This window comes from Anolis carolinensis, chromosome 3 (assembly GCF_035594765.1).
Source record: "Anolis carolinensis isolate JA03-04 chromosome 3, rAnoCar3.1.pri, whole genome shotgun sequence".
In the NCBI taxonomy this organism is placed as follows: Eukaryota; Metazoa; Chordata; class Lepidosauria; order Squamata; family Dactyloidae; genus Anolis; species Anolis carolinensis.
In genome coordinates, this window is record NC_085843.1 from 5,392,649 (window position 1) to 5,636,441 (window position 243,793).

Sequence of the window (243,793 nt, forward strand, 5' to 3'; positions counted from 1 at the left end):
ATATATTTTCCTCTGCAAAAAAAGTTTTCTATTCAGTTAAATTACCTGTACAGAAATGTTATTTTTGTGTGCAGAAAATGTCTTTTGTGCCAGAGCCTTTTTTATATTTGCTGTACTGTTTGCACAGAAAAAAGCCACGTGCCTTCTGTTTTACATGAAATAGTTTCCAAAATGGCAAACAGGGTTTTTTTTTACAAACTGAGTGGTTTTGACCCAGAGAAGAGTGATGGGATTATTAATTCTTGTGTGTCTTGTGCCCAATGTGTGAGTGATGGATGATCTAGAGTAGGCGTGGGCAAACTTGGGCCCTTTAGCCCTAACGGCTGTTAGGAATTGTGAGAGTTAAAGTCCAAAACACCTGGAGGGCCCAAGTTTGCCCATGCCTGGTCTGGAAAGGTTCTTTCTCTGGAGGCCCCCTCCTCATCTGCAGCCCCTTCAAGCTAACATTCACTTGCCTCCCTTGTTATTAGCTCCAGAATCCCAAAGAAGATGCTTTTTTGCCCCGAGAGCAGAGTTTGCAGAGCCGAGAGTGGTATCTGCCTCTGTGACAGAGTGGCTGGCGTCTCCCCATCCATGCTGAAAGGAGCCGTTTCATGACACTCTTTTTTTCCACTAGTAAAATATAATCATGTATATATTTTTAAAAAAGATTAAGAGCTGCTTCAGAAATCTGAGACACTACCTCATAGAAGGTCAGTGGCAGCAAAACAGCACTGAGTGACTGGGACGTGTGTTTTTATAAAACTTTGGGGACACTGAGAAAGAGAAGAGTTGTGCATAAGTCATAGAATCATTGAGGTGGAAGATACTCCCCAATGCCATCCAGTCCAACCTTCTTCCAGACAGTAGGACACCATCCAAGCCCTCCTGACAGATGGCCATCCAGCCTCTGCTTAAATACTTCCAGAGAAGAAGACTCTAACTCAATAATAGTAGCTTTGGGTACATATGAGAGGTAAATCCTTCCTTTTTCCATAAAGGAGCTATCCAAGGTCCTATTAGGGAGCAAAGCTTTGAAATCTGGAAGAGTAGCTTTTAAAATTTGGGCTAAAACCCAGACCGAATGCATTGATATTAAATCACCAACTTATATTGCTCTGGAAACTAGGATTCAATGGAACCATGGGTTTAAATTGCAGGAAAGGAGATTCCACCTAAGCATTATTAAGAAGAACTTCTGACTGTACGAAAAGCTGTTCAGCAGTGGAACTCTCTGCCTCGGAGTCTGGTGGAAGCTTTTAAAGAGAGGTTGGATGGGCTTTTGTTAGGGTGTGCTAGAACCAATAAAGCCCGAGCCCTCCTTAGAAACCAAGTAGATTAAACTGAGGCTGTCATAATTTGGCTACATCATGAAAAAGACAAGACTCATTACAAAAGACAATAATGCTTGGAAAGGTGAACGGCAGTAGAAAAAGAGGAAGAGATTCATCAAGGACTCTCATTCAGGGAATCACAATAAATCAAGGTTGACCTGATGACAGTCAACATCAAATCTTCATTTTATGTTTAAGCTGCTGACTGTTGTCCTGGGGCACACCATCTCTCAGCTTCCAGGATGTGTTCAGAACTGGAGATTCTGTTAGGTTAAATAAATATTTACTTATTATTTATTTATGCTATTTCTATCCTGCCTTTCTCCACCCCGAAGGGGACTGACTGACTTTACATGTCGGCAGTTCTTTGTTGCCATAAAAACAATACAAAATTAAAAATACATTTAAAAGGGATAGTAAAATAAAATAAAACCAACCATCACCAATAATCACAGGATCCATGAGAATAATCCGGGCCTTTCCTATAATTGATACACGTCAATCCATATTTATTTATTGCAGAGATTCCCCACAGGTTTGGTCACAGAGCCATGTTTTTACTCTTATTTATGGATAGCACTTTTGTTATAGATAAAGGGGGCTGTATCTTCGTTTGCTTTGAACTGAGATTCAGAATGTTTGTTCTCCTTCCACATTTCCAACTACAGTAGAGTCTCACTTATTCAAGCTAAACGGGCCGGCAGAAGCTTGGATAAGCGAATATCTTGGATAATAAGGAAGGATTAAGGAAAAGCCTATTAAAAATCAAATTAGGTTATGATTTTACAAATTAAGCACCAAAACTTCATGTTATACAACAAATTTACAGAAAAAGTAGTTCAATATGCAGTAATGCTACGTAGTAATTACTGTATTTACAAATGTAGCACCAAAATATGATATATTGAAAACATTGACTACAAAAATGGCTTGGATAATCCAGAAGCTTGGATAAGCGAGGCTTGGATAAGTGAGACTCTACAGTACATTTAAGTGACATCACCTGGTTTGTTTGCAGAGCAAAACGGCCAGAGATATCAGATGACGAAGAGAAAAAAGGTGGAAATTTGAAGAAAAAGAGGCGCAGAATCAGGCAGCCGCAATCTGACAGCAGTGATGAGGAAGGTAAGTGCAAGCCAGTTTTTGGGCTGATGCTCTGGTTGCCTTAAAGTCAATACCTGGCAGACCTTAGGGCTCTTGAGAATTTAATGATGGCCACAACAATATACACATCCGACTTCCCTTGCTTCTAGTTCTTTGCTGTTAATTGCCCATTACATTCACAGCAGTAGGACAATGTCAATAACATCTGAATGCTATCAAGGAAAATGAAACAGAATTCCCAAACATATGGGATAGTCTTCATTAAGCTGTTCTTTTCTGCCAGATCTCCCTAAGTTCTCCTTTACTATGCCTTGGTTAATTAAAAAATTGAACATGGCCAGCTTTAGGATTTGTGACTCCAGTGGTTGGAAGGGTTATGGTGTACTTGGTCACCTTCTTTTCAGCGGAGTATTTGAAACAGGTGTGAAACTGTTTACATTCATAAAAAGATATTGTGGTGATGGAGGGCCTGGACAGGCCTATGAATTACGCATGCTTTTACCATAAGCGATAGCTCACCATAGGTTTGTTTGCACTCCTTTGGTTTCCTTTTCCTGGTAACTTATGTCCAAGAGAGTAAGAAGGAACGTGTTAAATGGCCAGTGTGCCTAAATGACAGTCATTTGTTTATGTTGCTGACACATAACTGAGATAACAAGTGAGAGAGACACCAGGATCTGCTTACAAAGAACTGCAAAGGTTACAAGAAGAATTAGGAACAAACAGAGAAAGATCACCAAAATGGTAAAAAGTCTGGAAGCCAAGCCTATGAGGAGCGGCTTAGGGAACTTGGTTATGTTCAGATTAGGGAAGATAAGGTTAAGAAGAGTGGCATGATAACCATGTTTAAATGTCTGATACAATACCAAATTGAGAAAGAAGCCATCTGATTTTCTGCTCTGAAACCAAGAGACAATGGAGCAATGGATTCCAATTGCAGGAAAACAAATTCCACCTAAACATGAGGAAGAATTTGCTGATAGTCAGAGCTGTTGTCCAGTTGAGTCCATAGCTGCCTGAGAGTGCAGTAGAGTCTCCTCTGGGGGTTTTTAAGCAGAGGCCAGGCGGCCATCTGTTGGGAGGGCTTTGATGTATGTTCTTACTTGGCAGGGGGTTGAACTGGATAGCCCTGGGACTGTCTCCTTGTCCTATTTTGTTCCAGAAACAGCCTTACAACAAAACCAACGTAACCAAAAAAAAGCATTGCTTCAGCAAATAATAATAATAATAATAATAATAATAATAATAATAATAATAATAATGCAAACAGCAGTAAATGAAACAGAAGGTAAAGTTCAAAAGCAATGCAAAGTCTTAGAGCAGACAAGAAACAAAAGTATTTGGCAACAAGTTTTCACAGCAGACAGGAGCAAGAGTCTTTGGCAAAAAAAAAAAAAAGGTTTACTGTATACAGGAACAAGAGTCTGTGGCAAGAAGACCAGAACACAAACACACAAAGTAGGTCAATTGCTGTCAGCACTGACCACTGGCTGTACTGCTAATTGTGTTGTCGAAGGCTTTCATGGCCGGGATCACAGGGTTGTTGTATGTCTTTCGGGCTGTGTGGCCATGTTCCAGAAGTATTCTCTCCTGACGTTTCGCCCACATCTATGCCAGACATCCTCAGAGGTTGTGAGGTATGAAAGAACTAAGCAAGGAATGTTTATATATATCTGTGGGAAGTCCAGCGTGAGGGAAGAACTCTAGTCAGTTGGAGGCCAGTGTAAATGTTCCAGTTAATCACCCTAATACTGCTAATTTATAGCCCTGAGCTCTCAGCACAGATGTTCCTATGGCGAGGTCTGATTGCTCAGCATTTTTGCTGTGATTCTAGCTGACCTTCTCCTTTCTTCTTTTGCCCTTCGCCATTCTAAAAATGTAGGGACTTGTAGCATGTCTTCCTCGCCTTCTCCTTCCTCCTCAACACTTGGCCCCAAATCCCCAAGTGCTACCTCTTCAGTCTCCTGTTCTGCCTCTTCCTCAGAAGCAGAAGAGTAGTCCACAATACTTCCCATTCTATGAATTCTTGAAAAATAAATAAGGAGGACATGATGGTGAGCCTTGAGCAAGAGATCCAGGTAGTCAAGAAGCTCCCACTCTTTTCTTTGTGCCAGCAAACTAGAATTTTCTGCAGGTATCAGCAACCTATTTTCGTATGTCTTCATAGCCCTCACAACTAGAAGGCTGAGGTATAATTTTAAGTAAAAAAAAAGTTCATATTACTAGGTTCTTGGCTTTACGTATTTGGAATTGAAAAGCTGAAATCATCCCCCCCCCAATGCCCCAAATACTTTGCTTCGCCTCCTCTCCTGGATCTGAATGGAGCTCCCTTGCCAGATCTGGCTTCTGAGTCTCTTTGAGGTTTTTTGCAACATCCTTTGGAAATAAAGCCATCTAAAAGGTTCTGGCAATCTACCACAAGGTCTTCATTTAGCGAACATCCAAGTTTTTGTTTTGGGGGCTGTAGGATTCAGAGTGTTTATAAAATTGTCTGAATGATGAGAAAGAAAGCGAAACGGCCAAGAAAGCAGATAATAAATGTTGGAAGCGAGACCGCATGGTCTGTGCCTGCAGAGTACTTTGCTTCAGACACTGTAAGAAGGATCCTTGTGTCCAGGTCCAAAAACAAAGAAATGAGTAACCGATGCTGCTGTTCAGGAGAATTGCACATAATTTTGGAGATGAGCTGAGGAGGAAAATGAACATGAAGTCAAGAAAAAGAACACAGGAGAAAACGGATGCTCAGCACGGATACTTGGAAGGTCATTGTTCTACTCCAGATGCTTAGTTTTTGTGGCTGCCACAAACTGTGTTGAATTGATTGAGGATCTATGAGATATTCATTGAAAAGCCTATAGCAAAATGTGCTGCAGGATATCCCTCCTACAAAAACAAAGTATCTGCAGCGTAATAAACTTTTCTCATGTTTTTTTTATTATAGAATGAATTAAGAAATGACATTTATAATCCAGACACAAAAATCGTGTTACATAGTGTTATGAATGTGGGCTCAATGACATTTTCTGTTGCGGCATCACACTACTGGTTCATGTTGAATTTAGGATCAGCATTAATCCCAAGGTGCTTTTGCATTTAGTACTGCTGAGTCAATGTATACCTCATCTTATGCCTGTGCATTTGGGGCTTTTTTGGTGTAGAATTTTGCATTTGCCTTTGTTGGATTTCGTTTTTTTTATTTTTTTATTTACAACATTTATATTCCGCCCTTCTCACCCCGAAGGGGACTAAGGGCGGATCACATTACACATATAGGCAAACATTCAATGGCTTTTAACATAGGACAAAGACAAACAACATAGCTCCAAGCGGGCCTCAAACTTATGACCTCCTGGTCAGTGATTCATTGCAGTTAATTGCACTGGCTTGCTCTCCCGTCTGCGCCACAGCCCCTGCGCCACAGCCCGGGGTTTTATTAATTTCATCTCAGTTTCCTAGTTTTATCTATCTTTCCAGTGTGTTAGCTACCTCTTTTGGTTTTGTATCACCTTCAGATTCGATGAGAGGTCTCTTCCTCATCTAAATCAGTGTTCAAATATTTGTAGAGCATTGGTCTGTTTCCATATCATCCATGTTTCGGTTGCTAAAGGAAGAAACCATGAAAATGAACAAAATCCGGCTACCAATATTAAAAAAAAACCCTCTAAAATCAGGACAGTAAATAAAGAACAACACTCAGAAAACGGGAATTCCAGACAGGAAAACATCAGGGCCAGTTAACACCTCCCAACAAAGGATTCCCCCAGGCAGGAAGCAGCCAGGCCTTGAAGCTGCAAGGCTATTCGGGGCTAATCGAGGTGGCCAAGTGCAACATTCACACTTGCCTTAAACAGACAAGAGCTCTTTTTCCCACCTTGGACATTTCACAGATATATAATACCCCAGTTGCCTAGTTTCTTATAAACCTCGCAGCCTCTGAGGATGCCTGCCATAGATGGGGGTGAAACGTCAGGAGAGAATGCTTCTGGAACATGGCCAGACAGCCCGGAAAACTCACAGCAACCCCAAGTATTGAACTTATGAATTATTTTGCTGAAACCCAAATCAATGACATCCAGAGATAATGGACTAAATCCAGATAAATGGCATTCACAGCAACTGCAGTTTAGCTGTTGGAAGTGCGACAACACTTGATCTGAGCCCTGCTTAACCTGCAAAAGGTCTCTTGGAGGCCTGTGTTGCTCAAGTGCAATTCCCAGCACTGACCTAATGACCTGGGCTGAGTTCCCAAATCTGGAATGCGTCTTGTGGCAATGGCCTGAACGAAATGCAGTCCTCGGCCAAAAGCAGACAGAAAGGGAGGCTCAGCAGGTGTTCCTTCCAACCTTTTCCATTGTCTCATGTAAGCCGCCTCGAGTCCCTTTGGGGAGATGGAGGCAGGGTATAAAAATAAAGTATTACAGTAGAGTCTCACTTATCCAAGCTAAATGGGCCGGCCGAAGCTTGGAGAAGCAAATATCTTTGATAATAAGGAGGGATTAAGGAAAAGCCTATTAAACATCAAATTAGGTTAAGATTTTACAAATGAAGCACCAAAACATCATGTTATACAACAAATTTGACAGAAAACGTAGTTCAGTATGCAGTAACGTTATGTTGTAATTACTGTATTTATGAATTTAGCACCAAAATATCATGATATATTGAAAACATTGACTACAAAAATGGCTTGGATAATCCAGAAGCTTGGATAAGCGAGGCTTGGATAAGTGAGAGTCTACTGTATTATTATTATTTTATTATGACACAGCAAACAAGATAGATATGTTGGATTTCGTATCACAAAATCATAAGTCGAACACTTCCCAAGTGTCTAGGACTGTGTGATGGATTTTTGGATGATGCGTGCAGATCCCAGCAGGGTGACCTTTTGCAGTTGGCAGATTGTAATTTTGTCAATGTCTGTTGTTTCCAAATGCCGGCTGAGATCTTTTGACACGGCACCCAGTGTGCCCATCACCACCGGGACCACTGGTTTCTGCCAGAGTCTTTGAAGTTCAGTCTTGAGGTCCTGATAGCGGCTGAGTTTTTCCTGTTGTTTTTCGTCAATGCGACTGTCACCTGGGATGGCAACATCAATGATCCAAACCTTTTTCTTTTCCACAACTGTGATGTCTGGTGTGTTGTGTTCCAGAACTTTGTCAGTCTGGATTCGGAAGTCCCACAGTATCTTTGCGTGTTCATTTTCTACAACCTTTGCAGGTTTGTGATCCCACCTGTTCTTTGCTGCTGGGAGGTGGTACTTGAGACATAAGTTCCAATGAATCATTTGGGCCACATAGTTGTGCCTCTGTTTGTAGTCTGTCTGTGCGATTTTCTTACAGCAGCTGAGGATATGATCCATGGTTTTGTCGGTTTCCTTGCACAGTTTGCATTTTGGGTCATCAGCTGATTTTTCGATCTTGGCCTGAATTGCCTTTGTCCTGATGGCTTGCTCCTGGGCTGCAAGGATCAGGCCTTCTGTCTCCTTCTTCAGGGTCCCATTCGTGAGCCAGAGCCAGGTCTTCTCCTTATCAGCTTTTCCTTCAATTTTGTCAAGGAACTGCACATGCAATGTTTTCTTGTGCCAGCTGTCAGCTCTAGTTTGTAGTGCGGTTTTCTTGTACTGGTTTTTTGTCTGCTGTGCTTTGAGGAGTTTCTGATTTTTGACTTCAATCAAAGCAGGTTCTTCACTTTGCTTTACATATTCTGCCAGGGCAGAATATTATTATTATTATTATTATTATTATTATTATTATTATTATTATTATTATTATTATTGTAAGCTCTGAGGTTAGGAAAAGGTTAAAGGGCATTCTAAAGTCAGACTTCATCTCCACAAGTCTTGTATCTAGATTCAAACCCCATCATCCTGGCTGAACAGAGCAAACTACAGCCTTCCAGATGTCACTGTATCTCAACTCCCATCAACTCCAGTCATGATTATCTAATGATCAGGAGAACACGAGCTGCAATCTAGCATTTGGAGAGCCACATAAAAGGACAGGGCAGGTTGGATCTGGGCCAAAGGTTTGAGTTTAGCACATGTGGCAGAAAGAAAGAGGAGAGTGGTGAATTGCCCGTTATTGTATTCCTCCAAACTCAGCTGAGTCTGTAGATGCAAAAGGCTTCTTCCCTGCGTTTTTCTCCCTGCAGACGTGCCAGAGTCCCCTCTCACCCCTGAAGAGAAAGAGACTTCCCCTGAGCCCGAGCCCGAGCCCACCCCTGTGAAGCCGGACTCAGACCCCGAAAAGACAGAGGTAAGGAGCCTTGTGTTCATGCATTTCAAATATTACTAAATGAAGCCTCCTTGTAGATGTGTCTGAAGCTCAGGAGTCTGAAAGCCCAAATGTTGCGCACGAAAGCATTGTTGCCACTATTCTTTCAAGCAGGGAGTGGACATTTACCCAAAGTTGGCCCTTTCACCACTTTCTTGGGCCTTGGAAGGAAAAAAGGATGGACTTTCTGAACCTTTTCCAGCAATTTTGCATTTCTGCAATGGAGTCCAGTGTTTCTTCCTTGGGATTTGGGACAAAAATGAACTTAATGTTCACTACTAGCCTGTATTGATTCCATAACATTGAGCCATGGTATTGCATTGAAGCATTTATTTACAGTATTTTTTATTTACAGTATTTATATTCAGAGTGAAATAATAAATGTATTATTAATAATAATAAAAATAGAGTAAAATAAATGTAATAGTAGCAAGAATAATAGAGAAAAATAATAAATGTAATACTGTAATACCAATAATAATAGAGAAAAATAATAAATGTACCATATATTCTCGAGTATAAGCTGATCCAAATATAAGCCAACCAGTACCTTCACCCGAGTATAAGCTGAGGGGGGCTTTTTCAGTCTTTAAAAAAGGGCTGAAAAACTAGGCGTATACTCGAGTATATAAAGTACATGGCAATGCCATATTCATAGGTCAACAACAAACTGGGCTATTTTTAATGGTTTGGTGCTCAATCAGACGTGGGCTGGCTTCGAACTCATGACCTCTTGCTCAGTAGTGATTTAGGGCCACTGGCTACTAACCAGTTGCATCACAACCTGGCCCTGGCATTTTTTCTGGTATTTCCTTATGGGTGCCTTAAAATACTTCTCTGCTTTTAAGTGGTATCTATTTATCTACTCACATGTGTTGTCAAAGGTTTTCATGGCCAGAATCATCGGGTTGTTGTGAGTTTTCTGGACTGTATGGCCATGTTCCAGAAGCAAACGTCAGGAGAGAATGCTTCTGGAACATGGCCCATACAGCCTGGAAAACTCACAACAGCCTGGTAGATACTCACATTTTGCTTTCGAACCGCTAGGTAGGCAGAAGCTGGGCTAAAGGCCAGGAGCTCACTCTGACCCAGGCTTCGAACTGTCAACCTTTTGATTGACAAGATGGTCTCTTGTAGCAGTAGCTTCAAGCCCAGGCAAGAGAAAACAGATCTAATGCAGCCATTCTCCCCACTTTAAGTCTGTTCTCTAAAAATTTCACTGAATGACAACCACAGCAATTATTTATCTTTTTTAAAAAAATTGTTTTTATTGTTGTTTTGTCGTTTTATCCCCCTCCCACCCTCCCGTCCTTGTACATACACTTTATTCAACAAACTACAGAAGTTACATTTGAAATATCAATCTCAATCTTAATTTTTCCACTCCACATCTTAGTTCGTTCTCTAAATAACTGGTTCCCACATCCCCTTGATTATTACAATATTTTCAATTTTATCTATATTATTCCATTTGCAATTTGTGATTTCTACATTTAACATATCAACTATATACTTATACCGATTCGTCAGAGTCGATTTTGTTTTATCTTTCCAACCCCTCACTAAAACAATTTGTGCACATGCTATTAATTTGTCAATCATTTCTTCTTTTTGTATCTTCTTCACTTCCGTTATCCTTGCATGTAGTACATTTCTATTAACTATTACTATTTGTAGATTTAGCATTCTGTTGATTTCTCCTTCAGCAATTATTTATCTTGACTTGCCATGATGGGAGTTGTAGCTCTTGTTATGCGGAAAGCACCAGGTAAGAACTTCCAGTAAAGAGCTTTATTTCTCGGGAAAACAACTGAGCTTGTGCAAAGATTGCCCTTAAGATCTGGAAGAGCTGTTGGGATGAATTTATTTTTAACCAGAACTCGTGATTGAACACAGTCTTTTTGACCCGTCGGCCCCTTCATTTAAGCCCTTCGAAATGTTGAATTGCTTCCTTCTTTCGGGAACTTTTTGTGACTAATGATGTGGTCCCCAAGTTGCGTTTAGTGTCCGGTGAGAAATTCCTAAATTTAGCAAGAGATGAAATGTATTTACAAAAGTTGTCACCATTTGTTAGTAGTTCCTTAAGCCCAAAATGTTTTATTTTGGAAAGAAATTGAGTAAAAAGTCTCAGTTGGGAAGGTGGGGGTGGATGGGAGACATCTACCAAAGGCCAATTTAAAAGCACTGCCTCGCTTCCAACAGTTTTGACAACATTGATTCAAAAACAGTGGTCCTCTGTATACATTAGTGGGAGGAAGCGCCACTAAACGCAGCCGGGCTTATTCCGGGATTAAAATTCCTAGGTTCCACTTGTAAAACACATCGAGCATTTGTTTGAACAAAGGCTTTTCTTCACCCAGATGAAGGTTCAACCTTTAGATTTCTAATTGCTTTTTAATTTCAGCGCGGGTTGTCCTACAAGCAAGTTTTACTCTTCGTACTGCTAGCCTGAAGTAGAAAGTTCATCCAAGAAAAGGAGGAACATCCAGCTTATTTTTCTGTTATTTGAATTCCTTGTTCGGTTGACCGATCTGAGGTGTGAAAGTGGAAAGATTGCAAAACAGATTGTTCTTTGTGTTGTCGAAGGCTTTCATGGCCGGAATCACAGGGTGGTTGTATGTTTTCCGGGCTCTCTGGCCATGTTCCAGAAGCATTCTCTCCTGATGTTTCGCCCACATCTATGGCAGGCATCCTCAGAGGTTGTGAGGTATGGAGAAACTAAGCAAGGAAGGTTTATATATATCTGGAAAGTCCAGAGTGAGAGAAGAACTCTTGTCAGTTGGAGGCCAGGTTAATGTTGTAGTTAATCACCTCAATTAGCATTGAATAGCTTCATCTCCTGGCTTCTTCCTGCCTGGGGGAATCCATTGTTCAGAGTCGTTAGCTGCCCCTGATTGATTCATGTCTGGAACTACTCTGTTTTCAGAGTGTTGTTCTTTATTTACTGTTCTGATTTTTGAGTTTTGTAATACTGGTAGTCAGATTTTGTTCATTTTCGTGGTTTCCTCCTTTCTGTTGAAGTTGTCCACATGCTTGTGGATTTCTGTGGCTTCTCTGTGACATGATAGTTGCTGGAGTGGTCAAGCATGTCTGTGTTCTCAAATAATAGATTGTTCTTTATCTGAAATCCGTGGATGTTCTGGTAGATTTAAGATGGATTCGAATGGCTCCATGCATCGTCCCTAACTCCATGACTGGCTTAGCATCTCGGTCTCCTCACACCTTGCAGCTAATCACAGAAAACAAGAAGAGGACTTTAAAGTCTCGTTACCACCTCATTTGCTCACCAAGGATAAGGGGATACATGCCTTCAATTTGCCCAGACAATTTTATAGGGTTTTCTTAAGCAAGGCATCATAGGTGGCTTTGACAGTCTGTTTTCTCTTCTGACATGTGGCTGACAGTACCTTGAATTCAGTGGCACTCCCATCCAAGTACACATAGAACAATAAAGACTAATTATGAGTCTCACACTCTCTGGCTGTTGGTTTTCTTTTCTCAGTTTTCTGTTCACTCGAAATATCCCTATGTAACCACCCTTCTACTTTTAATAACACTCTTCTAAGTCAGATAACCAATAGAAATTTGTCCCCATCTTCAGTGTAAATAAAGTGATAAATACAACTCATAGATGCAGTTCTATTACACTCCTACTTGGGTAAGTCGAAGTCTAACACTACTATTCACATCCCAAATTTCCCAATTCAAGTTTCATAAAGGTGAGAAGCCCGAGTCCTCCATTTTGTTTTTCTCTTGTGAGCATGGAGAGAGATGAGATGTCTGCTTCAGAGAGATAGTTAGATAGCCAGGCCCTGACTTTCTTATAGAAATGTAGTTCTTTCTGTGAAGAGGGCCGGGCTGTGGCGCAGCTGGCTAGTAACCAGCTGCAATAAATCACTACTGACCGAGAGGTCATGAGTTCGAAGCCCGGGTCGGGTTAAGCCCCCGACCATTAAATAGCCTGGCTTGCTGTTGACCTGTGCAGCCCCGAAAGACAGTTGCATCTGTCAATTAGGGAAATTTAGGTACGCTTTATGCGGGAGGCTAATTTACAACACCATAAAACTGCCAGCAAAACACGAGGAAAGGAATGAGGAAGTACAGCCACTAGTGGACGGTGAAGCAACAGCTCCCTCTGTGGCCGGAATCGTGAAGCTGGAAAAAGTTAAATGCCTCTGTGTCTGTCTATATATGTTGTTTGTCTGTTGGCATTGAATGTTTGCCATATATGTGTTCATTGTAATCCGCCCTGAGTCCCCTTCGGGGTGAGAAAGAAGGGCGGAATATAAATACTGTAAATAAATAAATAAGTCTTTCAGGAGAACCTTTTGGTGCAATGGGTTAAACCCTTGTGCCAGCAGGACTGCTGACCGACAGGTCGGCGGTTCGAATCTGAGGAGAGTGGGTGAGCTCCCTCTGTCAGCTCCAGCTCCCCATGTGGGGACATGAGAGAAGCCTCCCACAAGGATGGTAAAACATCAAAACCATCTGGGTATCGTCCCCTAGGCAATGTCCTTGCAGACGGCCAGTTCTCTCACACCAGAAGTGACTTGCAGTTTCTCGAGTCGCTCTTGACACGAAAAAAAAGTGTGAAGTCTTTCAAAGCTTGACTCGCTCCTCTAATGGCTGAAGCTCATTTGCTTTGCCGTTCTGCTCAAGAAGCTTCTGATCTGCTAAAACCGCTGTTGTTGCTGCTTTAGTTTTTAAATGCTTTCCCCCCCCCCCCCCCCTTTTTGACGTTGCTGAACACTGACCTGACTGCCAGCCCCATCATTCTGGTTTGCTCTGCCATTCCTTTTGCAGGCTGCACCGGGAGACGAGAGACAGAGGCGGAACCGGAGGCGGAAACGAGTGCTGAAGTCCAGAACATTTGTTGACGAGGAAGGCTGCATGGGTAAGGAGGCAGGCCGGCACTGTCGGTCCAGGGAACCTTGGCCTGAAATCCAGGGCAGACAGCCTTGACCAGCCCTTTGCTTGTCCCTTCATTGAGTTGGGAAGTCCTTTGGTAAATCTCGGTCCATCTTCAAGGTCTCGTCCCCTCTGCCTTTCTGCTGCCCTGGAGACTAGGACTCAGTGGAGCCATGGGTTCAATTGACAGGAAAGGAAATTCCACCTGAACATTCCTCAAACTTTTAAAGCAGAGGGCCGGTCCACAATCCTTCAGACTGTGGAGGGGACGAATTATCATTTGGGGGGAAAAAAACCCAACAAATTCCTATGCACACTGCACATGTCTTATTTGTAGTGCAAAACAACAACAACAATAATGAAAGAACAATACAATATTTAAAAATGAAAACAATTGTAACCAACATAAACCTATCAGGATTTCAATGGGAAGTGTGGGCCTGCTTCTGGCCAATGAGATAGTCAAGTTAATTAGGATTGTTGTTGTTGTGTGCCTTCAAGTCATTTCAGACTTTGGGCGAGCCTAAGTCTAAAATTATTTATTTATTTATTTATTTACTACATTTATTTATTACATTTATATCCCGCCTTTCTCACCCCGAAGGGGACTCAGAGCAGCTGTATGTACATACAATATATTATTAGCATAGCACAATATTAGCATTATATATTACTATATTAAACCACTATACTGTAATATTATATGTAATATATATCATATAATTAATATTATTATATGGTATTATTAGTATTACATTTGTAGGAGCCTCCGGTGGCTAAGGGGATAAAAGCCTCGTGACTTGAAGGTTGGGTTGCTGACCTGAAAGCTGCCAGGTTCGAATCCTACCCGGGGAGAGCGTGGATGAGCTCCCTCTATCAGCTCCAGCTCCATGCGGGGACATGAGAGAAGCCTCCCACAAGGATGGTAAAACATCAAAAACATCCGGGCGTCCCCTGGGCAACGTCCTTGCAGACAGCCAATTCTCTCACTCCAGAAGCAACTCCGGTTGCTCCTGACACGAAAAAAAGTATTATATTGTATAACGTTAAAATATTATTATCAATATTATATGTATATACAATATATTATATTATTTAAAATGATATAAAAATATTATATTATAAAACTGAGGGTGGGGGCCAGGTAAATGACCTTGGAGGGCCGCATCCGGCCCCCGGGCCTTAGTTTGGGGACCCCTATTCTTGATGATAAGAAGAGCTGTTCAAAAAGGGAACTCTCTGCAGTGTGCGGTGGAAGCACCTTCTCTGGAGGCTTTTAAAGAGAGGCTGGATGGCCATCTGTCAGGGGTGCTTTGATTGTACTAGCTCCTGTGGAGCCTTGACCTAAAACACTGGGGAATTCATGGCAGAGGTGCGATCCAACCAGGAGAGCCCCAATTCTCAGCTCAGGTGTATAGTGGAGGCATATGACTGGGTTGTTGTGTGTTTTCCGGGCCGTACGGCCATGTTCCAGAAGCATTCTCTCCTGACGTTTCGCCCATGTCTATGGCAGGCATCCTCAGAGGTTGTGAGGATGCCTGCCATAGATGTGGGCGAAACGTTAGGAGAGAATACTTCTGGAACATGGCCGTATGGCCCGGAAAACACACAACAACCCTGTGATTCCGGCCATGAAAGCCTTCGACAACACATTGAGGCATATGACTGTTTGTGGACAAGGAGAAGGGTGTTGTGGGCATGGACAAAAAGATCTTTTGCACTGGACAAAGGAACTTTCAATCAACTGGGTTGGAAGAGATGTAGGTGTCATAAAATCCTAGAGTTGGAAGAGACCCCAGGGGACACCCAGTCCAACCCCATTGTGTCAGGAAGGAATACATAATGATGATGATGATAACTGTCAGGGAATCGGCGACCCTGACTGATTGATGAGCAACGTCTCACCTCTGCCCATCCGTCAGACCACTTTGCAAAGGGTGAAAGTGGCACCAACAAAGAACGACAACTTCGCTGATTTATATCTGCTGAATCCCAGCGGCACTGAAGCTTTATTTACAATAATAATATTTAGAGTGCTAATTGACCAAAGCTCTCAGGACACATGTTGCATCCGCAAGATCAAACATAGAACCTTCACCGTCTCTCTCAGAGTCCAATAAGCACCTCCTTTGCATTCCACAGCCTGTGCTGGATCTTCCTGTCTTTGTTCATTTGCCCTTCCAGCAATCAATCAGGGCTCGCTGCAATTAACCTCTTGACTGCTGGAATGCTTGCCGGAACGAAACACATACAATTTCACAGCAACAATAGATTAAACATGTCACTACATATCACAAAAACACTAACAATAACAGTAATAATTTTTTAATACTGGCTACCAGTATTAGGCAGAGGAGCTCCAGGGATGGCTATTGACTCTGAACAAAGGATTCCCTAAACCTTTCCAATGCTAACTGCAACATTCACGCTGACTTCCAACTGACAAAGAACTCTTCTCACACCCGGGACTCTCCACAGATATATACAGTAGAGTCTCACTTATCCAACACTCGCTTATCCAATGTTCTGGGTGATCCAACGCATTTTTGTAGTAAATGTTTTCAATACATCGTGATATTTTGGTGCTAAATTTGTAAATACAGTAATTACTACATAGCATTACTTCATATTGAACTGTTTTTTCTGTCAAATTTGTTGTACAACATGATGTTTTGGTGCTTAATTTGTAAAATCATAACCTAATTTGATGTTTAATAGGCTTTTCCTTCATCCCTCCTTATTATCCAACATATTCGCTTATCCAACGTTCTGCCGGCCCGTTTATGTTGGATAAGTGAGACTCTACTGTATTAACCTTCCTTGCCTAGTTTCTCCATGCCTCACAACCTCTGAGGATGCCTGCCATAGATGTGGGCGAAACGTCAGGAGAGAATACTTCTAGAACATGGCCATGCAGCCTGGAATACATACAACAACCCCAGTAACAATAACAACAACAACAACAACTTTATTATTGTAACCCGCCTCCATCTCCCCAAAGGGACTCGGGGTGGCTTACATGAGAAAACAACCCAACCACAACATAAATTAACATATAATCCATAAATTTAAAACACAATATAATAAGTTAAGGAGACTCCATACTATTTTGCTGTGAAATAGCTCGTATCACCAGGAAGCTTTGCATCACTTTCAAGTGCATTTTCTTGCTGTATTTTGTGCCTGAGCTCCTCTGCCGCATGCCGTGATCCTGAATATTAACGTGTGCCGTAGGGTTCTGGATTAGGTAGAACTCTGGGCCCCTTGTTGTAGGTAGGACCCCTCTCTCGCCCTTTTGCAACCTTGGACGAAGAGAGGAAAGAGTCTGCCTATGCAGTGAGTAACCCTCTGTCCATTCGGGCCCATTCGTCATGCGAGCCTCTGGCCCTGGATTTTGTCAAGAGAAGAAAGTTTGGCTCCTGGAGTTTGGCTAAGTACTTTTCTGGGAACGAGATGCAAGAGACGGCCTTTAGACGGAGCTCGGGCGTCTCGGCGGGGAAAGGGCCCTTCTTTGCCTTTCCGCCCCCAAAAGTGTATCTCAAGGCCTGCGTCCAAACAGGGCTTACAGAAACGGAGATGAGACACTCTCCTTTCCCCTTGTTTTAAAGGTCTCTGCTTTTCTAAACACGTCAAAGAGCGGGAAGATTGCCTTCCCCCACATAGAGCTCAGGTGGAACGGTTGAGAAAGGCTCACCCGGATTTGCAATCCGGACATATTCAGTTCGAGATTTGTGCACTCACCTCCCCAATGGTGCTCTTGGCACAGAGTTTGATACCCTGTTTCCCCTAAAATAAGACATCCACAGAAAATAAGACCTAGTAGAGGTTTTGCTGAATTGCTAAATATAAGGCCTCCCCTGAAAGTAAGACCTAGCGAAGTTTTTGTTTGGAAGCATGACCGCCGAACAGAACACCAGAGCATGCAGGATCGGGAAATGTACGTACCATAGAGTGTTGTACATGGAAATAATGGTAGTAACAAGAAATTCTTAATAGAATTCACACTTTCTATGGTTATGCTGGTTTGTGATGACAACTACTGTACAGTATATAATAAATCTTCAATGTTTTGTTCAACAATAAATGTGAATTCTTTTTTCATGGAAAAATAAGACATCCCCTGAAAATAAGACCTAGAGCATCTTTGGGAGCAAAAATTAATATAAGACACTGTCTTATTTTCGGGGAAACACGGTACTCTGATGGGAAGTGTTTGGAGGAGAGAGACAACTTGCTCTTTCTTTCCAGGTCAGAGATCTCAATCTGGCCAATGTGTTGTCGAAGGCTTTCATGGCCGGAATCACAGGATTGTTGTGTGTTTTCCGGGCTGTCTGGCCATGTTCCAGAAGTATTCTCTCCTGACGTTTCACCCACATCTATGGCAGGCATCCTCAGAGGTTGTGAAGTCTGTTGGAAACTAGACAAGTGAGGTTTATATATCTGTAGAATAACATCCAGAATGGGAGAAAACTTTCATCTGTTGGAGGCCAATGTGAATGGTGTAATTAATCACCTTCATTAGCATTAATGACCTTGCAAACTTCATGTCCTGGCCTGAGGGCATCCTTTGTTCAGAGGCGTCAGCTGTCCCTGATTGACTCATGTCTGGAATTCCTCTGTTTTCAGAGTGTTGTTCCTTATTTACTGTTCTGATTTATTTATTTATTTGCTAAATTTATATGCCGCCCTTCTCACCCCGAAGGGGACTCAGAGCGGCTTACAAATTAAATTTACATACAATATTATATTAGCATAGTACAATACTGGTAATAAATTACTATATTGTACTGTATCAGTATATTGTAATATTAGTAATATTACATGTAAAATATAATATATAATTAATATTATTATATTGTATTATTAGTATTATATCGTATTACAATTTTAGATTTTAGAGTTTTTAAATACTGGTAGCCAGATTGTGTTCATTTTCATGGTTCCCGCCTTTCTGTTGAAGTTGTCCACATGCTTCTTGTGGATTTCAATGGCTTCTCTGTGTAGCCTGACATGGTCGTTGTGTGAGTGTTCCCACATTTCTGTGTTCTCAGATAATATATTGTGTCCAGGTTGATTCATCAAGTGCTTTGCTATGGCTGACTTCTCTGGTGGATTAGTCTGCAGTGCCTTTCATGTTCCTTGATTCGTGTTTGGGCAGTGCTGCTTTGTTTGGTGGTTCCTACATAGACATATACCTCACAACCTCTGAGGATGTCTGCCATAGATGTGGGTGAAACGTCAGGAGAGAATACTTCTGGAACATGGCCATACAGGCGTGAAAACACACAACAACCCAGTTGTTGTTCTTACCACCACTTTTGTTATGTTCCTTCAAGTCAACTTGTGGTTTATTCAAGCAGTATTTCATCTTTCTCTTAGGCTTAAGTGAGTGTGACTTGACCAAGCTCAATCTAGGCTGAGCAGGGATTTGAACCCTTTCCTCCCAGAGTCTTAGTTCATCACTTCTGCTGATGGTGCTACTTCTGCCTTACTTTACTTATGTATCCCACCTTTTACCATCTCTGGAATTATTGCCAAAATAATGTAGACAGAAATCATATGTACATACAAATCCATATATATAAAACTCAAAGAATGTATGTTTAGCTGCCTGTCAGCCTGTACCACAGAGGCTGTTTCTAGGTGAATGTCGCTGGGACATAATAATAATAATAATAATAATAATAATAATAATAATAATAATAATAATAATATACATCACACAGTCCTAGACACTTGGGAAGTGTCTGACATGTGATTCAGTACAACAGCAGCAGAGTGTCTGCTGTGGACTCATCTTGTTGTGTTTCACAAATGCTATTAAGGCCAAGATCGAAAAATCAGCTGATGACCCAAAATGCAGACTCTGCAAGGAAACCGACACAACACACCAGACATCACAGTGGTGGAAAGGAAAAAAGTTTGGATCATTGATATTGCCATCCCAGGTGACAGCAGCATCGACGAAAAACAACAGGAAAAACTTAGCCGCTATCAGGACCTCAAGATTGAACTTCAAAGACTCTGGCAGAAACCAGTGCAGGTGGTCCCAGTGGTGATGGGCACACTGGGTGCCCTGCCAAAAGATCTCAGCCAGCATTTGGAAACAGTAGACATTGACAACTGCAAAAGGCCACCCGACTGGGATCTGCACGCATCATCCGAAAATACATCACACAGTCCTAGACACTTGGGAAGTGTTCGACTTGTGGTTTTGTGATATGAAATCCAGCATATCTATCTTGTTTGCTGTGTCATACAATAATAACAATAATAATAATTATTATTATTATTATGAAAAACACAACAAGATGAGTCCACTGCGCACACTCTGCTGGCTGTTGTATTGGATCAAATTATTATTATTATTATTATTATTATTATTATTATTATTATTATTATTAATACAGGTCAAGAATGTATAGCGAAGGGGAAAGGACATGGTGGCACCCCTTGAGGTTTTTTTAAAAATAATTTTAATTGAAATAACTTTTAAAGTTTCCTAAAAATCAGTAGGTGAACAAATCTTTCTGAAACTTTGCAGGATCAATGCCCTGCTTATGGTGTCTCATTGTGCGGAAATTCAAGGGGATACCTCTTGAAGTTATTTTTTTAAATACTTGTGAAAAATTAAATTCCTAAAAATCAGTGGAAGACCGAAACATTCTGAAACTTGGTGGACTTAAAGTTGTCAACGTTGCCTACAAGTGTGCCAAGTTTCATCCCTATAGCCGTAAAAATTTTCCTCATTGCTTCTAATGCAGGCATGGGCAAACTTGGGCCCTCCAGGTGTTTTGGACTTCAACTCCCATCATTCCTAACAGCCTCAGGCCCTTTCCTTTTCACCCTCAGCCGCTTAAGCGGCTGAGGGTGAAAAGGAAAGGGCCTGAGGCTGTTAGGAATGATGGGAGTTGAAGTCCAAAACACCCGGAGGGCCCAAGTTGGCACATGCCTGCTCCAATTGAGCAAATCTTAACGAAACAATTGCAAAACTTTGGAGATTCGGTTTACTAATCGGAGCAAGACCCCTCCAAATCTTTACTAAACGAATTACTAATCGGATTTCAGTCGCTTTGCAGACCTCTAGTAACTGCTTCTCCTCCTTTTGTTTCCAGTGACCGAAAAGGTTTACGAGAGCGAGTCCTGCACAGACAGCGAAGAAGATTTCCGGTCCAAACCTCCCACGGCTCCTAAACCGCTTGCTGTGGCCACAAAGAAAGAGTCCAAAGAGGAGAAGAAGGGCGCCAAGAAAGGTGTGGCCAGCAAAGCCAACAAGCAAGCCTCCATCATGGGCTTCTTCCTGAAGAAATGACCTATTTGGAGACGTTGCTTGAGAGCAAAATACACATACTTACTGTGTAAGTGAAAAAACAAGACAAGGAGCCGCACGAGGAAAGTTTTTGTGGCCGAACTGAACAGAAATAAGCTGACAGAGACAACATCAAATTGTCATGTTTCAAATGTGGGAGATCACAGATTATATGTTTTTTCAGAGCTGTCCCTGTCTGACACAAGCTGTACAAATCCTTTCCTTTTCACGGCGTTGGATTCACATTACTTGATGGAGCAAAATTTTATCGATTTGTAGGATTACCAAGCAAAAAGAGGCCAGAGGCCGGAGCAAGGGTTATGTGGACCGCAATAACGCATGTAACACCGAGGCACCACAATGAGAAGAATAAGACAATTGTCTTTCATCATTCCTCCAATGCGTTGGGATATTATTTCTGCAGTTTCTTCTTCCCGGGATGCAGACGGTGGCAGAATGAATGCATTGTTTGCAATGTCCTGATTTGACGTTGCAAACACCGTAATTGTTGGACCTGACATAATGACCTAAGTTGCCCGCCCTGGACTAATTTGCTTCACCTTCTCAAATGTTGGATGTTTTATGAATGCCTGGAACAACAAAGTGACTTTTTGTGTATTGCCGAAGGCTTTCATGGCCGGAATCACAAGGTTGTTGTGTGTTTTCCGGGCTGTCTGGCCATGTTCCAGAAGTATTCCCTCCTGACGTTTCGCCCACATCTATGGCAGGCATCCTCAGAGGTTGTGAGGTATATAAACTCCACTTGCCTAGTTTCCAACACATCTCACAACCTCTGAGGATGCCTGCCATAGATGTGGGTGAAACGTCAGGAGAGAATACTTCTGGAACATGGCCAGACAGCCCGGAAGACACACAACAATCAAGTGTCTTTTTATTTTTATTCAAAGCATCAACCTTACAGATGTCGTAAAAAGTATTATGACACTTTGTGTAGGCAGGGGATGCCTTCGTTGAACCAAGAGCAACTTTTTTCCTGTAATAAACTACTTAGAATCACAAGATCTGAGCTTTCTCCTTGTAACTCAAAGCCCTCTTCCACACTTTGGCCCCAAAATGTTTTCCTTTTTGTTGTTTTTCCAAGGATGTTGGTTGGTTGGTTGAGATAACATTCCTCTTCCAAGTGACCTTATTTATTATTTATTTATGTACAATACAGTTAGAGTCTCACTTATCCAACATAAACGGGCCGGAAGAACATTGGATAAGTGAAAATGTTGGATAATAAAGAGGGACTAAGGAAAAGCCTATTAAGCATAAAATTACATCATGTTTTACAACAAATCGACAGAAAAAGCAGTTCAATACACGGTAACATTATGTAGTAATTACGGTATTTACGAATTTGGCACCAAAACATTGCAATGTATTGAAAACGTTGACTACAAAAACACTGACTACTAAAAGGCAGACTGCATTGGATAATCCAGAATGTTGGATAAGTGAGACTACTGTATTTATATTCTGCCCTTCTCACCCCAAAGGGGACTCAGAGCGGATTACAGTGCACATATACATGGCAAACATTCAATGCCATTATTAGACATACAAATATACAAACAGACAATAGAGGCAATTTAACATTTTCCAGCTTCTGGCTTCATGAGGGTGTGTTTGATTCCGGCCACAGGGGAGCTGCCGCTTCATCATCCACGGACACTGAGTCCTTGATGGTAGTACTTCCTCAATCCTTTCCACACGCTGCTGGAAGTTAAGTTAAATTAGCCTCCCCACATTAAGCTGTACCTAGAGTTCTCTATACTCACAGACGCAACTGTTTTCGAGCTGCTTAGGTGGGCAGCAAGCTAGGCTATTAACGGTCGGGAGCTTAACCCCTTACCCAGGCTTTGAACCCATAACCACTCGGTCAGTAGTGATTTATTGTTTCTGGCTACTAACCAGCTGCACCACAGCCAGGCCTCCTGGATTCACATTCGAAGGAATTACTTATATTATCAAAGGCTTTCACAACTGGAATCACTCCGGTGTTGTGTGGTTTCTGGGCTGTATGGCCAATGTGTTCTAGCAGCATTCTCTCCTGATATTTCGCCTACTGCTGTGGCTGGCATCTTCAGGGGATTGATATATTATAGGGCAGGCATGGGTCAACTTTGGCCTTCCCTCCGAGTGTTTTGGACTCCAACTCCCACCATTCCTAACAGCCTCAGGCCCTTTCCTTTTCCCCCTCAGCCGCTTAAGTTGTAGTCTTGTGATTGTACTGAGCATGTTCAGACGCAGGACTCCTTTTTGTTAGCAGTTTGCATCAGACATCAGTGGAGCGGCTGAGGAGGTAAAGGAAAGGGCCTGAGGCTGTGAGGAATGGTGGGAGATGGAGTCCAAAACTCGGAGGGAAGGCCAAAGTTGACCCATGCCTGGGCTATAGCCCTAAACCCTGCCTTAGGACCCATGAGGCACCAGAGTCTTTGGAGACGGCATGAGTAACAAAGTGTGCAAGAGCCAAGGGAAAACAAAGGCGAGGAAAATTGGCTTTCTCGTCTGCCGAAAGGTCAAGCTGTTTTGCCGGGAATGCCTCCAAATTAACCCCTAGGTCAAGGAAGCGGAAAGAGTCTTGGGCCCCACGCCGGGAGCAGCAGGTGTCTCCGCAGGCCTCGGGACTGACGTCTGTTGACCACGACATCCACGTCCAGGCGCTTCGTCAGGACAGGAGGAGGTCTTGGTGCAGAAACCAGGTTCTGGGGACCGACTCTGATCCCGTCCAGCTCTGGGGCGGCAAAGGAGGCCGGCAGAAGGTCAGAAGTGACGTCCTTTGGCAGAAAACGAGAGCGAGTGGGAAACTGACGGAGGGAAGAATAAAGGATGTTGAGAGGGGATTGAAAAGAGTCAAGGAATTACTCATAATTTTTTTCTGTTCCTGCTTTGAAAGTGTTATTTCCTTATTTAATTGTGCAGTCCTTACTTTGAAAGTAGTTGTTCTACTCCAGAAACTTTGTTTTTGTGCCACAAACCAGGTTAAAATGGTCAAGAGTCAATGAGATATTGAAAAACTAGAGCAAATGTGCTGCCAGATAATAGTAGTACAGTAGAGTCTCACTTATCCAAGCCTCGCTTATCCAAGTTTCTGGATTATCCAAGCCATTTTTGTAGTCAATGTTTTCAATATATCGTGATATTTTGGTGCTAAATTCATAAATACAGTAATTACAACATAACATTACTGCATATTGAACTGCTTTTTCTATCAAATTTGTTGTAAAACATGATGTTTTGGTGCTTAATTTGTAAAATCATAACCTAATTTGATGTTTAATAGGCTTTTCCTTAATCCCTCCTTATTATCCAAGATATTCGCTTATCCAAGCTTCTGCCGGCCTGTTTAGCTTGGATAAGTGAGACTCTACTGTAGTAGTAATTATTATTATTATTATTATTATTATTATTATTATTATTATTATTATTATTGGCACAACGACATAGTCTGACACAGCAAACAAGATAGATATGCTGGATTTCATATCACAAAACCACAAGTCGAACACTTCCCAAGTGTCTAGGACTGTGTGATGTATTTTCGGATGATGCGTGCAGATCCCATTATTATTATTATTATTATTATTATTATTATTATTATTATTATTATTATTATTGGTATTATTATTATTTTATTATGACACAGCAAACAAGATAGACATACTGGATTTCGTATCACAAAACCACAAGTCGAACACTTCCCAAGTGTCTAGGACTGTGTGATGTATTTTCGGATGATGCGCACATATCCCAGTTGGGTGGCCTTTTGCAGTTGGCAAATCGTAATTTTGTCAATGTCTATTGTTTCCAAATGCCGGCTGAGATCTTTTGGCACGGCACCCAGTGTGCCCATCACCACCGGGACCACCTGTACTGGTTTCTGCCAGAGTCTTTGAAGTTCAATCTTGAGGTCCTGAGAGCGGCTGAGTTTTTCCTGTTGTTTTTCATCAATGCAACTGTCACCTGGGATGGCGACATCAATGATCCAAACCTTGTTCTTTTCCACAACTGTGATGTCTGGTGTGTTGTGTTCCAGAACTTTGTCAGTCTGGATTCAGAAGTCCCACAGTATCTTTGCATGCTCATTTTCCAATACTTTTGCAGGTTTGTGATCCCACCAGTTCTTTGCTGCTGGGAGGTGGTACTTGAGGCATAAGTTCCAATGGATCATTTGGGCCACATAGTTGTGCCTCTGTTTGTAGTCTGTCTGTGCGATTTTCTTACAGCAGCTGAGGATATGATCCATGGTTTCGTCGGTCTGCACGCATCATCCGAAAATACACCACACAGTCCTAGACACTTGGGAAGTGTTCGACTTGTGATTTTGTGATACGAAATCCAGCATATCTATCTTGTTTGCTGTGTCATACAATAATAATAATAATAATAATAATAATAATAATAATAATAATAATAATAATAATAAATCTTTATATTCCACCCTTCTCCCGAGGGATAGCAGCATATTATAAACAGACACAGGCAAACGTTCAATGCCTTGTTACAATGAAATACAATGAGACACACATACACAGACAAAAGCAAAGGCTTCTCCTTTCATTTCTGGCTCTGGCGACGGCGCTCATCTCTGGCTCCCGGGGAGGCGCTCTTCTTCATTTCCAAGCCGAGGAGCCTGCATTGTCTGTAGACACCTTCTGGCCGTGTGGCCGGCATGACTGCTTGGAGCATCTTTTTATCTTTATCTTTTATCCTGCTTTTATCCAACTTTAGGATTCTATGATTCTAGCAGAAGAAGAACTTCATGGCCTGGGGGCTGAAGCCCTGACCTGAGTCCATCTATGATGCCATTTCTTGGATTTCACATCCTTGGCCTTGTTTGGATGTCTTTTAAGTTCGCCGTGCGTCAACAGGTTGCTCCGAGTTGAAATCCATTCCGTGGAGGAGGTGATACACTTCGTATCTATTTAATGGCACGAATGGATAAAGCAAAGCAACGTCTCTTCTTCTCCCCGCCCACCTCCTTGGACTTGGCCAAACTTACCGCTTGTCCTCACTGAAACAGAGGAAGCGGCCGGAGGTTTAGAAATATTACAAAAGGATTATTTAGAGACAGATTTCCAGTAAGAACAACGGCGGGTGATGGAATGCAGCTTAGTGCGGAAAGAGGAGAAGTAGGCGGAGAAGCATGAAAGAAGATTCCTAACTTGGCAAAGGAATGGAGACTGAGAAAGTAATGTAGTAAGGTTAGGGCTTAGAAAAGTTCCTCGTTGTGGTCCAAAAAAAGGAACTTTTCCAATCTCTGGCATGCTATGAAAAGTAATACCTCCACCTTCGTAACTCCTCAGCTGCGGCAGGTCCTGGCTTGTTCAGTAGACTCTCTTCTAGTTAGTTCCATTTGGTGGGAAGCCTTAGCATTGAACGGTTGTGTTATTAAAGTGCGAAGTATGGAACCCTGCGCAGACGGGGAAGCCTTAGCATTGAACGGTTGTGTTGTTAAAGTGCGAAGTATGGAACCCTGCGCAGACGGGGAAGCCTTAGCATTGAACGGTTGTGTTATTAAAGTGCGAAGTATGGAGTCCTGCGCAGACGGGGAAGCCTTAGCATTGAACGGTTGTGTTGTTAAAGTGCGAAGTATGGAGTCCTGCGCAGACGGGGAAGCCTTAGCATTGAACGGTTGTGTTGTTAAAGTGCGAAGTATGGAGTCCTGCGCAGACGGGGAAGCCTTAGCATTGAACGGTTGTGTTGTTAAAGTGCGAAGTATGGAACCCTGCGCAGACGGGAAGCCTTAGCATTGAACGGTTGTGTTGTTAAAGTGCGAAGTATGGAACCCTGCGCAGACGGGAAGCCTTAGCATTGAACGGTTGTGTTGTTAAAGTGCGAAGTATGGAACCCTGCGCAGACGGGGAAGCCTTAGCATTGAACGGTTGTGTTATTAAAGTGCGAAGTATGGAGTCCTGCGCAGACGGGGAAGCCTTAGCATTGAACGGTTGTGTTGTTAAAGTGCGAAGTATGGAACCCTGCGCAGACGGGAAGCCTTAGCATTGAACGGTTGTGTTGTTAAAGTGCGAAGTATGGAACCCTGCGCAGACGGGAAGCCTTAGCATTGAACGGTTGTGTTGTTAAAGTGCGAAGTATGGAACCCTGCGCAGACGGGAAGCCTTAGCATTGAACGGTTGTGTTGTTAAAGTGCGAAGTATGGAACCCTGCGCAGACGGGAAGTCTTAGCATTGAACGGTTGTGTTGTTAAAGTGCGAAGTATGGAACCCTGCGCAGACGGGAAGCCTTAGCATTGAACGGTTGTGTTATTAAAGTGCGAAGTATGGAGTCCTGCGCAGACAGGCAAGCCTGAGCATTGGACGGTTGTGTTGTTAAAGTGCAAAGTATGGAACCCTGCGCAGATGGTTGGTCAATGCGACTTAAGCAACGTGCAGTCACTGAATTCTTGACAGAAGAAGGTGTCACCCCTAAAGAGATCCATCAGAGGATGCAAGCTGTGTATGGGGATTGTGTTGATGTGAGTCCTGTGCATTGTTGGGCGAGTAAGTTTACAGATGTTGAGGTGAGAACATCTGATTTGCATGACAAAGAGTTGGATGTCCTGTGACAGCAACCACTTTGTTTCACAAGCAAAAGGTTGACAGATTGATTCAGGACGATCGTCATATCACTCAGAAAGAAATTTCAAGTATAATCGACATTTCACAAGGGTTACATTATTGCTTTGCTTGGCTATCGGAAGATTTGTGCACGATGGGTCCTGTGAGACGTTGGTTGAGGAAACAGAGTGTCGACTTCTTCCATGACGGCTTCAGAAAACTTGTTCATTGTTGGCAGAAATGTATCCAATTGTCTGGTGATGATGTGGAAAAGTGAATAGTGGTTGTTAAAGAGCACATTCTCAGGATTATTCCTGCATTTGGTTTATTAAAATACTCCCACCCAAACCCAAGTAACAAAGGTGGAAGCATTACTTTTTATTCAATCCTTGTATAATAATCCTTTTAACTGTGCATTATGTGTGTGCTTTTCCCGAGGTTATCTGCAACGGCACGATTTGCATTGCCGACTTTTACTGGCAATATTTGCAAAATCTGCTTTAGACGTTGCCGCGGGGGAAACGGATCCATCGCCTCTGTGGCTGAACATTATGATCACAATCCATCAATGCCAAAGAATGAATTACGATGATTGTGGATTTGGAAACAGATGCAAAATTTCCAGGACATGAAAGCTGCTGTCTTGTTGGCAAAGCTGGGACCTTTGGCAGCAGGAAAAATAGGTCAAATACAGATCTATGGCATCCTGTTAGTGCAGGTATGGACTAACTTGGGCCCTCCAGGTGTTTTGGACTCCAACTCCCACCATTCCTAACAGCCTCAGGCCCATTCCTTGAACTGTAGTGAACTATAACTCCCAGAGATAAAGGGCAATCACCTCCAAAGTCCACCAGTATTCCCGGTTGGCCATGTTGAATTTGTGTGCCAAGTTTGGTCCAGATCCGTCATCAGATGGATTTAGTGTTCTCTAAATACAGGTAAACTATAACTCCTCGATGTCAAGGTCAATCACTTCCAAACCCCGCCAGCATACAAAGTTGACTGTGTTGGGTCTGTGTGCCAAGTTAATTTCAGGTCCATCGTTAACATCCCAGTCCTGAGAACTCCTACAAATCCTGGTGAATTCTCCCCAAACCTCTCTCTCTAGTATGTTCAGTTACTGATCAATTCCTTTGTTTGCTGTGTGCCATAGGAAAGGGTAGGAAAGGGTTAAGGGAGAGGCAGTGGGCGAGGTCATGCAAATGAGGAGAGAAAGGAACACTGGGATGTGCTCGCTGTAACCTGCAATGTTCTGGGAGTAATTTGGTAGCTCAGCACTGGGAACTATAGCGTGTTTGTGGAGGCTGGAAACTGTCTGTGTGAGCTGATGTTAGTGTTTTTGTGATATAGAGTGAAATGTTTATCTATTGTTGCTGTTGAATTGTGTGTGTTTTGTTCTGGCAAGCATTCCAGCAGTCAAGAGGTTAATTGCAGCCAACCCTGATTCATTGCTGGAAGGGCAAATGGCAGAGACTTCCGTTTGTGCTACCTGACAGGAAAATACATCATGGGCTGTGGAATGCAGAGGAGGTGCTACAGCACACAGAGAATGGACTTTGAGAGAGACAGACGTGCTCCATGTTTAGTCGTGTGGATGCAACACATAAAGATAGCTTTGGTCAATTAGCACTGTAAATAATGTACATAAAAGCTTCAGTGCCGCTGGCTTCAGCAGATATAAATCAGCAAAGTTGTCGTTCTTTTTCGACGTTTGCAGAGTGGTCTGACGGGTGAGCTGAGGTGGGACCTAGCTCATCAATTAGTCGGGGTCGCCGATTCCCTGACAGCAGACACCTGTGCCACATACACACATACAGATTTTCTCTTTTATTATGTGTATAGATAATCCATTTTGAAATATTTGTTAGTGATCATTCACTGGCCTAAAGTTGACTTCACCATATGGCTTCCTCATGATCTCCATGGCCTCCGATCCTCTGAACAACTTAGGTCATGCAAAGCCAGGGCAGCCAAGTCTTCTTTTATTGAGTTCTATCTCTGGAATGTGGTCTTCTTTCAGACATTATCATCTTTTCCATTGGGTCTTATCTTCTCATGCTGTGGCTTAGTCATCAATGTGTCCAGATAGAGGTCAGCCTAGATTGTTCTCCATACTCTACATATGGGAATGGACCTGGGACAAGGAGCTGGGGACAGCTGAAGTAACTAGAGCAAAGGTACTGAGTCCTAAATCCCATGAATAACGTGGCCAGGAGGCACAATCTGGGCATCAAAGCTCGCACAACATCAAAGAACTTGTGTAATCTTGTGCAACATGCAAAGAAGGCGATCAAAGGCCCTGGCACATTGTGCTATCAAAGGAAAAAACGGTTGTGTGTCTTCTCTTTCGTTCCTGATTATGATGCTTGAGGTTACATATCCTTGTAGGTGCAAGTGTGTTTGTGTGTGTGTGTGTGTGTTGACCTTCTTGTTGTCTTCAGGGCTTCCAAGAGATGCGCCAGGCAAGCCCAGGCTGTTTGCATCTTCCTCGCAGGCATTGCTGTCTGCCAAGGCAAAAACATGAAAATGAAGAAGCTCTTGATCGATAGCAAAGGAAAGGGACTGGCAAGCGCCACACTCCCTGCCACAGCCCCACTCAGGGGAAGAAAAGAAGAATAAATAATTTTGATCTCTATGGGATTCCTGCCCCTTGAGGGATCTTTTTCTTGGGGAATTTCCCCAAAACCCCCAAGAATATACATCGTCTGTATGTCTGTCTATTTATCCATCTACCTGTCCCTCCATAAGTGTGACTTCTAATCATCCGTCCTTCCATGAGTCGTATTATTATCTATCTGTCTGGTCAACTATCTAGTCATCTGTTTCCATTCCATCCATCCATATATGTTCTCTCTCTCTCTCTCTCTCTCTCTCTCTCTCTCTCTCTCTCTATATATATATATATATATATATATATATATATATATATATATATACTAGCTGTGCCTGGCCACATGTTGCTGTGGCTTATGGGAATGCTTTGTTGTCCAGGTGGAATAGCAGTGAATAGCCTTGCAGCCTCAAAAGCCTGGTCACTGGCTGTACCCCAGAGCCATTGTGGCCGAGGGGGTTGCTAGGAGACAAAGTGGGCGTGGCCTAAAGGGGGCAGGGCCTACCCTTCTAACCAGCAACTAGGGTTGAAAACAGCTTTTCCTCGTTCTCTAATTTGGACTTTATTTTCCAGGTTTGTTTTTTTTTGAAAGACATAGATTGGATGACTATGTCTTTTGTGTCCAAATTTGGTGTGATTTGCTTCAGTGGTTTTGTTGTTTACTTAGTCCTACAAACGTACATTATATTTATATATATACTAGCTGTGCCCGGCCACGCGTTGCTGTGGCAAAGTGGTGGTGGTATTGGTTAAAAATTGTTGTGTAATTTTTATTTGATGTTATTTGCAATTTTTTATTAATTTTATTGTAAGTTATATTTTTATTTATTACATTTTATTATTTTCTTGTATTATTTTTAGTTATTTTCTGTTATTATAGTATTTTATTGTATTAATTTTTAGTGTTTTTTATTATTTTTTATTGGGTTGCTAGGAGACCAAGTTGGAGGAGCTTAGCCTTCTAACTGGCAGCAATTGGATAAAAGCAATTATTCCTCTATCTCTAATTAGGACTTTATTTTTCTTTTCTTTTTGTTGTATCAACCTAGAGGCATGGATGATGAGTTGTGTTGTCAAATTTCGAGGTTGGGGGGCCTGTAGTTTTGTTGTTTTGTGGGTCGCCGTGATGCCATCACTCTTTTATATATATAGATAGATAGGTATATACACACACACAAACATCCTTTGTATTTATATAGCTAGCTATCGACTTGTCTATCCAGCCATCTATACATCCTCTCTCTTTCTATGTATCCTTCCTTCTTTCTTTCCTTCCTTCCATCCATCCATCTTCTTCCTTCCTATCTAGCTATCTCTCCATTCTCCTATTCTGTCTACTGTTCCATCTGTCCATCCATCCATCCATCCATCCATCCATCCATCCATCCAGTCTATCAATCTACCATGTCTACCTATCTAATTATCCTTTTATATTTATGTATTTATATTCCACCCTTTTCAGGGCGGATCACAATGCACCCATACACAGCAAACATTCAATGAAGTTTTTAGACATAATACAAGACAGACAGAGGTATTTTGGTATCTTCCAACTTTGGCGCCTGAAGGTTTTGCTCGATTCTGGCCACAAAGGGGGGGCGTTGCTTCAACCACTATGACGCCTGAGCCCTTTTGATCGTAATATTTCCTCCTTGTTCTTTGATTGCCAGCATTTTTATGGTGTCGTAAAATACCTCCCCGCTTTTTAAAACGGTACCTAATTTCTCTACGGAGACCCTGGTGGCGCAGCGAGTTAAACCGCTGAGCTGCCGAACTTGCTGACTAAAAGTTTGGTAGTTCGAATCTGGGGAGCGGAGTGAGCTCCCACTGTTAGCCCCAGCTTCTATCAACCTAGCAGTTTGAAAACATGGAAATGTGAGTAGATCAATACGTACCACTCTGGCGAGAAAGTAAAGGCAATCCATGCAGTCATGGCGGCCACATGACCTAGGAGGTGTCTATGGACAACGCTGGCTCTTTGGCTTAGAAATGGAGATGAGCACCAACCCCCAGAGTTGGACATGACTGGACTTAATGTCAGGAGAAAACCTTTACCTTTCTCTATTCACATTTCAGCTGTTTTTGAACTGCTTAGGTGGACGGTAAGCTAGGCTGATCAGTCAGGTGCTCAATCCAACTTGGGCTTAAAAACTTGCTACGTTCTGGTTGGCAGTGATCTATTGCTGCTGGCGATTTACCAACTGTGCTCCTGCCCTGCCCGATCTATCATATGTCCATCTGTTCGTTCATCTGTTCATCCATTCTATCTACCTACTTATCCCCTCTGTCCATCTACCTATCTATCCTTCTATCAGTCTGTCATTCATCCATCCAATCCATCCATCCTATGCTGCTGTGGGGATCCTCTGAGTCCTCAAAGGCCTCTTTCCCCATTTCTTAGAAGTTCCACTTGGCATTTGGGGGAAAAGGGACCGAGGTCAGGACTTGTGTGTGTGTGGATACACCTTCAAGTTGCCTATCAATTCATGGTGATACCACGGATTTCATAGAGACAGAGACATTTTGTTTCAAAAACTAGTTTAATCCAATGTAGCAATCCAAATCGCTCCAAATAAATATTTTTGAAAAACACCGCAAAGGAAACGGGCATAAATACATAGATCAGTCTGTGAATATCAACCCCCTAAAGCAGTTTTTCCAAAGGACATGAAAGGAGATGCTGTGAGCAAACTCTCCCCTTGGGTGGATGGAAAGACAGAGCTTTCTCCGGACAATGCAGCCCTTGTGCATATGCAATACAGTAGAGAAAGGTGTGAGATTTACAGCTATTGCATAGTAATGTGCTAAAACATTATAGTAAATGTACAGAAGAGACTCTTGGGTAAATTTGTACTGACATGACCAAAAGCAAAAAGAGAGTGAGAATAGGATTTGGTTTTAAATGGGGGTTATTGATGTTTCCAGGCCAAACTGTATCTTCATCATAATCATAAGTAAATTAAAACAAATTCCAAGCCTGATTTCACTGGGATGCCTCTCTAGTCCCAAGAACCTAACCTCCAGGTGTTTTGGACTTCAACTCCCACAATTCCTAACAGCCTACTGGCTGTTACTACCTACCTAAGTAGGCAGCAAACCTCAGCCCTCCCTCCAGGTCTTTTGGACTTCAATTCCATGTCAGTGGGGTTGTAAATCCACTCCAGGTCTTACATTGTACTTTACCAGGAGCTATCCATGGTGCTGAACTTATGAGCGAGGGAAGGTGCCATAGAAATGCACTAGAGCAGGAAAGGTTGTTCTCACCGGGACTAGTTCCCAATTAGGGACATAACAGACAACTGCTATTTTAGGTTGCTGTGATTTTTCCAGGCTGTCTGGCCATGTTCCAGAAGCATTCTCTCCTGACGTTTCGCCCACATCTACGGCAGGCATCCTCTGAGGTGGTGAGGTCTGTTGGAAACTAGGCAAGTGGGGTTTATATATCTGTGGAATGATGTCCAGGGTGGGCGAAAGAACTCTTGTCTGCTTGAGACAAGTGTGAATATTACAACTGGCCACCTTGATTAGCATTGAATAGCCTCGCTGCTTCCTGCCTGGTGAAATCCCTTCACTTTACTTTTCTGAAAGCACTGTTTGTAACATCAAAACACTCCAACTTCCACATTTGTTTCAAATATGCTACCCAGTTTTCAAATTCTGACATCAACCTCAAACTCTGATGATATTTTAAGCAGAGTCTGGATGGCCATCTGTCAGGGATGCTTTCAATGCAATTTTCTTGCTTCTTGGCAGAATGGGGTTGGTCTGGATGGCCCATGAGGTGTCTTCCAACTCTACGATTCTATGATATCATTATGGCTTCACCATAACGGATAATGAAACCCTAGGTTTGGAAGGGCCATCCAGTCCGACCCCATTTGGCCAATGGAAGAGAACACAATCCAGGCCTTCCTGGCAGATGGCCATTCAGCCTCTGTTTAAAAATCTTCAAGGAGGTGGACTCCAAAAAGCGCACCGATATATTCTGGATTGTTTTATGTATAGTTTGGGAACCACTGCTTTAGATCAGGCATGAGCAAACTTGGGCCCTCCAGGTGTTTTGGACTCCAACTCCCACAATTCCTAACAGCCAACCGGCTGTTAGGAATTGTGGGAGTTGAAGTCCAAAACACCTGGAGGGCCCAAGTTTGCCCATGCCTGCTCTAGATGCCTTGGACCACAATCCCACAGTCAATTGCTGTCTGGGGATTATGGGAGTTGTCGTCCAATGCATCTGGAAGGAGCTCAGTCCACTCAGGGAAGCATTTCCTGTCCTATAAACCCTCTCCCATGCCAGTTTGCTCCTTCCATAATCCCAGAGAAGTTGTCGTATCAATGGGATCAAGATGTACTTGCAGTCTTTTGGGCCATCACCCTACAAAGGGATAGAACTGCTCTCCATTTTCCTTCTTCTTTCCTTTCACCGAAAGCAGTCCAGCCTGTTCCCTCTTGCAGCATTTGGGAAGGCAGGGAAAAAGCAAAGGAGATGTGATCAGTCACATTGTTGTCCTGTAGATTTCAGCAGCCATTCCTATTGTTTTCGTGTGGATTTGAGTGGTGTGTTGCTGTCCTATGAATACAAGTGACCATATTGCCATATTAGATCAGAATCAGTAGTTTTCCTCATATTTTCCATTACAGCGGGAGCTATTGATTGTCTTTCCTGTAACTGGTGTGATAGTTTGGTAATGCAACTTTCCTCGTATATATTAATATCAATATACTTTTTTTTCTCTCCCCCTTTTTTACAAGTTGTTTGTTTCTTTGTCCGGACTGGCGGTCACCTGGACTTCCGGCACTTGGAGCAGGAACATGTTCCAATAAGCTAAAAGAAGAAGGAAGAAGAAGTAATCATCACTTGGGTTCCAATGAAACCAATACCCTATAAGGACAATAAGCTATTTAAGACCTGTTGTTGTTGTTGTTGTTGTCTTTGTTGTTGTTATTATATTGGTGCTACGGTCAGCGAAGGACAATTGGGATCCTCTCTCTTCTGCAGGAGTCTACCGGATACCATGCAACTGTGGACAAGTCTACATAGGGACCACCAAACGCAGCATTGCCCAAACAAGAGTCAAAGAACATGAAAGGCACTGCAGACTAATTCAACCAGAGAAATCAGCCATAGCAGAGCATTTGATGAACCAGCCTGGACACAGGATATTATTTGAGAACACAAAAATGCTGGACCATTCCAACAACTATCATGTCAGACTACACAGAGAAGCCATTGAAATCCACAAGCATGTGGACAACTTCATCAGAAAGGAGGAAACCATGAAAATGAACAAAATCTGGCTACCAGTATTACAAAACTCCAAAATCAAAACAGTAGATGGGAAGCAACACTCTGAGGGCTTGACTGAACAAAGGATGCCCCCAGGCAAGAGACAAAACATTTCCAATGCTAATTAGGGTGATTAACTGAAACATTAATGCTGGCTCCCAGTGACAAAGGACTCTTGCCACACCCTGGACTCTCCACAGATATATATTCTTTCCTTTCCTTACTTAGTTTATCCATACCTCACAACCTCTGAGGATGCCTGCCATAGATGTGGGCGAAACGTCAGGAGAGCATACTTCTGGAACATGGCCACACAGCCCGAAAGACATACAACAACCCTGTGATCCCGGCCATGAAAGTCTTCGACAACATGTTATTATATTATATATAAAACAATCATCACCCCCATCAGAAGCATAAAATAGCTGTTGTTGTTGTTGTAGATACTACGATTTTTAGATAGCTTGATTTTAATCATGAATGTTTTAAATGTTAATATGAATTAATTTTTAATCCAATCTATTCTAAGCTTAATTTTGTATGTATTATGGCATTGAATAATTGCCACATGTAAGCTGCCTTGAGTCCCCTTTGGGGTAGAGAAAGGCAGGGTATAAATAGGGTAAATAAATAAATAAATAAATAAATATTTTATTATCCAACAATATCAATCTTATCGAGGAGTTCTGGTGGCGTAATTGGTTAAACCCTTGTGCCAGCTGGACTGCTGACCTGAAGGTTGCCAGTTCGAAACCACGAGATGGGGTGTCTGCCCCAGCTTGCGGAGACATGAGAGAAACCTCCCAGCTGGATGGTAACACATCCGGGCAATGTCCCCTGGGCAACGTCTCTGTAGACGGCCAATTCTCTCACACCAGAAGCGACTTGCAGTATGTTCTCAAGTCGCTTTTGACATGACAAAAAACCAGTCTTATTTATTATTGTTATTATCATCACCCAACAACAATAACAACACTATGTAACACAATTTTTGTTCCTGGGTTATAATTGTAATTTCCTAATTGGTCCTATCATAAAAACATGGACAATGTTGGTTATGCTGCAGAAATTTTGTTCTTGCAGGAGGAACATCCTGCTATAGCACATTTTGCTTTAGTTTTTCAATGAATACCTCATTGAGGCTCAACCAATTCAACCTAGTTTGTAGCAGCCACAAAAATGAAATTTCTGGAGTAGAACAACAGGAATAACACTTTCAAAGCAGGAACAGAACATTTTTCAAATTTTGTTACACAGTGTAATCTAATCTATTACTATTATTACTATTATTATTATTATTAGCTGTGCCCAGCCACGCGTTGCTGTGGCAAAGTATGGTGGTATGGGAAATAAAGTATTGAGGAATTGGTGGTAGTTAAGGTAAAGGGTAAAAGTTTTCTCCTGACATTAAGTGCATTATAAATGGGTTATATAGCTGTGTGGAAGGGCCTTGAGTCTACACTGCCATATAATCCAGTTAAAATCAGATAATCTGTATTTTATAGGCAGTGTGGAAGAGGCCTGTGAGGCCTAACTCTGCCTGTCCCCTGGGCTGAGTGGGTTGCTAGGAGACCAAGTGGGCGGAGCTTAGCCTTCTAACTGGCAGCAATTGGATAAAAACAATTATTCCTCTCCCTCTAATTAGGACTTTATTTTTCTTTTCTTTTTGTTGTATGAACATAGAGGCATGGATGAGGGGTTGTGCTGCCAAGTTTAGTGTTTCTGGGATGTGTAGTTTTGTTGTTTTGTCCTAGGCCGAAATTTCATTACCCTTTTATATATATAGATTATATCTATAATAATATCAGCAGCCCATGGGCCACTCTTTACTCCTCTCTGTTTTTGGACTACATCTCCCCAAATCCCAAACAGAGTTTGCATTGGCTAGGGCTACTGGAAAGTGTACACCAACAATATCTGGAGAGCTTCATGAATCCCATCTCTATATGTAAAAAGAAGCAAAGCTGTCTCTTTTATAGATTATATTCAAACATAGGCAAGACTACAACTCACCCTTGAGAGGTATTTAAAAAGCCCTGCTGGCCTTTCTGTTTTTCTTCCAACAGGAAAGTTAACCCATCACTTGTGATTTCTGGTAACAAGACTGATGCACTTCCAGTAACGGGACGGTAACAATTTTTAATATTGGGAGGGAAGCTCCCCTCTGCCACTCTGACTCACTGTCCCTTCCCCAGAATCATTATTACTTTTACTATATTTATTCATATCCCACTTGTATCTCTTGAATGATTCAATGCTATTAAGGCTCCTAAATACCTTAGCAGACCACGAGCTAAACCTGAGACTACACTGTGATATGACAGCTAAAAATGCCACTGCAATTCTGGGCTACATCAATGCACTAATTTTCTGTTTTACAGAATAATTTAGGATTTTAAAATGCAATCCACAACCTCCGTCCTAAAGTGGAAAGGTGGGCTGCTCCTAGGGCTTTCTGAACATGATCTTTTTACAAGTGGCCTCCTGCCTATCTTGATAACTGTTTTAATCTCTGTTCCAGAAAACAAAGGGGAAGATTTCAGCAGCTAAGCAGGCCAAGTGTCTCAAGCAGCTTGTTTTTGCATTTTATTATATTCCAAACATTTGGTTTGTTTATACTGGCTCTGTAAACCCGATCTGACTGCACAGGCGCAGAGAAAACCATGTGTGCGATTTCACAGAGACCACAATGAAGAAACCTAAACCAGGCATGGGCAAACTTGGACTCTCCAGGTGTTTTGGACTTCAACTCCTACAATTCCTAATAGCCCATGCAGGGTCTGCACTGTAGAATGAATGCAGTTTGACACCAATTCAACTGCTATGGGCTCCTGGGAGTTGTAGTTTTACAAGATCTCCAGCCTTATACACTAAGAAGTGCTGGGGCCTCACCAAACCACAACTCCCAGAATCCCAGAGCATTGACTCATGACAGCTCAAGCGGTGCTAAACCACATGATTTCAACAATGTAGATGCACCTCTGGCCATGACAGTTTCAAAACATTTGGTCAGATCACCGATACCTTCGTTCGTCCTGGAAACCAGCCGGAAATTCTGTACTTCTTGCTTGAACTCCTGCTTCTTGACCTTCTTGATCTGCATCAAATGGAATATGCCTAAAAACAGACAGAAATCACTGCACGTCATATAAATATCCGTGCTTAAGCGAATGAAGAGATTCAACATGAGTACAGTGTCAGTGAAGTCTCTCGGTGCATCTACACTGCAGAATTAATGCAGTTTGATGCTCCTTCAACTGTCATGGCTCAATGCTATGGAGTCCTGGGAGTTGTAGTTTGATGTGGCACCAGCCTTCTTTGGCAGGAAAGTCTAAAGGCCTTGTAAAATTGTGCCTCCCATGCCTCCATAAGCATTGAGCCAGTGGGGACAAATTACAGTACTTGTACAATGTACAATCATGCACCTAAGGTCAGCATTCAGCAGTATATAAATTGAGTTGCTTTGAGTTTTCCGGACTGTATGGCCATGTTCCAGAAGCATTCTCTCCTGACATTTTGTCCAATCTATGGCAGGCATCCTCAGAGGTTGTGAAGTCTGTTGGAAACTAGGCCAGTAGGGTTTATATACCTGTGGAATAATGTCCAGGGTGGGAGAAAGAACTCCTGTCTGCTTGAGGCAATTGTGAATGTTGCAATTGGCCAGCTTGGTTAGCCTTGTAGCTTCAAAGCCTGGCTGCTTTCTGCCTGAGAGAATTCTTTGTTGGGAAAATATTCAGAAAACAGGGGAATTCCAGAGAAGAAACAATCCAGGACAGCTAACACCTCCCAACAAAGGATTCCCTCAGGCAGGAATCAGCCAGGATTTGAAGCTGCAAGGCCATTCAATGCTAATCAAGCTGGCCAATTGCAACATTCACACTGGACCTTCCATAGATATATAAACCCCACTTGCCTAGACTCCAACAGACCTCACAACCTCTGAGGATGCCTGCCACAGGAGAAAGTGCTTCTGGAATATGGCCATACAGCCCAAAAAACTCACAGCAACCCAGTGATTCCAGCCATGAAAGTTTTTGACAGTAGATAAACTATTTCAATCTAGATTTGCATTTGCAAACAACATGGCTTTGTTTTTTTTAAATTGCAATTCATCTCATGGAGACCACATGAATGAGAGGCATCCAAGTTATCCCTATTATGATCAACAGCTCAGGTCTTACAAAACCTTCATTGCCTTGAAGCAAAATGTAATCCTCATTCTTGTTGTCTTCTCCTTGCTTTTCTACCCTTTTAGACTGCTCACCTGCTCCAGATTCAGGAGGTATTGGGGAGACCATCCAAATAAAAATGTTGAAGAAATAAAAATGGCCCTCTCCCATATTCATGAGTTGTGGCAAGGAACTAGGTGACCTGAAGGCAGCAGTGAAGGAGAGAGATTTATGATATTTCCTTCCCGGTGACTCTTCCCAGCTCCTTGAGCAAGAAATCTTGGAAAGGCAACTCCGGGCTGCCAAGCAAAAATGAAGAGCGATGAATCTTGGATGCAGTACGAGTCTTTGGCTGCCAACTTGACGCATGCAAGAGCCTGCCTTGGCTCAGGTTTGACAGAGGAGAAGTATGCCTCAGCAGAATAAGCCCAATGGATATACAGTTAGTCCTCCACATTTGCTGGGATAGGGACATAAGGTCCCTATTTGAATCTGAGAGAAAACCTTTCTAGGAATCTCTAGGTCCTCTAGCACAGGCAAGAAGCAAACTTGGGCCCTCCGGGTGTTTTGGACTTTAACTTCCACAATTCCTAACAGCCGGTAGGCTGTTAGGAATTGTGGAAGTTAAAGCCCAAAACACCTGGAGGGCCCAAGTTTGCTTCTTGCCTGCTCTAGGTAGCATGACTTGAAAGTCAATTTCCACCAACCAGGGTAGTTAAGGTGGTGTCAGACTATGTAGATGTCTTTCTTCCTCCCCCATCCATAGCCCTCTCTGAGAGGAAGTCACATTCTTTCTCTACCTGGCGAAAGGACTCACCTTTCACAAATTTCCAGATGTAGATTTCCACGTCTTCTGAGGACTCCCTCTCGATGGCAATCTTCCTCAGGTTCTCTTTGGGGTTTTCGGAGCTGGGAACAAACATGTAGAGAGAGACTCTGCACTTGGCGGGACCGGGTTCAGCTGTGGGCACCTCTTTGTCCTCTGCGAGAACAGAAAACCCAGGGATGAAATGATTGTACGGGTCATAGAAGTGGGCTATGTCTGGAAGAAATGTAACACTGTACTTAAATTGCCTACACACACATACACACATATAAGTTATAGTGAGTTATAGTTAGAATATATTGTTATAATTTTGGATACACATATTAAAAAGTATTTCTCAGTTGTAAAAAACAAACACAACATGTGCCTGTGCATGCACAAGTGTTGTAGCTCAGTAAGCGGTTGAGGATTTTTCTGATTTTTCTGACATATCAGAGGATGAGGTAGGCACTAACACCTATATAGTATACCAATGAACAAATAACCACACATATGAGCCTCCTTAAAACCTGGGAAACAGCTATTTCCTGATAGAAGTGCTCACTTTCCACTAACGTGCTCTGTCTACCACTAGATCGGTGGTTCTCAACCTGGGATCCCCAGATGTTTTTGGCCTTCAACTCCCAGGAATCCTAACAACTGGTAAACTGGCTGGGAATTCTGGGAGTTGTAGGCCAAAAACATCTGAGCACCCCAGGTTGAGAACCACTGCACTAGATCCTCTTACAACGACGCAAAGAAGCAATACCAGCTGGAGGGCTTGCCACACATGTAATATCCAGATATCCTGTCAAACCTATAAAAGGCAAGGGTATCAATGAAAAGATTGATGTACAATCCCAGTACCAATTTTTTTTTTTTTGCAACTGCAGATTGCTCTTCCTCTGCTCTGTGCCATAGTCAGAAATATTGTTTGCCTTCCAAACTTCCCTAAGAGCTACAGAAAAATAAGACATCTGTGCTATCCTCAGAAGATAAGGCTTTTCTAAATACATAAACACAGCACCCCTTCACAATTAGAATGAGAGAGAATTGCTGCTAGAAGAGGTCCTACAGTAGAAGGGATTGAGGTTTTGGATTCCACAGGGAAAAATGAAAGTCCTGGGTCCCCTAGGAAACGGCCTTCATCTGATGGGGAGTTTTCAAGAGAAGCTAGATTAGGCTTCAGAACGAAGGGGGTGAAAAATAGACGCTCTGAGAAAATCTATGAGAAGACCCTGAAGCCCAGATGCATTAGGCATGATCTCATGGCTACTTGGTTGGTCTTAAATTAAGGAGCGTAGGCTGCAGGCCCTTCAGAGGAGACAGCGTTGCCATAGGAATGGCTCTCCTGTCCTTGTTCATGATTCAAGTATTCTCAAGTTCTCTGGTTCATGTCTTCGTTTCCTTGAAGGATTTACCTTGGAAAAGTTCTTTACTTTCTGGTCCATGGATTTCTGGTTAACTTACTGATGTGGATTTTGGTTCTCTTGATTTTATATATATACTTTGGCATTTTTGGATTTTTACTATTTTGTATTTCCTATTCTGCTGATCCCTTTTGCAATGCCCTTTCCCCCTTTTTACCTGCTTTCTTCAGTAAACATGTTTAGACAGAATTACTGGACTCTGGTGTGGTGCTGCATAAAAAGGTGTTTTCAGTGCTAGAGTGTAACAACAAGGCAAACATTAAACCTGTCTCTGATATTCCATTTTGCTCCATCAAATGTCCTTCTATATTATTATTTTTATAGCTATAATACATTGTTATACACACACACACACACACACACACACACACATTAACATATTTCTCAGGTGTAAAAAAAAAAGCACAGCATGTATTTGTGCATGTACAAGGCAAACACTAAACTTCTACCTCAAATATTCCAGTTTGCTCCATCATATACCCTTTTATGGAGCCCCTGGTGGCACAGCAGATTAAACCGCCGAGCTGCTGAACTTGCTGACCGAAAGGTTGGTGGTTTGAATCCAGGGAGTGGGGTGAGCTCCCGCTGTTAGCCCCAGCTTCTGCCAATCTAACAGTTCGAAAATATGCAAATGTGAGTAGATCAATAGGTACTGCTCCAGCAGGAAGATAATGGCACTCCATGCAGTCATGTTGACCACATGACCTTGGAGGGGTCTACAGACAATGCCGGCTCTTCAGCTTAGAAATGGAGATTGAGCACCAACCTCTACAGTTGGACACGACTAGACTTAATGTCAGGGGAAATCCTTTACCTTTACTATACTCTTTTATATTACAGGGTGTTTGAAAAAGAACTCCCTATTCATCATTTAAATTGAATGGTGAATAGGGAGTTCTTTTTCAAACACCCTGTATTATTATCATCTTCATCATCTTCATCATCATCATGTAACAGTAATAACACTACTACATAAGTATACATATTATTATAATATATGATAACTTCCCTCATTAAGAGAGAAAGGACAGAGCAAGGTACCGTAATTTTTTTGCCAAGGCTTCAGGTAAAAACACAATTTCTAGGACATGCGTAAATAAGACCAGATAAGTTTCTTCCTACACATGCTTGGCGATGCATCTCCACTGCAGGAAGAATGCAGTTTGACTCCACTTTAACCTGGCATGTCTCGTTGATATGGAACCCTGGGAGTTGTAGTTTGGTAAGGCACCAATAGAGTGTGCCACAGAAAGCTAAAAACCTTGCCAAACTGCAACTGCATCTGTCCTGCAGTGGAGATTGTATCCCTAGCTTCAGGCTGGCTTTTGTTTATCTTCTCCCTGCCAAGAGGCGAAGAAGGAAAAGGAGTTTGGCTGGCCGTAGGCTGTTTGCAGCAGCACTCCTCTTCTTCAGGTCCGTTTTTGACTGCAGAGCAATTTCAAATCAGCTTTCGGAAATGAGTTTGCTGCACTTGGTCAACGTTCCTGGACGCCGCCATTGCCTGAGTCTGTCCCCGGAGAGCAACGCTATAAATAAGGGGAGCTATTTCAGAGGCAACACAATCAGTGTCAGTGGAGGAGAAATTGGAACAAAATTTTGTCACTCAAAGAAATTTCTCCTGGTTTACAGAGATGTGAGCAAAATCACAACAATGCAAGCAAGCATGGAGGATAATATTAGTCCAAGGAACAGGCAAACTTGGGCCCTCCAGGTGTTTTGGACTTCAACTCCCACCATTCCTAACAGCCGGTAGGCTGTTAGGAATGGTGGGAGTTAAAGTCCAAAACACCTGGAGGGCCCAGGTTTGCTCATGCCTGGAACATCATTTCAGGCAGGATAGTCAAACATCATTTCAAGGAGGATAGTCAAAGCAGTATTCATTTATAACTGGCCAGGAAGAACCTCTGCCTTTTTCATTCCTTTACCTGGGCAGACTTTGCAGCATTTTCCATCTACAGTTTCAGGTTCTTCGCAGGGGTATTTTTTGGGGCAAACAACCTTCTGGCAGTCTTGGCTTCCATCCTGGCAGGTACACAAGATGCACGGCAGGCGCACTACGTAGCGGACTGTGGGGTGCCACACTTCCCCATGAGAGTAGGTTTTCCCGTTGTAAACACATGCTGAAAAGAGCGAAAGAGAGAGAAATGGGATTCCCAGGTTAATATAGGAAACAAAGAGACAGAGTTCTGCATGTTCAGATGGCTTGACATTTAAATTGTTGGTTTCTGCTGCTCCAGAGACTAGGACACAATGGAGCCATGGATTCAAATGGAAGAAAAAGAGATTCTACCTAAACATTAGGAAGAACTTCCTGATGGCTTGCAATCTCCTTCTCTGGAATTTTTAAAGCAGAAGTTGAATCTGGCCATGTTGGAAATTACAACCTTCTTCAAGCCTCCACTACGAATTTGTTTGTATATTATTCTGTTTGCTTACTGTATTGTATATGTATGCTTTGGTATGCAAGTCACATTCTCTCAGCCCCAAGGAAGACAGTTGAAACCTCCTTTAGAAAAAACTTTCCACAAAAAAATCCGATGGCAAGCCTGCTTTGCATTGTTGTAGGTCAGAAATAATTTAGAAGCACACAGGAAAACAACCATCATTGGGTTTTATCCTATTTATGTCATGTCTGAGGCTGGAGTTCTTGTGAATTTTATTCCAGTGACCACTAAGACGGGAACAAAATGTGAATCTACATCCAAATTTGTTTCCTTGGGGTCCATCTGGAAATAATGCAGTTTGATGCAACTTTAACTGCCATGGCTCAATACCATCGGATCCTGGGAGTTGTTGTCTGGTGAGGCACCAGCACTCTTTGGCAGAGAAGACTCAAGGCCTTGTGAAATTACAACTCCCACCATTCCACAAACATCGAGCCATTGCAGTTAAAGTGGGGTCAAACTACATTCATTTTACAATGCAGATACACCCTTATTTATTTATTTATTACATCACTTCTACCCCGCCCTTCTCACCCATCAGGGGACTCAGGGCGGCTTACAATATAAACATACACATCAAAAAACAGTTTTCATCAAATTTAGAAATCCATCAAGATTAAAAATTGCAATAAAATTAAGAATATACATTAAAAATATACATAATTATACATGTAAATATACATTTAAGGCGCTTTCCATGTCCAGGTGGGGTCTGTCAGTAGGTCATATATTCATATCTGAATTTTGCTTGGTATACGCATTTTTACCCTTCTTGTGCTCCTCTTTCAGGATGATTCTGACGGTGGTGCCGCTTCTCCCTTTGGTTGTCCTGATATTCCTGGGGACCAATTCCAGCGAAGCGCCTGTCGGGGGATCCACCAGGTCGAGTGACCCTTTCCTCCTGGCGCCGGGTGTGCACTGGTGCCGCGAATGCATCTGGAGAAGCAAAGAGCAAGAAACATTTATACTAAGCATCCCTGCTAACCATTTATATTCAGTTGAAACAAATGAGTTGGAAAGATCTCCTTGGAAACCCCTACTGATATAATCCAGACGGTTATCAGTATGACTTCTTGTGCTCTTGTTGTGCCTTCAAGTGGTTTCTGACTTATGGCAACCCTAAGGCAAACCAATAATTCTGGAGCGCTTTATTTTTGGCCAGAATTGTCTCCATTGCCCTGCTCTGAGGTTGAGAGCATGTGACTTGTCCAAAGTTACCCAGTGGGTTTCCATGGCCTCCAGACTCATAGTTCAATATTCAAACCACTGCCCTATGCTGGCTCTCAAAGAATATTGTTCTTTTTAAAACAAAACACTTGCATGGAAGAAAATTCTATAGAAAATCAATAGGATGTCATTCCTCATAATGGCCACAATCCAAAGGAAGGTGTACAAGTGGGGAGAAGGTTTGCCTGGGACACCTATAGCCCTACAGATGGGATTAGACTTCAACTCCCAGCGTTCCACATAATTGGTTCTGCAAAATGGGGGCTGTTGGAAGATGTAGTCCATCAAAACCTAGAGGGCCATGTAATTCCCACCACTTTCTAGCTATGAAAGGTAAAGATTTCCCCACCTGCCTTTTACCTTATAATCATGATGTTGCATATACAAAAAGGAAAATGGCAATTAATTCCCAAAAAGCAGTAGAAAGGGTGCTATGAAATAGCAGTAGTCCCAAATACAAAAAGCAATAGTCCAAGATAACAAGGTACAAGCAATCCATGAAGTCAAGAGCATAGGTATAAATCCATAAATTTATAAGCATGAAACAGGAACATAGGCATTAATCCATCAAGTATGAACACAGGAACTTTTCTAAGACAAAACTATTTCAGGAATATAGGCAACTTGATAGCTAAACATGAACTTGATTTTAATGCAATGTTGTCTGCTCTGAAGGGACTAGGAAACCATCACTTAATTTAAGTTCTTTTAAACTTGAACACGCCCATCTGTATTTTAGAATGTGTTTTATGAGTGTTTGGTGTAAGTTAATAATTTTTAACTGTTTTATAGTGTATTGTAAAATTTTTACATATGTGTTTTATTGTAAGCCGCCCTGAGTCCCCTGTTGGGTGAGAAGGGCGGGATATAAATATTGTAATAAATAAATAAATAAGCTCAAACCTGACCAAGAAGCCATGAGGTCATCCCTTCTGCACCTGTTTCTCACCGAGTCTTTCTGACCTTCTAATTAACCTTTCCCTTTTTCCCTTGCTCTCTCTGAGCAGAGACCTCATCTATCAAGAGGTAACTCCCCATCCTCTGAAGGCTGAGAAGGCCGGTGCTAAAGAGATACGGAACCCCAAACACCCCCTATCTTTTCTGCAGCTGCTGGCCCTTCTCTCTGATCTACAGCCTGCATTTCTGACTACATTTCAGCCTGATCACACACTGACTCAGTGAAAAAGCCATCATTCCCCTCATCCTCTGAGGCAGAATCCCCAGCACCCCCAGGACCTTGCTGCTCAGCCCCAACACACAATAACTCTTGTAAAAGAATCATTGCAGTTGAATTTAGTAAGACATAACAACAACAACAACAACAACAACAACAAATGTTAGTGACACATGCTAGAGGTCCAAAATATTTTTTCTTGAAAATAGATATATTTTAAAAAGAGAATACTGGCTCTTAATATTGAAATATCACGTACAACACCTCTGAATGAGGACTCGTCTATCAACCTCTCACGGGGTGTATCTGTAAGGGAAAAAGTATATAGATTTAGACAATCTCCCAACAGCCTTACATGTTATTCTGTCTAAAGTGTTGATTATTGCTGCACCACACTTCTTCATTCCAAACCAAGATCTCACACTGGGAGGCACAGAACTATTTCTCTAGTTCTATATCTCCTGATGCTATCCCAAAAAACCTCAGAACCCTTGCAACTCAGTCTCAGGAGTGGGGATAAATCAATATTGGTGAATCAGTTCTCAACCTTAGTCTAAATCTTGGAATTATGGTTTCAATACCTCAGAGAGCAGTTTTCTTTTTAAAAAATCCAGAGTGGATTTGTTACTCCCATGGAAACAGATCTAGAAATCAGTATCATCAACTAACATTGCTGGTGTGTGCCTTCAAGTTGTTTTTGACTTATGGCAATCTGGCAATACTGGGCTAGATGTATCCTAAGGGTCTTTGGGCTTCTTAGTTGCCTGTCATAGATGATAACTTTTTTATATTCTCTGTCTATTACAATGTTCCTGGGGATGGGGGTGGAGATTGTGGAAGCATTTTCCTTCCCATCTTACCTCTGCAGACTTGGCAGCAGGAGTCCGGGAGGGTCTGTGGCAAGGCACACGGCAGCTCTGGGCAAGTCACCAAACCGCAGTAGATCTGACCCTCCTGAGAGAAGAGAAGAGAAGAGAAGAGAAGAGAAGAGGTCCTCAGTGTGGTGTGTGTGTGTGTTTTTGTGTGATCCAGGTATAGCATCCTCCATTCAGCAGAGAGATGGGCCCAGTTTTGGGCACCACGATTCAAAAAGGATATGAGCAAACTGGAGAATGGTGACCAAAATGGTCACAGGTTCCAGAAACTATTAATCCCTCTGAGGAGCAGCTTGGGGAGCTGGGAGAAGACAAAATTGAAATTTCACCTAGGAAGGATTAGGAAGGATTGCCAGGGATTCTATGCAGTCATGGAACTCCTGTTCTTGCAGAAGTGGCTCCATTAGTTAAGGAATCAAGTATTCCAAAAACACAGTTGGAGTGGTCTTCTCCTCAAATGCATAGAGACTTTTATTCTTTCCCAGATAAGCAGGAAGGGTTGTCTTTCTTTCTCCCTTGTTGCCGCAGTGTACAAAGTATATAGAAAATACACAAACTTTACAGCTTCTTCTTCCTCACAGCAGCAATTTTCCAATACATACCGTGTTTCCCCAAAAATAAGACAGTGTCTTATATTAATTTTTGCTCCCAAAGATGCACTAGGTCTTATTTTCAGGGGATGTCTTATTTTTCCATGAAGAAAAATTCACATTTATTGTTGAACAAAAAAAATGAACATTTATTATATACTGTACAGTAGTTGTCATCACAAACCAGCATAACCAGACAAACTGTGAATCCTATCAAGAATTTCTTATTACTACCATTATTTCCATGTATATGGTACATACATTTATTGATCCTGCATGCTCTGGTGTTCTGTTTGATGGGCATGCTTCCAAACAAAAACTTTACTAGGTCTTACTTTCGGGGGAGGCCTTATATTTAGCAATTCAGCAAAACCTCTACTAGGTCTTATTTTCTGGGGATGTCTTATTTTAGGGGAAACAGGGTACTCCAAACCACCATCCGTCACTCATCAACTCTCATCAACCCACAACAAGTTTCTACGTCCCATTTTGTCTCATCCCTCCATCCTCGGGCTATTGTGGCTTGTAGAAACTTAGTGGTCTTATATATCAGAATATATAATTAATGATTTCATTAATCAAAGTAAAAGAAAATATACAAATAGTCTAAAAGAACCTGACTGATTCAGGAAATGGTCAGTCCTAATTAACAAAATAGATGGAGACGAAAGATACACCACCTTGAACCAGGCGTTCCACACAGTTAAAATGATACAATGATAATATATTGAATTGCTGTTCCGGGGGGGAGGGGGAACGGGGGAGGGTAGGAGGGTGGGTGTTACATTTCAAAGGATCGTTTATAATGTCATTTAAGCATTAGTTACTTTTGGTATTATGTATATTGAAATAAGACATGCATCGCTAACATTTTGTTAATTGTTGGAATGTAATAAAATTTAAAAAAAATCAACCCACAACAAACATACTCAGTATAACAACAACCTATATCCAACTTCCATTGCATTAACTACACACACTAATAACACTGGCTTAACTCTTTTACAGGTGGTTATGCCAGAGGTATTAACTCTGCTATCACTTAGAAAATGCCAGGTCATTTCCAAATCCTGACAAGGATATCCAGACAGTAAGAGCTGTTCAGCAGTGAAATATGATTCCTGGGAGTCTGGTGAGGTCTCCCACTCTGGATATTTTGAAACAGAGGCTGGATGGCCATCTGTCAGGAGTACTCAGATTGTGTATTCCAGGTCATGGCAGAAGGTGACTGGACTCGAGGGATTATTTGCAACTCTGATTCTTACTGCTTACAAACATTTTTGTACTGCTCTCTAAATGGTGACCAGAACTGACACCACCACACTTTTGCTGTTCCTGGATGTTCTCAAATGGTGCTTGGTTGGGGCAAAAATGGGCCCCCTCACACCAGCTTGCCCACTCCTGATTTAGTATCCTCTCTCTTCTGCTTTTGGAGAGCTCCTGTTCATTCTCCAACAGGCAAAAAGCATAAGGGAATCCCTGGCGGTTGGTGTCCTCAAGCACTTACCGAGCAGCTGCACTGGGTGCACTGGTTTGGCAGCCTGGAAGGGAAGAGTTCGCTGTTGGTGAAAATCTCGCCATGTCGGTATGTTGTGCCGTTGTACCGGCAGGAGGAGTTGACGGGCAGCTGGAATCCGGAGGGCGCCTGAAACTCTGTGGCAGAAAAGGAACGCCGGGAAAAAGTTGTCATAAATGTCTACAATTATATTGTTACACAACATGACCCCAACGATTGCTATTGTACTGCTTATTTACTGAATGAACACTACTGACTTGCCCTGCAATGGGAATCAAAATCGGATGCACCATTGCTTGCACTGATGCTGGTTTCTTGTTGTTGTTTCTTTGTTGAATTCTTTGTTATTTCATCTACACTATTGCAAGATGTTTCGGTATGGGAAGAGGTCCATAGAGGTGACCCCTATAAGTTAGAACACTGGGCAATACCAACCCTAGTGATGCCGTTAGATATGAGAGAACGAATATCCACTTACCTGGGCATTTTGGGCAACAACTGCGAGGGTCTTTGATAGGATTTTGGCACTGAAGAGCTGGGCACTGGATCTGGTAACAGCTCACACTGGTGTCCTACCCAAAACAAAGGATTAGCATGGGTTAGTCACCGGGAAAATTAATTTCCAACTGATATCAGGCTCAATCTTGTACCATCAGCCCCCCATGTTTGCTGGGTTAGGGACACAGGACCCCCACAAAAGGGGAAAATGGCAAATAATAAAATTATTGAGCTTTTTAACCCAAGAAAACACCTATGTAGGAATATTTAGTTTCACCAGTATAACTAATGTCAACTTTTACTGAATCATCCTGGAAGACTTAGAGGTTCCTAAAGTGTGTCTCTGTATGAATCTCTAGGTCAGGGGTCCTAAAACTAAGGAAGGAAGTTGAGGAGAAAAGATGAACATGGAAGGAGGATAGAGAAACAGGAATATTCCAAAAGTGGGATGATAGAAGATCAACCAAGACTGTTCCATATAAATTGGGGCACATAGAGGGTATGAATGACTCATATCCATACTCACAGATTGTTATGAGGTATTCTGTCCTGTCTGAAAACTGGGACCAGCAAAGGGAAGGGGGACACATGCGGTCCAAAGCTGATTTATGGTTCCCAGAAGTAAAAGAGAAAATTAAATTTTTGAAGATACTAAAAACACACCCTTACGTTGTCCAAATCTGCACCATACACTTTCTATGAGGTATGGTAACATATTCTGCAATTTGGTACAAGAGAGTCTTTTTTGGTCTAAATTTCATGGTTAATTCCAACTAGAATAGACTCATTGAATCAATGTGTTTTACTGTCGTGGTGATGAATCTTTTTTTTAGTGACTTCTGCATTTTATCTATATTTTTTAGCCCCACAACCAAACTAGGGGAAATGCCTCCATGCTATGGAAAGAGGGCCAAGGTGATCTGTCTTGCAGGGGATTCTGTCAAGAAGTGGTCTTTCCAAATTCTCCTGGCAGGACAATGAGCCCCTGCTCCCAAGTTGCCCACTCCCAACATAGACCTTCATACAAGAACCAAGAAGAGGCTGGTTTCCACCAAACCATCCTGACTCTTGCAAAATACCTGGGAGCAGGTGCATCGGAGGCAGTACATCACCCCTTGGGGCTCCAGGTACGGGTGCCAACTCTCCCCTGCTTTGTACTTCCTCCCATGAAATGGACAGAAGCCATCCGGACCACCTGGACCTGGACCTGGACCTGGGCATCAAAGATTTTAAAATTCAATTTGATATACTTCTTTTGAAAGAAGTGTATCGACAGCAGAAATTTAATGTTATTTTTTAAATCCAAATATTAGTTTCAGCTAGAACTAGACACACTGACTCAGACAGTGAATATTAAGTCACTAATATGTAACAACATTTGAAAAAAATCTGTTCCTAGTTTGAAAGAGTTATTTCCTGTTGAATTGTGCAGTCCTTACTTTGAAAGTAGTTATACTCCAGAAACTTCATTGTTTTTGTGGCGGCCACAAACGTATTGAATTGGATGAGACTCGATGAGATATTCATTGAAAAACTAGAGCAAAATTTGCTAAAGCAGGATGTTTTTGCAGTTTAATAAACCTTTTCCATATTTTTGTGATAGAACCAATTAGGAAATGACATTTATAACCTGGGAACAAAAATCGTGTTACATAGTGTTATATAAATCTCATTCATTGAATTACATAAATCCTATTAACGAGTCTACTCTAATTGGGATTCACAGTAGGATTTCAGCCATAATAATGTACACCCCTGCCTTATATCTAGCCTTTCTCCCCACAAGGGAATGCATGCATATCATTTTCGTTTAGTTCAGTGGTTCAGCCATAAATATGGCAGTGTTCTCCTCTCTCCTGAATCTTTAACAAACAGGTGGGAATAAGTCAAGGCAATTTGTGGTGCACCAATGGATGGTTGACTCCTGCCATATTTTTATTTCAGCCAATTTACCACCTGCTAGTTACTGAACCAACAACAGAATAAAGCAAGTATAAAACTCAAAATCACTGGCAAAATGTGTCTGGGGATAGCGGGTCTCCTCTGAATGAATGCCTAGTGTAGGTAATAGGCTGGATGGGAAAAAACAAATTGAAACTGAATCTTAAGTTCAACCGGGACAAATGCAAGATACTCCACTTAAGCAGAAAAAAATGAAATGCAAAAAGACAAAATGGGGGACGATGCCTGGCTCCACAGCAGGACGTTGGAAAAAGATCTTGGAGTCTTTGTGGGGAGGAAGAGGAACATGAGCCAGGAATGTCATACAGCAGCTCAAAAAGCCAATGGGATTGTGGCCTCAAGAGGAGTCTGGTGCCTAGATCCAAGGAAGTCCTGCTCCCCCTCTATTCTCTTCTGCCTTGGTCAGACTCCGACCACACCTGGAATCACACTGTGTCCAATTCTGAGCACTGACCGCAACTGAAGGAAGATGTTTATGCTGGAATGTGTCCAGAGGAGGGCGACTCAAAGGATCAAGGGTTTGGAGAACAAGCCCTATGAGGAGCGGCTGAAAGAGCTAGGCATGTTTAGCCTGCAGAAGAGAAGGCAGAGAGGAGATGTGATAGCCATGTAGAAATACATGAGGGGAAGTCACAGGGAAGAGGGAGGGAGCTTGTTTTCTGCTGCTTTGGAGACTAGGACGCAATGGAACAACGGCTTCAAACTACATGAAAGGAGATTCCACCTGAACATTAGGAGGAACTTTCTGTGAGAGCTGTTCAACAGTGGAACTCTCTCTCTGCCCCAGAAGAAGTGTGGTGGAGGCTCCTTCTCTGGAGGCTTTGAAGCAGAGGCTGGATGGCCATCTGTTGGGAGTGCTTTGAATACAATTTTCCTGCTTCTTGGCAGAATGGGGTTGGACTGGATGGCCCACCAGGTCTCTTCCAATTCTAGGGTTCTATGAATCTATCTGTAATTGCTGTTCTGCAGTAGACCAGGCTGCCTTGGATGTTAGTAGAATCTCCTTCTCTGGAGGCTTTTAAACAGAGGGTGGATGGCTATCTGCCAGGAAGGCTTTGGTTTTGTATTCCTTCCTGGCCAAATGAGGTTGGACTGGATGGCCCTTGGGGTCTCCTCCAACTCTAGGATTCTATAAATCTAAGCATCTATCCAGAAAGGGGATGCAGAGCAGAGCGGAGGGAGATCCCTGGCACTACAATGCCTGGGAAGAAAGGAAGAAGAGCCTTTTCAGGTTGCAGCAATAAATCCATTCATCCTTGCAGATCGGAGCAACACAGAGCTTTGCACACAGCCCTTTGCTTTCACATAGAGATGAGGCCACCAAAGCGGGAGAATGTTCCCCTTCGTGTCTCCAGCTGGGAGATGATCCGTGAAAACTGGAGACTTGGGGCCTGGCCCTGAGAGCCGGCAACCCTATTGCCTACCCTCTTGAGACAAAAGTGGGAAAACAAACTCTGTACGCCAACATCAACGGTCCCATTGTTAATGGCGGCCAAATACCTAAACACTTCTGTTTTTAAAAAGAACCTGCCCCGTGGGGGTCACCGCAAGAGTCTGCTATTAAAAATGAGAAGGAGTCAGCCTGTGGATGTCGTCCGATCACTGTGGGGATGCTTTCCCCGAACAAGACATTCGTTCACTCGTGTCGATTCCAGACAGACAGCCCAAAGAGCCTCTTCGCCAGCATGGTTGGTCTACAAAGCCAAGACAGAAGAAGCCGCAAGACATCTAGAGACTGTACACATTTGTACACAGCAGGAAAAAAACCCACCATGCCCGGGGGGTAGGAGGTGTGCTTCTAAAACAACATGACACTCAATTCCCTGTTTTGCAAATGAGTCATGTCTTTGGGTAATTTTCGCTCAGCATGCAAATCTTTCAGCAATGAAATCTGTCCCGCTTGGCGTAATGCAGCTCTCTGAACCACCTCAGTGCTCCTTAGCTGACTAATCATTTATCTGTGCCAAGCTGGTTTACACCACTGAGACCCTGATGCACTTCCAGACCTAGCATTGAAAAACCAGGATTCCCTCTACAAAGTTGCATGATTCTGCTCTTAATAGGACCTCAATATTTGAACTGAAAGCTCATCTCTCTGAATATCTAGGTCAGTGATTCTCAACCTATGAGCCCCCAGATGTTTTTGGCCTTCAACTCCCAGCAATCCTAACAGCTGGTAAACTGGATGGGATTTCTGGGAGTTGTAGGCCAAAACACCTGGGGACCCACAGGTTGGGAACTACTGATCTAGGTTCTCTATGTTCAAATGTCTCCAGATCACATTAGAGAGGTGTTTTCTCTGGAAACCTTTAGGTCAGTGTTTCTCAACCTGGGGTCCCTAGATGTTTTTGGCCTTCAACTCCCAGCAATCCTAACAGCTGGTAAACTGGATGGGATTTCTGGGAGTTGTAGGCCAAAACACCTGGGGACCCACAGGTTGGGAACTACTGATCTAGGTTCTCTATGTTCAAATGTCTCCAGATCACATTAGAGAGGTGTTTTCTCTGGAAACCTTTAGGTCAGTGTTTCTCAACCTGGGGTCCCTAGATGTTTTTGGCCTTCAACTCCCAGCAATCCTAACAGCTGGTAAACTGGATGGGATTTCTGGGAGTTGTAGGCCAAAACACCTGGGGACCCACAGGTTGGGAACTACTGATCTAGGTTCTCTATGTTCAAATGTCTCCAGATCACATTAGAGAGGTGTTTTCTCTGGAAACCTTTAGGTCAGTGTTTCTCAACCTGGGGTCCCTAGATGTTTTTGGCCTTCAACTCCCAGAAATCCTAACAGCTGGTAAACTGGCTGGGATTTCTGGGAGTTGTAGGCCAAAAACATCTGAGGACCTCAGGTTGAGGACCACTGCTTAGGTCCTCCAGCATGACTTTGTGATCAATTTCCTACAGAAGCTGCCCATTGAGTTGCACTGGTGGACGTAAAGATGGCATTTTAATCAAATCAGTAAATCTACAAATGTGGATGGTCAATTGTAACTCCATTTTCAACACGGCACTGGTTATTACACTATGTAACATGATTGTTGTTCCTACTTTATAAATGTCATTTCCTAATTGGTTCTATCATTAAAACAGGGGAAAGTTTATTAAACTGCAAAAGCTTTGTTTTTATGGGAGGGACATCCTGCAGAACATTTTGCTATAGTTTTTCAATTAATATCTCATTGAATCTCAACCAATTCAACATAGTTTGTGGGAGCCATAAAAATAAAGTTTCTGTAATAATAATGATGATAATAATAATAATAACAACAACTTTATTTTTATACCCCGCCTCCATCTCTCCAAAAGGATTCGGGGAGATGGAGTATACCTACTGTAGTATAACTACTTTCAAATTAAGGACCTCACAATTAAACAGGAAACAACACTTTCAAACCAGGAACAACATTTTTCAAATTTTGTTACATAGTGTTATTCAGAATGGCTATTGTAGCACAATAATCTTTTCTCCAGGCTAAACATATCATCCATTCTTCATGGGGCTTGGTTTCTATGCCTTTTACCATCTTAGTTGTCCATCTCTGGGCGTGTTCCAGCTTCCCAATGTCCTTTCTACACTGCGGTGCCCAGAACTGGACATGACATTTCATATGAAAGAGAAGGATGTAGATTACTCACACCTATAGTAACAAGGTAGGACCCCCATCCCACTGCCATAACCAAAACGACAATCATATTCAATCCACTCCAATGGGAGAATCAGCAAACAAGTAGAAGGTGATTGATCCCTCTGATTTCCCTGAGGAATGGTATGCTCCTAATGTCTCAAGCAAGTGAGCCAAGCCATATGTGACCCAAGGAAAGGAGGAGAGGAAAACCTCAGAAAACCACCTAATATTCTAGTTCTGATCAGAAACACAAGGATCCTGTTGGCATTCTCTCTAGAAATCTCTAAGGTCTCCAGCATGACTGTATGGACAACCTTTTTCATAGAGTTATGTTAGCAGACCTAGAGCAGTGGTTCTCAACCAGTGGGTCCCTAGATGCTTTTGGCCTACAACTCCCAGAAATCCCAGTTGTTAGGATTTCTGGGAGTTGAAGGCCAAAACATCTGGGGTGAGAACCACTGACCTAGAGATTCCGAAGGAGACCACACTAATCTAATCTGTAAAATAGTGGTTCCCTACCTTTGGGCCTCCAGGTGTTTTGGACTTCAGCTCTCACAGTTTCTAACAGCTGGTAAGCTGGCTGGGATTTCTGGGAGTTGAAGTCCAAAACACCTGGGGACCCAAAGGTTGGGAACCACTGATGTAAAAGGTAAACCAGCTAATGTGGACACCAACTATGCTACCAATTAAAGTTATACCACAATGTTTCAGAGTCATTCCTTTCTTCATCTTCATGATGACGGTATCCATTCACTGGCTAAAATAGCAAGTAGGATTTGGCCCAGGCTGTTTTAAAAGGACATTTGAACCCGGAGCTTCTACTTCCAAATCCCAGGGCTTCTCATGTCACTGTCATTTATACGCTTGAAAGAAAATGCATTGTGTGTTCCATGGCCAGAGTCCTAGTCCAATGCCCAAACCGCTATACCATGCAAATGCATATATAATTCTCAGCCAGAGAGCTCTACTGCCTCTACTGCAGTTAACATGAAATCATAACACTATAAATTGAATAATATCAAGGGCCTGAATCTCACATCAGCGATGACAGCAGATACCCAAAGAATATGATAGACATAACACTGGGTATTTCTAAGGAGGAGCCCCCAGTGGCACAGCATGTTAAAGCACTGAGCTGCTAACTTGCAGACCAAAAAGTTGCAGGTTCGAATCCAGGGAGTGGAGTGAGCACCCGCTGTTAGCTCCAGCTTCTGCCAGCCTAGCAGTTTGAAAACATGCAAATGTGTTGTGTTTTATATTGCTATTATTTTTATTCGGGCTTGGCCCCCTGAGTCCCCTTTGGGGAGATAGAGGTGGGGTATAAAAATAAAGTTGTTATTATTATTATTATTATTATTATTATTATTATTATTAAATGTGAGTAGATCAATAGGTACTGCTCCGGCGGAAAGGTAACGGTGCTCCATGCAGTTATGCTGACCACATGACCTTGGAGGTGTCTACGGACAACGCCGGCTCTTTGGCTTAGAAATGGAGATGAGCACCAACCCCCAGAGTCGGACATAACTGGACTTAACATCAGGGGAAAACCTTTACCTTTACCTATCTCTAAAGAGGTATCTTTTGCTTCCTGTTCTATAGAATGGAGCAGAAAACGAGCAGCAATTGGATATGTATATCCTGTATCACTTTAACTCTCCATTGTATAGAATGCTAAAATTTGTAGTTTGCAGAGAATTATCAACAAACTCCAACTCACAGGATGCCAGGTAAAATAAACAGATATGACCCTGATGTATAGATACACTTCTAATTTCCTCTTCCCTCCTCATCTCCTTTTCCTTTTGTGCTGTGCCTTCTTTCTACATTCTAAGCCTGAGGGCCACACTGTATTTTCAAAACCAATTACTGGTATTCTAGAACATCTGGCAATCTTTCCAGGATGTATCAATGCTGCTACATGCAGCTCTTTGTGTCTCAATAGCAGAATTAATGCAGTTTGACACCACCTTGGCCACTTCTACACTGCCATGTAATGTAGAGATCATCGATATTATCTGTTTTGAACTGGATTATATGAGTCTACACTAGCATATAATCCAGTTCAATGCAGATAATCTTGATTTTATATGGCAGTGTAGAAGGGGCCTTTAATTGCCATGACTCAATGCCATGGAATCCTGGGAGGTGTAGTTTCTCTATTTCTTTAGCCTTCTCTGCCAAATAGTGTTGGTGCCTTAACAAACTACAGCTCCCAGGATTCCATAGCATTGTGTCATGGCAGTTAAAGTAGAGCTAAACAGCAATAATTCTACGTGTAGATCAGGCATGGACAAACTTGGGCCCTCCAGATGTTTTGGACTCCAACTCCCACAATTCCTAACAGCCGGTAGGTAGACTGTTAGGAATTGTGGGAGTTACAGTCCAAAACATCTGGTGGGCCCAAGTTTGCCCATGCCTGGTGTAGATACACCCAAATAGTATAAAAATAAAATGAAAATCCCACTTGGGAACTTCGTACAGATAAGTCCCAGGTTTTCCTCCACTAGAGATTCCATCCTTCCCATTAATTGGTTCATTCACTCATTCATTCATTCATTCATTCATTCATTATCTGCTCTTCATATCTCCTTGGCAGCTTTCCATTCTGGTTTCTACTTACTGGCATCATTTTCCAAAGTACAATAAAGGAGCAAGCATCCCAGGCCAAAAATCATCTCCCGGACATCTGGGCTCATTTCTTCTGAGATAGAGATTGAGAGAAAGCAGGAGAGAGAAAAACCACCGTAGAGGTATATCCAAATATTTCTCTCACTCTTTGGAGACTTTCCAAGCGCCAGGATTTCTCAAGAAAGCGGTGCCGGTCTGCAGCGTCTGACTGATGTGCCCATCTGGGAGAGCACAGACAGCTCTGGCGCATCAGCTCTGCAGAGACGCCTCCTGTAAGGGGAGCAAAGAAGAAATAGATGTCAATTTTGAACAAGTAGAAAAAAATTCTGCCTTTTAAATTCTTGCTTCTCTGCCCCCTCCCTGCCAAGTTTTCTTAAGCAAAGCAGCAGGAGGACCTGACAGGCTGGGAAACTTTAACCCACGCTTTCCCTAGCACTGGATTTCCCCCTCTCCTTTCTCCAAGATCTGGAGAATACATTTAGAAGTAAGAGGCTACTTTAGTCTAGGCTTCTTCAGACTTAGAGCCTATCATAAGGAGAACCATGACAGAAAAGGGTTAATGCCCTTGTCTGTAGAATGAATGCAGTCTGAACCCACTTTAGCTGCCATGGCTTGTTGCTATGAATTTCTGGGAGTTGTGGTTTTGGTGGGGCACCAGCACTTTTTGACAGAGAAGGCTAAAAGCTTGCAAAAACTTTTGGAGAAATTATGATCTTTGGAAAAGCATGACCTTGTTAGAAATCATAACCTTTTGGGAAAATGATGCCATAGCCTTTTGGAGAATGGCACTCACGATAAGCTTTTGGGAAATGGAAATCTCCCTGAAAAGAGTTAAAAACTCCCTTGAGTCGACCTACTCCCTAGCGGTAAATATCAACTAGTATTCATGCAAGGCAATTGGATTTTTTAGTTGTTAAACCGATATACCTAGATATGTCTTTGAACTGTTAGGGACAAAGATATGTTAATGCACAAAAACACACACACACACACACACACATATATATAAGCTGTGCTCGGCCACGCGTTGCTGTGGCAAAGTCTGGTGGTATGGAAAATAAAGTATTAAGGAACTGGTGGCAGTTAGTATATGTTATTTCTTAAAGTTTGTAGATACTGTATACAATATTTCTGGTTGTTCCTTTTTTTTTTTTGGTCTGTTGGAGGCAAGTATGAATGCTGCAATTGGCAAGAATGCTTAGCATGTAATGACCTTTCAGTTTCAAAGCCTGGCTACTTCCTCCCTGGGGGAAACCTTTGTTGGGAGGTGTTAGCTGGCCCTAATTGTTTTCTGTCTGGAATTCCCCTGTTTTCAGAGTGTTGTTCTTTATTTACTGTTCTGATTTTAGAGATTTTTTAATACTTGGAGCCAGATTGTGTTCATGTTCATGGGTCACAGCAACACAATAATAATATTAATAATAATACTAATAATGATGACTTTGATAATACACACTATTTCTCTCCCTCAACTTCCTCCCTGGGGGAATCCTTTGTAGGGAGGTGTTAGCTGGCCCTGATTGTTTCCTGTCTGGAATTCCCGTTTTCAGAGTGTTGTTCTTTATTTGCTGTCCTGATTTTAAAGATTATATTGTCCTCTTTTATTATACCACAGTAATTTTATATATTATATTTATAATCTTATATTATCTGCTTTGAACTGGATTATATGAGGCCCCTTCTACACAGCTGTATAAAGTCCACACTGAACTGGATTATATGGCAATGTGGACTCAAGATAATCCAGTTCAAAGCAGATACTGTGGATTATCTGCCTTGGCATTTTGGGTTATATAGTTGTGTGGAAGGGCTTTGAGTCTACCCTGCAATATAATCCAGTTTAAATGAGATAAGCTGTATTTTATAGACAGTGTGGAAGAGGCCTAAGTGAACCCTGCCTGTCCTCCAGGCGCCATTGTGGCTGAGGAGAGTTGCTATGACATTAAGTGGGTGAAGCCTAAACGGGCTAGGGCCTACCCTTCTGACTGGCAGCCAGGGCGAAAATGGCTCTTCTTCACCCTTCTCTCCCTCCCCCCCCCCCCCACCTTGTGTTTTTGGCAATTTTTTTATTTGGACTTCATATTTCTAGGTTTATTTGATTGAAAGACACAGATTGGATGATTATGTCATTTGTGGCCAAATTTGGTTTTGTTGTTTACTCCATGGGAAAAACACACATTACATTTATATATAGATATATATAGGGGATCAGCAACTCTTGATCTAATCTTAACAAATGTGGAAGACCTGATCAATACAGTTGAAGTGGTTGGATCCTTAGGGGCAAGTGACCATGTGCTCCTGCAGTTTGCAATACAAAGGAATGCTGAAACTAAGACAAGTCAAACACGCTTTCTGGACTTTAAGAGAGCTGACTTCCAAAAAATGAAGGAATTACTGAGCGGCATTCCATGGACGCCGATATTAAAAAACAAGGGAGTTAAGGATGGATGGGAGTTTTTCAAAAGTGAAATACTCAAGGCGCAAATGCAAACAGTGCCAACAAAGAAGAAAAATAAGACAAGTGCAAAGAAGCCAGAATGGATGTCCAAAGAACTTCTAACTGAGCTAAAGCTCAAAAGAGACATGCACAAGAAGTGGAAAAGGGGAGAAATCACCAAAGAAGAATTCAAACGTATAGCCAACACCTGTAGGGAAAAGGTTCGCAAGGCTAAAGCGCAAAATGAGCTCAGGCTTGCCAGGGACATAAAAAACAACAAAAAAGGTTTTTTTGCTTACGTTGGTAGAAAAAGGAAGAAAAAGGAGGCGATAGGGCCATTGCAAGGAGAAGATGGGGTGATGGCGACAGGGGACAGGGAAAAGGCAGAACTACTTAATGCCTTCTTTGCCTCGGTCTTCTCAGAAAAAGAAAGCCATCTTCAACCTCAGCAACACGGAATGGACGAAGGATTGGGGGAAATCCAACCCCAAATAGGGAAACAAGTTGTCCAGGAACACTTGGCCTCTCTAAACGAATTCAAGTCCCCAGGGCCAGATCAGCTACACCCAAGAGTACTGAAGGAACTAGCGGAAGTTATTTCAGAACCACTGGCAATTATCTTCGAGAGTTCTTGGAGAACGGGAGAAGTCCCAGCAGATTGGAGGAGGGCGAATGTGGTCCCTATCTTCAAGAAGGGAAAAAAGAACGACCCAAACAATTACCGTCCGGTCAGCCTCACATCAATACCAGGCAAAATTCTGGAAAAGATCATTAAGGAAGTGGTCTGCGAACACTTAGAAACAAATGCGGTCATTGCTAATAGTCAACACGGATTTACCAAAAACAAGTCATGCCAGACTAATCTGATCTCTTTTTTCGATAGAGTTACGAGTTGGGTCGATACAGGGAATGCTGTGGATGTAGCGTACCTGGATTTCAGTAAGGCTTTCGACAAAGTCCCCCACGACCTTCTGGCAAACAAACTAGTAAAATGTGGGCTAGACAAAACTACGGTTAGGTGGATCTGTAATTGGCTAAGCGAACGAACCCAAAGGGTGCTCACCAATGCGTCGTCTTCATCATGGAAAGAAGTGACAAGTGGAGTGCCGCAGGGCTCCGTCCTGGGCCCGGTTCTGTTCAACATCTTTATTAACGACTTAGACGAAGGGTTAGAAGGCACGATCATCAAGTTTGCAGACGACACAAAACTGGGAGGGATAGCTAACACTCCAGAAGACAGGAGCAGAATTCAAAACGATCTTGACAGACTAGAGAGATGATTGGCCGAAACTCACAAAATGAAGTTCAACAGGGACAAATGCAAGATACTTCACTTCGGCAGAAAAAATGGAAATCAAAGATACAGAATGGGGGACGAGGCCTGGCTTGACAGCAGTGTGTGCGAAAAAGACCTTGGAGTCCTCGTGGACAACAAGTTAAACATGAGCCAACAATGTGATGCGGCTGCTAAAAAAGCCAATGGGATTCTGGCCTGCATCAATAGGGGAATAGCGTCTAGATCCAGGGAAGTTATGCTCCCCCTCTATTCTGCCTTGGTCAGACCACACCTGGAATACTGTGTCCAATTTTGGGCACCACAGTTGAAGGGAGATGTTGACAAGCTGGAAAGCGTCCAGAGGAGGGCGACTAAAATGATTAAGGGTCTGGAGAACAAGCCCTATGAGGAGCGGCTTAAAGAGCTGGGCATGTTTAGCCTGCAGAAGAGAAGGCTGAGAGGAGACATGATAGCCATGTACAAATATGTGAGGGGAAGCCATAGGGAGGAGGGAGCAAGCTTGTTTTCTGCTGCCCTGCAGACTAGGACACGGAACAATGGCTTCAAACTACAGGAAAGGAGATTCCACCTGAACATCAGGAAGAACTTCCTCACTGTGAGAGCTGTTCGACAGTGGAACTCTCTCCCCGGGGCCGTGGTGGAGGCTCCTTCCTTGGAGGCTTTTAAGGAGAGGCTGGATGGCCATCTGTCGGGGGTGCTTTGAATGCGATTTCCTGCTTCTTAGCAGGGGGTTGGACTAGATGGCCCATGTGGTCTCTTCCAACTCTACTATTCTATGATTCTATGATTCTATGATAATTTTGCTTGTCTCCTGACCGTTGATTTGAATTTTCACCCATTGGTCCTCATAGATACTATTAATACCATTTTGAATTTGTAAACCTAGGTCCAATTCCTGAAGTAAAAATTTGAAAAAGGTCCAGTTTAAATTATTGAAGGCTTTCTCTGCGTCCACAGAAAGAAAGTCTACTTCTATTTGTGTTGTTCGTAAAATTCCATTGTGTCTATTATTGTTCTTACATTATCTTTGATGGTTCTGGCGGGGAGGAAACCAGTTTGGTCTTCTCCTATCCATCCATCTAGGAATTCTTTCAATCTATTGGCCAGGAGTTTTGTAAAAATCTTGTAATCAGTATTTAGGAGCGATATAGGTCTGTAATTTCTGACCTCGGACAGATCTGCACCTTCTTTGGGTATCATTATTATCGTTGCCTCCTTCCATGATTCTGGAATAATTTTATCTTGTAGTGCCTGGTTCATTAATTTTTTTAAGAATGAAATCACTTCTGTTTGTCCCAATTTATAGAAGCCTGCTATGAAACCGTCTGGCCCTGGAGTTTTATTACTGTCTAAACTTTTTATTGTTTTGAGGATTTCTTTTTCTGTTATTTCCCTATTAAGTTCAAGTCTTTGTTCGTCTGTAATTTTATCCAATTTTTGTTTCCCGAGGTACTCTGTTATAGCCTCCGGATTTATGTTATCTTTAGAATATAAATTCTCATAGAATATTTGGAAAGCCTCTCTTATTTCTTTATCCGAATTTACTATTCTTTCCTCAGTTTTTATTTTAATAATTTGTCTGTTTTGTTTTTTCTTTCTTATTAACCGGGCAAGCCATTTGCCTGGTTTGTTTGCGTTTTCAAACGCATACTGCTTAACCCATTTGATTTGTTTAGCCACCTCCTCTAAGTCCCTTCTTTCTTTCATTTTAGCTAATAGCTCTAGACTTTTTATTTTCTGATTTTTGGGGTTGGTTTTCAGTTCTTTTTCTTTTGCCTCAATTTCTTTAATCAGCCTGTTCCACTCTAGATCCTTTTGTTTCCTTTTGCTAGAGTTTAGTTGTATTAAGAAACCTCTTGCTACTGCTTTATAGGCATCCCATACAGTTTGGGAGTTCGTTTCGCCATTGTCATTTATGCTAAAGTATTCTTTGGTCATGGCCTTAATTTTATTAATATCTTGCTTATGCTTTAATAAGTTTTCATTTAGCCTCCATTTCTTTAAAAAAATTCTTCTTATTTATTACCATTGTTAATGGACAGTGGTCTGATATGTCTCTGGCCAGTATATCTATATCGGATATTGTTGTCAGCAAAGATTTAGACGTCCAAATCATATCGATCCTGGACCATGCTTGATGCCTGTTAGAGAAGTGTGTGTAATCTTTTTTCTTGGGATTTAGTTCTCTCCATGAGTCTACTAAATCGTATTCCTCTTTTAATACTAGGAGATTTTTAGGTAGGGAAGTTTTTTCTTTCACTCTCTTTGATTTATTTGTTTTATCTAATTCTATGTCTAATACTCCATTAAAATCACCAAAGAGTATCATATGGTCGAATTCTGTGTTGTTGATATTTTCTCTCAATATTTTGGTGAACTTTGTTTTGGGGCCGTTTGGCGCGTAAATGTTACAAATCAATATTTTTTCCTTTTCAAGGTCTATAGTTATCGCAATTACCCTACCTTCGTTATCTTTGAATGTTTCTTTTGCTGGGAGTTTATCATCTACATATAAAACTACCCCTCTTTTTTTAACATTATCTGCCGAAATAAAGGACTGGCCTAAATAATCCTTATTTAGAAGCTTTATGTGTTTGAGATCAATATGTGTTTCCTGTATTGCTATAATGTTGTATTTTTCTTTTCTTAATTTGTTAAATAACCTATTCTGTTTATTCGGCGAGTTTAACCCATTAACATTATTTGAAAACCATTTTAATTGGCAACAGACTTTACTCATCTTTATGGGTTCCATCCTCTTCTGTTGGTTCTCCCACATCTGATTCTTCTTGGTCTGTATTTAGGTCCAATTCCGCCACTGTTAGGTCGTTTTCTTTAGGTGAGTCGAATCTTCTTTTTTTAGTTTCTTTAGGGTTTTTACCGTTGCTAGATGATGACGATAGTCTATTTATATTTACATCTTTTTTTAGAATTCTGAAAAAGTCTTTTGCTTCTTCTTCCGAGGTTATCCATATTTTATCATCTTTATATGTTGCCATCAGGCCTTCATATTTCTCCCATCTATATTTAATTTGTCTTCTCTTGAGTTCGTCTGTAAGGAAGTAGTACTTTCTTCTTCTGTTTAGTGTCGATTTTGGGTATTCCTTTAGAATAATCACTTTCCTCTCTTTATACCAAATTGGGTTCCGAGCATTTCTTCTTAGCACTTCGTCACGTGTGGGTTTTTTTCAAAAAGTACACAATGACATCCTTAATTGCTTTATTTTTCTTAGTGAAGTTAGATTGCACTCTATAGACCCTGCCGATTTGCCCACAGGCCTCCTGGTCTGTACACTGTAAGAGTTGAGCTGTTAAATGTGTTATCACCCATCCTATATTCTCCTTTTCCTCCTCTTGAACATTCCTGTATCTCAACTGGAATTCCAATGATTGGAATTCCAGCCTTTCCTGTATTTTTTCCAGTTTTTTCCCCTTCTCTTCCAAAGCCTCAATCTTTTCTTGCAGTTTGCTTTGCGTTTTGTCATTTTTCCTGTTTACTATTTTTAAGTCACTTATGTCGTTAGAATTTTTTATAATTTCTTTCTTCATTGCGCCTATCTCCTCTCTCCATTCTTTCTTCAGATCCGCCATTTCTTCTTGAAATGTTTTGTATTGCAGGTCTTGTTTCTTGGCTATCGTTTGGACCTCATTCTGCAGTAGGTCCTGCTTCTCTGAGATTTTCTTAATCTCCCTCAAGATATCTTTTAGACCTCCATCTTCTGGTAATGAGGACCTTCTTACATTCATTCTGGAGTCCTTATTGTCTTTCTCTATTTTCCACTTGGGGGTTGCCATTGCATCAAGTTGTACTGCTGAGTGTATAGTGTATAATATCTGTGGTACAGATATTACAGAATCCAGAATACTCACTTGTTATACTGGCTAGCCAGATTCTTGCTGGCCCTCCAGCTGGATTTTGTAGTTAATGGAGGTGCGAGTAGGACAGTGGGTGTCCGTTCTCTTATCCAGTATGTGTGAATGTATGGATGTTGGTGAACAATCCACACATTAGTTCCTGACTGTCAACAAAACTAAGTCAGGACTGGGTTGTGGCCTCCCCACTTCCTTCTGTTAATATATACGCAATTTGATAGGTACGTTTTTTGTCCACCCCTAGAATTGCGTTACATTCCATTCCATTACGTTGCAACTCAAACGTTCTCTTACTTTTCTTACCACTCTCCTGTTAGGTCAGTCCCATTCTGTTCCGTTCCTTTACCGCCTCCTCCCACTACCTCGTTCCGTGGGCCATTTCTTTGGGGGCCGGCATTTTCGTTTTGTTTATTTTGTTCAATTTGGCTTTCGTTCCTTGCTGGGGTTTGCCCTGTGCCCCTCTCAATAGCGTCCTCTCGGAACATTTACCCACGATCTAGGTTCCTTTTGGTTCCTTCCGGGTGTCGCTTACGTCAGAACCTGCTTCCTGCAGTTTGTTTAAAGAAGGGCAGTCCATAGACAAAACAACATGGCGCCAAGGACACTTCTATTTTCCGAGGTGATGCAATCACCTTTGCAAGACCCCTCTTCTTAACCGCCACGACCCTCCTCCCAGTAAGGATTCTTCAGTACGTTCCTCTCCTCCTGTCCGGAGGGATGCCGCGCGGATTGTTTATTAGTTATTATTAGTTAGTTTGTTAGCTTGTCAGTTAGTTCTTCGAATAGTTATCCCGTCGTTTTACCCGTAGTTACTGACTTTTAACTAAAGAATGGGTTTACTACTTCGGACTATTCGGTTTGAGGGTAGCACTTTGCTTACCATTTGCTTCTGTGTCAGTGTGATGAGTCATGGGCCATGTAGTCCCGTTCCTGGCACTGTAGTGCCAGATGAAGAGGAGAACTTGGGTTTTTCACCGTCTCAGTCAGAATTGGAACCTTCCCAGCCAGATTTGGGAACCTTGCACCTGCAAGAGATTTGTCTTCCAGAAGTCTGTCAAACAAGCCCTGAGCCTAAATCTCCTGTGTTTTCTCGCCACGAGTTTTGTAAACAACAGAGGGGAGTTCAAGCAGCGTCTCGCAGGAGTGCTAGGATAGCTGCTAAGAATTCAGCTGATTAAGCCTGCTTTCCATGGGAAACTTTAAGGAGTCATGCATCTGGACTCAGAGATTAGCTTTCGTTTCTGGTTCCCCAGAGAACTGCTCTTTGGTGGGAAAACTAGACCCTATTTAGGTGTTTTGCCCACAAAGGGATCTTGCGGAGTCAATTCGTCAGCTACTGGAGTAAGTTGTGTGTGGACAGCGCGCTCCGTTTCCAAGCCTCGTTCCTGTTTCAAGCCTTGTTCCTGATTCCAAGCCTTCGTTTCCAGCCTTGTTTTACTCTCCGGACCTTGCCTTGCTTTCCGGACCTCGCCAAGTAATTCCACGGATCCTATTCTTGCTCCTCGTTTCCTTGTTGCCTTGAATCAAGCCTTGTGTTCCAAGAATCAAGTTATTCCCTAGCCTTGCTCAAGTTCATGGACTAAAGGACCTTGTCATCTCCCCTCACTTGCTTGGCAAGTGAGTGTTTCGGTTATTGGATTACAACTTTGGACCTTAATATTTCATATTGGACATTGTTTCTTTGGACTAATTTTGACCTTTCCTGAAAGGTCTACTTCTGGACTATTTCATACACTTGCTTTTAATAACTTTATATATTTCCTTAATAAAGATATTAGATAGATTCTGGCCTCTGTGTATGGTTATTGGTGCTCTGCAGCCTGGGTCGTGACAGTTTGACTCCGCCACCCTAAGCACCAATTAACCTAGGCCAGAATGTCTACCGGAGCCGGACCGGGAGGCCAGCCACTCAGCTACACCATCGACAAGGAGGAAGTGGACCGCATCCGTGATAAGCTCAATGCGCAGGAGGGAGAAATAAAAGGATTGAAGGAACGCGGAATCCGTCTCCCGGCCCTGGCATTGCCAACCAAGTTTTCTGGAGAAGCTTCTAAGGTTCATGTTTTCCGTCGCCAATGCCAGGCTTATCTAGAGGCCCGCAATGCCGAGTTTCCCCAAGAAGACATCAAAGTGGCGTGGATCTACAGCCTTTTAGACGGGCCAGCGGCCAACTGGGCGACGGCACTGTTCGACCAAGTTTCCCCACACCTAAGATCAGCGCAACACTTCTTGGATCACATTAAGGCGACTTGGGGGATCGAAGACAATTTGGAGGCAGCCGGCCATAAACTCCGGCGCCTCTCTCAGGGGGACAGACCCTTGTCCCAGTACATAGCCGAGTTCCGAGTGCTGGCCCACAGCACCGGATGGAATGATATAGCCCTCAGAGGACAATTTCGGGAGGGTCTCAACATCAAGATGTTGGAGGAAATTTCCAAGGTGGATCCCCCCCACTCTCTTGAAGCACTCATTGATCAATGTTTACGAGCTGAAGTCATGCTTGCCAACAGAAAACAATGGGTCCGAGGCCAGAGCGGTAGAGCTGGGGTGAAACCTCCCGCTCCCACCAGCGTCCAGCCGCGCCCAGTATGGAGACCCCCGCCACCAGCCCCATACCCCAGAGGGAGCGAGGAGGTGCCGATGCAGTTGGGCAATGTGCGCCCCAGGTTAGATGCCGCCGAGAAGGCCCGCCGCCAACACCTAAATCTCTGTTGGTACTGCGGAAACGGGGGCCACTTCGCCAGAGAGTGCCCAGCCAAAGGGAAGCCCGCCGCCCGTCTGGCGGCGGCGTCCTCCACGGAGACGAAGACGTCTGAGGCGGCTGGCGCACAGCCGGCGGGGGAAGCCAGCGACCGGGCGTAGAGAGGCTCGCCAACCCGGTCAAAAAACCCACTCAAGAGCCGCCAACTGGGGTCCTGTTTCTTCTAGTAGTCACCTTGTGGTCAGCAAAAAAAGGACCCGTCATGGTCCATGCCATGATAGACTCAGGAGCCACAAACAATTTCATTGATAGAGAGTATGCCGACTCTCTGGGATTACAATATCATGACTTCAAGAACGCCCGTGTGGTGCAAGCCATCGATGGCCGCCCCCTCAAGACGGGTCCCGTAAGCCAGTGGTCGGAACCCACCAGAATGTGGATAAGGGAACATATGGAAGAGATTTCCTTCTTTGTTACCGAGGTTCCCCATTTCCCTGTGATTTTGGGAATTCCATGGCTGACACTTCACGACCCAAGCATCTCCTGGTCCAACAGGGAACTGCAGTTTGCTTCAAAATATTGCCAAAACCATTGCCTTGTAGCCAAGGTCTGCCATGCCACAGACACTGAACCCATTATCACCTTGCCCAAGAAGTACTCAGAATATTGGGATGTATTCAATGAAAAGGAGGCCGAGAGATTACCCCCACATAGACCTTATGACTGTGCCATTGACTTGGTGGAGGGGGCCCCGATCCCGCGAGGACATCTCTACTCCCTGACTGAACCGGAGCAAGAAGCTCTCAGGGAGTTCATAGAGTCAAACCTTCGCAAGGGATTCATCAGACCCTCTCAATCCCCAGCCGCTTCCCCAGTGATGTTTGTGAAAAAGAAGTCAGGGGATTTACGCTTGGTGGTGGACTATAGAGCATTGAACAATATCACTAAGCGGAACAGCTATCCCCTGCCCTTAATCTCGGACCTACTAGACCGACTTCGAGGAGCCAAGGTCTACACCAAGCTGGATCTTCGGGGGGCTTATAATCTAGTTCGCATCAGAGAAGGGGACGAGTGGAAGACCGCCTTCCAGACTAAATTCGGATTATTCGAGTCCCGAGTTATGAATTATGGTTTATGTGGAGCTCCCGCAACGTTCCAGCATTTTGTCAATGACATCTTTCAGGATTATCTAGATCGGTTCTTGATCATCTACCTGGACGATTTTTTGATATTTTCTAGATCACAATCAGAACATGAGAACCACGTCAGAATGGTGTTACAACGATTGCGGGATCATGGACTTTATGCCAAGCTGGAAAAATGCGCTTTTGATCTACAAGAGGTAGATTTCCTGGGGTACCGCGTCTCGCCACTAGGGCTTTCCATGGACCCGGCAAAGGTTTCAGCAGTATTGGAATGGCGGGCGCCAACCAACAAGAAAGAGGTGCAACGATTCTTGGGGTTCGCGAACTACTACCGCAAGTTCATTCCAGACTTTGCCCGCTGGTCTGACCCAATCACCAGCTGCATCCGTGGGAAACAGCCCTTCCGCTGGACAGATCAAGCAGAGAAAGGGTTCCAGCAACTAAAGAAATTATTCACGTCCCAGCCAATCCTTCAGCATCCAGATCCTGAAACCCTTTTTGTCGTGCAGGCGGACGCCTCCGATGTGGCAATTGGGGCTGTACTCCTACAACCAGTGGGAGATCATCTTCATCCTTGTGCCTTTTATTCCCGTCAATTGACCGCACCAGAGAAAAACTACACCATTTGGGAAAAGGAACTATTGGCCATAAAGGCAGCCTTTGAAACTTGGAGACATTGGTTAGAAGGGGCCAAATTTCCCATTGAAGTCCATACTGATCATCGGAATCTAGAGCATCTAAGAACTGCCCGCAAGCTAAATCAGAGGCAACAACGCTGGGCTTTATTCTTTGAACGTTTTAACTTCCAAATTCATTATGTAACCCCAGCTCAGACCAAGCAAGCAGATGCTCTGTCACGGAAACCGGAATACGCTGCAGGGCGCAAAGAGACCTTTGAATCTCAGCTGCTACAACCCGAGAACTTTGCCACGCTCACAGTGGGAAACACCAAATCCACTCCCATTGAATCAACTCCCTCTACTCCAGGGCCCCTTTGTGCTCAGGAAATCAGGGCCAGTCAGCAAGTAGATGCCTGGGCACAGGACCAACTTCGCCAAGGACTACATTTTCCCTTTTCGCTTAAGGATGGGCTACTTTGCTATAGAAATCATGTTTACATCCCCCCAGGACCGGGCAGAGAAAAGGCACTTCGTTTGTGTCATGACTGCAAGCCAGCAGGGCATTTCGGACTATTCAAAACTATGCATTTGATCCTAAGAGATTTCTGGTGGCCCAAGATCCGCAAGGATGTGGAAAAATATGTCAACACCTGCCCAGTATGCCAGCGCTCCAAGACAAGAAGGGAAAAGCCCTCAGGGCTTCTGCATCCCCTCCCTACCCCATCCCACCCATGGGAAATAATCTCTGCGGATTTTATCACTGATCTACCACCTTCCTGTGGATTCACCACGATCCTAGTGGTGGTGGACCTTTTCACCAAGTTAGCCCATTTCATTCCCTGTGAAGGCCTTCCCACGGCCAAAGAGACTGCAGATCTATTCCTCCAACATGTTTTCAGATTGCATGGATTGCCCAAGAGTTTGGTCACAGACCGTGGGTCCCAATTCACCTCTCGTTTCTGGAAAGCACTACAAAAACTATTGGGCATAGACTCTCGTTTATCTTCGGCTCATCATCCCCAAACAGATGGGCAAACTGAGCGCACCAATGCCACTTTGGAACAATACCTTCGCTGTTATGTGAACTACCAGCAGGACAATTGGGCTTCCCTGTTATCGCTGTCAGAGTTTGCCTACAACAATGGGGTCCAGGCTTCTACTAAAGAAACCCCGTTCTTTGCAAACTACGGCTTCCATCCACGTTTCTTTCCTCCTGTCATTGAAACCTCAGAAGTTCCCGCAGCAGAAGACTGGCTGCAGGAACTCACAGCGGTGCAACAACTCTTGCTCCAGCAACTAGACCAAGCCAAGGAGGACTATAAACGTCACGCGGACAAACATCGCCAGCCGGGCCCCGAAATCAAGGTAGGAGACCGGGTTCTTCTGTCCACTCGCTTTTTGCCCTCCCATCGCCCTTGCCGGAAGTTAGATGCCCGTTTCATTGGTCCCTATCCGGTGGTGGCGCAACTTAACCCCGTGACTTTCAAACTCCAACTTCCGCGCGCTATGCGCATTCATCCAGTGTTCCATCGCTCCCTACTCCTTCCGGCGGATGGTGTGCGCCCTGATACAGACCCGCCGGCCCCCCCTCCTGTTTGGGTGGATGGAGAGGAGGAGTTTGAGGTTCAGGACATTTTGGATTCTCGCTTTCACCGCCGCCGCCTACAATATCTCATTGACTGGGTGGGTTTTGGCCCCGAGGAACGCTCTTGGGAAGACGCTTCCACAGTCCATGCTCCTGATCTAACCCGCCGCTTCCATCAGACCTATCCCGCCAAGCCGCGGCCTCGCGCCTCGGGGAGAGAGTCCCAGTTTGAGAGGGGGCTTGAGGAGGGGGATAGTGTGATGAGTCATGGGCCATGTAGTCCCGTTCCTGGCACTGTAGTGCCAGATGAAGAGGAGAACTTGGGTTTTTCACCGTCTCAGTCAGAATTGGAACCTTCCCAGCCAGATTTGGGAACCTTGCACCTGCAAGAGATTTGTCTTCCAGAAGTCTGTCAAACAAGCCCTGAGCCTAAATCTCCTGTGTTTTCTCGCCACGAGTTTTGTAAACAACAGAGGGGAGTTCAAGCAGCGTCTCGCAGGAGTGCTAGGATAGCTGCTAAGAATTCAGCTGATTAAGCCTGCTTTCCATGGGAAACTTTAAGGAGTCATGCATCTGGACTCAGAGATTAGCTTTCGTTTCTGGTTCCCCAGAGAACTGCTCTTTGGTGGGAAAACTAGACCCTATTTAGGTGTTTTGCCCACAAAGGGATCTTGCGGAGTCAATTCGTCAGCTACTGGAGTAAGTTGTGTGTGGACAGCGCGCTCTGTTTCCAAGCCTCGTTCCTGTTTCAAGCCTTGTTCCTGATTCCAAGCCTTCGTTTCCAGCCTTGTTTTACTCTCCGGACCTTGCCTTGCTTTCCGGACCTCGCCAAGTAATTCCACGGATCCTATTCTTGCTCCTCGTTTCCTTGTTGCCTTGAATCAAGCCTTGTGTTCCAAGAATCAAGTTATTCCCTAGCCTTGCTCAAGTTCATGGACTAAAGGACCTTGTCATCTCCCCTCACTTGCTTGGCAAGTGAGTGTTTCGGTTATTGGATTACAACTTTGGACCTTAATATTTCATATTGGACATTGTTTCTTTGGACTAATTTTGACCTTTCCTGAAAGGTCTACTTCTGGACTATTTCATACACTTGCTTTTAATAACTTTATATATTTCCTTAATAAAGATATTAGATAGATTCTGGCCTCTGTGTATGGTTATTGGTGCTCTGCAGCCTGGGTCGTGACAGTCAGCAAATATGCCGTGACCAGGCTGGCAGCAAGTGCGGGCGATCTCCCGCTTCCCGCCTGTCGACCCGCCGGTCGTGGTCCTCCGGACCCGCTAGAACCTCTCCCTTGAGGGGCGAGGGTCTTTGGGGCCGTCAGAAGTGCCCAACGATACCAGCGTCTCTTCCCAATTCGATCCGAGGGAAGAGAGGGAGCTGCAGCTCTACCAGGTCAAACTCGCGGTTGGTTCTCCCAGAGCTCCAGGTGAACCCAGCCTGTCGCCATTGTCACGCCACCGGAAGTTTGAAATGGCTTGACTTCTTTGATGTTTAAACTTGCTCACTTGGAGATCGCCAAACCTCCATATCCCTTTTGGATGGTTTTGGCAGCCTTTCTGGATTCTTTGTCCCCAGGGCAGTGTTCCTTCCTGATGCAATGGATTTAAGACTCATCATCTGCAAGCAGTATATGCAAATGTAGGGGATATTGGGATGCTTGTATAGCCGGGCACATGTGGGGGATGCTGAGTTGATAAAGGTTATCTGTAACTGTCTGCTTGTATCCTTGGGATTCTGAATTCGGGAAGGTACTTAGGTGGCAAAATTTATAAGACGGGAGTGTTTCAAAGAACCCATTAGGTTTAGTGGTTTGAGTTTTGGCTTAAACTGACCAGGGTTAAATATCCATTCAGCGATCACGTGCTTAAGGCACACACTCTCAGCCTCAGAGGAAGGCAAGGGAAAACTCCTCTGAAAAGATTTGGCCAAGGAAATATTTGGGTAGGGCTGACAGAAATCACAATCAACTTGAAAACACATAATAATACCATAACAAGTTTTAGCCCCCTTCCATGCTGCCCCTATATCCCAGGATCAGATCCCAGATTATCTGGCAGTGGAGACTCATACAATCCAGTTTAGAACATATAATCTGCTATTCTTCTTCACACATCCTGATGGTTATGTTGAGAGTAGATTTTAATGAGTAAGCAGTTTGATAATCTCCAGTAATGTATCTCGGTTATTCGGCATCAATTTGAATTTGAGCAAGAAGACCATACCTCTGTGCAACAGGGACATCTGCTGGAGAGCAAAGCTGGAAAGCCATGCAGTTGAATGTAAATTTTCCTACATTACTGTACTGTCAGGATATTTTTCTGCCTTAGGCCCTTTCTACACTGCCACATAAATTCCACATTATCTGCTTTGAACTGGGTTATCTGGCAATGTAAACTCATATAACCAAGTTCAAAGCAGATGATGTGGATTGTCTTCTTTGATAATCTGGATTATATGGCAGTGCAGATCCAGCCATAAACAAAAAATTAGGTATGTGCTGGCATGTATGCACCGGTTCAATCTTTTTGGTGGTCTTCAGTCCTAAGGAATCCTGAAAATCCAAGGGCCATTGAAGAACCAAGAGCCCTTCCAAGGAGAGCTTTCTGTAGTCTTTGAGAGCTTCTTCTTAGGTTGCTCCACAAAGGATGGCTCTTAGTCCATTATTATTATTATTATTGACACAACGACGTTGTATGACACAGCAAACAAGAAAGATATGCTGGATTTCGTTTCACAAAACCACAAGTCGAACACTTCCCAACCTAACCCATTAGCATTATGGAGAATCAAACCCAAACGAAGTCGCCCAGGATAAAAAGGACCGCGGTGGATGCTGCTGATTCTGGACATCCATCGACAAGTGGGCTATGGAATCATCAAATGAACAGTCATTCACCAAATGAACAGTCACAGAAGCGGCAGAAATATACAATGCCAGAAAACCGCACAATTATTATTATTATTATTATTAGACCACCTTCGGCCTGCGCCGTTTAGGGAAGCCGGGTGCGTGTTGCTAGGCTGTTAGTGTATTCTGTTGTTAGAGTTAAAGGTTATATCAAGTTATGCTGCTGGGTGTTTGCAACTGTGTGCTTCCGGCAGAGCATTCCAGCAGCGCAAGGGTTAAGCATAAGCCAGCTTGATTGATTGCCCACAGAACCAATAGGTCAGGGCTTCCGTTTGAACTGTCTGGCCGGAACTTTCATCATGAACTGAGGAATGCAGGAGGTGTCAGTTTTTCAGATAACAGCCAAGGCGCCATGTGTCGGGAGAGCTATGGCTTTCAGTAACTGTAAATACTTGTATAATAAAGTAATTAGACTTGCTGGGATCAGCAGTAAAACAACGACTGAGCTGTTGTTTTGTTGGTGCCACTTTGCTGCTGCATAAAGTGGTCCTTCGGGTGAGCAGACTGAGAGAACTGACTCACCAAATCATTCAGGGCGACGGATGATCGATTTAACTCCCTATCCCAGCATCCTCCCCTGACATAGGCAATGCGCACCCAGCTTCCCCAAAGTGCTGGCCCCAGGTGCTTGCCGAAGAGAAGAGTCTCCGCCCTCTGGCAAGCACGCTGGATAATACGGTAGGTCGGATAACCGGAAGTCAGATAACCAGAACTCTACTGTATTAGCTAACCAGTTCTGTCCTGGTGTACTTTTATCCTTGAAAAGTGACTTCCTCTCTGTAGCAGCTCTTTTCCCAAACTGTCAGCATTTTCTTAAACATGGGCCTCACAAGGGCGTTTGCAAATCATGTCATAGTAGTAAATCAGGACAAATGGGATTTATAGTTATTGGAAACATCCCTGAAAATTCCCCTTTAAAACTACATCTCCCTCATCTTCAGTGTTGGCAGTCTTTGCCTTTCTTCCTTTGATACAGATACCCCGGTGGCGCAGTGGGTTAAACCCTTGTGCCGGCAGGACTGCTGACTTGAAGGTTGGGATGTTGCTGACCTGAAGGTTGCCGGTTTGAATCCAACCCATGGAGAGCGTGGATCAGCTCCAGCTCTATGCGGGGACATGAGAGAAGCCTCCCACAAGGATGATAAAAACATCAAAACATCCAGGTAATGTTCCTTGGGAAACATCCTTGTAGACCGCCAATTCTCTCACACCAGGAGCAACTTGCAGTTTCTCAAGTTGCTCCTGACACAGAAAAAAGGAATTCCTTTGATGCAGCATGAGTCGATTTTTTTTTTGTTCTTGTTGTTCTTGTTTGTTCTTTGTGGTCAATGTGCCAGGTGTATAAGCAATGGCCACAGGCTCTTCATGTTCATCCTCTTGAAAGATTCCTGCATTTTCTTCTGGTTTCAAATGTTCAGTGGGCTCAGAAGTTATTAGAGCTTCTGCAGCTGTCCCCACAGTTGTTGTTGTTATATTTATTATTATTATTATTTTATTGCGTCTGTAAAGAAGTATGAATTTTAGTTTACAGATGTCATGTTTAATTGTATTTTAAAAGTCATGTTTAACTGTATTAAAAAAAAGGGTTAATATTTCAGTTACTCTGCATCATGAGTTGGTTGCCATGGAGAAGGGGGCGGAGCCAACTGGGTTAGCTGAAGGGAGAGCAGAATTTGGAGAGAAACTCAGTCAGTCAGTCAGTCAGTGTCTGTGGTCAGCGAGCCACAGGGAAGTGTGGGCTCTGTTGAAGCTCAGGGAAGGCTGATCCTAAGTTAGGGGATCAGGGATAAAATAAGTTTGGTGACTTATTTTAAGGGAGTCTGTAATTGGAGGAATTGCAGTTAAGACTGATTCTCAGTTGGAGAATCAGGGTGGCTCAAAGGTTGGATTTGAGTCAGTTTAAAATAAGTTTGGTGACTTATTTTAAGGTAGTCTGTAATTGGCGGAATTGCAGTTAAGACTGATTCTCAGTTGGAGAATCAGGGTGGCTCAAAGGTTGGATTTGAGTCAGTTTAAAATAAGTTTGGTGACTTATTTTAAGGTAGTCTGTAATTGGCGGAATTGCAGTTAAGACTGATTCTCAGTTGGAGAATCAGGGTGGCTCAAAGGTTGGATTTGAGTCAGTTTAAAATAAGTTTGGTGGCTTATTTTAAGGTAGTCTGTAATTGGAGGAATTGCAGTTAAGACTGATTCTCAGTTGGAGAATCAGGGTGGCTCAAAGGTCGGATTTGAGTCAGTTTAAAATAAGTTTGGTGACTTATTTTAAGGTAGTCTGTTTCCAGATAAGAAACAGATAGTCTGTGTCTGAAATTCACAGGGCAACTGCAGGTTTAGGCAGTAGAGAAAGAAGTGACATTTTAGGAAGTTTGAATCCCCTCATTCGGTTATTGCAACTGTTCAGTAACGTGCCTCAAACAAGAAAAGTTATTGTAACCATCAAGCTTGTGCCTAAATAAATGTTATTGTTCCTTCAAACATCTTAGTCTCTGTCATACATACACACATCAAGATTGGACAAGAAGAAAGAAGAAAAATAAAAGTCTCCTCTCTAAGTAGCTAGTGGCTGAATCTTCCTATAGTGGTGGCAAGAGTTGATAATCCCCTTGACATCTGGTGGCAGCGTTTAAATAAAACATATGTATATTGGTGGCAGCGGATATAGTTAAATATATGATAATTAATTAATTAAAAACAAGCTCCACATCTCCAGAAATTGGTGGCAGCGGTGGGATTAAAAAATAATCTCCCCTGCATGAGATCTCCACAGCGTCCACCTCCAAAGGGAAAATGGGATGCCCCAAAGGAAGGCTCTTAGTCCCCTATTATTATTATTATTATTATTATTAAATTAAATCTAATCAGTAGAGACGATGCAGAAATAGATATAGAAAGCCATATTCTAATAAAATTATCACACATTAAAAGCTTTTAGGGCTTTTACGTCTCAGTTTTGTGAGGTGAGGAGAAATGTGACAAAAACAAACTGAGCGTGAGGGGAAGACGGTTATTAAATTAATATTCATGAGGAGGCGGGCTTATTTTGAATCACGGCCTCCTCATTGGGCGAAAGGAGACCGTTGGTTTTTTTTTATACCTACTAAGGGGAGGGGCTGGAGAGAAAAGGGGGCGGTGTGAGAAAAAAAGGCGGGGCGGTTTCCAACCGTCGCTAGCTGTCCCGCGCTCATTAATATGGAGCGAGTGGGCGGGGCCTGCGGGGCTGTTCCCAACCGTCGCTGGCTGGCGCGCGCTCATGGTTATGGAGCGAGAGGGCGTGGTTATGAATATGTAAATACTGGGCGTGACCTGCGCTACGGGTTGTTGGCTGCTCGGGGCAATAAAGCAGCTCATGAATATGTAGCACATGGGCGTGGCTTGCGCGGCGGTTTGTCCCCGCCCCTCGCGCTGCGAGAAAATGGCGGCGGCGCTCCGGGTTGGCGTCAGGGCCGCGCCGCTTCTCCGGGAAGGCCGCAGGCCACGCCAGGCCCCTCCGCCGCGCCGGGAAGGGCCCGAGGAGCAAGGAGAGGCGCCCCCGCCGCCGCCCACCCTCCAGCCCGAGCGAGGTGCGCGTTTGCGACACGTATCGTGTGAAGGGGCGAACCCGTGACTGGAGAAAACCCGTGTTTGTGTCAGTCTGTGGGATTAGATAAAGAAATTGGGGTCTTCTGTGACAAAAAAATAAAAGGGAAAGCATTTCCCCGTGTGTGTGATTATACGCGGGCCAAGTGACGCGTGTCAGGCACTGTGCACGTGTGAATGCGTGTTGTTTTTGACAGGAAGGAGTCTGTATTGGGACGAATGAGGTAAAGGGGAGGACAGGACCACCGCTCTACGGTAGAACTACACGCGTGAATGTTGACACCTGTAACGCATGGATGGGAAACACGCGAGTCAGTCGCGTGTCTCCGCAGCTGTGGTTAAAAGAAAAGCGTTGGGTCCTCGTTGTAAACATCCTGTTCGATGCCCATTTGTGCCTATTTCGGTTGACACGTGTCAGTAGAAGCAGAAGTGCGGGTTTCCAAGCTGTCTTGGAACGGAGGGCCTTTCCACACAGCTATATAATCCAGAATATAAAGGCAGAAAATCCCACAATATCTGCTCTGAACTGTATTATTTTAGTCTACACTGGATTGTTGTGTGTTTTCCGGGCTATATGGCCATGGCCCAGAAGCATTCTCTCCTGACGTTTCGCCTACATCTATGGCAGGCATCCTCAGAGGTTGTGAGGTCTGTTGGAAACGAGGCAAGTGGGGTTTATATATCTGGAAGGTCCAGGTTGGGAGAAAGAACCCTTGTCTGTTTGAGGCAAGTGAATGTTGCCATTGGCTACCTTGATTAGCATTGAATGGCCTTTCAGCTTCAAAGCCTGGCTCCTTCCTGCCTGGAGGAATCCTTTGTCGGGAGGTGATTAGCTGGCCCTGATTGTTTCTTGTCTGGAATTCCCATGTTTTTTGAGTGTTGTTCTTTATGTACTATCCTGATTTTAAGAATTTTTTAATACCAGTAGCCAGATTTTGTTCATTTTCATAGTTTCCTCCTTTCTGTTGAAATTTTCCACATGCAGCGACAAATGCTGGAAATGTGGGAAAGAAAAAGGCACATTTTACCACCTGTGGTGGTCAAGCAATGAAGTAAACAACTACTGGAAACAGATTCATGTACATCTAGAAAAGATATTAAATGCAAATTTTATAATAACACCACAACATGCCCGAAGAAGAACTGGGAAGGAAATTCGTAAGGATTTGGTTTTACGTGACAGTGGCAGCTCGGATAGTATACGCTAGATATGGAAAACCTCGGAGGTACCTCCCTTAGCAGAATTGGAACAATATATTACATACTTGCTGATAATGGATAAAATAATGTACATTTAAGGGGAGAACCTTTAGACAACTTTGTTAATGTATGGCAACCAATGGTACAATATCTCAATGTAAAATTAACTTTAAATAGAGGAAGCTAATAGACTGAAGGCAAGGAGGAAATGGATATTAATTTGGAGCCTATAATATCTTTATATGTATAGAAGATTGTGACCCCTTATTGAAAATACATATAAAGAAAAAATAAATATAAAGAAAAAAGTAACCCTGAAAAAAAAGAAGAAATTTTCCACATGCTTGTGCATTTCAATGGCTTTTCTGTGTTGTCTGATACAACTTCAAAATAATTCATTAGGTACAGTGGAGTCTCACTTATCCAACATTCTGGATTATCCAACGCATTTTTGTAGTCAATATTTTCAATGCATTGTGATATTTTGGTGCTAAATTTGTAAATACATGAATTACTACATAGCATTAATGTGTAATGAACTGCTTTTTCTGTCAAATTTGTTGTATAACATGATGTTTTGGTGCTTAATTTGTAAAATCATAACCTATTTTGATGTTTAATAGGCTTTTTCTTAATCTCTCATTATCCAACATACTCGCTTACCCAACATTCTGCCGGCCCGTTTATGTTGGATAAGTGAGACTCTACTGTATATGTAAATATTCCAAAATCTGGAATAAAAAATCCCAGATACAGAAAGCTTCTGGTCCCAAACATTTTGTATAAGGGATGCTAAACCTGTAATCATGGTGATGATATTCTGTTGCAGTACACTGCACTGGCTCTCAAGATTTCTTCAGAGGACGTCTGCCATTGCCTCCTCTGAGGCTTTTTTTTTCGTGTCGGGGGCAACCGGAGTTGCTTCTGGAGTGAGAGAATTGGCTGTCTGCAAGGACGTTGCCCAGGGGATGCCCAGATGTTTTGGGGGTTTTTTTGATGTTTTTACCATCCTTGTGGGAGGCTTCGCTGAAGCTGATAGAGGGAGCTCATCCGCGCTCTCCCCGGGTGGGATTCGAACCTGGCAGCCTTCAGGTCAGCAACCCAACCTTCAAGTCACAAGGCTTTTATCCCCTAGGCCACCGGAGGCTGAGAGTGTGTGACTTGCCAAGGTGACCCAGTTAGTTTCAATTGCTGAGTGAGGATCCAAACTCTGGTCTCCAGAACATAGTGGAATGTTTATATTGAAAGGATTTTATTTTCCCATGCAATCATGTCTATTTTGTGAGATCTTCTGGGAAGGCCTGTCTTTCTGTCCAACCACCCTGAGAAAGATTGTTTTGAGGAAACAGTGTTTCCCACCTCTCGGCATTGGTTTTTATAGTAGTTTTTTGTCCTTGTACAAGTGGCTGTATTTCTATTCAGTTTGACTTAATGCATTTTTATATAATTTTGAATTTTACAGGGATGTTCTTCAGGTTGTATTTTAGTATGATAGTTGGTTTAGTATTCTTCTGACTTAGGCATTGCTCTAGTGCTTTATATTAGCATTTCATAGTCTATGCCACAGTCTGTTCCTGGATTTTTTGTTTTTGTGTGAAATGAATGGAGTTTTTCCATCTTCTATATCCAATAATGTAGTTGGTTTGATTCCTGTGGTGGCTGTCAACGTATACCGTTGCCTCGTTTTTTCCTTGGAACAACGAATTGTTGGCTTTGCAATATTCAAGCAATCATCCTTCTGTTTCATTTCTTGATCTTAGGCCTTATTTTTGTATAGTTTTTATTCTGCTTTGTTTCTTACTTTTTTGTATTTAGTTTGTTTATGATTAACAAATTTTGTTTTGCCATGTGATCAGTTTCCTCCTAGACTCCAGTGCAACATCTATTTCTTCTTTAGCTTTTTGGATTATGATAATGTCTTCTTCCTGAAGACATCTCCCTGGTATGAACTGGTCAGACGTTGCACGATATCCTTTGACTGCTTTTGCTACCTCTCTCACCCCATTTCTTCATAGATTTTAATATCCTGAGAAAAAACACTGTAATTATCTGATTCAAAATGACCCCTTCCTCTCCATTTTAACTTGCTTACTCCAAGTATTGGAATGTTTGAACATTCCAGTTCTTGTTTTACTATGTCTGGCTTCCTCTCATTCATGCTTCTCACATTCCATATTCTTGTTATATGGGTTGTGCAACTTCAAACTTCCCTTTCCCATCAATAAGTGGACATCCTTTTGGCCTGAGTCGAGTTGCATCATTAGCTGCAACGCTGCTTATACTTGTCCGCTGCTTGTTGAGTGTATTCCAACCTGGAAGTTTCATTTTAGGGAACTATCTTGTTTCATTTTGGATTGTTCCAGGGTTTCCATCATAGCTTTTTCATGATAAAAGACATTTAAAGGGATTTATTGCGCCTACTTCTGCACTGTCCTAACTTCTGTGCTGTTATTATGATTTTTCCAAAAATCAGATATTGACGCACTGAGTAAAGTTGACTTAACTAAACACAGCTCAAGATAGACACAAGATTTTGTTGAAGTCCTTATTAAAAATGGTGCAGCAGAGGTGGCAGCAAATAATCACACACACTAAGGTTATAGCCACAAATGTTGAGGGAAATCTGTATTGCTCTAAATGGGAAATCTTTGTCCTTAAAAAATAGAAGTTAGGATGTGTTGTCGAAGGCTTTCCTGGCCAGGATCACAGGGTTGTTATGTGTTTTTCGGGCTGTATGGCCATGTTCCAGAAGTATTCTCTCCTGATGTTTCAGCCACATCTATTTATTTTTATTTATTTATTTCCAGCATTTATACCCCGCCCTTCTCACCCGGGGGGACTGAGGGCGGCTTACAGGTTGTGAGGTATCCTCTGAGGATGCCTGCCTTAGATGTGGGCGAAATGTCAGGAGAGAATATTTCTGGAACATGGCCATACAGCCCGGAAAACACACAACAACCCAGAAGTTAGGATGAAGACTGTGACTTTATATCAAGCTTGGGGAAACCTTGATAATTTTTTACCTGTGTCTTCCCCCCAAGATGGGACAGGGCAAACAAATGTGGATGTTGGAGCTCAACACATTTAGACAACCAAAGGCTTACCATTTCTGGCATTGATGCATGCATATGTCGTTGTGTGCCTTCAAATTGTTTCTGACTTGCGGCGACTATAAGGCAAACCTATCACAAGGTTTTCCTGCCAATTTTTGTTCAGTGGGGTGTTGCATTGGCTTTCAGGGCAACCCAGCGATTTAAACCCTTGTCACCGGAGTCATAGTCCAGTGTCAAAGTACTACACTGTGCTGGGTCTGCATGGACAATGTTGGGGAGATACCATTGTGCCATGTCCGTATCTTCTATTTCATCACTAGCATTTGCTGAAGGATGCTCTGTGTGCATGGGGACAGGAGCCCAGGTCAGTACCCAGTACATTTGTACATACCTAGAGACCCTTTTCAACCAATACCAGTTGTGTGTTGGTTGGGCTATATTGATGGTATGTGTATCTCCATCTAGGGAGTGGAGCAAGCTGGTTATCCAAGCTATTGAGTAGAGCTACCAACTCTATAGATTTCAGTATTTTCTGAATTCATGATAGAAATGGCTGTAATATTAATATTTGACTATGAATGATGCTAATCTCTTGAGTGTGGATGTGTGAAGGAAACTTAGAATGTAATTAATGTCCCTGGAGCATAGAATCACTGTAACGTGTAGCACAAATATTGTGTTGTATGCTTTCACAGGTGTGTGTGCACAGCTATACTTCAGTTATCATGCCTGATTTGACAGTCTCTACAACCATCTCATCCCTGCATTTCTTCCTTGTCCTAGCTGACAGTTTTGTAGCAGCATTGTCATTGGGAGGATGGTGGCAGAAGGCTGGAGAAACACATGCTTTCAGTGTTGGTTGCTGAAATAAAAATAATGCAAACAAACCTTATGATGGAAATGAATGGGATTCTATTCTACCTGATCCTATTTTAGCTATGTGTGTGCATACAAAGGCAAAATAAACAATAGTTGCCACCAGAATCTCTTGCTGGGCAAATGGAGATAAGAAAACAGAGAAAAGAGGAGACCAAATAAGCTTTCAGCACAGCTCCCCAAGTATGTTGAAAAAGATAGATATGCACGTTGGAAGTGGAGACTGGTAAAATAAAAAAGATTCCGGTGTTTTCCTGAAGCTTCAAATGTTTTTTGTTTACTTACTCAAACTTGACTTATCTAATCCCGGGAGCGGAATGAGCGCCCGCTGTTAGCCCCAGCTCCTGCCAACCTAGCAGTTCGAAAACATGCAAATGTGAGTAGATCAATATGTACAGCTCTGGCAGGAAGGTAACGGCGCTCCATGCAGTCATGCCGGCCACATGACCTTGGAGGTGTCTATGGACAACGCCGGCTCTTCGGCTTAGAAATGGAGATGAGCACCAACCCCCAGACTCGGTCACGACTGGACTTAACGTCAGGGGAAAACCTTTACCTTTACTAAAGCATATTGAACTGCTTTTTCTTTTTTGTGATGTAGGAATGTTGGAATTTATACCTATTCTTGTTATGTCTGCCTTTGCTACCAAATTTTCTGTGAAATAACACATGTGCAGGAATAAATCTACTTTTTAAATTAAGGCGTGCTTGTATTTGGAAGAAAAACCACACATATGTACATGTATGAAAGAAACATAAAGAATGTTTGCAATAACATGATCTAGTCGTAAGTGAAGTACTGTTTGTAAGAGCAAGAGGGAAGATTTGTGACAATCTTTCTAACCACAGTTTTTCTAACCACATGTTCTTCGTTATTTTGGTGTAATGACTCCCACTGTATATTCTTGTACCCTGAATCACTAAACATGGGATGAATTTTGAACGTCAGCATGGAGGAATCCATCTTTATGCCCTACCTGTTTGTACAAAGTTGTATTTAGAAGTAATTGGTACTTATTTCATGATGATGGTTATGCCCCTAAAGGTACTACACGTTGCATGACATGGGGATTCATTGTATATCAATGAGCTAGGGGTGCTGTCATTAAGTGCAAATCTGTACTTTTTAGCATGCTTTTAAGGATGTTTGAGCTTTTGGAAGCCCAGGTGCGATAGATTTTACTTAATTGTTTCTGCCGGGGACTTTTTTCGGGGGCAAGGGGTAAGTAATTGGATACCTACACTGAGTTTTATGACCAATCTAGATGTATGTTAGAAGATCCTGAACTAGGAACTTGGATCATCACATAATGCGTATCTGTGACTTGGAAAGGGAAAAGAGGTAGAGGGGGAAAGGCACAATTTTAGAATGTGGTGTGCCTGTATTGTGATGTTGTATGTACTGTGGAAATGTAATTTAAATGTTTAAATTGGATTGCTCTAAGTTTTTCAGGCTGTATGGCCATGTTCCAGAAGCATTCTCTCCTGATGTTTCGCCCACATTAAGGCAGGCATCCTCAGAGGTTGCGAGGTTTGTTAGAAACTAAGCAAGTGAGGTTTATATATCTGTGGAAGGTCCAGGGTGGGAGAAAGAACTCTTGTCTGTTGGAAGTGTGAATGTTGCAATTAATCACCTCTATTAACATTGAAAAACTTTGCAGCTTCAAGGCCTATCTGATTCCTGTCTGAGGGAATCCTTTGTTGGGAGTTGTTAGCTGACCCTGATTGTTTCATGTCTGGAGTTCCCCTGTTTTCAGAGTGTTGTTTTTTATTTACTATCCTGATTTTAGAGTTTTTGCCTGCCATAGATGGGGGCAAAACATCAGGAGGGAATGTTTCTGGAACAAGGCCATATAGCCTGGAAAACTCACAGCAACCCAGTGATTCCGGCCATGAAAGTCTTTGACAACACAATGACTAAATTCTTTTTGAAGTGAATTCCACCCCCAACAATCCCCCCTCATACGCCCCATATAGCCGGCCTGCACAACCTGTGGCCCTCCAGATTTTTGGGTTTCCAACTCCCAGAAGCCCTGGCCAGCTTGTTCAATGGCCAGGAATTCTGGGATCGAAAGCCCAGAACACCTGGAGAGCCATAGGTTGTGCAGGCCTGCCATGAAAGTTGATTTGATCCTTGGTATCTTCTTAATAGTTTGCTGTTGTTTGTGCCTGGAAAAGTAAACTAAATTGACCGTGGCTTTTTGAGAGAATGTGATCTTTGTTGACCATTGCTGGTCAGTTAGGTATTGCTGTTCAACTGGTGAAGGTATATGCTTTTGAAATGGAAGTACCACCTTTCTGCAGTTTTTGTGTTTGTTTTCAAGTGTTTTATTAAGAGAAGGAATTTTAAGTATAGCTCACTTAATTTGGCCAGCAACCAGAACTTAGTCTCAGCAGGGTTCTGCAAAAACTAGTGTATCTCCTGACACGAAAAAGGTAGGCCACTTCTGATCCCATTTGTCTAAATTCCAGGCAGGCAAGATCAGGTCTGGGATATTTCCTCATTGTCAGGAAAGTGACGCGTGCAATGTGATCATGTGTGACTAAAGGCTACATCTGTGGAAATTCCTCCCTACGTCTCTGGCTTCCCTTTTAGGTCCCACCCTTCTTGGCACGCATTGCAGCTTCTATATCCTCATTACTCCTCTGCTGTTAACCCAGCTCTGTCACTTTGGCATGTGATTCCTTAATTCACCTAAATGGTCAAAAAGACCAGGTGAGTTGGAGAAAGGTGTCATGCTGGTACCTAGAAGGAATAAGGTAATCTTTGTGGGTTCATGCATTCCTCACTTGGACAGCTTCCCTGCTCCTTGAATCCTGCCCATCTGCTTTAGTTTAAAAGTAGGCATGTCCAAGTCATTCTGAAATGGGTTTTTTGTATCCTAAATTTGGGGAGTTTTCTTGTGCCCGGCTAGTACACTTACCGTACATCTTCCTTTCCAGTTTCAGTGGGTTTGTGAATTCTACTTGTCTGTTGTTTTTGCTGCACAAATGCTGAGAACTCCTTGGAAAAATTCTTTAGTTCCAGAAGGTGACTTGTCTGGACATGCATTTGCTAAAGTGGGTGTGCCTTTGAACACTGCTCTTAGACATTTCACTCCTGGTGCTCTAGGGATAACAAGGCATATTAACATGTACTCCCTGGATGTCTGTCTACCTTGTTTACCTACATGCTATAAGTGTACTTTGCTATTCTAAATTTACCTTTCTAGGTTAAAGGTATCATTGCGTCACCTCTGAATGTTTTTGTTTGGGTGGGAGAAGCTAAGGGCTGCTTTATATGTTACTTTACAAATGTTCAGCTACCATAGATATCTTCCTGTGAAAATACATTTTCCTGGTGTGCTAATAGTCGGGTGCAAGCATGCTTCTATGAAGCTTCTGTGAGCGTTCAAAGCCCTAAACAACTGTTTTTTCCCTCTTTTTTCTGCCAACAGAGTTCATATTCAGAGCACCCATAACATTAAGCAAGCCTGGAGAGCTTCGTGAAGAATATAAAAGCCAGCTGCAAAAGGTACAGCTTGACCCACTGTACATCAATTCATGGTAACCTTGTTCTTTTTTGTTCTCTGACTCCTAATCTTTAAAGGGGTCATACTGCTAACTACTCCATGTAACCCTTGTGCGTGCCTACTGTATGTATTTGACTAATATTGAGCAGTTTGGGTTTTACATTTTCTAGTACAGGTTGACAGTAGCCCTATTAAGGCATTCAAAACTGTAAGAGGGAAAGAGTGTGTTAGCCTTGCCCTTTCTGCTTGTGTGGTAAGCATTGGTTCTATAGAGAAGAACTTCCACAAATAGAATGATTCTTGCTCACAAGGAAGTCTCCATGAGCAGAAGAAGAAAAGCGGCAGACAGAAATATAATTAAATACCAAACTAATCCAGGCAGTAGTTTTTTAAATTGTTCTTCCAGCTCTAATCCTGATGCATTGCAAGCCTCAAACAGTCCCTTTGAAAATTAAAATACTCTGTGATTTTTGCTCCTACGTAACCTCCACTTACCTTAGAAATGCACCAGAATCCCAAAAACTGGCAGTTGTTGAAACCAGGAGGTACACTAGTGACATCCTGCTTAACATTTTAGCTGGGGAAGGGAGGTCTGCCAAGTTTCTGAGGTATTTAGGTTGGTTGGGGAGAAATCCACTACATTTTGAAGCTGTGTGTGGAATGTTTATGAGGTTAAAAAGAGGGGGGTCTGATGCCTTTGGACCATTGGTGTGGCCTGTTGGAGTGGGACACAAAGCTGAAAATGGGCCCTTTCATAGTTGCCCAGAATGGTGTTTTTCTCCTTGGTAAAGGCAGAGAAGATTTAAAGGGCCTTAGTTACTATCTGTTGTTCAAATGTTAAGGAGCCTGTTTTAGAGTTCTTTCTTTTCTCTGCTTGAAGTTGAGAAGTGATCGCTTTCCGGAGGAGAGGACATCTGAGGATCTTCTTCATAGGCTGATTGTTGAAGAGGCCGATGCAGGGAGGAGGAAGGCAGAAGAGCAGAAGAAAGAGGAGTCCTTTGCAGTCAGAATGACCCAAGAGCAGGTACATGGCTTGATGGCATTGCATGTGCTACTGCTTCTAAATGCTTTTGGGGCTTCTCATCAATGGGATAAATGGGATCTGTTCATAGCCAGAGCTGGCAAAGGGATGGAAAGAGGTATGGCTGCTTTTAAAGATGAGCTCAAGTGGTGGATGTCCTTCCATCCAATATTACAGATGAATGACTTTCTCCTGTGATCTCCTGTTCTCGTATGTTCTTCTTGTCTTATGGAATGTGTGGGCATCACACAGCTGTCCAGAAGTTGTTGGATTGCAGCTTCTAGCAGCCTCCTAACCACCACTTTGCTCAATTTCCATATATTGCATTTCAGTCTCTCAGTCTCATGGGGGAGGCAAAGCAACTCCCCCCTCACATCAAACTAGAAGTGGTCTATTGCAATCCCTTGCCTGTGGAAACACACAAATAGAGCACTCCCTCTTTTATCCTGTGTTTAAATCAATGAGATCAGTGTCGTCTCTGGCATTGTGTTACTTTTTACTAATTGCCATCAATTATGGAAACCTTATAAATGACATGCATCCTGGATGCTTTGCTACCAACAGCCCTGCTTAGGTCTTGCAAACTCAGAGCAGCAGTGGCTTCCTTGAGGGAGTCTCCCCATCTGTAATGCAGTCTTCCACTTTTTCTCCTGCCTTCCACTGTACCTGCCATGATGGTTTTTCTAGTGAAATGCGAAGCAGGATCAGCTCTGAATGGAATCTCAGGTGCTGTGGGCAACATTTCAGAGTGAGGAGCAGGCCAAACCATCTCTGAATATTTATTGGCTAAGACCCCCCCCCCTTAAAATTCATGGGGTTATTTTCCTTAAAGAGCTGTTTATTTGGCTTTCCTGCCTTGCTCATTGTACCTAGAACTTTCTTCCTACATTTCAAATGGATTGCTTTTCATACTGTCAGCTTTCTTCACAGTCCCATTTTCACAGGTGTGACTGAAAACCAGAAATACAATGGCATGGGGTCATAGCAGTTGAATTGGTATCAAATTGCATTAATTTTATAGGATAGATGCACCCTTAGATACCTGGTTGGCTCCGTTGGGACTGAATCCTGGTCTAGACAGGTCTTTAGTCTTGTCCAGCTTGATTCTTTTGGTCTTTTACAGGTCAGGAATGGGGCACATCTATGTTGAAGAAAGCCCCCAGGACTTAATGCCTGCCTTTATTATTACCAAGCCTGAGGAACAGCTCCTCTGTGAGGCCCTGTTAATGCAGGTTCACTTAATAGAGGTAGCAATCTATATATATAAAAGAGTGATGGCATCAGGGCAGTGGACAAAACAACAAAACTACAGGCCCCCCAACCTCGAAATTTGACAACACAACCCATCATTCATGGCTCTAGGTTGATACAACAAAAAGAAAAGAAAAATAAAGTCCTAATTAGAAAGAGAGGAATAATTGTTTTTATCCAATTGCTGCCAGTTACAAGGCAAAGTTCCGCCCACTTGGTCTCCTAGCAACCTCCTCAGCCCAGGGGACAGGCACAGTTAGGCCTCACTTAGGCCTCTTCCACAGATTATCAGATTTTAACTGAACTATATGGCAGTGTAGACTCAAGGCCCTTCCACACAGCTATATAACCCATTTAGAATCTTATATGCTTTGAACTAGATTATCTTGACTCAACACTGCCATATAATCTACTTCAGTGTGCATACTAAACATAAAGACAACCATACAACCAGGGCCGTAGCCAGAAAAAAATTTTGGGTTTTTTTTTTAAATGGGGGGGGGGGGGTTAACCCCTAGCACACACCCCTCTCCGCTACAAACCTGTCAATATCTGCTTGAGATAGTGCCTGGAGGGACTCTTAATGTTTTGTGTCTCATAGACTTAGCATAGGGATTTGGTTAACCAGTTAAAATTCATGAGTAAACCAGGTTTTTTTTATAACCTGAAAAATTTCGGGGGGGGGGGGTTGAACCCCTAAAACCGCCCCCTCGCTACAGGCCTGCATACAACAGACATTCAATACCATCACTACCTCAACAATTTCTTACCAACACCACCAGACAACGCCACAGCAACGCGTGGCCGGGCACAGCTAGTATGTACATAAAGTAACCTCATGCAGGATGTGGATGAGCTAAACATTTTTGGCCTGGCTATGAGACCTGGATTGGGCAGTTATTTGCTCTTCCCAGCCATCTGATTCCTTCTCCATTTTGTGAACATTTCTGCTTTGAATCACTTTTAAAACATCTTTGTTCTTTCCCCAAATGTGCTTATAGTTAATACATCTGTAACCACTGTGTGGATTTTTCTGAAGGCTCAAAATTGTTAAAACAATCCTATGTATTGCTGGAAGGACAAGGTTTGCAAAAATATCCTCTGCTTTTTCTCTGATTAACGTTAGTTTCCGGAATGCCTTTCTGATTCTGAGAATGAGGAGCCATTTCAAGACAAGTCTGCACACCGGTCAGCTTTTGTCTCCAAGGGAAGCACCTTCTCAGGCGCGTTGCTGGCAGGGTGAGGCCTCAGACAGGACTTCGGCTACCGAGAGAAGGGCAGGGAGAGGGGCAGAACCAGAAGGAGTTTGGAAAATGCTCAAGGGGGGGGGGGGGTAGAATCTGCTCTGGGAGTAATCCACAAATTATAAAATGTCTGTGAGAAGTGTATATGGGCTGCCATTTCTGTGCCTAAATCACAGACATCAGGAATGAATGTGTGATAACGGGCAACATAGCATAAAAGATCAATTTAGCACAGGCATGGGCAAACTTTGGTCCTCCAGGTATCTTGGACTTCAACTCCCACAATTCCTAACAGCTTACACCCAATATCTAACGTTCCTTATCCCTACCCTTCTCCAATAACCCTATACGTTTTACTTTTTGTAAATATATCTTCAATAAAATCTATTTAAAAAAAAAAAAAAAAAGAATTGTGGGAGTTGAAGTCCAAAACACCCAGAGGGCCAGAGTTTGACCATGCCTGATTTAGCAAGATTTTGTTCATCTGTTTCTTGGCAGTCCAGTAATTCTTCATGTTTATGGCTCTGAAGGTTTTACAGCCTCCTAAAGATCACTGTATGATATGAACATGATTATTGATTTATTTGTGTTCACCATATTTGGATATGTCTTTATGCATATATACAAAATGGTTCACCATATTCAGAGCAATCAGCGAGCTAAAAGGCCTAAATAGTCCAGGCCAACGCCTGTTTCCCTCGCATACGGTCTTGCTCGACATCACTCCCTTCAAGCAGAAAACTTGGCACCAAGAGCAAGCTGATATTTATTCTTAATATTATAAAGGCTTCTTGGTGATTTAAATTACTTTGTTGGTGTCTTATTTGTTCTTCTAAGCCTTTATTTCTCCCCCTGATATTTTAGAAACTTGAGCTCTAAAGTAGAAAGGAGCCAGAGTTGCAATGATACCCTTCAGGAAAGATCGAAGAGCCGGCAGAGATCAGCTCCTGTCAGAACAAAGGTACTTGAGAAGCTTTTGACCTTGGAGTAGAAAAAACGTACTAGGTTTCCACTTTCTGAAAATGTCCTGATTTTTCCTGCAAGAAGAGGAATATGCCCTGTACAGGTGGAAAGTCGCTAATGGCAGTATACAGTGGGTTCTTTGCATATTGTAAAATATCATTTGGCATGTAATTTGACCCAGTAATAGGTTTCTTTTCCCTCTCTCTCTCTCTCTTTCTCTCTCTCCCCCCTCTCTATATAAGCATGTGTGTTCCCTCTTGTAAGCATAAGGACACCTACATGCCCTTCTCTTCAAAACAATGAAAGGTAGATCAAGCTGAGAGAGAATCACCAGCCAAATGGGTTTTATGTATGAGTGAGAACTAGAACCTCGATCTCCCAGATCTTAGACTGACATACATGTTACTGTAATGATATAGGTTATTGGCACTTAATACTGTATTATTGTACAGCATCAGCAGTATTAATATCAGCAGCATCTTCAATCCACTATCTGCATTTTGTACAGTATTCAAAGATATAGCATGTCAGCATGCTTGAGTATAAAAAGACATAAAGAAACCCTTTGAGTCTTACTGGAAAAATGCAATTTTCATGAACTGCTGTTTATGAAAGCTTATTCTGGAGATGTCTTTCTCACAGTTACTCTCACAGAGAGCTCAAACTTGTCTAGAGAAAGGTAATGAAGATCATCAGAGGTCTGCAAACCAAGCCGTATAAGGAAGGACTTAGCAGGTTGGGTGTGTTCAGCTTGTAGAAGAGAAGGTAGAGAGGTGGCATGATAGCTGTCATTAAATATTTGAAAGGATGTCATGGATTCAATTAATCTTATGGCCCTATCTGACCACAAGATTCTGAGACTCTTTTATTGTTTTCATTCTTTCTTATAAGACCAGTCCCCCTGAACCGAATAATTGTCTGCCTTGCAGGTGAACCTGTTGGTGAGTGCCTCTACCCCGCTGATGGGCGTGCTCTCCTCCACCTGGAACAGCCGCTGCCTCTCTGCCCCTGACTTGACCGCAGATAAGCGTCTTGTCCTCGGTGCGGCCACGGCTTCTTCACTCTTCCTCCTCCCAAAGCCAGAGCGGTCCATCAGCCCCGAGAGCAACGACAGCATCTCCGAAGAGCTCAATCATTTCAAGCCCATCGTCTGCTCGCCCTGCACGCCTCCCAAACGTCTTCCCGACGGCCGGGTCTTAAGTCCTTTGATTATCAAGTCCACTCCCAGGAATCTGACCCGGAGCCTGCAGAAGCCCACCACCTACGAAGCAAGTCCCCGGATTCTGAAGAAATGGGAGCAAATATTCCAGGAGCGCCAGATTAAAAAGACTCTCTCCAAAGCGACCCTGACGTCCATTGTCCCTGAGATGGGGGAAGATTTTGCCGTTCCGAGGGCAAATTCTTTGATCAAGGACCCACCGGCTGAATCAGACCGTTTCCCTTCCAAGACGGACTCCTCTTGCAGTTTCAGGAGAGGCTTAGGCACAGGGACTGCAGGTCCAGCAAAACTCAACAAGAACCCTCTCAATGCCAGGATTTCCGAGACCTCGGACACAAAATCGGCCCTGGCCCTGGCGGGCTCTTGCCTGAATATTGATGCCCAAATGGTGCCCCGAAAAGTCATCAGGGTCAATGCAACATTTCCGGAAAATGGGGCCCGAGGCCGATCCCTCAAGGCATCCAGGGGAAAGAAGAAGCAGCAGCAGCTGAAGTACCTGAATGACAGCGAACTGACCAACTTCCCAAACGGCCTGTGCCTCGAGAGAGCAGTGGGCGAGGACGGCCCGTCGCTGAGGCGGGGGCGGAAGAGGCAGTGCAAGATGAAGCACCTAGAGCAGGCCGGCTCCGTCAAGAGACTCCGGCAGGTGGCCTGCAACGCAGGGCTGGCGGCCCCCGATCTCCTGCGGAGGAAGAGGCGGAGAATGGAGAGGAAGGCCCAGCAGGAAGAGGAGGACCGGCGCCTGGCCCTGCAGCTCCAGCGGAAGTTTGACAGCGAGAACCGGACTGTGGCCCGGCAGAGGGGGCGAGCCGACCAGTATTTCCTGCGGTCAAAGAGCACCACGACAGGCGCCAAGTAGCACTTCAGAGAACAATGTTGCCTTTTCTAGAATAATGTGAGGTTGAGATAAAAGCAAGATCTGGGAAAGTGAAAGGACCGTTCTCTCAATCTCCCCTTCCCCACCCTATATCTGCATTTCTCTTGTGGGTAAGGTGAGCGTAAATGTTTGGGCCTCTCTGTCTTCCCACATAAGCCATGCTTCATCCTGAATATCCTTCTGAGGTGAAAACTAGTCCTTCTTAGAAGTAGGCTGCCCAGATCCGGAAGGACATCCGCACAAGGCTGCTCTAGGCAGGTGGGAGGCAGGCACTTCTCAAGGTGTGGTTTATGGCCCACTTTCTGGGAGTAGACATCACTTTGGAACCGCTGTTTTTGTGATTCCTTACTGTGTCCGTTTCAAAGCGCAAATGCAACCTTAAATTGGGGGGGGGGGGGGTGTCCAGAAACATAGAAATGTATTTCAGTAATCATGTATTATTGAGCATTCAGATATAAGGACAACTACTTATTCTGAAACTAAACCAATCACCACTTTGCAGAGAGAATATGCAATGAGTGAATGGGGAGTGGCTGTTCAGCCAGTATGGGGATTCATTCCAGCTCATCTCTGTGTTTTCTTGAAGTTTGTCCAAACCTGTCCTTAAGTTAGAGGACCCTAATGCAGTAGGTGACCAATAGTCCAGAACCAATGTGCAGAACTAGAGACAGAGAGGGAAAGATGCTCCCCTCTCGCTCTCCTCCTGCACCCTGCTCTTCCTTTGGGCTAACTGAGACTTTAGCCACACTCCTAGTGGGCCAGACTGGACTGGAGATATTAGCTATCAGTGCAGGTCCCAGTATTACTCTGGGAACAGGATATATGGGCAAGGATATAGTGTGAATGGAATGGCTGTCCAGCCGGTGAGAAAACACCTTTTAACTCCTGTCGGTCTTCAGTTTTTAAAGATTGCACAGTTTGAACACTGTCCCTTCTCTAGCACAGAGAAACTGTCCTTTTCATAACATTTTTGAGCCAAGGGTCCATTAGTGTTGACTGGCCACCAATTTATTCCAAGGCCTACATTTATTTTTGTGGCTTTTGTGTCTCTGGACCTTTCTCAGATCTTCCTTGTGAGAATTCTAAAATGGAAATGTTTTTGAGTCCTCAAAGGTGGCCACTTGATTCACCCAGCTACAGACCCAACATGGTAGGCACGGTCCATCGGTGTCTTTTTCTAAGCTTTCGTTGGCACGATGGATCAGTGTTGTGAGAGCTGTTCAAAAGCACACAAATAGCATTAGAAGTAAATAAGGGGAAACTGAATGCCGGAGATGGGTGGAAGTCAAAGGGTGCCAGTGCAGGTGCCACCCAGGGGCAAATTGGACTTTGTGAGAGGGATGAAGCAATTTGCTGATGCGTCAGGAAGCCATGAGGCTGTGAACTTTTCTTCCTTTTTATCACAGGCTGATAGGGATGATGGGAATGAGACACACTACAAGCTAGAGTTAGGGAAACTAATAACCCCAGTCCTCTTCTTTTCTCTATAGAGTTGTCTGTAACCAGGGCTGTTGAATATAGCACACTTTGAACCATGTTCTTCCTCCTTCCCCGATATCCAGCAGAGAGACCTTTGGGGATATGCATTATTTGTGCAAGTCTGCATTGGCCATGCAAACTATTGAATGTATTAAAGGCCTTTGTAAAGAAGCATGGGCCTTGAACTATTGCCGTTGGTTTACCAGTAGTTTCTCAAACACCCCAGGAGGTTTGGCTCCATAGTTGCCCACATGATAAGCATAAAATGTGCCCAGCGCCTGGGTCTTCCTTGCCCTCGTGGTCCTGTTCACAGTGTGGCCCTTGCTTCCTCTTTTCCTTTGCTGAAATCTGCTGCTACTGGTATCCGTGAATATCCAGCTTTCTGCATATCAACTCATCTCTGCGAAAGTTGATTGTTTTCCCAAATGGGGTTCTGCTTATGACTCCATAGGGTGGTCAAAAGGGGAAGGGGCTACTGTTTTATGACACGTATCCGACCCTGGAAAGGTATTTGGACCATAAGGGGCGGGTGGGGGATTTTGATGGATAAATGAATGTCTGCAACTGCCAAAGACACAAGCAGAGCCTGAAAGTCCGCTCCTTTCTCTGACTCTGAATTTCCAAGTTCTATGTCGGATAGGTCGACGGTGGGCTTCCATAAAGAAATGAAGTGAAAAGTGCCAAAAAATTGATTGGATACGATGATTGTATTGCATTTTTGTTATGCGCGCAGCAGTGTTGTGTTTTATTCTGAGACATTGTGGGGCTGCTGTCTGTCTTGGAGGACGGGCAGAGCTTTGTCCCAGTGCCCTCAGTGAAGCAGGAGGGAGAGGAACGTACAAGCCTTAAAGACTGCCTCCTGCGTTTTTGTAATGAACAGGGACCGGCCTTTGGCGATTGCTCACGATTGCTCTTTGGATTGCGGCCACGTCATGGTTTCCTTGGTGGAAGATGCTGCCCTTCCAGTGTGCTTTCCGATTTCAGAGAGGACCATATAACAATCTCTCAAGGGGACATTCCTCTCCCAAGCTTTGAATGTGGATGTGAGTATCCCTCAAAACACAAGTTTGGTTTGAGGTTTCGTGTCCTGACTCATCTCCTCGGCGAAGGTCAGAACTGCACTATTGCTGACCCAATTGGCCCGTCCATCTTATCGGCATCCAGTGGGAAACATTCTTCCTTCTGCAGCTATTTCCAAACGCTGGTATAGGAATAGCTTGCTCACTATGCAAACGGACAGCAACACTTTTTGGTTGCGGGCGGCCGATGGGATTTTGTGTCCGTCTGGTTTCTCTGGTGTCGAGACAGTTCCAAGGGGAAGTAAAACAATAGTTATGGCTGTATTCCATTCCTTCCCCGACTTCCTTCCACCTCGGTATGCTTTAAATACTCCTGTGCTTTCATGCGTATCCTTTGGCTCCTCGGTACTTGAGAACCAGCGCCGTACAAAACAAAGCGTCGTTTTTTGAGATCACAACTGAATCACTGTGGCTTCGTCAGATTTTTTTTTTCTTCATAAAAACAAAATCTGTTTACTGAGAAATGAATTTGTGTGTGTCTTTGTGAGTAAAAGTTTACAGTCTGGAATGGGCCAACTTGGGCCCTCCAGGTGTTTTGGACTTCAACTTCCACAATTCCTAACAGCCGGTAGGCTGTTAGGAATTGTGGGAGTTGAAGTCCAAAACACCTGGAGGGCCCAAGTTGGCCCATGCCCATTCCATAGCAAGCCTTCAGCAAAGGACTTGTGCTGGAAGGATACAACCCCAGAAAGAAACCATATTTCATTGCATAATAGTCTCCACCACATAATAGTTGAATCCCCCATTTTGGGGGTGGCAAAATTTGTATTTCTGTGTTCCTCGCAAAGTAGTCGCAGACCCATTTTTGCTCCTTCCTAAAACCTGAAGCGACGGTCTCTGGGTCTCGGATCTTCCTTCCTTTCTACAAAGAGCCCCATTTCAGATTTTGTAAACTGCCTTAAAGTCTTGGAGGGAGGAAAGAAGAGTGGAGTTTTAGAGACCTCCATTTTATAGTTTGCCTTCAGATGAAGAAGATATGTTATATATCGTATATGTTGTATTATCTGGCAATAAGCATGCATACATTGTTTGTCAGAATATTTGCAGCGCAGCAGTAGTTGGATGGAAGCAGTGGAACGCAGAACGAAGAGACAGTCAGAGACGTTGGTAAAACTATTTACAAAGTTTTACTGTGTGCAGCAATAATCAACACAAACAGACTTGTAGACGACAGACGAACACAGGACTGCCCTGTTCTCCAACAGAACTTGACTCGAACTCTAGGCAGACAGAACTCAACTGAACTGATGCAATCGTTATGCACAAACACTTGTGTCTGGATACTCCCTAGTTTCATCAAGGTCATCATAGCTTCTTGGCAATTTAACTCTTTCCACATTATGATATAATCTGCACGATGCAATCAGTTGCAATACAAGCATGGCACAAATTGCATTTAGACACTATCAATACACAAATCCCACATTAACATTGTCTCTGTTAAAACATTCTGTGTCCCATGCTCCAATAGACATTCCCTCTACTGTGACATTCATAGCAGGACCACTGGAGTCCTGACGGCTCACTGTAGAAGGAGGCAGGAAATGTTATCTTGTAATAGAATTCAACGAAGAGATTCTGAAGGGAAATTGGAAAGATGTAATCCTTTCAAACGGGCATGGGCAAACTTCAGCCCTCCCTCTGGGTGTTTTGGATTTCAACTGCCACGATTCATAACAGCCTACTGGTAGGCTGTTAGGAATGGTGAGAGATGAAGTCCAAAACACCCGGAGGGAGGTCCAAAACACCGGTAGGCTGTTAGAAATGGTGGGAGTTGAAATCCTAAACACCTGGAGGAAGGTCCAAAGCACTGGTAGGCTATTAGGAATGGTGGAAGTTGAAATCCTAAACACCTGGAGGAAGGTCCAAAACACTGGTAGGCTATTAGGAATGGTGGAAGTTGAAATCCTAAACACCTGGAGGAAGGTCCAAAGCACTGGTAGGCTATTAGGAATGGTGGAAGTTGAAATCCTAAACACCTGGAGGAAGGTCCAAAACACTGGTAGGCTATTAGGAATGGTGGAAGTTGAAATCCTAAACACCTGGAGGAAGGTCCAAAGCACTGGTAGGCTATTAGGAATGGTGGAAGTTGAAATCCTAAACACCTGGAGGAAGGTCCAAAACACTGGTAGGCTATTAAGAATGGTGGAAGTTGAAGTTCAAAACACCTGGAGGGAGGGCCGAAATTTGCCCATGCCTTCTTTAGAATCTCCATTGAACTCTACAGCAAGGTGACATTTCCATCCACTTTCTGCCAAGGTCCTCCAGTGTGACTCCTTGGTCAACTTCTGCCATAAAGTTGTGCTAGAAGACAGAAGCAGATGTTTGGGACTCCCAACTCTAAGAAGCCATAGCCAGTTTGTCCAATAGCTGGGAATTCTGGGAGCTGAAGCCCAAAACACATGGAGGGCCACAAGTTTGATGTCACTGGAACCGTTCGAGAAAGCATAATTGATTACACCAGTCAACAAGAGCACTCCCAGACTTGAGTTTTCCGCAGTTCTTCCTAATGTTGGAGTATCTTACAGTCTAATATTTGAGGAAATTGCAGGTGTCATCATACCTAAAGAGCAAGGGACGAGCTTCTTGAGAACAGCTTCATGATCATGGTTTCTCCACAGCCAGGTAAGTCATTTGAAAAAGGGTCCTTTCAAAGCTGCATAGTAGTGGTGAAGTGAAGTGATAGTACCCAGTTTGCTTCAATTACTAGGCACACCCATGTTTCCTTTTGGAGGGAGGCTGGACTGGATGGCCCTTGTGGTCTCTTCCAACTCTGGGATTCTGTTTGTCGCTAACCAGCAACCTGCTGAAGGCATAGCTGAGCTGAACAGTCAAGGTCCAAATCTTTTGGAGGTCTCCTATTCAGAGGGTTACCATAAGCCAGTCTTTTTAACACCAAAATAACAATGTCTTAGTGTCAAGCAGTGGTCTGCTGAACAGACAAAAGGAAGGTAGCATTGAACAGCCTGACCATGCTATAAGAGTAGGTGAAAAGCTTTGAGATTTTCATGAAAAGAGTGTTAGGAAATGGTTACATTATCACCTCCTGTCTCAATTTGCCTCCTCCGATGATCTGGCAATCTGCTCAGTCGCACGAAAATAAAGCCAGACTTCCCAGCTGTCGGCTGAAACCAGTGGCTTTATGCTTTATTGCTGTTCTGTACAATATTTACATAGTTTTGCCGGAGCTTAGCATCTGTGCATCCGACCTCATTCAATCACCGCATGGGAAGCACTGCTGTCGCTTTCCACATTCCACAGCAGTGACAAATGTCCTGTTACATACCGGAAATCTTTCACTGTTTCCCTCTAGCCATAAATCTCTACTCTATGTAGTTAACTCTTGCATTACTGGATTACGTGCTGCATTACATACACACACACAGTCGGTTAGCTTTAAACTATAAGTACAAATTTCAAAACTACACAAAAAATACTTCTGGGTGCTGTTTTAAGAGGGACTAAGGCCCCTTTTACACTGCCATATAAAATCTAGTTTCATACAAAGTCCTCACATAAGCCAAAGAAATAGCACGTGTCAATGAAGTCCTGCTGAAAGGATGTTTTTGGAGTGGGCATAATGTCATAACTATAAGAACTACAAGTCCTTTTGGTCTTATTCAAGTGACAAATGAAGACATGGCTGGGTAGTGGATGCAAACAGACAAAATGGCATGAGGAACCATATAGTTTGCCCATGCGCTTTTGTAGCCCACTGATTTTCCACAACAATCAAATCCCGCAAATGCGGAAGGAAGGCTAACTAGATAGCATGCGCGGTGGTGAAAACCAAAGACATACCCAAAAGAGGGTCAATTAAAATTTTTTTGAGATAATAATAGACAAGATAGTGAAAAGCAATAGATGATGATCCAAACACTCTACTATATGTTATACTAAACAGAATAGGAATAATATGGATCGAACCACTGAATCCAAGTCATGCAACTAACACATAGGAAGGAAATGATATTGAAAGTATAGGCATCAAACATCATCATGGTCTAAAACCAGGTCTATAGTAGTTTTAAAAAGCAGTTAACACAAAAAAGTAGAAATGTCTATCTATACATATAATAAAAGTCAATATAATGTGTGTGTGTGTGTATATATGTAGATGGCTCGAACATCATGAGAGCCCTGTGAATCCCAGCAACGATGGATCTGGATCAAACTTGGCATAGAGATTCATCATGACCAGGTTAAACTACTGGTGGAGGTTGAGAGAAAATTGACAGAGGACAATGGGAGTTGTAGTTTACTCACATCCAGAGAGCCCTGTGAATCCAACTGGTGATGAATCTGGACCAAACCTGGCATGTTTATCCAACATGATCCAACTTTGACTACTGATGTAGTTTGAATGCCATGACAGATGATGATGTAAGTTGTAGTTTTAAGCATTTTCTAATGCAGTGGTTTCCAACCATTTTTTGAGCAGGGACCACTATCCAACATTAGTACCAAAAGGGTTACGAATCAGTTTTGGGCCAACTTTAGATTCGGTTTGGTTCTTTGGGGTGCTGATTCAGAAAACTGCATTAAATAGACCACATCAGCTCCAGTTTCTGATACGGAACATATGCCATCCAATAGTAACCATCGGCATGTCCACAGAAAACCATATTTAGTAATCTAGAGCTGATTTTCCTCGTATGTCTCACGGTTCTTATTTTAGGTCTCACGGCCCAAAGGTTGGGAACCGCTGTCCTAATGGGACTATTCATACCGTGTTTCCCCAAAAATAAGACAGTGTCTTATATTAATTTTTGCTCCCAAAGATGCTCTAGGTCTTATTTTCAGGGGATGCCTTATTTTTCCATGAAAAATTCACATTTATTGTTGAACAAAAAAATGAACATTTATTACAGTAGTTGTCATCACAAACCAGCATAACCAAATTGAATCCTATCAAGAATTACTTGTTATTACCATTATTTCCATGTACAACACTCTATGGTACGTACATTGACCAATCCTGCATGCTCTGGTGTTCTGTTCGCTGGGCTTGCTTCCAAACAAAAACTTTGCTAGGTCTTACTTTTGGGGGAAGCCTTATATTTAGCAATTCAGCAAAACCTCTACTAGGTCTTATTTTCTGGTGATGTCTTATTTTAGGGGAAACAGGGTAACATACAAAAACCATGGCTATTCTAATAAATAGCATGACAAATTACCTAACCGCACATCTCTGGGAACCTAATCTATACATATTTCAGGGGCTGCGGTGGCATAGTGGGTTAAACCATTGAACTGTTGAACCTGCTGACATAAAGGCTGGCAGTTTTTGAGCCGTGGGTCAGGGTGAGCTCTCGCTGCTCCTGCCAACCTATCTGTTAGAAAACATGCAAATGTGAGTAGATCAATAGGTACTGCTTCAGCAGGAAAATAATAAAGGCGTCCATGCAGCCATACCGGCCACATGATCTACAGACAACAGGTTCTTCGGCTTGGAAATGGAACCAGAGAACCTCCCCATGGCCAGAGTTGAGCACCGCCTCCAGAAAGCCAGGGATGAAAGGAGAAGCCTTTACCTCTGTTCTGTGCATTTGCATGTCATTGCTATTCCATTGTATTAAAGGCATCAAATGTTTGCCTATCTGTGTATATTGTAATCCACTGTGAGTCCCCTTGGGGAGGTAGAATGAAATATAATTGAAGTATATTATTATATTAAAAAGTGAAGGTATGTACCTCCACTTAAGGGTGTCCCAACTTAAGAGTGCTTTGAGTTAAGAGCTATCACTTTGACATAAGAGTATCTTTTTGGGTTAAGAGCTAGGGCCAGAGGGAGCACTAGAACCAAAGGGAGCAGCCTCCGGGCCTTGTGCCTTGAGCTTCAGGCTCTTCTCTGCTTTGAGAGATTGCCGTCTGCTTTGCTTTTGTCCACTTTGAGAAACTTAGACACGACCAATTACTACTACTCCCGGTCCTCACAAAATATCAAAAGTGCAACTTTTTGAAGACCACCCCTTGTATTTGTGTCCAATATTTCTTGGCTTTCCTACAAGATCACCACATATGATAACATATCCTGACATTATGCTCTCATTTACAATATTTACTAGAGCTACCTTTGTACATCTTAAGAGATGTGCATCTCTGGCATCAGATACAACCATTCTCCCCAGCGTGGATTTTCTGATGTGAATATAAACTACCACTCCACATGAAGCGCTTCCCACACTTTATGCATATATAGGGCTTCTCCCGAGTGTGAATTCTGTGATGTCTATGCAGATGTGAACTCTGACTGAAGCTCTTTCCACACTCCAGGCATTTATAAGGCTTCTCCCCGGTGTGAGTTCTCTGATGTGTATGTAGAGTTCCACTCTCACTGAAGCTCTTCCCACACTCCTGGCATGTATAGGGCTTTTCCCCAGTGTGGGTTCTCTGATGTTTGTGTAGAGTTCCAATAAGAGTGAAGCTCTTTCCACACTCCAGGCATGTATAGGCTTTCTCTCTAATGTGAGTTCTTTGATGTGAATGTAAACCTCCAATGTGAGTGAAGCTCTTTCCACATTCCAGGCATGTATACGGTTTCTCCCCACTGTGGATTCTTTGATGTGAATGTAGACTTCCACTCTCACTGAAGCTCTTTCCACACTCCTGGCATGTATAGGGTTTCTCCCCAGTGTGAGTTTTTTGATGTGAACGTAGACTTCCAATGTGAGTGAAACTCTTTCCACAATCCAGGCATATGTAGGGTTTCTCCCCAGTGTGAGTTCTTAGATGTGAACGTAGATTTCTTTTCTCACTGAAGCTCCTTCCACACTCCAGGCACTGATAAGGCTTCTCCCCAGTGTGGGTCCTATGATGTGAATGCAGAGTTTCACTCCGAGCAAAGCTCTTTCCACACTCCACGCATTTATAGGGTTTCTCCCCAGAGTGAATTCTGTGATGGGAATGTAATTGTGAACTGTGAGTGAAGCTCTTTCCGCACTCCAGGCATGTATAGGGTTTCTCCCCAGTGTGTGTTCTCTGATGTGAATGTAGACTTCTACTTAGAGTGAAACTCTTTCCACACTTCATGCATTTATGGGGTTTCTCCCCGTCGTGAGTTCTTTGATGGATATGTAGAGTTCCATTACGAGCGAAGGTCATTCCACATTCCCTGCATACAAAGGGTTTCTCTCCAGTGTGAGTTCTTTTATGTAAATGTAGACTTCCGCTCCGCGCGAAGCTCTTTCCACACTCCATGCATTTATGGGGTTTCTCCCCAGTATGACTTCTTTGATGGGAATGCAAACTTCCACTATGAGCAAAGGTCTTTCCACACTCCAGGCAAGTATAGGGTTTCTCCCCAGTGTGAATTCTTTCATGTGACTGTAGAATTCCACTCTGAGCAAAGGTCTTTCCACACTTCAGGCATGTATAGGGTTTCTCCCCAGTGTGGGTTCTCTCATGTTTATGTAGATGATCACTCCGAATGAAGCTCTTTTCACACAACAGGCATGTATAGGGTTTCTCCCCAGAGTGAATTCTCTGGTGCTTATGTAGAGTTTTAATATGAGCAAAGCTCTTTCCACACTCCAGGCATGGGTAGGGTTTCTCCTCCGTGTGAGTTATTTTGTGTAACTGCAGATCTTCATGCTGATTAAAGCTCTTCCCATATTCAGCACATTTATAGGCTTTTCCACCCATATCAACAGTGATAGGTGTGTTTAATGTCAACATGGACACTTGACTCTTTTTTCTTTCTGATCTGTAGTTGAAGTTAAGAGTTTAACAAGATCAGCACCTTGCGAGGATTTCTTCTTCTTATAGGACTGGTTTCCTTCCGGCACATTTGGCTCCCACTCTTCAGCGTCCACTCCATGCTGGTTTATTTCTCATCACACCAGAGGTGTCTCCATAGAATCCTCCCTTCCCTAGTCAAAAAAGAAGCAAAATATCAGACAGAAAGCTTCTTTATCTACCAGATTTCCTTCCTTTTTCCTTCATTAGTCATGTTGAAAATGGAAATACAGTAGAGTCTCACTTATCCAACATTCTGGATTATCCAACACATTTTTGTAGTCAATGTTTTCAATGAATTGTGATATTTTGGTGCTATCACTGAAACTTATTTATCTCTGGAAGGTCTAGGGCGGGATAAAAAACTCTTGTCTCTTTGCAGCAAGTGTGAATGAGCAATTGTCCACCTTGATTAGCATTGAATAGCCTTGCAGCTACAAAGTCTGGCTGCTCCCTGCTTTGGGGAATCCTGTGTTGGGAGGTGTTATCTGGCCCTGATAGTTTCCTACCTGGATTTCCCCCTTTTTCTGAGTTTGTTCTTTATTTACTGTCCTGATTTTAGAGTATTTTTTATTACTAGTAGCCAGATTGTGTTCATTTTCATGGTTTCCTCCTTTCTGTTGAAATTGTCCACATGCTTGTAGATTTCAATGGCTTCTCTGTGTAGTCTGACATGATGGTTGTTAGAGTGGTCCTGCATTTCTGTGATCTCAAATATTACGCTGTGTGTAGGGTTGGTTCATCAAGCACTCTGTTCTGGCTGACTTTTCTGATTGACTTAGTCTGCAGTGCCTTTCATGTTCCTTGATTTGTGTTTGGGCAATGCTGCGTTTGGTGATCCCTATGTAGGCTTATCCACAGCTGCATGGTATACAGTAGACTCCATGAAAATGAACACAGTCTGGGGTTGTTGTATGTTTTCCGGGCTGTCTGGCCATGTTCCAGAAGTATTCTCTCCCACATCTATGGCAGGCATCCTCAGAGGTTGTGAGGTATGGAGAAACTGCCTGCCATAGATGTGGGAAAAATGTCAGGAGAGAATACTTCTGGAACATGGCCAAACAGCCCGGAAAACATACAACAACCCTGTGATCCCAGCCATGAAAGCCTTCGACAACTCATTGAACACAATCTGACTACCAGTATTTAAAAAAACTCTAAAATCAGATCAGTAAATAAAGAACAACATAAAAAAATAGGGGAATTCCAGACAGGAAGCAATCAGGGCCAGCTAACACCTCCCAACAAAGGATGCCCCCAGGCAGGAAACTTACTTGCTTACTTACAAGCCAACCCTGACCGAGATTGCCTTCCACCTGGAATCCGATGCCCTCACTGTGGAAGAACATGCGGGTCAAGAATATGGCTCTACAGTCACCTACTTATCCACTACACCTGGAGGACCATCATCCTCGAACTACGAGGGATATGTCAGAGTATTTGCAGCGCAGCAGTAGTTGGATGGAAGCAGTGGAACGCAGAATGAAGAGACACTCAGAGACGTTGGTAAAACTATTTACAAAGTTTTACTGTATGCAGCAATAATCAACACAAACAGACTTGCAGACGACAGACGAACACAGCACTGTTCTCCAACAGAACTTGACTCGAACTCTAGGCAAACAGAACTCAACTGAACTGAACTGACACAATCATTATGCACAAACACTTGTGTCTGGATACTCCCTAGTTCCAGCCACGCATCAAGGTCATCATAGCTTCTTGGCAATTAACTCTTTCCACATTATGGTACAATCTGGATGGTGGAATCAGTTACAATATGAGCATGGCACAAATTGCATTTAAACACTATCAATACACAAATTCCACATTAACAGGATCGCCTAAGTAGGTAAGACCCCAGGAAGGAAGCAGCCAGGCTTTGAAGCTGCAAGGCCATTCAATGTGAATCAAACTGTTCGAATGCAACATTCACACTTGCCTCAAGCAAACAAGGGCTCTTTCTCCCACCCTGGACATTATTCCACAGATATATAAACCTTCGTTGCTTAAGTTTCTTCATATACAGTAGTCTCACTTATCCAACATTCTGGATTATCCAATGCATTTTTGTAGTCAATGTTTTCAATATATCATGATATTTTGGTGCTAAATTCGTAAATACAGTAATTACTACATAGCATTACTGCATATTGAACTACATTTTCTGTCAAATTTGTTGTATAACATGATGTTATATGTGGTGCAGGCTGGTGTGCAGCCAGTCAGCTGCAGCCAGCTGCAACAAATCACTCTGACCAAGAGGTCATGAGTTCGAGGCCAGCTCAGAGCCTATGTTTGTCTTGTCTTTGTTCTATGTTAAAGGCATTGAATGTTTGCCTGATATGTGTAATGTGATCCGCCCTGAGTCCCCTTCGGGGTGAGAAAGAAGGCGGAATATAAATACAGTAGAGTCTCACTTATCCAAGCCTCGCTTATCCAAGCTTCTGGATAATCCAAGCCATTTTTGTAGTCAATGTTTTCAATATATCGTTATATTTTGGTGCTAAATTCGTAAATACAGTAATTACAACATAGCATTACTATGTATTGAACTACTTTTTCTGTCAAATTTGTTGTCTAACATGATGTTTTGGTGCTTAATTTGTAAAATGATAACCTAATTTGATGTTTAATAGGCTTTTCCTTAATCCCTCTTTATTACCCAAGATATTAGCTTATCCAAGCTTCTGCCGGCCCGTTTAGCTTGGATAAGTGAGACTCTACTGTACTGTAAATAAATAAAATAAATAATATTTTGGTGCTTAATTTGTAAAATCATAACCTAATTTGATGTTTAATAGGCTTCTCCTGAATCTCTCCTTATTATCCAACATATTCGCTTATCCAATGTTCTCCCGGCCCGTTTAGCTTGGATAAGTGAGACTCTACTGTACTGTAAATAAATAAAATAAATAATGTTTTGGTGCTTGATTTGTAAAACCATAACCTAATTTGATGTTTAATAGGCTTTTCCTTAATCCCTCCTTATTACCCAAGATATTCGCTTATCCAAGCTTCTGCCGGCCTGTTTAGCTTGGATAAGTGAGACTCTACTGTACTGTAAATAAATAAAATAAATAATGTTTTGGTGCTTGATTTGTAAAACCATAACCTAATTTGATGTTTAATAGGCTTTTCCTTAATCCCTCCTTATTACCCAAGATATTCGCTTATCCAAGCTTCTGCCGGCCCGTTTAGCTTGGATAAGTGAGACTCTACTGTACTGTAAATAAATAAAATAAATAATGTTTTGGTGCTTAATTTGTAAAATCATAACCTAATTTGATGTTTAATAGGCTTTTCCTTAATCCCTCCTTATTACCCAAGATATTCGCTTATCCAAGCTTCTGCCGGCTGGTTTAGCTTGGATAAGTGAGACTCTACTGTACTGTAAATAAATAAAATGAATAATATTTTGGTGCTTAATTTGTAAAATCATAACCTAATTTGATGTTTAATAGGCTTCTCCTGAATCTCTCCTTATTATCCAACATATTCGCTTATCCAACGTTCTCCCGGCCCGTTTAGCTTGGATAAGTGAGACTCTACTGTACTGTAAATAAATAAAATAAATAATGTTTTGGTGCTTGATTTGTAAAGTCATAACCTAATTTGATGTTTAATAGGCTTTTCCTTAATCCCTCCTTATTACCCAAGATATTCGCTTATCCAAGCTTCTGCCGGCCCGTTTAGCTTGGATAAGTGAGACTCTACTGTACTGTAAATAAATAAAATAAATAATGTTTTGGTGCTTGATTTGTAAAATCATAACCTAATTTGATGTTTAATAGGCTTTTCCTTAATCCCTCCTTATTACCCAAGATATTCGCTTATCCAAGCTTCTGCCGGCCCGTTTAGCTTGGATAAGTGAGACTCTACTGTACTGTAAATAAATAAAATAAATAATGTTTTGGTGCTTGATTTGTAAAACCATAACCTAATTTGATGTTTAATAGGCTTTTCCTTAATCCCTCCTTATTACCCAAGATATTCGCTTATCCAAGCTTCTGCCGGCCCGTTTAGCTTGGATAAGTGAGACTCTACTGTACTGTAAATAAATAAAATAAATAATGTTTTGGTGCTTAATTTGTAAAATCATAACCTAATTTGATGTTTAGTAGGCTTCTCCTGAATCTCTCCTTATTATCCAACATATTCGCTTATCCAACGTCCTCCCGGCCCGTTTAGCTTGGATAAGTGAGACTCAACTGTACCTCACAACCTCTGAGGATGCCTGCTACAGATGTGGGCGAAACGTCAGGAGGGGATGCTTCTGGAACATGGCCAGACAGCCTGGAAAACTCTCAGCAACCTAGGCCTTCTATCCCTTCATAATCCAAGCCATTGAGGAAGATCCTGAGAGGCCCTCTTTAGGCCTCTAAGCCAGGCCTGGGCCAACTTGGGCCTTCCAGGTGTTTTGGACTTCAACTCCCACAATTCCTAACTGTTAGGAATTGTGGGAGTTGAAGTCCAAAACACCTGGAGGGAAGGCCTGCGAGTCTAGGCCTTACCTGGGTTTCCTTCAGAGCTTCGTCGGAAGAAAAGAGTCCTCCTCCTAGAGAGGCAGAGAATGGGAATGACGGGGGAAGAGAATAACAGCGGGACGCCTTTCGACGTCATTTCCGGTGTACGTATCCGGCGTCCTTCGGTCCGTCTGCTCAAGCGTCCGCCTGAGGTAACTTCTCGAAGCGCCTCAGAAGTGGAAGGAGGTAAGCAAAAGAGAGGAGGAAAGAGTGTTGCGAAGGCCTAACAACTTGGGCCCTTATTCCGGGTGTTTTGGACTGCAACTCCCACCATTCCTCACAGCCTCAGGCCCTTTCCTTTTCCCCCTCAGCCGCTTAAGCGGCTGAGGGGGAAAAGGAAGGGGCCTGAGGCTGTGAGGAATGGTGGGAGTTGCAGTCCAAAACCCCCTGAGTCAGGGCCCAAGTTGGCCCAGGCCTGCTGCATAGGATAATAAGGAGGAATTAAGGAAAAGCCTATTAAACATCAAATTAGGTTATGATTTTACAAACTAAGCACCAAAACATCATGTTAGACAACAAATTTGACAGAAAAAGTAGTTCATTACACATTAATGCTATGTAGTAATTACTGTATTTACGAATTTAGCACCAAAATATCACGATGTATTGAAAACATTGACTACAAAAATGGCTTGGATTATCCAGAGGCTTGGATAAGTGAGACTCTACTGTAGTTCTATTTTTGATGTATTCTGTTGTTTGTGTGATTTTAATATGTTTTAAGCCGCTTTGCGCCCTGTGAGCGAGAAAAGTGGGATATAAATAAAGGATTATTATTATTATTTTATTATGACACAGCAAACAAGATAGACATGCTGGATTTCGTTTCACAAAATCACAAGTCGAACACTTCTCAAGTGTATTATTATTATTATTATTATTATTGTTTTATTATGACACAGCAAACAAGATAGACATGCTGGATTTCGTTTCACAAAATCACAAGTCGAACACTTCTCAAGTGTATTATTATTATTATTATTATTATTATTGTTTTATTATGACACAGCAAACAAGATAGACATGCTGGATTTCGTTTCGCAAAATCACAAGTCGAACACTTCTCAAGTGTATTATTATTATTATTATTATTATTATTATTATTGTTTTATTATGACACAGCAAACAAGATAGACATGCTGGATTTCGTTTCGCAAAATCACAAGTCGAACACTTCTCAAGTGTATTATTATTATTATTATTATTGTTGTTGTTTTATTATGACACAGCAAACAAGGTAGACATGCTGGATTTTGTTTCACAAAATCACAAATCGAACACTTCCCAAGTGTCTAGGACTGTGTGATGTATTTTCGGATGATGCGTGCAGATCCCAGTCGGGTGACCTTTTGCAGTTGGCAGATCGTAAATTTGTCAATGTCTATTCTTTCCAAATGCCGGCTGAGATCTTTTGGCACAGCACCCAGTGTGCCGATCACCACCGGGACCACCTGCACTGGTTTCTGCCAGAGTCTTTGCAGTTCAATCTTGAGGTCCTGATAGTGGCTGAGTTTTTCCTGTTGTTTTTCGTCAATGCGACTGTCAGCTGGGATGGCAACATCAATGATCCAAACCTTTTTCTTTTCCACAACTGTGATGTCTGGTGTGTTTTGTTCCAGAACTTTGTCAGTCTGGATTCTGAAGTCCCACAGTATCTTTGTGTGCTCATTTTCCAATACTTTTGCAGGTTTGTGATCCCACCAGTTCTTTGCTGCTGGGAGGTGGTACTTGAGGCATAAGTTCCAATGAATCATTTGGGACACATAGTTGTGCTTCTGTTTGTAGTCTGTCTGTGCAGTCCCCCCCCCCACCCGCAGGTGCCACCTTGACGTGGTGGGGGGGGCGTAACTGCTCAAATGATGACTGAGGGCTGTGCTGGCGGTAGTGTAACAACCGGCAGGTCCAACCAAGCCAGAGAGGCCTCAGCTGAGGAGCAGAACTAAGAGCACCTAACCCATTAGCATTATGGAGAATCAAATCAAAACGAAGTCTATACTGGCTCGGTCGTGGATGCTGCTGATTCTGGACATCCATCGACAAGTGGGCTACGGAATCAAAATACAAATGATCAGTCACAGAAGCGGCAGAAATATACAATGTCAGAAAACCGCACTATTATTATTATTATTATTATTATTATTATTATTATATTGTATGACACAGCAAACAAGATAGATATGCTGGATTTCGTTTCACAAAATCACAAGTCGAACACTTTATTATTATATTATTATTATAATATTATATTATAATTATTATTATTATTATTCAACTTTGCTTTGAATACAGTTTCCTGCTTCTTGGCAGGGAGTTGGACTGGATGGCCCATGAGGCCTCTTCCAACTCTATTATTCTATGATTCTAACACATTGACCTTGATATGACTTCTGTGGAAGACACAGAGCCTAACTTACTCATTCCACATGTGCAGATGACACTTGAGCAATCAGTGTCCATTTACAAAGTGACATTGTAAAATCATTTTGCTGGCAAAGACTGCAAAGCCTTCAAGGACTTCTAAAAATGTGTTGTTTTTTTCTAGTTTAGGATTGAACTCAAAAGAGTGCCTGAAAGTTATAAAGAGAATCTTGCTCAGTACTGTTCCATTATCTGGGCAGAGGTCACTAGTGGGTGCTAGAGAGAGAAGGATTATTCATTTTACGGGGATGGAGGGTGGCTTGAAGGAGGAAAACCATTTCTCCCTGTTTTCCTGTTATTCCCCCCACCCATGTCCCTGTCATGGAAACAACATGGGAATTGGGGAGGGGGAATAATCAGTGAAAACAGGGTGAATTGTTTTCTTCCTTCAAGTCCTTTCCTTTTTATTTTATTGTGTCAGAAGTGACTTGAGAACATACTGCAAGTCACTTCTGGTGTGAGAGAATTGGCCGTCTACAGAGATGTTGCCCAGGGGATGCCTGGATGTGTCAGCTGGGAGGCTTCTCTCATGTCGCCACAAGCTAGAGCTGACAGATGGGAGCTCACCCCATCAGCAACCCAGCCTTCAGGTTAGGAGTTCAGGCGGCACAAGGATTTACCCCACTGCAACACCTTAACTTCCTTCCTGTAAAATGGACTATCCGTCTCTCTCTAGCGCCTCCTTGTGGCCTCTGTCTGGATAATGGAACATTATCCCTGCTCTAATTTTGAAAGGATTCGTACCCTTTTATTAGCAATATACTGTTTTGCTTTCAGTAGTTCAGTATTTAATTCTCTATCCCTCCCTGCAGACTCAGGGGCTGCCTTGAGTAAACCTTGGAGGCACCATCCATTCATTTGTTCATTCGCCAGAGAAATTCCATTGCAGAGTCTCTGCTGCAGAGCCTCCTTCCCAGACAGAGCTTGCAGGCCCCACGATGGGGATGCTGTGGTTTTTCATTGGTTTAAAGGGTTTTGTTTAATACTGTTAATGTTTAATTTTGTTTCAATGTCTGTATATTTTTAAGTTTAAAATTATCTTGCATTGGTTTTATGTGAGCCACTTTGAGTCTCTTTTTGAGAGAGATAAAGTGGTATACAAATATGTTATAATAATAATGACAACATCCTGCTAGACTAGATGGACCATGCAGTCTCTTCAAACTCTATGATTCATTCAGGTAAAGAGACTAATTAATGAAGACAAGCCAAGAAGTACAGAGCATGGTCAGCGACAACAATGAACAATAGCAAAAGGCACAGCCCAGCCGTCTAGGAGTTCAATTCTCAAGGTTCATAAATCAAATGCCAAGAATTCAGGAATACCAACTGAAGTCAGAGTTCAGAATTCAAGCTTAGCTATTCAGGAATATAAACTGAAGTCAAATTCAGTAAATCCAGGCCTGGGACCCTTAAGGCCTGGAAGGCAGCCCGGAAACCCATGAAATAATTAATATAGAAATCCTTGTGTCTCCCTCTTTGCTTCCCTCCCTCATCTGCATTTCTTAAAATTTTCATTTTCAACCTGATCCATGAAGGAAAAAGCGGGGAAAGCCTAATGGTAAAGGAAGTTTTTTGAGGATTCATGCCTGATCTTTTTCTTCTTCTTTCTTGACCAGGAAAATGAGAATCATATGGAGCCACCTTTGTGGTGGTGAAATCAAACAGCATGTAGTGGACACTGAAGAGTGTGCAAGCCAAAACTGCAGTAAGGAAGAAGAAATCTCAAGGTACTGAGCTTGCTGAACTCTTAAACTCATTTTGGATCAGAAAGGATAAAAGAAGAGCCAACTCTCCGTATTGCAGTTTAACGTACACATCACAGACAACATGGAAGCGAAAGTATATAAATGTACAGAATGTGGAAAGAGTTTCCGTCAGCATGGACATCTGCAGTTACATGAAAGCACTCACGCTGCGGAGAAACCGTCTAAATGTCTGGGGTGTGGGAAGAGCTTCAGTGAGAATAGATTCCTACATAACCACCAAAGAACTCAAACTGGGAAGAAACCTTATAAATGCCTGGAGTGTGGAGAGAGCTTCAATTATAATAAAAGTCTACATTCATATCAAAGAACCCATGGTGCAGAGAAACCCTATATATGCCTGGAGTGTGGCAAGAGCTTTGCTGAGAGTGGAAGTCTACATAAACATCAAAGAATTCACACTGGGGAGAAGCCTTATAAATGCTCAGAGTGTGGAAAGAGCTTCAGTTGCAGTGGAAATCTCCACTGTCATCAGAGAACACACACTGGTGAGAAACCCTTTTCATGCCTGGAGTGTGGAAAGAGTTTTGCTCAGATTGGAGGTCTACATTCGCATCAAAGAACTCACACTGGGGAGAAACCCTTTTCGTGCCTGAAGTGTGGAAAGAGATTCACTCACAGTGAAACTCTACATACACATTATAGAACTCACACTGGGGAGAAACCCTATACATGCCTGGAGTGTGGAAAGAGCTTTTCTCGGAATCAAAATCTACATTCACATCAAAGAACTCACACTGGGGAGCAACCTCATAAATGTTTGGAGTGTGGAAAGAGCTTTGCTTGGAGTCAAACTCTACATACACACCAGAGAACCCACACTGGAGAGGAACCCTATACATGCCTGGAGTGTGGAATGACCTTCACTGTGAGTAGAAGTCTATATTTTCATCAAAGAATCCACACTGGGGAGAAACCACATAAATGCTTGGAGTGTGGAAAGAGCTTCAGTTATAATAAAAATCTACATATACATCAAAGAACTCACACTGGGGAGAAACCCTATACGTGCCTGGAGTGTGGAAAGAGCTTCACTCAGAGGGGAAATCTACATTTGCATCAGAGAATCCACACAGGGGAAAAACCCTATTCATGCCTGAAGTGTGGAAAGAGCTTCACTCGGAGTGAAACTCTACATACACATTATAGAACTCACACTGGGGAGAAACCCTATACATGCCTGGAGTGTGGAAAGAGCTTCAGTGAGAATTCTAATCTACGTTCACATCAGAGAACTCACACTGGAGAGAAACCTTTTAAATGTATGGAGTGTGGAAAGGGTTTCGCTCGGAGTGATCATCTCCATAAACATCATAGAACTCACTGGGGAGAAACCCTATATATGCCTGGAGTCTGAGAAGAGCTTCGCTCATCTACATTCATATCAAAGAAATCGCACTGAGGGAGAAGGATTAACTGCCATGGAACAAATAGCATAAAGAATACTGTAAAATACTTTTTGAATTATGCATCGCAGTTTTCTCACAAACTTGCCACAGATGATGGAACTTGCAGTGCCTTCACTGATACTGTGACCTCCACCGACAATGAACTGGGACCAAACTTTGTACAGAGAAGCCCCAAGACCAACTGAACCTACCTCAGGGGTTTGGGGAATGGGCCTTGATTTTGGGAGTTATAGTTCACCCGCATTCAGAAAGCACTAAGCCAGCTGACATCAGATCTGGACCAAACTTGGCACACAAACCCTAACAAGGCCAACTGTGCATACAGGCCTAGTTTGGGGGTGACTGACCTCAGATCTGGGAGTTGTAGTTCACCCTTATCCAGAGAGCCCTGACCCAGCTGATGACAGTTCTGGACTAAATTTGACACACAGACCCAACATGGCCAAATGCAAATACTGGCAGGGTTGGGGGTGATTACCCTGGGAATCTGGGAGTTGTAGTTCACCCTTATCCAGACAGCACTGAACCCAGCCAACGACGGGTCTGAACCAATCTTCAGTGGTATTACCTAACATCCCAAAACAAACAATGCCTTCTTCTAATAACCCAGGCGCTGCTGGGTACCCAAGCTAGTTCAAAATAAAGGTGGACTTACACAATAGTCTGACCTATGCCGTTATTTGCACTTTTTCACAGGGGTTCTCTGCCCTTAACCCCAATGAACGTGGCAGGCTGACTGCAATTCTGCAGTATGGATACAATCCAAGAAAGAAACATCCCGCTCTTTCTTTCCCATGATGCCCTCACTATTTTCCCTCGCTTTGAGCAATGGGAGGTCTGTCCAGCTGGCAATCAGACACAGCGGGATGACCTTTCCAACCTTTCGGCCAATGAGAAAAGCCACCACAATTGGAATCAGGATCCCTTTCACAACCCATTGCAGCCTCATTTGCTGACAGGAAGGAGCTGGAAGTGCCATCTTGCTACAAAGTTCAACAATGAGATCCTTTGGATACACTTATTCTATAGCAAGGTGACATTTCCACCACTTTGGGCAACGGGTTGGGATGTGGACCCTGCTTTTCATCATTACTGCCTTATACATCAGAATATTCGCTGCACAGTGATTTCAAAAATGCAAAATTTAATTAAATACTTAGAGCCATATTTTGAAAGATAAAAGAGGCCTATAAATGTCTCCCCTGTTCCAAACAGAGTACAAGAGCCAAGTTGCACCTTGGTCTCCTTGAAGGGAAATATCTCGCAAGCCCAACCCATAAAAAGGCACAGCCATTCTATGCTATGGCCCTGAAAATGTGGTTTGTGAGGAATAAGTCCCAAATGCCAGTCATAGCTTCTCAGCTGGTGGCATCTTCTACTTCCCAGATCAATGATTAATGCTTCGCAGTTGAGTTTCTGCCATCAGATCCTACCAAGGTTCTTCCGTGAGGTCAAAGCGGATGCCATATGACGGCCATTACATAAAACCAGAAGTCCAGCACTCGTGTGGCTGTTTATTTCACCTTGGGGTTGCTTCATGGATTTAAGGTGGAAAATGCATTTGAAACTGCTAGTGGGGTGAAACTATGCTCAGCCTTTGGCTTCTGAAGAACCATGTAAGAACCAGACAGGCATGTATCCTGTATATCACAGGAGGTTCTGGAAGATCCAGCATCTTTTCACCCTATAAGAGTTCTTAGTTTTCTAGAACAGGTGGCTCTTCGGTGTCTACAGTGGGTTCCTCATCTTTTGGTGTGGGTTCCTCATCTTTCGGTGTGGGTTCCCCATCTTTTGGTGTGGGTTCCTCATCTTTCGGTGTGGGTTCCTCCTCTTTCGGTGTGGGTTCCTCCTCTTTCGGTGTGGGTTCCTCCTCTTTCGGTGTGGGATCCTCCTCTTTCGGTGTGGGATCCTCCTCTTTCGGTGTGGGATCCTCCTCTTTCAGTGTGGGATCCTCATCTATCGGTGTGGGTTCCTCCTCTTTCGGTGTGGGTTCCTCCTCTTTCGGTGTGGGATCCTCTGCTTTCGGTGTGGGATCCTCTGCTTTCGGTGTGGGTTCCTCATCTTTCGGTGTGAGTTCCTCATCTTTCGGTGTGAGTTCCTCATCTTTCGGTGGGGGTTCTGGTGCCTGTGGCCTGCTGCTCCCTTTGACCTCAAGAAGACTTCTGAGGGCCTGGCCTTGGTCCGTCTCGGCTGCAACGACACTCTTCTTACTGACCGGCTTGGCCTTCTTTTTGTTGCAGGTGGCCACCGCGGCTTGGTAATCTTCGCGGAATTCCTTCAGCAGCTCCAAGGCCTTCCTATATTCGAGCCAGTTTTCTTTCCTGTGCTCCAGAATACACACTAGGAAGAACAAAATAGATGTCTCAAAAGCTCTAATACGTGCCAGGTGAAATTCAGAACTCAGAAGAGCACAACTGTGTGATAGGATTGACCAAAATTCAATTCTATGAATAAAAGTTGATGATAAAGCAAGCATGGGCAAACTTGGGCCCTCCTCCCAGGTGTTTTGGACTTCAACTCCCACCATTCCAAACAGCCGGTAGGCTGTTAGGAATTGTGGGAGGTGAAGTCCAAAACACCTGGAGGGCCCAAGTTTGCCCATACCTGTTCTAAACTATAATTTTCCAAACTTTCCCGAGCTCGATTAATGTGGGTGGCTGACTCGGTGACAAAAGGTATCAAACTTGTGGCCCTCCAGATGTTTGTGACTCCCAGAAGCCCAATCCAGCATGTCCAATGGCCAGGAATTCTGGAAACTGAAGTCCAAAACATCTGGAAGGCCACAGGTTTGAACCACTGGAACCATTAGGTGTCATCTAATCAGCGAGACCAGCTGCACCCCATCATCTTCAGTCCCTCTCATAGTTTTACTACAATCTCGTCTCTCTGGCCCCACAAACCACAGTCCCACTTTGTTCTCTGCACGTACTTAGGATCCATCTTTGAGTACATACATACCTAAGGGCACATGCACAATGTTTTTGGGCTTCCTCATCTCCAAGAGGATTTCTTCCAGCTGCTCTGCCCTGGGCTTTTGGGGCTTTTGGGGCACGGATCGCAATTTCTAGAAGTAACACAGATTAGAACAGAAACTTTAGAATGCCTTCCCCCATTTCGCTTCAATTAAATAGACACTTGGCTACCTACTAAGATGCACCTGAGTAGAGTGGGGGATACTCAGGGCTCTTGGAGACCCCTGTTGTGGTTCAGTCTGATGATGAAGGGGATTTGGGTTTATGCAGGTTGACCAAGGAAATGTTGAAGGCTCTGAATTGTTAGTTAGTTAGTTAGTTTGAAGTTAGTGATAAAGGTGACCTTTCACAAGATTTAGAACATCAACAAAGTCCAAGTGGCTCGGGCAGCGAGTCAGAGGAGTCTTCATTAGATAGAGACACAATGTTAAGGTTAAGGGTTCGTCCCAGGCATTCTGTGAGAATAGCTAGTAAACGCGTGGGAACCCGAGGTCAGAAGAATGCTTTCTTAGCTTGTAAGCATGGTTAAATAGGGAGAAACAGGGAAAGATTTCAGACGAAGCAACGTTGATTTTGGAAGCTTAATTTCTGCCTTGTCTCTGCACATGGAAAAAGATTCTTAGTTTTGTTCCTGCCTAGATTCTGTGTTTGGATTGTATTTTGGAGTTCACGCTACCTTGTTTTTCAGGACTGATTTGCTATATTAGAGACATTGAACTATTTTCTACAGAGACTTTGAACTATATTCTGCAGATTGCCTTTGCAATTGGATTACTGCTTTTTTTACTGCTTTTTATTAAGATTTTGCTATCTTTTATCAATAAACTGAAGAAACCAAGTCTGCTGTGGTGGAGTGTGTGTTAAGAGCAAAGTGAATCAGTGCTGAAGTGCAACAGCCTCTCACTTGGGAGGGTTGCCATAAGCTAAGCTCAGATTGACGGCAAACAGCAACCTCCATATCTCGGTGTAAAGTGGTGTAATCAGGCCATAGAAATTGTATGCTGCATAGACAGGAGGTGGTGTTGAACATGATCATGCTAGAGGAGTAGGTGAATGGCTTTAGAGGCAAAGTTCTCTCTAGAACCAACTGACCGTCTTCTCTGTTGGGACGTAGGGCTTCTGGAAGCTGTCCAGCCTGGCCTTGCCATCGCGGTAGACCAGAGGGTAGCGGAGAGCCTTCTCCAGTGCTTGGACATTGTGCTGTATTCCTGTTTCAAAAAACAACAGAACAGGAGGATTGAGATAAAAGGAGTGAAAGGAATTAATTGACTTTAACTTATTAAAATTATGGATGAATCACATACATATAGCAATACAGTAGAGTCTCACTTATCCAACACTCGCTTATCCAACGTTCTGGATTATCCAACGCATTTTTGTAGTCAATGTTTTCAATATATCGTGATATTTTGGTGCTAAATTCGTAAATACAGTAATTACTACATAGCATTACTGCATATTGAACTACTGTTTCTGTAAAATTTGTTGTATAATATGATGTTCTGGTGCTTAATTTGTAAAATCATAACCTAATTTGATGTTTAATAGGCTTTTCCTTAATCTCTTCTTATTATCCAACATATTCGCTTATCCAACGTTCTGTCGGCCCGTTTACGTTGGATAAGTGAGACTCTACTGTATCTACATTTTCTCTAATTTTACAATGTACTTTACAAACTGCATACCATTTTGTGAACATTTCAACATTTTGAAAATTCTTATGTTTTTCTGTACATAGCTTCTCAGAGTTTTGAAAATGCTTTAATGGTTTGTAACTGAATTGTTTGTAATACTAATGATATTTAATTCTGTTTTTAATATTTGCATATTTTAAAATAGTATTGAAATACTAAGAGAAGACATAAAGAAAGGATGGAAGAAGGAAAAAAGGAGGGAGAATAAAGGGAAAGAAAAGGACTAGACCTTGGGAAGATACGAGGAAGTCAAAACTAAAATATTCTTATCTTTTTTATCTATATTTATCATTGCTATCACTATTCTTACATCTATTTTTCATTTCCCGTTACAATGTAATCTAATATAACATTAAATTTTGACAGTTACATCAGTTGATTAAATAATCTATTATTTAGAACTAACTAATCATTTTGTAATACTAAATATATACATAATATACTAGACATGTATTTAATATTCTATTACCTCACTTTTCTCCCTTATCTATTTTCCTGACTATTCTTTTATTTTAACTTTGTAATGATAAATCTTAATAAAGATTATTAAAAAAAAAGAAAAGAAATACTTTTAATGTAAGCCGTTTTGAGTCTCCTTTGTGGAGAGAAAAAGCATGATATAAATAAATAGAATAATAATAATAATAATAATAACCTGCAAAAGTATTGGAAAATGAGCACGCAAAGATACTGTGGGACTTCTGAATCCAGACTGACAAAGTTCTGGAACACAACACACCAGACATCACAGTTGTGGAAAAGAAAAAGGTTTGGATCATTGATGTTGCCATCCCAGGTGACAGTCGCATTGATGAAAAACAACAGGAAAAACTCAGCCGCTATCAGGACCTCAAGATTGAACTTCAAAGACTCTGGCAGAAACCAGTACAGGTGGTCCCGGTGGTGATGGGCACACTGGGTGCTGTGCCAAAAGATCTCAGCCGGCATTTGGAAACAATAGACATTGACAAAATCACCATCTGCCAACTGCAAAAGGCCACCCTACTGGGATCTGCACACATCATCAGAAAATACATCACACAGTCCTAGACACTTGGGAAGTGTTCGACTTGTGGTTTTGCGTAACGAAATCCAGCATATCTATCTTGTTTGCTGTGCCATACAACGTCGTTGTGTTGATAATAATAATAATAATAATAATAATAGACATTTCTTTATGCAGTGATCTAAATATTTGCCAGCATTTCCCTGGAGTTACATATTCTATTATGTACTCAATTCCCCCAATTTTTGAATATTTGAATACCCCCTTTCCTATTATGCAAAAGGTTTTTCTCTGATTTTATTTAAAACGCATGCATTTTTTAAGGAGTTGCTGGAAACATTCACAAATTCATATGCAATTGTGACAGAAAATAAGAAACAATGAGAAACTGAACAGTTATTCAACCTTAAGCAAGATGCTAAAGAAAAAAAAAAAGACCTGCATCTTGTTCATGTGCTTCCTGTTTATAGAGTTTATACAGTCTCTTCTCAGCATGCTCATCAAAAGTAGTTCCATGGAGACATCACTACAATAGTCATTCATTTGTGGCTAAGAACGAGCACTGTAAAAGAACAGAGCAACTTACCCAATGGTTCCACGAAATCTGGCCCGGGGTCCCCTCCGAGCAGCTCCTCATAACCCCTGTATTTCTCAGGCACTTTCAACGATTTTCTCTTCTTCCTTTCCTTCGGTGACTTCTTTTCAATAGTGGGGACCTCATCCAGCTGCAGAACCAAACCAGAGACAAGATATGTTTCTACCTCCCAAAAAAATCTCTCTACAAGTCCCAACACAGCACACCATTCTTGGCCATGAAATCAAGTGATAGGAAAGGAGATTCGGACTAAGCATCAGAAAGGATTTCTTTCTTCCTAATGCAGTGCCAGTGCGGGGATGGCTAACTCCAGTGGTGTGCCATTTGAGCCCCTTTGCACATGATTCCCAACAGTTCCTATCACATGACCTTTTCCCCCTTTCGTCAGCAATGCAATCCATCTGCAAAAGGTCCCAGAAATGGAGTATTTGAATCCAGGATTTGTGTTTTTTGCTTTAAGCCCATTCTGACGTGCTTATTTTCTGTGTGAGTGTAAAACCAGTGTGCATTCTGTTAGCTGAACAGTTGCAACTCTGGGATATGCCATCCTGACTCCCTGCATCAAAACCGACACCCTAGTACAGTGGTTCCCAAACTTATTTGGCCTACCGCACCCTTTCCAGAAAAAATATTACCATGCCCCCCCCCGGAAAGGGGGCGTGGCTTAGAGGGGTGGGTGTGGCTCCTGCTCAAGAGGGTGGGGCTCCCCTAGTCCAAGATGCAGGGCTGCAAGGGGAGGTGGGCGGGGCCACAAATGGGTGGCCAGGACTGGGATGGGCGGAGTTACGAGCTCTGAGTCAGGGCTGAGCATCTATCCCTGTCCTGCGGCGCCTGCCAGGACACAGGGGGCGGGACTAAAGGAGGGGTGGGGCCTCTTCCCAAGTCCCTGACAGGGCTGAACCTCTATACCCCGCCCCCGTGTTCTAACAAGCGCCTGAGGGGAGGTATACAGAGGCTCAGCCCTGTCTCACGCTCTTGGGAAGAGGTCCCGCCCCTAGCCCCGCCCTTTAATCTTAAAAGGCCTCTCAGGAGAGGTATAGAGGCTCAGCCCTGTCTCGGGCTCTCGGAAAGAGGCCCCGCCCCCACTCCTAGACCCGCCCTTTAGTCCTAAAAGGCCTCTCAGGAGAGGTATAGAGGCTCAGCCCTGTCTCGGGCTCTCGGAAAGAGGCCCCGCCCCCACCCCTAGACTCGCCCTTTAGTCCTAAAAGGCCTCTCAGGAGAGGTATAGAGGCTCAGCCCTGTCTCGGGCTCTCGGAAAGAGGCCCCGCCCCCACCCTTAGACCCGCCCTTTAGTCCTAAAAGGCCTCTCAGGAGAGGTATAGAGGCTCAGCCCTGTCTCGGGCTCTCGGAAGGAGGCCCCGCCCCCACCCCTAGACCCGCCCTTTAGTCCTATAAGGCCTCTCAGGAGAGTTATAGAGGCTCAGCCCTGTCTCACGCTCTTGGGAAGAGGCCCCACCCCCACCCTTAGACCCGCCCTTTAGTCCTAAAAGGCCTCTCAGGAGAGGTGTAGAGGCTCAGCCCTGTCTCAGGCTCTTGAAAGGAGGCCCCGCCCCTTTCCTTAGCTCCACCCTCTCTGTCCTAACAAGCGCCTCATGAGAGGTATAGATTCTCAGCCCTGTCTTGGGCTCTTGGGAAGAAGCCACGCCCACTCCTCTAGCTCCGCCCCCTGTGTGTCCTAAGAGCCGCCTCAGGTGCTCAGCCCTGTCTCCGGCACTTGGGAAGAGGCCCCTCCCCTCCCCTGGCCCCGCCTCCGTGTCCTAATAGGTGCCATCACCGCCCCCCTGGATCACTGCAGTGCCCACCAGGGGGCGGTAGCGCCCACTTTGGGAATCGTTGCCCTAGTATTTGTGTTTCAGTATTTTTCTGAGTGAGGCTCGAGAACAGAGTTCTGCGATGTCTCTCCCAACATTCACATACCTGCGTCATGAAGAAAGATCCCGATTTCCCTTCCGCTGGAGATTCCTCACCAGGACTACACATTTCGCTGGAAAATTCATCATCGTTCCCCGAAGGAATGGCGGCCAAGTGGGCTTGGGCAAATAACTCATAAAGCTCTCTGGAAGACGACCGGGAAGGCGAAAGGGATTTGGGTGAAATCTTTTGCAAGCGTGGCATTTCGCGTGGCTGAAGGTCCTCTCCCTCTGATCCAGATGCCAAGCTCATCTCTGCTCCAGACTCTTGTTTTGGTTTGGTTTGTTCCTCTGGAAGATCATGTTCAACTGAGGATGGGAGAGACCCCATGATGTCCTCTTCCCCTATCAGAGAGTCACTTGGGGGAACAGGCTCAGGAAAGTCCAAGAGATCTTGGCCTGACAAGGCTGAACTCTGTGAAGGAGATACTTCTGCCAGGTGATCACCTAGATGAGAAGCATCTGGTGAGGGAGCCTCAGGTAGATCTCCTGCAAGTGATCCACTTGGTGAAAAAGATTCTAACTGATCCAGTCCTAGAGGACTTGAGCTGGCAGGTGGGATGGATTCCAGTTGATTGTCTTCTGGTGGGATGTCCTCGGACAGGTTCTCTTTCCCTGAGACTGAAGAAGACTTGGGCACTTCTTCCTCCACTGTTGAAGTTTCCATTGGTGGAACAAGCTCTGAAAGTGACTCTTCTGGCAAAGAAATCTGCAGCAGTGGAACCGGTGGTAGATGTTCTGCCTCGGAAGTCACTGGTGGGACAATCTCAGGAGATTGATCTGGTCGTGCCAAAGCAGGTGGAGTTCTACGGATCGGAGTAGGAGGGCCAGGAAAATCTCTCAAATTCTGTTCTTTCAAGAACCTATGAATCCGCGCTTCAAGCTCCCTTTGATGCTGTTCCTCTACAGAACTGTGCGGGAGAGGAGACTGGGGCCGGGCCGTGCTGACATTTGAAAATAGCAAGTTGTCCAGCGAAGAGACTTCGTCCAGGGCAGTCCCGAACTGCAGCTGCTCCGTCAAGGAATGGAAACCAGAGAAATCGTCTGCGGAGAACGAACTGCTCAGAGAATAAGGCGCGGATCTATCTTCCGGGTTGAGCATTAAGAGGATCGGGCGATTGGGCTCACTCCCTATGGACTTGATGGATGGAAGAGGCGGGGGCATCCCAGGTTGAGATCTCTGGGGATCCAAGTCCGCCCCAGTCCACAGCTGCCAGAAGGTGGTTTCAAGCGGTGCATCTATCATCAGCGGGCGTTTTTTAACTTTGGGCAGCTGCGATTTCACCTGCAACAGAGATGAAGAAGCAGCATGAGAGAAAGACTGGATCCACTGGACAGCATCAGGTGCAGACCTCAGCACTGAGATCTTGTAAAATCCTAACCATAAATGGCCAATATATGTCACAACCTCTGAGGATGCCTGCCATAGATGTGGATGAAACGTCAGGAGAGAATGCTTCTGGAACATGGCCATACAGCCCAGAAAATGTGCAACAACCCCGATTTTCTTTGCTTTGTTTTCTGGCAACTCACGTCTTATTGAAAGTGAAGAAGCATCAACACTTACTTATTTATTTAATTACAGTTTTTATATTCCATGCTTCTCACCCCAAAGGGGACTCAAGACAGATCACAATGTACATATACATGGCAAACATTCAATGCCATACGACAAAAAGACAGAGACGAAGACACAGAGGCAATTTAGCATTTTCCAGCTTCCAGGCTTCATGAGGGTATGCTTGATTCCGTCCACAGGGGGAGCTGCTGCTTCATCATCCACTGTGACACTGAGTCCTTGATGGAGTACTTCCTCATTCCTTTCCGCAAGCTGTTGAACGATCTTTATGGTAATGGTGTAAATTAGTTAAATTAGCCTCCTCACATAAGCGGTACCTAAATTTCCTGCTTGATAGATGCAACTATCTTTCGGGTTGCTTAGGTCAACAATGAGCTGGGCTATTTTAATGGTCGGTAGCTCAATCCAATTTGGGCTGGCTTCAAACTCATGACCTCTTGGTCAGAGTGATTTATTGCAGCTGGCTACTAACCAGCGGTGCCACAGCCCAGCTTTATAGAACAATGAGGGACAGAGGGAATCCTGTAGTACATGCCTGCTGTCTTGTTTGCACCTATGTAATTCAAAGTGTTTTGCTTCTCGGCTGCATGAAAAGGTCACTTTTCATTTCTTCCCAAGATGTCTTTAGTGAGCCATTACCCTCTTTGGGTTGCTGTGAGTTTTCCGGTCTGTATAGCCATGTTCCAGAAGCATACTCTCCTGAAGTTTCGGCCACATCTATAGGCATCCTCCGTCACATACCCCTACACAATGTCTTTTTTCCTGCATGAGAAATCATGTAACTTTCTGTTACCGTTTTAGCAGGGACGCAGAGGAAGAAAAAGGGGAAAGTGGGGTGGATGGATTCTAAGGTCGCATGATGGTGTTTTCATGACACATTTGAAGGGCTTTGGGCATGATTGTTCAGGCAATATTTGCTGTGAAATTGCACCAAAATCTGTGGAGCTGATAGAAAAGTGAAGGGGTCTTTCGTAAGCACAAAAGTGAAGTCTGGATGGCACATAAAGCAATGGGATTTCTCTTTTTCAACCCCTTCTCTGTGTGATCCGGTCCTTTTTCTTTTTAGGTCAACCATTACTCATTTCTGGAGATTAAGAAACTTTGGACTACAATTCACTCCCATAATCCCCATCACAATGAAAAAATCAACTGGGAAAACATAGTCCTCCTCTTCCACCCTTTCAAGCGGTGGGGACATTTCCTGTCCAGTGATTTCTTTAGAAATGGTCAGAACTACCTTCCGGTTAGCTTTGATGGGTATAAAGATTCGTGGCTTCTCCAGCTTGGAAATTTTCTTCCGGACCAGTTTGATGCCCAGTTTGTTCTGAAGGAAACTGGTGAGTAAAGGAGGTTCACCTGGAAAAGGGAAAGAGGGATGAACATGATTTCAGCCACCAGTTTCGCACTTCTTGGCTTAACTTGGCCACATTTCTGCACATGTAAACACGAGCATACCACACAGTTTCAGAACATACTTTGAAACCAGTCCTAGTAATTACTATAAGGTCTAGAAACCTGCTCATTTTAAAAATATATGTTTTAAAATAAAATATTTTTAGATGTTGATTTATGCAGAGGTATATTCCCTGCCTGAGAAAACTCTGAAATTGACAGTTGGGATAAATAATACATATAACATATATGATGCTACCAAAGTTCCTCTGCTCCTGTGGATAGAACCTTAATGGATTTTAATCTTGGATATGTTAAAATTTTTATATAATGTGATTTTATTTTGTAATGGTATCTGCTTTTATATGAATTGTTGTTTTGTACACTGTTTTTAGGCATTGAATTTTTGCCTATTTATCGTAAGCTGCCTTGAGTCCCCCCGGGGAGAAAAGTGGGGTAAAAATGATGTAAATAAATAAATAAAGTCATCAGAACCACTGAATCAAGTATATTTACATACCTTAGGGGTAGGAAAGTGCAGCCCATCGACTGCATGTGCCCCCTTGATCCTACTTGCAGCTGCAAAAAAATCCCTACCTCCGCCCCAAAATAATAATAAAAAAAGAAATTCAGCACAATATTCAATGATTTTCACCCAAAAGCCATTTAACACTTTACGATAGATACCTTCATTTGGTTTTGAGTCTGCTGTGTGCCAGGACTCACCCGGTATCAAGGGCTGAGGCTTTTTCAAATAAACACAAAATCAGCCAATACCATATTTACTTGCAAGGAAAACTAAAGCCAACAAAACAGAATTGCAGCACACAGCCGGAGTAATGGTGAACACAAGCTATAGTCAAGAGTCCAATTAATATAGACAAGTCAATACTACAGAGCCAAGAATAAACAACAGCCAAAGTTACATTCCAAGCGTCAGATGTCAGGAGTTAACTTATCAGAGTTCTCAGAATAACATTTAATAATTCAAAAGTACAAACCGAAGGCAGAATTCCAAGTCAAGCCAGATAGTCAGGAATACAAACTGAAGTCCAAGTCCATAAATCAAAGCCTGAAAATTAGTCCAGAGTCAAAGATTCAGGACACAACAGGGTCCAGAACAGGATTAGAGGAACAACAGGGACCAGACTTCTAACCCAGAGGCAGCAGAGCCAAAGTTCAGGTTGGTCCGGGCTGTGGCACAGGCTGTTGAGCAACCAGCTGCAACAAATCACTCTTACCAAGAGGTCATGAGTTCGAGGCCAGCCTGGAGCCCCGTGTTTGTCTTGTCTTTGTTCTATGTTAAGGCATTGAATGTTTGTCTATATGTGTAATGTGATCTGCCCTGAGTCCCCTTCGGGGTGAGAAGGGCGGAATATAAATACTGTAAATAAATAAATAATAAATAAAAGTACCAAAGTACAACATTATCTGCTACCAAAGAGCTATCTTCGAGACACCTTTTTATCAAGAGATCTCAGCTGCTGCTTATTTCAGCAAGCCTGTACAGATAATCTCAGAAGCCTCGGAGAGGAGGTCAGATGAACTTCTTCCAAGCTTGATGCAATATTGAGAAGAGTCTTCCTCGTTTGGAGACCTGCCACCTGACAAACTGCTGGCCATGATAGAGTCCTTCTCAAATGGCAGCCAGAAGTGATGCAATGTCCCTTCTGTTAACCACTTTGATAGAGACTCTAAGAAAAACCTGATATAATTTGGTGCACTGGCTGTCACCATCATCATCATCATCATCATCATCATCTATTTATATCTTGCTCGTAGCTCTTGGTTGCCCCTGCCCTTGCATTGTTATCATCCCTGCCCTACACACTCAATTCCATTGTTGGGATGAACCACGAGGATTCCTATATTTCTGATCACTTCGAGTTATATTCACAATGGCGGTGGAACTTCTGTAGCGTTCATTACCTTTCGTACATTGTACTCAACATTCAGTTTACTAAGAGGAATCCACCTGGGCCTCTTCTACTTTCAAACAAAGCTCTTTTTATCTGGTGAAGTAAGGTAAGACATGTCTTAACTTGGATCGTTCTGATAGACCGAACAGTTCTTCTCTCCAAGAACTCAGATGTTGGTGTTCTAGAGAAGGGATACTCAACCTATACTAGCTTGGCTTTCTTCCAGACCCATTTTCTGTATGGGTTCTTTTGTTTGTTTTCAAAAGGAAGCATTCATACATATGGTATAGTCTCTCAAGAGGAGCATACCACAGTCCTATGAGACCTGTTTTGCCTGGGAAGTTTGCAGATTTCTATTTATTTATTTGGGGGTGTTTTTGCGCATTTATATGTATTTATATGTTTTGTTTTGTGTTTCTGTTCCATTATTTTTAATAGGCATAGTAAAGTCTTGTAGTAGTAGACAGAATATAGTTGTGCCGTTTTTGGTGTTATATATCCCCCAAATTAGCTTACTTGTTTTGGGTTTTTTTCTTGACTACAAAATTATTTAAAAAAACACTAGTTCTGCCAGTGCTGGTGACTTTTCCCAACATTGAAATTATCAATTTTTTATGAAGTTCCCACATAGGGTAGCATTCAGTGATAATCAGGATTGCAAAAAGATGCTTCAAACTCCTCAGATTCCAGGAACCCAAGCAATAAATCTGATATTCCTGTTCCTGCCCAGGTAAAGCCATCTCTGAGGTTATTAACTACCTCATGTTTACAAAACATATTTAGCACACTTTCGCCCAGTTGGTTTTTATAATTTTATCGCTGTATTTTAATATGCTTTTACCAATGTTTTTGATATTTCTATGTTAATGTTTATTCCTTTTGCGCACGGCTTTTGCTGTTTGATGTGTTTTATGTTGTTTACTGTATTTGTTTGGGCTTTTGCCCCATGTAAGCTGCCCCGAGTCTCTTTGGGGAGATGGAGGCGGGGTATAAGAATAAAGATTATTTATTTATTATTATTGCCAGATTCTACCGCTGCGTGAAGTGGTGAAAGGATTCCCATGGAAGGTCAGTTCTGCCAGAGACGGGAAGAGAGCCACGGCTAAGAGGTCCTCCTCGTGTTCGACCTGCAAAACAAAAGACAGCAGCACGTTCAAGGCTTTCCACGTGATCACAAAGAACAGTTGTAGAACCAACCTTGCACAGTGGCCTGGCATTACACTTATGTCTAACCGTCCCAGGAGAAGTGAGGTTGCATCTGTACCACATCAAAACTTCAAAAGACAGCCCAGAAGACTTGAATGTAAATCCATTTGGTAAATACTTCCCTGCACACAGAAAACCAGAACACCAAGAAAAAAAAGTTTGGAAAAGTTAAAGTTTAGAACAGGTCTGGGCAAACTTGGGCCCTCCAGGTGTTTTGGACTTCAACTCCCACAATTCCTAACAGCCTAGCGGCTGTTAGGAATTGTGGGAGTTGAAGTCCAAAACACCTGAGGGCCCAAGTTTGCCCATACCTGTTCTAAACTATAACTTTTCCAAACTTCAGAACATAAACTTTCCCCCTGGTATTCCTATTAGGTCTCTATCTGGAAGAAAATATTTTTAGTTCAATGCTTAGACAGGAAACACAGATGCTAATGGTTTGATTTAAAATCACATCTTTCTCCCAAACAGGACCCAAAGTGCCTTACAGTATCCACAGGTATCTACAACAGTTCGCTGAGATCTAGATCTTATTAATTCACTACAGATATGTCCACAGAGACTGGAATTAGGCTGGAACCCACAATCAAAGCACTTCCCATTCCAATTCCGTGAAGCTACTTTGACAGGGGAGTTATAGGATTCCTGTATCTAGCCCTGGTGAAGCATTTTAAACCTGACATTTTCAGAGAGTTTTCAAAGGCAATCATGGGTAGCATGTGTTGAAGTAAACTGAAGTCATCTAGGCATATATGACTTAAGCCATAAGAAACATGAATTTATCGTAAATGCCAGGAGCCTGTTCTCTTATCCCTTTTGTGATCCATAATGATAAGAAATTATTCAAAACACAGAACCCCCTTTCAAAGAACTGAGGATTAATGTGTAGGTTGTGGATATCTTTAAATGGTGCTTGTTTTAAGTTTTAAAATTGTTTTATTTGACATGTAAGTGGGTTTTTATATCGGGATATGATGTTTTAATTGATCATGTATTGGTGTCTAATGTATTTGTATGAATTTTATATGTTGTACGCTGCTTTGAATCCCACCCACAGGAGAAAAGCAGGATAGAAATGAAAAACTACTACTACTACTACTACTACTACTACTACTACTTATTATTATTATTATTATTATTATTATTATTATTATTATTATAGGCCACAGAAGAGAAGTCTGCAGAAGAAAAGGCTGAGAGGAGACATGAACACCATTACATATGTGAAAGGCAGTTATAAAGAAGAGGGAGCCGACTTGTTTTCTAGGATTCAATGGAGCCATGGGTTCAAATGACAGGAAAGGAGATTCCACCTGAACATTATTGTTCCTAATTGTGAGAGTTGTTCAACAGTGGAACTCACTGCCTCAGAGTATAGTGGAAGCTCCTTCTTTGGAGGCTTTGAAACAGATGCTGTGTGGCCATCTGTCAAGGGTGTTTGGATTGTGCTTTTCCTGCCTGGCAGAAGGTGACTGGAATAATGGCTCATGTGGTCTCTTCCAACTCTAAGATTCTGTGATTCTATAACTGCTGTGTACTTACTATTGTATTGTTGTTTCAGACATCTGGCCTTTGGCCCCTGTTCTGAAATATCAGCCTGACTTTGAAACAATGCAAAAGGAAGGATCGGATCACCTCATTGTCCGCCAAACTAAGGAACCTCAGTTCTGGCAAAGGAAGAGTGAACTCGGCATCTTCGTCGACGCAGGAAGTCTTGGGATCTGGTTGCGGGGAAGGAGGAGGAGAAGGAGAAGGCTCCTGCAAGGAAGGGCATGGAGGAGTCAGCAATGAAAGCCCAGGTCAAACAAAAACTAATGTTCTGAGTTCAAACTGTTGTTTTAAATACTCGTGGTTTTATTTTGTATTGTACTGTCTGTTTATTTTATGAGTTGTTTTAGGCACCTTGTGACATATGTCAGTCACCCCGAGTCCCTTTGGGGAGATGGAAGCTGGGTACAAAAATAAAATTATTATTCCTATATCCAAAATTTGGCTGGCACTTAGTGTTGGGAATCACCCTGGACTACTCAAGTCTAGATGTAGTTAGATAGATGATAGAGTTAGATTGAGGGAATCCTTTCCCTGTTTCCAAAGAATGCCTAGACAGGCTTCACTGTGTTTCACTCTATCCTGTTTACGTCACATCCCTTACTTTGAAGTTAGTAGAAATGTGAATCTTCAGGAACACTAACTTCTCATTGGTCAGAATGTCTTTTATGGCCCCAATAAACTGGACCATGAGGTTGGAACCATTTTGGTTCTCTCTTCTCCCTTTGTTCTTCTAGCCAACAAGCAGCATCTTGCTGTCTCTCCTGGCAAGATGTAACTATGTAGATGTTTGTTATTTTTCCTTTCTTATATTTCCTTAGAAACCAGTCTAGAGTAGACTAGACAGCTCCCAAGCCTTTCTATCTACAATGGAGTTCTTTTTACCTGAAGAAATACTTTTTGAACTTTTACTGAAACTCTGCAATCAATTGCCATCCTAAGCTGAAAGCCTTCTCTTTGCTCACCCCGTGAAAGTAACTGTTGCATTTGAAAGCTTTTGCTTTTGCTATTCTGCTGCATTTTGGTGGAATCTCCCCCCAGAGAGGGTTAAATTGAGTCCAACCACTCAGAGATTACCACAACACCTAGTACAGAAATTGTACAGTGAGTCCTCTACATTCACCAAGTTGAGGGTCATAAGGGGTCAGTGAAAGTAAAAAAATGTGCAAGAGTTCCATCTGTAGAACTTCAGCCAATGCCAGCTGTGCAATGTCCGCAGTGTCACTCTGCGTGTGAATTTATTTATTTATTTGCCATATTTATACCCCGCCTTTCTCAACACCGAAGGGGATTCAAGGCGGCTTTACTCATAGGTAACTATTTGATGCCTTAAAAACAATGTGCAATTAAAACAACATATTAAATAGAATTTTTCACTATTAATCAAACTATCCGCAGTGAAATGCAACTTGTATCATCAGGTGTCACTAATGGGATGATGCCAGCCACTATGATAAAGAAGTGGTCAAAAACCTATGTCTTCCCTAACAACCTTTAGGGAGTTTTCTCAATCCACTGCCACATATGTGAGGAGTTCCCATTCAGTTTAAAGGGCTGCTGCAAAAAAAGTGGCTTGAAGCATTGTGCTCCATGGCTGGTTATAATGAGAATGAAAGGAACTCTTTACCTGGGTTGGTGACTCTGGGGTCCAGGATGGGAAGATTACCTCTGGAAGAGAGAAAGTAATGTTAACATTAGAACTATGAATACGAGTAATAATAATAATACTTTATTCGTATTCCTCCCTATCTCCCCAAGGGGACTTCCAGCATGTATAGACACAAAGCCAAACATTCAATGGCTAGAAGCAACACACAGAGACACAGATAAAGGTAAAGGCTTCCCTTTTCATCTCCAGCTCTGGGGCTGGTGCTCATTTCCATTTCTAAGCCAAAGGGTCTGCATTGTCCATAGACACCTCCTGAGTCATGTGGCCGGCATGACTGCATGGAGCACTGTTGGAGCAATACCTATTGATCTACTCACATTTTCATGTTTTCGAACTGCTAGGTTGACAGAAGCTAGGGCTAACAGTGGGAGCTCACCCCATCTCGTGGATTCGAACTGCCAACATTCCGGTCAGCAAGTTCAGCAGCTCAGCGGTATAACCCGTTGCAACACCGCATAGGATAGGCAGCCAGCTTTGAAAGTCAACACAGCTGAATTGATTTAATCTCTGTTGTTCATTGCTGTTAAGTCAGCTCCAAATTATGGTAACCCCATAAATGAGTTGCCCCTAGGATCCTTGGACATCCATTGCCCTGCTCAGGTTAAACAAACTCATAGATTCATGGAGTGTGGAGAGACCTCAGGAATCATACACTCCAATCCCTTTGATTAATAATAATAATAATAATAATAATAATAATAATAATAATAATAATAATAAAAAATTTATTTATATACCGCCTTATTTCCCGGATGGGACTCAGGGCGGTTTACAGTCATAAAAGCAACACAAACATTACATAACAACATAATAACACATTATTAAACAAAGTAAAAAATACAATTATAACAATAAATAACGCTTACATGACCAAATCAAGGGGACGGGAACCATAAACCCAATATATTAAAATGCATCATCATTTTGATTGTGCTTTTCCTGCCCAAAAAGCTCTAAATAAGAGACTCAAAGCAGCTTACAGTAAAATAAACATAAAACCATTTAAAATCTAAAAATATATGAGTATCAAAATAGAATTAAGTAATAATCATAATGATAACGGTAATAATAATACTGTATTTTTCTATCTCGCCTCCATCTCCCCACAGGGACTCAGGGTGGCTAACATGCGGCCAAGCCCGAAGAACAAACAGTAAACAAAATAAAATGCATATATAACTGTAAAGAAGTGTGATGTGATGACAGGGATGGAATCTTTTTGGATCCCACCGCTGCCACCAAATGTAAAGACTTGATGTGATGACAGGGATGGAATCTTTTTGGATCCCACCTCTGCCACCAAATTGCGAAGGATTCACCTTCTACCTCTATGTATTCCACTTTTCTATGTTGTCGCTGCCACCACCTTTGAAAGATGCTTTGCTCAAATAATAAGCAACATTTGAAGAAACAGTAACTTGTTTATTTATAGCACAAAGCTTGATGGTTGCAAGAATGTTATATCTTGAGGTGAACGATGTTACTTCTGTACAGTAAGTGTTGCAAGATTTCTCAATAGTTTCACTGAGCTTAGTATGGTATCAGCTTTATATTACTTGTTTCTTTCAGTTAGGAATATTGTCCTTCTTGAACTTAGTTGATCTGTACCCGATCAAACTTGGACTGGGGAGTTAAACTGGTTAACCCTAGCCCTCCTTGACTTAGGGATATAGCCTCAGCTCTTTAGTTATTCCTACTAAAGGCTCAGCAACTTTAATTTTAGCCCTTCTCCGCTAAAACTCTCTAGCTGCTCAACTTCCTCCCACAATCTCTTTTTTTTCGATCACACTCCTTTCTCACTGAACAGAACCAACTGCTCTGCTCAACCGACAAACTCCAACTGCCAAATTCCAACTGCTAAATTTTGAATTCTAAGGCTTCCACCAGCAAGGTGAAGCCACGCCCCTTTTCCTGGCCATGCCTTAGAGGCTCCCAGCTTCTGTATAAGAATAGCTGAAATATATAACCTTAAACAGTCAACCTAAACATAGCAATCATGAATAAAACACAATGATCATGACATCTTTACAATAACCAACATCATCAAACAGATAAAACAAACAAATTAAAACTACAAAATACAAAATAGTACAATAAGACAGTATAATGCAACATGATAAAAGCAAAATCACCAATTAATGGCAATTAGATAACTAAAATGAGAGGGTGGTCTAGAACAAAACGCCAATATATGAATTGTACACACTGTTTGGTTGGGTAAGGAAACAGGTGATGACATGATCTCTAGGGGATTTGGAGTAGGATAGGGCATCAAGTCATTTCCAACAGGGGAGCAGAATAATGTGCAAAATAGAGCGATTTTCATTTAGATGGGGTCTGTCATGGGGATTAGTTAATTGAAGGCATACTGGAAAAGTCAAGTTTTTAACTCTCTTCCAAAGAGTTGACAGAATTAAAAAGCATTAACAGAATTAAAAATAAGCAGCTAAAACCCTTAAAACAGATTACATATCATACGTTCCTACATACAAGATTTTATTTTGTATGTGACTTTTATGACTGTTTTTATCGTTGTTTGATGTTTTATTGTTGATTGATCTGTTTTTACTGTTTGTTTTTGTTTTTATATTGTTGTTCCGGGCTTGGCCCCATGTAAGCCGCCCCGAGTCCCTTTGGGGAGATGGGGCGGGGTATAAGAATAAAGTTATTATTAGTAATAATAATAATAATAACTTTATTTTTATACCCCGCCCCATCTCCCTGGAGGGGACTCGGAGCAGCTTACATGGGGGTCGAGCCTGAAACATACAGCAAAAAACGTTAATAACAAATATTCCAGCAGTAAAACATCAAGTAATAAGTATTATTATTATTATTATTATTATTATTATTATTATTATTATACATACTGATTGTGGTAGGCAACCCTATATTTTGTCTTGTGTGTTCTCTTGGCCATTTTGAGCACATTTGCTGGAAGGAGAAATCAGGCTGTGTTCTTTACATCAGCAACCACAAACCCTTAAGAGCTTCACCCGTTCTCTCTGGATCCTTGCTGTTCTGAAGAATGATATAGTCCGGCGTCTTGTTCCGCTTCGAGGGCTGGTCCTGGTGGAGCTGTTTGCCAGCTTTTTTCCGGCTCCGCAGACCTTCTTTGATGCCGGACTTTGCCGAAAGCGGGTGGATGGAGAAGCGAGCCTTCTCTACCTGCTGGAGATACGGCACCTCTCTGATCCCGTTTCTGTCCAGATTTAACTGCTTCAGGCTAAGGAGACACAGATGTAGTGCAGGGAGGACCAAGTGTTGCGTGAATCCCTTCAATAGGGTGCAAGACACTTTCCAACCCCAAGCCTAATTCTGGACAAACATGGGGAAGCTATCCATATGGATTTCTCCGTGGGGTCCCTTTCGGGAGGACAGCAAGACTTAATTCTATAGTATAGATATACCTTGAAATTCCCATAATTGAAGACATTTGTGAAGCATGGCGAAGATGGGACCTTTCAGCATCTAAAGCTATACAGAAAACCTGGCAAATTTCTCTTTAGAGGCTCTTCTTGCTGTATCAGATGCCTGGCTCATTTATAACTTGTTGAATTATTTATGGTTTTGTATACAGCTAGACCAGGCATAGGCAAACTTCAGCCCTCAAGGTGTTTTGGACTTCAACTCCCACCATTCCTAACAGCCTAAGGCCCTTTCCTTTTGCCCCTCAGCCGCTTAAGCCTGAGGCTGTTAGGAATGGTGGGAGTTGAAGTCCAAAACACCTCGAGGGCCGAAGTTTGCCCATGCCTGGGCTAGACCCTTAGACCTTGACAGTAATTAAAAGTTCAACTGATCTCAGCCCACACTATACTTACACAAGGATAGGCAAATTCTGCTTCAGCAAAAGCAACCAAGACCAAGATTTTATGTTGGGACAATAATTATTTTATTATTGTATTATTATTATTATTATTATTATTATTATTATTGCTGTTGTTGTATTACTGTTATCGTTATCATTATTGTTAATAATAATAATAATAATAATAATAATAATAATAATAATATTTTATTTATTTATCTTATTTATACCCCACCTTTCTCTAACCCGAGGGGGACACAAGGCGGCTTACAAACAACACTTATACAGTGCCTTAAGACATAAAACATAAATATAAAATTGAATTTAAAAGCATAATTAAAATACATTTCAATGTTAAAACACGTCATCCAAAAACAAGGTTGTTCCGTAATCACATTGCATAATAGTTTTTTTTTCGTGTCAGGAGCAACCGGAGTTGCTTCTGGAGTGAGAGAATTGGCCATCTGCAAGGACGTTGCCCAGGGGACACCCGGATGTTTTGATGTTTTTACCATCCTTGTGGGAGGCTTCTCTCATGTCCCCGCATGGAGTTAAGATGGTTGCACTATGCTATTTTTCAAAGGCCTGCTCCCAAAGCCAGGTTTGTCCTCTCCTTCTAAATAAGAGACTCAAAGCAGCTTACAGTAAAAGCAACACAATACAGTTTAAAACCTAAAAATATATGAACATCAAAATAGGTTTAAATATTAACAGGATTAAAAACAAACAGTTAAAACCCTTAAAACTGATTACTATCATTGTGTGCCTTCAAGGCATTTCTGACTTATGGCAACCCTAAGACAATCCTATCCAATTTTTAATATATTCTTCTTTTATATAAGAAGGCAAGATTCTTTATACAGATTTTTTTTCCTAGGTTTGCCTTTGTCTTTCTCTGAAGCTGAGAAAGTGTGATTTATCTGAGGTCACACAGTGATTTTCATGGCTAAATGGCATTCAAACATGGGGCTTCATGCTGCAGCTGCAGTGTAGAATTAACAGAGTAGAATTAATGCAGTTTGACATCCCCGTAACTGCTATGGCTCCATTCCCTGGAATCACGGGAGTTATAATTTTACAAGGTACCCCACCAAAGTCATGGTGGTTATGATGGTGTCAAAATACACTAATTCTAAGATCTAGCTGCACTGTCAGTCCAATGCTATACCCCATTGGTTCTCTCACGTTATTGTCTTTTTTCTTGTTAAGTCTTTCTGACCTCTCAATAATGAACACGTTTTCAAATATGGCTCCAGACAGTTGAATCTCATCTGCAATGGGATGGAGCGCATGTCTACTGGACTAGTTTCCCCAATAATTAATCAAGTCTTCCTTACTTTTGCAAGTTGGCCAGGCTGACGAAAACATTTGGGTGGGAAAGGTGGTTGTCGTCCAAGAGCAAGACTTCCAGAGCTGGGAACCTCGGGGATTCTTCACTGCTGATGGAAGGAAAAAATACTGTATGACCTCCTGTATCGTTAAAGAAATTGCAATGGGATGACAGGACAATAGGATCCTGGGATAAAGAATGAAATATCTACAGGAGAGTTGAAGAGATCTTTCAAGGCTGAAGGCCACAATCCCTATGGGCCACATTTGTGCAGTGGGGAGAGCTGCATAAAAAAATAAGGCTGGCATGAATGTTTGTTCCTATCCATTTCAATATTCCGTCTTCTTTCCACATTTGTAGGCTTGACTTTTGCAGATTGGATGATTCCCAGATTTGATTAAAATGTTATCCCTATGAATCTGTAAGTTTTGCAGTGCAACATTACTATTGTTGTTATCTTTATTTATATCCCACCTTTCTCCCTGTAGGGACTCAAGATGGCTAACAACCTCACAATCTAACTTTATGGTCAACTTCCACTGGAACAAGTCATGCTGAAAGGCCTGGAGCAGTTGTTTTCAACCTGTGAGTCCTCAGGTGTTTTGGCCTACAACTCCCAGAATTCCCAGCCAGTTTACCAGCTGTTAGGATTTCTGGGAGTTGAAGGCCAAAACATCTGGGAAGCCACAGGTTGAGAACCACTGGCCTAGAGAGAATACCTCTCCAGGGATCACTAAATCCTCCGACATGATTCTATTAGTTTCATTTCTATCTTGCCTTTCTCTCCCAAGGACATAAGAAGTATGGGACTCTGTTCTCCTTTAACTTCACAACAACTTTGTGAAAAGATCAGGAGAGAGCCCTTGGGTCAAGATCACTCAAGAGTGTTACATGGCTTGTTGGAAATCTCCTTAATCCAAACATATAACTTATGAGAGTATCAGTTTAATTTTCCTGTAGCCTCCTTTACCTCTCAGGAACAGCCAGGTCAAGTGGAAGTGCACTCAGCCCATTGGCAGTGAGATGGAGAACTTTAAGGTGGGACAAAACCCCCAAAGCTTGGACATCCTCAGGAGAGAGGTTGTTGTAGGAGAGATCCAAAACCTAGAGAGAAGAAAAGGCAGAGAGTTCCAGGGCAAGGAGAAAGAAAAACAACACACACAAACATACAACACAGCAAAGATTCTATCTGCTTGGACCATACTCCAGTGTGATGGGAAGTCCTTACTACAGCTGGGGCAATAGGTCCCTAATTTTGAACCTCCAGGTTCCTGAGTAGCTTCAACCATTATGCTCATAGCCATGCACTTGGGCAACCCAAGTTGGCAAATTCAAACTGAAGGATAGAGATTCCACAGAAATATTAGGAAAAACTTCCTGATGGTAAGAGTGATTTGACAGTGGAATGTGCTTCTACCTGGGAGTTAGGTTGAATCTCCTTTTCTAGAGGTCTTTAAACAAAGACAGGATGGCTATCTATCAGGAGGACACAATCAGAGGGTTGGACAAGATGGCCTGGGGGTCTCTTCTAACTCTATGACGGGGCTAGATATTTGTAGATAACACTCTCTCTTGAGACCTCCTCCTCCTGTCCATGGGAGGGAAGAAGGCAAGATATGAATTAGATGGAATGGGGAGTGTACAATAGAGAAAGTATCATTCTATAGAGAGCTGGAAGTCTCTCAGGAGAGGTCCTCTTTTCTCAAAACTCAAAGCAGGCTTTATTTAGCTCCTCTGAAAGCCCCATTCAGTTCCCAATGTCACTTTTGATCTTACCTCCAAGTGAGGGAAGTCCCCAGCGTTGACTTTAAGATTTCTCAAGCCGTTCAAGGAAAGTTCCAGTTCTCGTAACTCAGGAAATGTGCGAAAAACATCTTTTTTTTAAAAAAAAAAGAGAGGAAAAGACATGTCAGTTGGATAGATCACTATAGAGGGTGAACATCTCTTATCCAGAATTCCAAAATCCAAAATTGACCACATTGATGGCTGAGATAATAACACTTTTACTTTGTGAGGATTCAGTGTATGCAAACTTTGTTTTATGGGTAAATTATTTTTAAAATTTTTCTATAAAATTACTTTCAGGATATGTGTATAAGGTGTATATGGAATATAAATGAATTTTGTGTTTAGACTTGGATCTCATCTCCAAGGTTCCTTGTTATGTACGTCTAATGTGTTTTGAATATTACGCATTTTATATTGTTGTATTTTATATTGTGTATTTTATACTGCAGTATCTTATTGTATGTTGTTGGGCTTGGTCCCCATGTGAGCCGCCCTGAGTCCCCTCGGGGAGATGGGGTAAGATATAAAAATAAAGTTGTTGTTGCTGTTGTTGTTATTATTATCTATGCAAATATGCATTCTAAAATCTGGAAAAATCCAAAACTCAAAACACTTCTGGTCCCAAGCACCTCAGATAAGAAAGGCTTTGCGAATATCCACATTTGTAACACTTTTTTTGAAAATAAAATAAACTCTTTGTCTATAAGAGAACCGAAGAGACAGACATGAGCACATAGCAGAAGATATGAATAGTCAAATACATTTACAAGTCTCTTCAGTCTGTTCATCTCATAAGGAAAGAACTCAAAGGAAGAAAAAGTCACCCAGCCCTTTCCATTATAATTGAATAATTTGCTTGTCAACAGGACCAATGAATTTCTTCCAGGTTCTAGTCTGAATTTTTAAGGGTGACACTCTTCTCTTGAACAGCTCCTTTGAATTTTAAAGCAGCTCTTCTTAGATGCATAACTTCAGCCACAAACTAGATTCACAACCATGAAGAGCTGCCATGAGCCTTGCCATGTTTATTCTCCATTTGTTGTATATTGGTTGCTTGTATTGGCCATATATTATATGCACTGGGTGATGGGTGTTATCATGCTTTAACCATGCTAATATTGGCTTGCCTGGTGGAGATGTGGATAAGAAACACAATAACAATTGCTGCTGTTGTTATTTCTTTCAGTAGCCTGGAATTATTTATCTTCACATGGGAGATTTATGACCAGCTGCAGAGGGAGCTTACAACCTCCGAATGCTACATGCCATTCACATAGTATGCCATCCTTTTAGCTCTGCCCCTGCTTCTGATCCCATAACTCAATGCAGAATAATGCTGCAGCTACAACCCCATTGAACCATGGGAAAAGCTGCCTTTTTGGACTGCCACATAAAATTCTGGGGTGCTTCCCCAAATCCAGAAGGACCATCAAGGAAGACAATTTCTGTAGGCTCTCTTTCAAAAGAAGAAACTGGCAAAAACACTACTGAGGAATGAGGATCCCTTGCCTAAGGAAACCCTATGAACAATTCATAGGGTCACCATAAGTCAGCAGACGACAGAAGTCACATACAATCAAAGCTTAAGCCAACAAAGCATTGAGCATTCCTTGCCTAGGGTCAGCAGGTTTTCTGTGGCATTGATATAGGCAACAGAGGTAAACTGCTCAAAGTCCTCTTCTTTTGCCTGTAGAAATGATAAAGAGAAATCAAAAAGTGCAGCTTGAATATTGCATGCAGCCATCTCTGGGTACAATATTTTCTTTGGTCTCAGTGGCCCTTAAAGTTTTGCCTTAAAATTATGAAAATAGATGTGTCCCACATTGACTTTGGAGGACCAACCTTCCTCTCTGCACCCCAAATGCGACCCCCCCCTCATGTCTGTGACTTTGAATGGGGAGGTTAGTGTTTGCTAAACCAATCAGATTGTCACCATCCCAGCTAATCTTCTTGGTGCTGCTACAATTTCATCTGATACCCAAAAAGGTCAATCCATCCATAAAACCCAAGCCCTCACCGAAGAAAAATTCCGGTTACTGACATCCACTGAGCACAGATCTGTAGGGCTTTTCACATGATGGAGTTGCATCTGGAAATAAGAAGATATGGAAGAAGGACTGGGGTGTACACATGGCAAGACACTCTTGACATTGCTCCCTCCCTCCATAATGAAATTTTCCTCAACTTTCTAGCATTGCAATACAAGAGGATGTCCACTTTTGCAGGCACAGGATCCCCACAAAAGTGGACCAAAACCCTCCGAGTTACACAGATCTAAACAGATGAAAAACAAATCCCATATTGCTCTGTATACAAGTGTTGATGCTTCTTCACTTACAGCACCAACATGGCCAGATTAGAAAGAGTGAAGCTTTCCCAATACAGGTAAGTATTTAACTCCACAACCTGGTTCTATTGGGATATGAGATGGGTCACGTCTGTGCAACTGAATTTCCTTTTCTTCAGTTCTCCCCTACAATCTATCTTTCAGTTGCTCTGTGTGACTGCACCCCCAGCCCCACTGAAAAATTGTGGAGCAAGTGCAATTTCTGAGGCAAGGATAATTCCAAATTGTGGGTGCCACCACACTGAAGGTCATCTTCTAAAAGACATGTAGAGCTGACAGCAGATGTACGTGGAATCATTAAACGCAATGCTCCAATGACATCAGGAATGAAATGTGACTATAAGGCAGATTGCCCAGGGATCCCTTGCTCTCAAGACGATGGACTCACCAGCTGTGTGCAATCTAGGGTTTTCTCATTGAGATGCTGAAGGTTTCCTCTCAGTACTTCTTTCTCTTGCCATTTGATCTGGGTGGACCTCGTGCCAAAGAGCAATTTGATCTTGGTTTGCTCTGCTGTCCGGCGCGCCACCTGCCAGTGACCCACTCCTAAAACGATGAATGCAAAAACCAGCATGCCTGCTTTATAAGGATGATGATGATGATGATAATAATAATAATAATAAATAAAACTTTATTTATATACCTCCCTATCTCCTCAAGGGACTCAGGGTGGTTTCCAACACCACAACAAACATACAGCAGTTAAAACCATACAACAATCAGAACCTAATAAATCAATTCACAAGGAATTAAAACCGAAATAACATCAATAATGTCCAGATACAGTAACCAGGATTCAGTGTTAAAGTGACCAACTATAAGGTGCTAAGCATATACGGTACTACAGTGCACGAGTATATAAATCGTGTAAAATGTAAAGTTCGTTTTACTATGGAGTAAACAACAAAACCACTGAACCAAATCACACCAAATTTGGCTACAAAAGACATAGTCATCCAAAATATGTCTTTCAATTTAAAAAAAACTAGAAAAATAATCCAAATTACAGAGGATGAGGAAGAGCCTTCCTCCCCCTAACTGCCAGTTAGAAAGGTAGGCTCTGCTGTCTTTAGCACAACCCCCACCCCCACCCCCCACCCCCGCTGCCTTTAGACCCCGCCCCCTTCGTATCCTAGCAACTCCCTCAGCCAAAATGGCACCCAGGGCAGAGGCAGAGGGCACTTAGGCCTGATCCACACTGCCTATAAAATACAGATTATCCGATTTGAACTGGATTATATGGCAGTGTAGACTCAAGGTCCTTCCACACAGCTATATTACCCATTTATAATCTTATATTATCTGTTTTGAACTGGGTTATCTTGAGTCCATATAATCCACTTCAGTGTGGATTTTATACAACTGTGTAGAAGGGGCCTCATATAATCCACTTCTAAGCAGATAATATAAGATTATAAATATAATATGAAATCATTACTGTGGAATAATAATACCGAACAATATAATCTCTAAAACCAGGACAGTAAATAAAGAGCAACACTCTGAAAGCAGGGAAATTGGGAATTCCAAAAAGGAAACAATCAGGGCCAGCTAACACTTCCCAACAGAGGATTCCCCCAGGCAGGAAGCAGCCAGGCTTTGAAGCTGCAAGGCCATTAAATGCTAATCAAGATGGCTAATTGCAGCATTCATACCTGCCACACCGAGACTATTCATTGTTATTCAACATGGTCAACCAAGGATTCCGCAAGGTAGAAAGCGGCCAGGCTTGCAAGCAGCAAGACTATTCAGTGCTATTCAACCTGGCCAACCAAGATTTCCCCTAGGTGAAAAACCCCCAGGCATTGAAGCCATGAGGCTACTCCATCCCATTCAACCTGGCCTAGCAAGGATGCCCTATGTAGAAAGCGGTCAGGCTTTTAAGCTGCAAGACTATTCACTGCTATTCCACCTGGCCAGCAAATGATTCCCATAAGCCACAACAATGCGTGGCTGGGCAATGCTAGTAGGATATATGATCCTTGAAAGAAGTACTACTGAAGCTTGGCAGCTGCCAGCAAGAATTGGGGGAAGAAAGGCATCGGGCTGCAACCATTGTGCTTCATGTCACATTACGGAGGTCCTATCAGCAAAAAGGCGGACAACATCACCTTCCTCATATCGTGGCCGCAAAAGATTTCTGGCTGGGAAGCAGTTGGTTGGGAAGGGGTCTCCATCGTCCAGTTTATATACTGCCTTGGTAGCCATCTTGTCATTCCGTCCCTTCAAGAGAACAAACAAATCAAACTCTAAGATACAACAGATACTCGAATTCAGGAAAAGATGCTCAAAAGGACACTTTGCACACCTTTGACAAGGATCACCATGTAAAGGCAATTATGATTCTAAAATTCAAGTTGTACAAAAAACATACCCTTGTTAACATTTCAAGATAATCTAATACTTACTAATCGAGTTTTCCTTGTGTTTGTTTGTTTGTATTTGTATCGTTAGTAAATGAAAGTTAAGTTAAAATTCAAGGCTTGCTGGATAAATAGACCCAGAAAAGGAGGGCAAATCAAGTCTTGCTTGCCCAATGTAAACATGGGAGTTGGTAGTTTTGCAACGTCTTTGGGCTTCTCTGCCAAAGAGTGCTGGGGTCTCACCAAACTACAACTCCCAGGATCCCATAGCATTGAACCATGGCAGTTAAAGTGATGTCAAACTGCATTAATTCTGCAGTGTAGATGTTCCCAATGTGACACTCAGAGTTGATACAAGACGTCCATGGAACTAAGGCCACCCAATGAGCTGTATGGCCAATCTCTGCCTGGTTAAACAATTCCAACTACTATCCCATATTGCCTTTTTGTTCTGGATAGACGAGGCATGGGAAAACTTGTATGTTACAGATTTGATTATGATAAACGGAAGCTCTTGCGTCACCCGCAGAACAATAACATGTCACTCAGGTTTGCAGAACAAAATACAGGAACTTTACTGATTCCAAGAAATCAAAAACAGTAGTATTTACAATGGTCCCTCTGATCACTTACAGAAGTCCACAGTCATAAATGGTCCTTTCTCAGCCCACAAATCTGCTTCAGAGAAGAATACAGTCCTGTTTCCTCATCCTCTTTTCCCAGCAGCAAACAGGCCCCAAAACAGCAAGGCCCCTCTGAGTACACTCTGCTCTCTAGCAGTACTCAGCCAGAAGTGAAAAAACTTCTCCAAACTGGTTCTGCAGCAGCAGAACAGAAGCAGTATCAAAATCAATCCGCAGGACTTTTGCAGGCTCAGCCAATCGGCTTCACGCACTTCTTTTTCAGTTAACATGCATAGCACAGTGTGTTGTCGAAGGCTTTCATGGCCGGGATCACAGGGTTGTTGTATGTCTTTCGGGCTGTGTGACCATGTTCCAGAAGTATTCTCTCCTGACGTTTAGCCCACATCTATGGCAGGCATCCTCAGAGGTTGTGAGGCATGGATAAACTAGGCAAGGAAAGGAAAATATATATATATATATATCTGTGGAGAGTCCAGGGTGTGACAAGAGTTCTTTGTCAGTTGGAAGCCAGCATTAATGTTTCAGTTAATCACCCTAATTAGCATTGGAAAGGTTTGTCTCTTGCCTGGGGGGCATCCTTTGCTCAGTCATTAGCCGTCCCTGGGGCTCCACTGCCTTCAGAGTGTTGGTTCCCATCTACTGTTTTGATTTTAGAGTTTTTTTTAATACTGGTAGCCAGATTTTGTTCATTTTTGTCACGCCCAAGGCTACAGAGCACCAAGAACCAAACACGGAGGCCAATAACTATCTAATATCTTTATTAAGGAAATATATAAAAGAAATAAAAACAAGTAGAAAATATAGTCCAGAAGCAGACTTATCAAATGAGGTCAAATATAGTCCAGAAATGTTTTTCCAATAAATGATATTAGAGTTCAAAGTTAAATCCAAACCGAAACACACACTATTGCCAAGCAATAGTGTGGGGAAACGTCCAGGGTCTTTCATGGTCCAAGGTAAAAGTCCACAACAAGGTACGAGGGCAAAACTTGATTCTTGAAGCAAGATCCGTGGCTAGAAGCAAAGCGAGGCAATTCTTGAAATACTTGAATGAGCAAGGCAAGGAAACTGGATTTGTGGACTTGCGAAGTCCACACAAGGCTGGAACGCGATTTCACTCCTGAAGCTGCTCAGTTGACTCCGCACCGGACCAACCGTGCCAGGCACCTATATCTGGGTCTCGTTTTCCCGCCAAACAGGTGTCCAGCGTTCTCTTTCCCTAGAGAACGGGAAACGAAACCCAGCTTTCTCCAGATGTGAGACTCCCTGGATTTTCCCAGGGGAAACATGGCTAATCAGTGTCTTGTTTGGCTGCAATTCTTAAACTCCTGCGAACCCGCTCTTTGACTCCCCTGTCTGCAGCAAAGGACTGTCTCCTAGCAAAGGGAGGTGAGAGCTGTTCAAGGTCTGTCTTAATTGGCTCTGGGGCGAGAACATCAACATCAGGCATCTGGAAAGATTCCGGCTGTTGTCGATCCGGAGAAAACCCCATGTTTTCATCCTCATCTGACACAGTGACACTAGGAGCGGGACTACAAGGCCCATGAGGCATCACAATTTTCATGAACAATGCTTGTGGATTTCAATAGCACAATGTCTTTGCAAACCATGACATGATATAGACTCATAATGTCAAATTGTTTTCATTAGAAACCTTTATTTCCCGCACAGTATAAGGAATCAGAGTTCTTTATTTCTTTATTAAATGTATATCCCGCCTTTCTTGCATGAAAGGATTCCAAACAGCAAGACTGCATTTCTAAGATCAGATTTGGCCCACGATGGGATCATCTCCAGAGGAGACCCAATGGGGGACTTTGCTTAGCCAGGTAGCATGGCCTCTATGACACCACACAAAGGGTGCTTTCCCATCATGCCTTGCGCTCTGGGGGCTGGGGTGGGCACAACACACAACAGCATGGGCCCCCGGCAGTGAAGGAACATCTGCAATGCGTGTGACGTATGGCGACGTGAGGGTCAAGATCAAGCTGCAGCCATGCCTTAACATCCCGAAGCGATGCTCAGAGGAAGTAACCATGGCATCACCTTCACGGTGCACGACCTTCAAGAAGAAAGTAAGAAAGGGGCAGGGGGTGTAATACAGGGGAATCATCACACCATTCAGACCCAGCATATGGACATTGCTAACCGGGTCTTAGGAACCACATGCATTCCGAACATTTGGTCATTTATTGATTACACTATGTAACATGATTTTTGTTCCTGGGTTACAAATGTCATTTCCTAATTGTTTCTATCACAAAAATATGGTGGAAGTTTATTAAACTGCAAAAACTTTGTTTTTGTAGAAGGGACATCTTGCAGCACATTTTGCTCTAGTTTTCCAATGAATATCTCATCATCAAGTCTCAACCAATTCAACTTAGTTTGTGGCAGCCACAAAAGCAAAGTTTCTGGAGTAGAACAACTACAGTAGAGTCTCACTTATCCAAGCTAAACGGGCCGGCAGAAGCTCGGATAAGCGAATACCTTGGATAATAAGGAGGGATTAAGGAAAAGCCTATTAAACATCAAATTAGGTTATGATTTCACAAATTAAGCACCACAACATCATGTTATACAACAAATTTGACAGAAAAGGCAGTTCAATACACATTAATGTTATGTTGCAATTATTGTATTTACGAATTTAGCACCAAAATATTATGATATATCGAAAAAATTGACTCCAAAAATGGCTTGGATAATCCAGAAGCTTGGATAAGTGAAGCTTGGATATGTGAGACTCTACTGTACTTTAAAAGTAAGTGCCACACAATTAATCAGGAGATAATATTTTCAAACCAGGAACAAAACATATTTTCAAATTATGTTACATTGTGTTAGTCATGCTCTGTATCTTTTTGCTGGAGACCTCCTGCTCCACTTATAGATTCAGAGAATCCCAGATTTGGAAGAGATCCCCAAGGGCCATCAAGTCCAACCCCTTCTGCCTTCATGCAGGAAAAGCACATTGCTCTGCTGACCCATTTGGTCATCTGGTCCAACCCCATTCTGCCAGGAAAGAAGGCACAATCCATGCCCTTTATGGAGGATTGGAGGTTTCAACAATATATAATAAAGAGGATTTTTCAAGTTTGACAGAATTGCAGAGGTTTCTATTTCGGCTGCCACCAAATATGTAGAGGATTCGAATTCGCTACTTCTATCAAAAGATTACTACCATTGCTTTAACTATGCGGATCTTCACTGCCAGTGTGATGTCTCTATTCTTCACTATTTCATCGAGATTGGTCATTGCTCTCCTCAGTAAACGCCTTCTGGCTGCAGTCTGCATCTGCAGTCATCTTCACACCTAGAAATATAGTCTGTCACTGCCTCCACGTTTTCTCCCTCTATTTGCCAGTTATCAATCAGTCTAGTTGCCATGATCTTGGTTTTCTTGATGTTTAACTGCAACCCAGCCTTTGCACTTTCTTCTTTCACCTTGGTGATAAGGCTCCTCAGTTCTTCCTCGCTTTTGGCCATCAGAGTGGTATCATCTGCATACCTAAGGTTGTTAATGTTTCTTCCAGAAATTTTTAACTCCAGCCTTGGATTCCTAAAGCCCCACATGTACGTCGCATGATGTGTTCTGCGTACAATAGGGAGGGTGAGAGTATGCAGCCCTGATGTCCGCACTCCTTTCCCAATCTTGAACCCGTCTGTTGTTCCGTGGTCTGTTCTGACTGTGGCTACTTGGTCTTTATACAGATTTCTCAGGAGACAGACAAGGTGACTCAGTATCCCCATATCATCAAGCACATGCCACAGTTTATTATGATCCACACAGTCGAAAGCTTTAGAATAGTCAATAAAGCAGAAGTAGATGTTTTTCTGAAACTCCCTGGCTTCCTCCATTATCCAGCATCCAGATATTGGCAATTTGGTCTCTTGTTCCTCTGCCTTTTCTGAACCCAGCTTGTCCATCTAGCATCTCTCACTCCATGTATTGCTGGAGTCTGCCTTGCAGGATAATCATAATCATCATCATCATCACAGTCCTAAATGCATGGGAAGTGTTCGACTTGTGATTTTGTGATACAAAATCCAGCATATCTATATTGTTTGCTGTGTCATACAACGTCGTTGTGTCAATAATAATAAACTTTATTTATATCCCACTCCATCTCAGGAAGGACTCGGGCAGCTTACAGTGGGACAAGCCCAAAAACTGTATAACATCAATAAAACAGTAACACAATAAAATCACAGTATAATAACACATCTTATACAAATTAAAATGACATAAAACATAGACATAATCCCAATCAGTAGTCAAGTGGACATGGGCCAATTTATGGGGAAATTTATTTATTTATTTATTAGACTTGTATACCACTACTCCCAGTTTGGCTCGGAGCGGTTTACAGAAATAGATTAAAACAATACACTTAGCTTTAAAATAACAATAAAAACAGACATAGGAAACCTAAAATGGAAACCTAAAAGTGCATATTCTTCGGTGACTAGGGATGGGAGCTACTAAAAGTAATAAAGTTCATGGATCCTGAGCATTATCTTACTGGCATGTGAAATAAGTGTCACTGTACAAATGTCTGAGCATTTTTGAGCATTTCCCTTTTTTTGGTATGGGGATATAAGTTGATTTTTATATCTCCCTATCCATCCCTATATACACAGTAGAGTCTCACTTATCCAACACTCACTTATCCAACGTTCTGGATTATCCAATGCATTTTTGTAGTCAATGTTTTCAATACATCGTGATATTTTGGTGCTAAATTCGTAAATACGGTAATTACTACATAGCATTACTGCGTATTGAACTACTTTTTCTGTCAAATGTGTTGTATAACATGATGTTTTGGTGCTTAATTTGTAAAATCATAACCTAATTTGATGTTTAATAGGCTTGATGTTTAATAGGCTTTTAATAACTTTATTTTTATACCCCGCCCCATCTCCCCGAAGGGACTCGGGGCGGCTTACATGGGGCCAGGCCCGATAAAACAAACAAAACAGTAACAAAGCAATAAAACAATTATCCCAGTAAAAAACATCAACATCAATAAAAACAATCATTAAAATCAACAAGCAGGATACAGTGTTAAAAACAGGAGACTAATTCGTAGATCCCAGGTGAAATGCAGAGTGATACGAAATGGGAAAAGGAAATTTCACAGTTGGACAATAAAGTGCGGTATAAAATGGCAAGACAACAACAATGGGGCTATTATGGAATGGACAGATAGATCAATCCAGCAACAACTAAACATCGAAGGCCTTTTGAAACAGCCAGGTTTTTAAGCTCTTCCGGAAGGAGAGGAGGGTAGGGGCCTGCCTGATCCTTAATCCTTTTCCTTAATTTCTCCTTATTATCCAACATATTCACTTATTTATTTATTTATTTTATTTGCTACATTTATATGCCGCCCTTCTCACCCCGAAGGAGACTCAGAGCGGCTTACAAATTAAATTTACATACAATATTATATTAGCATAGTACAATACTGGTAATAAATTACTATATTGTACTGTATCAATATATTGTAATATTATTAGTTATATTACATGTAAAATATAATATATAATTAATATTATTATATTGTATTACTAGTATTATATCGTACTACAATATAATATTATGAACATTATATGTATATACAATATGTTATAATTATTATATATTAATGTAAATTATATTGTATACATATATATATATATATATATATATCTACTAGCTGTGCTCGGCCACGCGTTGCTGTGGCGAAGTCTGGTGGTATGGGAAATAAAGTATTGAGGAATTGGTGGTAGTTAAGGTAAAGGGTAAAGGTTTCACCTTACATTAAGTCCATTATAAATGGGTTATATAGCTGTGTGGAAGGGCCTTGAGTCTACACTGCCATATAATCCAGTTAAAATCAGATAATCTGTATTTTATAGGCAGTGTGGAAGAGGCCTAAGTGAGGCCTAACTCTGCCTGTCCCCTGGGCTGAGTAGGTTGCTAGAAGACCAAATGGGCAGAGTTCTAACTGGCAGCAACTGGATAAAAAACAATTATTCCTTTCCCTCTGTGAAGAAGTGTATAATTGTATTTTGTTTATAGATGATATGTGTATTTGATTTTGTTTAAACAGTCAGGTTTGGCTAAGTTTAAAATGGTGAGTATTTAAGTTGACCATATGTATGGGGGAAGGTAGCCATCTTAGAATGCTAGAACAGGTTACCATAGCAACAGGGGCGGAGCCAACCGCCTCTTGGAAAGGAAAAGGGGAATGTTTTAAAACCCAGCAGTCTGTGATTTCCATTCACAGTGAAGGAACTGATTCTCAGGTAGAGAATCAGGGTGACTCAGAAGAATTTGGGTCAGGCCTAAAATAAAGGGATTTATTTTAGGAGTTGGTGATTCTCTAGTCATAGAGAAGGATCTGGTTCTTGTGTGGAGAATCAGACTGGCTTAAATAGAAAGATTTGAGTCAGATTTAGGTTAGACCAGACTAGGCAAGTTAGGTGATTTGTCTAGGGTCTTTTATAGAGCCTGTGGATTAGGGAGAATTAATCCCAGGGGATCCAGTAGGATCAGGGTTTAGTGTAACTTAAAGAAAGAAGTATTTTGAAAGTTTAACCACCTCATAACCGTTGTAACCATTAAGCGAAGTGCCTTTACCAAGTTATCTGAAACCATCAAGCTCTGTACCTGCAATAAACTTGTTTTGATTTTATTCAAATCAAGCCTCTGTCATACTCTCATATTAAGTTAAGTAACATCAACACCTGAAGTGGAACAAATAGAGAAAGCTTATAAGAACCAGCACCATCTGCCTGACGTCTCCATTGGTGGCAGCGAAGAAGAAGAAGATAATCAAACAAATAATTAATTAACATCGTCTCTTATAAAACATCTTTATTAAGTGGTGGTATCTGTGTGTGTGCGTGTGTGGGATCAAAAGGGTTCCATCCCAGCCTCACATTCCTGTCAGACACCTCACCTCTGTACAATATTGGTGGCAAAGCTGAGGGATTCTGAAGGGATCCCATTCCTCTGTCACCTCAGCATCTCTACATAAATTGGTGGCAGCGGTGGGATTCAAGGGGATTCCATCCTCTGCCACATCAAGTCTCTACACCCTCTAATTAGGACTTTATTTTTCTTTTCTTTTTGTTGTATCAACCTAGAGGCATGGATGATGGATTGTGTTGTCAAATTTCGAGGTTGGGAGGCCTGTAGTTTTGTTATTTTGTCGGTCGCCGTGATGCCATCACTCATTTATATATAGAGATATATATAAAGACACACACACATATATATGTTCTGCTGGCCCGTTTATGTTGGATAAGTGAGACTTTACTGTATATATATATGGACTCCCATGTCCAGAGAGAGCCCTGAGGAAGATTTAGTCTAGGCCTGGGCAAACTTGGGCCTTCACTCCAGGTGTTTTGGACTTCCCACAACTCCGACAGTTCCTAACAGCTTACAGCCCAAGCCTGCCCACGCCTGGTCTGAGGGTTTTCTCCTTCTTTCCGGCATTACCTGGCCTTCTTTTTCCTCCTGGAGAGCCGGTTCTCTTCCGACTTCTCTATAGGCCAAACTCGAGCCCCATCTTCTCCCACCTGTCCCGTCACCATAGCAACGGGGAAGCTAGGCGCTGCCAAGGGAAGAAAGGACTCCATTTCCCGGCATCCCACGGGGCTTTCCCCATTCTGAGCGCGCTCTGCTCCCTTTTCCTCAGGACTACCGCTCCCGCCGTCCTTTGCGCGCGCCGCCGTTGCCAGCCAATCAGCAGCGAACAGGTCGCGAAAGCGGGGAAGGAGGAGGAGGAGGAGGAGGCAAGATGGCGGCGAAAGGCAGCGGCGGTTGTGCGGGAGGCGGCGGCGGAGGGGCGAATAAGAACGGGATTCTGGACAAGGTAGGCCCAGGGGAGGGAAGGCGGCCTTAGAAGAGAAGAACCAGCGCCCATTGGGAGGAGTTCTAGCATCCCTGGGCTTAAAGGCACCCACCGCCAAGGGCCATTCCGCCTGAGGCCTGACCAGAGCAAAATAGAGCGAGGCTGCCGTCTTCCCTTCTCCTCAGACTCGCTCTCTCTCAGCCCATGCCAAACAAGCAATGCCTTCTTATGCTTCATAGAATCAACAGAGTGAAAAGGGACCACTAAAGGCCATCTAGTCCAACCCCCTTCTGCCATGCAGGATAATAATAATAAGGCTCCAGTGAGTGAAGATGGGGGAGCAGCGCCATTCCTGAACTGCATAAGCCTCTTTTGTCATCAAGTTTCCAGTCCTCAATGAGTAGCTAGGCTAGAGTTAGGGCTGAGATGAAAGATTCCTTTCCCCACATTCCCATGCATCTATATATATATAAAAGCGTGATGGCATCAGGGCAGCGGACAAAACAACAAAACTACAGGCCCCCCAACCTCGAAATTTGACAACACAACCCATCCTCCACGGCTCTAGGTTGATACAACAAAAAGAAAAGAAAAATAAAGTCCTAATTAGAGGGAGAGGAATAATTGTTTTTATCCAATTGCTGCCAGTTAGAGGGCTAAGCTCTGCCCACTTGGTCTCCTAGCAACACACTCAGCCCAGGGGACAGGCACAAGAGTTTGGAGAGACCCCTAAGGGCCATCCAGCCCAACCCTTTCTACTATACAGCAGGACACAATCCAAGCATTCACAACACATGGACAACATATAAATACTATACAATACTACACAGGGACATAGACCCCTTCTACCCTCACCACTTTCACAGTACACAAACAACCAAATGCATACTAAACATAAAGACAACCATACAACAGACATTCAATACCACCACTACCTCAACGAGTTCTCACCAACACCACCAGACAACGCCACAGCAACGCGTGGCCGGGCATAGCTAGTGTTTTCTAAAAGGGATTTCTCTTTCTTCCTCCTGTTTGCCACTGTCTGCTCCCACCCCCCTTTGATGATGTAGTAATGGAATTCCGTGAGGGAACTTGCTCTTTAAGTTTTATTACCCTGGGATGGCCATGTGGCCATTGACCATATTTCAGTCTTCTGCTTTTCTTCAGTCTTTTGAACTGAACACGCCTATCTGTATTTTATAATGTGTTTTATGAATACTGATGTAAGTTAATAATAATTTTTAACTGATTTGTATTGCACTGTATAATTTTTATATGTGTTTCTTTGTAAGCCGCCCTGAATCCCCCGTTGGGTGAGAAGGGCGGGATATAAATACATTAGAGTCTCACTTATCCAACACTTGCTTATCCAACATTCTGGATTATCCAGCGCATTTTTGTAGTCAGTGTTTTCAATACATCGTGATATTTTGGTGCTAAATTCGTAAATACAGTAATTACTACATAGCATTACTGTGTATTGAACTACGTTTTGTGTCAAATTTGTTGTATAACATGATGTTTTGGTGCTTAATTTGTAAAATCATAACCTAATTTAATGTTTAATAGGCTTTTCCTTAATCTCTCCTTATTATCCAACATATTCATTTATCCAATGTTCTGCCGGCCCGTTTACGTTGGATAATCGAGACTCTACTGTATTGTAATAAATAATAATAATAATAATATAACTTTATTTTTATACCCTGCCTCTATCTCCCCAAAGGGGACTCAGGGCGGCTTACATGGGGCCAAGCCCAAATAAAAACAATAGCAATAGAAAACACAACAATAGACAAGAGACATGCATAGTTATAAAAATGTAAACATTACCCAATAAAAATAAATGACAAAAACTAATAAAAACATGGATTAAAACGGAGAGGTGGTAAAAGTAGACTGGGTAAAGTGCACCATAGAAAAACACAAGGTGACTGATAAAGTGCTGCAAATTCTTGGAAGTGCAAATTTGGATGGGAGTAGACCCTGTGTCTGTATCAAGTTGACAAAGGTAAAAAGTACAAACCGGTACAAAAATGGTCACGGATACGGGATTGTTATGGGTGTGAGCAATCTTTATCCAAAGGCCTTAGTGAAGAGCCAGGTTTTCAAGAATAAGCACAACCAAAGCACCTCTGACAGATGGCCATCCACCCAGCCTCCAATTATTATTATTATTATTATTATTATTATTATTATTATTATTATTATTATTATTATTATTTCTTCATTTCTATCCTGCTTTTCTCCCGTGGGTGGGATTCCTACAAATATATCCAACCACAATACATAATCAGTTAAAACATCATATCCCGATATTTAAAAAAACCCAATTAACATATCAAATAAAACAATTTAAAAACATACAGCAAACACCATTTAAAGATATCCATAACCTCCGGCCACTAAAGTTATTTGTCAAATATTATCAAAATATTTATCAGACTGGCAGTGCCTATTATCATTCATCTGGGAAGGCCTGGCTCCACAGAAAGGTTGTGACTTGCAAAAGAAAGGGTCAATCGTGCCTCATTAGGGAGGGAGTTCCATAGCTGCGGGGCCACCACTGAAAAGGCCCTCTCCAAGGAAGGAACCCCCACCACATTCCACTACTGAACATCTCTTTTTACAGTCAGGAAGTTCTTCCTCATGTTCAAGTGGAACCTCCTTTCCTGTCATTTGAACGCTGGGCTCCACTGAGTCGTAGGCTCCTTCTGCCCTGCCATATAAAATCCAGATTGAGGATGCCTGCCACAGATGTGGGCGAAATGTCAGGAGATAATGCTTCTGGAGCATGGCCTGCCAGGGCTTTAATTGTGCTTCTTTTCTGACCTGGGTGATGACTGGAGTTTTTATGTAGGTATCTATACAGCCTGGAAAACTCACAGTAATCCAGTGTATACTCAAAGAGTACAGTTCAAAGCAGGTAATGTGGAATATTATTATTATTAAATACATAAATTTTTATTTACATACAATAAACAACTTACAATGTAAACAGAATACAAAACAATGAACATTTTGCAAACACGTCACCTCACCACCAAGGCCTGAACAAGTATAATTTCCTTTGCCGTAATTTTATGAGTCAACCATTTATCAAATGGCATGTGGTATCCAAAACTCCTGACCAACAAGGTTGTATTGTTTTCCCTTATCACTCTCTAAAATATATTTAATGAAAACCGACCAATATGAATCAAATTCTGATCTATTAATTCCCCCCCCCCCCCCCGAATACTCTCATTTCATTTGGACTCTGGAGAACCCCTATTAAATGAATGTGGGAAGCTAGGGAGCACTCCTGTGCCTTCGCCCACCCGCAACAAGTCACAGTGTATCTTGGTATTTTGGGGTTTTTGACATTATTACAAAGAGGCCACTTGATCCTTCACTTTTTAATAGGTATTTCTGTACCTGTAATGGGTATGTCTGTAAACCAAGGAGTTGGTTTAACCTCAGGTTTGCGAGTAAAACTGACTTACTGTGTCGCAACATAATGCATATCTAAAAAGTGTGTCATGGAAGCCGTGAAAATGGACAAGTTAACTAGAATAATGAAGGGGAGCTCTCTAAGCAAGGTGCAGAAAGAATGGGAGAAAGTAGAGAAAATATTTTAATTAATAAGTACTTGTCTCTGTAAACAAAAATAAGCATTGGGTATTTACGTTTCTCTTTTTTATTTAATGGAATGCAAGAAGGCTTAGGAAGAATCTCGCAACCTAGAATTACATTGGCTTTTTTGACCGCTGCGTCACACTGTTGACTCATATTCAGCTTGTGGTCTACTTAGACTTCAGGGTCCTTTTCACATGGATTGCTTCAAGACTGATATCATTCCATCTTATATCTGTGCATTTCATTTTTTTCTGCCTTAAGTGAAGTGTTGTACATTTCTGCGTCTGGAGAAGGGCACCCAATATGTTCTAAGGCAGTAGTTTTCAACCTGGAGTTTGGGGACCCCAAGGGGAACACAATGTTGTCACAAGATTCATGAAAGATTAAACTATTACACTATGCACTAATAACTATACATTAATGTTGATGCTATTATTTTAAATTTGTATGGAATCATGATAATAAAAATATTATGATGGGAGTGTGTGTATTAACAGACCAACATATATCCCCTTCTCTGTAAATTTGAAGGACCTTCATGACAAAATTGAAATGATTATTTGATACAGTTTAGTGCCCTAAATCTTGAGTTAAGTCTTGGCGGGTCTGCGACCACAAAAAAGTATTTAAAGTATCTGAGATCTGGAAGTCAAACCCTGTAGGGAGCGGCTTAATTTTGACAGTTTTGTAAACTGATTTGAGTCCCCTTGGGTGAGAAAGGCAGGGTAGAAATGTTGCAAATCAACAAACAAACAAATAAATAAATAAGGAGCTGGATAAGTTAAGCTTGAAGAGGAGATATGAGAGCCAGGTTTAAATTTTGGAAGTATGTCATGTTGAAGAGAAGGAAAGCTTGTTTTCTGCAGCTCTTGAGACTACAACACAATGGAGTAATGGATTCAAATTGGAGGAAAAGGGATTCCATTTAAATATTTTCAGTGGGAAGGACCTCCTGATTATGAATGGAACGTGTTGCCTGGAAGTCAGGTGGCGTCTCCTAAAAATTTTAAAGCAGAGGATGGATGGCCATCCATTGGGGAAGCTTGATTGAATGTTTATTTTATGTATTTAAATCATTTTTACCCCACCTTTCTCCCCGGGGGGGACTCTGTTCCTGCCTGGCAGAAAGGGGTTGGACTGGATGGCCTTTAGAGTCTCTTCTAACTTCTGATTCTATGACTAGATGCATATTTGGCTTGAACCCTCTGGACTGCTCCATCCATTGCTACTCCCAAGTGATACTAATGTCCTCAGGTTTCATGCAGTGACCCTGTTTCCACAGCTTAGGAAACCTTAATTCTAAATAGTCTGATTTGTGTTTGTACTATTTTCAGTATCTTGCCTATTGACACTATTTTAGATTAGGCTACCATTGTCAGTTATGAATTGAATATAATGATTGCCTGCATGGCAACTGCTAATGGAGTGAGTGTTTGTGGCATATACCATGGATCGGGATACCCATCACAACTTGAAGACAGGATTAAGGGGACAGAAGGTTGTGTGATGATCTTGGGGATGTTGTTAAATTCTCAAGTGAACCTGCAGCAATACATGAAATACTGTTTTTGGTTAGTTTGAAACAGTACAGTCATCTCGCCACATATGCAATTTTGACTTTTGCAGATTTTTTCATTCATGGATTTGATTAAAAATGGTCTTTCTAGGTCCTCGGGTATGGTCTATTGCAGGCATGGGCAAACTTTGGCCCTCCAGGTGTTTTGAAATTGTGGGAGTTGAAGTCCAAAACACCTGGAGGGCCAAAGTTTGCCCATGCCTGCTATATAGTATTATCTGTGTCTGTGTTGGACAGGAATAGGCTGTATCTTGGTGTCTCTTCCAACTCTAGGATTCTGTGATTCTGTTTCAAACCTGGGCAACTGAATGCCTCTGGATAATTTTGCTTCCGGCCGCAGCAGCGATGATGTGTCTTTATTTTCAGCCTGTAGCAGGTGGCAGGAAGTAAGCTGAGTGGCTAGGAGGAAGGAAGTTTAAGGCAGTCTTTAGATTTTTGAACATGATGGCACATTAGCTCTCCAAAAACACTTGGCTCATACCTCTAAGCTATTGTTTTTTAAATTGTTTTTGTTTTAACCCACTTAATTTTTTAAAAGGAAGGTTTCAGATAGCTTTTTTGATTTTTCTCATACACCATATGGCACTTTTTCTTTTTCCATTAACGCTTAGCATGTTACACCTGTTCTTGAGCTGGAGCCAGACAGGCACCACAAAGGTGACCATCTGTGTTTCTTGCTTCGTTCATATATAAAGCAAAAGTACTCCTGGGGGCACTGACTTTCAAACAAATGTGTGCATAAGAGTTGAAGAGCCTATGGCATTTCTTTTAAGATTTTAGCTACCACTTAATAAAAACTTTGTCAGATCAGTGTTGCACAGATGAAAATAAGATTCAGAACTGAAAACAATGAATTGTTTGCTTCATCATATATACAGTATATCTAAAAGGAATGATATAATATAATATATACCGGTATATATAATATAATATATTATATATACATATAATATTGATAATATTATAATGTAATGCAATATTATACTACTACAGTAGAGTCTCACTTATCCAACATAAACGGGCCAGCAGAATGTTGGATAAGTGAATATGTTGGATAATAAGGAGGCATTAAGGAAAAGCCTATTAAACATCAAAATAGGTTATGATTTTACAAATTAAGCACCAAAACATCATGTTATACAACAAATTTGACAGAAACAGTAGTTCAATACGGAGTAATGCTATATAGTAATTACTGTATTTATGAATTTAGCACCAAAATATCACGATATATTGTAAACATTGACTACAAAAATGCATTGGATAATCCAGAACGTTGGATAAGTGAGACTCTACTGTACTAATACAATGTAATAATATTATTTATATATTATATATTAAATGTAATATTACTAATAATATTACCATATAATGATATAGTACAATATAGTAATTTAATGCTTATATTGTATGTTCATTTGATTTGTAAGCCACTTTGATTTGTAAGCCTTCGGGGTGAGAAGAGCGGGATATAAATGATGTAAATAAATAAATAGTAAATAAATGATAGGTGTATCTATGTTGGCCATCGAACAAAATCAAAAATACACAAGAGTATAACATACTTCATGCTGGGTTTCACACTTTTGGGTTGGCCCAGCAAAGTTATCGCAGTGTGTGTTTTAATTGTGTTACATAGAAAAGGTCAGCCAACAGTAGGCTTTATCAAACAAATAAATGCAGAGACATTAGATACAAAGAAATACAGTTGGCCCTCCACATTTGCAGATTTTTTTAAAATGAAGAATGCCCTATCTAGGAATCTCTAGTCCCTCCATTGCCATTCTGTTCCAGTACCTTAAACCTCGCCAGATTATTTAAAGACTGCCAATGCAACAATTTCAATCAAAATGCAGCAATTGAACTGCTGCAGTTTTGCCCTTCTGATTAAGGGCAGGCAACCTTTCAGAGAGCACATGGAAATAATTCATTAATACCTGGGCATGGATTATCCCTACCAAAGAGGATTTATAACTGAGATGCCAGATAATGCTCTTTAGGAAGTGTAGATCCATAATCATCACAACTGCAACTTGACTAAATCATCAACTGAAGTCTGTTGTTTGATTAATTGGGGGTGCCGCTTTAAGTGATTGATGGCTGCCTGGAGAGTTCCCTTTCTCGCTCCTTCCTCTCCAATTGATTAAATGTTTTGAGCAGCCCTGATTTTTGCACAAGTAATTGGCTCTTGTTAAATCTGTGGCATGTAAACTCACCTCCTAGAATTTCCCTTTCTAAAAGATGTTAAGTAACAAGGCTAGGAAATAGCTTCCTGGTAACTGCCTGAATAGGCAGACCTCAGTTAAAGCCCCTGGGCTTGGGGGGGGGGGGGGGGGGGGCGGTGTTGTGTCAGGAATGACTTGAGAAACTGCAAGTCGCTTCTGATGTGAGAGAATTGGCCATCTGCAAGGATGTTGCCCAGGGGACGTCCAGTTGTTTTGATGTTTTACCAGCCTTGTGGGAGGCTTCTCTCATGTCCCGAATGAGGTGCAGGAGCTGACAAAGACAGCTCATCCATGGTCTCCCTGCATTGGATTCGAAATGGCAACCTTCAGGCCAGCAACCCAACTTTCAAGTCAGCAGTCCTGCCGCCTCAAGGGTTTAACCTATTGTGCCACTGGGTGAAGGATCTCCTTTTTTACACCTTCCAGGCCTACTTTTTCCTCTTTAATATTAAGCACTTGAAGATTAAGAAAGAGATGGAATTATAAGGAAAGAGTCTGCTTTTTTCTTATTTAAATGATTGTATAAATCAAATACGAATATAAGAAAGATATAATTAAAGGATAAAATGATATGCATTTTTCAGTTGTGTATGCCCTCATATTTAAAAAAACAATTTTTAAAATGAATATTAAACTCCCCCTAATTGTTTCTAGCCATCAGATCTAGGTGATTTGCCTTTCCAGAACAAGACAGAGTGGTGCAAGGCCAGTGAGCAACAGCAGAAGCGGGAAAGGCCTGAGTCCTTCAATTGATATTCCTAATTCTGAGCTCAGATTTGGCCTTGGCAAGCTCCTCTCCCTCCCTCCTGGTTCCCATCTGCAGTACAATAAAAATGAAGCTGCTTCCTTAGTTGTTGTTCTGATCTCTCAGGCAGTTTATGTCTCTTCTGAATGATGCTTTACAAATGCCAAAAATATTGTCCTGGATGTCTGCATCTTGGCAGAGATTTCAAGAACAGTTTGGCCCAGAGCTGCCTGGATGGGAGCCAGCCGAGAAACTAGGTGCTGCCCAGTCTGGGATGCAGTATCTGAACAACAATCCCAAATGTTTCACCAGAGCTGATGCACAAGGCAAGGACACTGACTAATGGTACTCTTGTTTGTTTGTTTTTGTCTGGCAGTGGAAGATTGAAGACAAACCTGTCAAAGTAGACAAGTGGGACGGGTCAGCCGTGAAGAATTCATTGGACGATTCTGCCAAAAAGGTACCCTTTCCCCCTGCCCTTTTGCCCAGGTTGGGTTCTTGTGTTCTGGCCTCTCCTCTTGAGGCCTCCTTACAAGCTGGCCAAAGTTGTCTTTGCTAAATGGGTGATTCTCCCCATAGCTTTCACATTTCTCCCTTACACCTTTTCTTTACTTTGAAAGACACAGCTATGTTTTCAGTTTCTAGATTGTGTGTTGAAGGCACTCAGCCTATTGTGGAGTAAACTTGCCAGATTTGTCCATCACAGTTAAAATGCCAAGCCCTGCCTGTCCACCCAAGTTTGGAGGTTGGAAAGGAAGAAAGAAGCTTTACAAATTGTCAGTGGAGTAGTCCTGCACTTTGAGTATCTCCAGAGGAAAATAAAGGGTTTACTTCCTACCCCAGGGATGGGCATCTTCCAGAGTTTGCGCCTCGGGAATTTAGAGGAAGACAACCACTTTTTTCATCTCTCCGTTTTCAGCTAACCCTTACCATGAAACATTAGAGTGACTAAATTGACCAATTGTGTGCCCTGCAAACACTCTAAAGAAACACTTTTGACCAATTTGGGATATTTTTGCAGGGGAAGGAGCCAAAGTGGCTAGTTGCATCACACATCTTGACATCTTCTGAAACATTAGTTGTCCAGATGTTTTGGACTTGAATTCCCAGAAACCAAGCTAGCTTGGACAAAACTCCCTCCCCGGGGAGATTAGATCAGCCTCTCCCTCCTGATCTTCTGCAAAAAAGTGAAGACACGGCTCTTTGACCAAGCCTTTGGAAATTAGGTGCAGTAATAGATTGAAAAATGTGTAATTTGACCAATGGAACGGCCCGGACTATGCCTGTGGATCACTTGATTTACTCTCTTGTTCGGAATTATTTATTTATTTATTTATTACAATATTTATATCCCGCCCTTCTCACCCAACAGGGGACTCAGGGCGGCTTACAATAAAACAGACATATAAAAACAGTACAATACACTATAAATCAGTTAAAAAATTAACTTACATATAACATTCATAAAATGCATTTATAAAATATAGATAGACGTGTACAAGTTTAAAAGACTGGGTCTGTCAATTGAGTTCCAGTATACATAATAGTAATTAATGCTGCTGATTCTTATTCGAAAGCCTGGCCCCACAACCAAGTTTTTACCTTCCTACGGAAGGATAGGAGGGAGGGAGCCTGCCTGACTTCAATGGGGAGGGCGTTCCATAGGCGGGGAGCCACTACTGAAAAGGCCCTGTCTCTTGTCCCCGCCAGCCGCACCTGTGAGGCTGATGGGACCGCGAGCAGGGCCTCATCCGACGATCTTAAGCTTCGAGGTGGGTCATAGCGGGAGACACGTTCGGACAGATAAGCTGGGCCGGAACCGTTTAGAGCTTTATAGGCTAAAGCCAGCACCTTGAATTGTGCTCGGTAGCTAATCGGCAGCCAGTGGAGCTGACGTAACAGAGGAGTAGTACGCTCCCTGAACGCCGCTCCAGTTATTAACCTGGCAGCTTCCCGTTGGACTAATTGTAGCTTCCGAACAGTCTTCAAAGGCAGCCCCACGTAGAGTGCGTTGCAGTAGTCTAAACGGGATGTAACAAGGGCGTGGACCACCGTGGCCAAGTCTGGCTTCCCAAGGTACGGTCGCAGCTGGCGCACAAGTTTTAATTGTGCGAAGGCTCCCCTAGCCACCGCTGAGACCTGGGGCTCCAGGCTCAACGATGAGTCCAGGATCACCCCCAGACTGCGCACCTGCGCCTTCAGGGGGAGTGTGACCCCATCCAGCACAGGCTGTAACCCTATACCCTGTTCGGCCTTCCGACTGACCAGGAGGACCTCTGTCTTGTCTGGATTCATCCAGTCCGACACAGCGGCCAAGCACCGGTTCAGGACCTGAACAGCCTCCTTAGTGACAGGTGGGAAGGAGTGACAGAGCTGGACATCATCTGCGTACAGATGACACCGGACCCCGAAACTCCTGATGATCTCTCCCAGCGGCTTCATGTAGATGTTAAACAACATGGGAGACAATACAGAACCCTGCGGGACCCCACAAGTCAACGGTTGTGAGGCCGAGCAGGCGTCCCTCAATGACACCATCTGGGACCGACACTCCAGGAATGAGTGGAGCCACTGCAGGACAGTACCTCCAAGTCCCATTCCTGCGAGGCGTCCCAGAAGGATACCGTGATCGACGGTATCAAAGGCCGCTGAGAGGTCCAGCAGAACCAGCAGGGACACACTCCCCCTATCCAGTTCCCGGCGAAGATCATCAACTAAGGCGACCAAGGCTGTCTTGGTACCATGCCCCGGCCTGAAGCCAGACTGTGCCGGATCCAGAAAATCAGTGTCCACCAAGAATCCCTGGAGCTGTGAGGCAACCACATGTTCCAAGACCTTGCCCAAATAGGGGAGATTGGAAATAGGCCGAAAGTTTCCGAATTGAGTGGGATCCAATGATGGCTTTTTCAACAGCGGCTTGATCACAGCCATTTTTAGGCTCGCTGGAAACTTGCCCTCCCATAGGGAGGCATTCACCACCACCTTCACCCACTCGGCCAAACCCCCTCTGGCTTCTCTCACCAGCCAGGATGGGCAGGGGTCTAGGATGCATGTGGTCGGTCTCGCCTCTCCAAGGATCTTGTCCACATCCTCGAGCTCAACCAATTGAAATGAATCCAACAAAACTGGACAAGCAGGTGCACTCGTTACATCCTCAGAGACTGCCGTTAATATGGTGTCAAAGTCGGAACGGATCAGAGCGACTTTGTCCGCAAAGAACCGAGCAAATGCTTCACAGCGGGCTGCCGAGTTATCAGGGCTCCCACCTTGATTGGTGGGAGTTAACAACCCTCTGATAACACGGAACAGCGCCGCCGGACGGTTCTGTGCGGACGCAATGTTGGCCGCAAGGTGGACTCTCCTTGCAGCTTTGATTGCCGCGGCATATGCCCTAAGATAGGAGCCGAGCCGTGTTCGGTCTGACTCGTTATACTCTGATCGCCACACGCACTCTAGTTCCCTCTTCTTTCGCTTCATTGCTGCCAGCTCCTCAGTAAACCAAGGAGCTGGTTTAGCTCGGTTACTCGAGAGGGGACGCTCCGGAGCGATCGTGTCTATTGCCCTAGTCATCTCTCCATTCCAGAGAGAGACCAGAGCATCAACAGGATCACCTGCCGAGGAGGCGGGAAATTCCCCAAGAGCCGTCAGGAATCCTTCTGGATCCATAAGTCTCCTGGGGCGGACCATTTTAGGTCCACCACCCCTGCAGAGGTTGGGGGGCGCAGTAAGTCTAAACCTGATCAGGTGATGGTCGGTCCATGGCAAAGGAGCGATGGTGAGCTCCTCCACACCGCCACCTTCCTCCCATCCCTGACAGAAGACCAGGTCTAGTGTGTGCCCCGCACTGTGGGTGGGACCAGATATGAGTTGGGACAGCCCCATGGTTGCCATGGCGGCCATGAAGTCCTGAGCCGCACCTGAAAGGTTAGCCTCGGCATGGACATTGAAGTCCCCCAGCACTATGAGCCGCCGGGACTCCAACGCCAGGCCCGAGACCACCTCAGCTAGCTCAGGCGGGGAGACTGTAGTGCAGCGGGGTGGTCGGTACACTAACAGAATCCCTAATCTGTCCCGGTCTCCCACCCTCAGGTGGACACATTCAAACATGGTCGACTGTGGGACGGGGCACCTGGTCAGGGGGATGGAATCCTTATAGACCACCGCGACCCCACCTCCCCTCCCTCCAGATCTCGGCTGGTGCTGTACGGAATAACCCGGCGGGCAGAGCTGGGTGAGATTAACTCCTCCCATCTCGTCCAGCCAGGTCTCCGTAATACATGCCAGGTCTACATGCTCATCCAAGATGAGGTCTTGGATGAAAGATGTTTTCCCGTTCACTGACCTGGCATTAAACAGCACCACCTTTAACCTGGAGGGACCGCCATCCTGGCTACCCAGGTTAGCTACGTCAGGAGACCGTTTTGGAACTATTAACGTCCTACCAAAAACCCTAGGCCGAATTGAATGATTTGGTCTCCCTTTCCCGTATCTCCCCCTCCCAGACACCACCTCTATAGAGGCTCCCCACCCATCGGAACACCCTCCTGTTAACTGTTTTTAAATTGTTTTTAGTATTTTATGTTATTTAAAGGTTTGTTTTGTACTTTGTTTTAAAGGCATTGAATTATTGCCATGTTGTGAAGCTGCCTAGAGTCCCCTCTGTGGTTGAGAAAGGCACGGTAAAAGTACTGTAAATAAATAAACAATAAAATAAATATTCAGAGATTTGGAGGACTGAGGTCCATGACATTTTTTAAAATCTGGAGTTTCAGAGCCACAAATCTAGGCCTTTTGAGCGGTGGGCCATAGATCTGTGGAAGAGTGAGTTTCTAAGAAGGAAACAAGTAATCATAGTGGCTACAAATGTGGTACCAGGGCTTGGTGCACTGGAGTGGGTCAAAAGTCATAATTATCCATGTCTTTGTGTTTCTTCTGTCCCAGGTTCTCTTAGAAAAGTACAAGTATGTGGAGAACTTCTGCCTGATCGATGGCCGCCTCATCATTTGCACCATCTCCTGCCTCTTTGCCATTGTGGCTTTAATATGGGATTACCTTCACCCCTTCCCCGAATCCAAGCCAGTCCTTGCCGTATGTGTTGTATCATATCCTTTTCCTGGGAGCTCCTTGCCTCTTAAGGGGTGCGTTTCTCTCGGCATCTTTGGCGCCTTTGTTTTCACAGTTGATCTCTCAGGTGGATCAGAGTGGATTGTTAGAGAATCTTTTGAAGCAGCCACTTTGGGGCGACTGCTTAGCATCTCTTCTCAAGCCAGAAAGAAAAGGTAGAACAGAGAGAGTGATGCTCGTGCAAGTGATATATAACTCTGGTTCTTCAATCCTAAGACACTTTTTTCCTGATATAGATATTCTTTAAAATGGGTGGCATCTTAGAATCACAGTTTTTAAGAGTGTTCTGCACTTTAACAAATCACACATTTTGTTTTTATACAGAAATTTTGTCTCCAAGCTTGACTTATCACTCCATGCCACACTGGCTATTGCATTATTTATTATTAAATAAAGTGGTGCACTTTGCAAATGTGGAGCCACCGTTATTTCATTGCTCACGCCGTAATAGCTAGGAAGTTTTGGTTGTATCTTTAAAACCACCTCCGTCAAAAATGCCGTTGTAATTTGTTCATTTTGATTTCTTGTTTGACATCAAAATGTTGTCCAAAGCTTGCAATTTGAAGCCATATTGAAATGGATAGTTGTGTATGCAGGAAAACATGGAAATAGAGCTACAAGTCAACGCTGATTTATATTTGTTTTGTGGGTGGTATATCTTACAATTCATGGCATTTTTGAATCAAAGAAATATGGTATTTTGCCACTTAAAAATCATCTTGCAAAAGAGCAGTATTGAAGGTGAAAAGTTCAAAGTGTGCAAGCCTTTTGCACAAGTTTAGCAGGAGTGAGGTATTCAGGAATGTGTTCAGGCGGAAGGGCATCAATGTGCAAAATAAGTCTCTACTAAAGATGGCAGAGGGTGAGGCAGAAAGTCACTGTTCCCAGGAGATATTGGACCCACTGTGGTGTCTTAACTCTGCGTCATGTTGGAGTTTGCTCATTCCAAAAACCTAAGCTTTTCAGGAGTCATTGTCTCTCAGATTTGTGTATGTTACTTCCGCAGGATGTTTGGTGCCCCACATGTCTGCCATTTGTGCCTTACTTGCTTAGCAAGTAATTACTCATGTTCGACTTTAAATTGATGTTAGGTTTTAATGTTATTTTTATATGCGGGGTTTCTCTGGGATTTTATGTCAGTATTTTTTGTTTACGGAGGCATTGATTGTTTGCCATTGTATGTTGGAATCTGCCCTGAGTCCCCTTGGGGAGATAGAGTGGAATACAAATAAAATTTATTATTATTATTATTATTATTATTATTATTATTATTATTATTATTATTATTGTATGACAAAGCAAACAAGATAGATATGCTGGATTTCGTATCACAAAATCACAATTCGAACACTTCCCAAGTGTCTAGGACTGTGTGACGTATTTTCAGATGATGCGTGCAGATCCCAGTAGGGTGGCCTTTTGCAGTTGGCAGATTGTAATTCTGTCAATGTCTATTGTTTCCAAATGCCGGTTGAGATCTTTTGGTACGGCACCCAGTGTGCCTATCACCACCGGGACCACCTGCACTGGTTTCTGCCAGAGTCTTTGAAGTTCAATCTTGAGGTCCTGATAGCGGCTGAGTTTTTCCTGTTGTTTTTTGTCAATGCGACTGTCACCTGGGATGGCGACATCAATGATCCAAACCTTTTTCTTTTCCACAACTGTGATGTCTGGTGTGTTGTGTTCCAGAACTTTGTCAGTCTGGATTCGGAAGTCCCACAGTATCTTTGCGTGCTCATTTTCCAATACTTTTGCAGGTTTGTGATCCCACCAGTTCTTTACTGCTGGGAGCTGGTACTTGAGGCATAAGTTCCAATGAATCATTTGGGCCACATAGTTGTGTCTCTGTTTGTAGTCTGTCTGTGCGATTTTCTTACAGCAGCTGAGGATGTGATCAATGGTTTCGTCGGTTTCCTTGCACAGTCTGCATATTATTATTGTTGTTGTTGTTGTTATTAGCACTGGTTCTCAGGGTCATCTTGAGACCTCGCTGGCTGCTGCCCTTCAGTTGCTGCCACTTGATGGGTGCCTTTCCTTAACTTTATCCCACGTATTTTGTTATGATGGGGATTCTGACCATCTATACCTCGTATAAGGAGAAGAGCATCTTCCTGGTAGCACATAGAAAAGATCCAGCAGGGATGGATCCCGATGACATCTGGCAGCTTTCCTCAAGCCTGAAAAGGTATCAGCCTCATTCCAGACTCTCCCTGGTGGTTTTTCAAATCACTATGTACTCTTTGCAGGCTATTCTTCAGGCATTCTCCAGCTCCCTACAGTATTGGGCCAGGGCATCTCTGCTTTTGCAGTAGGCCCTTGGTATCTGCTGGGGTTTGGTTCCAGGACCCCCTTCTCCCATGAATGCCACACTCTGTGGATGTTCAAGTCCTGTTATATACAGTGGTGCAGGAAAACACTTCAAACAAGTGCCAGAGAGAGCCTGGGGACTTGTGAAATGGTGGGAGGCTATAGCTTGGCATGCCTACACATCAGTGTAGTGCTTGGCGTGTGGTAAAATAAAGGTTTGCTTTGGGAATTTTATTTTCAAGCCATAGTTGCTTGAAACTCCATGGATACAGGGGGACAACTATATTTATTTCCCCAGAAAAACAATGTTCTGCCCATAGGAATATAAAAATAGCCTTGTACATACATGAGCAAGATCGGCTGAAGTTTCATAGTTGGGATCAAGGCTTCTGAGGCAGTTTCCAAGGGCCAGGAGGTAGCCATTCTTTTGCATCTTTTCTTGGTAAGCAAATGTGTGCAGATCTACACAACTTGCTGCATTCAATTCAGGCAGAGAAATAGATTATTAGTTATGGAATAAGTATTGAGCATAACTCTACCCAAATGAAATTTCAACTGGAAGAAATGTACAGTACTACACTTAAGCAATAAAACAGAAATGCACAGATTTAGTATGGATGATACCTGGCTTGCAAAACGTCACTTTTAAAGGGATCTAGGAGTTGTAGTAGATCACAAGTGGAAAATGAGTTCATAGAATAATGTAGCAGCTAAAAAAGCCAGTGCAATTCTAGACTGCATCAATAGGAGTCTAGTGTCTAGATTTCATAGAATTATAAAATCCTAGAGTTGGAATTGCATTGGATAGACCACATCAGCTCTAGTTTCTGAAACCGAACACATGCCATCCAGTAGTTGCCATCTGTTTACTCACAAAAAATGATACTTAATAATATATTGCTGATGTGGTCTATGCAATGCAATGGTCGTTACCTATAAAGCCCTAAACGGCTCAGGCTTTTTGTCAAATCGCATCTCCCTGTATAGACCATCTCGGGCACTTCGGTCAGCGGAACAGGGCCTGCTCTCAGTCCCACCCCGTCACAAGCGTGGCTGGTGGGAATGAGAGAGGGGGCCTTCTCCGTGATCGCCCCCCACCTCTGGAATTCGCTCCCTAAAGAAATAAAATTACCCCCACCTCCTTTCCTTTAAGAAACAGTAAAAGGCACATCTATGCACCTTAGCATACAGAGAGGAGGAGGACTAACATAACTGTCACCCCATAGCAGCTATAGTCTTAAGTGAAATGCTCGTTCTGTGCAACAGTGTTTTTAGTGATTGTCATGTTTAAATTTATTGTTTCTTAATGTGGAATTTTTATTATAATGTGTATGTTATTGTCATTTTATACTTTTGATATTAATGAAGAAATTGTGGTATTGAATGTTTTCCGCTAATATGTATGTTAACCGCCCTGAGTCCCTCTGGGGAGAGAGCGGTCTAGAAATAAAGTTTTATTATTTTATTTTTATTATAATGGTCAGCTCTGGGGAAAGGAGCGGAAATAAAATAAAGAGGAAGAAGGTTCGCACACCAGATTTTTGTTCTCACGGCCCACAGGTTGAGAACCACTGTGATAGACTAACCTGCAAGTGTCCTGTGTCCTATTTCTGTCTCCCTCTCAGGTTTGATGACAAATACACCCTCAAAATGACGTTCATCAGCGGGCGAACCAAGCAGCAGCGGGAGGCCGAGTTCACCAAGTCCATCGCCAAGTTCTTTGACGACAATGGCACCTTGGTCATGGAGGCCTTTGAGCCGGAGGTCTCCAAGCTCCATGACAGCCTCCTCACGGAAAAGAAGACCAAGTAGGCAAAGCCCAGCGCCCGCCTTGCCAAGTTTAAGCCAATAAAGCAAAATAGCAACGAATGTGAGCCTCTGTTGTCGTCCTGAGAAATCCTCTCTCTTTCCACTCTTGTCTTCTCTTCCTCTCTCAAGAGAAGAAGGGTTTTTTTAAAACCTAGGACCGGCAAAACAGAAGCAGAAAGTGTCTAATTCCCGATTGGCTTTGCCTTGCTTTTGATCAACATCTCAACCTGCTTTGTTCCCCTAAATTGAGACTCCGAGAGAGGGAGACTCCTGCCTCACCACCCTTGCCCAACTGGTGCCTTCCAGAGCATGTTGGACTGCAATCCGTGGCCTGGGGATGATGGCAGCGGTAGTCCAGCACATTTGGAAGGCCCTCGGCTTTAGGAAAAGCTGCTTCATAACCCACTCTCCCTTTTTAAAAATCAGCAGGGCTTTTTAAGGCAGCATTTGGCACAAAAAGCAATGCTGCTTCGGGGGATCCCCAGCTTCAGTCGAGGGAGGAATTTAGGTTGACCTTTATAGTGGCAATTGGAGGCAATACACACCTAGTTTTTTAAAAAGTCTGTTTCCATCCACATTTTCTTCATCTTTAATTTATCAAGCCAGGAAAAGGGAACAATTATTCTTTTGTACAGATCCTTTTGCTGCATGAAGTAGAGAAAAAGAGAGAGAGAGAGAGACTTTGGGGGAAGAAAAACAAGCAAAATAGAACGGTTGATCTACCTGCTACTCGACAGATTTCAGGTCCAAAGTAATAGCAAGAATGTTTGAATAAGAAAAGGAGCGTTTTAAAAAGCTGTTTCATCCGGTTACATTTTGTCTTATGTGGTGCGTTGAATTCATGCTGAACAATCTCTTCTTCCTTCACTCTTATATAAACTGCCATTTTCTAAAATGACTTTTTTTTTCCAATAAAAGGAGGAAACTTAAGTGACAATGGTGTGGATGTGTTCATGGGTGGAGTGTCCATTTAATGCCTCTCTCTGCATTTGTTTCTTTGTTGATAGACACACACAACACACACACAACCTTAGCAGCAGACCAGTTTGGTGCATTCATGCTGCTGCAAATTTGAGGAAGTGTTAAGCCAGCGTTTCTCAACCTGGGGGTCGGGACCCCTGGGGCATCACCAGAGGGGTTCAGAGGGGTCACCAAAGACCAGTATTTTCTGTTGGTCATGGGGGATCTGTGTGGGAAGTTTGGCCCAATTCTATCGTTGCTGGGGTTCAAGGGCTCTTTGATTGTAGGTGAACTATACATCCCAGCAACTACAACTCCCAAATGTCAAGATCTATTTCTCCCTGCAAAGATGTCAGACAGGGGGGAATCTTTTTAAAATCCCACCTCTGACACCAGTTGCGGAGATGTGGATGAGTTTCTATTAATTAATTATATTTATATTATTATTATATATTTTATATCCACTGCCACCAGTTATTAAAGATGTTTTATTTAAAAGATGCCACCAGAGGTAAAGATGTTTATAATGCGGCCACCAGATGTTAAGGGGATTATCAACTCTTGCCACCACTATTGCCACCTACTTAGAGAGGAGACTTTTTAGATTTTATTTTTCTTCTTTCTCCTTGTTTGCTTTAGATGGTAATATAGATGACAGAAGCTTAGATGGAAGAAAGAACAATAACACGTTTATTGAGGCACAAGCTTAATGGTTACCGTAACTTCTCTTTAGAGGCACTTAGATTAACAGTTGCAAAGCTATATTGAGGTGTTTCAAATTCTTTAAAATATCACTTCCTTCCCTACTGCTTTAACCTGCAGTCACCCTGTGAATTACAATCACAGACTTTCTGCTCCTTATCTGGAAACAGACTACCTTAAAATAAGTCACCAAACTTATTTTAAACTGACTCAAATAAGCACTTGAGTCTCCCTGATCCTCCAACTGAGAATCAGTCTTAACTGTACCTCAGCAGGGCACAGACTAACTGCTCTTTTTCAAACCTGCATTTCTCCACACAAAATGAGTTGGCTCCGCCCACTTCTCCATGGCAACCAACTTATGAGTTCAGAGTAAGTGAAATATTGACCCTTTTAAAACACAGTTAAACATGGCATCTGTAAACTAAAAAAACCCACTTTATTACACCCCCAAACCCCAAAAGTGTTCCAATTTTGGCATATTGAGTATTTGTTCCAAGATTGGTCCAGATCCACCATTGCCATGGCCTACCTCTGCAGTTCAAAAATATGCAAATGTGAGTAGATCAATAGGTACTGCTCTGGCGAGAAGGTCACCCAAAGGTTTTGTATAGCTGAGCAAAGATTCGAACTGAGGTCTCTATCAAGTCCTAGTCCATTGCCTAAAATTACTACATCATGCTGGTTCTTTATTATTACTTTTTATTATACATTTTACTTCTATTATTATTGCTTTGTCTTGTGATTGTGTTTATTTTCATCCCAGCTTTTCGCCAGAATTGGGACTCGAAAGTAGTTTCCAAGAATTAAGATATCCGTATCAACGTTGCTTCAACTTTGTTCTCATGCGTCTTAAAGTCAACTAATTTATTGTGACCCTATCTTAAGGGGAGGGGGGTTGGCAAAGTTTGATCAGAAGGGCTTTGCCTTCCTTTATAGCTGAAAGAACGTGACACATCAACGACACATCAATGACTTATTCCATTGGAGTTTAAACAGCAACATGCATCCACCTCCACTGAGGTCTAAAGCTGACTTATTCCATTGGAGTTCAAACAGCAACATGCATCCACCTCCACTGAGGTGTAAAGTGGACTTACTCCATTGAAGTCCGAACAGCAACATGCATCCACCTCCACTGAGATCTAAAGCGAACTTAATCCATTGAAGTCCGAACAGCAACATGCATCCACCTCCACTGAAGCCTAAAGCGGACTTATTCCATTGAAGTCCAAACAGCAACATGCATCCACCTCCAGTGAAGTCTAAAGCGAACTTATTCCATTGCGGTCCGAACAGCAACATGCATCCACCTCCACTGAAGTCTAAAGCGGACTTATTCCATTGTAGTCTGAATAGCAACATGCATCCACCTCCACTGAAGTCTAAAGCGGACTTATTCCATTGAAGTCCGAACAGCAACATGCATCCACCTCCACTGAAGTCTAAAGCGGACTTATTCCATTGTAGTCTGAACAGCAACATGCATCCACCTCCACTGAGGTCTAAAGCTGACTTATTCCATTGGAGTTCAAACAGCAACATGCATCTACCTCCACTGAGGTCTAAAGCTGACTTATTCCATTGAAGTCCGAACAGCAACATGCATCCACCTCCACTGAGGTCTGATGCAAATCTTATTCCATTGAAGTCTGAAAAGCAACATGCATCCACCTCCACTGAGGTCTAAAACCGATTTATTCCATTGGAGTTTAAACAGCAACATGCATTCACCTCCACTGAGGTCTGATGCAAATCTTATTCCATTGAAGTCTGAACAGCAACATGCATCCACCTCCACTGAGGTCTAAAACCGATTTATTCCATTGGAATCCAAACAGCCACATGTATTCACCTCCACTGAGGTCTAAAGCGAACTTAATCCATTGAAGTCCGAACAACAACATGCATCCACCTCCACTGAGGTCTGAGGCAAATCTTATTCCATTGGAGTCTGAACAGCAACATGCATCCACCTCCACTGAAGTCTAAAGCGGACTTATTCCATTGTAGTCTGAACAGCAACATGCATCCACCTCCACTGAAGTCTAAAGCGGACTTATTCCATTGAAGTCCAAACAGCAACATGCATCCACCTCCACTGAAGTCTAAAGCGGACTTATTCCATTGAAGTCCGAACAGCAACATGCATCCACCTCCACTGAGGTCTGATGCAAATCTTATTCCATTGAAGTCTGAAAAGCAACATGCATCCACCTCCACTGAGGTCTAAAACCGATTTATTCCATTGGAGTTTAAACAGCAACATGCATTCACCTCCACTGAGGTCTGATGCAAATCTTATTCCATTGAAGTCTGAACAGCAACATGCATCCACCTCCACTGAGGTCTAAAACCGATTTATTCCATTGGAATCCAAACAGCCACATGTATTCACCTCCACTGAGGTCTAAAGCGAACTTGTTCCATTGAAGTCTGAACAGCAATATGCATCCACCTCCACTGAGGTCTAAAGCGAACTTATTGCATTGAAGTCTGAACAGCAGCATGCATCCACCTCCACTGAGGTCTAAAGCGAACTTAATCCATTGAAGTCCGAACAGCAACATGCATCCACCTCCACTGAGGTCTAAAGTGAACTTATTGCATTGAAGTCTGAACAGCAGCATGCATCCACCTCCACTGAGGTCTAAAGCGAACTTAATTCATTGAAGTCCGAACAGCAACATGCATCCACCTCCACTGAGGTCTGAGGCAAATCTTATTCCATTGAAGTCTGAACAGCAACATGCATCCACCTCCACTGAAGTCTAAAGCGGACTTATTCCATTGAAGTCTGAACAGCAACATGCATCCACCTCCACTGAAGTCTAAAGCGGACTTATTCCATTGTAGTCTGAACAGCAACATGCATCCACCTCCACTGAAGTCTAAAGCGGACTTATTCCATTGTAGTCTGAACAGCAACATGCATCCACCTCCACTGAAGTCTAAAGCGGACTTATTCCATTGAAGTCTGAACAGCAACATGCATCCACCTCTACTGAGGTCTGATGCAAATCTTATTCCATTGAAGTCTGAACAGCAACATGCATCCACCTCCACTGAGGTCTAAAACCGATTTATTCCATTGGAATCCAAACAGCCACATGTATTCACCTCCACTGAGGTCTAAAGCGAACTTAATCCATTGAAGTCCGAACAACAACATGCATCCACCTCCACTGAGGTCTGAGGCAAATCTTATTCCATTGGAGTCTGAACAGCAACATGCATCCACCTCCACTGAAGTCTAAAGCGGACTTATTCCATTGTAGTCTGAACAGCAACATGCATCCACCTCCACTGAAGTCTAAAGCGGACTTATTCCATTGAAGTCCAAACAGCAACATGCATCCACCTCCACTGAAGTCTAAAGCGGACTTATTCCATTGAAGTCCGAACAGCAACATGCATCCACCTCCACTGAGGTCTGATGCAAATCTTATTCCATTGAAGTCTGAAAAGCAACATGCATCCACCTCCACTGAGGTCTAAAACCGATTTATTCCATTGGAGTTTAAACAGCAACATGCATTCACCTCCACTGAGGTCTGATGCAAATCTTATTCCATTGAAGTCTGAACAGCAACATGCATCCACCTCCACTGAGGTCTAAAACCGATTTATTCCATTGGAATCCAAACAGCCACATGTCTAAAGCGAACTTGTTCCATTGAAGTCTGAACAGCAATATGCATCCACCTCCACTGAGGTCTAAAGCGAACTTATTGCATTGAAGTCTGAACAGCAGCATGCATCCACCTCCACTGAGGTCTAAAGCGAACTTAATCCATTGAAGTCCGAACAGCAACATGCATCCACCTCCACTGAGGTCTAAAGTGAACTTATTGCATTGAAGTCTGAACAGCAGCATGCATCCACCTCCACTGAGGTCTAAAGCGAACTTAATTCATTGAAGTCCGAACAGCAACATGCATCCACCTCCACTGAGGTCTGAGGCAAATCTTATTCCATTGAAGTCTGAACAGCAACATGCATCCACCTCCACTGAAGTCTAAAGCGGACTTATTCCATTGAAGTCTGAACAGCAACATGCATCCACCTCCACTGAAGTCTAAAGCGGACTTATTCCATTGTAGTCTGAACAGCAACATGCATCCACCTCCACTGAAGTCTAAAGCGGACTTATTCCATTGTAGTCTGAACAGCAACATGCATCCACCTCCACTGAAGTCTAAAGCGGACTTATTCCATTGAAGTCTGAACAGCAACATGCATCCACCTCTACTGAGGTCTGATGCAAAACTTATTCCATTGAAGTCCAAACAACAACATGCATCCACACATGTACAATCACATGTCTATGGTCCCTCCCACACCGAAGAGGTACAGTCAAAACTGGCAAATAACAGACACATCTATATATATAAAAGAGTGATGGCATCAGGGCAGCGGACAAAGCAACAAAACTACAGGCCCCCCAAACCTCGAAATTTGACAACACAACCCATCACACATGCCTCAGGGTTGATACAACAAAAAGAAAAGAAAAATAAAGTCCTAATTAGAGGGAGAGCAATAATTGTTTTTATCCAATTGCTGCCAGTTTAGAGGGCTAATCTCTGCCCACTTCGTTGCCTAGCAACCAAGGGACAGCCAGGTTTCAGTTAGGGGACAGGCAAATTTAGGCCTCACTGAGGCTTCTTCCACAGATTATCTAATTTGCACTGGATTATATGGCAGTGTAGACTCAAGGCCCTTCCACACTGCTATATAACCCATTTATAATCTTATATTATCTGCTTTGCACTGGATTATCTTGACTCCACACTACCATATAATCCACTTCAGTGTGCATTTTATACAGCTGTGAAGAAGGAGCCTCATAATCCAGTTCTAAGCAGATAATATAAGATTATCAATATACACTAGACTCTCACTTATCCAACATAAACAGGCCGGCAGGATAAGTAAATATATTGGATAATAAGAAGGGATTCAGGAAAAGCTGATTAAACATCAAATTAGGTAATCATTATACAAATTAAGCACCAAAACATCATATTATACAACAAATTTGACAGAAAAGGTAGTTCCACGCGCAGTAATGCTATGTAGTAATTACAGTAGAGTCTCGCTTATCCAACGTTCTGGATTATCCAACGCATTTTTGTAGTCAATGTTTTCAATATATCGTGATATTTTGGTGCTAAATTAATAAATACAGTAATTACTACATAGCATTACTGCGTATTGAACTACTTTTTCTGCCAAATTTGTTGTCTAACATGATGTTTTGGTGTTTCATTTGTAAAATCATAACCTAATTTGATATTTAATAGGCTTTTCCTTAACGGCTCCTTATTATCCAACATATTCGCTTATCCAACATTTTGCCAGCCCACTTATGTTGGATAAGTAAGACTTTACTGTACTGTATTTACAAATTTACCAGTAAAATATCACAATGAATTTAAAACACTGACTACAAAAACATTGATTATGAAAAGGCAGACTGCGTTGGATAATCCAGAACATTGTATAAGCGAATGTTGGATAAGTGAGATTCTACTTTGATATGCAATAATTTCTAGGATAGAATAATGCAGAACAATATAAGCTCTAAAACCAGGACAGTAATAAAGAAATAAAGAAAGTAAATAAAGCAAGGAAATTGGAAATTCCACAAAGGAAACAATCAGGGCCAGCTAACACCTTCCAAGACAGGATTCTTCCAGAAAGGAAGCTGAGAAGGCAGTGAAGCACTATGTATTACCAAAGTCATTATTATTACTATCATTACTATCATTACTATTATTATTATTATTATTATTATTATTATTATTATTATTATGTTGCGGTCAACCGTGAAAATGAATCCAATCTGGCTCCAAGTATCCAAAAACACTAAAATCAGAATATATAAAAATTAATGTGGTATAATAAAACAGAACAATACAATCTCTAAAATCAGAACACTAAATAAAGAACAACACTCTGAAAATAGGGGAATTCCACACAGAAAACAATCAGGGCCAGCTAACACCTCCCAACAAAGTATTCCCATCATCAAAGTCTGGCCAATCCTCTGTTTTCTCAGGGCCACAGACAGTAGAAGCACATAAAATATCGCAAACAACACCACTCTGAAAACAAGGCAATTCCAGACAGGAAAGAATCAGGGCCAGCTAACACCTCCCAACAAAAAAATCACTCAGGGAGGAAACAGCTAGGCTTTAAATCTGCAAGGCCATTACATCCTAATCATTTTTCCTAATTGCAGCATTCATACTTGCCTCCAACAGACAAAAAAAAACCAATCAGAAATATTGTATATTCACAACCTTTAGGAAATAATATCCCCTGATGGCACAGCATGTTAAAGCGCTGAGCTGCTGAACTTCTGGACCGAAAGGCCGCAGGTTTGAATTGGGGGAGCGGAGAGAGCCCCCACTGTTAGCCCCAGCTTCTGCCAACCCAGAAGTTCAAAAACATGTAAATGTGAGTGCATCAATAGGTACTGCTCCGGCAGGAAGGTAACGCCGCTCCATGCAGTCATCCCACATGACCTTGGAGGAGTCTACGGACAACGCCGGCTCTTTGGCTTAGAAATCGAGATGAGCAACAACCCCCAGAATCAGACATGACTGGACTTAATGTCAGGAGAAAACCTTTACCCTTTACCTTAACTACCACCAATTCCTCAATACTTTATTTCCCATACCACCATTCTTCGCCACAGCAACGCGTGGCCGGGCACAGCTAGTACAATACAGTTTAGCAAATACAGTATAGATATCAACACATAAATAGTGAGAGACTTGGGAGATTGCTATTTCCAACAATAACTGTGTCCTATCGGGGACAATTCAGAAGATCTTTTTGATTTAGAACCAAAGTGTTTCTACTTTCTTGCACAACTTTCATTTGCATCCCCTCCTTTTGAGATAAAATAGAAGAAGAAAGGAATGCACTGAGGTCTGTGTTAAACAATAGCTCAACTCAGTTCTCGCTGGATTTTCCCCCCATTTAAAGTAACCAGTCAAGGACAGAGTGATGTTGCAACTAAGGACTATAAATGACCCATTGTTTTTTCTCCCTTTGATGACACTATAACTTCCACTGGGAAGACTAAATTAATCTTTATGCTCTGTAAGCTCTGCGAAGTCACTGCTCCAAACTTCCAAAACCCTTTGAACTGTTCCTTTCATCTTCATCAAGAAGCAATTGGCCTATTTCATAAGGAAGACGGAGAAGGGCTTGTTTTCTGCTGCCCTTCCTGATTGTACGAGCTGTTCAACAGTGGAACTCTCTGCCTCAGGCTTTTAAACAGAGCCTGGATGGGCATCTGTCAGGGGTGCTTTGATAGTGCTTTCCCTGCATGGCAGGTGGTTGGACTAGATGGTCCATGTGGTCTCTTCCAACTCTATTATTCTATGATTTTATTATTCTACTAGCTTGGGTACCTAGTAGTGCACAGGTTATTAGAAGAAGCCATTGTTATTGCTTATTAGGTACATAAGATATGTGTATTGATATACCATATATATATATATATATATATATATATATATATATATATAATGTATCATGTACATTATTATTATATTTATTATTTATATCATATATTATTATTGTCATTTATTGATTATTTATGTGTATTTATTATAATTATTATTTATGTGTATAGATGGATAGATATAGATATATAAGTTACTAGCTGTGCCCGGCCACGCATTGCTGTGGCGAAGTATGGTGGTATGGGAAATAAAGTATTGAGGAATTGGTGGTAGTTAAGGTCAAGGGTAAAGGTTTTCCCCAAACATTAAGTCCAGTCATGTCTGATTCTGGGGGTTGGTGCTCATCTCCATTTCTAAGCCGAAGAGCCGGCGTTGTCCGTAGACTCCTCCAAGGTCATGTGGGATGACTGCATGGAGCAGCGTTACCTTCCCACCGGAGCAGTACCTATTGATGCACTCACATTTACATGTTTTTGAACTTCTGGGTTGGCAGAAGCTGGGGCTAACAGTGGGGGCTCTCTCCGCTCCCCCAATTCAAACCTGCGGCCTTTCGGTCCAGAAGTTCAGCAGCTCAGCGCTTTAACATGCTGTGCCATCAGGGGATATTATTTCCTAAAGGTTGTGAATATACAATATTTCTGATTGGTTTTTTTTTGTCTGTTGGAGGCAAGTATGAATGCTGCAATTAGGAAAAATGATTAGGATGTAATGGCCTTGCAGATTTAAAGCCTAGCTGTTTCCTCCCTGAGTGATTTTTTTGTTGGGAGGTGTTAGCTGGCCCTGATTCTTTCCTGTCTGGAATTGCCTTGTTTTCAGAGTGGTGTTGTTTGCGATATTTTATGTGCTTCTACTGTCTGTGGCCCTGAGAAAACAGAGGATTGGCCAGACTTTGATGATGGGAATACTTTGTTGGGAGGTGTTAGCTGGCCCTGATTGTTTTCTGTGTGGAATTCCCCTATTTTCAGAGTGTTGTTCTTTATTTAGTGTTCTGATTTTAGAGATTGTATTGTTCTGTTTTATTATACCACATTAATTTTTATATATTCTGATTTTAGTGTTTTTGGATACTTGGAGCCAGATTGGATTCATTTTCACGGTTGACCGCAACATAATAATAATAATAATAATAATAATAATAATAATAATAATAGTAATGATAGTAATGATAGTAATAATAATGACTTTGGTAATACATAGTGCTTCACTGCCTTCTCAGCTTCCTTTCTGGAAGAATCCTTTCTTGGAAGGTGTTAGCTGGCCCTGATTGTTTCCTTTGTGGAATTTCCAATTTCCTTGCTTTATTTACTTTCTTTATTTCTTTATTACTGTCCTGGTTTTAGAGCTTATATTGTTCTGCATTATTCTATCCTAGAAATTATTGCATATCAAAGTAGAATCTCACTTATCCAACATTCGCTTATACAATGTTCTGGATTATCCAACGCAGTCTGCCTTTTCATAATCAATGTTTTTGTAGTCAGTGTTTTAAATTCATTGTGATATTTTACTGGTAAATTTGTAAATACAGTACAGTAAAGTCTTACTTATCCAACATAAGTGGGCTGGCAAAATGTTGGATAAGCGAATATGTTGGATAATAAGGAGCCGTTAAGGAAAAGCCTATTAAATATCAAATTAGGTTATGATTTTACAAATGAAACACCAAAACATCATGTTAGACAACAAATTTGGCAGAAAAAGTAGTTCAATACGCAGTAATGCTATGTAGTAATTACTGTATTTATGAATTTAGCAATATATCATGATATATTGAAAACATTGACTACAAAAATGCGTTGGATAATCCAGAACGTTGGATAAGCGAGTGTTGGATAAGTGAGACTCTACTGTAATTACTACATAGCATTACTGCGCATGGAACTACCTTTTCTGTCAAATTTGTTGTATAATATGATGTTTTGATGCTTAATTTGTATAACGATTACCTAATTTGATGTTTAATCAGCTTTTCCTGAATCCCTTCTTATTATCCAATATATTTACTTATCCTGCCGGCCTGTTTATGTTGGATAAGTGAGAGTCTACTGTATATTGATCATCTTATATTATCTGCTTAGAACTGGATTATCTGAGGCCCCTTCTTCACAGTTGTATAAAATGCACACTGAAGTGGATTATATGGAAGTGTGGAGTCAAGATAATCCAGTGCAAAGCAGATAATATAAGATTATAAATGGGTTATATAGCTGTGTGGAAGGGCCTTGAGTCTACACTGCCATATAATCCAGTGCAAATTAGATAATCTGTGGAAGAAGCCTCAGTGAGGCCTAAATTTGCCTGTCCCCTAACTGAAACCTGGCTGTCCCTTGGTTGCTAGGCAACCAAGTGGGCAGAGATTAGCCCTCTAAACTGGCAGCAATTGGATAAAAACAATTATTGCTCTCCCTCTAATTAGGACTTTATTTTTCTTTTCTTTTTGTTGTATCAACCTAGAGGCGTGGATGATGGGTTGTGTTGTCAAATTTCGAGGTTGGGGGGCCTGTAGTTTTGTTGTTTTGTCCACTGCCCTGATGCCATCACTCTTTTATATATATAGATGTTTATAGATAAACCCTTTATATTATTACTAGCTGTGCCCGGCCACGTGTTGTTGTGGCGTTGTCTGGTGGTGTCTGTATTTTATAGGCAGTGGAAGAGGCCTAACTTTGCCTGTCCCCTGGGCTGAGTGGGTTGCTAGGAGACCAAGTGGGCAGAGCTTAGCCTTCTAACTGGCAGCAATTGAATAAAAACAATTATTCCTCTCCCGCTAATTAGGACTTTATTTTTCTTTTCTTTTTGTTGTATCAACCTAGAGGCATGGATGAGGGGTTGTGCTGTCAATTTTCGAGGTTGTGGGGTGTTTAGTTTTGTTGTTTTGTCGGTCGCCAGGATTCCATCACCCTTTTATATCTATAGATTATTTATCTATATATATATTATATTTATATTATTTTCTTTATATCATATATTATTATTATTTATTGATTATTTATATTGTGTGTATTTATTATTATTATTATTTATGTGTATAGATAAATAGATATAGAAATAATAATAATAATAATAATAATAATAATAATAATAAGTTAATAATAAGGTAAGGTAGGAAGGGATTAAAGTGCTAATTTATTTATTTATTATTTATTTTATTTACAGCATTTATATTCCGCCCTTTTCACCCCGAAGGGGACTCAGGGCGGATCACATTACACATATAGGCAAACATTCAATGCCTTTAACATAGAACAAAGACAAACAACAACATAGCTCCGAGTGGGCCTCGAACGTATGACCTCCTGGTCAGAGTGATTCATTGCGGTTAATTGCACTGGCTTGCTCTCCCGTCTGCGCCACAGCCCCGGGATCTGTCATTGGCAGCATTTGTTTGTTTGTTCACATTGTACTGCCAAATCAGTATCTTGTGAGAATTTTTTAAGTATGCATGATACAAATTTAGTGGGTGGTAGTAAGCTTTCAGAACAATAACATGCCACTCAGGTTTGCAGAACAAAAATACAGGAACTATACTAATTCCAAGAGATTAAAAAAAAACCAATAATATTTACAATGGTCCCTCTGGTCACTTACAAAAGTCCACAGTCATAAACAGTCCTTTCTCAGTCCACAAATCTGCTTCAGAGAAGCAAACTTGTCCAGACTGGTTCTGCAGCAGCAGAACAGAAACAGTATCAAAATCAACCCCCAGGTCTTTTGCAGGCTCAGCCAATCGGCTTCATGCACTTCATTTTCCAGTCCTTTGCAAACCATGGCGGTTTCTCCCAACTCTATTATTCTATGATTGTATGATTCTCAGTCCAAAACACCTGGAGGGTCCAAGCTGGACCATGCCTGATCTACAGTATTGAAATAATGCGGTCTGACACCAGTTTAGTTCCCTGCAGATGGCATCCTGGGATTTGTAGTTTAGTGGCAGGTAAAGACCTTGCAAAGCTACAGGTCCCGGGATTCCACAGCATTGAGCCATGGCGGTTAATTGAGGCCAAATAGCAATGATCTCTTTTTTCGATAGAGTTACGAGTTGGGTCGATACAGGGAATGCTGCGGATGTAGCGTACCTGGATTTCAGTAAGGCCTTCGACAAAGTCCCCCACGACCTTCTGGCAAATAAACTAGTAAAATGTGGGCTAGACAAAACTACGGTTAGGTGGATCTGTAATTGGCTAAGCGAACGAACCCAAAGGGTGCTCACCAATGCGTCGTCTTCATCATGGAAAGAAGTGACAAGTGGAGTGCCACAAGCAGGGCTCCGTCCTGGGCCCGGTTCTGTTCAACATCTTTATTAACGACTTAGACGAAGGGTTAGAAGGCACGATCATCAAGTTTGCAGACGACACCAAACTCGGAGGGATAGCTAACACTCCAGAAGACAGGAGCAGAATTCAAAACGATCTTGACAGACTAGAGAGATGATTGGCCGAAACTCACAAAATGAAGTTCAACAGGGACAAATGCAAGATACTTCACTTCGGCAGAAAAAATGGAAATCAAAGATACAGAATGGGGGACGAGGCCTGGCTTGACAGCAGTGTGTGCGAAAAAGACCTTGGAGTCCTCGTGGGGAGGAAGGGGAACATGAGCCAACAATGTGATGCAGCAGCTAAAAAAGCCAACGGGATTCTGTCCTGCATCAATAGGGGAATAGCGTCTAGATCCAGGGAAGTCCTGCTCCCCCTTATTCTATTCTGCCTTGGTCAGACCACTTTACCTGGAATCACACTGGGTCCAATTTTGGGCACCACAGTTGAAGGGAGATGTTGACAAGCTGGAAAGCGTCCAGAGGAGGGCGACTAAAATGATTAAGGGTCTGGAGAACAAGCCCTATGAGGAGCGGCTGAAAGAGCTGGGCATGTTTAGCCTGCAGAAGAGAAGGCTGAGAGGAGACATGAGAGCCATGTACAAATACGTGAAGGGAAGTCCTAGGGAGGAGGGAGCAAGCTTGTTTTCTGCTGCCCTGCAGACTAGGACACAAGGGAACAAGGGCTTCAAACTACAGGAAAGGAGATTCCACCTGAACATCAGGAAGAACTTCCTCACTGTGAGGGCTGTTCGGCAGTGGAACTCTCTCCCCGGGGCCGTGGTGGAGGCTCCTTCTTTGGAGGCTTTTAAGCAGAGGCTGGATGGCCATCTGTCGGGGGTGCTTTGAATGCGATTTCCTGCTTCTTGGCAGAATGGGGTTGGACTGGATGGCCCATGAGGTCTCTTCCAACTCTACTATTCTATGATTCTATAATTCTATGATTCTATGAATCTACTGTATATCCTTAAAGTTAAACACATTCACACAACCAGCAGGAACAGAGAAGTGGGGATTACTGTGTGGGCGGGGCTAAAGCAAAAGAGGCGTGGCCCGCCAGGCCCAGTGGGCGGGTTTGGAAGGCTATGCCACGCCCCTACTAGCTCCTCCCCCTTTTCCTTGCCTTGCCTGTCATTCGGCGACAGGGAAGTAAAGAGAGAAGGTCGCTTTTTCCTCGCAGAAAGCGGTGAGTCTTTGCAGGAAAAGGAGGCCCAAATAGCTCTGCACTGAAGAAGGAACGCAGTTTGACACCGCTATAACTGCCTCAGCTCAATCAATTAAGTATCCTGGGAGTTTGGGCAGAGAAGGCCAAAAGGCCTTGGGAAACTACAACTCCCAGGGTTCCACACCATTGAAGAAGGCAGGGCTTGGAAAAGAGCAGATTGCAACACCCACAATCCCCTGCCAGGCATTTGTATTGATACTCTGTTTAAGGGATTTTTAATTGGTTTGTTTACTTTATTTTAATATTTGCATGTTGTGGGTTTGTCTGGATTGAATCTGAATTGTTTTTAAAACTAATGCTGTTTGATACTGATTCAATATGTCTGCGTTTTAAATGGTACTAGCTGTGCCCGGCCACGCGTTGCTGTGGCAAAGTGGTGGTGGTATTGGTTAAAAATTGTTGTGTAATTTTTATTGGACGTTATTTGCAATTTTTTATTAATTTTATTGTAAGTTATATTTTTATTTATTATATTTTATTATTTTCTTGTATTATTTTTAGTTATTTTCTGTTATTATAGTATTTTATTGTATTAATTTTTAGTGTTTTTATTATTTTTTATTGGGTTGCTAGGAGACCAAGTTGGAGGAGCTTAGCCTTCTAACTGGCAGCAATTGGATAAAAGCAATTATTCCTCTCTCTCTAATTAGGACTTTATTTTTCTTTTCTTTTTGTTGTATCAACCTAGAGGCGTGGATGATGGGTTATGTTGTCAAATTTCGAGGTTGGGGGGCCTGTAGTTTTGTTGTTTTGTGGGTCGCCGTGAGGCCATCACTCTTTTATATATATAGATTGTTATGCTTTTAATATTAGCTGCTTTGAGTCTCCTTAAGGAGAGAAAAAGCGGGATATAAATAAACAACAACAACAACAAGAACGGGATAGAATTTTATTATTATTATTATTATTATTATTATTATTATTATTATTATTATTACTAATTATTATTATTGGGTTGTTGTGTGTTTTCCGGGCTGTATGGCCATGTTCCAGAAGCATTCTCTCCTGACGTTTCACCCACATCTATGTCAGGATGAAATACTTCTGGAACATGGCTATATAACCCGGGAAACACACAACAACCCAATAATAATAAATAGTAATAATAATAATAAATTTATATCCCATTGTTGTTGTTGTTATTTATATCCCGCTTTTTCTCTCCTTAAGGAGACTCAAAGCGGCGAATATTAAAAGCATAACAATACCATAACAATCCTGCGGATGCCTGCCATATATGCGGGCGAAACGTCAGGAGAGAATGCTTCTGGAACATAGCCATACAGCCCGGAAAACACACAACAACCCAATAATAATAGATAGTAATAATAATAATAAATTTATATCCCATTGTTGTTGTTGTTATTTATATCCCGCTTTTTCTCTCCTTAAGGAGACTCAAAGCGGCGAATATTAAAAGCATAACAATACCATAACAATCCTGCGGATGCCTGCCATATATGTGGGCGAAACGTCAGGAGAGAATGTTTCTGGAACATGGCTATACAACCTGGAAAACACACAACAACCCTGTGGTTCGGGCTATGAAAGCCTTCGACAACACATAATAATAATAATAATAATAATAATAATAATAATAATAATAATATTAATGATTATTATTATTATTATTATTATTTTATTGTATGACATAGCAAACAAGATAGATATGCTGGATTTTGTATCACAAAATCACAAGTCGAACACTTCCAAAGTTATTATTATTATTATTTCCCCTGAGTCTTTCAGCATTTCCAACAAAATCACAAGTCGAACACTTCCCAAGTTATTATTATTATTATTATTATTATTATTATTATTATTTCCATTAAAGAGGGCCGTTTCCGGCCGCTTATTTATTCCATTATTTATTTATTCTTTTATTATAGGCCCCTCTTTCTCAAAAAAAAAAAAATCAGCTGGAAACCATATACGTAATTCTAAAACATAAAATCATCGCATTAAAATGACAGGTCCAAAGAAACCCAAGATAAAAGTAATTTAAAAGCAAAGGAAACGTGAAAAAATACAGAACTTGGGAACTGCCTAAGTAGAGCAGTGGAGCACCTAAAGCTTCAGAGAGCTCCTGTTCAACCATTCCAAAGCTCCCTGCTTGAGTGGTGATGGCACGATCGTCAGCATAGATGAAACTCTCTGTCCAGGGTTGTATGTTTTCCAGGCTGTATGGTACAACCTCTGAGGATGCCTGCCATAGATGTGGGCGGAACGTCAGGAGAGAATACTTCTGGAACATGGCCAGACAGCCCAGAAAACATACAACAACCCTGTGATCCCGGCCATGAAAGCCTTCGACAACACAACTCTCTGTCCCTTCTAGCAGTGGCTGCTCATTTGTGTAAATGTTAAACACTGATGGGGCACTTTCCCATGTTTTTATGATATAACCAATTAGGAAATGACACTGATAACCCAAGAACAAAAACTGTGGCTGAGACAAATGCTTCTTGCCAAACTACAGGTCCCAGAATTCCACCTTGTTCAGATAGGGAAAGTAAAGTGGTGTCAAACTGCATTAGTTCTGCAGTGTAGATGCTGCACTCCTGGCTGAACCCTGCTTCACTCCAATTTCAAGGCCGTACTGACTATGGGCAGCTGTCAGGACGACCACTGGACCTTCAAGAAATTGATGTTCTTGCAGTTTAATAAACTTTTCCCATGTTTTTTTCATTGTATCAAGTAGGAAATGACCTTTATAACCCAGGAACAAAAACCATGTTACATCTATCTATATATATATAAAAGAGTGATGGCATCAGGGCAGCGGACAAAACAACAAAACTACAGGCCCCCCAACCTCGAAATTTGACAACACAACCCATCATTCACGGCTCTAGGTTGATACAGCAAAAAGAAAAGAAAAATAAAGTCCTAATTACAGGGAGAGGAATAATAGTTTTTATCCAATTGCTGCCAGTTTGAAGGCTAAGTTCTGCCCACTTGGTCTCCTAGCAACCACCTCAGCCCAGGGGACAGGCACAGTTAGGGCCTCACTTTGGCCTCTTCCACAGATTATCAGATTTGAACTGGATTATATGGCAATGTAGACTCAAGGCCCTTCCACATCTATATAACCCATTAAGAATCTTATATTAACTGCTTTGAACTGGATTATCTTGACTCCACACTGCCATAGAATCCACTTCAGTGTGCCTGCTAAACATAAAGACACTCAATACCACCAGACATTCAACAGACATTCAATACCACCACTACCTCAACAATTTCTCACCAACACCACCAGACAATGCCACAGCAACGCGTGGCCGGGCACAGCTAGTAGTGTTATAAGTAAATAAATTCTTCTGCTCTCCAGCATATGTGGGACATCCCAGAAAACATGTCCAGATCTGAAATCGGCTCTGGGAAAGTGACTCTTTTCCGCCAAGAAGCGCCCAACGGCTTGACTTACCGCATCCCGGCCTTGCTGTACCTGCCTTCGGAGTCGGCTTTCCTGGCGTTTGCCGAAAAACGGTCCTCTTTCCGGGATGAACACGCAGAGTTCCTGGTGATGAGAAGAGGGAAGAAAGGGGGGATGTCAGTCCAGGTGTGTCTACTTCTTTCTCTGAAAGTGCCTAATGCAACCTGTATCACTGAAAGCGGAACAAAAAGAACCTATTTAACGTTTTAAAAAGTTTTTAATAGGTTTTAAAAGCCTATTTAATGTTTGTAAAAGTATGACACCAAGGGTGGAATATATGTATAGTCGTCCCTCCAAATTCACTGTGGTTAAGGCAGGCATGGGCAAACTTTGGCCCTCCAGGTGTTTTGGACTTCAACTCCCACAATTCCTAACAGCCGGTAGGCTGTTAGGAATTGTGGGAGTTGAAGTCCAAAACACCTGGAGGGCCAAAGTTTGCCCATGCCTAGGTTAAGGGTGTCAGAAAATGTGGATGATGGATGTGAGGTGGATATATTGAGACACTTACAGCCGCCTGTCTCAATTCTCCCCTCTCCTCTCCCCTCAGCATCTGCCTAGTAGTACAAACAAATAAGACTGCATAGCTGTCTGCCGATCCCAGCGGTAATAGATCTTTATTTACACAGCATGACGAAGAACGGATCTGATTTTATGTTTGAAATGTATATTTTTAATTCATAATGTATTTTAATAGTTTTAACTGTTTTATGTGCTGTTTTATATTGGTTTGTATGGGCATCTAATTGTTGCCACTGTTGTAAGCCGCCCTGAGTCCCTTCAGGTGAGAAGGGCGGGATATAAATGTGAGAAATAAATAAATAAATAATACTCAAGTAGCAGCCAGAGCTGCTCGGACGCATATTTCTCTAACAGCAAGATTAATGGAGACTACAAGAAGTCTTATCAGTAAAGAATAACTCCTCCCAAATTTCATTCTCTGTGACAGGCAAAAGCGGAAGTTTCATTCCTTTTCCCTCTAGGCAGTAAATCGTTGCTCTATGCGATTAACTACTTGAGTTCTGGATTGCTTACCGAAGCAAACTTACACACTTACATTGAAACAATGAGTTAAATATTTCACTACATTTAACCATTACCATGACAAAGGGCACCCAATAACCAAGCCATGTTGAATCTGCCTCTCTTCTCTTCTTCTAGTGGGGCCTGCAAGAATCCCTCGTGACGGCCGCGCTGCCCAACCACCGCACCATGAACCCATGCCCCGTGTTCGAGAAGACTTCTGGCACCATCTTCCTCTTCTTCATATGTGTGGAGACCCCCGTCACGGAGTGGCACCAGATCACAACAGGACAAAACGCTGCCAGGCTGTGCTACGTCTCCAGTCGCGACGGTGGCCGCACTTGGAGCCCGACTATTGACTTGACCAAGCAGGTGATCGGCAATGATTTAGAAAATTGGGCCACTTTCGCTGTCGGACCCGGCCACGGGATCCAGTTGAGCTCTGGTCGGCTGGTGATCCCAGCTTATACCTACTACATCCACGAACGTCGTCCTGGACGTGTGCCGACCTGCTCTACCCGACCTCATTGCTTCACTTTGTACAGCGACGACGGTGGCCGGAATTGGACCCAGGGCCAGCTGCTTCGGGATTTACAGACAACCGAGTGCCAGGTTGCCGAACTGACCCATTGGGACGAGAGTCGGGTCTTGTATTGCAGCGCCCGCAGTCCCGACAAGAGCCGGGCCGAGGCTTTTGGGGCGGTTGGCGGAGACCGATTCGAGAAATCCTCCTTGTGCAAACAGTTGTGCGAGCCGCCACACGGTTGCCAGGGAAGCATAGTGAGCTTCACTCCGGTGCCGATACCCTCCGATGGGGGCCGAATGGAAGTCGTCGGTGAATCAGTCCACCCGTTAGGTCTTGTTTCTTCCTCCAAATCGTGGCTGGTTTTCTCCCATCCCACGCAGGGGCACAAGCGTCTAGACTTGGGCCTCTACCTGAATATCTCCCCATTGGATCAGGGGTCCTGGAAGGGCCCCTGGGTGCTGCACAAGGGCCCCTGCGGATACTCAGACCTGGCCTTCTGTGAGGAGGGGGACCAGCAGGTATTTGGCTGCCTGTTTGAATGCGGCACCACCCGCGAGTGCGAAGAAATTGCCTTTCAGTTATTTACGGGTGACGAGCTCCTGAGGAACGTGGCACGGAGCTGCTCTTGCGGCAGTTCTGCCGCAGAGCCACAATAGTGGCCCCAAACAATGCTCAAGTGTCAAGGAACAATGCTCAAGTGTCGAGGGGCCGGGCTGTGGCGCAGCTGGCTAGTAACCAGCTGCTATAAATCACTACTGACCGAGAGGTCATGAGTTCGAAGCCCGGGTCGGGTTAAGCCTCCGACCATTTAAAAAAAAAAATAGCCCCGGCTTGCTGTTGACCTAGCAGCCCCGAAAGACAGTTGCATCTGTCAAGTAGGGAAAATTTAGGTACGCTTTATGCGGGAGGCTAATTTAACTAATCTACAACACCATAAAACTGCTCACGAGGAAAAGAAGAGGAAGAACAGCCACCAATGGACGGTGAAGCAACAGCTCCCCCTGTGGCCGGAATCGTGAAGCTGGAAAAATGTTAAATGCCTCTCTGTCTGTCTAAAACTGAATGTTGTTTGTCTGTTGGCATTGAATGTTTGCCATATATGTGTTCATTGTAATCCGCTCTGAGTCCCCTTCGGGGTGAGAAGGGCAGAATATAAATACTGTAAATAAGTAAATAAATACATTGGTGGGTTACGACGGGTGGGAGCTCTTCCTGCAAATGAGAATCATTTGAAAAGTGGGACTTTGGTTCCTTTTAAAGCAGTGGTTCTCAGCCTTCCTAATGCTGTGACCCCTTAATACCGTTCCTCATGTTGTGGTGAGCTTCCAATCATAAAATTGTTTTCATTGCTACTTCATAACCGTAATTTTGCTTCGTTACGAATCGTAATGTAAATATCTCATATGCAGGATGTATTTTCATTCACTGGACCAAATTTGGTACAAATTGTCAGAGTAATTTAAGCAGCGCAGCAGTAGTTGGAGTCAGTGGAACGCAGAACAAAGTGACATCCAGAGAGTTTGGCAAAACTATATACAAGTTTTACTGAAAGCAGTAATAAAGACAAACAGACTTGCAGACAATAAACACAGGACTCTCACTCTAGGCAGACAGAACAGAACAGAACTGATGCAATCAGTAATGCATACACATTTGTGTCTGGACACTCCCCAGTTCCAGCCACACATCAAGGTCATCACAGCTTAGAATCATAGAATCATAGAATAGTAGAGTTGGAAGAGACCTCATGGGCCATCTAGTCCAACCCCCTGCTAAGAAGCAGGAAAGAAGCTTCTCAGTAATTAACTCTTTACAGACTATAGCACACTCGGGATGATGCAATCAGTATGCAATACAAACCAAGACACAAATTGCATTTAAACACTACCAATACACAAATCCCACATTAACACAAATACCTGATACGCACAAATTTGAATACTGGTGGGGTTGAGAAGGGATTGATTTTGCCACTTGGGAGTTGTAGTTGCTGGGATTTATAATTCACCTACAATCAAAGACCATTCTGAACTCCACCAACGATGGAACTGAACCAAACTTGGCACACAGAACTCCCATAACCAACAGAAAATACTGGAAGGAATTGTTGGGTTGAGTTTGGGCGTTGTAGTTCACCTACACCCAGAGAGCTCTGTGGACTCAAACAATCTTGGCATGAATACTCAGTATGCCCAAGTGTCAGCTCACCACAGCCGCTCCTGAATGAACACACGAGACTCTCTGTGGTATCACCAGGAACTTTTACTGTAGGAAACATGAACATCAGAAAAGCCAAGAATGGGAGGCTCCGACCAACCCTCCTTTATATACCCTCCCCCTCATTTGAACAGTCTCTTCCCGCTCAGTAAAACCCCGCGCAAATTCCCCGCCAAGTCCATCAGCCGTTTCTCCTCCGAGTCCTGGGACGCAGGTGTCTTATCACTGTCAGTGACCCTGAAACTCAGAGCCACATCCAGGCTCTAGTAGCAGGGTTCTGACACCCAAGTGTGAACACTGGTGGAGTTTGGGGAAAATAGATCTTGACATTAGGGAGTTGTAGTTGCTGGGATTTATAGTTTGTCAGGGGGTTAATCAGCTCCGAACCATCCTGATTTATTGGTGAGTCAGGCCTCTCACCAATCCATCCTCCGTCAGACAGACTGCTTTAGCATCCGGCTAAGCAGCACCGACAAATGACACCACAGTCGTAATTCAGCAATTCCTAGACTTTATTATATATACAAACTATATACAACTACAAAGTCCATCGCTCATAGGACCCATCTTTCCCTAAGCAAGGCAAAGCATGTCCTCTCCCTTTGCCGATCGTCTGCAAAGCTCTTCTTCCGGCAACTCCCACATTTCATAGCAGAATGACGAATGTCCTGTCCGCCCTTCTGAGACCGGAAGGCTTGACCTATTGGCTAGGCAGGCTATCATTCAAGCTGGCTTGCCATTAACCCATGTGCTGCTGGAAAGCATGCCGGAATACACAGTTACAAAACTCCAACAACAAAACACTTGATTTAACATTTCACACATACACCAAAATACACCAACATAGTTCACCTACAATCAAAGAGCCCCTTGAACCCCACCAACGATAAAATTGGGCCAAACTTCCCACAGAGAACCCCCACGACCAACAGATAATACTGGTCTTTGGCAACCCCTCTGACACCCAGGTTGAGAAACGCTGTTTTAAAGAAAGCTATTATAGCTGCAGAGAAACTTAAATAATCCAGTGTACTGTTGGCCTGTCACATGTCCAAGTTTCACCTTTCTGGTTTGATTGTTTGCGGCTTTATTGTAGTAATTTGAGTATCACCACCAACAAAAATGGGTAAGACATACCTGTGATTCTAAGACACTTTATTTTTAAAAGATATTTATATAGTAGACTCTTGCTTATCCAACAGAAATGGGCCGGCAGAACTTTGTGTTGGAGTATGGTTGTATTTGTATGAAATGTAAATCAAGTGTTTACTGCTGATGAGCTAGAGTGTGTATTTTCAGTAATGAAATAGTTAACAGCAGGCTAGTTTTGACTGACAGCCTGTTGTGATTGCTGTGACCTATCAGGCTTGATTTCCTGCCTTTGAGGGTTGGAACTTCCTCCGGACTGAGGAATGTTGTTTTATCTTGTTGTGGAGTTCGGCTTGAGCATTCGCTGAAGATGGACTATGAATGCTATGCTCTGAAGCCGAGAAAGGCAAACTGTAAATAGACATGTAAATAAAGTTAATCAACAGTTGGACTTCGTCTGCTGGAGTGTTTGTTTGACCAGTGCTGTATCTCAGCATGGGAATACAGTCTGGAGAAGGAGGTGAGACCGGGATGATGAATTTTTGGAATTCACTCTGCAACCCATCATCCCCTGACACGTTGGATAAGCGAAAATGTTGGATAATAAGGAGGGATTAAGGAAAAGCCTATTAAACGTCAAATTACTCTATGATTTTACAAATTAAGCACCAAAACATCATGTTTGAATAAGGGGAGAATGAAGTTGCATTTCCAACGATATGCAGTTAAGTATAGCCTGTATTATACTTTTGGTGCAACAATAAGATATTCTGAAAAGCTGTTTTGGTTTGAATTTTCCAAGATTTATTCAATCATTTGGTTAATTCAATGCATTAGCAAGAGCCAAAGGCCCAGAAGTCCTGCCTTGCAAAACATGGATCTTAAGAGAGGAATGAGTTCAAGTGAAGTTGGCTCGATGTTCATATATGGTCCTGTCATTTCTTAATTCCACTATTGGAAGAACATGAAGAAGGGTTGAGTTGAAACTCTTGTGTGTTTAAACTTGTCGTGATTACTTATTGTTATGTAAATTTGCTTTATTGTGAAATCTTGAAAATACTGATTAAAAACAATTATTATGTCTTTCTTTGTTAAGCAGTCTATGGTGTCTGAAGGGTAAGTGAACAACTTACTTATGGGGTGGTTGGAAAAGAAGAATTGGAGTAGATTAGTGGCCAGTTGGAGCCACGGTGGCACAATGGGTTAAACACTTGTGCTGGCTGGACTGCTGACCTAAAGGTTGGGTTGCTGACCTGAAGGTTCAAATCTGCGAGACTGGGTGAGCTCCTGTCTGTTAGCTCAAGCTTGTGGGGACATGAGAGAAGCCTCCCAGCAGGATGGTAACATATCCAGGCGTCCCCTGGGCAACGTCTCTGTAGATGGCCAATTTTCTCACACCAGAAGCGACTTGCAGTATGTTCTCAAGTTGGGTGAGCTCCCGTCTGTCACCTCTAGCTTGCGGGGACATGAGAGAAGCCTCCCAGAAGGATGGTAAGACATCCGGGTGTCCCCTGGGCAACGTCTCTGTAGATGGCCAGTTCTCTCACACCAGAAGCAACTTGCAGTATGTTCTCAAGTTGGGTGAGCTCCCGTCTGTCACCTCTAGCTTGCGGGGACATGAGAGAAGCCTCCCAGAAGGATGGTAAGACATCCGGGTGTCCCCTGGGCAACGTCTCTGTAGATGGCCAATTTTCTCACACCAGAAGCGACTTGCAGTATGTTCTCAAGTTGGGTGAGCTCCCGTCTGTCAGCTCTAGCTTGCGGGGACATGAGAGAAGCCTCCCAGAAGGATGGTAAGACATCCGGGTGTCCCCTGGGCAACGTCTCTGTAGATGGCCAGTTCTCTCACACCAGAAGCAACTTGCAGTATGTTCTCAAGTTGGGTGAGCTCCCGTCTGTCACCTCTAGCTTGCGGGGACATGAGAGAAGCCTCCCAGAAGGATGGTAAGACATCCGGGTGTCCCCTGGGCAACGTCTCTGTAGATGGCCAATTTTCTCACACCAGAAGCGACTTGCAGTATGTTCTCAAGTTGGGTGAGCTCCCGTCTGTCAGCTCTAGCTTGCGGGGACATGAGAGAAGCCTCCCAGAAGGATGGTAAGACATCCGGGTGTCCCCTGGGCAACGTCTCTGTAGATGGCCAGTTCTCTCACACCAGAAGCAACTTGCAGTATGTTCTCAAGTTGGGTGAGCTCCCGTCTGTCACCTCTAGCTTGCGGGGACATGAGAGAAGCCTCCCAGAAGGATGGTAAGACATCCGGGTGTCCCCTGGGCAACGTCTCTGTAGATGGCCAGTTCTCTCACACCAGAAGCAACTTGCAGTATGTTCTCAAGTTGGGTGAGCTCCCGTCTGTCAGCTCTAGCTTGCGGGGACATGAGAGAAGCCTCCCAGAAGGATGGTAAGACATCCGGGTGTCCCCTGGGCAACGTCTCTGTAGATGGCCAATTATCTCACACCAGAAGCGACTTGCAGTATGTTCTCAAGTTGGGTGAGCTCCCGTCTGTCACCTCTAGCTTGCGGGGACATGAGAGAAGCCTCCCAGAAGGATGGTAAGACATCCGGGTATCCCCTGGGCAACGTCTCTGTAGATGGCCAATTATCTCACACCAGAAGCGACTTGCAGTATGTTCTCAAGTTGGGTGAGCTCCCATCTGTCACCTCTAGCTTGCGGGGAGATGAGAGAAGCCTCCCAGAAGGATGGTAAGACATCCGGGTGTCCCCTGGGCAACGTCTCTGTAGATGGCCAATTTTCTCACACCAGAAGCGACTTGCAGTATGTTCTCAAGTTGGGTGAGCTCCCATCTGTCACCTCTAGCTTGCGGGGACATGAGAGAAGCCTCCCAGAAGGATGGTAAGACATCCGGGTATCCCCTGGGCAACGTCTCTGTAGATGGCCAATTTTCTCACACCAGAAGCGACTTGCAGTATGTTCTCAAGTTGGGTGAGCTCCCATCTGTCACCTCTAGCTTGCAGGGAGATGAGAGAAGCCTCCCAGAAGGATGGTAAGACATCCGGGTGTCCCCTGGGCAACGTCTCTGTAGATGGCCAGTTCTCTCACACCAGAAGCGACTTGCAGTATGTTCTCAAGTTGGGTGAGCTCCCATCTGTCACCTCTAGCTTGCGGGGACATGAGAGAAGCCTCCCAGAAGGATGGTAAGACATCCGGGTATCCCCTGGGCAACGTCTCTGTAGATGGCCAATTATCTCACACCAGAAGCAACTTGCAGTATGTTCTCAAGTTGGGTGAACTCCCGTCTGTCAGCTCTAGCTTGCAGGGACATGAGAGAAGCCTCCCAGAAGGATGGTAAGACATCCGGGTATCCCCTGGGCAACGTCTCTGTAGATGGCCAGTTCTCTCACACCAGAAGCAACTTGCAGTATGTTCTCAAGTTGGGTGAGCTCCCATCTGTCACCTCTAGCTTGCGGGGACATGAGAGAAGCCTCCCAGAAGGATGGTAAGACATCCGGGTATCCCCTGGGCAACGTCTCTGTAGATGGCCAATTATCTCACACCAGAAGCGACTTGCAGTATGTTCTCAAGTTGGGTGAGCTCCCATCTGTCACCTCTAGCTTGCGGGGACATGAGAGAAGCCTCCCAGAAGGATGGTAAGACATCCGGGTATCCCCTGGGCAACGTCTCTGTAGATGGCCAATTATCTCACACCAGAAGCGACTTGCAGTATGTTCTCAAGTTGGGTGAGCTCCCGTCTGTCACCTCTAGCTTGCGGGGACATGAGAGAAGCCTCCCAGAAGGATGGTAAGACATCCGGGTGTCCCCTGGGCAACGTCTCTGTAGATGGCCAGTTCTCTCACACCAGAAGCAACTTGCAGTATGTTCTCAAGTTGGGTGAGCTCCCGTCTGTCACCTCTAGCTTGCGGGGACATGAGAGAAGCCTCCCAGAAGGATGGTAAGACATCCGGGTGTCCCCTGGGCAACGTCTCTGTAGATGGCCAATTTTCTCACACCAGAAGCGACTTGCAGTATGTTCTCAAGTTGGGTGAGCTCCCGTCTGTCAGCTCTAGCTTGCGGGGACATGAGAGAAGCCTCCCAGAAGGATGGTAAGACATCCGGGTGTCCCCTGGGCAACGTCTCTGTAGATGGCCAATTTTCTCACACCAGAAGCGACTTGCAGTATGTTCTCAAGTTGGGTGAGCTCCCGTCTGTCAGCTCTAGCTTGCGGGGACATGAGAGAAGCCTCCCAGAAGGATGGTAAGACATCCGGGTGTCCCCTGGGCAACGTCTCTGTAGATGGCCAGTTCTCTCACACCAGAAGCAACTTGCAGTATGTTCTCAAGTTGGGTGAGCTCCCGTCTGTCACCTCTAGCTTGCGGGGACATGAGAGAAGCCTCCCAGAAGGATGGTAAGACATCCAGGTGTCCCCTGGGCAACGTCTCTGTAGATGGCCAGTTCTCTCACACCAGAAGCAACTTGCAGTATGTTCTCAAGTTGGGTGAGCTCCCGTCTGTCAGCTCTAGCTTGCGGGGACATGAGAGAAGCCTCCCAGAAGGATGGTAACACATCCGGGTGTCCCCTGGGCAACGTCTCTGTAGATGGCCAATTATCTCACACCAGAAGCGACTTGCAGTATGTTCTCAAGTTGGGTGAGCTCCCGTCTGTCACCTCTAGCTTGCGGGGACATGAGAGAAGCCTCCCAGAAGGATGGTAAGACATCCGGGTATCCCCTGGGCAACGTCTCTGTAGATGGCCAGTTCTCTCACACCAGAAGCAACTTGCAGTATGTTCTCAAGTTGGGTGAGCTCCCATCTGTCACCTCTAGCTTGCGGGGACATGAGAGAAGCCTCCCAGAAGGATGGTAAGACATCCGGGTATCCCCTGGGCAACGTCTCTGTAGATGGCCAATTATCTCACACCAGAAGCGACTTGCAGTATGTTCTCAAGTTGGGTGAGCTCCCATCTGTCACCTCTAGCTTGCGGGGACATGAGAGAAGCCTCCCAGAAGGATGGTAAGACATCCGGGTATCCCCTGGGCAACGTCTCTGTAGATGGCCAATTATCTCACACCAGAAGCGACTTGCAGTATGTTCTCAAGTTGGGTGAGCTCCCATCTGTCACCTCTAGCTTGCGGGGACATGAGAGAAGCCTCCCAGCAGCAGGATGGTAACACATCCGGGTATCCCCTGGGCAACGTCTCTGTAGATGGCCAGTTCTCTCACACCAGAAGCAACTTGCAGTATGTTCTCAAGTTGGGTGAGCTCCCATCTGTCACCTCTAGCTTGCGGGGACATGAGAGAAGCCTCCCAGAAGGATGGTAACACATCCAGGTGTCCCCTGGGCAACGTCTCTGTAGATGGCCAATTTTCTCACACCAGAACCGACTTGCAGTATGTTCTCAAGTCGCTTCTGATGCAATTTTAAAAAGTGGCCAATTTAAATTCCAATATGCTTAATGATTTTTTCCAACCTGAGATTTTCCATATAGATTCTAATTTAGAAAATTAGACCAGTCCCAAACAGCAATTCGGTCTGGAATGCGGATTTGGAAAGTGCCAACTTGAGGAAGCTAACTTCATTTCTCCAACATTAGGAGCCATTATTTTGGCTGAAATCTGCAGTTTTTGACATTCATGGTAACAGTATGATAAAATAGCATGGTTCAAGATGTCTCCCTCCAAGATAAATCTTAAATAGATCAGTATGCTAAATGTGTGCATACCTTCAAGTTGCTTGTTGACCCATGGCCATCCCATTCATTTTACAGTGTTTTCATAGGCAAGGGATACTCAGAGGTAGTTTCACCAGTTCTTTCCTCGGAAGTATCACCTATTGTGACTCAGCTGGAACCTCAAATTGACTCTGACGGGGATTATGGGATTCAGGTTCAAAATGTCCCTGTTGTAGAAGATGAGGAACAGGGAGTTTTTCCCACAGCAGGGAATGATGTTGATGATACTGAAACTAGCCAGGTGCAAATTGACTCGGAAAAGGGGGACAGTTCTCAGTCTGATAGCAAGCTGTCTGACACTAACGAGCTGGCTGGCCTTGATGAAACAGAATCTCTAGATCGAGCTGACCGTTTGGAATTCAGGGTTTGGAGGAGTGTGAGAATTGCAAACAAGAGGGAGGTCAGAGGCCAAAGAAATGCTTTCATGCTTTGCAAAGGCTATTAAAGCAATGTTTGGAGACAAACCTTTGTCAAAGCAACTTTCGTTTAACCAAGAAGCAAGCTCTCGTTTTCCTGGATTATTGGCAGCCTTGGTGTTCATGTTTATGGGACTTTGTCATGCTGTAATGGGACTTTGTTTATTCCTTGTGATTTCTTGGATTATTCTCTAAGGCTTTATATTGTAACGATCTTTTGGAACTTTGCTTTTGCTTTTAAAGAACTTTTTATCTTCTGTTTTCTAATAAACTACAAAAGACTTCAACCTATGTACAGTCTGGTGTATATAGCAAGGTGAAGCTAACCTGAGATGCGACACCTATATTAACTTGGTTTTCTCCAATCCAAGTTCTAACCAAGGCTGACCCTGCTTGGTTTGCAAGATCAGATAGGACTTAGTGCATTTAGATTTCTTGATGGTTGTATCTGCCTTCAAGTCAGCTTATGGTAACCCCAGGGATTTCATTGGATTTTTTTTAGGCAGAGAAGACTCAGAGATGGTTGTTTTAAGTTTATTCCTTGAAGATCTTTGGTACCAGATAGGGTATATATATTTAAATAAGCAAACAAATACACAAATAACCAGATAAAGCTTGCAGCACCTGGTCTTCATTGACAATCTCCTATCCAAGTACACACCGGGGCTGATCCTGTGATCGAGGTGACCACCCTCCCCCCCAGGACTTTGTAAAAGATAGTTCAAGACTTTATGTTCTATATTCCATATATTTATAGTAGAAGGTGATTGAGACTTTTTACTGGAGTTTACTGTGGATTATCCCTGCACTCTGAGGCAAGAGATAACAACTTCATGAATTGTAAAATCATGCTGCTAAAACTCCACTTTTATGAATTTCCATATTGGGTTCCCCAGATGTTATGAACTTCGTTCTTATCGAATATTTTCAATTGTTTATGTCATTCATGATTCCCCTTTATGCAATGTAACTCCCTTTTATGGATTCTCCCTTATTTCCATGAAATCTATCTGTCTGCCTATATGTATTTCTACTCTTTGGGATCCCCGGAAAATATGTATTTTTCCCAGCAGGGTTTATATTCCAACTTTATTTTATTTTTCATTTTATTTCATATAATTGCCAAGTCATGAAATCAAATAGGAAATATTTTGAACTCAACCTGAACCCCAGAACCTGTCCCATTTTCTATGACCCAGGGTTCCCTTCCCAAAAACAAAAGGATAATCTGCCACCGCTTAACCCAATCAAATTCAGATTGCATGGATAGGGCTTGAGTCGCCGAATTCGGAGTATTGACCTAAAGGTGATTCGCCCCAAGGCAAACATTGTCATATCTCACCCAAAGGAAAAACCAGGACACCTCAGGAAGGCGCCCTGCAGAGCCTGTCAATATGGCTCATTACCACCCATCCTTTACTTCCACCTCTGACACCCCAAGGCATATCTGAAATCTGTATACGTGACAGGAACCCTTGATTGCTGTCATTAATCCCTTTAGAAATCGGTCTAGCAGGAATTAATATGATATTTCCTGCCCTGTCACTTCATTGTTTCAGTAACTCCCGCCTTCTCCTTCCTGATTGGCTCGAGTGGGGACAAAAAGCAGCTCCCTATTGGGCCAACAGAGCAAGGCGGGAAACAAAAGCCCGCCTCGTTCAACCTTCTAGCCTATCAACGATCAGATGGGCGGGGGAGCGGGGCGGGAAATTCAAGGGGCTGTCAGACTGAAACACTGTATAAATATGGCTTTATTTTGATTATGTGGTACCCTAGTAGACTGAATGATCACTACTAGAGTCCTTTTCAGCTGAATCGCTCAATAAAGACTCCTTGGCGGATTTTCCTTCAACTTTGGCGGACATTCTTCATTTCGGCTTCAGGTTGTATTGCGGCTCATATTTTCCTATTGGCTCCGCCAAGGTCCGTTCTCTCAGGACCGGATCGGCTCTCTCCTTAAGGGGCCCGATCCCCTAAAACGCGGTCGACAACAATCCTGCTTGGCGTCCAAGATCATTTGAAATCTGGTGCCTTGAGCATATTGAGGTCCTGTTCTATATTTATTTATTTTTTTATTTATTTACAGTATTTATTTATTTTTTATATTCCGCCCTTCTCACCCCAAAGGGGACTCAGGGCGGATCACATTACACATATAGGCAAACATTCAATGCCTTTTAACATAGAACAAAGACAAGACAAACATAGGCTCTGAGCGGGCCTCAAACTCATGACCTCCTGGTCAGAGTGATTCATTGCAGCTGGTTGCAGCTGGCTTGCTCTCCAGCCTGCGCCACAGCCCGGGACAGCCCGCCACAGTATTTATATTCCACGCTTCTCACCCCGAAGGGGACTCAGGGCGGATCACATTGCACACATATAAGGCAAACATTCAGTGTCATAACATAGAAGAGACAGAGACAGACGCAGGCACGGGCTGGCCTCGAACTCATGACCTCTTGGTCAGAGTGATTTGTTGCAGCTGGCTGCTAACCAGCCTGCGCCACAGCCCGGCCCACAAACATAATAATGTGTATGTGTGTGTGTCTCGAAGTTTCCTGTTCATTTATTGTGACCTCATGGATTTCAAAAGGCCGGGCTTCACACAGAGGCCTAAACTACTACTGTGTTTCCCCGAAAATAAGACAGTGTCTTATATTAATTTTTGCTCCCAAAGATGCTCTAGGTCTTATTTTCAGGGATGTCTTATTTTTCCATGAAGAAGAATTCACATTTATTGTTGGACAAAAAAATAAACATTTATTATATACTGTACAGTAGTTGTCATCACAAACCAGCATAACCAGACAAACTGTGAATCCTATCAAGAATTTCTTGTCACTACCAATATTTCCATGTATAACTGGTATGTACATTTACCAATCCTGCATGCTCTGGTGTTCTGTTTGTTGGGCATGCTTCCAAACAAAAGCTTTTCTAGGTCTTACTTTCAGGGGAGGCCTTATATTTAGCAATTCAGCAAAACTTCTACTAGGTCTTATTTTTCGGGGATGTCTTATTTTAGGGGAAACAGGGTAACTGCAGAAAAACCCTGTGGATCGAAAGGTTGGCAGTTCGAGCCCGGGTCAGGGTGAGCACCCACCGTTAACCCCAGCTCCCTGCTCACCTAGAAGATCGAAAGCAGAAATGTGAGTAAATGAATAGGTACTGCTTTTAGTGGGGAGGTAATAAAGGACATCGATCGAGAAGACATCTAAGGAGGACAAAGCTCCTCAGCATGGAAGATGGAGCAACAGCACCCCCTTGTGGCCAGAGTCGAGCACAGTCTCCAAGATGCTGGAAATAAGATGGGAAATGCCTTTACCTCTGTCTGTGTATTGCCTGTCCTTGTTAATTGCATAATGGCATTGAATGCTTGCCGTATGTGTGTTCTGTAAGTCCCTTTGGGGAGATAGAGCAGGATATAAATAAAGGATATTATTATTTCTTAGGCAAGGAAGACTCAGAGCTGCTTTTACCTGTTGTTTCTTCTGAAATAGAGCCTGTAGCATCTGGGATTCAGTCGCAATTCTTCTTGTTTTGGGGAAGGGTCTTCTGAATTGTCATTCCCAGAATGCTGACTGGGAGCAGAAGTCCAAAAAGCCCCTTTTCTTGATGCCCTAAAGGTTCTAGCCTGTAGAATGTGGGCAAAAGGGGACCAAGGTCAGATCTTGTGCCTGTGTTTTTAAGTCACTAGTTTATGTATTTATTTATTTATTTACAGTATTTATATTCTGCCTTTCCTTCTCACCCCGAAGGGGACTCAGGGCGGATCACAATGCACATATATGTGGCAAACATTCAGTGCCATCAGACAAACAACATACAGTATAGACACACACAGAGGCAATTTTAACATTTCCAGCTTCATGAGGGTATGCTCGATTCTGGCCACAGGGGAAGCTGTTGCTTCACCATCCACAAGTGACACCGAGTGCTGTACTTCCTCATTCCTTTCCACGTGCTGCTGGCAGTTTTATGGTATCGTAAATTAGTTAAATTAGCCTCCCGCATAAAGCATACCTAAATTTCCTAATTGACAGATGCAACTGTCTTTCGGGCTGCTTAGGTCAATGATGGGCAAGCTTTTGCGCTTGGTGTGCCAAAATTCACCAAAAAACCTAGCATGACTTGGGTGGTGTGTCACTTTGAGGAAAAAACCATAATTTCGCAATATGTCTAATTTAAATACAGTAGAGTCTCACTTATCCAACACTCGCTTATCCAACGTTCTGGATTATCCAACGCATTTTTGTAGTCAATGTTTTCAATACATCCTGATATTTTGGTGCTAAATTCATAAATACAGTAATTACTGCATAGTATTACTGCGTATTGAACTACTTTTTTTCTGTCAAATTTGTTGTATAACACGATGTTTTGGTGCTTAATTTGTAAAATCATAACCTAATTTGATGTGTAATAGGCTTTTCCTTAATCCCTCCTTATTATCCAACATATTCGCTTATCCAACGTTCTGCCGGCCCGTTTATGTTGGATAAGTAAGACTCTACTGTAACACAAATATATAATTGTAATATATAACTGTATTCAATAAATCAAAAACTATTTACTACCCTTATTTCGAAGTACAACGATCTATGGCACCTCTTGCAGTTTCCACGCTGATTTCTCTCTATCCTAGTTTCAATGTAGTCATGAATAATGAATAATATAATAATAATATTATAGTAATAATATACCACAATAATAATAGAATAATAATAGAATATATATATATATATATATGTATGTATATATATATATATATATATGTATGTATATGTATGTAATGTGCCTAATTCCCATAGAGTAAACAACAAAACCACTGGACCAAATCACACCAAATTTGGCCACAAAAGACATAGTCATCCAATCAATCTGCAGGCGGCAGCGTGTCTGCAAAAATGGCTAGGTGTGTCAGTGCTGACACGCATGTCATAGGTTGGCCATCACTGGTATAGACACACACACAGGCAATTTTAACATTTCCAGCTTCATGAGGGCATGCTCGATTCTGGCCACAGGGGGAGCTGTTGCTTCATCATCGAGTAACACCGAGTGCTGTACTTCCTCATTCCTTTCCAAGTGCTGCTGGCAGTTTTATGGTGGTGTAAATTAGTTAAATTAGCCTCCCGCATAAAGCGTACCTAAATTTCCTAATTGACAGATGCAACTTAGGTCAACAGCAAGCTGGGCTATTTAATGGTTGGGGGCTTAACCCAACCCAGGCTTCGAACTCACGACCTCTTGGTCACTGGTGATTTATTGCAGCTGGTTACTAGCCAACTGTGCCACAGCCCAGCCCATAAGTTGACTTTTGACTTATGGAGACCCCACGAATTTGGTAGCATTTCTGTAGACGAGGAAGACGTCTATAGATACCTTTCAAATATCACCTACAGCACTTGGCTATTTCCCATCCAGGGCTGACCTTCTATGATGAGATCTGGAGACCTTAAGGACATCATCCTTGATTGGAAAGATGTTGTTTTCTAATTGTCCACAAGAGAGCAGCCATGGCTAATTTAAATTGAGACTTGACTCTAGGCAGGCATGGGCCAACTTCGGCCCTCCCTCCAGGTGTTTTGGACTCCAACTCCCACCATTCCTAACAGCCTACCGGCTGTTAGGAATGGTGGGAGTTGGAGTCCAAAACACCTGGAGGGAGGGCCGAAGTTGGCCCATGCCTGTCTCCTCTTCTTGCTCTGTTTCCAAATGCAACAGGCGTCTACAAGGTGTGTTTGGGATCTTCCCCCTGCTCCCTGCAGGTGACAGCTGTCAATCACAGGCTCTACAGGTGAGTTGCCAGCTGGGTGGGGCTTTGGGATGGAGGAGATGCAGGAGTGGCTTGTGGCATTGTGTTTGTGGGTTCTCCTGTACGAGAAGAAGCCGCCTCTTTTGCCACCTGCCCAATCTTGCAGCAGCCAAAGACGCTTGGAAATTGCTGCAGAGGAGGTGCCGGGCAGGGAAAACCGGCTTGCGAAAAAACCCTTTTATTTATTCCCTGCCTCTGTCTAAGCCTTGCAAAAAAGGGAAATCCTAATACACTTCCATCCTCTTTATTGATCCTGCAATCCCTCCTTTTTCTTTACAGGCACCCGATCCTCCTATCCGAAGAATTTGATGCAAGGTAAGCGATGATTTCGGAAGCAAGACTTTATTTTATCCCAACGGGAAGATTGATAGGATTTTCCCCTTATCCTTAATTAAAGGGATTTCCCCTTTAACCCATATACTCTTTTATTAAAGGGACTCTAGAAATTGATTTTTCTTCTCTCCTAATATATAGTTCCTAAGATTGTGCCTTGCAGGTAAGACACTTGATCTCCATTGGAAACAGGAGGAAAAATAATGTCTTTTCTTCTCACCATCTTATCCTTTTTTTCCATATTCTATATATGTGATGTATAGAATCTGGATCTTCTACCAGCCCATAAAATCCCTTTGATTTTTCCTATTTTCCCCCCCAGATTTTATACATGTGATGTATAGAATCTGAATCTTCTACCATCCCATAAAAAGGAGACAAACTCCTCTGATTTTTCCTATTTTTCCCCAGATTTCATACACGTGATGTATAGAATCTGGATCTTCTATCAGCCCATAAAAAAGAGACAAACTCCTCTGATTTTTCCTATTTTTTCCCAGATTTTATACATGTGATGTATAGAATCTGGATCTTCTACCAGCCCATAAAAAAAAAGAGACAAACTCCTCTGATTTTTCCTATTTTTTCCAGATTTTATACATGTGATGTATAGAATCTGGATCTTCTACCAGCCCATAAAAAAAGAGACAAACTCCTCTGATTTTTCCTATTTTTTCCAGATTTTATACATGTGATGTATAGAATCTGGATCTTCTACCAGCCCATAAAAAAAGAGACAAACTCCTCTGATTTTTCCTATTTTTTTTTCCAGATTTTATACATGTGATGTATAGAATCTGGATCTTCTACCAGCCCATAAAAAAGAGACAAACTCCTCTGATTTTTCCTAATTTTTTTCCAGATTTTATACATGTGATGTATAGAATCTGGATCTTCTACCAGGCCATAAAAAAAGAGACAAACTCCTCTGATTTTTCCTATTTTTTCCAGATTTTATACATGTGATGTATAGAATCTGGATCTTCTACCAGCCCATAAAAAAAGAGACAAACTCCTCTGATTTTTCCTATTTTTTTCCAGATTTTATACATGTGATGTATAGAATCTGGATCTTCTACCAGCCCATAAAAAAGAGACAAACTCCTCTGATTTTTCCTATTTTTTCCAGATTTTATACATGTGATGTATAGAATCTGGATCTTCTACCAGCCCATAAAAAAAGAGACAAACTCCTCTGATTTTTCCTATTTTTTTCCAGATTTTATACATGTGATGTATAGAATCTGGATCTTCTACCAGCCCATAAAAAAAGAGACAAACTCCTCTGATTTTTCCTATTTTTTTCCAGATTTTATACATGTGATGTATAGAATCTGGATCTTCTACCAGCCCATAAAAAAGAGACAAACTCCTCTGATTTTTCCTATTTTTTCCAGATTTTATACATGTGATGTATAGAATCTGGATCTTCTACCAGCCCATAAAAAAAGAGACAAACTCCTCTGATTTTTCCTATTTTTTTCCAGATTTTATACATGTGATGTATAGAATCTGGATCTTCTACCAGCCCATAAAAAAAGAGACAAACTCCTCTGATTTTTCCTATTTTTTCCCAGATTTTATACATGTGATGTATAGAAACTGGATCTTCTACTAGCCCATAGAAAGTAGACAATTCCCTTGATTTTTCCTAATTTTTGAATGCATTGAGTCTGGGGAGAAATTAGAGTGAGATACCCTCTGAATTTTTTTTACTGCTTTAGCTGCTACGGTAGTATTATTACTGGGTTGTTGTGTGTTTTCCAGGCTGTATGGCCGTGTTCCAGAAGCATTCTCTCCTGATGTTTTGCCCACATCTATGGCAGGCATATTTCAAGCAATGTCTCTGTTCCCAGTTGTAGCATTGGGCTCCCATTCATAACCATTTGGTTCAGTTGTTTTCTCAGTCCTTTTGGAACTTTCTCTCAAAACATTTCTCACCAACAAAACCACAGTTGTTGTTTTTGTGTTGCCGAAGGCTTTCATGGCTGGAATCACAGGGTTATTGTGTGTTTTTTGGGCTATATGGCCATGTTCCAGAAGTATTATCTCCTGACTTTTCACCCACATCTATGGCAGGCATCCTCAAAGGTTGGGAGGTTGTGAGGCAACCTCAGTTTGGACTTCAGTTGAATACGATTTGCACCTCAGTGGAGGTGGATGCATGCTGCTGTTCGGACTTCAATGGAATACGTTCGCTTTAGACCTCAGTTAAGGTGGATGCATTTTGCTGTTCGGACTTCAATGGAATTAAGTTTTCTTTAGACCTCACTGGAGGTAGATGCATGTTGCTGTTCAGACTTCAATGGAATAAGTTTTCTTTAGACCTCACTGGAGGTGGATGCATGTTGCTGTTTGGACTTCAATTGAATAAGTTTGCTTTAGACCTCACTGGAGGTGGATCCATGTTGTGTTTGGACTTCAATGGAATACGTTTGCTTTAGACCTCAGTGGAGGTGGATGCATGTTGCTGTTCGGACTGCAATGGAATAAGTTCGCTTTAGACTTCACTGGAGGTGGATGCATGTTGCTGTTTGGACTTCAATGGAATAAGTTCCCTTTAGAGCTCAGTGGAAGTAGATGCATGTTGCTGTTCAGACGTCAATGGAATAAGTTTGCTTTAGACCTCAGTGGAAGTAGATGCATGTTGCTGTTCACACTTCAATGGAATAAGTTTGCTTTAGACCTCAGTGGAAGTAGATGCATGTTGCTGTTCAGACTTCAATGGAATAAGTTCGCTTTAGACCTCAGTGGAAGTAGATGCATGTTGCTGTTCAGACTTCAATGGAATAAGTTCGCTTTAGACCTCAGTGGAAGTAGATGCATGTTGCTGTTCACACTTCAATGGAATAAGTTCCCTTTAGATCTCAGTGGAAGTAGATGCATGTTGCTGTTCAGACGTCAATGGAATAAGTTTGCTTTAGACCTCAGTGGAAGTAGATGCATGTTGCTGTTCACACTTCAATGGAATAAGTTCCCTTTAGACCTCAGTGGAGGTGGATGCATGTTGCTGTTCAGACTTCAATGGAATAAATTCCCTTTAGACCTCAGTGGAAGTAGATGCATGTTGCTGTTCAGACTTCAATGGAATAAGTTCCCTTTAGATCTCAGTGGAGGTGGATGCATGTTGCTGTTCAGACTTCAATGGAATAAGTTCCCTTTAGACCTCAGTGGAGGTGGATGCATGTTGCTGTTTGGACTTCAATGGAATAAGTTCGCTTTAGACTTCACTGGAGGTGGATGCATGTTGCTGTTCAGACTTCAATGGAATACGTTCACTTTAGACCTCAGTGGAGGTGGATGCATTTATGCTTATAGACTTCAGTGAGTACAAAACACATAAAAGCTACATCCTATCTGTAACTAAGAAATGTGCCTGTATGGTGAATTAATACAGGATGTTTATGAGCAAACAAGATGTGTTATTTTGGGGTTGCTGTGAGTCTTCCAAGCTGTATGGCAATATTCCAGAAATATTCTCTCCTGACGTTTCGCCCACATCTATGGCAGGCATTCGCAGAGGTTGTGAGGTTGTGAGGCAACCTCTGACTCGGATGCCTGCCATAGATGTGGACGAAACATCAGGAGAGAATGCTTCTGGAACATGACCATACAGCCTGGAAAACACACAACAACTGTTGTTGTTGTTTTTTTCCCCTAATCTCCATTTGTAGATCTTGGACTGGATGGCTTTTGGGGTGTCTTCCAACTCTGTGATTCTATGATATTTGATGAAAATTCCCTTCTCTTTAAGTTCTTCTTCTTACTTCAATTATTGTCTTCCATTTCTAGTTGTATTAACACCAGTTGCTATGGAAGAGGCTGTAGTGTATAGCATAAGGATTGTTTTTAGTGTTTCTATGCATTTATTGTTTTTAAGGAACACATTGTCGCACCTCAGGCTAGCTTCACCTTGCTAAATGCACCAGGCAGCACACAGGATATTATCTTTTGTAGTTTATTGGAAGTAAAAAGAAAAGATAGCTCTTAAAAGGCAAAAGTTCAGTTCCAAAAGATAGTTACAAAACAAGGCTGTAAGAAATAACCCAAAGAAACAGTTGGCATGAAACAAAGAGGGAGCAAGCTTATATATAACAATATAACTCATTTATAATCTTATATTATCTGCTTTAACTGGATTATCTGGACTCCACACTTTTACCCTTTACCTTAACTACCACCAATTCCTCAATACTTTATTTCCATACTACCATACTTTGCCACAGCAACACGTGGCTGGGCATAGCTAGTGTTTCCACGGATTTGTTCTTACAGCCTTGTTTTTGTAACTATCTTTTGGAACTGAACTTTTACCTTTTATGAACTATCTTTTCCTTATTTCCTAATAAACTACAAAAGACTACATTCTGTGTGCAGCCTGGTGTCTTTAGCAAGGTGAAGCTAACCTGAGGTGCGACAGAACCCCCTTCAGCCTTGTTAAGAGACTTTGACTTGCCAATAAAAAAATCAATCTACCTGTTTGTAATTTACAAAATAATATATCAAAAACAGAATACCTGAGGCTGTTACAACCCTCTCTCTAGCCAGCTTTGCAGTTTTGCAATTTTGCAGCCCTACAATTTGGAAAGCTGCAAAGTTTACAGAGCTGTTCAAGCAGAACCACGCTGCTTTCCATGCCTAGAACATAGATGCCTTTCTTCCAAATGCATAGAGCATCCTTTGATAGACCCTCTGCGGCTGGCTCTGTCACATTCTGCAGTGAAACGTGTTGAAAGAGAGAAGGGGAGGGGGCTCTTCTCTTTGCCGCAGGCACCAATCTTCCCCCTTGTGCTTTGACATACAGACAGTATCCAATTGCAGCTCCAGTCCTAGAAAGGGGGAGACACTTTCCCCACTTTCCTGATAGAATCCTAGAGTTACCAGGGTTGAATGAAAAGTAATGCCTCCACCTTCGTCACTTGGGTTGGATGGGAATATTTTAATGAATCAAACTCAGAAATGATCCTTAGAATTGTCAGGGGATGATGGGGTGCAGAGTGGATTCCAAAATTCATCATCCCGGTCTCACCTCCTTCTCCAGACTGTATTCCCACGCGGAGAATCAGCACTGGTCAAACAAACACTCCAGCAGGCGAAGGGTCAGTTGTTTAACTTTATTTACATATCTATTTACAGTTTGCATTTCTCGGCTTCAGAGCATAGCATTCATAGTCCATCTTCAGAGAATGCTCAAGCCGAACACCAAACAGATAAGATACTCCCCTGCATTCCACAGACCAAGAAGGAAGTCCTGGTCAAACAAACTTGACCCCATTGGTCCTGTGATACGTCAATCATAGCAGGTTCCCATTAACTCCATAACTACTGAAATGCCTTGCCGAAAAACTAACACAGAAGGCATTTCTAACAACCCAGATTGATTTTAACATTTCACACAATTCACAATACCCTGACAAGAATGTGCTCTTTAGCTACCACTATTCACTTTTCCACATCATCACCAGACAACTGGATAAATTTCTGCCAACGATGAACAGGTTTCCTGAAGCTGTCACGGAAGAAATGGTTGATGGAGGCTCATGGCGTCAATGCTGGTGGTCTTTGCTTCTTCCAAAATACATTTGTCCACCTATCTTCTTCCCAAGAGATTTGCAGGATTATTCAAAGGCAACACTGATTGATTTGTTCTAGAAGTTGAGAGTGGTGTCTGTAGATGTCAATGCTCTCTGTGGATTGTCACCTTGGCTTGTGTGTACCCGTGAATCTATGAGGAAAGGTAGAAGACAGCAGGGGGGAAAAAAGGAAGATCCTATTCCAGATGGATAGACTCCATCAAGGAAGCTATAGCTATGAGTCTGCGAGAAAGAGGACACCAGAGATTGCAGTAACTGCAAAGACAATTGCATTGATTTCTCATCAAAGTCAAAATTCTACAACAAAGTCTTTTATCATAAATGAAACAAGAAATGCGAGATGTCCAAGCTGGGTTCGGGAAAGGAAGCTGCACTAGGGATCACATTGCAAACATAGGTTAGATCAGGGGTCCCCAAATTAAGGCCCATGGGCCGGATGCGGCCCTCCAAGGTCACTGACCTGGCCCCTGACCTAAGTCTACCTGGTCTTTGGAGGTCTCATTGCTTACTTATGGTCTTATGAGATCGTCTAGATGGTCTTTGAAAGTCTCTTTGCTTAGCTACGGCCTTATGAGACCATCTAGATGGCTTTTGGAGGTCACTTTCCTTACCTATGGTCCTCTGAGACCATCCAGATGGCCTTTGAGGGTCCCTTTCCTTACCTATGATTTTATGAGATTGTCTAGATGGCCTTTGAGGTCCCTTTCCTTATATATGGTCTTCTGATGGCCTGATGAGATCATCTAGATGGTCTTTGAGGGTCCCTTTCCTTACCTATGGTCTTATGAGATTGTCTAGATGGCCTTTGGAGGCCCTTTTCCTTGCCTATGGTCTTATGAAACCATCTAGGTGGTCTTTCAGGTCCCTTTCCTTATATATGGTCTTCTGATGGCCTGATGAGATCATCTAGATGGCCTTTGAGGGTCCCTTTCCTTACCTATGATCTTATGAGACCATCTAGATGGTCTTTGGAGGTCTCTTTGCTTACCTATGGTCTTATGAGATCGTCTAGATCAGGGGTCCCCAAACTAAGGCCCCTGGGCTGGATGTGGCCCTCCAAGGTCACCTACCTGGCTTCTGTCCTAAACTTTAGACTAAGGGTTGACCTAAGTCTGAAACGACTTGAAGGTCCACAACAACAACAATCCTAAGTTTGGACTATTTCATCATAGTCCAGCCACCCAATAGTCTGAGGGACTGTGAATCGGCCCTCCACTTAAAAAGTTTGAGGACCCCTGGGTTAGATAGTGAAGCGTGCCAAATATTTTCAAAATAAAATCAACCTGTGTTTTACAGATCGTAGAAAAACCTTTGATTGTGCAAATCATGACAAAGTATGTGTTGTGACTCAGCTGGGATCTAGGATTGACTCTGATGAGGAAACAGGAGTTCAGGTTCAGAATCTCCCCGAAAGGCCTGTAACTTTAGAAGATGAGGAACAAAGAGTGCAAGTTCAGTTTCCCACAGATAGGGTTGGTGTTGTTGACTCTGAAATTACTGAAGCCAGCCAGGTGGACACTGAATCGGAAAAGGAGGACGGGAGGATGGAATGTTCTCAGCCTGATAATGAGCCTCAGCAAAATAATGAGCAAGCTGACCTTGATGAGATGGGCTCTTTAGATCGAGCTGACCGCTTGGAATTGAGGGTAGGCATAGTACTAGAATTGCAAACAGGCGGGGAGAGCCACAAGGACAAAGGAATGCTTTCATGTTTTGCAAAGAGTGTCAAAAGGAGACGTTTGGGGAAAAGCTGTTCTCAAAGCAACTTTCTTTCACCGGAAAAACAAGTTCTTGTTTTCCTGCCGTGTCTTGGATTATCTTGCAGTCTCTGTGTCCATGTTCCTTGGATTTTTCCATGCTTTCTTTGGACCTTGTTTATTCCTTGTGAATTCCTGATTTGTATTTCAAGATTATATTTTGTAACTGACTTTTGAGAATTCACTTTTGCTTTTTGAAGAACTTTTTTTCTATCCAGTTTTAATACACGGACTTAAACCTGCTGTATAGTTTGTGTGTCAGAGCAAGGTGAATCAGGATTGAGGTGCGACAGTATGGATATAACTCTTAAACAAATTGATGGACTCAATCATGGAAGGCATGGCTGCCATGAGTCTTCAAGACTGTTGAGGATACTTGGAGGACGGTGCCTCATTCCTAGGGTTGACATAAGGTCAAGTTGACTTGAAGGCACTTGGTAGCCAAATTATTTCCCTTCAGTGAGACATGATGTTCCTATTGAAACATAAATACACTGTCTAGGTCCACCCACAGAATTCAGACTTGGATTACAGCATTTACATACATTTTAATACATATTAAACCTGCTGATCCACCTGCTGATTTTATAGACAGGAACTTCAGTCCACCCACACTGCCATGATGCCAACTTCAGGCTGTCTCTGAATGAATCCTTTATATACTTTCCGGACCTTTGAATTGCCAAGGCATCCCATTTGGAAGGGTTTTTTTTTAGCAAGCAGGGTCTATAATGTCAGCGTGAAGGTCAGGGTGCGTGCTGTGTGAGTTTCTTCAAGCTCCATCAATCATCTGCACACCAGCACCCTGATGAATTGGTTGCAATCGTCTGCCTCACCAATTCCTCTTCAATGTTAGACTCTAAGACATGTGTAGTCTGAAGTCCAAACATTCATTCAATATCTACAAACATATTTACAAAGCATAGCAAAAGGCATCGCTCTGAGCTGGCATTCTTCTATAGCCTCTTCGCTCGGCAAGCACAGCTCAACTCACAGAGATAAGAAGACACATTCCTCAGTCCAAAGGAAGTTCCCGACCCCCAAAGCCGGAAATTATGCCTGATAGGTGATAGCACAACAGGCTGTCAGTCAAAACTAGCCTGCTGTTAACTGTTTCATTACTGAAACACACACTCTTGCAAAACAGCAGAAACACTTGATTTACATTTCATACACATACAACCATAATCCAACGTATAACTGAGGAGTATAACTTAGGGTGCATATACACTGTAGAACTAATGTAGTTTGATACCACTTGACCTGTCCTGGTTCAATGCTATAGAGTCTTGGGAGTTGTCATTTTTCAAGGTTTTTAGCCTTCTCTGCCCAAACTACAGCTGCTATAATGGTATCCAGAGTCATCAGTAGAAGAAGCAAGGTTTTGAATAGCTCTGATGCTGGACCCAGAGAATTCAGATTCAGGTGGCAACACAATATTCTATGTCAGGGTGTAGTGCTGAAGGGGATTAATATTTCATCTCCCATGGTTTTCCCTGGAGAAATCACAAGTTTGAATCCCCCTTGCTCAGCCATATAAACCCAATGAGACCCTGGGCAAGTCACACCTAGGAAAACACATGGTAGATTCACCTTTGGAATGCCATGACTCAGGAATGAGACAGAAAACAACAGGTAGTTATGCACCTGATTATGTCGGCTACAGTCTGCAACGAGCGATGCCAAAGAAAACTGGTTGCACTGGAAGTCTCATTGGGATCAGGAAAAATGTCACACATAGCTTGGAAAATGACGACTTGGAAGGAGACTCAATTCTGAACACAAGGAGTCCTCTGGAAGGGGAGGTTTGCTTGGAATGAAAATTTGATGGGGTTTAGGCCTCTGTTCCCATGGAAAATCTAATTTTTATTTATTTATTTATTTCCAGTATTTATATTCCACCCTAAATTTCCTACTTGATAGATGCAACTATCTTTCGGGTTGCTTAGGTCAACAGCAAGCTGGGCTATTTTTAATGGTCGGGCGCTCAATCCGACCCGGGCTGGCTTCGAACTCATGACCTCTCGGTCAGTAGTGATTTATTGCAGCTGGCTACTAACCAGCTGCGCCACAGCCCGGCCCAAAAGTGCCCGAACTGTTGATGCTCCGACTTTATTTCTCCGAAAATAAGACCGGGTCTTATATTAATTTTTGCTCCAAAAGATACATTAGGGCGTACTTTATTTTTTCACATACAACAATCTACATTTATTCATTTCTTTTTCCCATTAAGTCAGTGGTTCTCAACCTGTGGGTCTCCAGATGTTTTGGCCTTCAACAGCTGGTAAACTGGCCGGGATTTCTGGGAGTTGTTGGCCAAAACACCTGGGGACCCACGGGTTGAGAACCACGGCTTTAACTCTACCATTAAATCAAGCATTAATTGAAGACGTATAATACAGGAGTGGTAACAAAAATGACAGTTAATAATGATGATCCACACAAAAGGGATGAAAAATTGCAGGCACCAAAATTCAGAAAATATGTCTTGATTTCACATGAATGCATTAAGTACATCCATTACAAACACGACATATTGAATTGGGGAGATCCATACTAGACACAACCACGTCTGTTCATTATCAAGTGCCCACATTATTCATGCGCTGTCATTGCTCCAATGGGTTGTTCAGCAATAGATCTCGAGTTAATCTGTTTACATCTCACCCACTTGGGTATTTAAAATATTTAATCATAATTTATATTATTTATTTTAAATATTAAGTAATGTTAATAATATTATTTTATATATGTAATTATATATTATTATTGTTTTATAATTCAACTAGCTGTGCCCGGCCATGCGTTGCTGTGGCGAAGGACGGTGGTATGGGAAATTGAGGAATTGGTGGTAGTTAAGGTCAAGGCTAAAGGTTTTCTCCTGACATTAAGTCCATTATAAATGGGTTATATAGCTGTGTGGAAGGGCCTTGAATCTACACTGCCATATAATCCAGTTAAAATCAGATAATCTGTATTTTATAGGCAGTGTGGAAAAGGCCTGAGGCCTAACTCTTCCTGTCCTCTGGGCTGAGTGGGTTGCTAGGAGACCAAGTGGGCGGAGCTTAGCCTTCTAACTGGCAGCAATTGGATAAAAACAATTATTTCCTCTCCCTCTAATTAGGACTTTATTTTTCTTTTCTTTTTGTTGTATGAACGTAGAGGCATGGATGAGGGGTTGTGCTGCCAAGTTTAGTGTTTCTGGGATGTGTAGTTTTGTTGTTTTGTCCTAGGCCGAAATTTCATTACCCTTTTATATATATATAGATATGTCTCATGTGTTGCAGTGGATGCACTACTGGTAAATGCATCCTTATGGCTAATTTTAACCGGAGCATCCTGAAAAATCAAGCTAGGGCTTATTTTCCGGTTAGGTCTCATTTTTAGGGAAATAGGGTATTGTCACCTCTTCACATCGGTATTGTATTTATCAAGGGCTGAACAGGAGCAGGGTGGAGATGTTTTGGAATGAAGAGAGACATCAGGCATGTCTGCTGGAAATTGGGAAATCTAAAATGTTTTTTCGATCCATTTTGGTGTGGCAGAGTTTCTCAATCACACAGAGAATGCAAATAGACACGTAGAAAACCAATATTGGATTTATAGCAGCTTTATTAAATATAGGATTGAGGTGGAATATATCATTCGTGCACGCATTTATTCCTTCTCATGCATACTGACCACAAAAATCCTCTCTTTTCAGAGTTGATCAAGCTCAAGGGGAAAAGGGACAACTTAAGGCAGATGACAAGACACTGCAGCTGACAAACCTGGTCATACCTGCAAGGTGAATTTTTTAAATATATATTTTTATTGAAGTTTTACCTTATAAGATAGAGTAAATTAACATCAAAAGAATGAGAACATTTGATTGTATAGAAAGTAGGAAAACTGTGATTTAAAAAGGATCAAAATGGGAGAGAGAGAGAAAAAAACCAAAAACCAAAAACAAAGCTAAAGTGTCCATATTTATATAAAAAATAATAAATTTGAACAAGTGAATTTTTAAAAGGGTTTTTCTTTTGTTGGTGACCCATCTGCCCAATTCTTAATTTGTCACTCTCCGTTTTGCTCCAACCAAGTGTATTATATCTCACAAATTGTTCTGTTCTTAAGACGGATCTGTTCATCCAACAATTGTTCTGTTTTTTAAAGATGAATCAATCCATTGTCTATCATGTCAGACTAGACAGAGAAGCCATTGAATTCCACAAGCATGTGGACAATTTCAACACAAAGGAGGAAACCATGAAAATGAACACAATCTGGCTACTAGTATTAAAAAAACCACTAAAATTAGAACAGTAAATGGAGAACGGCACTCTGAAAACAGAGGAATTCCAGACGTGAATCAATTGGGGGCAGCTGTTGCCTCCAAGCACGGGATTCCTCCAGGCATGAAGAAGTCAGGACATGAAGTTTACAAGTCCATTGATGCTAATTAAGGTGATTGATTACAACATTCACACTTGTCTCCAACCAGAGCCGGTCCAACAATGAGGCGAATTAAGCGGTCGCTTGGGGCGCAAAACATTTGGGGGCGCAGTTGAGACTGCCTTTTCTGTTGATTTCTTGTAAAACATGATGTTTTAGTGCTTAATTTGTAAAATCTTAATGGTTAATAGGCTTTTCCTTAATCTCTCCTTATTATCCAACATTTTCGCTTATCCAACGCTTTTATTTTTCAGTGATTGGTTTGGGGGGGGCACCAAAATTCTGTTCACCTACACTTGAAAATTACCTAGGGCCGGCTCTGCCTCCAACAGACAAGAGTTCTTTCTCCCACCCTGGATCTTCCACAGATATATAAACCTTCCTTGCTTAGTTTTTTCCCATATACCTCACAACCTCTGAGGATGCCTGCCACAGATGTGGGCGAAACGTCAGGAGAGAATGCTTCTGGAACATGGCCAGACAGCCCGGAAAACACACAACAACCCTGTTCAGTAACTCTTCTCATTCAGATGCGATGGTTAGATATTTAGTCTGATACTGAATCCAGAGATCTTGTTTGTGTTTCGTGTTGCCCTTCTAGAATATTTCTCTTCTCCCGGAAAACATGGCAGAGGCACCAGCCGGTTTTGGGAAGGTGGTTCTTTTCCACCAAGGAGCGCCAGGAGGACTCACCTACCGCATCCCAGCGTTGCTGTACCTGCCGTCTGAATCCGCTTTCCTGGCCTTTGCGGAAGAACGCTCCTCGCCCAGAGACGAAGATGCCAGGTTCCTGGTGATGCGGCGAGGGCAAAAGCAAGGAACGTCCGTCCAGGTAACCTCAGGGAAAGGAAGAGGCTGAGTGCTATTCTTCTTTTTTGCATTGTTTCGTTATGACGTCTTCGGAACGCTGGTGTAGAAGTTGGCCTTATACCTAGTGTGAAGACCTAAGAACGGCTAAATCTTTTTATCCCACCGCTGCCACCAATTTATCAAGATGTTTAATTAACGAGTGAGGCTCCTTCAGGCTAGGGGGAATCTAATTATTACTGCCACCAAATTGTGAAGGGTCTAATTATTATGACTGCCACCAATTTGGGAAGATGCAACCACCAATCGCTTCAGGGAGACCTTTTACTTTTACTTTTTCCTTCTTTTTATTCACTCTAGATGGTAACGTACTTGGTTCAGAATATATATACTGTATATGACAGAGGCTTCGATGTTGGGAAAACAAGAACAAGTTTATTCAGGCACAGAGCTTTGTGGTTACAGTATTGTTTCTCACGTAGAGGCTTTCTTATTAACAGTTGCAATTTCAGAATAAGATGAATCAACTCTCTAAAATATTACTTCTTTTACTTAAGGTGGTTAAACCGTATTCCTCTTCCACTTTTATACCACAGTCAACCCTGTGATAAGCTATCACAGACTCTCTGTAACCTACCAGGATACAGATTATGCCAAATAAGTCACCAAACTTATTTTAAACTGACTCAAAATGACCAATTGAGTCTCCCTTGATCCCTTCAACCAGGATCAATCTTCCCTGTGCCTCATCAGAGCACAGACTGACCCTCTTTTTTTAAACTCTGCATTTCTTCAGCAAAACGGCAGTTGGCTCCGCCCACTTCTCCATGGCAACCAGCCTCTGAATGCTGAGATGCAGCAACTGTAATAGTTACCCTTTTAAAACACAAACCCACAATTAAACATAACATATGTATACTAAAAATTCGTACTTCATTACACCTAGGTTTGACATCTGCAGTAAGTAACCAAGATGGATGGAAGCAGAGCTTGGAAAAGTTACCGTACATTACAATCTGGTTCCTGGCCTGTCTGTGGAAAAGTGTAGAAATATTTGGTGCCTATAGCAGAGTGTAGCGTAGCCAGATTCCATAACATATAGGATGTCATTGGTTTCCCATGAAAATTAAGAATACAATTTCATAATGAAAGTAATGTTCAAGTCTTTGAATTAGTTTTTGTCCTGCTCTGCTTTGTCAATTAACTACAACAAAATGGCCAAGAACAATTCTAGTCATCTTACTCTGTTGGTTGTACAAGATGTACCTGTTCTTGAATCACAGAATATCTTGAAACACTAATCTAGGCTTTCAAAACCTTCTGGTGTGACTACTGTAATGTGTTGTACACGGGACTGCCCTTTGAAGTTTCATCTAATGCATCATGCTGGTGTAGTTACTTCACTACAAATCACATATTACAGTATTGGAGGCTTTTTAGTTTAACAAAAAGGGACTTATTCAGCACATGGCTGGGTTTTATAAAATGAGTTTATGGTACAGTGTTCCCTCACTTATTGCAGGGGTTACGGACCACCCACAATAAGTGAAAATCCGCGAAGTAGGGACACTATATTTATTTTAATATTTATACATTATTTTTGTAGTTAAACAGTATTTTAAGTCTTTATCAACCAATCGTGTGTTGATAAATCGCCTCCTTCTCCACTTGTTGCCGCTTGGGCACCTTTTCTCTCCCTTCAGCTTCTCCTTCCTCCCTTCCTTAGGCTGTAAATTGTAATTTTTTAATGATTTCTAATCTTCTTTTAGATTTCATTGAAAAACGGCGAAACAGCGAATCTGCGAAAAGTGAACCGCGAAGTAGTGAGGGAACGCTGTATTTATCTTATCTTAATCTTCAGGGTAAATTTGTCAGGGTAAAAAAAAATTGTTGGCCTGATTTATTTGATGAGACAGGTCTCACCTTCTTCTCACCACCAGTAAGACCACTTAAGTATTGGCAAAGTGGCACTGACAAACGATACCTCAGTTGTAAATTATCTGCTGATCCCAGAGGTACTATACGTTTATTTACAGACTATATACAATACTAAACACCATCACTGTCAGGACTCGTGTTCCGTGGCAAGGGCAAAGCATCAGTAAGCCGAGTCTGTTATCAGTGCAAGCAGGCACCTCCCAACATTCCACAGTTCATGACGATTCTGTCCACAGTAGAAACTGAAGTCTTGACCCATTGGCCCTGCAGGCAATCAATCAGGGCTGGCATGTAATTAACTCCTGAGCTGCTGGAAAGCTTGCCAGAACACATAGACACAATCCAAACAGCAACAATTGATCTAACATTTCACACTAATAACAACAAACACACTAATAAAATTAACATTTTGTAAAAAGCTTTGGGTACCTTTGTGGCTGAAGAACAGGGTAAACATTCTCTAAATAATGAAAATAATACATAGTAGGAAACGTGAGACAAAATACAGAGGTTGCCCTGCTTGGTAAGTTTTCAAAAAGACAAAACCTTACTTTTATTGTTAACATCTCAGATAAAAGTGTAGCAAGACAAAAGAAAGTTACCTAACTTTGGTATGAGTCCCAAATGCTGACTCTCATGTCGGTATGTAAGGCATCTTGAAGTAGAGAAGCCTCATAATACTTAGCCCGGGGCTGTGGCACAGACGGGAGAGCAAGCCAGTGCAATTAACTGCAATGAATCACTGACCAGGAGGTCATAAGTTCGAGGCCCGCTCGGAGCTATGTTGTTGTTTGTCTTTGTTCTATGTTAAAAGGCATTGAATGTTTGCCTAATATGTGTAATGTGATCTGCCCTGAGTCCCCTTCGGGGTGAGAAAGAAGGGCGGAATATAAATGCTGTAAATAAATAAATAGAGATCACCTAAGATTTGGCTGAGACAACTTAACCATTTTTGTGTGTGCCCTGATGTATTTTATGTGTGATTTAAAAAAAAAACAACACTTTGCACATGGTAAGAGGATGACATTTGAGAAAACCCTTTGCAACAGTTCAGTGCTGTGGAATGCCTATATGTGAATTATATTTATTTATTTATTCATTCATTCATTCATTCATTTATTTACTGCATTTATATACCGCTTTTCTCACCCCTGGGGGGACTCAAAGAGGTTTACAACATTATAATGGCAAAATTCAGTGTCAACCATACATGTGAAAACATAACAAACAGATCAAATCATAAACAATAAAATGAACAACATCAGGTGTACTTATTAAACAATTCAAAAACAACAAAAACAGAAATTTAAATAGATTAATCAAACATTTAGGACATGTTTACTACTGGTAATAGATTTAATATTAGTAAACAGTTAAAACATTAAATGTAAAAAGGCAGTTTGCGACAAGCCAACGAATATGTTGATTTGGTAACAAAACCTGTTTCTGATTCATAAAGTCTAGTATCTAGTGATGCAATGTCTGAGAAATATTATATACAATTTGAGATATGCTAATGACACTCATTTCCACATCCAAATGTTCTTATCTCTCTGACCTTAACTAGAATCAGGTTGATGAGGTTGACACATTGATATTGAAGTCAGATAAGTTACAGTAGTGGTAGAAAGTTTCATAACACATTGGAATCCTGGGGTTTCCTGCGATGATTAAGAATATCATTTCATCACAGGAGTTTCCAAATTTCAGAGTTGGTTTTCATCCAGTAGCAAGAACAATTCTAGTCGCCTCATTCTATCTATTGCAAAAGAACTGTCTCTTCTTGAACCACAGAATATCTTGAAATGCTGGTCTAGGAAAGGGCATGTGTCGACAGCTAATTGGCTGACCCAGCCAGGAGCCAGAATTCTGATTGGCTGCTGTCTCTAGCTTGGTGCTGAGACAAATGGTTTTAATTGCCACTTGCACCTCCAAGGAGAGCAGCTGACTGAAAATGGTCAGGGAGGTAATGGCTGCCATACTCTCCGAAGCCTGATTATTTATAAGGCAAATGAGACATATTTAAAGACTGTTTAAAGGGACTGTTTATTCCCTATATTCTCTGTGTGAATTTAGAAAGACTGCTATATCTATTGTTGCCCTGTTTGATCTTTTGAACTGACATAAAGATACTGATAAGATAGTAAAGATAATGTGAGTAGATCAATAGGTACCGCTCCGGCGGGACGGTAACGATGTTCCATGCAGTCATGCTGGCCACATGACCTTGGAGATGTCTACGGACAATGCCGGCTCTTCAGCTTAGAAATGGAGACGAGCACTGTGAAGAACTAATAAAGCCTAAGGCTCCTTCAGGCAGGGGGAAATCTTCTTATCCCACTGCTTCCACCAATTGTAAAGAGCTAATTACGACTGCCACCAATTGTAAGGAAGCAACCACCAAAGACTCAGGGAGGAGACCTTTTACTTTTTTTTCTTTTTCTTCTTATTCACTTAAGATGGTAGCGTAACTTGGTTTATAATATATGCAACAGAGGCTTCGATGCTGGAAAAACAAGAACAAGTTTATTCAGGTACAGAGCTTAGTGGTTACAATATTGTTTTGCACTTAGAGGTATTTTATTTAACGGTTACAATACTAGAATGAGATGAGTCAGACTTTCTAAAGTGTCACTTCTTTCTCTGCTACTTTAAAACTGCAGTCACCCCTGTGATATACGATCACAGATTCTCTGTTCCTTCCCAGGATACAGACTACAGTAAATAAGTCACCAAACTTATTTTAAACTGACTCAAAATGACCAATTCAGTCCCCTTGATCCCCTCAACCTAGGATCAATCTTCCCTGTGCCTCATCAGAGCACAGACTGACTTTCTTTTTTAAACTCTGCACTTCTTCAACAAAACGGCAGTTGGCTCCACCTACTTCTCCATGGCAACCAGCCTCTGAGTGCTGAGATGCAGTAACTCTAATACTTACCCTTTTAAAACACAAACACACAATTAAACATAACATCTGCAAACCAAAAATTCGTACTTCATTACAAGCACCAACCCACAGAGTCGGACACGACTGGACTTAACGTCAGGGTAAACCTTTACCTCTACCTTAAAAATACTGTTACTTGTTACACAAGCCTGATTGACACTTTATTATACTGTAAAGTTTATCTTGATTCAGAAACTGTGGTAAAGCTTCTATTTATTTATTTCTACAACCTTCAACAATTAAAGTCCATGGTCACACAATAAAGCTGAATAAGAGTCATGATAGATTAAAGGGAATTTTTTTAAATACTTATGGAATTTGTCTCCTTAAAATACAGTACAAATTCCTTTTAATGGTGACATATTCCCTCATTACTTAGTCTTTGGATTACTGGGAAAGGAATGACAATGGTGCATTCTGAATACATGGATCATAGTTCCCATGTCATATTTGTCTGGCCAAGTTCTTTCCATAAAAGTGTTCCTATGGGATAATACAATTTCACTAATTTATTGTTTAAACCACAAAGCAATTTCCAGTTTGAAGGAATGCCATACAGTTGAGCAGTTGTAATAGAATGGAAAGCTGTTACCATACAGTTGAAAAGGGAAAAAATTGGAAGAGGAAAACAAGTAAATCCATGTTTTGTAGTTCAGTGATAGAAAATGAATGTTGCTAGTTCCTATCATCCTTGATTACTGGCCCTGGGAGGTGGAGTCCAGCAACCAATGGTGGATCAAAGGTTCCCTGTCTTAATGGTTGTGTTATGGTTAGCCAAGGTGACTGCTGGATACTATTTCATTGGGATGGTGATTTGACTCAGTGGTTAAGTCTCAGTTTCTAAGGTGCTGAGGCTGATTAGATGGAACGATTCAGCACCTTGAGGAATGCCTTTACAGATTGGATTCACCACTCCAATGGCATGGAAGCCACCAGCTATGTCTGGTTATATTATTGTTAACTAACCCAAGGCACGAAAATGCCGCAAGAAGGAGGTCTCTATTCTGCTTTCCCTGGGAAGCAAGTTCCAGAGCCCAGGAACACTCACCAAGAAGGTCTTCTCTCACGTTCCACCGGATGTGCCTGAATGGAGGTGGGACTGAGAGAAGAGCCTCTTTAGATAAGCTTAGAGTTTGGACCAATTTATTCAGGGAGATGCGGTCAGCCAATCAGCTTGGACCTTAGCCATATAGGGCTTTGTGGATCATAACTACATAGCAGTTTGAATTGTGCCTGGAAACAAACTGGCAGCCAGCAGAGATGTTGCAACAAGGGGGTTATGCGGTTGTCGCACCTCAGAATAGTTCACCTTGCTATAGACACTCAGTCAGACACAGAAGTCTTTTGAAGTTTTATTGAGCAAAAGCAAATATATAAATCAAAGCAGGCAGTTGAAAGGTTTTTCAAAGTTGCAGTAAAAGAGTCAATAAGAGTCCAATTAGTTCATAAGCCATAAAAATACATTAGTCCATAAACCATAGCATCTAATAAACCATAAGTCAAGGCAGTAGACAGTAGATCCCAAAAACAAAGGCCCAAAGGTGCAAAGATCCCGGAAACTTCTCTTAAGCATGAAACAAGAACATCCACACAGATAAGCGAGGATTTGCTTTGACGACGAGCTATCTGCAAACACACACTTTTAAAATTTATTTATTTATTTATTTCCAAAATTTATATCTCGCCCTTCTCACCCGAAGGGACTCAGGGCGGCGAGAAAGGCATTTCTTTTCCCAAAAGCACCCGAGAAAGGCATTTCTTTTCCCAAAAGTGGCCTCTTTCTTTCCCGCCAGCCTCTCACTCCTACAGACCTGAAATCCTCTCCATAACAAACGGTCAGCCCTAGATAATTCAAGGTCTTCGTTATCTTGCACCTGAACCGGGACTTGAAACCTCTCTTGCTCATTAATTCCCATGGGAATGTCATCCTGGCTGTTATCTATAGCTTCTGGGGTCAACAGTTCATTCTGCACAAACTGCAATTCTCGAGCCTCTGAATCAGCCTGTATTCCCATGCCATCTTCCTGCAGCCCATCTTCTGGCTCAACTGGCTCTTGTATCTGAAACCCAGAATCCCCTTCTTCATCCTCACTCTGGCTATACTGTGGCTGAGTCACAACAGCAGTCCCTGTAGCCAAACTCAGCAATGCGGTTGCAGATTTTTGGACCATCTGGTTTCCTCTAAGGCAGCCACAAACACAACATATTATAGTAGTCTAAACAGGATGTAACTAACATATGCACCACCATGGCCAGCCCGAGCATCTCAAGAATCAGGCACAATTGATTCACAAGATTTAAATGTTTGGAAAAAATACTGCAGAAACATGAGCCTCCAGATTCAATATGGATCCAGGAATATTGCCAAAACTGCAAACCTATGTCTTCAGGGGGAGTGAAACCCCATCTAGCACAGGATATATTTCTATTCCCTGATCTATCTTATTTATTATTTACAACATTTTTACCCCGCCTTTCTCACTCAAGGGGACTCAAGGCGGCTTACAATAATTGGCAAAATTCAATGCCCAAAAACCAAATCAATAGAATCATACAAAACAGTTAGATCAATTAATTACTTAGTAAAAATATTGTACAAAGCTTAAAAACATATAAAACATATAAATACTTAACTCCATTCATCTAGATACCTTGTACATAAGCCAATAACTGTCTTGTTGTTCGTGAGCAATGTTTTCTAAGGTCCAGCTGCAGGAAACTTTGCTCCCTTGCTTCTCCTTCTCTCCATCCCAGTTGCAATCCTGGGAAATAACTTGCATTGCTAATGTTGTTGGAAATGCAGAGTGAAGAGCGCCTCATAGTGGGCACTAGCAATACAGTTTGATAGTTTGATAGACCTGAAGAGTCATTCTCCCTCTTTCCTGTTTTCTCCATACTTTTAGGGATTTCTTTTCTCCTCATCTGATTTCCAGAAGTACGTTCTCAATCTGTTGTCGAAGGCTTTCATGGCCAGGATCACAGGGTTGTTGTATGCTTTCCAGGCTGTATGGCCATGTTCCAGAAGTATTCACTCCTGACGTTTCGCCCACATCTATGGCAGGCATCCTCAGAGGTTGTGAGGTTGTAGGCAACATCAGTTTGGACTTCAATTGAATAAGATTTGCATCAGACTTCAGTGGAGGTGGATGCATGTTGCTGCTCAGACTTCAGTGGAATAAGTTCGCTTTAGACCTCAGTGGAGGTGGATGCATGTATGTTTATAGACTTCAGTGAGTACAAGACTATGGACTATTAAGAATGATATCCTGTGTACTCAACACAGAAAAGCTAGATCCTAAACTTTGCTCACATCTATGGCAGGCATCCTCAGAGGTTGTGAGGTTGTGAGGCAACCTCAGTTTGGATTTCAATGGAATAAGATTTGCATCAGACCTCAGTGGAGGTGGATGCATGTTGCTGCTCAGACTTCAATGGAATAAGTTCGCTTTAGACCTCAGTGGAGGTAGATGCATGTATGCTTATAGCCTTCAGTGAGTACAAGACTATGGACTATTAAGAATGATACCCTGTGTACTCAACACAGAGAAGCTACACCCTAAACTTCAATAAGAAATGCGTCTGTATGGTAAATTAATACAGGATGTTTATGAGCAAACAAGATGTGCTATTTTTGGGTTGCTGTGAATTTCCCGGGCTATATAGCCATGTTCCAGAAGCATTTCACCCTGACATAGATGTGGGCGAAACGTCAAGAGACAATACTTCTGGAACATGACCATACAGTCCGGAAAACACACAACAACCACTTTCTCAACCTTCCGTGACATAGCTAGCTTGGATTAGGCCTTTGAGTAATTTTCCTATTTTAGAAGTGAGAACCTACAATAAAGTTTAGTTTCCTTTCTGCAAGGCATTGGTGTGTTTGCTCTTCAAATCAAGATCTCTAACTGCTTAACCACTGAATATGCATTCTGATAAATGTCATACAGAATAGATACCCTGTTTCCCCGAAAATAAGACAGCCCCAGGAAATAAGACCTAGTAAAGGTTTTGTTGAATTGCTAAATATAAGGCCTCCCCTGAATGTAAGACCTAGCAAAGTTTTTGTTTGGAAGCATGCCCGCCAAACTGAACACCAGAGCATGCAGGATCGGTAAATGTACGTACCATAGATTGTTGTACGTAGAAATAATGGTAGTAACAAGAAATTCTTGATAAGATTCACAGTTTGTTTGGTTATGCTGGTTTGTGATGACAACTACTGTACAGTATATAATAAATGTACATTTTTTTGTTCAACAATAAATGTGAATTCTTCTTTATGGAAAAATAAGACATCCCCTGAAAATAAGACCTAGCGCATCTTTGGGAGCAAAAAATTATATAAGACACTGTATTATTTTCGGGGAAACACTGTATGTGTCTACAAAAAGACGATGCTAGTGGTTAACTGTGCAACCCTCTTTTTGTTCTAGTGGGGTCCGCAGGAATCTCTGATGACGGCCACATTGCCAGGCCACCGCACTATGAACCCTTGCCCACTGTACGAGAGGAGCAGCCGGACCGTGTTCCTCTTCTTTATCTGTGTCCAGACCGAAGTGACGGAGCAGCAGCAGCTCAGAAGAGGGAAAAACGCCGCCAGGCTGTGTTACGTCTCGAGCCGAGATGGAGGCCGGACATGGAGCCAGACCACGGACCTGACCGAAAAGGCCATTACGGATAACCTGAGGAGATGGGCCACTTTCGCCGTTGGGCCGGGCCATGGCCTCCAGTTGAGCTCGGGCCGATTGGTGGTCCCGGCATACGCTTATTATATCCACCGGCGTTGCTTTGGGCATCCGCTCACCGTCTGGACAAAACCCCATTCTTTCATGTTCTACAGTGATGATGGTGGGAGGAACTGGTCCCAGGGCCGGCTCCTCAGGGCCGTGCGGACATCGGAATGCCAGGTTGCTGAACTGACCGGCCAGGATAATCGCCCCGTGTTGTACTGTAATGCCCGGAGTCCCGACAGGTACCGGGCAGAGGCCTTCAGTGCAGATCATGGAGAGTTCTTTGATGAATCCTTTTTCTCTGAGGAGTTGTGTGAACCTCCCAATGGATGCCAGGGCAGCGTCATGAGCTTTTCGCCCATGGCAGAGCTAGGCGTCCATCCCTCCTCAGCTTCCTATGAGAACACAAAGCAATGGCTGATCTTCTCCCACCCCACAAACAAGCGCCATCGCCTGGACCTGGGCATCTACTTGAACATGTCCCCCATGGAGAAGGGCTCCTGGAAAGGCCCTTGGGTGCTGAACAAAGGGCCCAGCGGCTATTCGGACCTGGCCGTGTGCAAGGAGAGGAAGTCTCTGCTCTTTGGTTGCTTGTTTGAGTGTGGAGCAGCTAATTCTTATGAAGAAATTGCCTTCAAGCTCTTCACTGATGCTGAGCTTTTGAGGGAAGGGCGATTCTGAGCTGAGTCTCCTCAGAGTTGCAAGTCATCATTATCATCATCATCATTATCATCATCACCATCACCATCATCATTATCATCATCATCACCATCACCATCATCATTATCATCACCATCATCATCACCATCACCATCATCATCACCATCACCATCATCATCATTATCATCATCATCATCATTATCATCATCATCATCATCATTATCATCATCACCATCACCATAGGGGTCACTTGTGGCCAAGTATGATCGTCTTCCAAGGGTAGAGTGCAGGTGCCCCCAAATTGAACACAAAGATATTTCAAAGACCCCAAGGACCATCCAGTCCAGTCCCATTGTGTCAAGTACACACAATTGAAGCACTCCCTTAGCAGATGGCCACCCAGCCTTTGCTTAAAAACCTTCAGAGAAAGAGATCCCTATCAGCACAAACCACTGATGAACAATTACCATCATGAATTGTTTCCTAATGTTTGTTTGGGATCTCTTTTCCTGCAATTTGAATCCATTTCTGCATTGTATCTTAGTTTCTGGAGCACCAGAAAACAAGCCTTGCTCCCTTCTCAATATGACAACCTCTCAAAGACTTAAACGAGGCTTTCATGTCCCCCCTCATTCATCTCATCTCCGACCTAAACAAATAAATAATAATAAGAATAAGAATAAGAATAATAATAATACTTGAACTTCAAAGATTCTGGCAGAAACCAGTACAGGTGGTCCCGGTGGTGATTGGCACATTGGGTGCCGTGCCAAAAGATCTCATCCGGCATTTGGAAACAATAGACATTGACAAAATTATGATCTGCCAACTGCAAAAGGCCACCCTACTGGGATCTGTGCGCATCATCCGAAAATACATCACACAGTCCTAGACACTTGGGAAGTGTTCGACTTGTGATTTTGTGATACGAAATCCAGCATGTCTATCTTGTTTGCTGTGACATAATAAAATAATACTTTATTCTTATATCCCGCCCCATCCCCGCAAGGGGACTCAGAGCAGCTTACAAAGGGACCATGCTCAAACAATATAAAAATACAACAGTAAAAACAAATCCAAACACAGCAATAAATACATCCAAAAAAAAAAGCATACAACAACAACAATTTAAAAACAATTAAAACATGTTCAATGCCCTGTAGCAGTATAGTTGGTGCTTCAAATCCAGTGCACTAAGCTGCGCTTCATAGGGATTCAAAGTTTCCAGACTTTTTATTATTTTGGTTGCCCTTCTCTTCCACTGGTCTATATCATGCTTGCTTTGTGGTGCCCAGAACTGGACACAGAAGCACCTATGTTTTTGCATTCATGTTTTTTCAAAGATGGGGAATGCCTATTTTCCTCTTTATTACTTATCAACCAAGTGACCAGTGATAAAGCAAAGGCATTACAAAAACAGGGAACATTTTTTGGTCCAGCGGCTCGACTATGGGCTATGCCAGTGGAGATCAAATTGGATGAGACCAGCCCATTCTATCATTTATGCAATCTGTTATACTTTTAACCAACTTCTTCTGGAATTCCCTTTTCTTCACAACCACTACAAATATATTGACTCTGTCCAGTTATCAATCTGCCAAAGCAACCACATTTACACACTTTCCTTTACACACATTCTTCCCATTTCTCACACTATGTGGGCCGGGCTAGCACAGTGGGTTAAACTGCCAGGCTATAGAAGATCCTGCCGAACGGAAGATTGGCAGTTCAAGCCTGGGTCGGGGTGAGCTCCCGCCATCAGCTCAACTTCTGCTCACCTAGCAGTTCGAAAACAACAATGTAAGTAGATAAATAGGTACCACTTTGGCGGGGAGGTAAAAGGTGTCCTGAAAACATGCCGGCAAAATCTGACAAGAAAAGGCGTTCATGGACGAAAGGCTCCTCGGCGTGGGAAATGAAACAACAGCACGTCTCCATGGCCAAGTCGAGCTCAGCCGGATGCTAAGATGAAAAGAGGAAAGCCTGGCTTCTGTTTATGTACTGTCTGTCTTTGTTATTGATTGTATAACGGCATTGAATGTTTGCCATATATGTACCTGTAATCCGCTCTGAATCTCCTTGGGGAGATAGAGCGGAATATAAATAAAGTATATTATTATTATTATTATTATTATTATTATTATTATTATTATTATTATTATTACATCTCTCTCTTACACACACAGCCACGTGCATTGCTTTTAAAAATATATTTTTCAATAAAATATTTTTAAAACAGTCCAATCAAAGCAGGTAGAAAAAGACAAAAAGGAAAGAAGGCTAAAGACCTTGCAAAATGACACGACCCAGGACCCCCCCCCCCCCATACATACATTTAATATGTGGATGTTCAAGTCCCATTAGTTATGCATAATTAAACTGGAAATAACACTTTCAAACCAGGAACAGAACATTTTTCAAAATTTGTTACATAATAGTGATATTGAAGTACACATTGCAAACCTCATTCAAGGTTTCTCTGTAATTTTATGACACTTCTTTACCATTGCAAACTATAAAGAGTATGATTTTTTTTAATCTGAATTATGAGATGTATACATTTTGAAGGCACAACGTCATATATGTATGTGCACACATTCAAGTTTCCAAGCAAAGGAAGGAAGAAAAGAGAAAAAGGCCCCTGTATAAAATCCACATTGAACTAGATTATATGGCAGTGTGGACTCAGATAATCCAGTTCAAAACAGATACAGTAGAGTCTCACTTATCCAACACTCGCTTATCCAACGTTCTGGATTATCCAACGCATTTTTGTAGTCAATGCAATACAATATTGGTAAATAAAAAAACAATACAATATTTAAAAACATTTACTACAAAAACATTTGACTACCAAAAGGCAGACTGCATTGGATAATACAGAACATTGGATAAGTGAAGCTTGGATAAGTGAGACTCTACTGTATATGTTTCAGAATATAATGACAGACCCAGTTCGGACCTGAGATGCACCTAAATGTATATTTATATGTGTATTTATGAATGTTTTAATGTAATTTAATCTTAAATTGAATTGAAATGTGATTGTAATTGATTATACCGTATATACTTGAGTATAAGCCGACCTGAATATAAGCCGAGGCACCTAATTTTACCACAAAAAACCTGGGAAAACATTGACTCCAGTACAAGCCGAGGGTGGTAAATTTCAGAAATAAAAATAGATACCAACAAAAATAGATGCCTCAATTACATTAATTGAGGCATTGGTAGGTTCAAGGTTTTTGAATATTTACATAAAGCTCAAATTTAAGATAAGACTGTGCAACTCTGATCAAATCATTATACTCATCTTCAATGTAAATGTGCTTATGTATCCTTTTAATAATAATAGAGTAAAATACTACATGTAATAATAAATAGAGTAAAATAATAAATGCAATAAAAATAAGATTAGAGTGAAATAATAAATGTATTATTAATAATAATAAAAATAGAGTGAAATAAATGTAATAGTAGCAACAATAATAGAGAAAAATAATAAATGTAATAATACCAATAATAATAGAGAAAAATAATAAATGTACCAAATGGAGAGCAAGCCAGCTGCAACCAGCTGCAATGAATCACTCTGACCAGGAGGTCATGAGTTCGAGGCCCGCTCAGAGCCTATGTTTGTCTTGTCTTTGTTGTATGTTAAAAGGCATTGAATGTTTGCCTATATGTGTAATGTGATCCGCCCTGAGTCCCCTTTGGGGTGAGAAGGGCGGAATATAAATGCTGTAAATATATATACAGTAGAGTTTCACTTATCCAACACTCGCTTATCCAACGTTCTGGATTATCCAACGCATGTTTGTAGTCAACGTTTTCAATACATCGCGATATTTTGGTGCTAAATTCATAAATACAGTAATTGCTACATAGCATTACTGCATATTGAACTACTTTTTCTGTCAAACTTATTGTATAACATGATGTTTTGGTGCTTAATTTGTAAAATTATAACCTAATTTGATGTTTAATAGGCTTTTCCTTAATGCCTCCTTATTATCCAACATATTCGCTTATGCAACATTCTGCCGGCCCGTTTATGTTGGATAAGTGAGACTCTACTGTATATATATATATATATATATATATATATATACACACTAGCTGTGCCCGGCCACGCGTTGCTGTGGCAAAGTGGTGGTGGTATTGGTTAAAAATTGTTGTGTAATTTTTATTTGACGTTATTTGCATTTTTTATTAATTTTATTGTAAGTTATATTTTTATTTATTATATTTTATTATTTTCTTGTATTATTTTTAGTTATTTTCTGTTATTATAGTATTTTATTGTATCAATTTTAGTGTTTTTTATTATTTTTTATTGGGTTGCTAGGAGACCAAGCTTAGCCTTCTAACTGGCTGGATAAAAGCAATTATTTCTCTCTCTCTAATTAGGACTTTATTTTTCTTTTCTTTTTGTTGTATCAACCTAGAGGCGTGGACGATGGGTTGTGTTGTCAAATTTCGAGGTTGGGGGGCCTGTAGTTTTGTTGTTTTGTGGGTCGCTGTGATGCCATCACTCTTTTATATAGATATATATATATATAGATATATATAGATATATAGATATATATATATATTCTTGAGTATAAGCTGACCCAAATATAAGCCAACCAGGACCCTCACCCGAGTATAAGCCGAGGGGGGCTTTTTCAGTCTTAAAAAAAGGGCTGAAAAACTAGGCTTATACTCGAGTATATACAGTATATGTGTTTTATATTTGTAAGCCGCCCTGAGTCCACTTATTGGGTGAGAAGGGCGGGGTAGAAATATTATAATAAATAAATAAATAAAAGAAGAAAGGGGGGAGGCAGAGAGAGAGGGAAGGGAGAAGAAGAAGGGAAGAGAAAGAAAAGAAGAAATAGGATAGAAAAGTGGGAAAAGCAAGGGAAGAAAAGAGAGAAGGTATAATTCAGGAGAAATAGGAAGGTAAAATGATACAACTCTTCCCGTTCTTGTAGAGTGGGATGATCACTCTAACATTTTCATAGCTCTATGGCTCCGAAAAGGCTTCTCGCCTCCTGATTGGCTGCTTCCCCTGGAATTCCTGGGACATTGGATCCTGCATGCTTTGGGCAGGCAAACTGCAGGCAAGTTGCAGATGATTGACTTGCTAAAGAAGGCGGGAAGGAGGGAGGTTGCAAGGCTCCCTTCTGTTTTTTCTCCCCAGGGCTGATCCTACAACTACTCTGCTGACTTTCTCCCTTTACTAACAACGTCTCCAATGCCGGGTCCTTTTGCACTTCGAGGAATTCGCAGCACGGTGAGTTCCAAAAGCATTGCCTTTGGGAGGCATGCACACAGAGTCATTGCAAAGGAGATCTGCAATTTCCCCTGCTAGATGAGTGGGACATGTCTCATCACACCCTGGAACCTGGCTGTGGACGATGGGACATCAAGTCCCACACATCTGGAGGGCAGGGAAAAGGAAAAGAATCCCCTCTCCTTCCCTTTTGAATGTTCCAGCATACTTTCCTAATACCATATGTCCACACTTTAAGAGCTTATCATTCCAGATATTTTTTCCATCTCTAGAACTGTAACAGGATTAAAGATTCCAATAGTAAAACTTATTGCTAAACTTATTAATTTTGGTATTTGAAGCTTTTCTTTCCCTATATACAGTGTGTCCCAGAAATGTATATTATTATTATTATTATTATTAGCGACATTTATATCCCGCCCTTCTCACCCCGAAGGGGACTCAGGGCAGCTTACAAATTATATGTACATGCAATAAATTATATTATTAGCATAGCACAATATAAGCATTATATATTACTATATTGTACTATACCACTATATTGCAGTATTATTAGTAATATTACATGTAATATATAATATACAGTTATAATAGTGTATTATTTTATTACATTATAATATTATCAATATTACATATATGTATATTCAATATATTCTATTATTAGTTTGCTAATAATATTAAAAAGGTAAAGGTAAAGGTTTTCCCTTGACATTGACAAACACGTAAAGTTTTTGTTGTTCTGAATATACATGCCCCAAAATACATATGAGGCTTTACAGCTTATAGTTCTAGATAATTTTTCTATTGTTTTCAATACACACACACACGTACACACACCCTGAACAGAATTAAACATTCCAATAGAAGAGAAGCAGTGCCTATAATTATAAAGCTTTCATTTCTATCCTTATTTATTGCATTTTGATATTGGGAGCTTATATTTCTCTGAATGAACAGCATGTGTTGTGTCATCGTCCCCAAATGTATACACCCTTAACAGTTTGTAATTTGGAATTTTTTTGCAAAGTATACAGCCCTAATGGAATTAAAAATTCCAGTGGTAAACCTCTTCAGTGAGGGACCCTTAACAAGATGGACCATTTTACATAAAACAATAGTTTAAGATGGATATTATAACACTGATTAAATCATTATTATAACATTTATTTTTCAATATTGATTTAGCTTTCAAAGAATTACCATAGCAACTATTAACTGTGAAAGGGTGTATACATTTTTTTTGGGACAACCAAGAGTGCCAGAAAGGGAATGGGGTTATTTTTAACTCCAAGACACTCCTTTTCTCCGGATAAAATTACAGTATGACATGTGTCTATGTGAGGGATATGTTCCCAGACTGCACATGAATACGTTAATGTGCCAGTCAAACGCACAATATTTATGCCCATTGACTATAACAAGAAACTCAGAAATGGAAGAGATCCCATTCTATTCTGCAGCCTATTTCGCTGTCAAACAGTTCTTACCACCAAGAAGCTCTTCCTGTGTTTAAGCAGAATCTGTTGTCGAAGGCTTTCATGGCCAAATCACAGGGTTGTTGTGTGTTTTCCGGGCTGTATGGCCATGTTCCAGAAGTATTCTCTCCTGACGTTTCACCCACATCTGTGGCAGGCATCCTCAGAGGTTGTGAAGTATACAACAGCCGGAAAAACACACAACAACCCAGAATATCTTTTTCTGATTACTGTATATATTCGAGTATAAGCTTAGTTTTTCAGCCCTCTTTTTAAGACTGAAAAAGCCCCGCTCGGCTTATACTCGGGTGAGGGTCCTGGTTGACTTATATTTGGGTCAGCTTATACTCAAGAATATATGGTACATTTATTATTTTTCCCTATTATTGGTATTATTACATTTATTACTTTTCTCTATTATTGTTTCTACTATTACATTTATTTTACTCTATTTTTATTATTATTATTAATACATGTATTATTTCACTCTGATCTTATTATTATTGCATTTATTATTTTACTCTATTTATTATTACTTGTATTATTTTCTTGTATTATTATTATTACATGTATTATTTTACTCTATTATTAAAAGGATACATAAGCACATTTATATTGAAGAAGATGAGAATAATGATTTGATCAGAGTTGGACAGTCTTATCTTAAATTTGAGCTTGATGTAAATATTCAAAAACATTTAACCTACTGATGCCTCAATTAATGTAATTTTATTGGTATCTATTTTTATTTCTGAAATGTACCAGTAGCTGCTGCATTTCCCACCCTCGGCTTATACTCGAGTCCATAAGTTTTCCCAGTTTTTTGTGGTAAAATCAGGTGCCTCGGCTTATCTTCGGGTCGGCTTATTCTCGAGTATATACGGTACTCCAGTGGATCCTGGTCTTCAGAGCAGCAGAATGCAAGCTTGCCCCCTCCTCAATATGACATCCATTCAGATATTTAAACATGGCTCTCAACTTGCATTTCTCAAAAGTTAAACGCACTCAACTCCCTAAGCAGCTCCTCGTAGGGCTTGGCTTCCAGGCAGTTGGCCATTATAGTCAACCTTCTCTGGACATCTTTCAGCTTGTCCATATCTATCTTGAATTCTGGTGCCCATAACTGGACACAGTCTTCTTCTTCTTTATGACCGAAGTAGAATAGAGTGGGAGTACAACTTCTTTTGATCAAGGGAATACTGAGATAGCCTAGAATTGTAGTGGCTTTATAGTATTTATATTCCGCCCTTTTCACTCTGAAGGGGACTCAGGGTGGATCACAATGTACATATACAATGTACATATACATGGCAAACATTCACTGCCATTAGACATATGACACACACAAAGACACAGAGGCTATTTAACATTTTCCAGCTTCTTGCTTCATGAGGGTATGCCCAATTCTGGCCATAGGGGGAGCTGCTGCTTCATCATCCACTATGACACCGAGCCCTTGATGGAGTACTTCCTCATTCTTCTGCACGCACGCTGCTGGACATTTTTATGGTGACATAAATTAGTTAAATTATCCTCACCGCGTAAGCGGTCCCTAAATTTTCCTACTTGACAGGTGCAACTGTCTTTCGGGTTGCTTAGGTAAACAAAGAGCTAGGCTATTTAATGATCGGGCACTCAATCTGACCTGGGCTTCGAACTCATGACCTTTCGGTTAGTAGTGATTTATTGCAGCTGGCTACTAACCAGCTGCACCACAGCCCGACCCACATCACAACTGCCATTACAACCTTGGCTCATATTTAGCTTGCGGTCTACCAAGACTCCTAGATTTCTTTCGTATAGACTGCTCAAGCCAGGTGTCACCTGTGCATTTTACTTTTATTGCCTACGTGCAGTACCTTAACATTTGTTGAAATTCATTTTCCTAGTTTGGTATAGCTGCTAAGGTTATTTTGGATTCTCATCCTGTCCTGTGGGGTATTAGCTACGCTGTAGACTGCATCAGTGCCGAGGCTACCACTTTGTCTAGCACTGATTTAGGTTACACCAAAAATGAAAATAACACACTGGTTTGATGGAGGCTCAGGCAGATATCACATTTCCATATTTTTGGGTTGTGCAAAAAGAGACAATCACAACTTTAAAAGTCTATTCTAAGCCCACTCTAAGGTGAGCTTTGCCTCCAACCGAACCTTATTTCGTCCATTTAAAAACATATTTCTATAAAAATATAACATTTTTTGGTTTCAGAGGAAGCAAAGGGGTTGGTGCAGCCCAAGACCAAATTGCCAGTTGTTCACTTGGTGCAAAAAATCTTAGCTGCTAATGAAGGAAAACGGTTGCTTTCTTCCCAGTAGCTTTCTGAAAATGCAAGTGTTTCTGATTTTCTTTTGTGTGCCTCAAGTTATTTCCAACTTACAGCAACTCTAAAGAAAGCATATCTTAGGCAAGATTTGTTCAGGATAGTAGCTTTCTGAAAGCTTTTGTTTTTCTTATTCTCTGCGGTTGAAAGAGTGGGATGCCTCCAAGGCCACACAGTAGGTTTCCATGTCTGAGCAGGGATTTGAATGCTGATCTGCAGAATCCAAGTCCTGTGCTCAAACCACCAAAATCACATATTTTGCATGTTAAGTCAGTAAAAATGCATGGGATGAGGCTGTTAATTGGTGTTGCAGGAGTGTAAATAATGTTATCAGGGGGAAAAGATTTTATAAGTTTCTATGTTGCTACTCCTCAAATAGTTCCATGGCATGTACAAAAAGGGCACTGTTTTTGCAACAGCTCCAGAATACTAACAATTTTAATCTGGCCTTGCCCATGGAAGATTTTGAACAAGGTGGACGTCAGAGTTTTCTTTGCACCAGCTTTCCATGAGTCCTTTGCAATCCAAGGGATGACACTTGAAACGTAATTTAAGCTTTACCATTATATTCTGGCACTGTATTCTTCTACCAATTTTCCTTCTTTTCCCCCCAGAATATTTCTGTGTGCCCAGAAAACATGGCAGAAGCTCCAGCTGGATCCGGAAAGGTGACCCTTTTCAGCCAGAAGAAGCGAGGAGGACTCACCTACCGCATCCCAGCATTGCTGTACCTGCCCTATGAATCCACTTTCCTGGCCTTTGCAGAAGAACGGTCCTCGCCCAGAGATGAAGATGCCAAGTTCCTGGTGGTGAGGCGGGGGAAGAAAGAAGGGACATCTGTGCAGGTATCCTTTCTTGCAGAAGCCAGGAGGCTATAGGAAAGCTGTAGTATTCTTCATTTGCTGTTTTCGATTTTTGAGAAGTGCATATTTATTCAATACGGTAATACATTCCCCACTTAGATGAATGGTAGGAAATTGCAAGGATAATGTCCTTTGGATGAGAGATAGGTAGAACATTAGAAGCCTGTGATGTGGAATTGAATTCTGGAATTGGAAGGAATGCACTGTATACATACTGAGAGATGCTACTTTCTTTTTAAAGACCATTGTGGAAGAAGAATCTTTCTTGCTTCCCAAGTTCTTAAAGTACAGAAGCCTGACCTATTGTTTATGCAAAAACCCTCTTCTGATAATTGTCTGGTCTTCCTATAACACTCCCAAAACACTCCCAAAACAAATCTTTTCCATGGTCAAACGAAGTGATGCTTTTCTCCTGGAAGCATTTCACATTTTAAATAGATTTCCTCTTTTATAACAGTACTTTTAACCACTTTAACAGATTTTAATCATGTATTCTTTGGACCACTGCCCTGCCTTATATTTTAATCTTGCTGTATTGTTCTTATTTGGTGGTTTTATTTACCATTATATTGTTGTTAAAATGTTAGTTTAATATGTGTAATGCTACATGTTGACAATGTCTGTTTTGTTGTGGATGTATTTTTAAAAAATTGTTCATTGTGGAATTTGGGCTTGGCCCCATGTTAGCCGCTCTGAGTCCCTGCGGGGAGATAGAGGCGGGGTATAAAAATAAAGTTATTATTATTATTATTATATTCCCTGGTCACTGGACTGCACAAAACACAAGGTTTGGTGAGACTGAGTAGCATTTGTGGCCCCTGGAAAATTGCAGAAGCAGAACACTCTCTGTTCTACATCTTTATCATTATCAGAAAATGTATTGTCACACCCATCATTTCTCATTACAGACTACAACGGCTGGGAGCTGCAGTCCTACTTCATCTGGAGGGCTGACAATTCTCACCCTAAGATAAAAGACAGGGTGGGAACCATAAAGCCCTCCAGATCCTGAAACATTCCTTATCCAAAGCTCAAGCAGAAAATGGCTTGTTTCAACCTGTTGCCTTTGAAATGTATTGGATTACAGGTGGCTGGGGGATGATAGGAGGGCAGTCAGCATCAGGTTGGGAAAAGCTGGTCTACAGATCAAAACATAAGAATTCACTGTATGCCAGGAAGGCTGGCTAATTAACAGCTAAGGACCATTCACGTCAATATATAAATATATCTCTGTAGATGATTCCAGAAACTTGAAACCTTGCTGAGAGCATAGTCGAGAAACGCAAAAGCTTTGGCATGGAATGCCAGTATAAGAGAGTGCTAAGAAAGCTCTGTAAGCAGAGAGCAAATGTGTCCATTGTATCTCTGATTTGAAGAGGAGTAGTTTCACACCCATCAAGACAGCATTCCTTGTCTTGACTCAATCCAGCCTAGGTTTCTCATTGTTCCCATCTCCAGGTTTCAGATAATATTTGGATATCTTTACTGAATGGATGTTATGGAGGAGAAAGGGCAGGCTTGTTTTCTGCCACTTCAGAGACTAGAACACATATCAGTGGATTTAAAAGCCCAAGAGAAAAAAATTCCACTAAAACACTGAGATGTTATTGACTGAAAGAACCTTTCAACAGTAAAATGGACAGCCTCAGAGGAACTTTCCATCTTCCAAACAGAGTATATCTCAGGAATGATCTGTACAATACATTCTCTAATTCAGAATTATTTTATTAAATATTTTATATTTGTCAGCAGTTTGTTTGTGTGTGTGTGTGGTTGAACTGTCCTGACAATATGTTTTCTGTGAAATGTTTTTTGGGAAGAAAACTGGAACTGGGGCAAGAAGATTTACATTTTTCATGGTACATTCCTGTGGCCAAAGCACACCCAGCAGATTCACTCTCATGACTTGTGCTCCTTGGTAGATAATCCTGAAAATTAATTAGTTGGCCTGCATGCTGCATTAGCATGTAGTATGCAAGTTTAGTTATAGACTTAAGAGATCCTATAAGGATAAAGGCAAGGGAAACGGAGAAAACAACCCCCTTCCCAGGTGCCAAGTCTGGTACGAAGCCTAGTTGCTCTGAGCCATGTGCCTCTCTTAGCAGTGAAAGAATACAAACTCCTTTCTCGTTGGAGAGAAGTGATGGAAGTCCTACTGTGCTTCTCAGCAGAGGAAGGAGGCAAATTAATATTTCAGTCCAAAGAAGCAACAGAAGCTCATTTTTGCTTATCTTGAAAGGAGACTGACTTCTTCCTCAGCAGAGAGAAACAACGAAAGCCTGGTTGCACTTCTCTCAGTAGAGGAAAGAGACAAATGCCTCTGTCAGTGGAGAGAAACAACAGAAGCCTAAGTGTGCTAATCTCAGGAGAGGAAAGAGATGAATCCCTTTCTCAACTAAGAGAAACAATGGAAGCCTGGCTCCACTTCTTTTGGCAGAGGAAGGAGACAATTTCTTTTCTTGGCAGAGAGGAGCAACAGAAGCCTGGCTTTGTGGAGTCACGAAACAGTATGGAGACTCCTTCCTCAGCCAAGAGAGGTGTATAGCTTTGCAAGACAGGCTTCTTGATGAATTTGACAGCCTGGAAAGGGACTGTTTTCAGGAACCTGGCTTGGGCAACTTGTGTTTCAACATATGAGTTTTCTGTTTGACAGCAGGTGAGCAGAAGGGGTATTTTTTTACTATACTGTATTTTCAGCTCCTCCAGATGTTTGGACTTCAACTCCAATAATTCCTAACAGATGGTAAACTGACTGGGATTTCTGGGAGTTGAAGTCCAAAACACCCGAAGGAGCAGGGTTTGAGAAACAACGAGCTAGAGGAATACCTGAAAATTGGGTTCCAGAATTTATTTATTATTGTGTTATCCAAGGTTTTCATGGCCGGAATCACAGGGTGGTTGTATGTTTTCCAGGGTGTATGGCCATGTTCTAGAAGTATGGCAGGCATCCTCAGCAGTTGTGAGATACCTCACAACCTCTGAGGATGCCTACCATAAATGTGGGCGAAACGTCAGGAGAGAATACTTCTGGAACATGGCCATACAGCCCGGGAAACACACAACAACCCTCTTATTTATTATTTATTTATTTACTTCATTTCTATCCCTCTTTTCTCTACCCCAAAAGGGAACTCAAAGTGGCTTACAAAAATTAAAAGGAGTTCAACAAAATGAACAATCTAAAACATGAGCAATTAAAACACATTTCAATCAATTAAACTGATTAGAACCAAATAAAATGCTGAGCCATGTTCTTATAAGTTATGTTTAAATGAAAGTTGTATTGTGTGAAGGACTCCAGAACAGAATCCTGCTGTATTACAGTTACATGACACTGAATTATTGTATAGAGATAGAGAGAAAAAATTGAATTACCTGTTTTATGTCTTCTACCTGTCTTGCTGTAGTGGGGTCCTCTCGAATCTCTGGAGACGGCCATCCTGCCCAAGCACCGCACCATGAATCCTTGCCCGGTGTATGACAAAAAGAATGGCATCGTTTTCCTCTTTTTCATCTGCGTTGAAACCTATATTACCGAGTTGTACCAGATCCGGACGGGGAGGAACGCGGCCAGGTTGTGTTACATCTCAAGCCAAGACGGCGGCCGCACCTGGAGCCAAACGACTGACCTGACTGAGGAAGCGATTGGGGACGAGATAAAAAACTGGGCCACGTTTGCCGTCGGTCCAGGCCACGGGGTACAGTTGAGCTCCGGCCGGCTAGTTGTTCCAGCTTACGCTTACTATATCCATAAGCGTTTATTCAGCCGCCCGCTTGCTTGCTGGACCAAGCCCCATTGCCTCACATTTTACAGCGATGATGGTGGACAGAGCTGGGCACGGAGCGAACCTCTGAAGAGGCTGCGGACGTCGGAGTGCCAAGTGGCAGAGCTGACGCGCCAAGATAGCAGTCGTGTCTTGTATTGCAACGCACGTAGTCTCCACAAATACCGGGCCGGGGCTCTATGTGCTGACCGCGGGGACAAATTTGAGAGCCCTTCCTTGTGCAAAGACTTGCGTGAAACCTCGCACGGTTGCCAGGGCAGCGTGGTGAGCTTCTCCCCCATGCTGGAACCGTTGGATCTGGACCAGAAGGACGATGGAGGCGATACGACTCCAGTGAGGGATGCCAGCCCCTTTTTGGCCAAGTGTGTCAAGTCGTGGCTAATGTTCTCCCATCCCACGAACGGGCACCGGCGAGTGGACCTGGGCATCTACCTGAACACGGACCCTTTGGATCAGGGCTCCTGGAAATCCCCCTGGGTGCTTAACCAAGGGCCCAGTGGCTATTCGGACCTGGCTGTCTGCGAGGAGGGCAACTCGCAGATGTTTGGATGCTTATTCGAGTGTGGGGTGTCCCACGAGTGTGAAGAAATTGCCTTTCGGTTATTCACCGATGCTGAGCTTCTGCGGAACGTAACCCAAAGCCGTCAATGCACAGTTTCTTCTGCAGAGTCTAAATAGTGGAGAGATAAAATGTGGTATAAATAATAATAATAATAATAATAATAATAATAATAATAATAATAATGGTTTAGAGACTTATGCTCAAAAGGATTTAGTAGTTTTGAAAGATGAGTCTATATCTTCAGTGTCAGTAAAGCCTTTGTTGACTTCTTTTCTTGCTGTAATGGAAATGCCAAAGAATATGAATCTTGACCAAAGAGTAAAACATTTTTAAGAGGACTGAAAAGACTGACTGGAATGATAAACATTCAGCTTACATGTGCATTTTAATGGTTTTTGTAGTGTTTCTCCTGTCTTGGAATGATGAGGAATATGTATAATGGGCATTTTTTCTGCTGAAAGCAATAGGGAAAACAGAGAAGAAATGCTCCCTGAGTCGACAGAAAGACTTGAGAACAAATTGATTGTGCTTTGGTGAGTTGGAAAGAAAAAAGTGGCTTACAGAATACCTACAACTCTTAAGTGCAAATCTAATAATTTTCACTTAATTCCCTGAAGTAGCAAGCTATGTCAGAAATGAAAATGAGGGTAATCGTAGTAGTGGTAGTAGTAACAATAATAATAACAACAACAGCAACAACAACAGCAGCATTATTTCTAACCCGCCCTCTCTCCCTGGAGGGACTCGGGGTGGCTTACAAGGACAAAACAAATTTGAACATCAAACAGCAGAAAACAATTAAAAACAAACCATTAAAATTTACAACTAACAGTAATCACTAAAACAAATAGACAATAGGTTCTATAAATACCATAAGAGATTGATAAAAACCTACATAAGAATTAACAATAAAAACGTGGTTGTGCAATGAGTTAAGGCAGTATCATGTCAGTCAGCCTCATCAGATAGGGTAGAAGCAATAAGAAGTTAATAAAAGCTGGTCATCCTCCTCTCCGAAGGCCAATCTAGAGAACTGTGTTTTTAGTTACTTCTTGAAGGAGAGGAGTGGGGAAGCTTTTTTTTTTTATTATTCCAATGTGCCTTTGACTAATCGTTTACAACTCGACTGGCCCTTCTACCCCTATCTTAATACCTGGCCTCTGTGCTTTATTACCAGCCCCTTGTACCAACGGCCTTGCAGTAATATTGTACACACTCTATTAAGTCCTGCTTTCAGCACTGAACACAGCCATTGCATCCGGCTATTAGTTATCAGTTGTTGAGCTATGTTTTTATGATGTTTTTATGTGTTAAATTACTTCAATTGCAATATATTTTATGCTGTTATATTTGATTGTTTTCTGCGCTTGAAAGCCACAATGGGGAGATGGGGCGGGATATAAGAATAAAGTTATTATTATTTCTAGAGGGAGGGAGAAGGCCTCCTCTCTCCTTCCCATATATATTCGCTTATCCAACATATTTGCTTATCCACCGTTCTGCTGGCCCATTTATGTTGGATAAGTGAGACTACTGTACATGGAAAACATTCAGTGCCATATAACAGACATACAGACAGACAGAAACGAAGACACAGAGGCAATTTAATATGTTCCAGCTTCCATGCTTCATGAGGGTATGCTTGATTCCGGCCACAGGGGGAGCTGCTGTTTCATCATCCACTGTGACACTGAATCCTTGATGGATTACTTCCTCATTCATAGACACTGATGACTGCAGTGTCGATGTAGGTTTATAAGCAGAGATAAGGTAAGGCCTCCAGACTTGGGAAACTAGAGAATTCTCACAATTCCTTGGTTGTGTTGGGTGAAGTTGACTGGAGCAGCAAAGGTTTGACACAATCTAACTACAGAGCTCATTTTTTTCTTTTTTTATTATTACTTAACATATGAATTTTAGACAACATTGAACCGCAATCAGACTGTGCAGAAAGCGTAACAAGTATACATGTTTGCACAATTAATGAAAGCTTACAGTAGAATACATAACACTTGAGTTTAATAAACAGAAGTGAAATGATACTTTCCATTAGAATACTAACTCTTCTCTTTTTGAAATTAATACTCTAAATTTGACTTAAAGTATATAATTTTACAGGAGCCCCTGTGGCACAGTGTGTTAAAGTGCTGAGCTGCTGAACTTGCAAACCGGGTAGCAGAGTGAGCGCCCGCTGTTAGCTCCAGCGTCTGCCAACCTAGCAGTTCGAAAACATGCCAATGTGAGTAGATCAATAGGTACCGCTCCGGTGGGAAGGTAACGG

The 243,793-nt window shown here is 42.3% G+C and overlaps 10 protein-coding genes and 1 long non-coding RNA gene across 20 annotated transcripts in view; 8 read left to right on the forward strand and 3 right to left on the reverse strand.

Annotated features, from left to right (window-relative positions):
* The window catches only part of pold3 (DNA polymerase delta 3, accessory subunit), a 42,896-nt gene extending 20,967 nt beyond the window's left edge, over nt 1-21,929 (forward strand). Inside the window, exons 9-12 of one of the 2 annotated variants that reach the window (XR_010004018.1) lie at nt 2,332-2,438; nt 8,571-8,674; nt 11,097-11,399; nt 13,496-13,586. Coding sequence is in view for 1 of the 2 variants with exons in the window: in XM_062974424.1 (XP_062830494.1) it covers nt 2,332-2,438; nt 8,571-8,674; nt 13,496-13,586; nt 20,716-20,912 (499 nt within the window). In the remaining variant the exon portion in view is untranslated. Of the gene's footprint in view, nt 1-2,331; nt 2,439-8,570; nt 8,675-11,096; nt 11,400-13,495; nt 13,587-20,715 lie in introns of those variants that run through there. The other variant, XM_062974424.1, reaches the window with a different exon arrangement.
* A 10,675-nt stretch (nt 21,930-32,604) lies between these two features.
* On the reverse strand, nt 32,605-59,402 carry chrdl2 (chordin like 2). 2 transcript variants are annotated; one of them, XM_062974427.1, is made up of 11 exons: nt 58,307-59,402; nt 51,178-51,311; nt 50,079-50,172; nt 49,592-49,737; nt 47,480-47,573; nt 46,879-46,925; nt 44,986-45,154; nt 43,700-43,894; nt 40,357-40,521; nt 38,395-38,487; nt 32,605-34,908 (listed from the first exon to the last, which is right to left on the reverse strand). In XM_062974427.1, the coding sequence occupies exons 1-11, from the start codon at nt 58,380-58,382 to the stop codon at nt 34,829-34,831; spliced, it is 1,293 nt and encodes a 430-aa protein (XP_062830497.1). In that variant the 5' UTR covers nt 58,383-59,402; the 3' UTR covers nt 32,605-34,828. The 2 variants fall into 2 exon arrangements, with proteins under 2 accessions (XP_062830497.1, XP_016852924.2); XM_016997435.2 differs by having other exon boundaries at nt 51,178-51,305; nt 58,307-59,401.
* An 18,865-nt stretch (nt 59,403-78,267) lies between these two features.
* rnf169 (ring finger protein 169) lies at nt 78,268-96,704 on the forward strand. 2 transcript variants are annotated; one of them, XM_003227474.4, is made up of 6 exons: nt 78,268-78,450; nt 87,033-87,109; nt 87,988-88,131; nt 90,506-90,618; nt 91,488-91,584; nt 92,516-96,704. In XM_003227474.4, exons 1-6 carry the CDS (start codon nt 78,303-78,305, stop codon nt 93,662-93,664), a joined length of 1,728 nt encoding a protein of 575 aa, XP_003227522.2. In that variant the 5' UTR covers nt 78,268-78,302; the 3' UTR covers nt 93,665-96,704. The 2 variants fall into 2 exon arrangements, with proteins under 2 accessions (XP_003227522.2, XP_062830498.1); XM_062974428.1 differs by lacking the exon at nt 78,268-78,450 and adding an exon at nt 83,038-83,083.
* Nucleotides 96,705-97,348: 644 nt separating this feature from the next.
* On the reverse strand, nt 97,349-108,600 carry LOC100558767 (zinc finger protein 420). The gene is made up of 2 exons (XM_008120684.3): nt 108,492-108,600; nt 97,349-104,111 (listed from the first exon to the last, which is right to left on the reverse strand). The coding sequence occupies exon 2, from the start codon at nt 103,915-103,917 to the stop codon at nt 102,349-102,351; it is 1,569 nt and encodes a 522-aa protein (XP_008118891.1). The 5' UTR covers nt 103,918-104,111; nt 108,492-108,600; the 3' UTR covers nt 97,349-102,348.
* On the forward strand, nt 108,600-114,757 carry LOC100558570 (gastrula zinc finger protein XlCGF52.1). Its single transcript, XM_062974432.1, has 2 exons — nt 108,600-108,689; nt 112,541-114,757. Exon 2 carries the CDS (start codon nt 112,752-112,754, stop codon nt 114,042-114,044), a length of 1,293 nt encoding a protein of 430 aa, XP_062830502.1. The 5' UTR covers nt 108,600-108,689; nt 112,541-112,751; the 3' UTR covers nt 114,045-114,757.
* A 462-nt stretch (nt 114,758-115,219) lies between these two features.
* xrra1 (X-ray radiation resistance associated 1) lies at nt 115,220-151,572 on the reverse strand. Of its 4 annotated transcripts, none has more exons than XM_062974430.1 (18): nt 151,365-151,572; nt 142,971-143,082; nt 141,248-141,405; nt 140,530-140,601; nt 140,127-140,199; nt 138,501-138,598; nt 137,695-137,828; nt 136,732-136,830; nt 134,568-134,812; nt 131,545-131,585; nt 130,005-130,127; nt 128,197-128,290; nt 125,090-125,208; nt 122,281-123,558; nt 120,355-120,493; nt 118,161-118,276; nt 117,055-117,160; nt 115,220-116,436 (listed from the first exon to the last, which is right to left on the reverse strand). In XM_062974430.1, the coding sequence occupies exons 2-18, from the start codon at nt 143,065-143,067 to the stop codon at nt 115,793-115,795; spliced, it is 3,636 nt and encodes a 1,211-aa protein (XP_062830500.1). In that variant the 5' UTR covers nt 143,068-143,082; nt 151,365-151,572; the 3' UTR covers nt 115,220-115,792. The 4 variants fall into 4 exon arrangements, with proteins under 4 accessions (XP_062830500.1, XP_008118893.2, XP_062830499.1 ...); XM_008120686.3 differs by having other exon boundaries at nt 134,583-134,812; nt 136,732-136,833; nt 151,365-151,571; XM_062974429.1 differs by having other exon boundaries at nt 136,732-136,833; nt 151,365-151,571.
* LOC134297313 (uncharacterized) lies at nt 128,665-130,357 on the forward strand. Its single transcript, XR_010004020.1, has 2 exons — nt 128,665-129,837; nt 129,931-130,357. It is a non-coding gene; the product is annotated as an uncharacterized LOC134297313 (long non-coding RNA).
* Nucleotides 145,763-170,056, forward strand: spcs2 (signal peptidase complex subunit 2). Its single transcript, XM_062974433.1, has 6 exons — nt 145,763-145,941; nt 151,564-151,740; nt 160,263-160,346; nt 164,828-164,987; nt 167,060-167,195; nt 168,943-170,056. The coding sequence occupies exons 1-6, from the start codon at nt 145,816-145,818 to the stop codon at nt 169,127-169,129; spliced, it is 870 nt and encodes a 289-aa protein (XP_062830503.1). The 5' UTR covers nt 145,763-145,815; the 3' UTR covers nt 169,130-170,056.
* A 13,654-nt stretch (nt 170,057-183,710) lies between these two features.
* Nucleotides 183,711-190,995, forward strand: LOC100558174 (sialidase-3-like). 2 transcript variants are annotated; one of them, XM_062974328.1, is made up of 3 exons: nt 183,711-183,773; nt 187,147-187,377; nt 188,410-190,995. In XM_062974328.1, the coding sequence occupies exons 2-3, from the start codon at nt 187,150-187,152 to the stop codon at nt 189,451-189,453; spliced, it is 1,272 nt and encodes a 423-aa protein (XP_062830398.1). In that variant the 5' UTR covers nt 183,711-183,773; nt 187,147-187,149; the 3' UTR covers nt 189,454-190,995.
* A 12,852-nt stretch (nt 190,996-203,847) lies between these two features.
* On the forward strand, nt 203,848-229,351 carry LOC100557978 (sialidase-3). Of its 2 annotated transcripts, XM_062974435.1 has the most exons (5): nt 203,848-204,002; nt 204,300-204,335; nt 215,408-215,491; nt 216,740-216,970; nt 226,270-229,351. In XM_062974435.1, exons 4-5 carry the CDS (start codon nt 216,764-216,766, stop codon nt 227,245-227,247), a joined length of 1,185 nt encoding a protein of 394 aa, XP_062830505.1. In that variant the 5' UTR covers nt 203,848-204,002; nt 204,300-204,335; nt 215,408-215,491; nt 216,740-216,763; the 3' UTR covers nt 227,248-229,351. The 2 variants fall into 2 exon arrangements, with proteins under 2 accessions (XP_062830505.1, XP_062830504.1); XM_062974434.1 differs by lacking the exon at nt 203,848-204,002 and having other exon boundaries at nt 204,057-204,335.
* Nucleotides 229,352-231,603: 2,252 nt separating this feature from the next.
* Nucleotides 231,604-243,554, forward strand: LOC100557782 (sialidase-3-like). 2 transcript variants are annotated; one of them, XM_003227469.4, is made up of 3 exons: nt 231,604-232,504; nt 236,917-237,147; nt 240,573-243,554. In XM_003227469.4, the coding sequence occupies exons 1-3, from the start codon at nt 232,466-232,468 to the stop codon at nt 241,626-241,628; spliced, it is 1,326 nt and encodes a 441-aa protein (XP_003227517.1). In that variant the 5' UTR covers nt 231,604-232,465; the 3' UTR covers nt 241,629-243,554. The 2 variants fall into 2 exon arrangements, with proteins under 2 accessions (XP_003227517.1, NP_001280176.1); NM_001293247.1 differs by lacking the exon at nt 231,604-232,504 and having other exon boundaries at nt 236,941-237,147; nt 240,573-241,628.
* Nucleotides 243,555-243,793: the final 239 nt, after the last annotated feature.

What these genes read in the sequence shown, in the direction of transcription:
- chrdl2 (XM_062974427.1), bottom strand. Translation starts at nt 58,382, where the DNA reads ATGAGCCCAGATGTCCGGGAGATGATTTTTGGCCTGGGATGCTTGCTC. An exon ending in TCCGATGCACCTGCTCCCAG is followed by an intron (nt 50,173 to 51,177) that starts GTATTTTGCAAG and finishes TGTTTTGGGTAG; the next exon opens with GACACCAGTGTGAGCTGTTA. An exon ending in GGTTTCCAGGACGAACGAAG is followed by an intron (nt 34,909 to 38,394) that starts GTATCGGTGATC and finishes TTCTTCTTTTAG; the next exon opens with CTTATTGGAACATGTTCCTG.
- LOC100558174 (XM_062974328.1), top strand. Translation starts at nt 187,150, where the DNA reads ATGTGGGACATCCCAGAAAACATGTCCAGATCTGAAATCGGCTCTGGG. An exon ending in AAGGGGGGATGTCAGTCCAG is followed by an intron (nt 187,378 to 188,409) that starts GTGTGTCTACTT and finishes CTCTTCTTCTAG; the next exon opens with TGGGGCCTGCAAGAATCCCT.
- xrra1 (XM_062974429.1), bottom strand. Translation starts at nt 143,067, where the DNA reads ATGGCTACCAAGGCAGTATATAAACTGGACGATGGAGACCCCTTCCCA. An exon ending in CCCTAGATTGCACACAGCTG is followed by an intron (nt 140,602 to 141,247) that starts GTGAGTCCATCG and finishes TCTTATTTCCAG; the next exon opens with ATGCAACTCCATCATGTGAA. An exon ending in AGCCTGGCCAACTTGCAAAA is followed by an intron (nt 134,813 to 136,731) that starts GTAAGGAAGACT and finishes GTGTCTCCTTAG; the next exon opens with CCTGAAGCAGTTAAATCTGG.
- spcs2 (XM_062974433.1), top strand. Translation starts at nt 145,816, where the DNA reads ATGCGTGTGACGTATGGCGACGTGAGGGTCAAGATCAAGCTGCAGCCA. An exon ending in AGAACGGGATTCTGGACAAG is followed by an intron (nt 151,741 to 160,262) that starts GTAGGCCCAGGG and finishes TTTGTCTGGCAG; the next exon opens with TGGAAGATTGAAGACAAACC. An exon ending in TGGACGATTCTGCCAAAAAG is followed by an intron (nt 160,347 to 164,827) that starts GTACCCTTTCCC and finishes CTTCTGTCCCAG; the next exon opens with GTTCTCTTAGAAAAGTACAA.
- LOC100558570 (XM_062974432.1), top strand. Translation starts at nt 112,752, where the DNA reads ATGGAAGCGAAAGTATATAAATGTACAGAATGTGGAAAGAGTTTCCGT.
- rnf169 (XM_003227474.4), top strand. Translation starts at nt 78,303, where the DNA reads ATGGCGGCGGCGCTCCGGGTTGGCGTCAGGGCCGCGCCGCTTCTCCGG. An exon ending in ATAAAAGCCAGCTGCAAAAG is followed by an intron (nt 87,110 to 87,987) that starts GTACAGCTTGAC and finishes CTCTGCTTGAAG; the next exon opens with TTGAGAAGTGATCGCTTTCC. An exon ending in TCAGGCGCGTTGCTGGCAGG is followed by an intron (nt 90,619 to 91,487) that starts GTGAGGCCTCAG and finishes CTGATATTTTAG; the next exon opens with AAACTTGAGCTCTAAAGTAG.
- LOC100557782 (XM_003227469.4), top strand. Translation starts at nt 232,466, where the DNA reads ATGCCGGGTCCTTTTGCACTTCGAGGAATTCGCAGCACG. An exon ending in TTCGAGGAATTCGCAGCACG is followed by an intron (nt 232,505 to 236,916) that starts GTGAGTTCCAAA and finishes TTTTCCCCCCAG; the next exon opens with AATATTTCTGTGTGCCCAGA. An exon ending in AAGAAGGGACATCTGTGCAG is followed by an intron (nt 237,148 to 240,572) that starts GTATCCTTTCTT and finishes GTCTTGCTGTAG; the next exon opens with TGGGGTCCTCTCGAATCTCT.
- LOC100557978 (XM_062974435.1), top strand. Translation starts at nt 216,764, where the DNA reads ATGGCAGAGGCACCAGCCGGTTTTGGGAAGGTGGTTCTTTTCCACCAA. An exon ending in AGCAAGGAACGTCCGTCCAG is followed by an intron (nt 216,971 to 226,269) that starts GTAACCTCAGGG and finishes TTTTTGTTCTAG; the next exon opens with TGGGGTCCGCAGGAATCTCT.
- LOC100558767 (XM_008120684.3), bottom strand. Translation starts at nt 103,917, where the DNA reads ATGTTGACATTAAACACACCTATCACTGTTGATATGGGTGGAAAAGCC.